Here is a 252,265-nt window from a genome sequence, read left to right on the forward strand (position 1 = left end):
TCGTCCGAAAAAGCTCAATGCGTTTTTAATCCTTTTTTTCAATCGCCTTGTTATTTTCAATAATTTTCATAGTTTGAATATATCCATTTGAAAAACGTGGCAACTGACAAAAGTGAAAGGCGAATGGTTCCAGACAAGAACACAAAGATTAACTAATAAGCAAAACAACAATAGCTAGCCATTCGAACGATAAACTGAATGATTACTGTCAGGTACGAGTGGTGGAATGGCTTTCTGTAATCAACAGTTCAGATTGAACTCGGAAAGCGTGTTGAATTTCTATTTTCATCGGAAAAGATTTTTTGTTATAATTAAAGTGTTGGCGCGCTCAGCCTAACCCGAATTGCCGACAAGATAGGGTTTCCCTTTTCCGAACATAACTTTTATCGAATACGTGGCATAAAAAACGACAGGCAAAAAGTGTAGGTGAGCTAGTAAAAGAACGCATAAACATACACGAGTCGTGGGTTCCCGAACTGTTTTATTAAGGGAAAAAACCGAGGAATCAGAGAATAGGTATAAAGCGAGAAAAAAACTGCGTTGGATAGTGAGAAAAATTGAAGAAAACGAGGTGCATCGTCAAAAAAAGAAGAAGCGAGGAATAAAGACGGTGTAGACGAAAACGTGAGAAACCATTCGTTTTCAATTGACTGATGTTTCGTTTCATAAAAAGAGAGACCAAGCCACGTCTCCAAAATCGATCATCCAATTTGAGCAACTAGTGGATGGACACGTGTCGGCTAACAATATTTTATGCATGCACAGAAAAAATAGAATTGTAGGTACATAACATCAAAAGTGGTATTCACTTAGAAAGATCATGTAGCAATTGTTACAGTAGTTCACTTCTGAAACACACTTTATTCGGAATACGCGTGAGACGGATTGCGAATATAATTGGGTTTTCGTATAGAACACCTCACATAAAAAGATGGATTCGAGGGCTCCATTGGTTCTGTTCGATAGCATCCTTTTTTGGTGAAACCTATAATTTTATTCATGAGATTTTCGAATCCTGTTTTAATTGGATTTTAGTTCAGTTTTTCTTTGTGAGCAACGTCATATGGGACATCACTTTATCAGTTGAAAGAAGCTTTACGATAACTTTTTCTACATGTTCATTCGATGAGGCAATAGACCATTCAACAGTCTACTTCTGCGGGCTGTAGTCTTTTCAGCTGCTATCATTATCTCAATATTAATCACATGAACTAGTTGCACCCTTTTCACTAAAATGTTGTGAATCTGAATCAGTGCTCCAAATGACTAGACACAGACTGACCAGCCTGTAGTCACACTTATCACTTTTTCTCTGCCACGAATCACTTTGATAAGAGAGTCATAATAATTTCATTTTTTCTCCCAACTTTTTTGTTTGATTTGACAAGGTTTCATAACTATCTCCGTAATTGAAACTTAGAAATTTTAATTTTAGATGGTCCGGGTGTATAAAAAAATTACCTTATTTTCTTCAAAATATTCCAGCAATGAATAAAACTTCTTCCGACAAAGTCTTCACTCTCAGACCAATTCGTCCTCTCAAATATGTTGGTCACATAGCCATTACGGAGTACGGATTTATTATCCAGCGTACAAAAATTGAAAAATACGGGAAGGCCCTTACCGGTATGTTCTCCTGTTTTCCCAAACTATTAAACTGTTTTTACAATTATTAATCTGAATAAACATTTTAGATCTCATCAGACGATCAAGGCCGCAGGTCATTGTGCCCAATCCCTATTTTGAAAAAAAAGATGGGAAATGAATAATTTTGGTTTGTATTATTGTAAATAAATGTTTAAATTTGTTTCAGAACGTATTTTTTATAACGCAAAATTACCAATTCATAACGATCTATAAAGTACTGGTTTCGTGAAGAGAAATGGGGGGCACAACCAAGAAAATGAGAACCGAGTGATTTTCCAGAGTAATCGAACCAGTGTCAGAAAGAGTTGGAGGCAGAAAGGCAGAACGTGATCTTCTTATGCAATCAAAGGCCATTAGAAAGGGAAAATATGTCATTTTTTGAGATAGTTCCTCTGGCGAAACATATTGTGCCAAAGAGAGATACTCGGGAAAACTGGTGTCTATGATAAGAATAGTCGGGAAACTAGAAAACAAAACTGGGAAATGGGAAAAATAGAGAATGGAAGTAGCCTGTAAAATTATTGCAGTTTCAAGTGAATAGAGAAATGACACGAAAAATTTCTAAAAACCTTCTATTATTCAGCTATGCTGATTGTTTCACGAGGGATAGAACTTGGGTACAGAAAATGAGGTGATTTAAGAGAAGGGAAGAGGTATGAGAACTTTAATTAGACGTAGATGAAGACGTTTCCACCTTTGGTCTCTCTTTCCAGGTCGACCTGTAGTATATTGCAAAGTACGGCTTTCCGTGCTTTCTGATGATTTCGCTCATACAAGAAATTTTTGAGCAGCTGCTGTCGTTCATGAGGTAGTCATTCTGAAAATTATCAATTATGCATAGATTTAAAACCAAATGAATTATCAACTTACATTATGACGATCGATAACCGCCACGTAGTGAGCCGAGTGTTTGTCGATTCTTTCATGATGTACGACTCCTGCCAGGCGCCATTCACTCGATTTCTTGGTTTTCTCCAAGTTACCCAAGTCTACACACGGGTCAAAATCTGCGATTCGACCGTCAGCGTAATGATGAGTTATTGACGCCGAAATGAAGAACATATCCCCGAAGATGCACTTGGTAATGAAGCAGCCTTCAGACTCTCCCTGAAAAAGCATAGAAGTATATACATCATACCTTTCATGTGACTTACACATTTCTGACATGTTTTCTCAACTTTCTCGTGTCCCTGAAGCTTGTAAGTCATCAATCCGCCCATGGTAGCAGTAGTTTCATCATACAGGATAGGTGGCAACGAAATGCGAGTTTTCTAAAGAGAAATAGTGAATTGAGTTTTAAAAAATCTATGATCCAAGTTACCTTGTCAACGATGATCTGTGTTTCTCGACAATTGTAACAATGAAATGTTTTCTCTTCAGTTGGCATTGGGAAAGAGTCGTCGAAGTAGTTGTCTTCCAACAATCTGAAGACCACCAGTTGAGTATTTGTCGGTAATTCCTTCTATGTTATAAAATTACCTGTAAAAATCTTCCGCGTCTTCTTCCACAGTTCTCTCGTAGTTCATCACAAGATCCAAAAGATGCGAGCACTGGATGAGTGGCCAACAAACTGCGTATTGAGCCAGGATGCTTCTGATCTCGTGATCGATTGGCTGAAATAAACACTGTGAGCCAGATTCAACAGCTTCAATACTTACCGTAACCGGCACTTTAGTCTTCACATAGTCACAGAACGGTGGGCAAGCGATGAGAGCTTGAAGAGTCGCAATGGCAAAACATTCCTTTGATGGGTTATTCATGATCTGGAAAAAACAATGATTTTCAGTTTTTTTGAGTAATTATTTACCACTAAATGATTGATTGGAATCTTTTCAAGAATAGCAGCCACCAATTCTGGCGTGAACATCATTGCCACGAACTTCATAAGCTTTCTGTGGCTTTCTCCGTATCCCTTTTCATAATTTTTGACATGATCGTGCTCAGTCAACTCCAAAATATACGCTTTGATCTCATCGGCCGTCGCTTTCTTCCATCTAAAACATGTCAATGAGATTTCTTGTCATAGAATCAGTCATACCTAATTGCATCCAATTCCTTTTGGCTTGGTGTGAAAGCAGTCTCACAGGTTCCGTGGAACGCCAACATGGACTGAAATTTTTTGTGATTGATTTCTATTTATTTTTGGACAACTACCTAATTGTAAATTTTTTCTATTTTTTCCATAATCTGACTAATTACCGTTATCTCCCGGAAAATCTTTTGCGATGGAGGTTCCATAAGAGGAAATTGCAACGTGTTCCTATTCATTCCTTCAATACTACGTTAATTACTAGAATTTAGTAATATTTTGAAACGTCAGTTCTCGTTCGAGTTACCCACTGATAAAGCTTATTCCAGCAGAAATTTGCTCAAAAATATAAAACTGTTGAAATTAAAAACAACCAGAAAATCAATAGCCTAACTACCTCAAATTCTGAGAGTCTGGAATTTTTAATGACCTATTTCGCTAAGATCAAAAGATCAAAGTAAGTGACGTAATTTGGTCGCCTCCGTGTGTGGAACACGTGTTCACTGTCGGCACATTCACTTCTTCCACAAAAAGCCTCTTGGTAAATTCTTGGAAAGCTACATCTTTTGAGTACTAACACCTGCACATGTATTGGTACAGTACTCCCACACTATATACATAAATATATGCCTTTGATGTGAACCTTTGGCAACTAGACTAGAATGTTTTCACTCAATTGGGGACCTATTAAAAGGAAGAAAAAATATGAAAAAATGTGTTTTAAAGTAAGAAACTAACTTCTTCGGGAGTAGATGGATGAGTTTTGTTAATATGAGAGCTAAGCTTGAGCATGGCCATCTTGTTGTTCGCCGAGACGTTCACCTTACGAGAACGGAAGCTGGTCCCGACCCATCTTACCAACGCACCAAGAAGACGTCTGGAAATCAAACATAAATTATCTGAAAGAAACCGAGAAACTGCAAACTTACGGCTCTCGTGACGATTTTTCTTCTGATTGGCTTCTATCAGTGTTTGTGGTTCTCATAGGTTCTTCTGATCGAAGCTTATTACTAAAAGCGTCACAATTCACAATCGTATCAAAAGAATAAAAACGAACAGAGAGCGCAAAGCAATATATGACAGTGTTAATTAATTCAAATAACAGATATTGTTGAAACAAAGGTCAGTATGGAAAGAAGGAGAAGAGACCGAAGCGGCTAGAGATGTCTGCGTCTATCTGATGAAGAGAACTTGTGAACAACTGTTACCGCCCGCTGTCTTACACACCACGCCCATTTAATTTCTGCGGTTCAAAGTCGAAAGGGGAGGTAATGTTGCGGGAAATTCAAAAATAGGTTCGCAATGAAGGAAACGAAAGGAAAAACCCAATTTCCGGAGTCTATGTTGCGTTTTGTGGATGATTCACAACGCCATCTCTCTCATCGGTGCTCAGAAATATGGAAAAAAGCTATCTATTTTGAATAAGAATGGGTTGGCGCGAAGAGTATTCGTTCGAGTCAGAATTTCGAAAAGAAAAGATGAAAAATGAGGTGGGATGGTGAATAAACGGCACAAAAGGTTTCTCTACTCTATTCTTCTATCGCCTTGTTTGATCGAACGTTTTTTTTGTTCATTTCAGAATATGCCACTCAGGACCTACGTGGCAGATGATAGTTCGAAAAAGGTACTTTCCTTTTTTTCTCTCACAAAAATGTGACGTCCTAAAAAGAAAAGGGTTTTGTCAACTGAACTGATTGAATGTATCGCTGACCGATAGAGAGATGATAAAACCGTTCGAAAGGGAAGAGAAAGGGAAAAGTACTTGTCGTGCGGTCATTGCCTTGGCACGGCTAACTGTGATCAATAATTTGTCCGCACCTCGGACAGTCGTTTGTCTTCAATCATCATCTCGTTCGATTGACTTTTTGGTGTGACTGTGGAAGAGAGAAGGCAAAGGTGCACACCAAAAAGTGCGGCCGGAGTGGACACATCGAAAAGAAAAAGGGCGAGGGAGAGGGGCTCTCTTCTACAGGTTATTACACTTTCAATACATTATTGGTGGGAAAAGTGAGAAGAAATGAAGAAGATAGACGAGATGGAAAAGAAAAAGACAGCGGATGGTCGTCGTGGGTTCCCGAACGGTTTTTTGAGGAAAGAAGAGAGAATGTGTGGACGGAGAAGAGAGAAAAGACGAAGAAGTGCAACAGATAGGAAAAGAAAATGGAAATAAGCAGTGTTTTGTAGAAAAAAGAAGACGAAGACGGAGAAAAGGACAAAACAGTAGAGATGAAGAGATGGCAGTATGTCCATGTAGTGCCGAACAGTTTCTGGTATTTCTATCGGAGTGTAATGAGAAAGAAATTGCCGAGTATCGTTGAGTGTAATGAATTGTGTTGAAAGGAAAAGAGTTGAAGAAAACACCTTTTTCGATAACAATGATAAAAATATATGGTTGATAAGTTTGTAGTGTACCGATCCCTTGATTCTATATCTAAACAAGACGATCGAAAACCTTCATTTTTAGGCAACTTTCGTTTAAACAAGGAGATGCTAATTGTCACGCAAAGAAACCAGAACTTAAGAGCCCTGCTAATATACAACGGCACCATCATTAAGTGCAACCAGTAATCACAAAAAACCACATTTTGTTCAAAAAAAAAGTCAAGACAACGCACGCAATGTTGGTTGCATAGGATCAGGTCGTATCTGCTTCCATAAGTAACAATTTGTTCACTCCGAGGCAAATGTTTGAGACACGCCTCATAAAAATTAGTACGTGTATGTATCTTTGTCTCTCTTTCACACTTTTTCTCTTTATCTAAAAAGTAAAGTTAAAATTTAGCAGTGGATTAGAATGGCTAGACATGGAAAAATCATCAATTAGCGTTGTTGTAATCATACTCACGCGACGCCCTCGGAGATAGCCAAGAGAGAATAATCACGTGTGTTGTTGTATTTTCAGTTCTGGAATAATCTAAACAAACACCATCTTCGTTTTCTGAAAATCAGTAATTTTGAAAGACTTGTTTTATTGAAAACATATCGATCCGTAAACATTGAATGATTGATGATATAACAGTTGATCCATATCATTCTTGTGTTCTTATTCCTACACCTACACCTGAAAATTTGAAGAATCTGAAATTTTCTGAAATCAAAGAAGGCAGCTTTGACTTTTTCAAAGAATTTTATTCAGACATATAATAAAAAAATTTTTGGGGAATGAGGAGAAGGGGTCGTTTAGTCCAACCGGTATCCTATTGCAAACATGCACAGGGCCAGGATAGAAAGAGATTTAAAGAATAGGAAAAAATTGACAACTGAAGTTCCAAAAAGGGGGAGAGAAGAATCATTTTTAGATTTTCGAAACATGTGGAAAATTATTAAATGGTAAATGAAGGGAAACGGGAAAATATTATTTCAAATCCACACGAAAATTATTATGGAGATGAACAAAACGAAGCAGAAAGTTTTCTAATCATTGCTCAAACTGAGCGTAATGGAAAAACTAACAGTCGCTGAATACCGGGAAAACAAAAGTAGATTTCAGTGGGGTGTGGGGGGCAGAGAGATGACATTTTGAGATAAGGGAATACTCAAAAACTGCGGACTAGTGGAAGAAAGGGGAGGAAAATCAACTGAGAGATGCAAAGATCTGCCATTTAGTGGATACAAGAAAAACGAATAAAACTGTTGAATTTTTGGGAAGTGGGGGAGAGGAATAGGAACGTTCCAGAGGGGCAAGAATAATACGGAATTTTTGGGATAAACAGATACAATCTAGTCATGAACTTGTTGGAAAAAAGATACATTTAATCAGAAATTCGATGAAAAGTGGGGCGAATTTTAAACAAACCGGCAAAAATTTCGAATTTATAAAATATAGACTAAAATTCCGAGTTTAGCGTCATTCGAATGACCAAGTGATAGATTTTCTTGCAAGAATCCTTGCAAGATCACAGTCTTACAAGTGTTCTTCAGATAATCAGAAAATAAAAAGTTGAATGAGAATAAAAAATAAGGTAGATACAAAAACACAACAAAATAAGCTCCAAAAGGTACGTTCCATAACAGCCGAAAATGATCAGAAAGTTGAGAACAGGTAGTGTTGTTTGTCTTCGATTGTTGTTTTTTCGAAACAAAAGACTATTAGCTCAAAAAACTGGAAGCTCTTGAAAAGGAAAGGCAAGCAGAACGTTTCACAAGCCAACACACATTTTTGAAACAAAATCCGTTTTTTGTAAAGCAACCTTGCGAAAATGGATAAAAGTTTTTGTGAAAGGTGTTACAGACAGTTGGAACACATTTTGATGTGACAATTGCTTCAGTAAAAATAAAAAATTGGACAGTTTCAGAAAGAGAGAATAAAGTGGAAACCAGAAAAGAGAAGAGCAGGAAAGAGGACAGAAAAAAAAATCAAAAGAAAAGAAAAAGTGGTGGTGTGAGCGGATTTCGATGCTGGTGGAAGAAGCGGAGAGAAGAGCTGCACATTGATGGTCTAGTAGCGAGGCGGTAGCTGACCACTGACTGAAAACATTACAAGGTCAATCAATCATCCGACGACAGTTAAGATAGAGGTGGTGCATAGTGTTGATAGGACAGATTTGACAGAGTAATCACCCAAGCAGTTTTGGCAGTTTGCCCCGTTGTGTGCTTCTTAGTTAGATTCAACCCAACCAAAAAATTAGAAAAATTGAACACATTGAGATCTAAAAACAATTAAAAGTCGATAGAAAGATTGAGAAGTTTGAGTTAAAGCTAGAAAACATTATGTGTATTAAAAATGTATATGATTGACTGGATCAAAGAGAGTATATAAGATGAATCAAAACGTGTATGGGATGAGGGGCGTCCGGGATATAAACTCCGTACATCTAGAACGGTGGTGGCTGCATGTACTCACAAGAGACAGCTGGCACATATCCTTGAAGTGTCTGTAGAAGGTATGGATTGAATTGTTGAGCTGGTTGAGCGGCTGGTGAATACATCATGGCTCCGTTCTTGTCAATAGCTGGTCGCTTGACTGGGACACCTCCCTGAAAAAAAGATAATGAATCTCTGTCGAGCGAGAAAACTGGAAGTTTGATTGTCAATTATCCAAAAATAAAACAAAAAATGAAAGAAGCTTGCTGTTGTTGTTGTAAATTGAAAAGAGAGTTAAGTGAAAGGAAATTAAATGCGTTAAACCAAAAACAGGCAGCTTTTGAGATGAAGATGCGACTTGTAGTATACCAGATCATCTAAATTTTTAAGTGATAGTGCAACATTTATGGATGCCTAATATTTATATTTACTCACTAGAACTAGGTATTGCACATGACTATGTTAAATTAATGTTTTTAAAATTATAAAATGAGACCAAATACCCGAGAAAAGTCATTCCTATCCCAAACAGTAACATGCTTACAAACACTCCATTGATGCACATCAAGCAATGCTTGTTCTTTTTTTCATATAGGTATTCCTTTACGACTTTGATACTAGCAACATTCTGGGTGTCTTGAAATGTCTGATACAGAATTGGATGCATGTATTCATAATTTGTAGTGAGTTCTTGATGAGCAAGCAATCAAGAGCGCGACATGAGATTTTCCAGAATGACTGCCAGTACCAAAATCGTTAGTTTTAAGCTTTTAACCTAGCCTCAAAACTAATTAGAATGGAGGATAAGAGAAAAACCAAGTTTTGATTGAGAGTCAGATCAAAATAATAAATAGATAGAGGGATACCGCCAATGACAGCAGTTGGGAGTGAGCTGCCGCCAAATCGTTCCCATTTGAGTTCTCCTCTTCCAGCGCTCGTTTTCGTTGTAGACGAAGCAATGGTGAAGGCGTTGTCTGTTGTTGAGCAGCCACAGCAGCAGCGGCAGCAGCTGATGAGTTGGCGACGAATTGTGCCGAAAGCAATCCTCCGACGTTGCCAAGCAAGGCGGCGGTTTGTAGCTGCTAAAACAGAGCGCATGTCAGCCAAAGCGAGTCTCATGCGATATCACACTCCGGCGTTTTTAGTGATGAACGGTATTCGTTTTGATTTGTGTTCTCAGACATCCATTCCTACATTAGGCATATCGTTTATGCGTAATGTAAAACTTTTTTTCCCAAATTCAAAAAATAAACTCTAAAGCAACCACCCAGAAAAAAATGATGAAAATCAGGGAAGGGTTCTAGGATAAATTAACACAACAAATCATTGTTAAATCCCAACATAAAATTCATTCCATTCAGTATTTGGTCATAACCTTTTCTTAATGAAAAAATAAGCACTAATGACTTTTGTGGTGAATTTTATAAAACTCAATGAAAGGGATCACGGTAAGCATAGTAGAGGTGAAGCTTTTTTGGAAATGTCATTTTAGAGTTTAATTTGTTCACAAAAGCCGGGCATCGTGTGAGAGATTCAAATCAAATGAATAACATCCATTCCAGAGACACCGTGTGCAACATTCATCGCTTTTCATTTTTGTTTTTAGAAAAAATGATCCAGTTTCCAAAATTAACATGAGACGTGCTTTGAGAAGAAATAGTGTTTTTGTGCGTGTAAGAGAAGGAGCACAGCGAGCGAGCGTTCGCAACCGAAAAAATGATGAAGTGGGAAGAGGATTGGGGTGATTAATTAACAAAGGTGCTTTGGATAGAAAATGCATTGTTCCAAAATTCAATACGCCTTGTATTAAATTTTTGAATTTTGTAACATCACAAAATAGAAAGACATGCAGACAAAAAATTCGTTCAAATAAATTTTCAGTGAAAATAAGACCTCCCATTTTCCTCTTCCAACATAATTTTCTAAATTCGAAAGAAATCGGTGGTGCGAGTAGCAATACATAATGCAAGTGCAAAAGGGGTTCAAGCAAGATGTTACGGTACCTGAGCGGCGGCAGCTGCGTATGGATCCTGAAGAACTTGTTGGTACATCATTCCATTGTAGTATTGTGGGTAGATTGGAGTGTTTGGGATCAAGTTCACAGCGGCTGCCTGCTGTTGCTATAAAAATAAAAGTTAGAACTTTATAAACAGTATTCTTTTAGCCTACCAAGGCAATCATTGGGTTGACCATCTGAGTACCGGATTGATTAAGTTGAGCAGATAACAAATTCTTAAGTGCCAAATGATTTCTTCCATTTATCAATAGCTGATCTTTGATGTGTTGTGGAGGGTGAAGGTACTTGCATTTTGGGTTCTCTCGTGTACATCTTCCCTGAAAAAACTGAAATTGGTCCCCAATCAGTCATCCGTCTCCTCCTTTCTTTTTTTTTTGTTTTCCATAAAAAAGACAGAAGAGGAAAGAAATTGAGTGAAATTTCCAGTCCTCTAGGGAAATGGTCACCAGCTCCATTAAAATTTTTTGTTGCTCTGACCCGCGCACCAACACACTGTTGCAATTACGTTTAGCAATTCCAATTCTCCCAATTAGTTTCTGTCTCTCTAGGGAACATAACCTCAAAGAATCTAAAATGGAAAATCCCTAGAATGCGAAAGTTGAGATGTCAGTTTCAAGCATTTCAGCTTTCACAATCTTATCCCACTAAAAATCTCTATTGGATTGTTGTGTATTCACAAAATTATGAGAGCCTCTTTCTCTATCTTCTTTGCAAAAGATTCCAAGTAAAGATATGACATCGTCAGTCGTCAGTAGGGGAAGCCGAGTTGAATGGCCGGGTGTCCCTCGGCTCGTTTCCATAAACAATTCAATTGATATCGATGTTTTCCGGTGGTGTTGAGCAGCCGAGAAACCAGCCGACGACCCATCAAGACAACCAATTGAGGAACGATGAGCCATTGATGGTGGTGCGTCGAGCCCATTTCCCCGCAAACTACCCTTCCCTCCTTTTGGTGGCTTATTTCTTTCTTGGGCTTTCGTCTAACAGTTAATTGTGTTATCCTCATCCGACCTCCATCCTAATTCCCATGGGGTTCTATGTCGAAATACAACGTCGACATCGAAAAAGAAGAATAAGAAAGAGAAGAAGATGTAGATGCATGCAAGAAAATAAGCCCCCACCAACCCCTGGAGTATTCCACTCAAAATTCAGAAGTCGTCTAAAGTTTGGTGTCATCTGCTGAATGTCGCATATCTAACGGATAGAAATGACAAAACGTTTAACCCTACATTGAACATTTCCTCCATTTTCCCAAATCTCGAGGCGACCGTCCGGAAGACGTCATTCATCTGTCAAAACGTTTTGTTTCAGTATTTGGTAAAACTGAGATGTCCCTCGGGAGGCGTTCTGTAGTTCAATGAAAACTTGCATTACTCAATGTTCATACAGGAATGGCAAATGAGAAAAAAGAACTTTCTACTCAGCGGTCGCCGGTTCCCGATAACATAAACAATTTAGGAGTATCTTCCGAAATTTTCCAACTCTTCCATCCGGATGAGCATAACCACATCATCCCAGTCGTCGTATGTTTATAAACAATACGCTCACATAACTGAATAACACGAATGTATGTGTGTCTGTGTGGGAAGCAAATGCATCGTCGTCATGTGGTTGGCATCTTTCGATGACGAAAGTTTGAGCAAACTTGAAAATCAGCAAAAATGTCGAAAAAAGCAAACCTTTATACTGTCGTAGCAAGCAGTCACTCTCCCTTGTTGAACGTCGACATTAGGCGGAGGATGAGCAAATTTGCATTCTTGATCCGATCGGGCGCATTGTCCTCGCAGAAATTCGCGACAAACTTCAACCTGCAAAGTAGAAAAGTCTTTTTCGGGCGTTGTAATTGACGCAAAGTGTCCGACAAAAGGGCACGCTTTTGCCTGTAATCCTATTACGATGATCGTTTCATTTTTGCCCCTGTTTCCTTGTTTCTCGTAATCCGTTTAAGCCTGAGAAAATAGGACAATAGGAGATGAAGAATCCCTCTCAATGAACACCCGTTTTTTTGTCTTTAAATGGTTTCGCAATGACCGAGAAAACTTAATTAACTGGATGGCTAGTATAGGAGACGGCTCCACTTGTTTCCAATTCTTCCAATGTTTTTCACTTTCGAAATGAGCAACCTACGGTAGGAACTGGATGACCATGTATGGAAATTGGAAAGCTGAACTTGTGTGGCCTTGGAGTGGAAATTGGAATTAAAATGTAATGGCAAAGTTTTAAACTATCTAACTAGGTTTTGTAATCGTATGTTTTGATTTACGGTCAATCCGGCCTCTTTCAAAAAGTGTTTGTCAATCAAACGATCTCGGAAACAATTGCTTCAATATACGAACATATTTGAAGAAATGCCTCAAAGATGGCACACGCTAACCAAAAGCTCACAGAGAGTCATTCAATTCTTTTTCGTTCGTCTTACTCCAAAATGTCTTCCATTTTCTTTTCTAGTGGCGTCAAACGCCACATGAGCGCATCTTAATAACGTCTCCTATTACGTGCCCAGGGAAAAGCAAGCGGTCCCGTCCCTAAACATTCTTCTGACCCTTCTCTCCCAAATTCGTATTCATGGGAAAATTTAAATTTCAATGAATACTATAGCATTACTCATCAAACAAGAGCAAGATTTGAAAAGCAATCAATGTTAGATCATACCTGTAACCACCGACTGTCTTTCACATTGAACACTTGTGATACGAGATTGGCATTGGGTGTGGCGGCAAGCGAAGAAGCTACTGGCGTCGTTCCGGCGGCATTACTGTTCTCATCGAACATTCTGAAAATGGGGAAACAAATGAGAAATGAAATGAAACAGTTGACAAGTTTTCAATAACGTCGTTTCTGGAGAAAACAGACAAAAGCAAAAGGGGCGGCCAAACATAGAGCGGGAGACGTAGATGGAGGCAAACTGTTGAGTCAGAACTGTATAGTTATGTAGTTTTTGGCTCACTCGTTTTCTCACTACTCCCGCAAAAGGGAACTGTTATATGGGAAGAGATAGAGTGGAGAGAAATGAAACAAATATAAACTCAGAAGGTGATATGAAAAAAAAAGGGTTTCTGTTTGAATCGGACATGGCCTGAATGCGAGAAACCAGTTTCTGTTTTACCTGGCGTTCAACCCAACAATCAAACGAACGGAGAATACGAGAAGAAAAAAAGGAATAAATGAGGAATCGGACAAAGGTGTTAGATTAGGTTTATAAATTTCCAGTGGCGATGAAGGATAGGCAGACACTCATACGCCTAAAAAACAAATACTGAAAAATGAGAGATGGAAGAAATGTTTGCTGGAGGAAGGAGAAGGAGAAAAGGCGCTGGATGATTGCTGAGAATCTTTTTTGACGAGTCGACTTGAAAAGTCTAGCAGAGTCTCCGGAAAAGGCGAAGGGCGCAAACTTTTGAGCAAAATCTTAACGACTCGCCCATAAAATACGTCGTTTCGGCCTTTCTTGAAAGACCGACTGATATAGTGACGGGAAGAAGATGGGCGCGGGAATTTATATAGTGTTCGAGAGACTGTTTCGATTAAAACATTGGTCAATTTTGAGGTACGAAATATTACACTGTTTTGCAATAAGCGTGACCGTTCTTCTATTGTTTGTTTCATTTTTTGAGTGAAGACTGTAAAGTTAAGCAGAAAAATCCTTCAATTATAACTTTTCTCCAAAAGTTTTATTTTCTTCCGATGATGGGAACTGAAATAGAAAAAGGAAAAAATACTTGAGGCGTGTAGCGAGAACAGTCCTAAACGAGACAAAGTCTTCAATGTCAAAAGAAATTGGAGTTCGGAGAATGAGTGTCAAAATGGAGGTCTGTTTTGTCTTGTAATGACAACAAATGAATTCGTACTCCACAAACAAAAAAAAACCGGTGTTTCTGTCTGTTTTGCGGTTCTTACGGTTTTACGGGTGTTGGAAATAGTGACTGACATTACTGTCTACTAAGAAAAGAATGGTCGGTATATAATTTGTTTTCAAATTTACTGTCCTACAGCTTAGTAGAGTCTGATGATGATATAATCATTTCCTAGAATTAAAAAGCACAATTTTTAAGTTTCCTAGAAACACTTGTGTTTTTTTGTTTCAACCCGCTTCCCGCTGCTAGGTAACATTAAATCAGGCCAAATGTTGTCTTGGTGGCTGTCCTGTTGTACACAAGTATTTTTCTACTTCTACCGTGCTACTACTTCGCTTTCCCCTTTTGCGCCTCATCAATATGTTGCCGCAAAAAACAAGTTCTGCACTACTTTCAGTCATCTCCCTTACCTCACTACCTCACCAAATGAAAACTTGAACAATTTCGAGAGGATTGCGAAAAAGGATGAAGAGGTGAGTCGAAGGAACGGTTGTTATCGCATGGCGATGATGATGACTTTCAATTTCTCACTTTGACAATAAAGATGATCCAAAAACTTTTTCACCGAAAAGTGACGAGGCACCGCGCAATTCATCATTTTATGTGCGTTTATGCCGACGCCACGGAGCACACCCCCAAACATACGGACGAGAGACAAACATGTATATGGAGCTCCAAAAAGGCAAGAAAGAAGAGGAGAAGAGAAATTGAGATGGAATATATAGGCTTTTGGACGCCAAAAAAAAAGACACAACACAAAAAAATACAAATATAATAGAGCAGCAGTATACTGAAACGGTGCTCCAATATTTATGCAGTTGTTACTGTGGTAGGACAAGCGGATGCTTATTTCTTTGTAGGATGATTACATAAAACATGTACTGAATAGATTGTCCGTATTTATACTAAAAACACCAGAAGAGGACAAACAATTCGTGAGATGAAAAAATTAGAGATCGAAGGCAATTTGCAAATTGATGCACTCACTATACTGAGAGCATAGACAACTTTTTGGGTTAAGAGTTTATTGGCTCAAATCTAAACTCAAATGACCACAGATGGCGTTGCCGTCAAAAAGCTCCCAGCAGCCCTACTAGATCTGGCACATCCTCCCTAAAACCAAAGCTCCGCCTTTTTAGTTACAGTAGCCGTGAGGGCAGAGAGCGTTGGAGTGAAATAGGCACAACTAGGGAGGACTTAGAGGCGGGGACGACAACGACTTCGGGAGGCGGGAGTAGAGAAGGGGCGTGGGACGAGAGTAGCCAACGAGATGAGCAGTGGGCAGCTCGGAAGAACCCGCTCCCTTTCCTTTTTTCTTCGCTAAAGCCAACAACACATCACAGGCCATCCATGGAAGACGGAGCGCCATCAGCACCCTTAAAACGAATGATGGTAGAAGGAAAATTGGAAGGGACGGAGCATGGAAAATGAGAAGACGTTGTTTCTTTTTGTGACCGACGAAAAACAAAAAAGAGATAGACTAAAATGGGAGATGAGGTCCGGGAATGATTCGAATTTTTTGAAAAAAACAACCTCGTCTCAACCTGACCATTTATGACTAACCATTTACTTTTTCTATACATACCATGTTCTAACCGCATCTATTCCAAAAACTCACATTTTGATATATGACCCTTTACCAGTCCGCCGCCAATTCATCAATGTCAAATCACGATCAGTTATTCGAGGTAACTGTCACTTTGGCGCGAAAATTCTAAAGGTATAAAAAACAGGTTATGTGTCATTTTGACGCCGCATACAAGGACACGGTATAATGTCACAAGCAGACAACACAGGGCGGATGTCTAAAATATTGAATATATGGGATTCAATAAACCAAAAAGGAATGAAGTGGACTAGCGAGGCTCTGATGATTTATAGCCCACCCGCCTTCTGTTTTATGATTATTGCTCGGAGGGGAAAGGCAGTCACCGAAAATTGCTTTCTTGTCTTTGGGATACTTCTACTGATTCAAATTTATTTAAGTGCATGTCATCGTAATTGGTCGCTGTTTTAATAACCTTCTTGATGTTATCATTCTCGAACGGAAGGGAAGGAATTTGGCGGTAACATCATAGAAAAAAATCACTAAACTGTAATAAGATTCCAAAAAATGCTGATTGGATGATTTGAAAGAATGAAAAAAGAAATTTGATTAGGTCATCTAGAAAAAAGGTAATAGATGTCGATGATAGGCTTGTCAAATGAAAATGGTCAAACGTTCTTTCTCCGATTACGACAGTTGATAAGAGATGTTACCGGAGACTAAAGCAGCAAAAGATACTTCCAAAATTGTGAAATCAAGAAAGAAAAAACGTTTCAAATGTTTATCAAACTGAAACCAACGGCTCAACCTCTTCCTTCACCATTCTTCTTCTCCACAGGAAGTGATTCATTGCAGATTGAGAGCTTTGAGAACGAAGCACAGAAGAAAAAAACGAAAACGGCAGCACAAAAAAATGGAAAAATGGGAGCAACGGGAAACCAGTGGTAGGGGGGAGCAGAAGTGAGTGATGATCCAATGCATGTCAATTTGTCACCCGGGGCCTCCTAAAGCCAGAGCCTATCTTGAGAAGCAGTACCAGAAGTCTTGCACTTTGTTTGGTAAAACAAAGACCTTCATGCATTTTAGATCTCTAAGAGTTGTAAGAGAAGGGAACGAGATGTCAGACGTATTATTGTCAGCCAAAATTCAGAATGCATGGAATAAACATTAGTCTGTTTTTGTCTCGAAACGGTGGACGTCAGATCAAAACTAAAAAGAAGAAAATGAGGAAAAAAACACAGTAAAAGGTGTGAAAACCGAGGTGCTCATAGGTCACATAAACACACACACACAGTCTCATATGTCGATGAGCACTTGGCGCATTTCTCAAGAACTTGCTGCTTCGGAGGCTCCCTCCCACTATAATTGTCCCGACAGCAACAAATGTGACCGCAAACATGAGCAAATAAATGAAATCCAATCCTTCTACCATCTTCCTCCTCACATCCATTTCACACCTTCGTCTTCAGACCTAAGACTGTATTGAACTTTTTGGTTTTTGAGAGAGATAAGCCTAGAAATATAGTGCTCACTTATATATGAGAATTTATTCGAAAAAATGTGAGTCAAAAAATTAGGATTTTATTTATTCTATTTTTAAGAAGAAAAGTATAAGCTTCACGAGAAAAAAGTTACCCTCCTGATAAGGCAATCATATAACATTTGTCAATATATCAGAGTGAATGACAGAATTGCGACATGCGAGAGATGTGAGAGAAGCACAGAAAGTATGTGGCTACACAGTTTTTATTCAATGTTTTCAGCTAGGTGCTGGTAACTGCTGAATGTTGGAAAAAGCATACCGTTGAAAGAAACTGGTGAGTGTAAACACAAAAAAGTTTTCAGTTTTACTGTGATAAAGTGAACCAAATTCAATCAAGCACCTAGAAGACATAGTTTTACAAAATGCTTGCATTGAGCCGACCATCCACAAGAAACAGTTCAATGAAATTGTTTCGAAATTTCTGAAATGAAAAATCTTGAAATCAAAGCTATTTTCATTAGAGTAGAAAACTGATAAACTTAATTAATGATGTACTTTCTTACTTTTGAAACGAGAAAAAATCCATAAAATTATTTCCAATTTGTTTAAAGGAAGTAATCATACTTAGGTGGAAGATGCTAGAGGGTAAAACTTGAAAGTGAGACTCGTAAAAACGCGTATGATGAATATATCAAGATAACTGTCTAAAGTTTTAACATTTTAAATTCAATTTTCGCATTAATAAGTTTCAAAATTTTTGAGTTACAAGGTCGTAAAACAATTTGATAAGCGATAGAAGCAGCACACTACCGGTCTAAGCTATTGGTGAATTTCAACTTTATTTTCAGTTCTTTCTTAATTTTTTGAACAATGATTATTTAGTCCGCAAACACCGTCGCAAAACGTAATCGTTGTTATAACTATTGACATAACTTTCAGATCGAAAACTGTGAATTACTACAAAATCAACCAAATAACACTAATTCAAAATTGAACCACAAATTCGCAATCGAAATTGTTAACTACAAGACATATGTGAAAAAGGTGCCATGAGGCGTATTGCATGGTATACATGGTTCTGCTGTTGAAAATCGGGGGCGAGTCTGACGGCCAGTAATACTTAATGCAAATACCGCCATGAGGATGAATGTGTAGAATCACAGATGATAGAAAAGCGACCGACGGAGTAGGGAAAGAGGCGAAGATTCTTTCTGGTAAGAAGGATGAGCGAAGACGGAACGGTTTTTTGTCTACGATTTGAACAACAAAGAAAAAAACCAGAAAAAATGTGAAAGAAAAACAAAACAAATTAGTTTTCACAAGAAAAAGAGAAAGAACATCCGAAATTTTTGAAAAATTTAAAACGAATTGAAAAAGAACTAAGAGCCATATGGAATCAATTGAGTGGGACGGAAGAAATTACACAGAAGCAATTAGGAGGGAGGCAGAAAAAACCGAGACGTTTGGTTTAGCTTGTGGGCACTAACACTAGAAACTATGAATAAATAAACTGAACCAGACATACCTTCTTCTAGAAACAGTTTGCCTCGTTCGTCTCCTGGATACCGTACAATAATAACGATTTGGCATTGTTTTAAGAAGACACGGTTGTTTGAATGTGTCAGTCAAATAAGTCAATCACGAAACACATACAAGTGGTTGAAAGTGATGATCGTTGAAAATGAATAGAGACGTTGGGGGTAAAAAGAGGTGGATAGATATCTATTGTTGAATTCGATGATGCGACTATGTTTGGTTCTCTACTTCACCTCTTGATTCTACATTATCTATTTCCTCCTCACCACCTACCTCCTTCTGTTCATTCGTCTATAGTTCATTACGAAAAAGAAAGAAAGAAAATTGACTGAAGAGCGTGGTATTGGCAACTATTAAGACTGTGACGGATGCTTTGTTTCTTTTCTTTTTTTTGTTGGAATTTCTTCGAATGTAAGAACTATTGTTTTTTTTTTCGCTTGCTTATTGTACTCGACGTTTTTTCACTATTAGAGTTTTTTTCTGATAATGTTGAATTAATTAAAACTGATTCTCTCAGAAACTTATTCTGAAAATTATAAATCTAAAGAAAATTATACGGAAAAAAGGAAATTCAATTTGACTAAGCATCATAAAAATTGTTTTCAAGCCAAACAACGCTACATCACTACACTAACGCCCCTCAACTTTTCTTATCACCTTTTTTTATTGACATTGAAATTGAGTGCTTGGAACGGCGATCTACTCTACTCATTGACAAAAAGAAAAGAGTAATGAGATTAAAAGAAAAGAGACAAACAAAAAATAATATAGAGAAAGAAAATGAAAAAAGAATCTCGAGCCTATTTTCAATTTCAACATATAGTCCAAGCCATATGGTGGAGGAATGCAAGTGGCAAACAGAATCGGAATAAATGGTTGAGGAGGTGGTCGAAGAAAGGATCATTTATATTCTAAACGTCATTAAGAGAGGACAAGTAGAATGAGCGTATGTTGCTTAAAGAACGCTCCGCTGGGAGCTGGAAAGGGGGTCATGGAAATGCTATGGAAGCCATCATGGTTTCGGTTTTGTTTCTTGACGAGCGAAACAACAATTGTTGAAATCAAGTGTTGAACATACTTTTTCTCATTGACGGCCTCTTAATTCAGCGAGACGTTGAGGCGAAAACGAAAAACGACCTTCAACAATCAGATGCAAAACCATGAATCGGAAGGGGGAGGGCGCGGCGCCATTGCGCAACGAAAACAACGGAGAAGACGGTCCGATGCCATTCATCCAGCCGCGCACGTTTTCCCCTCATTCTACCCATTCCATCTGAATTTCTACCGATGCAGTAAAAGATATTGTATTCGATGTGTTGTTTGTTTGTTATTCAGTATAGTAACGCTGACCGTCTCAAATGTAAGATGAGGCAAAAGGGAAAAGACGTGGTGTAATGATCATGAATGACTTATACAACACGTTTTTTCTCACTGTAGGTTAGGGTTTGGTTGATCTGTTTCTCTATGGGTCTGTTTTACATTCAACTTTTGTTTTCTTAGATTTTTTAAAATATCCAGTTTCATTTTTTAATCCTAGGTAGAAATCGTCTCAAAATTCTTACAACAGAATAAAACAAAAAAGAAAAAATGTCTGAGCCTTCAAGAGAAAAAACTGAGAAATGATTGACAAGAAGCACTAATGGGCTTTGGAGTTCGGTTAGTTCTTCATCTCACCTTTTGCCATCAAACAATTCATTGTTTAAAAGATGTAATAAGCGCGGCTCCGGAGATGCTCGTCATGTGTAAGAAATCAGTTGAGGAGTGCTCCCCAAGTTCTGACAGCTTTTTGAAAAGTTCAATTCTCGTTGTCATCGGAACCCCTTTGGAAAATGAGATGATGGGTCCAGACCACCCCGCAACAAAACGTTTTGGTTCATTAGGCATTTGATGGTAAGAGGGCAACTAGTTTGTCATTAGTCATCTCGGATACAGAAAGCAGTTTATAAATTGAGTTGTGATCCTAATGTACTACTATTCGTTACACAAGCTCAAACACACAAAGCGGGACCAATGTACAGCCTCTTTCTTCTCTAGATCTCGTTCCAAACTCACGTTGAATGGGATGGAAAAAGGTGCAAAAAACGAGCAGATTGATGAATGGTCGGGACCGAAGAGAGTGGACTTTTCTTTTCGTCCCGAAGAAAAAGATGCACAAACTGATGTAGAGCCACAAAAATAACATTCGATTGGGATAGGAAAAGAATGAGGTGTCAGATAAATCTTCCGAATGATAAATTGATTTAGAGGATAGGGCATCTTTCAAAATGTGCCGGTTCAAAACAGAAGTTGTGTTTTTGAAAACCACACGGAATATAATTCGAAAATTTTGGTGAATACAGTATACCTTAGATTATCTTATAAAAGTTTTAAAACCTGATAAAGCTAGAATCCCTCGTTTTGCAGATCTTCATCTGCATCCATAACAGTGTCCTCGCATCTTTTTATTTTTCGTTCTTTTAAACTTGAGCGCTTCCTATGACGTTTCTAATCCAGAACGAGTGCCGCCAACAAAAGACTCAGTTTGGTGTATTGTTTCCTAAATTAGAGCCACCACCACTATGCTGCACGCACACGAGCGAAACAACACAGAAAAGAAACTCAATTTGGATTGATTACCATCCGTTTGGAAGGAAGGTCATTATTCGATTAATGTTGCCCCCTATCCTTCTCCTCCTTCCTTTGCAATGTTTCCATTTTGTACAAGGCGACGAGCTGGCGAGTACGGAAACGGACTCTCAGTGGACAATAGGGACCGAAATTGGTAGGGAGCACACATACACACTGACCGGAATAGATTGAAAAAGAAGAAGCGGTTTGTGGGGAACTGATCGAATGTAAAGAATCGGAGGGACCGTTCAGTTTGGTGGTGTGGGCTCGTTGCGGGCCTGGGCACCCCTACCAACAATTATATGTAATTGTTATATACACCGGGACCTAGCAATCCATTCGTCGCCGCCGCACTCCACGACACGTGAAAAATGTGCTTTTTCTCTTCTTTTTCCTCTTTGAGCCGACATTATTTCTCCTCCTATCCCCTATTCTTCGTTCTACCCACAACAGGATAGGTAGAAGCTCATGACGGGCCTGAATCTCTTTTCGATTATTGCCGCAACTCCAAGCACTTTCGTGCGCGAAATAATGATGAATGGCTTCCGAATTGTTTACATCTCAATTTCATTGGTTTCTGGCAGGAAAAGAAAATGGAAAAGAAAGAACAAAATGAAGAAGAGTAAGTGGTACAGAATCAGAATAAACAATTTGACTGCCGGAGAAAAGCTATTTCAAATCGAAGCAAAGACTGAGAGCAAAAAAAACATTTGAAATTTGTTCTTGAAATCAAAAGAACTTGAGTTAGTACCAGAAGAATAGTTTAAGAGCAAAAAATTTTTCTTCAATTAGTGAGTCATGCATCAACTCAACTGTTTCTCCCAACTGAAACGCTAAACCCCTGACGGCTTACCTATAAGACATCTGAGCCACTGGTATTCCATCATTTGTGAAAAACTGCTGTTGCTGCTGTGGTTGGAACTGCTGTGACGATGCCATATGGAACGGTAACAAGTGTTGTGGTACTGCCTGAAAACATGAGTTGCGAAATTTTGAAACAACTTTCAAATTTTTAAAAATTTCAGAAACTTGCAAGAAAATCATGCAAAAATAGTAGTAATAAGCGAATTATAAAATGAAAAGGTATATTTTCGCAACTCTAACCTTCTATTGTTCCATATGGAAAAAATCAAAGTCTCAGTTTCCAAAAATAAATCAATATTTGTCCAGTTTGCCCAAATTTAATATCTGTTCTCTTCTTTCCCGTTTTTGTCAAACACAATCTACTCTCGGAAACATAGAAAATTGCATAGTTATATGTTTCTGTATACGCAAAACCTATGAAAAAGGCACTTTATGGTTTGCCCATGATGCTTCTACTATCCTATTCTCTTCGTAGCTTTTTCTGAATAGTGGATTCGAAAGATGATCGTAAAAATTAACGATCCATGTTCAACTGTATCAATGGGTTCTTGAGAAAGGGAACATCCAGAAGCCACCACGTCTCGAACGATGACCCTCATCAATTCAGATGATGATACAGCGCCATCTGTCAACCGTCTGTCCCTGGAGACGTCGGCGGATGCCACAAAAAGGGATCTTCTCACAAAAAGATGAGGAAGAGATGACTGTAGGCACAATTGGTGTCTTAATAGCCATACCACTTGAAGGGGGTCGAGGCCCATTGAACAGCTCATTTACATGAAAGAGCGGCTATGACCCTTCTTCTGAAGCATGAGATACACTTCTCTTCACTCCGCCAAAAATCAGCAAAATGAACCTTACAGGGAGCGAATTGCTAGAAAATTTCGTACGGGGGGTCAAGTTGAGAAAATCAGAAAAATACATGGCTATTAAAATGAAAGAATAGTGAAGTTCATGAAAAACTGAATAAATTTTATTCGAAGAGTAACGGAACAAGAACAGAAGTATGTGGGCCTCTACAGTTGCATTTAAAACTTCGGATATTGTAGGAAAACATTTCTTTATAACTGTAGAAAAAAGTTGTATTAAACTATTACAGTACTTGTTGTACTAAAGATGAAAAAATCTAAACGCCTGGTTTTTCAAAATAATTGCATACTTTTATACTGTCTAATAAGCCTCAATCATCAATTATCATGAATAGGCGAATCTGGTACTGTCTGAATACTTTTTTTTTTGGAACTCCCTTAAATTTCACTCCTAAGATTTCGATTCTCTATTTCCTATACATGATTAATTGCTCCTAAACCCATTCAAACATTTCGAAAAATTGTGAACACCTCTTTCAAAATTCACCCTACATCTTGTCTAAATGTCGTCGTTTCTAGAAACAACGACATCTGTTGCATAATCGGTTTTTCGGTTGACGTTTTGATTATGTATTCATTTATTCTATTCATGTACTCAGTAGCCTTTGCTACTGAGATATAATGGAATACTGTTTGATGCAACAATGCCTGTCCGACAATTTTCTCGTTTTTCAATTCTTTGTACACGCATTCTTTTTCGTTTTTTGAAAAATAATATTCAAAAAAAAAATACAAAAATAGTACTGTTTTTTTGTTGTCACCGTCACATGAAGACGTTGTGTCATCGCACGAATAGATGAAGAAAGACAGGAGGACTTTATGTTACTTGTTAGTCATGAGGCAAAAAGTGTGACACAAATGGGAATGAAGAGGTCTAGAAGTGAAAAGAAAGAGAACAACATTTGGTAGATCGGCTGAGGGAAAGCTTTTATCTGGAACGGTTATGGGGTGCAAAACTGGTGCGTTGAAAACACAAACTGGTGCTAAACAACTGGCAGAGACAAACCACCAAACAAGATTAGGGGACAGAGATGGAGCAGCAAGCTGATTTGATTCATATGGCGGGATGTGTAGAAGTTTCAGAATGGATGTATGAATGGGAAATGTTACCTGGATGGCGCCCTTCTCATCTGGCAGGAAATAGACGGTCATAGTTGTTGGGGAGAAAGTGTGAGAAGTGAGAGAAGGGAATGAAGCTTGATGCTCAACTTGCTCCGAATACTGCTCGGCTCCCGGAATCGTCAGTCTAGGCCGAAAAAATTCATTTCATATACATAAATAAGTACCATCATCGAATTCGATCAAGAGAAGGATTGGAGGGGAAAGGAAGAGTGAAAAAGACACATATACACACCCACCACTGATGGAGCGGTGGTTCTTTTTGCAGTGCAAAAGAACGATGACTTGAAAAGAAAGGACAAGAGGAATGCGAGTAGAAACCCGGGAGAAATGGAAAACGAGAAATGGGAAAAAGAGTTTCGAGTTCAGGGTTGGGTCGCTGACAGCGGTGTTGTCTCTGATGACAGATGGCACTCCCAAAACATAAGTATGCAATTTATTCAAGAAAAAACCAGAAATTTCGGAAAGTGAAATCAGTGGAGCAATCATGTGTGAATAATTGTAAAAGGTTGACTATCATCCTAAAGTTGAATTTATAGGAAGCGGTCTATTGGAATCGGAAGAATATTCGTTTTTGGTATACCTGGTTTTGAAGAATGATAAGTAATAGTGACACAGGAGGATAGCAATTATTCCCATTAGGATTACTGTAGCTGAATTTTTCTGAGCACGTAATAACGAATAATTTTTGAGAAAATTGAAATTCTAATCAAAGACAAAGAGAATGAAAGAAAAAAATAAATTAATTTCAGTTCTTGCTCAATTTAATGTGATTTGATGTGATCCTCCTTTTGCCCCACCAGTCACCATCACCAAATAAGACAAAAATGAGGGAATTGCGAAATTTTTCCAATTTCCGAGACGCTTCTGTCAGCTTTTTTGATGAATAGGGAAGACGACCTTCCTAGGGAGCTGCAAAATAGAAGAAGTGGGGTGTCCTCTCCCAAAAAAACCTAATTTTGTGGTTGCACACCATCCGGGATAAACCCAAAAATGGAATGAAACAAGAGAGTCGAAAGATAGGGCGCCGCGAAAAAATGTCTGGTCGAATGGGAAACAAGGAAGATCAGTAGCCCAATGAGAGCGACGACTATGTCTCTGACTCCCACTAATTGCTTCTTTGCGTCTAGAAGACATTGGAAGGAAGGGGGAACGAGAAGGGTTCGTGATCTTTCTCAAAAGGACAGCTTGGGGGAGCCGGGAGCTCCAAGCTGGGACTCTCGGTGGGCGTCCGGCGGAGCGGCTCCTTCTATATGCATGGTACCATATGCACAATTCGAGTTTTATGTCCATTTGAGAGGACAAGTCACAGAAGATACTCATAAATTTCTTAACAATCGCATGTCGAGAATATTGGATGAGCATTGTTGGCGGTGCACAGAGGATAGGCTTGTCTTGGTTTCAAGGAGCATCATCGGCACTCGTTAAAACTGAAAGACTGCTCCTTTTGGGTTCTTTTTTCTCTTTTCCCGCCTTTTTTCCAATTTTCCAGTTTCAGCCTCTGCTTTTTCCTGAATTCTCGATCCTTTGACGTTATTTAGTTCAATTCTTTTGTCTTTATTCGAAAAAAAAATAGGCGGGACCTCAATTCAGAAGGAAAAGGGTAGGAAAGCTCTAGGAAAGGGGTACAATTTATGAGGTTGTATAATCGCAGTAGCGGATGAAAAATTGCTTGCAAAGGTTGGAAAGTATTAGTATGATCGATAAACAGAAATAAATAATTGTGCAAGGGTTGAATAAAAAGGAGAGGAAAAGCTAGAAAAAAGAAGAAGAAGAAGGCAGAAGAAAGAAACGAACAGCCTGACAGCACTTTCGATTGGAGAAACGTTCTCCAAGAGCGAGCGCGCCGCCGAAAATTTGAGCAACGGATTAGATCGTTTATTAGCTGATTTGTACGGTCACGATGTTTTGGACAAACGAGCAAGTTGTTGCCAAACAGTTTATCACTGAATGGCTGTTGAAAACGGGCCATACATGGAAATTCGAACAAGAAGATTACACGATGTTTGGTTGGTTGCTATACTGGCGGTCTTCAAAGAGGTTGTGTTTGCTAATATAAGAAGTAGGGAACAATTGAGTACTGACCATCGTCCAACATGTATCACAAGACTAAACTTCTATAGAGTGAAACTATTAAATTGATGAAAGATAAAATCAAAACTACCTGGAATCGAAAGTATGATCACAATCGACCGACCATTTCACTTTTCCCGAAATTTCAAAGGAACAATCGGTTTTTGACCGTGCTACTCATAAAATCAAACGAGGACAATGAAATGCATAATAGGGAACCCGATTCATATACGGTACGTGAATGGTATTAGTGATTTGTATCTACATAGAGGTTTCGGAAAAATGTGACAGACAGGCATGAACGAATGAATTTTACTGGAAACATTCATGTTGAGAATTGCCGATGGAGAGTGAAACGAGGAACGAAATTCCATTTTTCATTTTATTTTTGTTCGAAAAAGAGAGAATACCAATAAGTCAAGAAATGAGAGGTCATGGAGTGTAGGTCTCTAGAGAATTCAAAATTGCAGGAGCTCTGTCTAATTATACACTGTGTTCTGCAGGAAAATAATGAATGTTCTAAATAAATAGACAGAAAAATGATGAAATCGAAAAGGTGAACAGACTAGTTAGTGAAAGTTCCGGTCATTTTTTTCTACAAATAAAACAGTTGCATTGTACAAAATTTAAAAGAAAAACTTCCCATGAGAAATTTTCTAAATTGGAATGACTAACCACTAACACTGAAACAGAAGATTGAAATGGAGGGAGAAATACAGTTTGTGTTGTCTGAATGCTACGTATGTGGACAGAACAACGTTTTAAGGGAGAGTTAGATAGAAAAGCAAAACATAGTTTTTGTCGTAATAGTGTTAAGCAAGTTCTGAGACTCTGTATGACAAGATTGTGCAATTGGATAGAAGTATGATTTATTTAAACAAAAAAGTAAAAAAAAGCAAAAACATAAAGTTTTCGTTTACAACACGTTTTTAACTTTATCTGAGTCATTGTTAGTTTTGAACAGAAACATCAAGTACATGAGACAAATTTAATCGAGCCTTCGCTAAAAAAAAAAAAAACTGCGTACAAAATTACTGAATTTCTAGACATTTCTTCTTTCGAAATAAGAAATCGAAACATTTAAAGAAATTTTAATTTTTGGAGTGCATGTGCCGACCACCTGTCAAAGTACACATGTCCTGTCTACTTTCTATTGAGCAACTTTTTTTGTTTAATAACAAAAATGAATCACTCACTTCTTTACTGTCAGTGCGGGAACAATTTTTCAGATCTTCTTTTTCTCTTATGATATCGTTGAGTCATTTGTTGAAAAATGGAAAAATTGAAAATAGGATTCAGGGACTAGTGATTGCAAGGAAACGGACAAAACCACGGAGTTTGGTGGGTAACTCTGGGTGATAGAGATAAATGGATCGCAGTCGAATAATTGGAGATTTTTAGATGAGTTACGCGTTTGTCGTTATAGTTTGTTTCTATATGTCCTGCTGCTAGAATTTCTCTAATGTATTTTAGAGATGTTGGTGTTTGCGTGGTAAGTTGTTAAATAAATTACTAAAAAGATGGAAAAATCACGGGTGACTTTGAATGGTGTTTTGGTTGACACTAATTGATGGCATACCACACATGGAAGGATGCTAGAACACTGAAAACTGCTATTTATTTGCTGAACAGAGATAAAATAAGTCTATCGGGAATATTTAACAATCAGAGTTTTCTATTAAAATATTGTGATCACGTTTACTGTCATTCAGATTGCCCAAAAATTCAAATCTTCGTTCATCTGCTTCTGTATTCTCAAACCCAGAATAATCCTTTCTCTGTTAAATAAGTCGTTAATTATGAGCATCCAAACACCCACTTGAAATATCTCAATCACTTCTCGGGGTGTCTATTTTCCGCCGCTCTGACCAGATCTGCCCTTTGTCCAATAGTTTTGCCACAAATAACCGGTCTATTTTCTTTGCTCTTTCCCACTGTCCCGATCTTCAGTTTTTTGTTTCATTTCTCTATATCTCATAGTTTAGCGCTGTTATTTTGGGTAGACAACTTATGAGTTTGTTTCAAAAACAGACATAATATTCACACTATGCACTTCAACATGTAACACCGTCTCAACCAAGTGCACATCTCTGACCACCACTTCTCCTCTTAATTCACGCCTCTATCCGAACAGTTTTCTGTTGTGACGACGCGTGAGCCCCCCTGTTCTCGCACCTTTCGAGTACTTTCGTCAACATGGACAGATTCGGGATGAGTTTATGGAGAGGAGCACATTCGAGGCAGGGCGGAGAGCCATTCACTCATTTTCTCTCATCTACCCTCTGTTTGATTGCTTCTTTATTTGGTCATCAGTCTCTAGAACTGAAATTCCTGGGACCATAGGCAAATAAGAGTTGTCAGGTCAGCTGGTGATTGATATTCAAATGTAGATCACGCAGCAGTCCCTCTAATTTACATGAACTAACAATGCTTGTTCACTGTGTCTGTATAAATACCTTGGTTCTGGTGTTCTCCCGCTCTTTCGCCGTTCATTTTCATTCTCCTACAAATCTAACGGACTGCAAGATAACATTAGTTTTTAATTTCCAGGGAATTATGAGATTATGCTACCTCTTTGTAGTTCTCACGGTTATAGTGTCTGCAAGATTTTTTGACGTATGTCCAGGAAGAAGACAATCAATTGGAGGTTTGGTTCTTTAGAAAACTTGAGTTTTTACTTATTCCATACATTTCAGCTTGCCTCGTCGGTTTATGCCCCGCTGGTTCAGAATGTATCAATTCCTATTGTTGTAAGTAATTGTTTTTAGAATAAAATTCTAACAATTAAAAAAAAACATTTTCTAAGGTAAAAACAAAAAATCAAATTCAAATAATCCATTGGATATGGTCGAGGTAGAAGCTGAAGAAACCTCTGAGTATCCTGCCTGTCCAAATGGTGGAAAGTCTATCGGAGAGTGCATTTCCAATTCCTGTCCTTTAGGGTATCATTGTAGTGCTGGATTGTGTTGTGGTAAGGAAAACAATTTTTTGCTTCTTCTTTCAGTGGGGTTTTACAGATTCTGAGACTGTTGGACTCAAAAAATGGTCATTAAAATGTGAGTTTCGTTTGCTCGAAATCCCTTGAACATCCGATTTATGTTACAGCTAGAAAAGAGGAAGAGGTTCCCATGAAGTCATCTCCAATTAGTCTTATCACAGTTGCTCCAGATGAGAGTTCTGAAAACGAGGCAAAGAAGAAAATGAAGGAAAGTGAGGAAGAAATGGAAGAGCGTAACTCAACGTTTGCTCCGGATGTGAGCGAGAATTGTTGTTTGGAAAAACAAGTTGATATTTATCAGAAGGAAATTGTCGATGAAGAGGACTCAGAGTTAGAAGAAGAGGAGGAGACAACTACACCAATATCAACGACAACCACAACTACTACCACAACAGCTACCACTGAGCCATCGACTACATCTGAATACAAGAGAAAGTTAAAGAGGGTCAAGTAAGTTAAAATTATATTTACATATTACATCTTTTATCTATCTAACATCTCACAGATCGAAACGTCCAAAAACAACCGCTAGAACTACAACTACCAGCACTACCACTGAACCACCAACAACAACTAGCGAAGAAATCACAACCACCACAGAGGAAGAAATTACTGAAATTGACACTCAGACACCCATCGTTGAAGAAGTGACGGAACCTCATTTTGTGTGTCCAGTGGGAGCGCCGATTGGAGGTAAATTCTATATTATCACTTGTCACTCAAATATTCAAATATACAGAATGTATTGCAAACAAGTGCCCGGAAGGTCATGGTTGTGTTGAAGGCCAATGTTGTATTCTGACACCTCAAATTAACTGCACTGACACTTTGGCCGGATGTCTTACACACCTTTGTGACAGAAAAGGATACCGGCAGTTTATGACTAATAACTGTGCAAAAACATGTGCGAGATGTCACTTGGTCAACATTGTTAGTGATCGTTAGGTTCTCGATTCGTACTAAAATCTTTTCTTTCACAGACACCAAGTGAAATCCACGACTGCAGGGATCGTCGTTCCGATTGTGAAGAGTGGGCTGCCGAGGGATTCTGTGAGAGCTCTTTATACACGACTAGACAAAAACTGAAGTTCTGCGGAAAGAGTTGTAAATTATGCTAATGGTACTATGCAACTGACAATTAAATTATTTGTTATGGGAAGAGCAAAGTTATTGCTCGTATTTGTAAATTTCGATGAAATGACATATGTTTATTCTTTCAAAATAAAAAGTATCCGTTTTTCGATTTTTTAAAAATGTTTTGGTATGATTTTTTTACTGTAAAATGAAAATATATGGTATTAATCTGGAAATTGGCTAAAATATGTGTGTTTGTTTGAAATCCTCTATAGAAGTGAATGATTGTTTTTTATCAAGAGTCCAATTGCTTTTAGACTAATACTATGTTGTGGTATCAATGACTGCTGTTCAGTTTGTTCAAGAAGGCGTTTCATTTCCCAAAGCGCAATGGTCCTAACAAAATGTGAGGACGAACAAAAGAGGGCATTGGCATGTGCTATGATATAGTAATAGTCAGGTGGTATGTATGAACTAAATGCAAAACATTGCCAACTGACGTTGGGACTAAACTTGTTTTCGTATTTTCAGAACTTTTTGGATCCGAATGCACCACTGTCCATCCTTCGGCCACTTGACAATTTGCAATTCGATTCAAAATGAGTTGTGAAGACGCTGCCAGCATCCAAAAGGATCAATCAGATTGTCTCAAGACAATTTTTTCATGAAATTAATATTTTGCTGTTTTCAAAAGTTGTTCCATGTTTCTCTGAACTATTCGTTTTTTTTCTTCTTGTTCAAACCAACTGCATCATTTTTTCTCACTAATTAATAAAATACTCTCTCAATAAATTTTCAAAAAAAGACAATGGGAGTGGCGAAATTTGATTAATTTCTTTTACTAAAACATAACCTTAACGTCGGTTTAGGGACTATGCAAATGGAAAACAATTTTTCAGTAATGTGGTTCATATTTGTTTTTGACAATTTTACCTCTCCTCATTTGTTGTATTTATTTCCAAAGAAATTTAAAATTCAAAAATTGCTTCAAGTAAAAATGAATTATGGTTTGAAAATTTTTATTATGTTTTTTTGGTTTCTTAAGGAATGCGATTTCAGACAAATTACTCGAACAACATGAGACAAAGACAAACTTGACAAAGGAAGTTAAAACTCGGGATGAAGCCAGCTTTTGAAAATAAAACTTTCAAATAAAGACGAGCGGAGAAAATGACATAGAAGAATTAGAAGACACTTAGTTGAAGTTTAGCAGCAGAATAATAAGGAATAATAGCGAATTTATTGCCGATTGCCTTGAACTGGGGTTGGTCGCATTCGGTTGTTCATTTGTTGATTATCGCGGTTTTGCTGGAAAAATAATGATTCAGAATCAATATTGATAATATAAAATAGAGCTTACACGCTGATTATAGCCATTTTGCCTGGGCGGTCCAGCCGCTTGCCCTCCATTCCAGTTACCATTTGAATGTCCAGCATTGCCAAAATAGTTATTGGTGGAGTTTGACCAAATCATGTCAAGTTGTGAATGCCCTGATCCTGGAAGACCTGTTGGTCTCCCAATAGGTCCTCGTGTACCATTATTGAAAAAGAATGACGCACCATCTCGGTGTGGTGCTCCGTTTGAAGGGGGTAACCTGAATATGAACAATATGTTACAGTGAGCCGGGAGTTATCAATACTAACCTAATCATTGACTGCGGAAAATTTTGTGGAGGGAATGATCCATTTGAATTGTTCATTCCGTTCATTGGATTTGATGGTCCATTTGATTGTTGCTGTTGTTGTTGGCGGTTCATATTCCCACTGAACATATTTCCTTGTCGTTGACTGCCCACCGCTAAATTTGCCGGAGGCAGAGATGCCCGATCAAAGAAAGGTGTTTGTCCGTTGCCTATACCATTTGACATTCCATTGGACATACCATTTGGAAGTCCACCGAATGGTGGTCGATGCTGCAAGCATACCTGTTTGCTCATCTTTAAATAACATGTGTGATTAAAACAAAAGAAATTATGTGAGAAGTGCAATACTCAAAAAATTCAAATCCAAATTTTACCTCATTAGGCGTTGCACCATTATTGAAAAATCCATAGGATCCATTAGAACTATAATTTGCTGGAGGAGTTCCGGCAAGAGAGTTTATATCGAAATGTCCACCATTCCATACTTGTCGTTGCTGAACAGCAGCGGCCGCTGCAGCCGCTGCAGCCAAAGAAGCTGCAGGATTACGTCCAAGTAGGCCATTCTCCGGCATAAATCCAGGCTGTCGTTTCACATTCGAGAAGTTTATCATGCTGAGGTAGCTCATTGGCGGTGAGGGAGCAGCATTTGGATAAAGAAGTGAAGCGTCGCCAGTGTTGAAGAGTGGTTGGAAAGACGAGTAATGATTGGAGAATGGTGCCAAACTTATACTATTGTTGTTATTGTTGTTTGGTCGACAGGTGAACATTTCATTGTATTCTTGAGAAACTTTTTGAATTGCAACATGACCCATTCCATCTATTGATTGTCTCAAATCAGTCAACACCTTTCTGCGTTGGTTTGATGCATCATCAGTAGCTCCGTTCTCCGCAGACAGCATTTTCTGAATGACAGCACGGTCAGATAATATAGCATTGCCGTGGAGATTCGGGTCAAAGGTGAAGTCATATCCAGTAATGTCAAATGACTTTCCAATTGGCTTCGGGAATTCCACATGTTGGCCTTCTGGCTTTCTTGGTGCATCCTTTGTCTTCTTTGGAATGGTTGACACCTCCGGTGTCAAGGAATCCCAAAAACCTTTGGTATCTTCATCCGGTTTCTTTGTGGAATCCGCATTGCACTTTGCAGCGGCAAGCTTTTCTTTCGTTTCAACATTCTGTGGGCTCAGCAATCCATTAGCAGGAAGATCATCGGCTTCTGAAAAGATGAATGGATAATTTTTGTTCGCATTCCCGGAATGTCGTCTTACCTTTACGAAGAGCTCTCGGCACAAACAGTCGAGTCCCTTGTTTCGGATCTTTTGATTTTATTTTCACCAGTTTGTCTTGTTCTTGTTGCTGTTGAGGTGTCAATTGTTGAGGCTTCACAGACTGTTGATGACCTGTTTTTTCCAAAATCTTGTTTTTCTTCTTCTTGCCAACTTCTTCAAAACCATCGAGATTTTCCATTTCATCAGCCCAACTTTCTACGTTCACATCTTTCATATCGTCAATGTTAAACTTCTTGGATTCTGCACTCTTATCATTCTTCTTGTATTGTCCGTTCATCGATTTTCTGCTATCTTCGGAGTGCTGTAATACAAATTATTTAGGAAGAGAAGATGATAATAAAAAAACTAACTAGAGTAACTCAAACAAATGATAGTTCAGTTAAAATCGGCCACATTATTTTTAGAAACTTAATATGTCAATTGAAACTTATACAGATCTATTACATGCTTTAAAGGTACCTTCATAAACCGGCTCTGACCACCATAATGGTTTGTAGGAGGAATAAAGTTTTTCTGAAAGTTGCTTACTTCTATGAGAACTATCACTGTTTAAATTTGATTTTGATCTACTCACATGTGAAGAAACAGTGCTGCGATGAGAATCTTGGCGTTCGCGATTGTTGTTCTCCGCAATCTTTCCATTAGTTTGATTGTGCTTAATTGCACCGTTTTGACCTTTGAAGCCATTAACATTGCTATAGCCATTTTGACCGTTCCCTTTGAAGTTTTGTGATTTCTCATCAGTACCTAAAAGAAAACAGGTTGGTAATGATGTCAAACCTCTTCTCGGGATCTTACCATTATTGTTGTTTACGTGATTCTCGTTCTTAGCCAACTTGATTTTACCACCGTTCTCCACACCAATCAGCTTTCTCACATCGTTTGATGTTGCCTGCTTGCGAGCTCGAATAGCAGCACGAGTAAATTCAGTATCACTCGATTTACGGGTGGACTCCTTGTTAACCTTGATTGTTGCAGAGTCATGAACCTTTGGAAAATGTTGTTCGATTGCTTGTTGCATCACTTTTGGCATCAAAGTTTTCTCCTAAAAACTCAGAAGTTGGTTATTGTTTTCTGATTATTTACAGTTGCGTTACCTTTTCTCGCTCCAATGATTCGCGTTCTTCCTTTCGCTTAGCCCACACGTTTTCAGTTGGAATCGGTGCAAGTTGAATTTCTTCCACAACAGATTTTTCTTCGATCGCCGGAGTTTCCACAGGAAGCTCTTCAGAAGTTAGAATTGGAACAGGAATTGGAGCCACAATTGGCTTCCACTCCCTTGGCTTTTTGGGTTCCTCAGACTCCTTTCCTGACTTATCTTTCTTGAGAAGTTTTGGTTCTTTACGAACTTTCTTCTTCTCCACAATCTTGATAACCTGGGGAGGTGGTGTTGGTGACTTAGTTTCCAGTCCTTGTTCACATTGCTCCGAGTCTGGAGTGTCCGTTGATTTGGAGTCTCCACCTCGTTTAACAACGCAAACTGACGGTTTGTCGAGACGAGTCATTTGGACTTCTGAAAACGTTTATTTTAGTCCCCGTTTTTGAAAAATGTCTGTTTGAAAGAAATGCGTACTAATCCTAGGAATCGCATTAAGATCCATCGCAAACTGGAGAAAAAACTAAGCCCTCGGTCAAGGCAGCGGAATACAGAAGGCACTAGCCTTATGTCAAAAAAAACCCAATTACTGAATAAGAAGCTTAGCCCACCCCACAAGTGGCAGAAAAAAGAGCAAACCAAGGCATACAAGATTGATTACTATGAATGAAAGAGCTCTCACCATCTTCGTCGTCGCTTATATCCTGAAGCAGCAGCTGTTCGGTCGCTCTTTTCAAGATACGAATTTCGCTTGTCTAAAAAGAGTCATTTGATTTTCTTCATTTCCTTTTTTCTTAATGACGCCTTTCCCGTCTTTCTTTCTACCAAAAAGAAAGACGGGTGCGCCATTTAACCGATGAGAATCTCTTTTCATTTCATCCCTCTTCAGATCTTGCTTCCCCCCTTCTGTGAATCTCATTTCCTTTCAAAAACGGGCATTACACTCACTCGGAATTGGGAAAGGTCATTTCTCATGAAGGATCGATATTCACTTTCCGTATCCTTCTCCGCCCCATAGCTGTCAGTCTGGCTCGGCGAGCCGTTTGACGACCAGCCGCCCTCCTCCGTTGAATAATTTCTATCGCGATCTTGCGAATCGAATCCTTCGTCGTCGCCTAAAATTAAGCAATTGGAAAAATAAATAAACTAGCCTGGACTACTTAGGAATGGAAAAAAAGATGACAGGTAGCTGCATAGTTAAAGTGAGCGCAACATATCGGTGTTAAAATAGAAAAACAGAATAGAAAGGATAAACGCATTTCACAGATTACGAGAAAGTGTGCTGATGGGATAGAAATGAATGGACAATCACACGTTCTACATGTTCGTCTCTGATTCTACTCTAAGCGACCAGCACAACATTTTCTGCCGTACACAGTATAGTTTTTGGCTCGAAATACTGTTTGATTTGGACCAATTCGGGATGTCGGCAACGAACGTCTTGACTTCCCGCTGAACAGACTCATCATAACCATTTTTACTAGTTAAGAGGTGACATCTGAATGGATTCTTGAAACTTACTGATTTTGTTGTTGTATTTTGAATTAGGAACAGTTTTTGAAGTAGATTTTCCGTTAACAGAAGAAGTATCGGTGGGAGGTGGATTGGATCCCAAAAATCGGGTAGGCACACCTCCTTCGAAATCGTCGTCAAATGGCATATCTCCGAGTCTATCGTCAAGTGTCGAAGATTCCCACTTATCTAGAAGAAATGGGATTAGAAATTGCACTGAACCAGTAAAAAAGCGTGAGTCGTGATTCTATTCAGAGGTATTAAGCAAAAGCATCATGATGACTTAGCTTTTATATAACAATCTCGAGGAAACGATTTTCTATACAAATTTCCTGCCAGAGTGCTTATCTTCAGCAGACAACAGTAAAACGCAAATCTAAAATTGAGCGCGGCGGTTGGAAATTAAAGATTATGCTAGTCAATAGGACTCACATCAGTGGCCCACGCATGTCACTTCGCATTACTTTACAAAAATGGTAAAGTAAGAAGAAGGCAGAGCTTCTCTAGAGGGAGTTATTCAAACTGAATTCTGTCAATATCTAGAAACTATAGTCGCTCGGTTTGCCTACCAAAACAAAAACGAAAATGCCTGATGTAGTCGAGGTCCTCTGTTATTATCCTTGTCGCATGACACTTGTCTTGGAAAATTTCAGTTAATTATATATCTATACGTCCCTACGGACAGCCTCTAGAAATGGCACAAAATAATATCACACGAGAACATAGGAAAGAAGAAACTGGAGAACTAAAGGAATGGTGACAAGGAATAAGATAAGAAACTTATCACTAGCCGAGGTTCCAGCTCACATGGTTTGTATAGGCTACGGTGATATGGGTTATGGTTGATTGGTTTTTCGTTTGTTATCAGAACCATTCAAGTGAAAAAAAAGGCACAAGGGCTTTTTACGTTTTCAAATGACTCAAATGTACACTTTATGCTACGTTGATTTCAGCGCTTTTTTGACAATATTCCAACTAGATGGTTTTAAAAATGAACTTACTATAAACTCTATCTGAGTCGTTGACGGGTGGTGCCAGTGAGGGAAATTCTCTAGCCTGGCTGTTGTTCGCTTGTTGCTCGGCGTTGGCGGCGACGAGCCACGATGGTCGTAAGTCGTTGGCTTGTAGTGGTGGTGGCACTGCAGCCGGTTGAGTCGTCGGAGTCTGCGGGGGTTCGATAGCTCCGTTTGGGTTGTCAGACTTGGTCCATCCAGTACCTCCTACAAAAAAAGATGGATTGGAAATTGGAATAAACGGCAGAGGAAGACAGAACGGGTTGTTGTCCTCTTCGTCGTCGTTGCGTTGAAAGTGTGGGAGGAAGGAAAGAGGAAAGAAGAGCAGACGGAAAAGGAGATATTGAGGACACCGTAGAGAGTACCCGTGTCGTTAGGTGAAGAGAAATGAGCAACTGCGAGTACCTTGACACCGCTGTGCGAGTGGTGGTGGCCACCACTGTCATGGTAACCGGCTCAGGACACGAGATTCATTCGACGCTCTGTATCCGATACCACTGGTTTTGTTGTTTTATTTTGACTAGTCTTGCACGTAAACCTAGGTGCGTGTGACTTTTTCAAAAAAACTAATCATATCGCAAATCGATACACACCATATCACGTGGAGAAACACTCAGTAGGTACGTGTTTTGAGAGAACTGCAGTAGTCATACATTTTCCTGTCTTCTTTCTCTTTTTTCAGCATTTATAAATAAATGTTTCGCAGCCGGCTTTTATCTTAAAAAGAAGAAATAACGTGATTGCGAGCAATTTCCGATGTAATATAAAAACTGAGCAAAAAGAACCAACGCCTCTCATTCCAAACCAAATAGCCTGCCATTCCCTATCAAACGTCTTGATGCATGAAAAGTGTCTCAATTTCCTATTCAATTCCTATGAGCTCTGTTTTATTTCTTGTGATTAGTTCTACTTAGACCCCTGCCACGCTTACATTAGTATATTCTTTTCTCCTATACTTAGAAATCGCTTTCAAAACTATAAGATTTCAGAGGATCGCTCATAGTTGGCAGGAATGATGCTTAGTTTTCAAATGATGTGAACACTGCCGGATGTGCTCTTTTCAACGAGATGTATATGGAAAAAAATGAAGTAATTTCTGAAGGTCAGTTTACTTTTCGCAAGGGAAATTTTAATGAAACATTGAGTGGAGTTTTGAGTAATGAAACACTCTTTCTACACATTGTCATAAGACAATAATGTCACGTGGAAGTCAGTTGTGTCTGACATTACGAGTTTATGATGAATTTTTCATTTAAGAAAGCATGATACTAATTGAATGTTTTGGAAACCATCAATTCTGTGTGAAATTTTAGTATCTCAATCTTTCCTCAATCCCCACAATTTCGAAACACAAAAAAGTCACTTATAAATTCAACGAAACCAATAGAAAATGACAGGTGTCTACTGCGCCAGTTCAAGCGGTTTTATATCGCTCACCTTGAGGAACCACAGGTGTAGTCGGATCTTGTCCATTATTTTCGGCTCTTAATGACGGCAAAGATGCTGGCGGGGGCATACGACGAACCACATTTGCTGCTTTACCAATACTTTGCATGCCATTACGGCTAGGGTCTGAAAACGGAATGATTTAGCAATAGTGAACAATGAGGTTTCTGTCAAATCTAGTCATGAGAGGTCCTATTGTTAGACAATCATTCATAATTGCAAAAGTATCATTTTCTGTGACATCCACAAGCAAATTCCTTGTAGTACCAGTGTTCTCCTAAAGGTTAATTTTATTTATTCGAATTAATAAATGTTGTGTTCATAACCGAAATACACTATAATGGTTCATTACATTTTTAGATAATTGCTCCATTCCAAAAATGATAAATTTATTCACCATAGCGTATGTAAGTACTGATAAACAACTGTGTTGCCACGCCTTGTAAATACTCGCAAATTCAAATATTTCGTCGAAATGTGTTTTGAGGTTCTTATTTTAAAGTTATTAAAAAACTTCTTGATGCCCATTTCTTACCAGTGCCCCGTTGCCCGGGGGCGGCTCGTCCAGAGAATAGAGTGTTCACAGATACTGCTTTTTGTTTATTGGTGCCCTGGGCACCTCGATTCTGAGACGACATGCGATCTGAAACCAGGCATTTTGATTATTCATGTAAACTTTTGATGAAAAGTGTCAAAGTAAACATTTAGAGAGACCTCAACCACAATCATTTAGCTTGCTTGACTATAATTTTATTTTTCAACTCGAAAGGAGTCAAAACACAACAAAAGACTGAAAATGAATTAAAATGAATACAAGATTTCTTTGTGCCCAAAACTGAAAAATGATTGAATTATCTGAAGCTCCTCCCAATAATGCGTACCCTCATTCTATAAGCATGCTTAATATAAGAAAAAATTGAAGAACAATTCATACTGATATTTGCAATTCCTGTCGTATAGAAGCTTGATCTTTAAAGATGATTTTTAATTTTGTGAACACTGTTTTCTAATGGGTTGGAAGATCAAAATGTATATTGGAAGCTTATCAAAAAATAAATCCGTAGCAGGATTTTTGTATATTGGATGGAAACTATCCAACAGCAAAGTAGACAGAACGCTCTTGTGTTGTTTGGTGATTACACGTTATTCATGCAAGAGCAATATTTACTTCATTGATTTAGTCTTATTCTAATAGAAGTGATAAATTTTGCTGTTGTGTTTGTTTTCCAAATATTCTTGTTTTGAAATACAGCAACATTTTATAATGTTGAATTGTCTGCTTGGCAATACTTCGATTCTTCATTTCCAAGCAAATATTCTTTTCAAAAAAACTTACACAATAAAATAAAGAAACATAGACGGTGATCCAAATAAAAACGCCAGTTCTTTGGGTTGAAAAATTTTGCCAATAAATGTCAACCTGGAAATAAGTACAGTTTAAATGTAGAATACACGAGGAGCGGTTAATGATAAAGAAACGATAATAAATTTTGAGAAAAAGTAGTGTGAAGGCACGAGAATGGGTAATGAGATTGATAGTTATGTTGACCAGTGAGCGTAATTGAGTTTTTGTTATTTCCTGATAACGCTCTGTTTAGGTCACTATATTATTATTATCAGTACTGCAAAAGACGTCTGACCTAATTTCAAAACCTTTATGATATTTTTGAAGAGAGGCATAGGGTCGTTCTTACAACCACTTTTTCCACTTTTTTTGTGGTTGTCACATCGAAAGAACCAGAAGGGAAAAACAAAAACGAAAACAATTGGTTTTCTTTTTCCTCCCTCCGCTTCATTTTTTTCTTTGATACAAAATGATTTTTTGTTTCAAAATTTTTCGTATAGTTTTCAAGTTTTTGATAAATTGTATAGACTTAAGCGAGCGGAACAAAAAAGGAGCACAATTCGAGTAGCCATTTGTGTTGGCCATTCTAGAGCGGTCGACGAGGGTGAAAGAGAAGATTTCTAAAACGGGCAGCAACAGAAGTAGTTTTGTGTGTGTGTGTATGTATGTGATGGGAGGATAAGAGACGGACCCCCGAAAGTGGATGTACGCTGAGGGGTACCCCAAGTTATGAGAAAAATGAGATTATGGATGAGTGCAGAAAGTTGGTCAGGAGAACTTTTCGGTAATGGATGTTTGTGAATATTCCGGTGTTACGAAATAAAAACGTGTCATGAGACTTTTGTCTGGAAAAACTTTTCAGACTCGTACACATTTCAATAACAAAATTGATTTCAGAATGTCAACTACAACCTCATCATTCACGCTAAAAGCCACCGCTTGACATCAAAATTCCAAAACCTGTAAACCGGAGACTGTTTTCCGACAACGTTAGTGCACATAATACGCAGTCATTTTCAATATGAGCCGTCGACAGATTTACATAAATCGGGAGGTTTGACAAGAGATTAACTGTGTGAGGCGATTTACACGTAGGCCGTGAGAAATGTTCCGATAGTCTTTGGAATAGTCGATGGTTTTTTAGTCATGTGATTTTGCAGGAAAAACCATTTCGAAACTGGAAGTCATGGAAAAAATGGAATGGGAAAAGTATCACAGAAAGACAACAAAAATGGTTTTCGGAAAAAGTAAGATAAAACTAAAAGTTTTTGGAAATCAGTCCATATTTACTTTGGTAAGATTTATTTTAGAGGAAAAAAAAATACTATGTGAATGCAAGTATACTGCGTCATTAAAATTGAGTGAAACCAAATGTTTTAATAAAAAACCAAGTTTTGAGTTTGCTATTTGGAAGTTTACTTGAAGTTTGCCAAATTTACTAGTATGCAATCAAGATATTATCTTTCTCAAACATCAAACAGCTTTTCAAAATTAGTGAAACCTTGAAAAGTATAGATTGAAATTTCAAATGGTTAATTATTTTAAAAAAAATCAAGATTCGACCTTAAAACAACTTCAAAATCAAACAGAAAAGAACAACAGGCACCGATCGTTCTAGTAGAGATAGATAAAGATCTTCCTCCATCCCAGTAGTTGTAAAGGTTGATCAAAGATGATAATACTGTATAGGGAAGCTAATTTGAAATTGGAACTGTATAATTTCAAAATTTCCATAACTGATTCTCACGGCCTCCTACTAATGAGTCTCTATCTCTTGCCCCGTCTCTTTTCAATACAGATGGAGATGGATGGTAGTGTGGGATGCTGGGGTTAGAAAGAGGAGGTCGAACGAGTTGGAGAAAGAAGAAGACTAGCCGATTGGAGTATTGAGAGAGGAGAGGGTCACACAAGACCCTTCTGTATGTCTGCGTCTCTTAGTTCTTGACTATGACTCAGTAACACACATACACAATCTACACACATTGAGACTGACAGGGGGGTATAGAGAGTGAAGAAAAAGAAGAACGAGAGTCTGGTGACGCGACAGATCGATACCTCATAACGACCACCCGGCTAAGTGTGTTCAGTTCCGAACAGCCGTCCTCAATTGCAGTTGAGTAGCTCTTCCAACGCCGCCAATTGCCCATCGTATTCTATCGCTCACTTTTCACCAACCCGGAAGGTCTGTTCCGCAAGCTGTTCTGTTTCTGTCCCTCTCTCTCCCTACGCACAATTCAGTAAATGATTTTACCCCTTTTTCGCATCTCCTAAGCTTTCCCCTTTCTTGTCAAAACCCACCCCATACTCTAAACGGCACATAATGGTTGTGCATACTGAATTGGGATAGACACAGCTAGCGGAACAAAATACCACGGGTGCGGGCTGTTTGGTGAGTAATACAATTTGAACATCTGGACTTAACCGAAATTGTTCTCTTCTTTCGCTTCGATGAGTTTCGTGGTCTCAAAAAAAGAGAGGTCCAAAGATTTGATAGACTGCTTCAAGTGTAATTTCTGTCAAATTTCTGTCGGAAATAGATACTCACATGACGGAATTGGTCTCACTAGAAAATAGTAGAGCAGCCAAACAAAGTGGTCAGTTTTAAGATAGAACTCATTGGAAAATGCGATCCCATTGGGAATTCAAAAGGAATAAATGGTTGTGTCTCTTTTTGTGCCCAACAAGAAGAAAGAAGATAGAGAAAGAAGTTTGGGTGGCATCTCGTGTAAATAGCTTCTCCTACACACACAGCTTCTAAACCAAAAAATGGTTGAAAAAAGAAGAAAGGAAAGAATTCGGATTATATCATCTCCTCCGGAGCTATAGTGCCCCTGAACAAGATACGACACTTTGTTGTTGTTTTTGTGGTCCGACCCTTTGGTTCACTTCCAAAAATGATACAGCAGCTATTTATGCACACTCCTGCATTAGTAAGCTAGAGAAAGCTATGGAAATGACGTACGAAAGTGGGTGGCAGAAGATAGAGAATGAATATTACTTTTAAATTCTCATAGGTTAATTATTGAATGATTGTTACTACAAAGAATAGATTTTTCAAAAACAGTGGCATTCAATAACAAATAGGAAAACAGTATAGCATCAAACAACAAAATGAACTAAAACTGCTCCAATGTCACAAATCGGTTTTCGAAGACAACAAGAAAACGACCCAACCGAGCCGATCATCTTTCATACTCTATGTTTGCCGCTGGTCGGAGAAAAGGGCGCAGCAATTGTCGGGCGACGGTTGGTAAGTAGATGAATAGGAAAGGTTGGTTAGGAGTGAAAAAAGACCCCCATTGAGGTGAAATGAAGGGAATGAGAGGAAAGTATTGGGTTGTTGATTGACACGTGTTCAATGAACGAAACAACAGCTGAAGGATCGAATGTTGGCAGGTGTTCAAGAGCACGCGCCTTGATGTGTCCTTCCAGATGTTTTCGTTTTGTGTTGAGTGTTTTCAAACAAACTAACCATCTCCAAATATCTTTTCGATCTATCGATCAATGAGGTGTTCAGAGACAACGATCAACCAATTGAGAAAATTCAGAACAGACCGTAGTCAACCTTGACACATGAATGATTCTTCTGTAGCGCTTGATTGAAGGTGTCCTTTGAAGATAGAAACAAAACTGAATCACTTTTTTTGAGATTGGTTCCTGCTTCTACTTGACAATGTGATCCGGAGAGACTCATTCCTCTGGAAAATTGTGGTTTGAAACCGAAAAGGGCATTTCAAGGACAATAGCAGAGGGCATTAAAGAAGTGCTCCCAGAAAAGAACTTTGACTCAGAATATATACATACACGGCTTCTTCTTCTTTATTTTCAAACTGCACTTAGTCCCTGTATACTTTGAATGTGTGATGATTGCAGTCTGGAATTTTAGCATTAAGGGGGTATAAAAGCTGAGTCATTCGATGTAAAAAATATGAGATCAATTTGGACAAACTATTCTTTGAAATATGAGTTATGCTGCTCAGCTAAAAAATTTTTAAAGTAATGTGTGAAGTTTTTTTGCTAAAAGGGACTCCAAAACACAAAAACTTTGTTTTGACAAGACCCGTTTTTATTTTCAAAAGTGCTGAATAGATGATGTACATACCACGGCCGTCTATTGTTTTTGTTTCTATATAACTAAAAAGTTATTCTCAGAACTGATGTTTTTTTTAACATGAAGATAGATGAAAGATAAGCAAAAAATACACACAAGAATCTATTTTCGGTCACAGAGTTTCTTTGAATTAGTTCATGCACTTCAAAAGTTGTATACCTTCTATCCTAATTCAAAGAAAACCTTTACAAAGTATTCTTTCTTTTGAAAATCGTATGTCAAGAAGAAGAAACTAAGTGATCTGAAAAGTTACTTATTCATTAAAACGTTTTGAAAGTGTTTATTTTTGATCCGCTAGTAGGGAATAAAGGAGAAAAAACTATGAGAAGTTTTCAATATGGAAGTGAGTGAGAATTTGTTTGAACTCTGCTAAGAATACCGTAAAACGGAAACTTTTGGTCTAAATGACTCCCAAACCTGTCGCAACTTCAAATTAAAATCTATTCTAACCAGGTCAAGAAACGTCTGACTCTCGACAAATGTAAAATTATTGATTATTTAGATACATGGTGGCAAATAAGTATGTAGACTTTTGTTTCTTTACATAAGAAAATAACCACAGCGCTAACTGAAGAAAAGAACCATATTCTTTTGAAGAAATTAAACCTTGTGAATAGTTACTGACGAAGAAATTCAGAATTTAAGTATGTGGTCGTCCGTCACGTCTTCTGTGGCCCGTATCCTTAGAAGTGCAGCTTTCTGGGTTTTAAAAGTTAGATATAGCTGAGATATTACCCTTCGAGTTTCTTTTAATTTGAACAATTCAGAGATGGAGAATAACGAACTCACACAGGTTACAAATGCATCTTAACGTAATGAGCAAAATGAAAATACCGCACTTTTGAATTTACAGTCAGGAATATAGTGCATACTTTTTTGACAGTTTTCTGCTGTTTTCCGGTCTGTTTATAACGTTTTGTCATGGAAAGTCAATGAAACTTTGCTTCAGATGTCAGACCGATTCCTACAGGGACCGATTTTGGAAATTCTAAACTGATTACTAATAAGAAACTTTCGAGGAAACAGTTTTCAACAATTTCCCGCTGTTCAGGCTATTCTGTGATAGCTAAATCTCTAATACTTGCTTGTGATCCTAATGCGCGGCGGAAACATTATTCTTGTAATAATGGAGATACGACTTTGAACTCTCATACCTTGGAAGGCGCTCAAGATATTTTTTTTATTTTCAAAAAAGTAGAATCAATTTCTTGAGTTTAATTTGAAAATCTTCCTAGGGGGAGACAGAAGTCTCATTTCAAAATATTAGACTCATTTTTTTGCAGACGTCCTCATCAAGTATAAACTCCGAATCGCTGTTTCCTGAATACAAATTGTATGTAGATGGTCCTCAGCCAACATATCCTTCCTATTGACAAATCGTTGTATATTATTTCCCCAGAGACAACATCTATCATTGCAATTACAATATGCTCATGCTATGCTGAATGATAAATGTGCTTGCAATCCCCAGGAGACACGAGGACTGTTTCAATTATTTTGTTTCGATCTGCTGGATATACAATTCATTTGCATGACACGATTTTTCCTGAATTTTATAGGATGTGAACAAAGAAACAGTATGTGCTACAAAAATCGTTTATTAAACCGGTTGGAGACAAAATGAATAAACATTATATGATTTCAAAAATTTCAAAAGTTGAATGTTTTTTGAATGACCATCAAAATTGTTTCAAAATTGAATTATAATTTTTTGGAAATTGTTTCAAAATTATTTCAAAATGTTGAGTTTGGTTATAAACTGAGAGGCGAGCCTGGCTGGTACGAAGCAAAACGGAGAGTTCTTCGACTACCAGGATTCCTCCATTTGTCAGAAGCGTTGGGCGAATGAGTGCCACTACTAAAGACGGAGTTTCCCACCACAGCCTCACGGCGAAGCTGAACTTTCAATTTCAGAGTAAAATTTGAAAGTTCTCAGTTTATACAGAAAAAATAACACAGATTAAAATAGGAGGAAACAGGTTAGAGGTAAAATGATTGGAGAAAAAAATGCGATAAAAACTGGGCTTGATTTAATGTGAATGCAACTTGATTTGTGAATGCAACTTGATGCAATTTAGTATGCTTTAAAAGTTAGCTAGTGAATAGCATATTCCAAAATAGTGAAAAAAATGTTCTGTAACTATTGAAAAGTCATTATGTTGAGACATCAGCTATAATATTTGGGGGTCAAATCAAAACTGCAACAGCTTTGCATTCGAAATTATGAAAAAAAACATGTTACGCAATGTTTCGAAAAAATCCTGTTGTGAAATAGGTGTGCTTTAGATATATTGTGGCAAAAGCAAACTGACGCGGAAAAACCTCAGTTATTTCAGAATTTTAAAATTCTGATGTTGAGATTCGAATCAAACAATTATGTGGAGTGACATTAAACAAAGCAGGTCAAACAAAATTTAATTTCAAAAGCAGGACCAGTGCTTTTTATGATATTGAAGACCGAATAAAGCAACAGTTCAAGTTTCCCATGCTAGTTGACAGTGTATTACTCAAAAAATTCAAAGAAAACGCGAATGCATTTCTCAAACAAAAAGGTGATAACTAAAATTATCATGGAGAAAAACAATCGGGAGTAAATACAGGAGTGTTCACAGTTTAGAGCATACCCGGAAAGTTAGTGCTACAGGACGAAGGTACAGAATATTTTTCCAAACACCTTAAATTCGACAACTAAGTATGTGCAAAACGTTCACTCCGAATCGGATAGGACGGACAAGGCTTTCTCAAATGTCGAGACCTTCTAGTGCTAGTGTACAATTTGTTGGCTGGAGACATGCAGAAAATTGATTAAAACAACTGTGGACAGTTTAAGGAAGCACACTTTCAAACAAAGGTTTTTCCAAAAATCCATTGTTAGTTTATTGAACAGTTTGCTTGAAAAATACCGACAATCGGAAAAAAAAACCGTAAATTGAACAGAACACCAATAAGAACAATTCATACTATTGTCAAAAAGCTTAAAGAAGCGCAATATCAAAAACGAAATCTTTGTTCAACACAATGTGTAGTTGGGTTCGATCTTGTAAAAAACTGAAGTCACAACAGTAGAGTTAGAAGTGGAAATCAAAAAATAGATCAACAGTAGGAGCTATAGAACCTGCATTTCTGAACCGCGAAAACTGCGAAAAGTAGTTCGATAAAGAAAATCAGTTATTAAAGGGACGCACAAGCTAGTTCTTCAAGAAAAAAAAACGTTAGGAACTGGAAACAAGACAGAATAGATTGAAACAAGCGGAGACAAGATTGACCATAACAAAGCAATCATCGGAACCACATGTAAAAAAATTTGAACACAAAAATTGTGAACTGTTGAAACTGGTAGAAGATACAAGGATAAAAGTGATTAAAATCAAAAAAACTTCAATGAAGTTGGAAGATGATTACGAATCAAACACAACAGATAGCTGGGCAAAACGCTGAGAGCGCACCGAATGAAGAACCAACGAAGCAGAGAAGAAGATTAAAAAAATAAGCACAACATCTAAAATCGAAACATGTAACGAAATCGAGAAGGAAAGATTGGCATTCGGAAGCATAACGGGTAGAAATAACACGCATGACATTGAATATCAACTAGGAAGGTTAGCACTGTAATACCTGAATGAGAAGTATGAGAAATTGAACATTTGATTCCTATGTTTTGGATTGGAAGATTGGATATTGAGATTGAAGTACCAGACTTACTGTTGAAATTGAACGCGAATTTGGATTTGAGATTTTGAGTTTGGTAACGAGGTTTGAGAGTTGATTTTGATATTTGAATACGATCTCAGAGCTTATTAGTCCTTAGGTTTTGAATTGGAAGAATGGAAATTGAGATTGAAGTACTAGACTTACTGTTGAGATTGAACGCGAGTTTGGATTTGAGATTTTGAGCTTGGTAACGAGGTTTGAGAGTTGATTTTGATATTTGAATACGATCTCAGAGCTTATTAGTCCTTAGGTTTTGAATTGGAAGAATGGAAATTGAGATTGAAGTACCAGACTTACTGTTGAAATTGAACGCGAATTTGGATTTGAGATTTTGAGTTCGGTAACGACGTTTGAGAGTTGATTTTGATATTTGAATACGATCTCAGAGCTTATTAGTCCTTAGGTTTTGAATTGGAAGAATGGAAATTGAGATTGAAGTACTAGACTTACTGTTGAGATTGAACGCGAGTTTGGATTTGAGATTTTGAGCTTGGTAACGAGGTTTGAGAGTTGATTTTGATATTTGAATACGATCTTAGAGCTTATGAGTTCCTATGTTTTGGATTGGAAGATTGGAAATTGAGATTGAAGTACCAGACTTACTGTTGAAATTGAACGCGAATTTGGATTTGAGATTTTGAGTTTGGTAACGAGGTTTGAGAGTTGATTTTGATATTTGAATACGATCTTAGAGCTTATTAGTTCTTATGTTTTGAATTGGAAGAATGGAAATTGAGATTGTCGTACTAGACTTACTGTTGAGATTGAACGCGAGTTTGGATTTGAGATTTTGAGCTTGGTAACGAGGTTTGAGAGTTGATTTTGATATTTGAATACGATCTTAGAGCTTATGAGTTCCCAAGTTTTGGATTGGAAGAATGGAAATTGAGATTGAAGTACTAGACTTACTGTTGAGATTGAACGCGAGTTTGGATTTGAGATTTTGAGTTCGGTAACGACGTTTGAGAGTTGATTTTGATATTTGAATACGATCTCAGAGCTTATTAGTCCTTAGGTTTTGAATTGGAAGAATGGAAATTGAGATTGAAGTACTAGACTTACTGTTGAGATTGAACGCGAGTTTGGATTTGAGATTTTGAGTTTGGTAACGAGGTTTGAGAGTTGATTTTGATATTTGAATACGATCTTAGAGCTTATGAGTTCCCAAGTTTTGGATTGGAAGAATGGAAATTGAGATTGAAGTACTAGACTTACTGTTAAGATTGAACGCGAGTTTGGATTTGAGATTTTGAGTTCGGTAACGAGGTTCGAGAGTTGATTTTGATATTTGAATACGATCTCAGAGCTTATTAGTCCTTAGGTTTTGAATTGGAAGAATGGAAATTGAGATTGAAGTACTAGACTTACTGTTAAGATTGAACACAAGTCTGGATTTGAGATTTTAAGTTTGGTAACGAGGTTTGAGAGTTGATTTTGATATTTGAATACGATCTTAGAGCTTATGAGTCCCTATGTGTTGGATTGGAAGAGTGGAAATTGAGATTGAAGTACTAGACTTACTGTTGAGATTGAACGCGAGTTTGGATTTGAGATTTTGGGTTTGGTAACGAGGTTTGAGAGTTGATTTTGATATTTGAATACGATCTCAGAGCTTATTAGTCCTTAGGTTTTGAATTGGAAGAATGGAAATTGAGATTGAAGTACTAGACTTACTGTTAAGATTGAACACAAGTCTGGATTTGAGATTTTGAGTTTGGTAACGAGGTTTGAGAGTTGATTTTGATATTTGAATACGATCTTAGAGCTTATGAGTCCCTATGTGTTGGATTGGAAGAGTGGAAATTGAGATTGAAGTACTAGACTTACTGTTAAGATTGAACACGAGTTTGGATTTGAGATTTTTAGTTTGGTAACGAGGTTTGAGAGTTGATTTTGATATTTGATTACGATCTTAGAGCTTATGAGTTCCTATGTTTTGAATTGGAAGAATGGAAATTGAGATTGAAGTACTAGACTTACTGTTAAGATTGAACACAAGTCTGGATTTGAGATTTTGAGTTCGGTAACGAGGTTTGAGAGTTGATTTTGATATTTGAATACGATCTCAGAGCTTATTAGTCCTTAGGTTTTGAATTGGAAGAATGGAAATTGAGATTGAAGTACTAGACTAACTGTTAAGATTGAACACAAGTCTGGATTTGAGATTTTGAGTTTGGTAACGAGGTTTGAGAGTTGATTTTGATATTTGAATACGATCTTAGAGCTTATGAGTCCCTATGTGTTGGATTGGAAGAGTGGAAATTGAGATTGAAGTACTAGACTTACTGTTAAGATTGAACACGAGTTTGGATTTGAGATTTTTAGTTTGGTAACGAGGTTTGAGAGTTGATTTTGATATTTGATTACGATCTTAGAGCTTATGAGTTCCTATGTTTTGAATTGGAAGAATATAAATTGAGATTGAAGTACTAGACTTACTGTTAAGATTGAACACGAGTTTGGATTTGAGATTTTGAGTTTGGTAACGAGGTTTGAGAGTTGATTTTGATATTTGAATACGATCTTAGAGCTTATTAGTTCCTATGTTTTGGATTGGAAGAATGGAAATTGAGATTGAATTACTAGACTTACTGTTGAGATTAAACACGAGTTTGGATTTGAGATTTTTAGTTTGGTAACGAGGTTTGAGAGTTGATTTTGATATTTGATTACGATCTTAGAGCTTATGAGTTCCTATGTTTTGGATTGGAAGAGTGGAAATTGAGATTGAATTACTAGACTTACTGTTGAGATTAAACACGAGTTTGGATTTGAGATTTTAAGTTTGGTAACGAGGTTTGAGAGTTGATTTTGATATTTGAATACGATCTTAGAGCTTATTAGTTCCTATGTTTTGGATTGGAAGAATGGAAGTTGAGATTGAATTACTAGACTTACTGTTAAGATTGAACACGAGTTTGGATTTGAGATTTTTAGTTTGGTAACGAGGTTTGAGAGTTGATTTTGATATTTGAATACGATCTTAGAGCTTATTAGTTCCTATGTTTTGGATTGGAAGAATGGAAATTGAGATTGAAGTACTAGACTTACTGTTAAGATTGAACACGAGTTTGGATTTGAGATTTTGAGTTTGGTAACGAGGTTTGAGAGTTGATTTTGATATTTGATTACGATCTTAGAGCTTATTAGTTCCTATGTTTTGGATTGGAAGAATGGAAATTGAGATTGAATTACTAGACTTACTGTTAAGATTGAACACGAGTTTGGATTTGAGATTTTTAGTTTGGTAACGAGGTTTGAGAGTTGATTTTGATATTTGAATACGATCTTAGAGCTTATTAGTTCCTATGTTTTGGATTGGAAGAATGGAAATTGAGATTGAAGTACTAGACTTACTGTTAAGATTGAACACGAGTTTGGATTTGAGATTTTAAGTTTGGTAACGAGGTTTGAGAGTTGATTTTGATATTTGAATACGATCTTAGAGCTTATTAGTTCCTATGTTTTGGATTGGAAGAATGGAAATTGAGATTGAATTACTAGACTTACTGTTAAGATTGAACACGAGTTTGGATTTGAGATTTTTAGTTTGGTAACGAGGTTTGAGAGTTGATTTTGATATTTGAATACGATCTTAGAGCTTATTAGTTCCTATGTTTTGGATTGGAAGAGTGGAAATTGAGATTGAATTACTAGACTTACTGTTAAGATTGAACACGAGTTTGGATTTGAGATTTTTAGTTTGGTAACGAGGTTTGAGAGTTGATTTTGATATTTGAATACGATCTTAGAGCTTATGAGTTCCTATGTTTTGAATTGGAAGAATGGAAATTGAGATTGAATTACTAGACTAACTGTTAAGATTGAACACAAGTCTGGATTTGAGATTTTTAGTTTGGTAACGAGGTTTGAGAGTTGATTTTGATATTTGATTACGATCTTAGAGCTTATGAGTTCCTATGTTTTGAATTGGAAGAATGGAAATTGAGATTGAATTACTAGACTTACTGGTAAGATTGAACACGAGTTTGGATTTGAGATTTTTAGTTTGGTAACGAGGTTTGAGAGTTGATTTTGATATTTGATTACGATCTTAGAGCTTATGAGTTCCTATGTTTTGAATTGGAAGAATGGAAATTGAGATTGAAGTACTAGACTTACTGTTAAGATTGAACACAAGTCTGGATTTGAGATTTTGAGTTTGGTAACGAGGTTTGAGAGTTGATTTTGATATTTGAATACGATCTCAGAGCTTATTAGTCCTTAGGTTTTGAATTGGAAGAATGGAAATTGAGATTGAATTACTAGACTTACTGTTAAGATTGAACACGAGTTTGGATTTGAGATTTTTAGTTTGGTAACGAGGTTTGAGAGTTGATTTTGATATTTGATTACGATCTTAGAGCTTATGAGTTCCTATGTTTTGAATTGGAAGAATGGAAATTGAGATTGAAGTACTAGACTTACTGTTAAGATTGAACACAAGTCTGGATTTGAGATTTTGAGTTTGGTAACGAGGTTTGAGAGTTGATTTTGATATTTGAATACGATCTCAGAGCTTATTAGTCCTTAGGTTTTGAATTGGAAGAATGGAAATTGAGATTGAATTACTAGACTTACTGGTAAGATTGAACACAAGTCTGGATTTGAGATTTTGAGTTTGGTAACGAGGTTTGAGAGTTGATTTTGATATTTGAATACGATCTTAGAGCTTATGAGTCCCTATGTGTTGGATTGGAAGAGTGGAAATTGAGATTGAAGTACTAGACTTACTGTTAAGATTGAACACGAGTTTGGATTTGAGATTTTTAGTTTGGTAACGAGGTTTGAGAGTTGATTTTGATATTTGATTACGATCTTAGAGCTTATGAGTTCCTATGTTTTGGATTGGAAGAATGGAAATTGAGATTGAATTACTAGACTAACTGTTAAGATTGAACACAAGTCTGGATTTGAGATTTTGAGTTTGGTAACGAGGTTTGAGAGTTGATTTTGATATTTGAATACGATCTCAGAGCTTATTAGTTCCTATGTTTTGAATTGGAAGAATGGAAATTGAGATTGAATTACTAGACTTACTGTTAAGATTGAACACAAGTCTGGATTTGAGATTTTGAGTTTGGTAACGAGGTTTGAGAGTTGATTTTGATATTTGAATACGATCTTAGAGCTTATGAGTCCCTATGTGTTGGATTGGAAGAGTGGAAATTGAGATTGAAGTACTAGACTTACTGTTAAGATTGAACACGAGTTTGGATTTGAGATTTTTAGTTTGGTAACGAGGTTTGAGAGTTGATTTTGATATTTGATTACGATCTTAGAGCTTATGAGTTCCTATGTTTTGAATTGGAAGAATGGAAATTGAGATTGAATTACTAGACTAACTGTTAAGATTGAACACAAGTCTGGATTTGAGATTTTGAGTTTGGTAACGAGGTTTGAGAGTTGATTTTGATATTTGAATACGATCTCAGAGCTTATTAGTTCCTATGTTTTGAATTGGAAGAATGGAAATTGAGATTGAAGTACTAGACTTACTGTTAAGATTGAACACAAGTCTGGATTTGAGATTTTGAGTTTGGTAACGAGGTTTGAGAGTTGATTTTGATATTTGAATACGATCTCAGAGCTTATTAGTCCTTAGGTTTTGAATTGGAAGAATGGAATCTGAGATTGAAGTACTAGACTTACTGTTAAGATTGAACACAAGTCTGGATTTGAGATTTTGAGTTTGGTAACGAGGTTTGAGAGTTGATTTTGATATTTGAATACGATCTTAGAGCTTATGAGTCCCTATGTGTTGGATTGGAAGAGTGGAAATTGAGATTGAAGTACTAGACTTACTGTTAAGATTGAACACGAGTTTGGATTTGAGATTTTTAGTTTGGTAACGAGGTTTGAGAGTTGATTTTGATATTTGAATACGATCTTAGAGCTTATGAGTTCCTATGTTTTGAATTGGAAGAATGGAAATTGAGATTGAAGTACTAGACTTACTGTTAAGATTGAACACAAGTCTGGATTTGAGATTTTGAGTTTGGTAACGAGGTTTGAGAGTTGATTTTGATATTTGAATACGATCTTAGAGCTTATGAGTTCCTATGTTTTGAATTGGAAGAATGGAAATTGAGATTGAAGTACTAGACTAACTGTTAAGATTGAACACAAGTCTGGATTTGAGATTTTGAGTTTGGTAACGAGGTTTGAGAGTTGATTTTGATATTTGAATACGATCTTAGAGCTTATGAGTTCCTATGTTTTGAATTGGAAGAATGGAAATTGAGATTGAATTACTAGACTTACTGTTGAGATTAAACACGAGTTTGGATTTGAGATTTTAAGTTTGGTAACGAGGTTTGAGAGTTGATTTTGATATTTGAATACGATCTTAGAGCTTATGAGTTCCTATGTTTTGAATTGGAAGAATGGAATCTGAGATTGAAGTACTAGACTTACTGTTAAGATTGAACACAAGTCTGGATTTGAGATTTTGAGTTTGGTAACGAGGTTTGAGAGTTGATTTTGATATTTGAATACGATCTTAGAGCTTATGAGTTCCTATGTTTTGAATTGGAAGAATGGAAATTGAGATTGAAGTACTAGACTAACTGTTAAGATTGAACACAAGTCTGGATTTAAGATTTTGAGTTTGGTAACGAGGTTTGAGAGTTGATTTTGATATTTGAATACGATCTTAGAGCTTATGAGTTCCTATGTTTTGAATTGGAAGAATGGAAATTGAGATTGAATTACTAGACTTACTGTTGAGATTAAACACGAGTTTGGATTTGAGATTTTAAGTTTGGTAACGAGGTTTGAGAGTTGATTTTGATATTTGAATACGATCTTAGAGCTTATGAGTTCCTATGTTTTGGATTGGAAGAGTGGAAATTGAGATTGAATTACTAGACTTACTGTTGAGATTAAACACGAGTTTGGATTTGAGATTTTAAGTTTGGTAACGAGGTTTGAGAGTTGATTTTGATATTTGAATACGATCTTAGAGCTTATGAGTTCCTATGTTTTGGATTGGAAGAGTGGAAATTGAGATTGAATTACTAGACTTACTGTTAAGATTGAACACGAGTTTGGATTTGAGATTTTTAGTTTGGTAACGAGGTTTGAGAGTTGATTTCGATATTTGAATACGATCTTAGAGTTTATGAGTTCCTATGTTTTGAATTGGAAGAATGGAAATTGAGATTGAAGTACTAGACTAACTGTTAAGATTGAACACAAGTCTGGATTTAAGATTTTGAGTTTGGTAACGAGGTTTGAGAGTTGATTTTGATATTTGAATACGATCTCAGAGCTTATTAGTCCTTAGGTTTTGAATTGGAAGAATGGAAGTTGAGATTGAAGTACTAGACTTACTGTTACGGTTGAACGCGAGTTTGGATTTGAGATTTTGAGTTTGGTAACGAGGTTTGAGAGTTGATTTTGATATTTGAATACGATCTTAGAGATTATGAGTTCCTATGTTTTGGATTGGAAGAATGGAAATTGTGATTGAAGTACTAGACTTACTGTTACGGTTGAACGCGAGTTTGGATTTGAGATTTTGAGTTTGGTAACGAGGTTTGAGAGTTGATTTTGATATTTGAATACGATCTTAGAGATTATGAGTTCCTATGTTTTGGATTGGAAGAATGGAAATTGTGATTGAAGTACTAGACTTACTGTTAAGATTGAACGCGAACTTGGATTTGAGATTTTGAGTTTGGTAACGAGGTTTGAGAGTTGATTTTGATATTTGAATACGATCTTAGAGCTTATGAGTTCCTATGTTTTGGATTGGAAGAATGGAAATTGTGATTGAAGTACTAGACTTACTGTTACGGTTGAACGCGAGTTTGGATTTGAGATTTTGAGTTTGGTAACGAGGTTTGAGAGTTGATTTTGATATTTGAATACGATCTCAGAGCTTATTAGTCCTTAGGTTTTGAATTGGAAGAATGGAAATTGAGATTGAAGTACTAGACTTACTGTTACGGTTGAACGCGAGTTTGGATTTGAGATTTTGAGTTTGGTAACGAGGTTTGAGAGTTGATTTTGATATTTGAATACGATCTTAGAGATTATGAGTTCCTATGTTTTGAATTGGAAGAATGGAAGTTGAGATTGAAGTACTAGACTTACTGTTACGGTTGAACGCGAGTTTGGATTTGAGATTTTGAGTTTGGTAACGAGGTTTGAGAGTTGATTTTGATATTTGAATACGATCTTAGAGATTATGAGTTCCTATGTTTTGGATTGGAAGAATGGAAATTGTGATTGAAGTACTAGACTTACTGTTAAGATTGAACGCGAACTTGGATTTGAGATTTTGAGTTTGGTAACGAGGTTTGAGAGTTGATTTTGATATTTGAATACGATCTTAGAGCTTATGAGTTCCTATGTTTTGGATTGGAAGAATGGAAATTGTGATTGAAGTACTAGACTTACTGTTACGGTTGAACGCGAGTTTGGATTTGAGATTTTGAGTTTGGTAACGAGGTTTGAGAGTTGATTTTGATATTTGAATACGATCTCAGAGCTTATTAGTCCTTAGGTTTTGAATTGGAAGAATGGAAATTGAGATTGAAGTACTAGACTTACTGTTACGGTTGAACGCGAGTTTGGATTTGAGATTTTGAGTTTGGTAACGAGGTTTGAGAGTTGATTTTGATATTTGAATACGATCTCAGAGCTTATTAGTCCTTAGGTTTTGAATTGGAAGAATGGAAATTGAGATTGAAGTACTAGACTTACTGTTACGGTTGAACGCGAGTTTGGATTTGAGATTTTGAGTTTGGTAACGAGGTTTGAGAGTTGATTTTGATATTTGAATACGATCTTAGAGCTTATGAGTTCCTATGTTTTGGATTGGAAGAATGGAAATTGAGATTGAAGTACTAGACTTACTGTTAAGATTGAACGCGAGTTTGGATTTGAGATTTTGAGTTTGGTAACGAGGTTTGAGAGTTGATTTTGATATTTGAATACGATCTTAGAGATTATGAGTTCCTATGTTTTGGATTGGAAGAGTGGAAATTGAGATTGAAGTACTAGACTTACTGTTAAGATTGAACGCGAGTTTGGATTTGAGATTTTGAGTTTGGTAACGAGGTTTGAGAGTTGATTTTGATATTTGAATACGATCTTAGAGATTATGAGTTCCTATGTTTTGAATTGGAAGAATGGAAATTGAGATTGAAGTACTAGACTTACTGTTAAGATTGAACGCGAACTTGGATTTGAGATTTTGAGTTTGGTAACGAGGTTTGAGAGTTGATTTTGATATTTGAATACGATCTTAGAGCTTATGAGTTCCTATGTTTTGGATTGGAAGAGTGGAAATTGAGATTGAAGTACTAGACTTACTGTTACGGTTGAACGCGAGTTTGGATTTGAGATTTTGAGTTTGGTAACGAGGTTTGAGAGTTGATTTTGATATTTGAATACGATCTTAGAGATTATGAGTTCCTATGTTTTGAATTGGAAGAATGGAAATTGAGATTGAAGTACTAGACTCACTGTTAAGATTGAACGCGAACTTGGATTTGAGATTTTGAGTTTGGTAACGAGGTTTGAGAGTTGATTTCGATATTTGAATACGATCTTAGAGATTATGAGTTCCTATGTTTTGGATTGGAAGAATGGAAATTGAGATTGAAGTACTAGACTTACTGTTAAGATTGAACGCGAGTTTGGATTTGAGATTTTGAGTTTGGTAACGAGGTTTGAGAGTTGATTTTGATATTTGAATACGATCTTAGAGATTATGAGTTCCTATGTTTTGGATTGGAAGAGTGGAAATTGAGATTGAAGTACTAGACTTACTGTTAAGATTGAACGCGAGTTTGGATTTGAGATTTTGAGTTTGGTAACGAGGTTTGAGAGTTGATTTTGATATTTGAATACGATCTTAGAGATTATGAGTTCCTATGTTTTGAATTGGAAGAATGGAAATTGAGATTGAAGTACTAGACTTACTGTTAAGATTGAACGCGAACTTGGATTTGAGATTTTGAGTTTGGTAACGAGGTTTGAGAGTTGATTTTGATATTTGAATACGATCTTAGAGCTTATGAGTTCCTATGTTTTGGATTGGAAGAGTGGAAATTGAGATTGAAGTACTAGACTTACTGTTAAGATTGAACGCGAGTTTGGATTTGAGATTTTGAGTTTGGTAACGAGGTTTGAGAGTTGATTTTGATATTTGAATACGATCTCAGAGCTTATTAGTCCTTAGGTTTTGAATTGGAAGAATGGAAATTGAGATTGAAGTACTAGACTTACTGTTACGGTTGAACGCGAGTTTGGATTTGAGATTTTGAGTTTGGTAACGAGGTTTGAGAGTTGATTTTGATATTTGAATACGATCTCAGAGCTTATTAGTCCTTAGGTTTTGAATTGGAAGAATGGAAATTGAGATTGAAGTACTAGACTTACTGTTAAGATTGAACGCGAGTTTGGATTTGAGATTTTGAGTTTGGTAACGAGGTTTGAGAGTTGATTTTGATATTTGAATACGATCTTAGAGATTATGAGTTCCTATGTTTTGGATTGGAAGAGTGGAAATTGAGATTGAAGTACTAGACTTACTGTTAAGATTGAACGCGAGTTTGGATTTGAGATTTTGAGTTTGGTAACGAGGTTTGAGAGTTGATTTTGATATTTGAATACGATCTCAGAGCTTATTAGTCCTTAGGTTTTGAATTGGAAGAATGGAAATTTAGATTGAAGTACTAGACTTACTGTTACGGTTGAACGCGAGTTTGGATTTGAGATTTTGAGTTTGTAAACGAGGTTTGAGAGTTGATTTTGATATTTGAATACGATCTCAGAGCTTATTAGTCCTTAGGTTTTGAATTGGAAGAATGGAAATTGAGATTGAAGTACTAGACTTACTGTTACGGTTGAACGCGAGTTTGGATTTGAGATTTTGAGTTTGGTAACGAGGTTTGAGAGTTGATTTTGACATTTGAATACGATCTTAGAGCTTATGAGTTCCTATGTTTTGGATTGGAAGAGTGGAAATTGAGATTGAAGTACTAGACTTACTGTTACGGTTGAACGCGAACTTGGATTTGAGATTTTGAGTTTGGTAACGAGGTTTGAGAGTTGATTTTGATATTTGAATACGATCTTAGAGATTATGAGTTCCTATGTTTTGAATTGGAAGAATGGAAATTGAGATTGAAGTACTAGACTTACTGTTAAGGTTGAACGCGAGTTTGGATTTGAGATTTTGAGTTTGGTAACGAGGTTTGAGAGTTGATTTTGATATTTGAATACGATCTTAGAGATTATGAGTTCCTATGTTTTGAATTGGAAGAATGGAAATTGAGATTGAAGTACTAGACTTACTGTTACGGTTGAACGCGAGTTTGGATTTGAGATTTTGAGTTTGTAAACGAGGTTTGAGAGTTGATTTTGATATTTGAATACGATCTTAGAGATTATGAGTTCCTATGTTTTGAATTGGAAGAATGGAAATTGAGATTGAAGTACTAGACTTACTGTTAAGATTGAACGCGAGTTTGGATTTGAGATTTTGAGTTTGGTAACGAGGTTTGAGAGTTGATTTTGATATTTGAATACGATCTTAGAGATTATGAGTTCCTATGTTTTGAATTGGAAGAATGGAAATTGAGATTGAAGTACTAGACTTACTGTTAAGATTGAACGCGAGTTTGGATTTGAGATTTTGAGTTTGGTAACGAGGTTTGAGAGTTGATTTTGATATTTGAATACGATCTCAGAGCTTATTAGTCCTTAGGTTTTGAATTGGAAGAATGGAAATTGAGATTGAAGTACTAGACTTACTGTTACGGTTGAAAGCGAACTTGGATTTGAGATTTTGAGTTTGGTAACGAGGTTTGAGAGTTGATTTTGATATTTGAATACGATCTTAGAGATTATGAGTTCCTATGTTTTGAATTGGAAGAATGGAAATTGAGATTGAAGTACTAGACTTACTGTTAAGGTTGAACGCGAGTTTGGATTTGAGATTTTGAGTTTGGTAACGAGGTTTGAGAGTTGATTTTGATATTTGAATACGATCTTAGAGATTATGAGTTCCTATGTTTTGAATTGGAAGAATGGAAATTGAGATTGAAGTACTAGACTTACTGTTAAGATTGAACGCGAACTTGGATTTGAGATTTTGAGTTTGGTAACGAGGTTTGAGAGTTGATTTTGATATTTGAATACGATCTTAGAGATTATGAGTTCCTATGTTTTGAATTGGAAGAATGGAAATTGAGATTGAAGTACTAGACTTACTGTTAAGATTGAACGCGAGTTTGGATTTGAGATTTTGAGTTTGGTAACGAGGTTTGAGAGTTGATTTTGATATTTGAATACGATCTTAGAGATTATGAGTTCCTATGTTTTGAATTGGAAGAATGGAAATTGAGATTGAAGTACTAGACTTACTGTTACGGTTGAACGCGAGTTTGGATTTGAGATTTTGAGTTTGTAAACGAGGTTTGAGAGTTGATTTTGATATTTGAATACGATCTCAGAGCTTATTAGTCCTTAGGTTTTGAATTGGAAGAATGGAAATTGAGATTGAAGTACTAGACTTACTGTTACGGTTGAACGCGAGTTTGGATTTGAGATTTTGAGTTTGTAAACGAGGTTTGAGAGTTGATTTTGATATTTGAATACGATCTCAGAGCTTATTAGTCCTTAGGTTTTGAATTGGAAGAATGGAAATTGAGATTGAAGTACTAGACTTACTGTTACGGTTGAACGCGAGTTTGGATTTGAGATTTTGAGTTTGGTAACGAGGTTTGAGAGTTGATTTTGATATTTGAATACGATCTTAGAGATTATGAGTTCCTATGTTTTGAATTGGAAGAATGGAAATTGAGATTGAAGTACTAGACTTACTGTTAAGATTGAACGCGAGTTTGGATTTGAGATTTTGAGTTTGGTAACGAGGTTTGAGAGTTGATTTTGATATTTGAATACGATCTTAGAGATTATGAGTTCCTATGTTTTGAATTGGAAGAATGGAAATTGAGATTGAAGTACTAGACTTACTGTTAAGATTGAACGCGAGTTTGGATTTGAGATTTTGAGTTTGGTAACGAGGTTTGAGAGTTGATTTTGATATTTGAATACGATCTTAGAGATTATGAGTTCCTATGTTTTGGATTGGAAGAATGGAAATTGAGATTGAAGTACTAGACTTACTGTTAAGATTGAACGCGAGTTTGGATTTGAGATTTTGAGTTTGGTAACGAGGTTTGAGAGTTGATTTTGATATTTGAATACGATCTTAGAGATTATGAGTTCCTATGTTTTGAATTGGAAGAATGGAAATTGAGAGTGAAGTACTAGACTTACTGTTACGGTTGAACGCGAGTTTGGATTTGAGATTTTGAGTTTGTAAACGAGGTTTGAGAGTTGATTTTGATATTTGAATACGATCTCAGAGCTTATTAGTCCTTAGGTTTTGAATTGGAAGAATGGAAATTGAGATTGAAGTACTAGACTTACTGTTACGGTTGAACGCGAGTTTGGATTTGAGATTTTGAGTTTGTAAACGAGGTTTGAGAGTTGATTTTGATATTTGAATACGATCTCAGAGCTTATTAGTCCTTAGGTTTTGAATTGGAAGAATGGAAATTGAGATTGAAGTACTAGACTTACTGTTACGGTTGAACGCGAGTTTGGATTTGAGATTTTGAGTTTGTAAACGAGGTTTGAGAGTTGATTTTGATATTTGAATACGATCTCAGAGCTTATTAGTCCTTAGGTTTTGAATTGGAAGAATGGAAATTGAGATTGAAGTACTAGACTTACTGTTACGGTTGAACGCGAGTTTGGATTTGAGATTTTGAGTTTGTAAACGAGGTTTGAGAGTTGATTTTGATATTTGAATACGATCTCAGAGCTTATTAGTCCTTAGGTTTTGAATTGGAAGAATGGAAATTGAGATTGAAGTACTAGACTTACTGTTGAGATTGAACGCGAGTTTGGATTTGAGATTTTGAGTTTGTAAACGAGGTTTGAGAGTTGATTTTGATATTTGAATACGATCTCAGAGCTTATTAGTCCTTAGGTTTTGAATTGGAAGAATGGAAATTGAGATTGAAGTACTAGACTTACTGTTACGGTTGAACGCGAGTTTGGATTTGAGATTTTGAGTTTGTAAACGAGGTTTGAGAGTTGATTTTGATATTTGAATACGATCTCAGAGCTTATTAGTCCTTAGGTTTTGAATTGGAAGAATGGAAATTGAGATTGAAGTACTAGACTTACTGTTACGGTTGAACGCGAGTTTGGATTTGAGATTTTGAGTTTGTAAACGAGGTTTGAGAGTTGATTTTGATATTTGAATACGATCTCAGAGCTTATTAGTCCTTAGGTTTTGAATTGGAAGAATGGAAATTGAGATTGAAGTACTAGACTTACTGTTACGGTTGAACGCGAGTTTGGATTTGAGATTTTGAGTTTGGTAACGAGGTTTGAGAGTTGATTTTGATATTTGAATACGATCTTAGAGCTTATGAGTTCCTATGTTTTGGATTGGAAAAGTGGAAGTTGAGATTGAAGTACTAGACTTACTGTTACGGTTGAACGCGAACTTGGATTTGAGATTTTGAGTTTGTAAACGAGGTTTGAGAGTTGATTTTGATATTTGAATACGATCTTAGAGATTATGAGTTCCTATGTTTTGAATTGGAAGAATGGAAATTGAGATTGAAGTACTAGACTTACTGTTAAGATTGAACGCGAGTTTGGATTTGAGATTTTGAGTTTGGTAACGAGGTTTGAGAGTTGATTTTGATATTTGAATACGATCTTAGAGATTATGAGTTCCTATGTTTTGAATTGGAAGAATGGAAATTGAGATTGAAGTACTAGACTTACTGTTAAGATTGAACGCGAGTTTGGATTTGAGATTTTGAGTTTGGTAACGAGGTTTGAGAGTTGATTTTGATATTTGAATACGATCTTAGAGCTTACGAGTTCCTATGTTTTGGATTGGAAGAGTGGAAATTGAGATTGAAGTACTAGACTTACTGTTAAGATTGAACACAAGTTTGGATTTGAGATTTTGAGTTTGGTAACGAGGTTTGAGAGTTGATTTTGATATTTGAATACGATCTTAGAGCTTATGAGTTCCTATGTTTTGGATTGGAAGAATGGAAATTGAGATTGAAGTACTAGACTTACTGTTAAGATTGAACGCGAGTTTGGATTTGATATTTTGAGTTTGGTAACGAGGTTTGAGAGTTGATTTTGATATTTGAATACGATCTTAGAGCTTATGAGTTCCTATGTTTTGGATTGGAAGAGTGGAAATTGAGATTGAAGTACTAGACTTACTGTTACGGTTGAACGCGAACTTGGATTTGAGATTTTGAGTTTGGTAACGAGGTTTGAGAGTTGATTTTGATATTTGAATACGATCTTAGAGATTATGAGTTCCTATGTTTTGAATTGGAAGAATGGAAATTGAGATTGAAGTACTAGACTTACTGTTAAGATTGAACGCGAGTTTGGATTTGAGATTTTGAGTTTGTAAACGAGGTTTGAGAGTTGATTTTGATATTTGAATACAATCTTAGAGATTATGAGTTCCTATGTTTTGGATTGGAAGAATGGAAATTGAGATTGAAGTACTAGACTTACTGTTAAGATTGAACGCGAGTTTGGATTTGAGATTTTGAGTTTGGTAACGAGGTTTGAGAGTTGATTTTGATATTTGAATACGATCTTAGAGATTATGAGTTCCTATGTTTTGAATTGGAAGAATGGAAATTGAGATTGAAGTACTAGACTTACTGTTAAGATTGAACGCGAGTTTGGATTTGAGATTTTGAGTTTGTAAACGAGGTTTCAGAGTTGATTTTGATATTTGAATACAATCTTAGAGATTATGAGTTCCTATGTTTTGGATTGGAAGAATGGAAATTGAGATTGAAGTACTAGACTTACTGTTAAGATTGAACGCGAGTTTGGATTTGAGATTTTGAGTTTGGTAACGAGGTTTGAGAGTTGATTTTGATATTTGAATACGATCTTAGAGCTTACGAGTTCCTATGTTTTGGATTGGAAGAGTGGAAATTGAGATTGAAGTACTAGACTTACTGTTAAGATTGAACACAAGTTTGGATTTGAGATTTTGAGTTTGGTAACGAGGTTTGAGAGTTGATTTTGATATTTGAATACGATCTTAGAGCTTATGAGTTCCTATGTTTTGGATTGGAAGAGTGGAAATTGAGATTGAATTACTAGACTTACTGTTAAGATTGAACGCGAGTTTGGATTTGATATTTTGAGTTTGGTAACGAGGTTTGAGAGTTGATTTTGATATTTGAATACGATCTTAGAGATTATGAGTTCCTATGTTTTGAATTGGAAGAATGGAAATTGAGATTGAAGTACTAGACTTACTGTTAAGATTGAACGCGAGTTTGGATTTGAGATTTTGAGTTTGTAAACGAGGTTTGAGAGTTGATTTTGATATTTGAATACAATCTTAGAGATTATGAGTTCCTATGTTTTGGATTGGAAGAATGGAAATTGAGATTGAAGTACTAGACTTACTGTTAAGATTGAACGCGAGTTTGGATTTGAGATTTTGAGTTTGGTAACGAGGTTTGAGAGTTGATTTTGATATTTGAATACGATCTTAGAGATTATGAGTTCCTATGTTTTGAATTGGAAGAATGGAAATTGAGATTGAAGTACTAGACTTACTGTTAAGATTGAACGCGAGTTTGGATTTGAGATTTTGAGTTTGTAAACGAGGTTTCAGAGTTGATTTTGATATTTGAATACAATCTTAGAGATTATGAGTTCCTATGTTTTGGATTGGAAGAATGGAAATTGAGATTGAAGTACTAGACTTACTGTTAAGATTGAACGCGAGTTTGGATTTGAGATTTTGAGTTTGGTAACGAGGTTTGAGAGTTGATTTTGATATTTGAATACGATCTTAGAGCTTACGAGTTCCTATGTTTTGGATTGGAAGAGTGGAAATTGAGATTGAAGTACTAGACTTACTGTTAAGATTGAACACAAGTTTGGATTTGAGATTTTGAGTTTGGTAACGAGGTTTGAGAGTTGATTTTGATATTTGAATACGATCTTAGAGCTTATGAGTTCCTATGTTTTGGATTGGAAGAGTGGAAATTGAGATTGAATTACTAGACTTACTGTTAAGATTGAACGCGAGTTTGGATTTGATATTTTGAGTTTGGTAACGAGGTTTGAGAGTTGATTTTGATATTTGAATACGATCTTAGAGATTATGAGTTCCTATGTTTTGAATTGGAAGAATGGAAATTGAGATTGAAGTACTAGACTTACTGTTAAGATTGAACGCGAGTTTGGATTTGAGATTTTGAGTTTGTAAACGAGGTTTGAGAGTTGATTTTGATATTTGAATACAATCTTAGAGATTATGAGTTCCTATGTTTTGAATTGGAAGAATGGAAATTGAGATTGAAGTACTAGACTTACTGTTAAGATTGAACGCGAGTTTGGATTTGAGATTTTGAGTTTGGTAACGAGGTTTGAGAGTTGATTTTGATATTTGAATACGATCTTAGAGATTATGAGTTCCTATGTTTTGAATTGGAAGAATGGAAATTGAGATTGAAGTACTAGACTTACTGTTAAGATTGAACGCGAGTTTGGATTTGAGATTTTGAGTTTGGTAACGAGGTTTGAGAGTTGATTTTGATATTTGAATACGATCTTAGAGATTATGAGTTCCTATGTTTTGAATTGGAAGAATGGAAATTGAGATTGAAGTACTAGACTTACTGTTACGGTTGAACGCGAGTTTGGATTTGAGATTTTGAGTTTGGTAACGAGGTTTGAGAGTTGATTTTGATATTTGAATACGATCTTAGAGCTTATGAGTTCCTATGTTTTGGATTGGAAGAATGGAAATTGAGATTGAAGTACTAGACTTACTGTTAAGATTGAACGCGAGTTTGGATTTGATATTTTGAGTTTGGTAACGAGGTTTGAGAGTTGATTTTGATATTTGAATGCGATCTTAGAGCTTATGAGTTCCTATGTTTTGGATTGGAAGAGTGGAAATTGAGATTGAATTACTAGACTTACTGTTAAGATTGAACGCGAGTTTGGATTTGAGATTTTGAGTTTGGTAACGAGGTTTGAGAGTTGATTTTGATATTTGAATACGATCTTAGAGCTTATGAGTTCCTATGTTTTGGATTGGAAGAATGGAAATTGAGATTGAAGTACTAGACTTACTGTTAAGATTGAACGCGAGTTTGGATTTGAGATTTTGAGTTTGGTAACGAGGTTTGAGAGTTGATTTTGATATTTGAATACGATCTTAGAGCTTATGAGTTCCTATGTTTTGGATTGGAAGAATGGAAATTGAGATTGAAGTACTAGACTTACTGTTAAGATTGAACGCGAGTTTGGATTTGAGATTTTGAGTTTGGTAACGAGGTTTGAGAGTTGATTTTGATATTTGAATACGATCTTAGAGCTTATGAGTTCCTATGTTTTGGATTGGAAGAATGGAAATTGAGATTGAAGTACTAGACTTACTGTTAAGATTGAACGCGAGTTTGGATTTGATATTTTGAGTTTGGTAACGAGGTTTGAGAGTTGATTTTGATATTTGAATACGATCTTAGAGCTTATGAGTTCCTATGTTTTGGATTGGAAGAGTGGAAATTGAGATTGAATTACTAGACTTACTGTTAAGATTGAACGCGAGTTTGGATTTGAGATTTTGAGTTTGGTAACGAGGTTTGAGAGTTGATTTTGATATTTGAATACGATCTTAGAGCTTACGAGTTCCTATGTTTTGGATTGGAAGAGTGGAAATTGAGATTGAAGTACTAGACTTACTGTTAAGATTGAACACAAGTTTGGATTTGAGATTTTGAGTTTGGTAACGAGGTTTGAGAGTTGATTTTGATATTTGAATACGATCTTAGAGCTTATGAGTTCCTATGTTTTGGATTGGAAGAGTGGAAATTGAGATTGAAGTACTAGACTTACTGTTAAGATTGAACGCGAGTTTGGATTTGAGATTTTGAGTTTGGTAACGAGGTTTGAGAGTTGATTTTGATATTTGAATACGATCTTAGAGCTTATGAGTCCCTATGTTTTGGATTGGAAGAGTGGAAATTGAGATTGAAGTACTAGACTTACTGTTAAGATTGAACGCGAGTTTGGATTTGAGATTTTGACTTTGTAACGAGTGATGAGAGTTGATTTTGAAATTTGAATACGATCTTAGAGCTTATGAGTTCCTATATTTTGAATTGGAAGATTATAAAATAACAGCCTTTGAAGATTAGTTTATTTATTTTTATTTGAGATGGCAAGAGTGCAGTACGCGGTAGTACCTAAAATATAAGCTGAAATCATGAAATTGTTTCTCTTTCATTAGTCCACGTAATTATTTTGCACATAAATGAAGCAATAAGGGTTTCCAATTTTTGCGAGAATGTGTGGCACGAAAACAAAAACAGAGCTCTTTCATTATTGCGGGTTCCTAATTCCAATTGATCAAAGACATCAGAGAAGGAAAACACCTGCAAGAAGGGTTGGAGGAATATTTTGTTTTACCTGGTGATAACTTTCAGCGATGAGTCATTCAGTGCACTAGATAGAGAACAATGAGTCGATGATTTCGCAAGATTGAGCGCGTCGAGTGCTTGATGATCCTTGATTTCGCAATAGTTACGAAACTCCTACTGAACTTTAGAATAGAAAGAGGATCAACAAAACACCGACTTTTGAAGTTACCATGATTTATTTTAAGAAGGATTTAAATCATAAATTTACAATGAAGTTTTTAGACTTTGATTACTAAGTATAGTATGAGTCCATTATTTGCGTTTTTTTTTGACAATTCAAGTTTTCACACATTTGGAGAAGTAGATTACAGATTGAGTGTAAAGAAAAAGTCAAGATTTCCATAAGAGTTTGGTTTCATTATTGTGCTGGAAGTCACGCGAAAATCCGGCTGAGCTATCCGGAAGTTGAGTAAGCGTCTTCGCGTATTGGGCAAATAAGAAGTCAAACGGAAAATTGAGGTTTACAATGAGTGGCTGTTCTAATCACATCGAGTTACTATAATCCCTTTGACATCTGAAAGCGAGCGAGGTTTCTAGCTGGAAGGAAATTTTCTGAGCTGGAATCGTTGGTTAGTTACACGAAGCCCTTAAGTGGGTCGCAAAAATTACAAAAGATAGAAGGAATGCGCAAACCTAACGAACCTCAGCCATCAAGTTTTGAATCCACTGGACAGAATGAAGAGGGTAAGTCAAACCAAGGAAGGAGTTTACAGTGTTTCACAGATTGTATCACTTGAGGCAGTCCAGATTCTCAGTTGGTAAAGAAGTCAGCTATGGAAAACATCTAGGCTTTGTCAGGCGTTTGGGACAGGTTTTCAACCATTAGAAGAAGACCGCAAGAAGTTTGCCAAGGATGACGAAAAAGAGCCTGTTATTGGAACCATCTCACCGAATCCGAGTTGTGTCATATCCTGGAATCGAACCTTTTTGATGGATGTTAGATGAATATGAAGATGTTCTGTGGGAACGGGATACGGTAGGGTAAGTGAAGAGAGGAGAGGGGCGAGACGAAAAAGACGAAGGAGTGAGAGAAATGACGACCAACAGTTGGCCGTGGGGGGTATTTATATGCGCCCCTTCCTACTCCTTCGAGAATGTTCTACGAGGCAGTGGACTAATCTAGAGAGTGAGAGACAGAACCCCAGGAAATAGTGTGAGATAGACAAATAAGTAGGCATGCGGCGCGTATCACGCGAAGCGGCCGGGTAGAGTCAGAGTAGAAGTGTCGGGCATCGACATGAGACGCAGAGTATTGACATTGCCAGAGAAGCAGGCGATGCGAAGCGGCCGCGGGACGGTCGGTGAGACTCAGACAAAAGACATCGGCTGATGTTTTCGAAAAGATTCGACAGCGCGGTTGGGAAATCGAGTCGCGCCGTTTCTTTCATGGTCATACGTCATCGAGTCGTTTCGAAAAAATTCGTGTGTGTTGAAAGCGATGTGGAGAGAAGAAAGGCAAGATTGGCAAACGACGTTTGTGTATTGAAACGAAATCGAATATGAGGAAGTGGAAACCAGAAGACATTTGATTTAGGAAAAAAGTCAACTTAGGAATGACGGAGAAAGGAAGGAATTATTACGAAAGAAAGAAATTAGACGAGTATCTTAACTTGTGACTTGCTACGTGATAATAGCGATTACGAAAATGAAAATACATATTTTTTGGTTTTGCAAAAACACTATCATAAAAAAATCCAAGCATTTTTTGGTTTTTATGTTGTTTGTCTTGAAACGATAAAAAACATCGAGTGCGTATTTATTTGGTTGATGACAAAAAAAAAGAAAAAAATCACATTTGTTTGGAACCTGGTATAATGAAAAAAAGTATAGAGGTGGATGAATAAGGCAGGGGGCTTAGGATGACTTCTTGGCTGGTATTATTGAGACGACAGCATCATGCGTGATTGCAGAATTTCTCTTCCTTTCATTTGACACGATGTGGTTGTTAATGGAGAGAGTACTGTAAAAGAAAATAGTTTGATTTGCTTCAACAACTTATGTAGAAGTTACTTTTTTCCATGATCTGGATATTTTAGCTCCATTTCCAATGACCAGTTTCTCGAATCAGCCAACACGCTTCCAGTGAGCTCCATTGTATCATTGATCAACTTCACTAGTTTTTCGGTGTCATGTTTTACTTCAGCAACCAACTCCAGATATTTTTCAAAGGTCAACTCCATTGTTCTGAAACCTCAACTAACGAATCAAATCACAAAAAGAGAGAAAGATAAGAATTAAGTAACATTAAGTTTTTCGTTTTCACTTTCACGCAATGCGTTAGCATGTGATAAAACAGCTGAAATGCCGCATTTTGCCTGATAACGTCTTTTAATTTTTGTCGCGATCACACGCACTATTAACTTGTCATTTTCATGCTAAAAAGTCTGGTATGAAAAGTTGAAAGAGAAAGCTGTCAATGTGAAAACATTGCAGACTTTTCGAACGGGCTGCAATTTTTGATAGACACAAAAATCCTATAGGTGCTTCGACGCTTTGAAAGAAAACTGAAAACAGAAAAACCATGACGCTGAACCATGACATCTATCCATATTCAAACACAAAATGGAGCGTGAAATGGTCGGCACTACATGTTATATGAATCTCAATTAACATTGACATTGAGATTTGAAATTATGTATTTGAAGCAAGTATGTATAACTAAACTGTCTTTTTAAAAACTTTTCAGTTCTTAGTATGTACGAATAGTTTGTAAATGTATCCCGGACCGGAGAAACAAACATTTTTTAATACATCATCAGCTTATGAGAAGGAATAGAGCTAGTCAAAATGATATCATATTTTGTTATTATTTTCAGGCTGAGGTGATGTGAGAAAATGAGGTCGCTCTAAGAGAATACACATTTTTATTCTTAGCTTTTTGGATTAAGAAATACGTTTGGCACAAATAATGATGTCACAATAACGATTTGGGAGGATTCTGTTGCCAAGTTAATGTTATTTTGAGGTCACTCAATTATTTGAGAATAAAAGAGGGTAGTTACATTGAATAAATACAATAAGTAACACAATAAAATAATCATTGGCTTTGTAAAGAGGAGATAGAGTTTCAGAATGTAGAAAACATGAACATTTTTTTGATAATTGTCATAATTATCCTCCTTGAAATGGTTGAGAGTCGGCCATAGGAACTAAGTAACTGGATATATAATTATTGGAGCCCACAACGCTGACGGAAGAGTCTGAAATGAAAAATGATGCACAGAATTTTTTCATCACTCAACTGTTATTGCAGATCTGATAAGTAGGTGGAGTCTGAGTTAAGATTGTTGTACAAGCATGCGATGGATTGATAGAAGCGATATAGTTAGAGAATGATTGCATATTAATATTTGTTGCAAGACTCTGTTTTGTGGAGAGTTGATAAGTTTCATCGGAACTGGTACGTTGTGAATTGAAGCATTGCATTGGTGAAGTGGCGAAATGAAGTTTTGTGCAATGATCTTAAGTTTGATTAAATTATCACATTACCATAAAGTATATACAAACCATTCAACTTAAAATCAATGAAATACAAATTGATGATACGTTCCAGATAATGAGTGAGAAGTGGCTCAGGAGTTGATAACTGGATAGAAGTAGTATCTTGCAAGTGTTGAAGTTGTTGGATTTCAATAGTCATTTGTTGAGATATGATTGATGGATCTATAACTACATTAAAGTTGGAAGATCTGATGATGTTTTGAGACCAATTAGTGTTGGTTGTGATATCGGGTTAGCAAGAGCACGTGCGAGAGTTAATGCGGACGCTGCAGCTTCTGTATCTTCTGTTGGCGGTGATTTCCTACCGGCGGAGGTTATAAATGGAATTTGAGGTATGGAGTTTCCATAGAGTAACTCCACAAGTGTGGCGTGGGCTCGCTCATCCTTGTTAGTAGGTTATGGTCTTTTATAAGGAGCAGGAAACACTGGCTGAGGCTCTTTAAAAACGGCTTCTTTTTTTGCTGAGTGTTTCAACGGGAGAGATGTAGAATAGATCGACGTGTTGATACTCTGGACAGTGTTTGGAAGAAACGGACAACGAAAAACAGGATCGGGCTGTTTTGATTCTTGAGCTAGTTTCAAAACGTCGTTTTTAATAACAACAGTTCCGTGGTCTGTTCTAGCAACTACTTCAACTGCCTCTGCAAAGTCTAGCAACATATCTTAACTAGTCTCTAGAAAAACTCACTTTTATCTGAATTATCGTTTGGTCGAATGCCTTTTTCAAAATTCTTCAAATGTGAAGGGTCGGAATTCGACCTTGTGCGATTGATGGGCGGAGGCTCCAAAAACTGTTCGGACATTGTCGGTTCGAATCTGAAAAGAGAAAAATAAATTCACACGCACTATGAAGTAAGCGAGTACGTGAAAAACAAAAAGCATCCAACCAAACAAAAAAGTCAATGGGAAACATAAGGTGCTCAGAAAGCGGATCAGTGGAGTATACTAGTTATTTTTCAAAAAATGTGTGGTCGCTGGGAGATTTTAGGACTGCAGATTTGCGCCACCCGAGAAAAGGGCATCCTCTCTTGCTGTGATATCTAAATTATGAGTTATTATGAATTTTGAAAACAGAGAGTAGTCAGTTGATAGGGGCTTGTTTATCCATAGAGTGATCACACGGATTTATGACCAATTAAAGCGTTGTGACTGGTTCGAGTTGTATTTTCGAGTGAGAAGGATTATGATAATCAGCAAGAGACTAGACTCAAGGGACGTAGAATCAGACTACGTTTAGAGTAGAAATGACACCAAGCTTATTGAAAATTGTTTGAACGTACGAATACTTGAATAAGTCAAAATAAAAAAATAAGACTTGGGATATTTCAAAAAAGGTATTCATATGTAAAGCAACTCAAATGCAAAAACAGAATGTGACATCTTTCTGGCAATAAATGTGGCATTTTTCAAAAGTGATATCATGATATTTTGAAACATTCGTGAACAATATTTATATCAAGCAGCTTACTTGTGAGATTTACGGTACAATCTTCAACGTCTTTGGGCACATTATTCAATTATCAGAAACTACTAAAGAGATCAGTCCGACAACTTTTTGAGACTTCAAAGTGTTAGTCTAATTTTTATGAAAATGTACTTTTTTCAATACTGAATTACTTGGGGTATTCCCCCGGGTTATTTGAAATTTCAAAAATTTTAATCTAACATAAAAACAATATTTTTTATGAGTTTCAACGTACACTAAAATACAGAGCATTTTCTAAAAAAAAAAGTCATGCAGTCAACTTCGAGAAGATCAATGGTTTCGATATAAGATTGGACAATTACAATGAAAAATTGGAACAAATGTTTTCAGAAATACACAAATTCTTTTTCAGTCTTGTCATATTTCTCTGGGATTGACGATTACGCTGGATATTGTAGTTACACTACATTTATTCTCCCATCTACAACCCCATTTGGACTCTCGAGAGCACATTATGAGAAAAATCGGTATATTGGTTAGAGAACTGACGTTTGTGGGAAAATAATAGTAGTTTGTAAATAGTTTTGTTCAAAATAGAAAGTTGTACTTTTTTTAATCATTTCTACTAGATTTTGAATGTTTTTATGTTGTTGTATATATGTTTGAACCCAATGAAATCTTACAAACATAAAGATAGCAAGAGTCCGATTTTAATTACACAAATGGACTTGTTCCCGAGAAAAGATGTTTTCTTTTTTATAGGCTTTTTCATTTCACGTTTTTTAGAAGTTCTGAATAAGATATGCTCTGATGGGTAAAAACTCTTTTTATGTAACCTGTTTTTTGTATAGATCTAGTTTACTTTGCAAGTAAAGTTGCTTGCGCAGTTGAGCCCTCTTTCCCAAAATGAACGATTCTCAATGACCATGTATTAATTTTCTTTCTTTATTATGTTTTATACATTTCTTTGAGCGTTTTTCTTTCATTCATTTTTTTGCCAACATTCGAATCAAACCATTCATTTTCTACTTTCGCAAAGGTTCATTTGTGCCATTCAACATGCAGAAATTGCTTATTTCTGTCATATCTCTCGTGTGTTCACACTATCCCCATTCCAACACATAGTGACCCCGCGCCCTTCATTTTTCTTGCCGGTCGCTGCAGTTTGCCCTTGCTTCACACTCTCGCTTGCTGTTTTCTTTTACGTTTCGTTTCGAAAATATTATAATAAATTCAAATATTATTTATTTGCAGGGAAATGAGTGATTCGGGTACGGAGTTTCCGCTGCAAGAAGGGACGAATTTCTTAGATTTAGAACGAATGGTGAGTTTTCATCTTCTTCTTTCTGAATCATGTTCCGAGAATGAAGAACATTGTGTATTATGCTTTCACGACATAACTTTTATCTGATCTATCCTCTATCTAAAACATTTTAGCTGGGTGCGGCGCCAAGAAGCCAAAAAATTTTCGAAGATGTCATGAAAGCTGTTTCCAAGAAAAATGACATCTCCCCTGAAGCATTGACAAAACTGGAACAAACTGCTAAGAAGGAAGATGAAATGGCAGTTTTGCCGGAAGCAATCCAACTCGCGAGTGGGCCTAGAATCCAATCTGTATATGGATCCCCATTCCCAAGTCATCTCTTTAAACTGAAGACTGTGTTTGTTTGTGACTACTGTATGCAGTTTTTTGATGGCCAGCATTCACTTTCTAGACATCGGACGAAGGGATGTCTGAAAGGACCGCCTGGTGTCGAGATATACAGAAAAGAGCACATTTCCATCTTCCAGGTCAATGGACACTTGGAAAAGTAAGTGTACGCGCTTGGAGCTTTTACTTTGTCTTTCATTTCAGAAACTACTGTCATAACGTTTGCCTCGTCTCTCGTTTGTTTTTGAACAGCAAGACTATTATCCACCAAACAGAGCATTTCATGTTCTATGTTTTGACAGTTTGTGATGAACATGGATACAAATTTGCAGGATATTTCAGCAAAGTGAGTTTGAGAACAGGACGCTTTCTGTCAATCCACAACCTTCAGGAAATGTACTGGCCACACTCTTTCACTATGCTTTGTCTGATGGTGTTGCCCAGTTATAGATCCCAAGGACTTGGAAGAATTCTGATTGCACTCAGTAAGACAACATTTTCCAGAGTATCTGTAAAAACAAATATGGTTCTCAGGTTATGCCATGGCTCGTCGCGAAGGTAAACTGAATAGTCCAGAAACCCCTTTGTCAGCAGATGGCAAATTTGCTCATGAGCAGTATTGGATGTGGGCAATCTGTAACTACCTTCATGAAAAATCGGTTTTTGAAAAGGTTCACACTCATGGAATAAGTCTTGCAGGTGAGTTATTATATGGTTTCCACTCATCATTACTTGATTTACAGAGATATCAATAGCCACAGGTATCAACTGTCATGATGTGTTGAGAATGGTAGGAGAGGCAGGGTGGTTGGATTTGAGTGACCCACCAAATGAGAAAGGAGTGCAGTAAGTTATTCGATTTAGTATGATACCTAATAACATAGAAGAACTTCAGTATTCCAAAATTAAATTTCAACTGGGACTTCATCTCCGAGACAGTTAATAAGGAACACCTCAAGTGTCGCACGGGAAAACCACAATTCGATGAAAGTTGCTTACATGTGAGACGAAAAGCGTTGTCATTCTTCAAGTTTTTATTTCACTTTTTCAGTGGCAGGAACAGAAAATCACTCCTGAAATGAATGGATTTGACAACTACGAAGGAAAGGGTCAAGACATTGGAGACATTGAAACGGAACACGATCCATCTGTCCCTTCAGCAAGTGGTCCAGTAGAACTGCAAGGCAAAACTAAAGAAGACAAAGCAGAAGATTCGCCGCTAGCGATAGCAAAGAAATTTGCTAAAGTTGTCAAGAAAAACAAGAAGAAATCAAAAACCTCAAAGCGTAATATGTAATACCTTATTTCTGCTTTGCCTGGTGAATTGATAATCCCAAAAATTCTATAATCTATAAAAATCCGTTCATAATCTTTACCCTTTTTTTCACAAAGTACTAACTAATATCCTACTATTACCCCAATTCTGACCCCTTCCCTCACTGATCTTTTTTATCGCTCACCGTATTATGATTTCGCATTCCACTTTCATTCTGTAAAGTTTTTCTTATGAATAAAAACCTTCAACTTCTTTCTCAAAAGTTTTAATTTTTCCTTTTGCAATATTTATTCAACAAATTGATATGAAAGAGGTAATAAAGATTTAAAAATTATCAATATGTTTCGGTTTAGTTTGAGACATGGTTCATCAGAAATTTTATGGCTATGAAATATGATCTTTGGGAAAAAAGGAATTACCGAAAAATGAGAGATGAGCAAAGGTTGGTTAAAATAGGACGATGGTGATATGAAACAACACAATAAAAATCATTCCAATCAATTCAAAAACAACACAATGAAGACAATCAAAGTTATTCCACAAAATACGTGGTAGTTTCTTTTTTGGCAGCAGTAACATCAGATTCGGCAGCGTTTGTTGGCGACTCATTCAACTTTTCGAGTGCATCTCTTCCATAATCCGCTTTTTCGTGCTCAGTTGTTAATTTGTGAGAGTTTCCAACAATCGGGTCACTGTCCAAATTTCGGATTACTGTGACGATCGGGTTACTGTCCAATGCCTTACACTTAGTGTCCGTGTCATTCGAGAGTTCATCCAACTTCAATGTTTCCAAATCCTCTGTGACACTTGAATGTGCGGTGTCCCCTTCAACATATCCAATAACAAATTCGTCTTGGTCAACAACCTCGGAAACTATTTCAGGTGCCCACATGCCACTCCGTTGCATGTTTCTAGAAATTAGCAGTTTGCTGGACACGATCTTCTCATTTTCTTCTTCTAGAAATTTCAGGACATCATCAAGACTGGTCGCTTCTTTCACAGCCGGCAGTTCCTTTATCTTCTGAAATGTGGCTTCGTTGGCCTCGATAATCTCTCTTTTTTCTGCTAGTAGCGTTTCCTTGACAGCGAGAGTTTGGATAAGTAACGAGGTTTCCTCATTCTTCGCTTGGATCAGACTTTCCTTTTGCTTGAGAAGAGTCTTCAATTGCTCCATTTGAGCTTCCAATAAATTTATTTTTGCTTGTTTGTTATTGGAAATCACTTGAGCAATTTCGAGTTCTCCTTTGGCAATTTCGATTTCTCTTCTAGCTCCGATCAGTTTATTCTCGTACATCTCGAATCGATCATCCGTGTCTGTTTGCGATTCTGTAAGTCCAATTTTTATTGAAAGTTCAGTTTTTCAGTTTGAACAGAAACCAACCAGTTGCAATCACTTTTTTGGGATCGGTTTGGATTTCGATAGAAACACGAGTGCTAGTTTCAGCGTTGGCGCATGACTTGAAATAATGAGACGTTGAAGTGGAAGTTTTATAGCTTTTTCCAAACGATTCAACATTGGTTTTCAATTCAGACGGAACAAACTCTTTCGCTGTAAAAGTAAGATACAAATATTGCATATCGTGAATGTACTAACCAAATCTGTTGAAAGTATATTTCGGCTCATAGGCTTTTGCGAGTTTTCCAATTTTTGAAGTTATTGTTCGGATAGCACGAGGAGGGTACGTGGAATTTGATTTGATTGCCATGAGATCCTCACGACTGAATGAAAATGGATCATGTTGTTGAGACTTCTTACAATCTGAAAAACAAACAATACAGTCAAACTATCATAATCTCTCTCAACAAAAGTTTCAACTGTTCCAAATCAAAAAATTACCTGTGCTCTCATGGTTCTTTTCCATGTAATTAAGTGAATCAGAACTAGAAATTGTTTCAGCACTTGGAAATCCCGTGTCCTGTAAAAATGAGGAGTGTCTAGTTGCGTTTTGGTTATATTGCCAATTCGGTTGTGAAGATGAGCCTTGTACATCATTCCCGTTGTACACTTGGTCGAGCAAAGGCTTTGGAGTCGAAGATCGGTTTGATGGGCTTGTTTGAAATTTTGATTCATTCAATAGGGATGGTCCGTATCCAGGAGAATTGTAGCCATCCGGTTGGTCAACGATGGCATTCTCGTTGTGATTTGTGTAAGATGTTTCTGGCGTTCTTCTTGAATCTGGGGCTGTCACACGATTCTGGTCCATCAACGATTCGCTTCGAAAATATGTATTATTCACGTTCTTCTCACTATGATATGTCGAGTTCGAACTTTTAGGATGTTTGCTTTCAGTACGGCGGGCGTATCCTGCCTCTGATCCAAAACTGTTTATTTTCTTTGGAAGCGATGTATCCGGATAATGATCGATACCAAACCCTTGTCCGAATTTTAATTGTTTCTTTTCAACAAATGGCTGTTGCGTTTGCAGGATCGTACGAACCTCCTCAATTTTGCTTTCACGAGAATCGTTCACATTCGGCTCACTTGATTGTACATTGTCCAAATTCCCGTCATTTCTTGAAGTTGCTCCAATAGCTGGAGAAGATCCGTTGTCGGTGAAGAGACGATTTGCGCATTCTTGGAAATCTGTTTTTGGTGATGCCTCCTTGTTTTCCATTGTTTCGTATTCATTGTCGTAAAAAGCGTCGCCATCATCTGAGATTCTTGCTCTTTGCTGAGTTTGATTAACCCACGACTTTACGTCGTAGTCAGTGTGGTATTCGTAATTTTGTGACTCGTTTCGTGAATCATTGTCATACTCAGGTTGCCCACCTTCTTGGTGGTTTCTTGAAATCGGTCTGCTGTCAAAGGAAGTTCTTTGCTCTCGATTATCCATTTTTGACATATTAGTGCGGAGATCATTTCTATTTGAAGAAGAAGAAGAACGCATGTTTTCTTGATCCACACGACTATCGCCACCGTTTCCATTCGCTCCGTTTCCAGTTTGGTCTCGGTGAGAACTCGATGACGCAAGTTGATTGATTTTGTTGCGGTTAGATGGAGTCTCATTGACAACATTTTGTTCGTCTTTTGATGGAAGGAAAATGACTTGAGTGTCATATTTCATTTTGGCGGGAATTCCTGGAAAAGAAAAACTTCATAATGAGCGAATTAGATTTTCTGTTGTAGATGTTTTCTGTGTGCTCATCACAAAAAGATGTTCAATTTTTGGTTAGTTTTAAGAACTAGCACATTTAATTTCTAATTCACATAGCATAATTCGTTTTTAAATGAACGAAACTTCAATACTAAAACCGTATAAGTCTTCTACAGTATTTTATGGGAGGGATCGATTGGGTACAGAGCTTTCTGATTGGTGAAATCAGGGTTGGGGAAAAAAAAAACCGGGCCGGGCCGACTGAGAAATTTTCCTCGGCCCGGCCCGGCTCCTGTAGAAATTTGAAATTTTTTGAAAAAATCTTGAATTTTTTGCAAAAAAGTGGATTTTTCGACTGTGTTTTAGAATATCGGTAAAAGCCTTAGCGTACAAGAAATTTTGAAAACTTTGACTCATTTTAAATGAAAATTTTGCAGAAATTTGTGAAAAAATGGTGCACATTTTTTGAATCCGGGCCGACCGGGCCGGCCGGGCAGGAAGAATTTTTTGTCAGCCCGGCCCGGAATTTCCCAACCCTGGGATAAATGGCTGAACCTAATACGCTTCTTTTTCAATTTTGCTTTTGACAGTCTGGGGAAATATCTGAAAACCTTACTGGGATATTTTCTTACGCCGAGCACACTTGGTGGTGAAAGGTTGTGTGTAGAATCGAGATTTCTAGAAGATTTCGATCCGGCATTTTGGGTGGACGCTCTTGATAATGTTCGGTATCCACGATACTTGACCAGGGGCTGGTTGACGTTCTTGTCAGCCATAATTACCTGGAAATATGAAACTGATCATGGATAACCAACGAATTTAAGAAACTAACAAAGTGAGTAAATAACGGATTCAGTGTTTGAATTGTTCCTTTTATTTTCATTTTTTAATGGCAAAAGTCACAGGGTCATAGTCACAGGGTCGTTCACAGAGTCATTGAAAGTGTATATGAATCAACTGCTCTCCAAAAAAATTTGCATTAAATTAGCGCGAAATTTAAAAAAAAATATCCAAACATTTATTTGTGTGTTGAAAATTTGCTTATGATTAATAAATTCGATATTTTTGTGCAAGGTTCAACCGAAAAAAGCGAAAAAAATAGAAGTCACCTCATAAATTCGAAAAATTGAACTCCTATCCTCCGCCGGACTTCGTCCACCTTATAAATTCCGCGTGATGACTGAGCGGGGACTCAAAAGGCGTGTGCAAACGCGCTTCATTAGACTTTCGGTTTCGCGGGACAATAATTTGAATTCATATATACAAAAAATGACTATGTATTCATTAACATAAAAAATAGCGTTATTCCCGATAAGAACAAAGGTTCTATGCCTCTTCTGAATCAAAAGTCAAAAATCGAGAGACGGCGATATCTCACTCAAACAATTCGAAAAGACCACGACATGGACAACGCGGGTAGATGTGTGTATGAATAGTATCTTTTTCTGTTAGACGCAGAGAAAAATAGACGTCCTACCGAGAAGACGAGGTCAGGCCAGAGAGGCACCTCAATCTGTGTGTGTCTGTGTGTCTGGGTGCCTGTGGAGAGTAAATGCAATTCTGTGGAGCAGAGCAACGAAATTGATTCATTTACGTCGGAAAGAGATGGAAAGTACGATAAGATGTGACATTGGGGGAAACAATGAAAGTGAGTGAGATGTTGTGCCAGAGGAATAGGAATAATTCAAACAATCGTATCATTCGACTTGCTTGTAAAACCTGTTTGTCTTGAATTTTGCAGAAATTTTGCAGGAAAGAAAATTATTAAAAAGAGAAAGAAACTTGGTAACTCAAAAAACGGAAAAAAGGTTGAAATCTGGGTAACATATAAACAATCAACAGTGTCAAACTAAACAATGATCACTCGGAAAAACGAGAAATGGCTAAATTAAACATCAAGAGTAAAAAACTAAATAAGGATCAAATGTGAAGTATAGAAAAGACACACGAATGTGACTCAAAATGAATATAAAGCAACAACTTTAGGAATCAAATTTTGTCCGTAACTAGTTATTTCTTTTGTTTTTTCGTCTTGTCTGCCAGAATTTTCATATTCGATATGAGAAGGTTTGAGTACTCCGACATTGATTGATCTTTGCGGTTTTTCATCTCACCTGAAATTAAAAATATAATTTCTGAAAATGAGTCAATCAATATTACGTCTTAGCAGAGAGGTATTACCAGTGTATTGACATACATCTTCTGCTAACGTCTGTGAAGCTGAAATTAAGAGTTTTGATTCATTGGACTACAAATATGTTCTTCTCACCATCTGGTGGCAAAACCCAGTCTCTACAAAGCTCCGCAAAAAGTACGTCGAGATTCTCTCTTTTTTCCATTATTTTGATGTCATCTGAAATGTAATTTTCCAAAAAGAGTCATCAAAACATGTCATACCCAGTTTCTCCTCAGACGCTCTATATTGAGACAATTCAATGTGATAAACCGTTGGGTCTGCAATGTGTTTCTTTGTCGAATACTCATCGAACAATTGGAGTTCTGAAAATAGTCCCATCAATATCAAGCTGGATCTAAAGAAGTCTCACGATTTTCCAAAGTTTTCTTCTGAATTTCTTTGATTTCCCATTGTTTGTCGAATGTTTCTGAAATACGATTTTTGTTGGTTTTAGATAATGGTTCTAAACACGATGGATTCGGGTAACAACTTTTATTTCATATGGTACTTTTACATATTTTTTCTCAATTTGGAAAGATGTGAACAGTAAAAAAAAATTACCGTCACTACCCGGTCAATACTTTTAATTTTATACTCAAGACTTCATCTGTTACATTCCACAACCAGTTTCTCTTTAGTTTTTAAAATTGTGTATCACCTGTTTTATAGAGTACCAAGTCTTCATAAACACTATTGCTTTCCTCCAATAAAAGAGCCGATAGATATAATTGAACATATCTTGCAGCACGTCGATCTGAAATCATGAGTTCATTAAGTGTATCTTATATTCAATCCTTACCTTCCCTTTCAGTTTTGCTCAAACAACCAATCAACGCGTGAAATTTTGAATCTAGCTTTTCTTTTCTTGACTGGATAAGACGGATTTCAGTCATTTCGTCCAAAATCGTAGATTCCAAGTTGGCAAAGTTCTCGAGTTGAATCATTTCATTTGCTGAAAGGTATTGAGCGATAACATTTTATTTGAATAGTACACAGTCTCCCAGCCTCCGAAAACGAACTGCAAGGAAATTTTTGATCTTCCCTCATGAAACGAAAAGTTTGAGAAATTAGCAGGTCTACAAATTTATTTTTTTAATTTTTAGAGTAAAGCTCCAAGTCATTAATGATAAAATTCAAGTTTTAGAATTATTTTGAGTGAGTTATCCAACCATTCAATCCAAAAAATTCTGGTTTCAGATACTTTTTCAAGTCGAAATGGCAATTTTTCATTTTGATTTCGAAAAAATCTACGGGATTTGTTCATTTCTCAACATTATCTAACGAATGATATCTCAAATCGTGCTCCGGAGATTTGTACACATTTCTGTAGGACGGTTTTTCAATTTGCTCATTACTTTTCGAGAAATCGATCAAATTCTGGATTTTTTTCAATTTTTTGTTATTTTCTCGAAAACTAATGAGCAAATTGAAGAACCGTCCTACAGAAATGTGAACAAATCTCCGGAGCACGTTTTGAGCAATCATTCGTTGGATAATTTTGAAAAATGAACAAATCCCGTAGATTTTTCCGAAATCAAAGTGAAAAATTGCCTTTTCGACTTGAAATAATTTCTGAAACGAGGATTTTTTGGATTGAATGGGTGGATAATGCTCTCAGAATAATTATAAAACTGAAATTTTCTTACTTCTGACCTTGAGCTTAACGCTAAAAATTATAGAAATAATGTTCTAGACCTGCTAATTTCTCAAATTTTTCGTTTCATGAGGGTAGATCAAAAATTTCCTTGCAGTTCTTTCTCGGAGTCTGGGAGACTGTGTAGTATTCAATGCTCACGTGGTCGATTTTCTTTGAACATCTCAATAGAAGGTTGACAGACTTCAGCTGAAAAATATATGTTGAAACTGAAAAATTGGTTCTTTCAAAACGTTTTTATAGGTTTTTATGATGTATCTTTCGGTTTTCAAAATAGCATTATGGTTTCAAAACATCTGAAAAATATCTTACGATCGTCATCGACTATCTTGCCAGTGTTCCAGAAAAGTTGTTTTTGTTGGTCTTCGATTGCTAAAAAAATGTATTAAGCATAATATGATAACGGATCACACTCTACCTTTGAAAAAATAGTGAAAGCCTAATTCAAAATGAAAATATGAAGACGAATCTGCACCCAGATGTTTGGTTAAATTATCTCGTCGAGCCACTGTAAATGTCTATTTTAAAATATAATAAAGTAAAAACTTTTGCAAATTTGTTTTTTCCAAGTTATATATATTTTTCAATATCCGTTCAAATAATCTTGAAAAATCACGATTCAAACTTCTAACTATATAGAACTTCAGAAATTATTAGTAACTGGCATCTCAAACGTTCTTCGATAAACCTTACTTGTTTGCTGGATTTTCTTATCGCACTTTTCACGAAAATCGCATGTGTGGCGGAAATCATCGTGGAATTGCACGCAAAGTTCTGAAATTTTCTTGAGTTGTGAAAAATTTTTGTCATATGAAACGGACTTGTCAAATAGTCTTGTTTTGCCGATGTATTATTACTTTGTAGAATTTCAATGATTTCTTCGCATTTTATCATCCTGCTCATATATACCATTTGCTTTGTTCGGATAACTTCAAAACGATCCCAACATTTACTGATATCAAGCAACAATTGTTTAGCTTGGCCCAACATTGTTCCTCCTTTTCCTGTTTGATGAAGGTCTTCAATAAATTTAATCATATAATCTCGGTTTGTACCTTCTGAAATTAATTTCTGATGTGAAAAAAAGAGGAAAAAAATCAAAATTTCACCAAAGCTTCCTCCCTTTATGTACTTCAATATATTGTCAGGCAATTTGTCGCCATTATATCGTTTTGTAGCAGCAGACATGATGCAATTCCTGAAAATAAAGCGAAAAATCTCAAAACCAGTAGACAATTTTACCGAGTTTAGAACGTTAAATAATGAAAAATGAGAATATGCTATAGGGATTTTTTTAAACGAACATCGAAATAGTGAGAGAGTGGTAGAGAAAGAAAGCTGCGAAGGTCAAGGCGGAAATGCATAGAAAAAGTGCGTTTTCTCTTTCTCTGTGTTCCTCTCACGTAGTACCACTAGCTGCCTCTTGCGTCCAATTTCTCTGGTGCCCTCCAGGAGAAATACCGTTTGTCGTCCATCTGATGGATAGCAAAAAAGGAGAAAGAGATTGAGAATTGATTTCACTAGAAATAAACAAAAAGATTCAACTATGGAAAACAAGATAAATGAGATACATTACGTTTAAAAGTGGAAAATCAAATGATTATAATGATTGAATGTTCTTGAAATTCACACTTCCGCCACATGAAGACGGTCGAGAATAAATAATAAATAAGTAACATAGATCTTTAAGACTAAAGATTCGGTGATGCTTGTATTGTTAACAAAAATATTAAATGTACTGATATATTTTGTTACAAACGTTCAGTAATTATTAATTTCTACTGTGAAGTTGCCACTTTAAGTTCTGATTAAGCTGAAGTCTATTTCTATTATTTTTGGAATGTAGTTTTCATTTGTTTTTTTTTCAATATCCCCACATTAGGAAATTTGTTCTTTTTTTTGTTTGTCTTTTTTTTCTACAACCAATTTCGATCAGAACTGTTCATTCCAAATCTAGAACGAAATTAGTCATTAGTTTCAATCATAAATTTTAAGTTGTCGTCAATGTTCATTGACGTATTCTTGCCAGTTCCATTCATTCCACAATCACTTATAAGCCGAGTTGTTTCCGTGATTGAAGTATTGAGCTGAATGTGTGTCTCTCTCATGCCGGTTTTATCACTAAATACATTTAAATTCGCAAACCCCTTCTTATCACACACATCTTAACTCAATGTTACATTTGCCTAGACTACGTGGAATTTCAAAGAGTAAACAGTTCAAAGTCTTTAACTCATATTTGGCTCTGATAAGGTGAGAAACGAAACATCATTAAAATTTGTAATGCTTCAAGTATAATAGTAGACGTGGTGGAAACATTGATCACGTGACGCAAACAATCTATTTTTGAGCGGTCACATTATTCTCTCGTGAAATTAGAGCATTCTAGAAATACATTTATTATCTAAACAATTTGTTGAACAAGTGAGCAATAACCCAGAAAATAGTGCACAAGAGTTGAAAACAACATTTTTGATTGTCTTGTAGAATAAGGCAATATATGAAACGGTTATCAAAATGAATAGAAAAGAAAATCAATAGTTTTCAACTGCAATTTTTTGAAGTTGTTAGAAACGATAAAGTTTACCTAGCCAATAATTTAAATCGATTAAAACGTGCAATTCCCTTGTGTCTAGCTAACAAGATCGGATTTTACGAAAAAAGAAAAAGAAAGATAGAGAGAGAAAAAAAGGGTTAACCAAAAACAACTTTTTAGGCCGTATTATTTTTGACGTTTTGGAATGCATGATTCAAGAAAGCAGCCATCACTTGTTGTTGTTCCATAAATCGTATAAGCGCAGGGGATATTTCAAATGGAGTAACATCTTCAGTGAGATTAGGATTGAACAATGGAATTGGAGGTGGAAGCATTGAGATAGGGTTGATTTGTGAAGTGGACGCCTGTAATACGTATAAAGTATAAATCGTTGCTAGGAATCTAGGACTAACCATTGCTGGGCAAGTTGCTTGTGGACGCGACAGTTCTTTTTGTTTTAGCTTTTCCTTTGTTTCAGTTGGTTCAATAATTTCAATTTCACTCCTCATCTTCTTCATTGTTGTTACGTCAGATGGTGTAATGACATCATCATTTGTAGGTGAACTTTTTACTGCCGGGCTACCATGCTCATCTTTCCTCTCTACACTTGATCTAATAAAACGTGGTTGACTTGATTTCCGTTTCAATGCCGATATCGATGCGGCAGGTACGGTAGGAAGAGCTAGGGTAAATGATGGAGACGCCAAGGCAGGTGGAGTGAATTGGGTAGTTGATATCAGTCTATCTTGAATTAAAAGTTTCTCCATTAAATGTGGAGGTAATGCTTGACTCATATCCATACTTTCTGGTCGTTGAATCGGCGACATTCTGTCTGTTGTGTCCGCTTGCTGGGTCGAGGCGAGACTTGGTGGCGAAAGAGGTTCGTGTGATTGGAGTTCTATCATTTCACTGTTGTTCACCTCGATTTTCAATGGACACCACTTGATTGAAAATATTCCACCTCTTCGTGAGAATGGAAGGAAGTATTCTAGAATTCGATCAATTTGCTGCGCATCTTGAATAGATGGTTGTTGTTTTGGTATACTAAGAAAACTGTGGTAGACGACCAGAATATTGTTCCAAATCTTAAAAAAACAAGATTTTTTTTCTGAAAAAGAATTATTTCTTTACTTACTTCTTGTTTCAAATGGTTACCGTATTCTTGTAGATCTTCAGCTTGCACTGCCATTGTGTTGATTTCATTCCAACAATCCCAACAATTGGTCTTTAATCGTTCTCTCACAATTCGTTGATTTAATCTACTTTTAGAAGATGCAAAGTTGGTTTTATCCTTTGATGAATTCAAACTATCTTTGTCGTTTGTGAGTTTTTCGAATTGCTCCTCAAGCTCTTCCAGTTTTTCTCTATGATGATTTGGTGTGTTTGGCCTATGTTGGTACAACATTGCTTCATCTGCTTTCACTCGATAATGAACCAAAAAACTTTCAGCGTCCGGAATTCCAAATCTCTGCTTCATATCCGGTCCAAAGTTTGAATACTTTTCTAGAATTGTCATCAAATCTCTAATGGCGGATTTCACATATTTTTCCACTGTATCGCTTTTCAGTTCAAACAAAATTTGTTCGAAACGACACTTCAGAGCATGAATTTTGTTGAATAAAGCTCGACACGTGATGATTTCATCTCGATTTCTCTTTGTGTATTCTCTTGAATTCTTACTGCTTTCTTTCTTACGGTGTTCTTCGGAAACTGGTTCTGCTCTTTTATGACAAGATCTTTGTTTTCTTGGATGGAATAACCTCGTACGGTCAAAAGCAGAAATATCTAACTCATCCTTTGCTTTGATCAGACTTCGAAGATTCTAAAAAATAAAAATCAATAATAAAAAACAAAAAGATAAATCATACCATGGCTTCATATAATCTGCAATCTTTTCCGCTTTCTGAGGGAATGCTTATAATTGAATTTGCCGATCCTGAACGCTCTCTTCTTGACTCCATCATGTCCAATAGGTCTACTTGAGAAGTCATTGCTGAATACACAGTTTAAACAAAATCAAGACGGAAGAAATGATAAAAAAAACGAAGGAAGAGGAAGGAAAATATAAGAAAATAGAAGCGAATGCCGCTAGGTAATACGAAAGTTGTGATAACACGTTATTATAAAGGTTAATTCGTCACTTGAGTAATACGCCTACTTTCAAAACAAATGACAAATTAAGGAAGATATGATGACAATGACAACTGTTTCGAAATTTAAGGAATTGTCATTTTTATCAAGTATTCAGCCCATATGACTCATTGTAAATATCTACCTACTTTTGACATTGGTAACAGTTGATAAATGAACGAAAACAGAAGTGATACAATTTGGGAGTGTCTGAGAGAAAAATTGAGAGAAATTAAAAGAAAGAAATAGTTAATTGATACACCAGTAGACTTGATTCATCAAATGAGAAAACATATTGAAAATTGCAGACACTGTTTTTTTAAAAAGGAAATAGGAGCGTTCACAGTTTTTGAACGAAAATTTTAAAAATTTTCCCAGAATTCATCAGTGAAAAGTCAATAAGGACGCAGCAACCGTTTTTGTGTGCAAGAGACGTTAAGAAGATTTTTAAAAGATGATTTACAAAAAACATTAGCAGTTGACACTAATATTAGTATTTTTGCTTGGTAGGAAAATCAAATCTTTATACAGAACAAAAAGCCTTTTACAGTCATGCGGAGGGTTGAATAATAATAGGCATGTAGATCAAGAACTGTTGTCTTATGACAATGTGTCATTTATAATCGTAAAAGTTCTTGCCCGCTTTGACTCAGCTGAAGTTCACTTACTCACCGTTTTCCCTTTCGGTACGTATGCTCACATTTCTTTCAACTTAACCGCTCAACTCAACTATAAAAGTAATAATATAGAAAAAAAATTACGAATGTCTCTTACAAACTATTTTCAAAGATAAGGAGTGGGTTGCCCAGACTACATTTTACCAACCTAAACTACTGATAACAGTTGGCTGAACGATAAAATGAGTTGTAGAGACATGTAAATGTCAAACATATAACGAAAGGACTGCTCAGTAATATAGAGTGGTTGGTGACTTCTGAGAGTTCTTCACATTAAATCAGAGTTTTTAGCTAATAAAAATTCTGAATTTACAATATGTACTGTTAGTTTGTTTTTGAATAATTGCTCTTGTTAGATCAGCTGATCTTTCATTCAATTATAAATCTACATTGCTTTTACAGGTCATTCATTAACCTGCCAACTGTTGCCAGCTCATCACATAATCTAAGTCACCATTGACATCACAAAAATTTCGTGATAAACTGAAAATAAAGTAATATGCGCCATTTGTGTTCACACGTCACAATTTGCTTATTTGATCATACTCGGAGAAATAAGATACAGGAAAAGTCTCCCCATTTTCTTATCAACGTATGATTTGCAAGAATTTCTAAACGAGGTCGAAGAACAAACTATCTGATAAAGTCTACAAAAAGAAATCGAAAATGTAACTTCAAATGAGAAGATAAAATAAAAACTGTGCTAACACAAAAGAGAGAGGTGATAGAAGGACACCATCACTTTTTGAATATTTATATGGGAAAATGTGTTGGCACTAAAGGAAACAAACAATATAAAACAAGAGAATTTGAATTGAAGCAAGATCAAAAGAACAAAGATAGGAAGTGGTGACTACTCATGTTAGTTCAGAGGTTGATAACAAGACAAACTTAATTACTCATTACAGAAAAAAGTCACTTTCTGTGATTGAAATTTCCTACTGTATGATAATGTTAAATGAAAAAAAAATCTTAAGTACCAAAACAAAATTGTACCAAACAAACACTGACTACAAACTTATCAGCTTGCCAAACTTTTTTGATTTGCACACTTTAATTTGTTTTTTTGGTATGTGACACACTGTAGTGTTTTTGGCTTATTTAAGCTGGGGTGTTCGTAGCAACGAAGATTTTAAAAGTACAACCTCTTCGGTTTTGTGACTGAAAACCACGAAGTGGCAAGTGTAACTAACTTTTCCAGTGAATTCCATTCAAGATATTGAGAAAGATTCAGAAAATCCGCTTGACGTGGTTTTGATTGAAATAGACTGATATTTTTCTCATTCACAGTAACACTCACTATGAATTTATAATCTCAATTGTAGGAAAATGTTAGAAAACTAATGGCACTTGTTATAAATGAAGAGCATGTTGTTTTTTTTTTTCGTAACAACATGAATTCTGTCAACCAGACCAGATACTTTCTTCCAGTGTTAAGTAAGAACTGTTCGGGGCCGCCACCGTTGCGCATCATGTTTCTCACCGTTTTCAACATATCATAGAATACCAGTTGTCCTTTACCATTTCGAGTTGCAGATCTTAAAAATATTCTTTCAATACATCATCTCTAAGAAGTCGCAACTTTTTATTCGATCTCAGCAAATCGTCAACGTTGTATATTCCAACATCTATTTATTCCACACTTGCTGTGAAAAACAAAAAAAACTGGGTTAAATTATTAGTGCCTATTTGAGCATAGCGTACCACCAAGAACTGAGCGTCAGCATGACAATCAATGATTTGAATAATGTCATAAGAAGAACCAACACCTAAGTTATGTTCATTCTTGGATGTGGTCTCTAACAAGGAAAGTCTTTGGAGACCAAACTTGGTTACAGGAATTTTCGACTACGGGGAGTTCATTTCTGCAGTCAAAATCTTCTAAATGTCTCTGCGAGATGATTTATGAGGTTTCCAACTTTTCATATGGTCAAGCTTTTTCACATGGAATTCCAAATCGGTCGCATATACGCCACCGCAAGGTTCCATTTGTGTTCCCCAGGAGTTTAACTGTGCTCGTACGTTGCAAAAATGAGAATATCTTGCGTATACTATTTGCTGGTTTGGAATTCCATGTGAAAATGCTGAATAATTTAAAAAATTTGAGCGCTCATAACTCGGCTCGCAGAGACATTTAGCAGGCAGGTTTTGACTGCAGAAATGGACTTCTCGTAGACGAAAAATCCTGTGATCAAATTTAAAGATCGTTTGAAAACGCGTCTCCAAAGATTTCCCTTGTTAGAGAAAATATTCTATTCCGAATTAGCAAGTTCTGGAACAATACCTTGGGTTTACGAATGTCCCGAACAACAACATCATATAGAAAAACATGTCATCCTCCTGGTTTCATATAGTTATACTCACCATAATTCAACAACTTACTCAAAAAAGTCACTTTTAAATATTCGAAAAGAGAAATGCGACAACTTTAGATGACGGGACGTGCTGGACACAAGTTGCTCAGAGCACAACGCTGACAAAAGTATACATGTTCTGATGAAATTGACTGGTAATTTTTACAAAAATGACAAAAAAATAGGTCAGTCATAATATTTCATAATTTCATGGTGCCATTGCAACAGCAGACTATTTAGATATCACTGTAAAGTTTCGAAAATAAGATTTTGAAATAGGGGTTTTTTTCATATTGCAATACCATGTCAAAATAAAACTGAAATATCCACAGATTCTACTGTAAGCAAAGAAATAGTTGCATATGGAGCGGTGTTAAGGTCCAATAACTTTGCAATGTGTGACCGGCAATATGATTTTCGGAACCATCAAACTAGGGAAAAATAAAAACTCAGCAAATGTGCTTGTGATTTTAAAAATATCAAAAAGCCATACAGTATGTTTAAACTTTAAAAAATTAACTAAAAACACAAAAACATTTTTTCTGTTTTACATTCTAGCAAAATTCAAAAAACTAAACCAATTTAGAATGTGTAAGAAGAAAATATTACGGTAATTCGGCAAAACCTACAGTAATCGCATGATAAGAATGAAACTACAATAATTTCAACCGGAAACCACGCATTCAAAAATGGCGCCGGTTTTATGGATATGACGTGTGTTTATTCAAATGATCGAATGTTGTTTGCACAGAAACAGTTTTTTTGACGTAAAGGTCGCCTGAGTAACTGTTTATCAATCTCTCCTCAACTCAACTTTTGCTTAAAAATGTTGATAAAATGACATTTCCAGAACTATTGCAATTTCCGTGAATTGCAGTTTCGAAACTCTCAGCAAATTTATGACTCAACCAGTTATTGCTCGAAATTTAGTTTAGTGACTAGAGTATTGCTCACAAATTGTGATAACGGACTTTGAGACAATCAAAAATAACGGTGTTTGACGGATAGTCAAAGCTTTGAAAACGGTACGTTAATTTGAAATGACTTCTAACATGAGATGACTTCTAACATGATTTCTAAAAACAAAGCTTTCTCTAATCAAAAATATCCAGACCGCGAATAAACTCAAGTTTTTGTAGTGTTCAGGCTCCTCTGCGAACGAATTTTTTCAGATACCCAAAACTTCCTTAGAAAACGTTTCTCTGATTATATTTTTTCATTTCTAATTACTCAAATTTTGCTATATTTAACTGTCAAAAGGTGCGACTATTCATTATCTGCAACTCTGCAAATTGACAACCGTAGAAAGAAAAACAGTAACAATTAGGAATTCAGAAAACGAAAAATTTTTATTGACATTTGAGTAAGATAGAAAATAATGCAATGCGCAGTATCGTTAGAGTCAAGAGATCTAAAAAGTTCTTAATGACAATAAGCATAAGATGAAGCAGGAACAGGGTGAGAAAAAGATAAGCCGTTAAATCTGACAAAGAAATGAAAATGGGAAAGTTAGGAAACACATAAGTAATTGTGAAACACGGATTGGAGTACCAATCAGAAATTAGTATTTTCACTTCCACATCTGCTCTTCATTGTAAACTCCGGTCCAAAACTTTTGAGCAGTGTTAGCTCCTTGGTTGCCATTCCAGTTTGATCTCTGGCTGGTATTCCAACCCTGATCACGGTCGACATCCGTGGTTCTCTGCTGGCCATTGTTGGAGTTGTACTCACCGTACCCACCACGTCGGTTTCCTCTTCCACGACCGTTGTTGCTATATCCTGGATTCTTTGGATAGCGGGATCCTCCGTTGTTACCGTAATCCCTGAACATCTCGTTTTGTGGTGAGAAAGTGCGGTTTTCATAAGAATGAGTTCCGTTCTCATTGCCGTTGGCAACTTTTTGATTCAATGGGCGATAGCTGTCGGTGGACTGTCTTCTTGGGACATAATTTTTGTCATTTCCAGATGAACGATGATCGTTTTTCCATGATTGAATGTTGTACTTGACACGTCCTTTGTTGTTTTGTCTGAAACCCCGTCGGTGTCATTTATGAGTCTACTTCAGAACAAAGCTTACTTTTTTTGAGACGCGAATTTCTTGTTGCGGTCTCCATTATCACTTCCACTATCACGTTCATCCGGTTGACTTGAGTTAGATCCCCGGTCTTGTTGACTGTCCCCACTAGCTACGTTCCTAAAATAACGTTTAAATATCTGAAGAGTTAGGAAATAGTACTTACTCTTTCTGTGGGGGTTCAATAGTTTCAGCAGTTTCGATATTAATCTTCACATGCACATCATCAGTAGAGCAACCCGCGAGTTCCATCAACTCCAAAGCACGAACAACACGTCCATAATTAGGATCCACTGGTTTCTTGGTCTCATATGTGAAGTCCTCGTCGCTCACTGAAAATCGTATGTATATTTAATGCAATGTGCCTGAATTCCTTACTCTTTGCCAACATTGACTCGAGATATGGATCGCCGAGAATGAATGTCGATTGCTCAGCAGACGCTTTTTGTTTTCTGCTCATCAGCTCTTCGCATCTGATAATTCTTCCTTCATCAGCGCCAACGGTCTTTTTTGATGGATACACAAAGTCCTCGTCTTTCACTGAAATTTTAGTTCCATAAGAATCTCATTTTGATATTTCGACTAGTGCTTCGTGAACCAAAATTTCAAACTTTCATAGTCAGTGGAAATGTTCCTAAGACTATCTAATTACGGAAAACTAACTCACTGTTTTTGAATAATGTTTCCATGAGAGCAGCCGTTGAGTTCATATAGACAAGAGAGTATTTTGGATCAAAACCATCGTCCTCCTTATTGCTCACTGATGTCATTTATGCCTGAAAATAACAAGATTGTGTCACAATACAATGCAACGTTTCAACAGCATAAGTTAGGTAAGAGTTGGAATGGAGAGGCTTTTCGAAATGAGAGTGTCAACTTGATAGAATGAACACATCAATAGACGCCGAGACGGCGACAGAGATAACTCAAAAAATGGAGCCAAAAGGGCACCTACGAAACCAGGGGCACAGAAAACGGAAGGCACGAGAAAGAATGGACCAGAATTGGTGGGTGAAACAGAGACGACGACGGTTAGGAGAATGTAGATGGTGTGCTGAGGCCTTCGTTGTCTGCACACACAAACACCACTGCATCTGGGTTGGATGCAAGAGAACGTCGACTCTCGCAACGTCTTCTAACAGCTGTTGAACGGAACAACGCAACAGCGGACATTCATAAAAAAGCACCTGTTGTTCAGGGAAAGAGAAAGAACCTATGTAATAAGGCGGCTAAGCAGTAATAATCTCTTGAATACATTTATGGAAGCAAATAACGAGAGTAATACGCTCTCTAATAACATCGAGAAAAGGAAATAAAGCAGTGAGCGGAGATACAACCTGGGAAATGTAAACGGTAGATATTCATCAAAGAAACACCGACTAAACTAACGGAACTTTATAGGTGCAGCATCTGGTGGAGCGTTAAATTTTTTCAAGTGTACTTGTTCAATTGAAGCAATTCAAAACGACGAATTAAATTCAGTAATCCAAAACAATACTTGTATTAAGAGAGTGATAACTTTTAAAGAGAAATACTTCAATTTAAAAACAAACGACCAGTATGATGAAGAAATCTTTCTGTTTGGAGCACCACATTCAAACATTTTCCTGTCTTCTCTATTTATATAGCAGTTTATTTTAATTTTCTTTCAGTATCCCCGTGATGTTTTTCGAGTTGACTCAACAGTGTTTATCCGTTGCTACATGTATTGTATTAATGGATCAATGTTCCAATACCGTCGTCACTCATTCTCTTCACTCTTCCTTCTAATATGAAAACATTCTCGAAGGTCTCGACTGCCACATTCTCCTTTTTCATCTGCTTCCTTTTTCCCACTACCCAACGCTGTTGCCTCTTTTGTTAGATACTGCAGTGTCTCAACCTCCATTAGAAATGACGTTGTTGGTCGGCACGCCGTTTTCAGTGCAAACACCGTGTGTGACATTGCGTACTGCATCGAATTCTACGCGCAGTGGATTTTATTTATTTTTTTCATTTATTTTTATCCCATTTGGGTTCAGAACACGCCTCTCTTTGTAATTTATCTCTCTAAAAATGTCTCTATTTTTTTCTCTTATAAAACGTTCATTGTATATTGATATTTGTTTCAGATGGCACAAAACTCTGCTTCTGAGACACGCATCTACTTGTTGGAACAAAGAAAAAACAAGGAACTCAATTTGGAGCATATCGATGAACAAATGCGAATGGAGCAAGTCAGACAGTCGGCATCTAAGATGGAGTGGACATCGTTTGGTCAGGCAGTACGACGCAATTTGCAGGTAAGACGACTTTTAAAGAAATGAGACGTAATATCGAATGTATTTCAGGAAAAACGGAATACAATAGATGCTGATGGTAGAAAGGACGTACTCAAAGGAATCGCTTTTATGAAATCGAGAATGCCAATCGAAACAACGTTCACAATGCAGGAGAAAGTCAAAATCATGGCTGAGAGCTTGGGGTGAGATTTTTGAAAATGCTACTGACGACCATACAGTGCGCGTCATAAGTATAGCGCCCCCCTCGATTTAAGCGTTTCTGGAATTCCCGCAATCGGCATGAGAAAATGATTGATGCCATTCGATCAGGCGTATCAAAAAACCTATAAGGAGAAGTTTTTTCGAAAATTTCAAATCATGTCCCCAGCTCAGTCACAGGTTTTCTGAAAATCAGCCGCGTCAAAAGTATAGCGCGTTTTTTGATTTTGTAGCTGGGAGCGCTGGAAACCGAATAAAAAGATGGAATTTGATTATAATTAGTTGTCGCTATCTCAATTCTGTTATTTCCTATCAAAATTCATCCGAGAAACTGGCTTTCTCCGGCTGAAACTGCTCAATTTACAAAACTATCCTATTTAAGACATCTCCAGGATTGTTATCGATTGGCAATTTTGTAAAACGTGGAATCTGATACTGAACACTTATCAAAAATACACTTCTGGACTTTGTGCTACATATTAGTGATCAATCAACCTTTTTGAGGGCCATTTTCCATCTACCCGGCTCGATCAGCGTGACTCCTTGAGATCGGTTTTAGGGATCAGATGTGAACATAGGTTCATAGCGGAACAGATCATGACTTTATGGAACAGAAAGGAGTCTGGATCACTTGTGAGAGATATTTTTAAGACTACCGTGACAAAACGTTATGCTACCTACAGTCAGCTCCGAAGTTACAGCATCTCAACAAACCTGGAGCAATGTCCTCACACTATCATATAGTTGCTCATAACAAACCGTGTCTCCACAAAAGATATGCGCTTCGAACAACTTCTGGATGATGTGAAAATATTAAAAATGAGGTTATCAAACAAAATCGAATGTTTCCCGTCACTGGAAAAGATGTTTCTTGATTACTCTCGAAACGCCTTCGTGTAGACCAGAATCAAACATGTTCATTATTACTGTGTGAGCTACACCGTCACAACTGGATACTGCTTGAATGTTTTTTGATAAAAAACAAGTTGACAATGTTCTTCCCAGTGTATCTAGATCATTAAAAAGTTTGAAGAACTGATTTTCTCGATTCTGTGAAGCAAAGTTCACATCTGATCCCTAAAACCGATCTCAAGGAGTCACGCTGATCGAGCTGGGTAGATGGAAAATGGTCCTCAAAAAGGTTGATTGATCACTAATATGTAGCACAAAGTCCAGAAGTGTATTTTTGACAAGTGTTCAGTATCAGATTCCACGTTTTACAAAATTACCAATCGATAACAATCATGGAGATGTCTTAAATAGGATAGTTTTGTAAATTGAGCAGTTTCAGCCGGAGAAAGCCAGTTTCTCGGATGAATTTTGATAGGAAATAACAGAATTGAGATAGCGACAACTAATTATAATCAAATTCCATCTTTTTATTCGGTTTCCAGCGCTCCCAGCCACAAAAAAACTTCTCATTATAGGTTTTTTGATACGCCGGATCGAATGGCATCAATCATTTTCTCATGCCGATTGCGGGAATTCCAGAAACGCCAAAATCAAGGGGGGCGCTATAGTTATGCCGCGCACTGTAGTTCACTTTGCTGGTGGCTAAACAATTGGCAATATTTTCCCTATTTTAAAATTATGAAGCCTTGTCGCTCTCATGTTCAATGCTAGTACAGAAAGTTTTCACTCCTTTTAACGAACAAACTGTAGCGTTTATTTTTCCAGATGTTCCCACGCTCAAACATCTCGCGGATGGTCAATCACCAAACCAGAGGAGCTCAACATGGATTTGACTATCACTGAAGGACAAGTGACCACAGTTGTGCTCAGTTTCTGGGAGGAACCATCATTCTACTCACCGGAAGCCACTAAGATGCTGCAAAGTGATCAGTGGACGGAACTGCGGAACAAAATCGCGGGAATGCTATCTAAATATGACAGGCAGATTGGCAGGTATGGTTGTGAAACCTTAAATCGATAAGTGAACAATGCTCAGCTGTTGCTGAAATAACGGAATGTCTATAATCTTTTTTTAGACGAGATCTTGCCAACTGCAAAGGAGCACTGTCAATGCTTGAGATGCTGTTTTCCCACTTTTCACAAGACGCTTCTTTCATCGCCGTCCATAGATCCAACTACGGGTGAGATTATCATTCAAACGGAGTACGATTTGATTAATCTAAAATTATTTCAGTTACTACTTGCGACCATCAGATCTACGCAACGGCCGTGTCTACTATCTTGCTGATCCATTCTACCGTTCATTGAGATCAAAAGACCGTGTCTACCACTTGACCGAACAAGATTATGACGCTCTTCCATACTTTGAGGTATCGTTCATCAACTACGATTCTCCATGCACACTTCCAGATTACTACAATTCGTAAGTCATTATTTAACATTTTCATGTGTTTTGATTGTTGAATATTACAGAGGCGAGTGGGTGGAAAGTATTGAAGCTGACGTAGCCATCTGCATGAAACTATCAAGAGGAGTTGTCATGAGTGAGGCTACCAGGAAGAAGCTTGGGCAATTCAGTAAGAAAACTGTATCAATCAGACACTATACCAACTGTTATCGTTATTTGACCGGAGAAATCAAAATCAATAACAATCTGAAAATGATCACTCAGTTCACTGATGGAAAGGCCCAGCATCTTTACAACGTTGATGTCACATCGTTCAACGGCGAAGGAGATTCAGTCATCACTGAAATTTTTCTCGAACACATGCAGGACTTCCACAAAGTCATCTCGATTCTCCGTAACGAAGCTATGCATATAAGTCTCTGGGAGTCGGTGCTTTCATCGTGCTACGAGCAACAAGGTATCAAGGAACACGTCGTCTCTGCCATCAGAATGAACATTTTCTTGTCTCGGGAAGAGATTGTGATCACTTTCAAAACGAAATATGCTCCAATTAAAAGTTAGTTGCGATCAAGTTTTCAGTTGAATCATTCTAAACATTTTATTTCAGTTACCATCCGCGACAACGCCAATCTTGAGACCAATGTAGAAGTTGTCAATGCTGAAACAAACCTGCCGATTGCAAAACAAATTGATGAGACATTGACCCGCAAATTGAATGAGTGAGTTTTCAATGAGAATTGGGTAGTATAAGCTGTGTACTAAAATTGGGAGGTTTGATTTTCACTTCCACAATATTAATTTTCACGCAAACCCTTTTTGAAATAAAAATTCAATTATTTTCAAAGATGTTTTTGCTTTCAGGACTTGGAGCATTCCAGTCACCTTGACTTACGCTGTTTCTGGAGAGGACTGCAAACTGGCCAAAATCAAAGTGCCACTCCGTGCCGAGAATCCGGAAACTAAAGCTCCAACTCCAACAGCCATTATAATGAGACGTTAGACAAACTATTCATGCTCGAACTGTCTCCTGGAGTATTATTCTGTGCCTACACATTATTTTGTATAATGTGGTTAATACTAACTATGAGTATTTTATTTATTCCCCTTATTCTGTATCTATTCGTTTTAATTTATTCACCGTTTAAAAAAACCGCTATCAACTGTGGAAATCATCTGTACACTGCCGTTGTTCTATATCAACAAACGTCTAGAAATAAGAAGTTTTCTTCGTAAAAAAACAGCGTTTTGTTGTATTTCGTGCACTTAACTGGAGCTCCAGTTAAGTTTGCTCCAAAAAGACAATTCCGTTTCGAAATGTGCTGTGCATTCTCTCATTTTCTTTATTCATAAAAACTATTGTTTTCAGTTGTAAAATTCATTTTCAAAAAAAAACTATACATTACGAATTTTAGAAGCCAAATAATTTTGAAGAAATAGAAATGAGATCACAAAATCAGAACGCAATATGTGTGAGAATGTGTGGTTGGATATAGTTATGGAAAACAATGGGTATAAATTATGTACAATTATGAATGGGTATGATATTCGTATCCCGTTTCCAGTTCTGAGTTTACAACTTTTCGCCGTAGCCGTGATGATAGTTCGATGTTACTTTCACGCACCTGAAAGCTAAATAAAGTTGAGTAAAAATTTCTTATCTGGTTAGAAATATGTACCTTTCCAACATGAAATGTTTCTTTTATGCTCTGTCGGAATCGTGTTGAAAGGAATGCGTAAAGGAATGGATCGACGGCGGCGTTGAAGAACAAAAGTAAGAAACTGATGGGCTGGAGAACACTTTGTAAGCAGTTAAGACATCTTGGAGCTGAAAAAAATTGAATGAGGTTATAAACTATTATGCGGTTGGCTTCCATACCCATTGGATCTCTCCACACGGTCCACATAAAATATACATATCGCGGAAGAGAGAAGAACGCAAATGCTACCACAATGCCCACTGCCAAACGACCAACCTGAAATACCGAATTATTTTTGAGCAATAACCCCTAGAGATTGAATATATGAATTGCGTGGTTTTCTACAGAGTTCTGGTTTCCAACTCTCTTTCCAACATGTGGCGGGTGTCAAAACTAAATAAAAAAGAAAGTGAGCAGTCGTTTTGTTGAATACACTACTGAATACAAACAAACTGTGAACATATGTTCTAAAACTCTTCTCTTCTTCCAACAAACCTTTCTTCGTTTCTCAACGGAAACACCTCCTGTTGAAGCTTCTGACCGCCAGCTAGATCTTGGGAGAAGCTTGTTGGCTGATTGTTTAGTGATGGTTGCTGCTTTGCTAACAACAAGTCCAATGGTGGCATATATGCAAAGAAGGATGACAAGAGGAACGGCATACCACACAATGAAATTGATGGTCGCAACTAGTTTTAGAAGATTGAAGCCGTAAATTTCAACGTGACGTCTTGTGCAAATCTGGAACAAGGAACAAAATTGTGTTACGACACTTCCGGTTGTTATTGTTTTCATCTTACTGTATAGGTCTCATTTCCGTCGGAAATTTCCAAGAACTGACTGGCAATTACATAAGGAGTGTTCATGACGGCGCTAGCTGTAATTTATGGTGATTAGAAACATGTTCTCTGAAACAAGAGACAAATGTTACTCACCCAACCAAACCACAGCTGAAGATGTAATCAGTACTTTTTGGGAGAATGCTCTTCTGACACGGAGTGGGCGAAGAACAGCAATCAGTCTTTCCACGGATACAAGCACCAAGATTCCAGCGGAGACATTCGGGATAAAGTGTAGTACGTAGATGTATGAATAGCAAAGAACCTTGCCAAACGGCCAACGGCCATGTCCTTGGAATACGAAATTCACTGCATTCTGGAGAACACAGAATATTCCAACGAAGAGGTCGGCAACCTAAAGTTTTCAATGGCTTTATTTAAATTCGTTTGGTTGAAATACCGTGAGATTGGCAAGGAAAAAGTTAGGAACACTCCGAACTTTCTTCTGCGAGAAGAAGACGAGAAGAATTATCAGATTTCCTGTAAATTCGATTCATGCGAGATTCTGTTCTGTTCTTTGTAATATGTATTGACTATTTTGAAAATTCAAAACATTTCAATTTTTTTTTCAAAACTCGAACTTCAACATAGATAATTATGTACACATGTCTTATTGCAAGCTATCATTACAGTAGTCTCTTCTACTTTGATATGTTGTTTTTGATATAGTAAGGAATCAGAAATGAAATGATTTTTCTGTTTGCTCTTATAGTTTGTTTGCCTAATCACATAAGACTCAAGCGTCTTAATGAGAAAGTCAAATTTAGTTTTGTCACTTTTGGAAGGAGAACTGTTAGTTGTTGAGACCATCTGATCAGACAGTAGACACCAGATGATTCTGAGTTCACTTACCGATGATAGTAGCAAGAAATACAAAAAGATAGGATACACAGAGTAAAAAGTGTACCACGGGATGATTAAGAGGTGAATCGCTTTCCATTCGTTCTGAAAATAGATTCCTGTAGTCTTTGACATAGATGTCACTACAAAGTACGAGCAGGTGAAAGTGAAAACAACTGAAACCCAAAATGGAAATGAGAAAAAGTAAAATAGGAATGGCATTATTGCCTTTGTGACGTAGAGGCGGAGCTAAGGAGCTATAGAAGAACAAGAGAAAAAAGAAAGAAAGCGAAATGAAAGTGATATAGAATTTCGGTGCTAGATTTGAAGATGCTTTCTGAATGAAATGAAAGAAATGAAAAACTGGAGAATAGAAAGTTGCAAGGCAAGAAGGATCAAAGACGCGCGAAAAGTTGAAGAGCTTGAAGTGTTGGCTGGCGGTCGAAAGTTCACGAAACACACATCTTCTTATTTTTCTTCGCGTGCCGAGACATCAACAGGGCGTTTTTCTGACAGAGACTAGGGGAAGTGGAAACATAGATCAACGAATTGAGTATCCGGAACTCGTTTCAAAAAAAAGTGAGAAATGTAACGTGTGGATCAGGAAGAAAAATAACCTCTATGGCTTCTTCTAGACAACCCCTATCTTCCACTACCACATCATTCTATGAATAGAATAGCAGGTGGAATGTCTTTAGTTTTAAGGTTACGATGTCGTTGACAATGTGCACATGAAGTGGGCGGAACGGAAACAAAATAGAAGATGATCATCTTTTGGGAGTTGTTCAAAGATCTTCGAAAAGTTCTGAGATTCATATCGCTAAAAGTGTTCGAATAATCTCTAAAAGATCATCCGGGGCTAATCTTAAAAAGCTTGATGGGAGGTGTTGCAGGATTATTTGGTCAGGAAACATAATTTAAAGGACAAAAACAAAAAAAATTGCCTGGAAGTGGAGTATCTCAGATGGATAGAATACTTACTGGAAATTCAATACGATAAGGTTGTTACGTCGTTGATAGCAATAAAATGTTTTCGGCTTACCAAATCTCAAAAAATTGATCATAACTCCAAACAAATTGAAATAACTGGGAAATTATTTAGTATCCTTGTTTTCCGAATCACTATAAAACTACTCTTTCGCCTTCCTGGCCGAAATACCGAGAAATGTTATTCAGATGTCTGTCTTCCATATGAATTTCGAAAACACTTCTTGCAAAAGGAAATTCAAAATGCACCAATTGAAAAGTGTGAGTCCAATAATTGGCATCTATGATACTCCCAAGAAAAAGGGAAGACGACACTTGAAACTACAAACAACATGAATAATCAAGAAGAAAGATGACCACTGGAGGGTACTTCCTACTATCCTAGACACAGCAGAATACGTACACCATGAGCAGAAACCAGTGTTTAAAAATGTTAATATCCGGAGTATACTGGCACTGCACACGTGTTGCGACGACTACGTCATCTGGCCCAGTTGGAACTGGGGAGAATTAAATGGACTAATAGTTTTTGTGGGTGGAAAGCAGGAAAGGGCGCCAAGCATCCCAGTAGTTTATTTCTATCTAGTCTCATCCAGGGGTGTCTATGAAAAGTTGTTGAAATGACAGACTGGATGAGATGAAGGGGTGGGGGAGAAACAAGAAGAAGGAAGTGTGTTAACTTTATGGGACATTTGCCAATTTAAGCGAAAACGTGTGCAATTGAGGTACTGCTCGCTATTCGGGAGACAGACTTCGGAGAGGAAAAGAAGAAAAAGGGACACAAAAGTGGCCGAGCAAATAGACAGTTGCAACTGAATGTATCAATGAAAAGAATTGACTTGGGTTCGCACAAATGGACCGTAGTCGCACTGAAAACAACACAAAAGAGTCAATGTGTGAGTGACCTGCGGTCAATGAATACTTTTTGATTGAGTGACCCCTATTGAGAGAAAAAATCAAACTCGGTTTTTTTCTCTCGTTTTGCTTATTCTGCTTCCCGTTTTCATTTGGTAAATAAAAGTTCGTTTGAAAAATAGAATAATGAAAACAGGAAAGAGGCATATGAACTAATGAGGAACACAAGCTGAGAGAAGGGATCGATCTAGTAATTTTTTTTTTCTACAGAAAAAGGTTTAGTGCATTTTAAAACTAATGGCACTTAGTATGATCAAAAACCTTTGTATAGAAAGTTCTTGTCTCTACGCAAAAAAATAAGGAAAAAAGTAGTACGTGACTTTCACGGAATATGTTTTATGATGACTAGATTTAATGAAGTAGCGCTTGACCTGCTCATCATCATAGTCTAGTTTTAGGGTTACGGTAGCCTTGTTTATCAAATAAAAACTCCAGTTAGTCCATACTGTATGACGTCTTCCGGATGAAAGACAGAATTGTGAATCAAAAAAGAATATGAATAATTCTGAAAAGACACAATGATCAAAAATGCGCTCTCATTCTATCATTCATTTCCCTTATATTTTTCGGTGGATATCAAAAACACACATTCATTGACAAGTTTTCCCTGAATTATTCATCTGATGCTTTGGTCCCACCATCTGGATTTGTCAAAAAGAAGACGATGTTAGAATTGAAAAACAAAGAGCACAAACTCAATATAATGAATAAGCAGAGACAGGGATTGGTCAAGAGGACATAAAACAGCACAAAAGCCCGGAAAAGTTCAAAGACCGATTCTTTGATCATCTGGTATAATTACAGAAGAAAAAGGTTCGAGACATGTGCAGAGTGCTTATTTAACAAGCAGCTGGGGGCACCCGACAAACATTGTTCAACACCTCCAATTATGACCCCCAAAACGTTGTTGCTGCGAAGTTTCAAATGAAAAGACTCACAGCGGTGTATTGAGAAAAAAACCGAAGGAGCAAGAGAACAAGACAAGAGAAACCCAATTTTAACAGGACTGGAAGAGAAGGAAAAATGGGAGGGGAGTGAGAGCTTAAACGGTGTTCAGTTTGTCATCGTGTTATTCAAGAAGCCAATGGTTTTCTTTTCTCTTTTAAAACGATTAGCTAGTTCGAACAATCTGTTTTGGTTTATTTTTGCTGGTGGTCTTTTTTCTCTTTCTGTCACTAATTACGTTCTGCGAAATTGCAGTGTCATCAGTTGACTCACAGTTAGAAGTAAGTTTTAAAGTAAGAAGAAGAATGTTTCAGATATCAACAGCATTGGGGCAATGACTGGGTATGGGAAGAAACGGAAGATCAAATTTCACGGCTTCGTGAACTTTTTCAAAACTGTTCTTTTCTATTTCTATACTTTGAGAAAGTTTTTCTCTTTTTGTGGTCTCAGCACAAAAAATGAGATTTCAATGATTTCTGAAGCGGAAAGCCAATTTTTTTCGTTTTTTTTCTAATTTGGGATGTTTGAGGCTAAAAACTAGAAAGTGCACGTTTGGTGGCTGTAAAACTTCAATTTTCTAATTTTGGCAAAAATTAAATGAAAATGGAGGAGAAAACCTTGAACAAAGGCTCTCAAATCAAGTTTTACGACCGACTACTTTTTGGATTCAATACAAAAAAATCCAATTCCAGAAGAAAATTAAGGGGGAAGAAGAAACAAAATGTAGAATAGGAAAAGAGAAAGTCGAGAGAAATTCAGAAAGATTTCACCCACGGTCTAGAATTTCAGACTGCTTCGTCTTGGTTGGACGACTAATGAAGAGATGGGGAGAATTGTAAAGTGTCTGGAACTGTGAACTTGTTTTTCATTCGGTTTTCCCGCGTTTTCCGTCTCGATCTCATTGAATAGATCGTGTGTTCCGAGAAGAACAAAATTCATATTTTTGAGATATGATGTGAAAACTTTGGAATTCTATTCGAGAATTCAAAATTCTCCGGAATTCCGTTATGGTTGGAACTTCCTGAGGATTATTTTATAGCCGTTGTAAAATGACAACTATGATTGGTTTTTCATGAAAATAATGGCTGGATTACCATTTTTTTAATCATTTTACGGTGTTTTTGATCCTTTAATGCCAAATATGCATGTGTAAGTATATGTATACTAGTAAAAGAAACAAACATAACATAAGTCACAGGAAACGAGGAGTCCGCTCCAGAAGAAAAAAAGGTAAACGTAAGCACCGTTGAATTCAGAAAATTGCAAAGTTCCGGGGAGAGAGAAGAGAGAAAGATCATTGAAATGTGCCCAAGGACAAGAAAATGCGCGAAATGAAAAAATGTCAAAAGACTGACAAATGCTCTCGCAGAAACAACAATTAAATCTCGTGCTTTGTAATTTGCGAGCAGGTTTTCTCAAATTCAGAATTATAGACAGTGATTCACATTGAAGCACCGATATGGGCAGTAAGAAAATGATAACACTCGCGTTCATAAATTTTCAAAAAAAAACAGAACACGTATTAAAATCTTGAATAACAGATTCATAAGCAAGGCTTAAAATGTGGGATGTGGGATTCCTGTATTCTTATGGAACTAACAATCCGACAATCTAGGATGATCGGTAAGAGAAAAGCTAACAGATAAAAGTAACATCAGACATGCTCAAGAAGATGAGAAGAAAGGGGGGTGACGTGATTGTTGCGGTTCGAATTAAAACGACGGGTAACAAATGACACACAATGAAACATGAGAGTTTTTAGCTGTTGGTGTGGAAAAATCCCATGTCGTTTCTCGCCGCTTCTTGACCGCGCTCCAAGACTCTCAAGCAGTACCAAAATATTGTTGTTTGGCTTTTTCCTTAAACTGCCTTCCATTCTTATAGGGATGTTGAGTCTCAATAAGCGTACAGGTTCATTTTAATTTCAGAATGTGAGAAGAATGACATGTTTACATGTTAGGCGAGACGAACTCATTCCGGACGTGACAAATATGCTGAGAAATTATACGAAAGCGATGGGTTTACTAACATATGCAAATTATTCTTTCAGTAATTTTGCACCTTGGGAAGTCTAGCACCCTCCACAACGTCCAGCTTTTGAACCGGAGGGAAGTTGAAAAAATCTGACAAAAACAAAAATCGTATTCTTGTTGATTGGATACATATTCTATTTGTTCCTCATTTAGAATAATAGAAAAAATATAATCTGAGGTATCACTCAAAACAGAAAACACAGAATTCAGAATCTACAATAAGATTAATACGGGATAGTGAAAGGAAAAATAAATTCGATTCAAAAAATAAGAAGGTCAAATACAAAACAACTCCCAAAAATGTGAGTATGTTTCAAAATTAGATTCAATCCTCAATTCAATGTCAACGTGTGCTTTTTTCTTCTTTGACGGATCTGCTTACAACCGCGGACGTCCGTCATTGCATACTAGAATGTTTTACACATAGAAAAACCAACAAGATTTTTTTCTCGAGGATTTATTCAGAGATTGCTTGTTTGGGTTCAACCGGAAACATTTTTACTCTATGCAGAAGGGTTTTGTTTCCAATGAGAAATGTAGTAAACAGAATTATTGAGGATTGGATGGGGCTTTAAAAAATGAGAAAGGACATCTGGATAAGAGTGAATGTTTGGTCACTATATAACTTAATTGGAAAAAAGCAATACTCTAAAATTGTACTACTCTTGTTGCCAAAATATGTTTTGGCAGAAAGAAAAAACTAACAGTATTGGATTTCCGAATATGAACTTTGTATTTTTAGAAAAGCTAATTGATGCAAAAACAGAGAACAGGATAAATTTGAAAGATGTTGTTTTGAAAATTCGAGTTTCAGTGATGCTCTTTATACAAATAAAAATTTCAACCGCAAGCCAAGAGAAATTTCTTTATAGAAAACAGGCGCCGAAGATGGAAGATCGACTAAAAATTGAGTGGTGAAAGCTTTTTGAAAATCTTAAGATCACGTGCTGTTCTTTGTCCTCTCTTTTGTGGATTTCGGATCGCTTTGAATTCAACGACGACTACGCCATCGTCATCAAATTGAAAACAGGGACATGTTGCAAAAAAGGAGGGCACATACTTCGATGAGGTATGGAAAGCCACGGTATTTATTCTTGTTGCTGAACATGAAGATGATGAAAAAATGAAGAAGAAGAAGATGAAGATGAAAAATGCCTCCGTTTTCCACAGTCAGTCAATTCAATGAGTTGCCCCCCTCAACGTTTTTCCTATTTGTTCGGTCGTACCTCGGAATCATGAAACACTTGTTCAAATGGTTTTTGAAAGGATGAGGGGAGGCGAGAAAAATAGAAGAAGAAATGGGAGAAATACGTCGTAGCAAAGCGTTTTCTCGAGATTGAAACTTTTTTTTTCGAAAAAGGTCATACACTTTTGTGTGCATGTGTATATATGTGTATGTGTGCAAAAGAAAAATGTGATGAAGGAGAGGTAATGATTTTCTATTTTTGCTAAGAACATGAAAATCGTTTTGGAAGTTTTTGTTTTCTAAAAGTCTTGCACTTTCGATTCGTTGCAAGGCACATAAAAGTAAAGTGAAAGACACAAAACGGGAAGAAAGAGTAGGAACTAAAAGAAAAACCGCTGAAAGAAGATTATTCTTGAAAAAATGTGGAATGGAGTTCTCCCGGAATGCCTGCTCCTACTCAGAATATTGTGTTCACGGGGAAAAACAAGTCATCAACTCAGAAGGATGGAAAAGAAGCCAATTTATTTAACGACTACAGAATCAACCTAATTTAACAACTCCTTTTAGACTGACTAAATGAAAAAAGTTTTCAGTTTTCGTATAGTTGAGTCCGAAGAGTATAAGACATGGAACTGATACTAGTACTGCAAAGTTTTCCTAGAAGAATACAACATCTTTACTAGATTTCAGATCATTCATAAGATCAACCAAAGTTCACTTTTCCCCCGGAGCACACAAAAGAAATTGGATAGTGTCGCGTTCTCCCTCACCTAGAAAAAGAACAGTATATCAACGAAAACGACAAAAGAAGCAATGTTTGACCAACAAGTTGCCATGACTAGACGGGGTATAGAAGAATTGGATGGATATGTACGGTCTTTGGTTTTGTGTTGTTGCTGACCTTTTGATATACTCAAGTACTTTCAAGTTTTCGCTGCAATAATTCCATAATTCATTTTTCTTTTATTTCATATGTCGAGACTGTGTTTTCTAGTGTGAATACAGAAGACTACTAAGAAGACAAAAAACACGGAACTTGCGTTTTTGAAGAATAAAAGAAAGGGAATTTCTATCTTGACGAGTTTTTCAGTTAAGTTTTTGAACTATTTGGTCGACGAGACAGAGAAAAATGCCTAGTGACTCAAGTGATGAGTGAAAGTAGACATATTGACAAGAAGGAACAGTTGGATGAGAGAAAACTGATTTAGTGAATCCTTGTGTATTGTATTTCTCGGCTTTTGTCTATCTTATGTTCCGCCAAAAAGTACCAGGTGTTTACCGACATCTCACAGCTTTTTCTTCTTTTTCTTTCATGTCATCGGTTTTGGCTTATTTGCACTGGTCGTTTTTCAATCATTAGATGTACATAATAATGTGATTTTACTTGTCTTTCACCCGTCTTTTGTTTGGTTGATCGCTTAGAAGATGTTTGAAATTTAGCGTGAGAAAAAGAAACGAGATCAGATTTTGAGGAACAAAAAGATGAGCTGTGAAAAAGTGAAAGGAACCAATAAAAGAGGAAAAACACAAAACACAACGGAAGGATCAGTGGATGCGTTACCTCAATATTGGAGGGATAGAAGAAACGAATAGGCTCGGTCAAATATGAGAGCGAACAACTTGTAAAAGTATCAGGTGACTGAAAATATGATGCTCTGCTGAATCTACGCGTACCAACCAAAGCAACTCGATAGAAAGAAGGTGGATGAAAAGTTTGGAGGTAGACAGACATGGTCCCGATGGTTTCTGGTGACTTATTTGAAACATGAGACGTTGTAAGGGATTCCCCCGATTTTTTACGGTTTTTTTCTCAGCAACCCACGTGAGAATAGATTCCAAGCATGATTAACCCCCAAAATACACAAAAAACGGGTTACATTGTTTCTTGCTTCATTAACTGCAAACCTGGACCACCTCGAAATATCTTTATTTGTCACGATTTCAACAAGATAAATGTACAACAACTTAAAATAAATCTCAGTGTCACAAAAAAGGTTCTAACTTTGTTTTTTCAGTTATATGAGTCAAGCCATTCTTCATTAGCATCAAACTTCTGTTTTCTCCAGACGGGAAATGAGAACATATATCTATTTCATTTGAAAAAAAAACAAGCTACGTCAGAACTGTACAGTTGTGAGAATTAATGATCAAAGATTTACGTGAACACGAACATGATAAAACATAGAAATGGGACTTTCTTTGAAATAATCAAAGAAAATCAATGATTTCAGTATGTTTGAAATATAGTTTCTTATATTTTAGCTGGATATTTGTCATTGTGTTTGTGCGGAGTACGTAGAGTCTGAAGACGCTGCTGAAGCTTCCTTTCCGTGAACCAATTCTGATTCCTCTTCTGTAAGAGAAGCACAATGAGTGTCTATTCAAGAATAATTCTATGGTTAACCAATCCGGTCTCTCTCTTTTTTTTGTTGATAAATCAAAATATGAGTACAATGGACTCCGAATACGTTTCACTGTTGTCTTTTAACATCATAACTGCTTCTTATTAGCTCTTGCAGTACAATAATTTTCAACAGTTGTTCATTGCATTTTTTATTTTTTATTAGTGTAAATTATTTATTTGGAACAGTTTCAGCCTGACTAGAAATAATGAAGGGACAAGAGAAAACAGGGTAGAAAAATGAAGGAGTCAGAAGCAGCCGAGTATTCACGATTTTTGTTTCTTCAGTGAAACGATGCTTTTAATCAAAATGGTTAATGATTTTACAGTGATTCTAAAAGAAATCTTTTCCCGTCTTTTATTCTGAAGTAATTTGATCATTTTTTGATGATTTTGTTGAAGATTTATAGTAATTCATTGTAGTATTTCTCTTCATTAAAAACAGCATTTCATTATACTTACATTAATACAATCTGTCTGTTGCGATATTGCTCAATAACTATATATATATATATATAGCTGGTTTTGTATGGATTAACATTTATTAGAAATGGAAAAAATTGACATCGCAATATATTCAAATGAAGAATGGAGGTAAAATTCACGATGAAAATATTGAAATAAACCGTTTCAAATAATTGTTATATAATAAGCAGACAGATATGATCCACGCAGTGAGTTCTTGTCCGCGATCCTTGTTCACAATCGTCTTCTGATGTTCGACATTTTATTTTAGTTGTTGCTTGATAGAATAACGCCATGTAACGTATCTATGTTTGAGCGAGTTTCCCCCAATATTGAAAGTTTATGGCCAAATGTTGTTATGTGCTGATAATTATTTTTTGGAAAAGAAGATGTACATAATACAACAAAACCAAAAAATTTTGATATCAAACGGCACATCTGCAAATTCGATAAAATTACAAAGTATTCTGCAAAATAAATAATTTATTGAGTGTTAATATATTTATGAAATACATTATGGAGACAGGAAAAATAGACAAGGAGAGTTGTATTGATTTATTAATTGCTCATTCTCAGAAAGATATGAAGAGAAAGGGACGGGAAAATGCCGAGATATTTTTAAGGACAAGAAATTAAATTAAAAGAAATATGTCACAAAAGACCGAAAAGTATGAAAATAGGAAGACAGTAACCAGAATGTAAAGAAGCGCGAGATCTTAGTCTATGAACACCCACTAAAGAAACAACTGAAAATGGGTTTGTAAGTTGCTAAAAACAAAGATGAAAAATGAAAGAATGATATAACAAAACAGAAAAGTAAGAAAAGGATTTGATTGAAGCTTTGTTTTAGAAAAATAGACAGATCATATATTCCATAGTATGTGGTAGGTGAAAACAAAATTTAACTCAAACCTTGATAGTGAATCTTGAAATTCTTAAATTGAACACTTCTTTTGTTGTTTCAGTTTTAGTCGCAAAAATGTGAGGATGTGTATTGAAATAATTGAAAAAGTCTTTTAGTGTTTTAGAAAAATATCATCAGAGTTATAGTCAGTATGTTTCAGGTAGATTTTTTGAAAAGAGTGCTTGAGGATAAGCAGAATGTGAAAACAAGAAACGAGGAAACACAGAGTAGTTATTTTACTGATTTCATGCAATAACCAGCAACAAAATAATATATGCGTTTGCTTATATAAATATATAAAAACACTGGTATGAACTAACGCTATTGTAACTAACTGTTAAAATGCTTCAAAACATCTGAAAAACGACAAGAACGCATGTAGGATCAATATAAAATTATTGAAAGTTCTAAATTACAAATTCTTTTACGACCATTTTCTTTTGGTTCAGGTTTCATTGGCAAACGAAATGAGAAGGAGAAATGATGATTCAAAGAATTTGGCCAATTCGATCCATGTGTTTAGTTTTCCTTCTTTTGCTTTCATTATGATCGATTTCACATATTTACCATTTTCATATGTAGCACTTCGACTCTCAACTAGAGCAAGCATTGCCATTGTATAATAGGTCAGTTGTCTCCTGGCGGCGTCGTTAATGAGATAATTGAATGGAGACCATTTCTTAGTGTGGAAAAACAAAGTGATGAATAATTCAGTTGCTTCTCGATAGCATTTCGAAGATTTATCACACATGCGCATTCTGAAATCGTTTAAAATAAATTTTATACAACATTTTTATTGTGAACTCGCAGTATCGGTTTGATATGGACGGTAAGAACGTATTGATCAAAGACTTCTTTGTTCAGTGAGAATGCCAGTTCATTGAACCAATGCAATACCAGAACTTCCATTCGAACAAATCCTGTTAGTGCATGCAGAAGTTGAGAAAAAATCCTAACGAAATAGGAGCTGACTTTCAAATGCTCTTCAACTGGGTTTTGTGCCATAGCCATCAAAAAACGGAAACATTGATCCAGTTCACGACGGGCTCCCTTCGAAAAAAAAAAATAGCCAGTGCAAATTAAAAACAAGTAGCGTTTTCTAAATTTGATATTTTTGCAAATTTCCGAAAACTGTTCAGGTTTCATATAACACAATCTGTCGTTTAAAATCTTCTGGCAGCACAAGAAAATACGATCTGTTGTTTCCAGTTCCATCATAGTTTGAATGGTAGCATCGACCAGTTCGTCTTCGAGTTCCGATTCGAGATTGCAAAATGCGTCATCCTGGAGAATGTTCCACATTAATTGGTCACCTTTCTTGTTTAAATCAAATATGTTGTCTATATGCAAAACTGCCTTGAGGACCAGTTCCGGTACACTCTCATCAAAGTCTCTGGTCAGACGTCCCTTCCTGAAAACATTAACTCAATGAGAAATCTTAAGAAACATCCGCTTACTGTGTCAAAAAAACTAGTGTTTGCAAGCAAATGAAAGCTCCTTCTTCCGTGAGCTCATCCAACAACATGAATTCTGTCAACCAGACCAGATACTTTCTTCGAGTGTCAAGTATGAACTGTTCGGGGCCGCCACCGGTGTGCATCATGTTTCTCACCGTTTTCAACATATTATAGAATACCGGCCAGTTTCCTTTTATTTTTTCGAGTTGCAGAGCTTCAAAGTATTCCTTCAATACATCTGCTCCAAGAAGTCGCAATTTTTCATTTGATTTCAGCAAATTGTCAACATTGAAGTATTGGTTGCTATGATTTTTGCTGAAATATATTCTGAGATCTATTTATTCCACACTTGCTGTAAGTAACAGAAAAACTGAATTATTGGTGCCTATTCGATTCGAGCTTAGTGTACCAAAAAGAACTCAACTTCAGCATGGCAATCAATGACTTGAATGATATCATAAAATTAACCTATATCTAAGTTATGTTCATTCTTGGATGTGGTCTCTAAGTAGCACAAAGTGCACATCTCCCATCAATTTTACGTAAACGCAGGCTCTGACTTGTGCGTGGTTTGGGCGAAACATGGGAAGCGAGGTTCATGTTCTGACATCGCTTTCTATTGAATTTCGAGAATCACATATATTTTCTGTCAACTGAAAACTCATAATTTCACGAGGATATTTCACAAGGGATTTTTCACGAGGTTATCATGTTTAAAACGAAGTAAGAAGCTGAGGTCGTCAAAATGGTCGAGAGCTCTGATGATTATAACAGTTCCATCGAGAATATCAGGCAAGTGTTGGTAGACTTTTTCAAGCAAGAGATACGTCGGATCGTCAAGACAACATTAGTTGAGGATTGGGAAAGAAAAGAAGCTGTAAGAGAAGATAAGCGGAATATCAAGCGTCGGATAAGGTCACAAAAAGAAAAATGGGAATCAGCGCAAAGGAAGCTACAGGAAAATAGAAAACGTACGATGAAGAGTGAAAAAAATTCTAGGAGGATTTGCAAAAAGAAGATTAAGGCAGCAAAAAGTCGACATTGGTTGAAGTTCCGAGAATTGAAGTACAATTTTTTGTCTGTACTGTTACGCTTGGCATCTATCGGGTATGGTGTCTGCTTCTCTCATTCGAAACATTTTTCAATGCAAGAAATAAGAAAAGAAAATATTGTGCATGAAGGAAGGTCAAGGTTATAGGATACCGGTCACGGAAATATTAAACTCATTCGAACTCATTTTTCACGTACCTCGAGTGCGTATATAAAATAAACAAATAAATAATTGCCGGCCACCAGATCAGTTCTTGTTGGGACGCTAAACTTTCAAATGCTATCATCTTTTGCGCTGGCTAAAACCTCAAAATGAATCTGCTGCATGCAGTTGTAAATTCAAAATTAAGTTTTTTGTATGATGCGTTCACAATGGATTACTTAAAAAGAAGAGTGATCCAGAGGAAACTGATAAACGAAAAATACCCACTCAGAAACTCACTGTGTTCTAACTTGCTCAACCCCCGCTAGATAACCCAATCATATATGAAAGGGATACTGAGCTTGCCACAGTAACGAATGCTAGCGAATGCGCCGATAACAAAGTAAACCTTGAAAACTATCATAAAAACTTGAATAGCATAAAGTTTACAGTTTAAAAAGAGACTAGAATTCCAAATCTCAAAAAATAATGTAGACATGGCTAAGCCCAATAGAATAGTTTTTCAAACAGTTCCGCTTGCTACCCAGCTAAAGTTAAGTGCATGCAAACAGAAGACATCACTTTCTTTTCGACTCACTCAAAATCAGCAATCAGTTCTCTCAACGATTCGAGACTTGAAAGTTCCTTCAGTGACTTCGATTCAGAAACGTCGTTCTCTCTCAAATCCAAAACTTCTAAATGTTTGAGTTTTTGGATTCCTGCGATACTTTTGAGTCCTGTATTTGTGATGATTAGCTCTTCGAGGTTTGGAAAAGAATTGCATATTGTTTGAAAATCAGTATTTCCCAGGTGGCATGAAGGAATATACAAGTAAACCAAATGTGGGGCTTGACGTGCAATCTGAAAACTTTTGATTAGGAGCGATGATACAGTAATAAAAATAAATACACAAAACTTGACTAGTACAATGCTTTGAAGCAAAAGTGCAATAAATGTTCAGAACTTAAAGAGAAACTTACTGGTGCAATCCATCCAACTGGAAAAGTGAACTGGTTTCTTTCTATACGCAATTTTGTGACTGGATCTTCTTGATAAAATGGATTAAAAATAGTTTCAAGAGCAGGAGTTGCGTCGGTGGAAACTGAAAACAACATCTACTTTTGCGGTTCACAGAAATTTGACAATCGCATGTATTGAAACAGACTCATGCCGCATTCACAGTTTGATGATGTGTTTAAAAATTGTCATCATATGTATGCCAGTACTTGCTCCAAATATAGACACCGTTTAGTACAAGAAAACGCATGATTAGTACGGTACACAACAACACAGTGAAACAAAATTAAAATAAAGTGTTTGTTTCAATATTATTGAACTCACTTCCTAGACAAAATTTAATATTGCCTTTCCTGAGGAATTTGTCTGTCTTTTCGATAACAGTAATCTCAAGTCGGCTTCTTGGCCTTTTTACAGTTTTAACTGTTAGCGAAGCCATTTTGAACCCAGGTAACTGAAAATTAATTTCCATTTTGAAATACTGTTTAGCAAAACAAACAAAAATCAGAATTGGCGGTTTATGAATCAAAGAAATATGAGAAATCGAAGGAAACGAGAAAAACCTAATTAGGGAAAAAAGGGAAAGAGAAGGATAATTAGTACTAATGAGTATACAGGGATGTCGGCAGAAATTTGATTTCGATAAGATAGATCAGTTTTCCCATCGTAGTTTCCTCAGTTTTTGACACCAAGACACATCTGATTTGAGAAGGATCTGAATAGAAAGATTGTTGATTAAATGGGAGATGTTCTATCCATTGTTTTTGATGTGTTTTTCAGATGAATTTGCTTTATTTGAGTATATAAAAACATAGTAAATGTAGAACGATGGACTGCATAGATTCTTTTTTCTTCTAAATTTGTTTTTTCCTTTTTCAAATTACAGAACAACAACTTTGGATCATGGAATAATAGTCAATCATGCACCACAACATCTTCATATACTGGTCCACGACAACTCGCGTCTTCAATCTTATTTTTCTCACCATCACATAGGACACGCCGCGCATAGGAAGATCACATCTAGAACTCCACTCTCCCACGCTCTGTCTGGTTGCCTCACGCTCTCTTTTTTGGGTAAAGAGTCTTTTCTTCTTTTCCCGACGGCGATGGACGACAAGAAGCAAACAAAAAGAAAGAGCTGAAACTCAGATAGAACTCTGGCGGCGCTCTCTTCTTGCAGACGTAGTTTCTCATTTTGGTGCGAAGCGGTTGCGGCGCGTGTTTCAGTTACACCACAGTGGCCGTGCACTTCTTCTGACTAAAGAGGGCACGAGCATGTTGCGCAGCGGCGGCGTCGCGTGTTTTTTGTCAAGAGAGTAGGGAAGAGACACGCTTAATACACTGTGAGCCGAGGCATCATCTCACACGGATTAAACAATAGAGTAGATATAGAGTATATGGAATAACCTATTAAGTATTGGATAGATTTTGATTTTGAATGACTCAAGCATAAATTTTAAACAGGAGAAAAAGAGAACAACAAACTTTGAATTGGAAGAAATGGAGAGACATAATTCTGACAAATGTACTCTTGGGCATGAATCAACATAATAACAAAGATTCGTAGAGACAAATATTAGATGGACTTCATTTAATTTGAAATTCAGAAGAGAGTCCGTACATAGAATAGATTATTAGAAAAGAACATACCATGGAAAAAAAGTTGAAAAAGGAGTTTAATTTAATTAAATGTTTTTATTGTTTGGTTACTGTGACACTTTTTTTGTTTAGAATCGGAATGGATGTTTGGTAGGAAACCACAGCGGAAAGAAGTATTGGATGTCAGCTTGATAAAGTTTTAAACTAAAAAAAAGAGAATGAACAAGAGAAAACTTATCTGAATTCGTAGCGGCTCTTTTGAACGTATGGAGCAAATAGGAATTTTAGGTATGAAAAGGGAATCGATCCTCAATGAGTGGAAGATGTGAGTGCTTTGTGAGCCGATGTGTTTTAGGAACCATGGTTACAAAGAGATGAGCGAGCTTGCATGAGAGACGTAGACAAGGACTACAGATAACGTCCCAATAGTGGAAAGAGAGTGTGTTGGTGAATCGGGGTTGAATCTGATCACACGCTTTCTATGAAAACAGGAAAAGGATTATTTTATTCAAAAAGAGAAAATTGAATGCAAAGGAAGTCAAAAAAGTTGTGAGAAATTCTTAGCAAAGAGAGCTTTGATTAATTGAACATGTGTGGATCCACTATGATTCTTACTTTTTTATTAAATGACGATACAACGAAAGAAGAAAATATTCAGTTTTTGAAAAAAATGTTTGATTTTACAAACAAGCCAAAACTTTTGTGCTAGCGTTTTTCTAAAACAGTGGTGCAGAAATCAGGGAAAAAAGAAGCTTGCAAAAAACTTCAAGTAAGAGTTTTATACATATACATTTATTTGTATTATAGACACAGTTTCAGGGCAAAAACAACTAGATATTTATTAACAACAATTTCTCAAAATGCAAAGGCTAAGGACAAACTGTCGGGTGTCTTATTTTCCTTTTTCTTTTTTTTCGGTCATTCACGCACTAACAAGAGAAAAACTTATATTATATTGAAAAATGTGAGTAACTGACTTCTTGCATGCTTAAAATTACATAAAGCAACTCCTATAAAGCTGAGGAAATTTGCAAAACTGTTAGAAAACTTGCTCTATAATTGAGACGGATCAAACTAACCGCGATCTTTTTGGGTCCACCAATTTTTCAGGAGACGTTGAAAAAGATTGAATAATATATATTTCACAAAGAATTTTTTGATTCATTTGAAGTTTTATCTTTTCAAGCATTCAAATTTTAATTTGAAGAAAAAATACTTGATTGATGATCAAAAGAAAAATGCCTTGTCATGCCCAAAAATTCGAGCCCAACTAAGTAAAACCATAGTCCTCCCGCGTTGACATATGGATCCAAAATGAAAGATACCCTTATATTCGAAACAAAACAAAAGTTAGGATAAACTGGTCAAGTGATGAGAAGAAACGAAAATCGGTGTGAAACACTGGCAAAGATCGAAGATGGGTAGCTCCGCCTCCAACACCAAATGACCGATGACCGGATCGACTGAATTAAAAAAAAAATCTTAATCTCCGCGTATTTCCTAATTCTCAGTTTTGCCCCAGCATCAAGTTTATCTAGAATTTATCAGTCTACATTTTCATCGTACATACTGTTCTCTCAATGTTGAACGTGAAAATCTTTGGGTTCGCAAAAAAATAACTTTGGGTCGCAAAAAAATCTATTAGATAACATGAAACAGGTGCGAAAAAAGACAAAGGCAAATCCCATCATTCCTTGTTTGAAAATAAAATTTGTGAAAAAACAACGCAGATGACATTAAAGATTTTTAACTTTTTTAAATTCAACTCCTGTGGTTCAACTCCTGTGAGATAACTTTGTGTTTACACTTTCCTGATAAAAGATGATCATTCTCGTTTTTAGATACAAATAAAACCAGTACAGCTCTGAAATAAGCAGCACAAGAGAAATCGATGGACCACCTTGTACAACAGTTCACCCTTTCCTCTTTTCCCCTCCTTTGTTGTTGTTGTTCTCCCGCGCATTTCCCCGTGAGACGTCGGCCGCTCGGAGGACCCCTAGTATATATGCCCCTCGCTAATTAGCCAGTTTGGCCCCACCCGGCCGTCTGGGTGGGGACCATTTAGAAATGAGTGAGTTCTACGCCTAGGTAGGGACCACCCGGAATCCTGGAGTGATTTCAATATTTTTATTTTTCTACAGCGAATATAGTTTTAAAATTGCATTTTTTTAACATTGGGGCAACACCCTTTTTAAGACGGAAGACATTTTCATGTTGATTCCATTTTGTTAAATTTGAAGTGAATACGAAAACACGCATTCAATTTGAGCGAGGGGTTATGAGAAAGAATAGAGTTTATCAATTTTTTCATCATTCATTATGTTACAAGGGTTGAATAAAAGTCAACCGAGTTTTCATAGGTACAGATTATATATTCAAAAAACATTGAACAATTTGTAAACTCGCTCAGCATGAAGTTGCTGGATGAAAAAGCTCAACCTGGAAGAGTGAGAATGACACACGCTTCACTTGGAAGGAAACGAGAGAAATACCTTCACAGAGAAGACTAGGAACTAGGAAAAATATAGATAATAACTGACAAATATAAGATGCGAACTGCAAACAGTAAAAACAACAAAACAGTACTTTATTGCAACAGAGACAATCATACAATGGTAAAATACATTCGTATCAAAAATGGGAAGCTTTAAACAAGTTATTAAATTAAAAACGAAATTTTAGAACACAATAAACAAATCAAGAATTTATACTGAAAGTATAAGAGAACAAAGTTTAACGAAACTTATTAAGCAAAGAAAACTCTCAAAGAAAATCTGTTTGAGTTGGGGTCAAAATAAATCAAAAATCATCAAAATGTTAACAGAGATCAATTGTAATGTAGCATGAAAAAAAGAAAATTGTCAAAAAAATCACGATAAGGATAAATAATGTTTTGTATTTGTAGCAATTACATTTTTGCATGTCGACGCAAAATCACTCAAGAAAATTCTCGAAAATTGATTACGTTTACGTTTTGAAGGCATTAAAAAATAGTACAGTTTTGCAAAAAACTCAATTTTTTTGTCATTTTGGTCCTGGATTTTGGAGATTGCGTGGTAAAATAGTCATTACCCAACGAATAAATTGCGTCACAACCTCTGAATTTGATTTAGTGAGTGCATTTTCGAATGAAAATGGTTCCGGATCAAGATTGATCATCACTCTACAAATCTCATCAATTAGCTGTCGAATCCTTTTCCTTTTTAAGAACAATCCTTTTGCATTCATCTTAATTAAGAAGAAGTGAACCAACAAGGAAATAGCCGAATGCTTTGTCATTTTATTTCCGGTTGCACACCATTCGCTGCAAAAAGGGTTATGATAAAACATTTAAAAAATCATAACACAGAAAAAAAAACCCACTAGAGCAAATTATACTCTTTCTCTCTGAAATAAACTCGAGGTCGTTTTCCAAGTGATGGTAAAATTGCAATTAGAGAGTCCATTGTGAGGTCGCGATATTCTTCAAATACATCCATCCAAATCATATACTTCTTGACTATATTTCGTTTTTCTTTATTACATGTAGATGTATTGAGCTGATGGAGTTTCCTGATGAGAAGGGAAACATATGTGTACTCGAGATGAGTGAGACTGCTGACTTCTAAAAGACGATAGAGGTGTTCCTCCAAAGATATTCCGGAGGTGACTATTTTGAAAAAAGTCGGTTTCAGTTTATCAATAAATATGGCCAGAACAGTGATGGCGCATATACGACACTTTAAATCCAGCTCAGCATTCGCGATGATTTCTCGAGCACAACGGCAAACATGCCCGAGATACTTGCAGTTACTTTCAACAACATCTTCTAGTATGAGAACGGACCATACTCGATATAAAATGTCTTTTCCGTCTGGTTCAATACATCTCATTGCACGTTCATGCGCTACGACAAGATCGTGAACAATCATTTGTTTTTGATGATGATTGAATAGTTGACATCGAGTTGGCTTTCTGCAAGCAGGTTACATTACGGTTCAGTTTGACTCTAGAGAAAATGTTCAAATAGGAAATAACTTACAGGCACAGGGTGTAGAAACAATTGGTTAAAAACCTATTTGCTGTCAAAGTTTTAACAACCGAATTCGCCTTGCAGATATACTCTACACTCTTGACAATGTTCTCAGTAGATTGCTCATAATATTTAAAATGAAGCATATTGTCTATGTCTTCAAGAATATCTTTGAGCTTATCATCCATATCGGAGAAATCGATCTCTTTTTTGAAGCAACAGAAATCTATAGATTCAAAACAGTGGCTCAAAGACGTTGTCAAATAAAACTTGATGTGTTTATACACTTCCTCTATGTTTCCAATGTCATCGATAACACAACCTGAAATAATTCAGATGGATTAACTTTAAACATTGTTTTAAATACTGATGGTTAGATGAATCACTCTTACAATCAACAAACTTACCAATCAATAAAAATGTTTGCAGGCGAGGATGAGTTTTGACAATCTTTTCAATAGTATTTCTTGTGATGGCGTTTGATGAAAAATCTATATAAGCCAACCTAGGAGCAGATCTATTATTATCCACATAAAGTTCAATGTTTCTCAGATCATAGTAGGCTCTGGAAGAAAATGTATTGGTTTTACGGGAATAACTACACTTGAACTACCCGGTAAATTTTAAAACATTCAATTGTTCCAAGTCGAATATATCGCTGAGGTCTTCCTTTTGACTGAATGCACATTCGCTTACGTCTAAAACTTCTAGCTGCTTGAGTTTTGAAACTCCATTGACGCTTGTTATTCCGTTTCTTCTGAGCGACAGCCGTTTCAAATTCTTGAAAACTGCGCACATTTGTTGAAATTCATATTGATTAATTTTGATGAAAGCCAAGTCGAGTGTTGTGAGAAGTGGAAAGAAATTTCCAAGCTAAAACATTTCATGCATTAATGAACTATTCTTTTGTTGTTAATGTAATACCACCTTGTTGGTACGAAATTTGGTTTTTGAACGGCGTGAGAACATATAACAAAATTTTGCACTTTTTTTGTACAGTATCCCAAACATGTGGGTTGAAAAACCTTACTTTTCGAAGTGAAGTATTATATTTCAGGAATCGGTTTCTCGACAACAATTTTTCTTTAAAATTCCTATATGAAAACATGAAAACAACGCTTACATATTTTGCCCAATCCCCTGCAAGGTTGATTTTTGTATCCGATAAACAAAACGTTTGCATTGTATGACGAGCTCCAGAGTTGACAAGTTTCCGTAAGACAAAGATCAGGTCGAATCCTGAAACAACAAAAAAGTGTAGAATACGAACAGATATTAATAGTGATGAAGACTTGTTATGGACGTTATGAATTTCCTCTCTATTTTAAACTCACTATTCATTTTCAGCTGCTTGCATTCTTCGGCTAATTTTTCCCATGGGACAAAGGTTATTTTGAGACAAGTGAGCTCCTGCTTGAAGAAGAACTCGCAATGTTCGATATCAAAACTTCGAACAGCATCGATGTATGCATCCGTTATTTTTAAATAGTCAGCCAGCTCGTTAAAGTTTGGCCGATTTTTATTACAACGAAACATAAATTTAGTTATCAGATTTCCAAAGTCCGATGGTAATTTCAGAGGATAATTCGGGGTATTATCTCTTCTCGGGAAATCATCTGTAAGTTATAATTGTATTTTTTAAAGTTTTGCATGATTCAAATAACTTCTTAAATTTCTGAAAGCTGGTTCCAGTTTTTTTTCCAAACTAACATTTAGAAGTAATTCGAAAGGTTTATATCAAGTTGTCTGAATCAATACCTAACGTCATTTAAAAAAAGAACAAACATCTAATAAGAGCGTGTGTCGATTACAACAAACTACGTTTGTTTTATAAATTATTTCCTAAGCTATGTGAATATGCTAACACGGCGTTTTGTTGATTAAGGACAGCTGTTTTTGTTTCAAACGTCTTCTAGTTCTTAGTTTTATTTTTTCAAAAGAGTTTAATTAGCACTTACTTTTAAGAATCCGTTTTTGGACTGCGTTACCACTCATTTGTTGAAGAGTACTTATCATTTTCACGAGTTTTTTCTGAAATTAAATACGTGGAAGTTAGGACCAGTAATTAATTGTTAGAAATCTAGATCATTACGTCTTCTGCCAAAAAGAAGAACAATTATACAAATAATAAGAAGATGGCAAGGTCAGTGTGTGTAGGGTGTTTGAGCGTGAGCGAGGAGAGATGTGCATCACATTCAACGTGAGAATAACTCACAGTTTTTAGTGGGATGAGAACACACTAAAGCGTACTAGACTATATAACCATATCACAGATCAAATTGAGATGATCCAATCAAGAAAAAAAACGGTATAACTTCAAAAATTGTGTTTTTTAAGAACTCAGATTATAGAACAATGAAGTGATGCCAAATCTATTTTTTCAGTGTCAAAGTTTGGCATGTTCACAGTTTCTACGAACAATGTTTCCTAGCTATGCAACCAACCGAAACACCGAAATTCAAAACTTAGGAAAAACATATAAAAATACTCAGAATAGGAAATTCTGGTGGTTCGCGAAAGGCCAGTAAGGAATACGTAACAACGATTGGGAGGCAGATGGCAGAATACGGAGGGGTTGATGACTAGAGAGATACGTCGAGCTATTAGGAGGAGTCTCTCATGAGACCTGAGAAAAAATCAATTACAAAGAGCACCCAATTAATGTAGACCAGATGTAAAGAAGACAAGAAAATAAAAGCATTTGCAATCCAACCTCACATGAATAATAACTTAAAACTGACTTCATTACGAAAAATGATTAATACTCAATTTCAAAGAACGTTCCGTGGACATGTGACACAGTGCATTGAGTTTGAATTATCCTTCTTTGCGGTGTTTCTCAATAAAGCGCACTTGCACTTGTCTCCAGTCTTTACCATCTGAAACATTTAACAATATAATCCCTTGAATCGTTAAATTTATTACAGTGGATTGCCAAGCTCATGATTTTGTTGGTGTCAAATAAATTTTTAGAAAAAAAGTTTCCAGGTTTATAGTGACTGTTGAACAAATCTTTAAAAACTGTTCAATGTGTAGTTATTTTTAGTTTAAGTGAGATGGAAAAATATGAAGACTTTTTTTGAGTTTGCTGAATAAACGTTTTATTTCTACATACCGTAAATACTGAATTTTAATGGCATGCCGTTATATTTTTCAACTGCCTACGAGAGAAATTTTGCTGATCTAGAAGTTACAAATCACGCTGCTTCTAATCAAGATCAAGAAAAAACCGAGATAATCATATTCATGAATTCTGAGTATAGAGGAGGTGCCGTTATAATACAGGTACCGTTTGTCGTGGAAATAATCTTCCATCTATATTTTCCCAACTGGATCAGTCTTACTCAAAAACACCTTCACGTATAATTAAAAGGATTACATCGGTGAACTTTTCGTTACCCTCAAAGACCTTACCCCACTGACCGAGTGACATGCACTACCCCTTCTCACCGGGACGACCTTTACTACGTGGCAAAGTCAACGGAAGCTCTCGAGAAACATCTAATCAGTATGGAAGAGTTATTGCGCCTCCACCGCCACTCCGGAATCTTCTACTCCTTCATGGCTTCCCACTCGTCAAGCTCTTCCTCCACTGGAACCATGCGTTCCTCGTCTCCAACCAAAGGTATCTATCATACTTTTGGTTGGAGACGAGGAACGATTGTAGTGCATTTGGACGCTTAATCTGAAGACGGTGGTTCGATTCCACCCTGGTGAAATATATTTTTGGCAATCTCCTTCTTACAACCTTTCGTGTGAAAATACCACTTTTATGCCCAAGCCAAGGAGTAGTACTCCAATTTCCATATCAAAATTCCGAACCACAAACTAGGAATCCACACTTTTGAATTGAATCATACAGTCTGCAGATTACCTGATTTTTGAGATAAAAGAAAAATTCGAGTAGATCCATGTGAAGCGATGTTCATATTCTATTTTTAAATGTAAACTCCATCAAAAAACTAGATTTGTTTCTGATTTAGTTTTTGAAGAAATAGTTGAAAATTATGTCGAATCTCACCTTCTATGGTGAAAATGATTAGCATGTGTTTTTTTCTGAATCCTCTCCTTATGTCGTCTGTTACCCATTTACAGTTGTCTCATTTTCCAATCGTCTGTAGAACACGGTTATATTATTGCACTCTATTACACGTGCAAACACTTTGGCCCTTTCAAAGACCCCTTCTTACAAACGGATTGCGAGGACACCCGTTTGCCCGTGCGCGCGGGTATAATGGTCCCGTCTCTGTGTGTTGCGCACTCTGCGTCTCTTCCCTCGGCTACTCTCTCTTTCTCTTATTATTTCCTCTTGGTCAGTTCACCTGTTTTGATTATCCCTCCGAGTCCAGTCCTTCCTGTTTATTCAAGTGCGCATCCCATTTCAATTGTTCCCGATTGATTTTCGTGTTCGCTTCTTCTTTTCTCACTTGACATACATAGTTTGCAGAAGGTTTTATTGTTAGATTATCTGAGCAGAAACTATAAGAACAATAAGAAATCGGAGGATGATCGCTTGCAAAAATTTGTTTTCGACACTGGAGAATACTGCTTTGTTTCTTGTATCTTTTTCAGGACAAAACTACTGTCAAACACATTTTGTTGTTTTTCTCAGCACAGTTGTCTAATAAAATCAAAAAGGCACAATTTTCTTCCGCTCGCCATGCTTTCGAAACATCTTCACTCTAAAACCGTTTTTACACTGATAGGCATCTTTGTTTACCCAACAATTTCAAAACTGACAGCGATGTCTTCACCTTTGCCGCCTTGATTCTGATTCATAGCTTTCAGTTCTTTCAGTTTCTTGTTCCACTATGAGAAGAAAAGTGAAACGTTTCAAAACTTCAAAACCGTTGCTTATCTCGCATTCAGTTTCTTACTTTTTTGTAACACAAAGAGGATTCTAATGAAAAGAAAGACTTCGTCTTCGATTCCTTCTTTCGTCTTAAGTTTCCATTCAAAAAACCAGATCCAATTGGCTGGGGTGGCAACAGACACGTAACACGCAGAGATTCCCTCAGGGTGTCTGTCTATACACACACGGAGAACACCCTTCCACAAGTTACCTCCGCACTTGCTTCCATCCTTTTCTTTCCTCATCTCATTTCTCTCTTTCTTTATTTCTCTCTTAAAGAGACAGAGAGTTCTTGTAAGTCTCTGTTGAATCCAGTCTTACTCGATATATCTGCGTCTCTGAATCAGATGCTTCGCATGTTTTACTATTTCGCCACGGTCGAATGTCAACATTCTCCAGTCAGCCGGCAGTCTCTAGTTTCCGTACGCACCCCACACTACACTCATCTGCGTCTTACTTTCTCTCTGAATTTATGCAATACTTACTTCGTCATCGCCTTTTCTTTTTTGTTTCCTTCCCTTTTCAAACCGAACCGTTGTGTTGATTTGAAAACAATAGTGAAAACAGTTCTCTCGCAAATAGTCAATCTCATTCCAAATATATACTATTTTTCATTTTATTACATAGTCGTACATGTGCCAAACTGTTTGCCGAAGATTTTTTGCTTTCCGTAGTCTCTAGTTACCCCACTCACCGAAGAACATGGTGTACTTTTGGAGCCTGCATAGTCTTCAACACAAACTCACACTATGAAAGCACTATTCATCTTCGAAAGTGCACCTCAGAATGCGTTTCAGTAGATGCTTCCTGAAAGTTGTTTTTTTCTTTTCCACTAGATTGACCGACTAGAAACTCTAATACTTCGTACAAAACACCTCTAACAAAGAAAACGCATTCTTCCAGCTTGTAATTAAGTGAGAAACCAGTCTTTGTCACTCTCGACGAATTTCCTCGTTGATACGTCTTCGAAAACAACAATTTTTCTTCTTTTGTGATTTTATTTATGGTCTTATCAACGGTTTGAGTCAACTCGTTTGTGAAAATCTGCTCATGATGCATAATCTACGTCATTGCATGCACATGTGTACATAGTTAGTCATTTCTCCAAGATCAGTTTCGGTTTTCTAACTCTTCTCTCGAACAACAATAATTTCAGTCGGTTAAGGTCAAGTTCTTCATATTCTTCAGATCAAAATTAGCTGATAGATAGTTAACAGCCGTTTTCACGTTGTCATTGGCCGTTATCAGTTTTAATCAAAACGGCAAAATGTCCTTTTTGCCGACTAACACCCCTTCAATCTTTTTTGACGTTTTTTTTCTTTTCCAAGTGTCTTTTCGTCATTGATTTTGCCACTCTTCTTGATTACTTTCTCTATTGAAATTGTTTTTTTTCAGAAGTAGAAATGGCAAGCACGTCAGGAGTGCTTGTCGACGACAACGTGCTAGAACTACTGCGGAAAGCGCAACTGGATGATTATACAAACAAATTTGTGTTCATTTTCAATGTCAGACGGTTCGATCACTTTTCACATGTACGGGACAAAGATATGCAGGTAGGGAAAGATTTAGAAAAACTAAGAAAGCACTTTTTCATTTCAGAGTATCGGTATGCAGCAGCAACAAATCAGACAGTTTCACGAACAGGTTCTCAAAATGTCCAGAGAGATGTGGAATCGCAGTGACCCAAAACAAGTATACGTGGCATCGGATCAGTCCACACCCAATCAGAGCTCCATTGATGAGAAAGCTTTGATACCGAATGAACAGGTAACATTTTTCATTCAAGCATCTTTTTCACTATGTTGCATCTTTCAGATCAAGCTGTTCGAATTACTCGGTGAAGGCTCATTCGCTGTTGTGAAACGAGGTACTTGGACACAAAGCAATGGACAACGAGTTGAAGTTGCTGTCAAAATCTTGCGTGACATCTCCCCAAATATTATGGATGATTTGAGAGTTGAGGCGAGCCACTTGCTCAAACTACAGCATCCATCGCTTATTCGACTGTATGGAATTGTTCGCCAACCGGCAATGATGGTTTGTTTGCTTTCCGATTAAATCTCCAATTTCATTTATGAACTTCAGGTGTTTGAACTTTGCGAGGGAGGATCGCTGCTTGATAGACTGAGAGACGACAAGAAGCCAATTCCACTCGTTTCACGTCTACACGACTATTGCAGTCAGATTGCTAAAGCTCTGCAATTTTTGGAATCAAAACATTGCGTACATAGAGATGTTGCGGCTAGAAATATCCTTCTTGCCAGAGATGAGAAGGTTTGAAATTTTAATTTTAGATAGAAAACTTGATATTTTCATTTTCAGACAGTTAAAATCTGTGATTTCGGATTGATGCGAGCTCTCAAAGAAAACGAGCAAATGTACACTATGGCACCACAAAAAAAGGTCCCATTCGCATGGTGTCCACCCGAAGCTCTCCGTCACCGAAAATTCTCTCACGCATCGGATGTATGGTCTTATGGAGTAACTATCTGGGAACTGTTCACATTCGGAGAAGAGCCATGGGTTGGATGTCGTGCCATTGACGTCTTGAAGAACATCGATGCTGGAGAGCGACTCGAAAAACCAAAATATTGCTCTAACCGCATATACCAAATCATGACTGATTGTTGGAAATCGAATCCGGCGGAGAGATGCAAATTTAGTGCAATTCGAGAGGACTTGAAGGCGGCCATGTTTCTTGATGCAACTGCCAGAGAGACATACAATTCAATTCAACCGGGAGCACTCATTTTGGCAAAGGGAGATGAAGTCGTTGTTGTTGAGAACACGTTAGTCATTATAAATATTTGATTTGCAGTAATTGAATATTTTTTCAGCGGACAAGACTGGTTTGGTCAGAACAAGAAGAATCAAAAGTTTGGAACATTTCCGAGATCAGTGGTGTTCGCACAAACGAATCACGCGGTGGCGGCAGCGAGCGCTGTAACTCCACAGGTTAGTCGACAACTAATTCGCGGATTAACAGACCGTTAACCATGCTAATTCACAGAAAATTCCAACTGCGCCCACGATCAGAATGCGACCAGAACAATCTCTCCAGCCGACACCACTTGCCTACACTTCAAAACCATTGAACAATAACACCAAAACGTCATTGAACGACCGCACGTCTAGAATTTCTATGCCCGTTGCAGGTGAGTCAGTTTTAAAAATTGAAAAAAGCTTTGTTGAAATACAAAACCAATCCTCAGTCCCTCCCATCCCAATTCTTCCTCTTGGAAGTTTTCCCTTCTGGTTATCCTTATGCTACCCCATTCAGGTTCCTTCATTCATACCGGTCACGGTGATCCACTGGGTGGTCAATCCTGGGGTAACCCATCGACAATCGATGATACCTACCTGAAGAATCCCGTAAAAGGAGTCCCTCTGTCCAGGTTTGTCCTGATGTCTTTTCCCTCTGTCAACCAACCTCATGTTTTTAGTATGTCCAATGGCGCTCAGGTTATCGCTAGTAAAGAGCTGCTGACCAACGGAGGCAGAAGCACGCACACACCTGGTAGGTTATTTTAGAAAAACAAGTATTTCCTTATGTTATACTCGTCTCTCATCATTAGTACTTTTAATATCACACAAATACTCTAACTACAATTTTTCATCTGATTCAACAAAAAAGTTGGAAAAAAAGTAAAAATCACTAGGTTCAGTGTTTACACTTGATATTTATCATACTCGAATCAATCTCTTGTGCTCTGTACGTCTCTAGATGTTTGTTAACATTACCCCTTTGTCAGCTGCTCCATCCACCAGTGACATGTCCAAAATTCGTGGTCTTTCCCTCGATCTTCCGGAATATGACGACTTCGACAGAGCCTTCGACGATGGATTCTCTCCATCAAAAATCGAGTTGCCACGGGATTTTGGTATGTTTCCTACCACCTTCTAACCTTACTAATTCTAAATGTAGTTGATGGAAGCAACAAAGAAATTTCATAATAATCAACAAAAAAATTCAGGAAACGACAGCATCATCAGTAACGGAAGCAACTTCAGGTCTGAAGATTTGTCAAGTACTATTCTGATTAAAGGTGAAGAGAGAAGAGACCCGACATTCGATATTCGAGGAAATGTGCTGAAGCCGACGCCAATTGCGCCGGTTCAGATTCCATCAACCACACACGCACCACGACCAATTTTGTTGACTCCTACGAGCACTGGAGTGATGTCAATGCAACTTCCAGATGGGTTCATCACTCCACAACCACATGGTTCTGCTGTCGTCGTCGACAAACCCGACCCATTGCGGAATCAGGTAAGATAATACATTCTTTAAAGTCAGAACAATGACTCCTCTATCATTTTCAGCCCCGTCATGTGAACTCTGCTAGCTCTCGGTTGGATAGCATGGCTCAGCCCAATATCCCAACACATTTCACTCAACAGCCTCAAAAGCAGAACATGCCCACCAACTTGATTCCAGAACTTCAACACCGATTGAATGCGGGAAGTGATATGATGCGTCCTCGTCCAGCTTCTTCAATTGGCCTTCAAAACAATGCGATGGATTCTTATAATCCTCAGATGAATCGTCCATTTTCTGTTGTCAATGTACCTTCTGTTCCTATTGTGCCACAGCAACCTGCATCGATTCCGTGTCTTGTTCCTACTCCAGCTCCAATACCTGCACATTCTTCAGCTCCAAAAACGTCTGTTAATGGTCAACAACAGAATCCACTCCAGAAAGCTTTGACTGAAGAATTGAGAGGAAACTTGAACAGAAGACCGACCAGTGCAGGTGCATCGACTACATCAAATGGAGCTTCCAACTTGAGAAATGGTGTAAACACATCGATTCCACCAACCACTCAACCTTCCCTTCAACCACAGAAATTACCAACTGCTGTGGTGCAGAAACCATTCCAGCCACAACAAGTGAAGCTTCCTCCACCAACACAAACGATGCCTTCAACATCGGCTCCAATCACCACGGTTCTGTCAGTAGTATCCACTACCGTACCAGTGCAACAAGTGTCTACTCCACGTCCAATGACAGCTTCAACAGCTCCCATCAAAAAAACATCCGTTCCGGCATCCACTGTTTTGGGTTCTTCTGCACCAACTACGACTGCCTCCACCTCAAGCTCCCAAAATGTGGTCACCAGGCGCCCAACACAAACAATCACTATGTCAGATGAAGAGAGAAGGTCTAGAATCATTCAAGACGTGGCTTCGGCGCTTCCAGCTCCAAGTGCTCTTCTCTTGGGATCTCAGTCAGCTGCCTCATTGCCATCCGCTGCTGTCCCAGCTGCAACGTCTTCCGGATCATCCAACAGAGATCGACCAGGACGGACCACACCACTGTCTCAGCCACAAGTCACGATGCCACCGAAGAAATCCTCTGAGCCAGTTCTTTCGACCGAAGTACTTCAACCAACGCGTTTGCCATCTGCTGCAAGTTCTGTGTCAAAACCAGTGTCCCAACCAGTGTCACAAGCTATTCAACAACCGGTGCGCAATCCATCTCCACCAGTGATCAATACCAATAGACAATCTACATTTGTTGACAAGAAACAAACTATTCCATCACATTCGACCAATGTGCCGCTTTTCAACATCACCAACTCGAGCAACATGTACCCACAACTCAACAGCTATCCGAACTATGGCAACGGATATCAACCGTATGGCTATGGAATGAACTATCACTCAGGTGAGATTCAATTTAATATAACTTTCTTAATTTTCTGTATCATTGTAGGCTACCCTGGTTACACCGGATACACACCATACACCAGCGGCATGGGCCAACTTGCTCTGACTCACAACGCTGTGAGCTCTCTTCCACCATTGGTACCATCGGAAAACACTGGAACTGCCCAGCCACTTGATGATGCTGCCATTATGGAACTTTTAGGAGAACAAAACAGACAAGCTGCTGCTGCCCAAGCTGCCGCTCATACTTCTCGTGTAGCATCATCTGCTCCTACTTCTGCACCAGTCACCGCTCCAAGCACTGCTAGAAGCAACGACTTGAGTATGGCAGATAGAATGGAGGTGTTGTACAAAGAAGCTGATTTCACTGAGTAAGTTTTTGTGTCACAAGGAACAACTAAATAGTTTTAACTTTTCAGTAGCGGAAACTGTGACACGATGGTGATGCGATGCAATGGAGACACCGAAATGGCTTTGAAGTTGCTCAAACAGAACCATTTGGTACAAATTGGTGTGGCTAAGAACGAAATGGTGGCACTTCAAGCTCTCGAATCTCGTCAGTATGATCTCACTGCGGCCGCTAACTTGCTCCTTGGCTAAACCACGGCTGAAATTCCATTGAATATCTTGTATTATACTCTTACGGATTTATAGACTTGTCTTAGTCTCTTTTATTGTCTGCAGTTGGAGACAAGGCCTTATTTGTGTATTTTATTATTTATAGTTGTATATTATTTCTCCAGTTTCCGAGACCATTGCTCCTGTGATAAAACTATGTGAAAGATCAAAAATATTCAGTCAGTTTTCAGTCTAGGCTTTACCATTTTTGTGCCTTTTGTTACCCCCGGCTTACCTCAACCTCACTTTCCTGCCCCCCCGTGTTTGTATTTAATGAACTATGTCCGTCATATTTACCCGAGAAATACTTCCAACCCATCCACCTCTTCTCAGTTGACCTTTGTACAATTTGTACTACTTTTGCCATTCTCATCGTTTCTTTTCCACTGTGAACTTCTTAGAACTTTTTCTATCAGCATAAAAATATGTTTGATATTTATACCAATGTAAATATATATATACAGGGAAGAATAACATCAAATGGAGCAAACGATACCGCAAAATTCAATATTTAGAGAAAGATGAGTTTGCCATTTTTTGTGACCAAAAAAGTAGCCGATGTGTAACGGATTGTTTAGACAAAAATGTGACCTTACACTGGAAAAGGATGAAGCAAAATGGGAAAAAACGAAGAAACCGTATGAAATTATTTTTGAGAAATTTCTCTCTGCTGAGAAATCAAAGACGGGCGGCTGTTAACAGCAGAAGTAATTCCTCCAGATGAACGATATTGCATGAACATTCTTGGCTGTTGTAGAGTTGGTTGAGCTTGTTGTTGTTGTTGTTGTTGTTGTTGTTGTTGTTGTTGTGAATAAGAATAGCTTGGTTTTGATTGTTGAGGAGGCATTGGTGGGCGAGCAGCGTAGTTGACCTGACAAAGATGACAGTTTAAAAATTGAAGGTGAACGGAAATTGATCCGATTATGGTCGGGAATCCAATTAATTTATTCTAGTCTCTCAATTACATTTCTATTGGGGTCAAACCTCAAACTTCATTTGAAAATAATGATTTATGGTGAAAATAACTGTTGCAGAATACATTTGTGATGTTTTTGTATTTTTGTACGCTTGGACGGAATGTATCAGATTTGTCATTTACTATATTCCAGAAAACTACCAGCGTCTCACCTTAGAATTATTGTTGTTATTCAGCTCCACTTTTTTGACCTCCGGATGGCTGGTCTGAGCCTCTTCGACTTCTTCGGAATTCTCTTCTGGAACCGTCATTGGTCTGAAATTTTTCTGATAAGAATAATAGTTCTTGTACTTATTGATATACCTATTGAAAAGATCCGAGCTCAATTGTGGTCTTTTTGGACCCTGAGGTTTCAGTTGAATACCGTACATTGCTCCATTTTCACGGATGGTCTAAATTCCAAAGTTAATACTGAAAAAAAAGAATAACTCACTCTATAGAACCCTTGTCTTCCACGAGTGGCCACAAATTGCATTCCTTGACACTTTGGTCTTGGAATCTCAAGTCTTCCAAGTTCACACAGGTTGTCACGAATAGCAGTCATCACTCTGAAATTAAAAAAAAAAATATTGTTGCAAAATCTTTTTTTTCAAATTAGCAACAGAAAAAACGAGAAAGGTGAGGCCGAAAACTGTGAATCGACTTATCAGAGCAAAGTGATGATGACATAAAGAAGAAAAAAACGGAGCGTGGAATTGATAAGAAGGGCGAATCGACAAAATGAAGAAGAACATGGCGTCCTAGCTCAATTTGAGAACATGAGATTCAATGAAAGAGTGAAATGGAACGTTTTATGATAGGGTGAAAGTTGGAATACTGAATACTGAATGCATACCAGAAGAGAGATTCAATGCGTAAGCGAAAAGGTGTGGTTTTTGGCAATCTCTCGTTTCTTTCTTGACTTGAGTTGACACGGTGAGAAAGGGAGTCTATGCAAAAGCCTTCCTTCTAAGGCAGTTGAGCAAATACCACTCGCGTCAACCAACCTTTCAGATAGCGACCCCCCATGACAAAACCTAACCAATAGAGAAATCATGGATAGACTTGCCAATGAATGCATCTGAATTGCCTATGAAAGGAAATGTTGGTTAGGAGTTGAAAAGGAAATGTGTCCATTTGACAGTTCTCGTTTAGCTTGTGACAGCTTTCTGTTTGTGCCCCCCCCCCCCCCCCATATGTGGCAGACGCTGAATGTTTGTTGGGGCGCTTGTCCCAATTTGGCAATGTTATCAGGAGAAACGACACGAAGAGAGACTGCTGTGTTGGCAGAAAACTTTGGGAAATTTTGGAAGTGAAGCCAAATGGAAAACGGAAATGAGGATGGAACTGAACTCCCGCCTTTTTCTTTTCTTTCTAACTTCCCTCTATTCTTCTATTCTTTTCATTGACGCGGCCCCTTACTGTCTGTCAATTAGCATAAAAGACCTTCTCCTCTTTCTTCTCGACAGGCACAGTGGGACGCGACGGATTACGGGGGCCGTTGCCTTGAAATAGGAAAAGTTGCGAATCGAGGAGAATCAGAATGAATAATTTAATCAATTGAATGTGACAAGTTGACGATTTCTTCTCGACAAATGTTGAAAAGTAGTTTTGCACCACCGTCTAAACGGTCACACTTTTTAAAATCTAAGACCACCCGCGGTGCATATGTGGACACACTTATTTCAAAATTGGAAGCGTGTGGGGGGCCAGAGCGCTAAAGAAGATTTGTAAACATTTAGACGATTAGCACTAAAGTACATATGTAAAAAGGTACGGTGGGTCAGACTGACCTCAAACGAACGAAAGAGAAAATTGGGGTCTTGAGGAACAGAGAAAATCAGATTAATCCAGTACAATTTTGTACTTTTCTCTTTTTTCTGTCTCCTCTTTTCTTCTTATGAAAAAAAGTCTGAGAAAGGTTTTCTCATCTCATTTCCTCTCAACTAAAAGGAAAAACCACAAGTTTTTTTTTTGAAAAAGACGAGTTCTTGTGTATCTTCTATGTGTCTATATCCATTTTACGGTTTAATGAAACGTATCGTGAAAGTTGGTGTGAAAAAGATGAAGATGAAGATGAAAAGAGGGGAGAAGCATCTGTCCTTGCAGGTGGAAATCATTTGGTGGTTTAGTAGGTGAGAAAAACTAAAGAAAACGTATCATCTTTACAAACATTCATAATATGTATATATCCACATAGTATAGATATACAACCGTATATGTAGTGCTGGTAAGTGGTGTGAACAGACATTCAAAGAGGGAAGGAGAGAGTTCGAAATGGGAGGTTGAAGCGGTGTGGGTTGCAATTCACGGACACGGGCAAACAAGATATGTGTACGATTACGGCAGCGATTTGTCTTGGTGGTTTTGAGTAAAATGTGATGGAACTCCTTCTACGGGAAAGAGAACAGTTTTCATGATGGATCGGTCAGAAAATAGATGAGTCCAGTAACAGGATTTACTGGCAACATGACTACCGACAGTAAGAATGAAGGAAAACGATTTTGAATGGAAAGTGTGTCTTGGCGACATCAAAACATAGTATTCTATTTTTGGGTGCATTCAATTTTTTTTCTTGTCTAGTCAAGCAAAAAAACACAGGAAACATAGTATACTGGGCTTTAGAGTTGGATCGACATGTCAAAAAAGATTTGACTACATTCAGAAAACTGTGAATGCCAATGGAACTACCTGTCAGGAAATGGAGGATGATTGGTGAAAAGTGGTTTGTAAGCAGAAGCCATTCCTCCCAAATCACTGTGTTTATGTGCTTGTGAAGAAGCATGTGCATCACCATCACAAATGCCGGGTGATGCTCCCCCCTCACCGGGAAAAGCTTGTACTACGTGTCGCGCGGTAGCTGCTTTCGAGTGGTCATGGCCGGGCGGCAAGTTGAAAAGACATTGGAATTCTCACTTGTGTGTGCGGAAGTTAGTGTGCTCATGGAGAAGTTTTGGGGGAGCAGATTTTTGAGCACTTATCTTGTTTTATCAGTCTTGATTGACTTGGTAGAAGAAAAAGAGGGTGTGGGGTGAGATAAGACTATGTTGAATCCGAATCTTTTGACAGACAAGATTTGGCCTCCTCTTCTCCCTTTTGACTTTCTCACCGACACTCTTGGTGGGAATATGGCAAGTGTACTACTGTAGGTATGGCAAAAGCCGGTCTTACTTGGATACCAAAAGTAATAAGGAAGAATAAATATTCTGGATTCAGAGAGGTTAACTATCTGAATCCCGTGACCAGCTGAAGTTGACTGATCGTTTGATCAGGATCACGTTATCAAATTCAAATTGACACTGAACTACCTAAAAGGACAACAACGTTTATAGCATCTGAGAATCGTAAAGATAAGGTTTGTCTGAAAATAAAAACTACGAAAAAAAATTGATGCGTTAATAAAATGGTATCACTCAAGAACTGTTTGGTTATTGAAGTGGTAGGCAGAAAATAGTGAAAGCAAAAGGTCATGTACAGACACATGAGAAGACACAAAGTGTTGGATCACAAATCTGAGCAAATAAATGTCTGAGCGATCATAAGATGGATTTTTTGTGTTGGTAGTGAACTGAGATTGAGTAACCAACAAACCAAAGACTTGTCTCACGTAAAGCTAACTGAAGGAATGATGATTTGAGAATCGGTAAGATAGGAAGAAAACAAGGAAAAGGCAGATTGGATTAGCAAATTGGGTTTTCTCGCGTTCTAACTGAATGACCGGCACACAACTTGTGGATGCTTCTTTTCTAGGCGCCAGTAGCGGTTACGGTTTCGGCCGTTTAAAGAGATTATAAAACTTTAAAACTAAGCACCCATCAAAACTTGGTTAGTCATGTTTGGTTCAGAAAAGATAATTGGTGTGGATAATGGATGTGTGTGTGTGTTTGTGTGTGGAACAGGAACTTCCTCCAGGCTTGGACGAGATCCTGCTGGCTGCTGGATAGCTAAAAGGTTGTTTTGGTTGGAGGGGACTAGGTCACGACAAGCTTCTCATCACCGACTGTATGGAAAAGCAAGGACGACTGCTATTATAAGAAAAATTAGTTTTGGTTTCATTTTGAGTGGTTTATGTCTGGTAATACTGAATGGAAAAGTGTATAAAGTGGCTTGCTACTGAAGTTTCCATTCATTGATATGGAAAAGAATGGAAAATGAAAATAAGGGAAAGATATTGACAAGTGGATTGCAATTGGCGGAACGATCGGCTCTTGAGGGAATGACTAAAGACACTGGAGAGACCGAAAAGCACTCAAAAAGGTAAATCGAAAGGGTTAATAAGTGCGATTATAGTCCACGCCATCTCGCTTTTGTTTTCGGTTTCGTTTTTTACACTGATCCAAGTGATTCTTTGTATTGTTGAAAAGAATAACGAAAAAAGGAAGTGCGACAAAATAGTTTACTCTTCTCGTTGGTATTTTATGGAGTTTGACTCTATTCAAAAGGAAACAAGGTTAGTGAGAAGAGGAAAAAACGTAGAATGATTTGTGGAAAAAGAAAACGACGCATTCTTTGTTGGCAGACTTTTTGGATGGCAATTACAACCATGTTTGTACCATTCGGACAGAAAAACACTGGAAGAGGAAGAAAGAATACATAATAAATGAAATGTTATACCGGTCACAAGAAAACAAGAGAATGTCGGGGAGAAGAATTGAGAAAATGATAGGAGGTAAAACAAAACAATGAAAAATCTTAAATGTCATCGTCACAAGTTGGGAAGCATTCTCCAACATCTGGTTCAGCAAGATGGGGTATGACACGACCTTCCTTCGGGTAGCTTCTTCCACTACTCCGTTCAAAATTTCCGAGAGTTTCACGGATTCTGTCACATGTTGTGTTTTTGAAAGGGCGATACACCCAACCGTCCATTCCACTTCCACAAAGGGTCACGTTTATGTTCTTCTGGAATTTCAAAGTAATGATTACTTGGCCTGCTGAAATTCAAAAATCATACCGGGAACGGACTCTCCCAGCCCTTTGCTCCAACTTCATTATTCTTCCATCCATGGAACATAAAATCTCGGTCACAAAACCTATCCGTCGTCAAAAAACCATCACGAACCCATCCATGAGCACGTCGATAAATCCGCACTTTACCCGGCCATAACCGTGTCGCACCTAAACATCGTCATCACAAATTGAATAAGTAAACAAACAAAAATGACCCCGCCCTTATCGACAATATTTACCGAGAGCCAACTTGCAACAAGTGACGTATGCCATATATGTGTCATAACCGGTCGAATTGTGCCAGTACTTGTCGCAATTTTTGATCTCTTGGGTGGCATAGGGTATGACTGTTTTTAAGATGTGAATCTGAATCAGAAGAATTGAAATTTGCTCCAGAATATTCAAAAAAAAAACCTGAAGAACACCATTATCTGCTCCATTCCAGTTAGACGGTTGTGTGAACTCCCAGTCACCCCATTTCTGGAGGAAGTTTTTGGCAAACATAGTATTTCGAACCTTAATGGAAACGATCTTTTGATTTCTTGTCACTTTCAATGATAAGAATTTCTATTATAGCAAAGTGTTCAAAACAACAAACAATGTAATTTCCGCTGGCGATTTCCCAATTGAAGAAACGCTCGTAGAAAATTATATCAACGCGATTATCAATCCATTCTTCGACGCAATGATTTGGATTAGCAATTCCTAGAATCATTTGTTTGCCGATTTACATTCTTATTTCTGTTTTCTTAGTACCTGTGTCCGCGTCCAAAACAAGCATCCAGTCGGCATCTCGTAGGTAGGCAGCCGCGGCACAGTGTTTTTTGAAAAACAACTGAAATCAAATGGATTCATTGTTCTTGTTCTATTCATAACATGTCAAGACAAAACAACAAGTACCTGTTTGTTTTTACCGCATTCCGCTTTCACACGTTCGTCATTATCAAGATCCACCATGGCAACTGTATAGTTGGTTCCTTTCAAATAGCATTGTAAAGATTCTTGTGCGACTTTGTAATGTCTGAAAACATGTAATTAAGAAAAAGGTCAAGACGTGGAAAAACACTTACGTTTCCATACTGCTTTTAACAAATGCAACAAAGATGAGTACTCGACCATAAAGTGGAGGACACTCACCCATGTTTTGACGCGGAGGATATTTTGCGCGGGGCCTGGAAATTAAACGTTCGATTGCGAGATAATCTTTTACTTTACTTACCCAGGGTGGAATAACGTTGGATCTTTTAAAAATTGAATTTTCGGGACATTGGTCTTTACAACTGGGTGTATTTCATGAACTGCTTGCTGAAACCAATTGAACTGATGCAAAAACTCCTAATCAAAAAACTCACATGGAAATCAGGGCTATAGGTAACCCCCACATCATCAAATGTGTATTTCGAATAAAAGAATAGAGCAGTTACTAATACTACTATCACCACAAGTAATATCTGTACATGCTTCATCTGAAAATACTAAATGAAAATTCTAAGCATGGAGATTGAAAATTGGTGAGACCAATAATATGTGTTGGGGAGTTGATACGAATTCTTCAGTTTCAAAAAGACATTTAAAACGCAATAACCCAAAGAGATCAAGATGGAAACAAGGGCAATTGTCGGATGAAAAAGTTTCTCGACAGATCAATGATGGAGTACAAATCTAGTGAATGGAAGAATCCAATTACCGAAAATGGATCCAGACACCCAACTCATTTTCGTTATTGAGTGCTGATGTTCGAAGAAGAAAAGCAAATTTGCTTGAGTGGGAGATTAGAGCTGCAAAAAAAGAAGCAATAGGATTACTAATACTACTCATTCTTTGCTGTTTTGCCTAGTGTTCAGAACAGTTGAAATAAAAGTAAAATTGAAAATAAGTGGGAAGTAAGAAAAAAATTGATTGAAAAAAAAACACTTGAGAATCTTGACGCATTGTTTTCAAGTTTCGGATTACTTTTTATACATTTCTTTCTATTTCTATTATATAACTGCCCGAGCTAGCAAAATAGTGTACATTCCAGGTACTAGTCACAAGTTCCGTGTTATAATTAAAAAAAGAAGGAAACTTGACAGCACCAAACTATGGTTGATACAAAATGAGTCTTTGAGTATTGATACATGCCATAGAAATGTGAAAATTTTTTCTATTTCTACTACTGATTTGGAAAGAAAACGACTGTGAATACTGATATACCCTTGTTCTGATAATCAACCACTGATATCTTATTGTAACAATAGTTGAAAACCTGTCTAACACTATTAACAACACGTATTGACAGGGGGTCCAAATCGAAAGTGTATGTATGTGATTGGTATGAACTCTCAACTTTCGACATGTCTCTTTTCCACTTCATCTTCTTCCCGTCATTTCACTTTTCATCTCTACCAGAGATTGAATAGCCGAGAAGAACCGCATTTTCGACCTATTGACACTGTCTTGTCCAATTGGGTCATCATACAAAAGAGTACGCGTGTATACGCTTCTTGTTACGGGAGAAACAGAAAAAGGTTGGATTCCGGAAGAAAGGTCGAGTTGAAGAATATAAAAGAAAATGTTGAATGCATTGGTTATACAACAGTTTTTAATGATATCTCATCCACTTATAACACTTTCTGTGTCAAGTTGATGACTGTTATTGAGAAAACGCAAAGACGCATGACCAACCATCATTTTGAAGTCAAGTCATTTCAAATGCATACGTTTTTTCCATGGCTCCCGCTTTGTGGTCACTCAAGATGCTTTGAATAATTTAAAAACCCATTCATTTCACTTATTTCTCAAAAGAAGGTGTATACAAATAATACAAAAATTTATCATAGTGGCTTGACAGAGACCTCGTGTTTTCGATTGTGTAGTTGACAAAAATTTAAATTCTGCTAGTTCCGTTTTGGGCAAAGTGTCCGAGAAGCATACGTGAGATGACGATACGTTGGATTTGAGAGGTTCCCTCGTAGATCTGGTAGATCTTGGCGTCACGCATCAACTTCTCCACTGGATACTCCGAATTGAAGCCGTTTCCTCCGAAGATCTGAAAATAAAGAGAATTGAAAAACTGGTCTATGTTCATAGTCAGTATATTAACATACCTGAACGGCGTTGGTGGCAGCTTGGTTGGCAGTGTCAGCAGCGAAGCACTTGGCAATCGAGGCGTTGTACGAGGAGCGGACCTTGTTGTCGACGTCGGTGGCAGATTTGTAGGTGATGAGACGGGCAAGCTCCAAGTTGACGGCCATGTCAGCGAGCATGAACTGGACGGCTTGGTGCTGAAAGAAAAACATTATGAAAATAATATCAGAAAATCTGAAAGCTCACATTAGCAATCTCAGTTCCGAAAGCCTTTCTCTGCAAAGCGTACTTGGCAGACTCGTCCAAACATCTCCAGGAGAGTCCAAGTGCTCCGGCGGCGACTCCAGGTCTGGTCATGTCGAAGGCACCCATAGCCACCTTGAATCCAGCTCCTGGAGCTCCCAACACATTCTCAGCTGGCACACGGACATCCTCGAATGTGATGGTTCGGGTGTCCGAACATCTTTGTCCCATATTCTTTTCCTTCTTTCCACGAGAGATTCCTGGAGTGTCTCCATCAACAATGAAAGCGGTGAAAGCCTTTCCAGCTGGAGTTTTCGGGTCAGAGTCGGAGCGGGCAAGCACAAAGAACCATTTGGCGTGTCCTCCTCCAGTGATCCAAGCCTTCGAACCGTTGATGATGTACTCATTCCCCTTCTTCTCACACTTGGTCTTCACCCCATTGACATCTGATCCAGCTCCTGGTTCCGTGACACAATACGAGGCGATGATTGGCTCGGCCGCAAGAGCTCCGAGGTACTTCTTCTTTTGCTCCTCGTTACCAGCAATATAGACTGGAGCGATGGCAAGAGATGGTCCCATGATACCGAGTTGAAGTCCAGTGCATCCGTAGGAAAGAGCCTCGACAATGAGAGCAGTCTCAAGGGTGGTCATTCCTGGTCCACCGTACTTCTCTGGGATTTGTGGGTTCATGAGTCCAAGGCTGTGAGCTTGACGGACAATCTCCCATGGGAACTCTCCGCTCTCGTCGAACTTGGCTGCGTTTGGAACGAGCACATCCTTCGAGAACTTCAGAGCAGCAGCTTGGATTTCCTTCTGGGTGTCGCTCAAGTCTGCAAAATTATTGAATTAGTTTGATAACATTTCAAATCCTTACCAAATGAGATTTGACGAGATTGTGAAGCAAGAATTCCGGTTGCTGAACGAGAGAGTCCGACCGATGTGGTAGCAAGACGAGAAAGCATTTTGATTAACCTATAACAGTTGGGGATTAAGAAAATGGGATATGGCAAGTAAAAGGGAACAAAGATATGGACACGGTGGCTGACCGCAATAAAAACAAACAATGAATGAACAAAAAATTAAATTAAAACCAAACTTTTTTCTTTTTTCAATCATTTACAATTACAAAGTATACCAGTGTTTGTACAAAACTGTGATCAATTAATATTTGGAGGTATTTTCTTAATATCCTCCGTTTTGAGCAACCCGAGCGAGCAATTGACGAGCAATAACCATGCGTTGGATCTGAGAAGTTCCCTCGTAGATTTGGAAGATCTTGGCGTCACGCATCAGTTTCTCAGCTGGGTATTCAGTGTTGAATCCGGCACCTCCGAAGACTTGGACAGCGTTGGTGGCGGCTTGGTTGACAGCATCCGAGGCAAAGAGTTTGGCAATGGAAGCGTAGTAGGAGCCTGGACGGCCGGCGTCAACCTGAAAGAACAAAGGAAATTGATGGGAAAATGGTCTGGAAATTGCAGGGAATTATGGTGGTCGCATGGGAATTGTTGGCAATATAAAGAGGGTGTTTGTGGCTATTAGAATCATTCATTTTTTCTGCATTTTCTGTTATTTTCCGTATAGAATACTCACCTCAGCACCACTCTTGTAAGTCATCAGTCTAGCCAATTCTGCGTTGATGGCCATCTCGGCAAGAAGGAAAGAGACTCCTTGATGGTTGGCAATTTGAGTTCCAAACGCCTTTCTCTCCAGAGAATACTGTGTGGCGACGTCTAAGCAGCGGTAGGTGACTCCGGTGGCCAACGCGGCGACTGTTGGACGAGTCTTGTCAAAGGTCTTCATAGCAACCTTAAATCCCTCTCCTGGAGCTCCGACGACGTTGGCAGCTGGGACACGGACATCTTCAAAAGTGAGACCACGGGTGTCTGAGCATCTTTGTCCCATGTTGATTTCCTTTCTGCCTCTGGTAAGTCCTGGGGAGTCTCCCTCGACGACGAAGGCGGTGAAGGCTTTTCCTGCTGGAGTTTTTGGGTTTGGATCCGAACGGGCAAGCACAAAGAACCTAAAAGCATTTTTATTCACTCTTTAGCGTTTGGTAATTTATCTTCAAAGCTAGCTTCAGTTTTCTTATTTTACGCACTTTGCCCTCTCCGCTATAAGTACACGTTTTGATAACAAGAAATAGGTTTTTATCTATCTCTCATTCAATTTCTCTCTCCTCTCAACATACATTTAACGGTACAAAGTCCATTGTGTCGGCGACCAATTATTATCGAAACTAGGGCCTCAGCTTGCGTGTAGCCTCCCGACATTACAACACCGTGACGTATTACGGCACCACGTGGGGGATCATTTCGAATGAAAGTTCGAAGTACGAAATACTTACCAGTTAGCGTGTCCAGCATTTGTGATCCACATCTTGGAACCATTAAGAATGTACTCGTCTCCTTTCTTCTCGCACTTTGTCTTGATTCCGGCGACGTCGGATCCAGCTCCTGGTTCAGTGACTGCATAGGACTGAAAATGGATAATGAGACTACTTCTCAGCCAATGGCTGAATCAACTTACGGCAACGAAGGGGTTCTCAACCATTCTTCCCAAGAATCTCTTCTTGATATCATCATTGGCGCACAAGATGAGTGGTGTGAGAGCGAGATCGTTGGCCATGATAGCAGTGGCGATTCCCGAGCATCCATAGGCCATCTCCTCGCTGATGATACAGTTGGAGACCATGTCTACTCCAAGTCCTCCGTAAGCTTCTGGAATATCGGCGATGAGGTATCCTTGAGCATGAGCCTTCTTGATGATTGGCCATGGGTACTCCATAGTTCTGTCGTATTCAGCGGCAACTGGAATGACCTCATCGGCGACAAACTTGCGAACGTTTGCACGGAATTCTGTTTGGTCAGCGGTCAAGTTGAAGTCGATTCCCGTAGACATTGCCTTGTTGGTAGTGCTGAACATGCGTGTGCATTTCGACAAATTTCTGGAGAGCATCTTCTGAAAATAAGCATTTTTAGTACAATCAAAGACTGGATCAATAAGAGTAACGACTGGCAAAAAATAAATAGGTGGGAGGAACACACAACAAGACGGATTGTGTGTGTGGCGTCCGTCTGCTATCATCAACTGGAGAGAAAAATGTGTTGTGAAGGTAGAGAGGAAAAAAGTGGGTAGCCGTTGGCCCGGGGCGGAGACAACTTGTTGTTTCGTGTGGATAAGAAAAAAGTGATAAGGATGGCAGAAATGGTTTGTGTCTCGGCCAGTGTCCAGCAGCACGTTTTGGTGTTGAATAGTTTTCCGTGGCAAGCAAAGGGCGAAAATAAGGACAAGAAATAAGGAAGGGAAAGGGAGGGTAATGAGGCAACTCATCGGACTGCAACGGCGAAAATATTGAGTGAGTGCGGACACACCGCCGTCGATGGTCCGCAATTGTCGTCATTTGTCGTAGCGTATGGTACATTGGAACTGTGGGCAAAAGGGGAGAGGTAAGAGACGCAGGAATTGAAAACAGGTTGCCAACCCTCCAGGTACACTGTAGTCACTACAAAGTCCAAAGTGCATCATCAAGGAGCTGGGATGAAAATATTGAGAACACCTGCCATACGTAAAACATTGAACTTGTTGGAAGAGACTTTTGAGAGAAATAACGCGTTGAGTTTTAAAAAACTAACAGAAATAGAAAAAGAAATAGGCCGAATAATAGGATAGTTTGAGCAAAAAGTTACCTCTAAAAGTGTTTTTTAACGTTTTTTGATGAAACAAACTATTTTCAATTTCAATGAATTCACAACGCTGGAGTTCGGAATTTAAACTTTCTTTTTTTTGAGATCATGAGTTCATATTACAATCAAACATATGAAGAAAAGAATCAGCACTTTTAAGCAGAAAAAGTATAAACGGTAGAATTAGTCAACAACTGGTGCTTTTCAAATAATGTTTTCGAGTTTGGAGAAATAATATCATCTGAAAACAGAAATTCTCAATCTAAACTGTATATAATATTTTCAGTTGTAATACACCGTTTTTTATTATTTTATATTTTAAAATCGAAAACTTGATTTATATTTTCACTTTATGTGCAAAATTCACAAAAAAATTTCAACTTAAAGAAATTTTGAATTATTTTTCGCAAATCTAGCTCTATTTTCCACTCAAAAAGCGACAGGGAATCACAAAAATGCATTGTTTCCTGCTGAAAGTTGGTAATTTATCATAGTTTCAGACCTTATATCTTCAAGTAACTGTTTATCTAACTCACATGCTCATCATTCATAGTTTGAACTGTTCAATTCGTGTTTTGTTAAGCCCAAACAAATTATGTGGCGTGAGGGTCAGTGCGCAGGTGTAGATTTACGAGCGCACCGAGGGCCGGGTCTCGACGGGAAACCTCTTCCCCCAACACCCCTCTATCTCTCTTTCCGACAGCTAGCCCCTCGCAAATCGCTACGTGGTTGCCGGTGTTCACTGCATACCTTTTACGGTCACTTTTCATTACTTTTTGCTCGTTTTGCTCCAGTTTTTCTCCGTTTGGCTCAATTTCGTCTGTCAGTTAGGAAAGAATGAAAATCGATGCGAAGAAGAGCGCGGAAGCGACGCGAATGTTGCATTCTTTTTGTCTCGTCGCCGTTCTCCTATTGATTTTTTGTGTTCCTCGTGGCAGTGACCGCATCTGTTGTCCGAAATGCATTGAGACAAGCTTCTCACTCATCTTTCTTCCTTTTTTGTCGTAATTTTTATTTCGTAACTCGTTTTTCTTACAGAATCAATGTCGGACTTTGGTAATCCGTTGAAGAAATTCAAGCTCGTCTTTCTTGGAGAGCAGAGTGGTGAGTTCTGTTTCCCTGATTAGTTGAACAAAAATGTTCTGCTTTTCAATCAGAATGTCATGAGTTATTCCACAATTTTTCAGTCGGCAAGACCTCTCTCATCACTCGCTTCATGTACGACTCATTCGACAACACCTACCAGGCTACGATCGGAATCGACTTCTTGAGTAAGACTATGTACTTGGAGGATAGAACCGTGAGTTTTTCACAAGATAATGATGTTGACAAACTATCAGCGTTATTTCAGGTCCGTCTTCAACTCTGGGACACTGCTGGACAGGAACGCTTCCGCTCGCTCATTCCATCGTACATCCGTGATTCAACTGTCGCCGTTGTTGTCTACGATATCACCAGTGAGTTTTAATTGTCGAAATTATTTAGATAAGAGCTTGCTTATCTAGGAGACATCAACAAACTTGGTGAGGAAGCAAATCTGCTTCCTGATAAGGCTTGATATGTCTGTAACTCGGAAAAGTATAGCTTTTTGCCAATTTTTGCTCCTAAAACATTTTTTAACATAGTGTTTGCTAGATAACCGTTCTAGTTACTACAACGTTCCGCTTGATATCTAGTGGAAATCTAATTTCTTTCGAAATTCTAGTGTAAAGTGAATGAGAAAGCGGTTTCTGTCAGAACTCCTCAGGTTCAAGCAATATTTTATTTCATTTTTTGCAGATTCCAACTCATTCCACCAAACATCCAAATGGATCGATGACGTTAGAACCGAGCGTGGTAGCGATGTGATCATCATGTTGGTTGGAAACAAGACCGATCTATCCGATAAGAGGTAAGTTGCGCGGTCACTACTATTTTTTCATCCGGTGACCTTCCAACTGTGAAGGATAACAGAATGAATGGATAGATTTAAAAAATTTAAAAAACGTGAGAAACAACTATCATTTACAGACAAGTCACCACTGACGAAGGAGAACGAAAGGCCAAGGAGTTGAATGTAATGTTCATCGAGACATCGGCCAAGGCTGGATACAACGTCAAGCAACTTTTCCGTCGCATTGCTGGAGCACTTCCAGGAATTATCAAGGATGATCCAGTCGAGCCACGTAAGAGATTGAAAGAGAACTTTACTCAACAAAAACTAATGTATTTCAGCAAATGTTGTCACCATGGACCCAATCCGCCAGCGTCAAATCGTCACCGAGGACGGATCGTGCTGGTGCTAATCTTTCTATAAAAAGAACAAAATGTTAAAAAGGTTGTGATACTCCAATCTCAACGCATAATTTATTTAAAGCACCCGACATACTATTTCCCAATGTTTTCTGTCATTATAATACCCATTTCGACTGTTTTGTCCGATGGAATTCATTATACTATTGCAACCCGTCTATGCTATCGCCAGTAAAGTAATTGAAATTGATATCTTAAAAACTGGAAAACATTATCAATTTTCTCTGTGTGAACATTATGGTCATTAAAATTATATACCGAAATGCAGCTTATATTTCCCCTCCCCCATTCACTTTTTGATAATTTATTCTAAAAAATGGTTTCTCTTTCTTTGTGAAATAATAAATTATTATCCGTTGGCTTTGATTGCTTGGCTTTGTGAGTGTGATATATTGATTTGTCAATCAGTTCTCATTCAACTTTTTCTTTCTTCTCTTTTTCTATCTTTTTTTTCTGTTTTCGAATAAATCTTCTCCGCTTTTGGTGTTGGAATACGAGCAGCACATCACGAGTAAACCGCTGAGTTTGTGGAAGGACGTGGAAGAAAGACGGAAAGAAACGCAGTTTTAATCAAATATTGACTTTGTGCTTTTCGGTTAAGAATGAGCTGGCGATCCTGAAAAGCCACAAAAAAAGAAACAAAGTTTTGACCGAAATTCATTAGCAAAGTCAAAAACTGCAAAACAAAAAAATTGGTTCAACTATTCAGAGCCTGGTTGATTTGAGTGCTTATGGTTGCCGTGTCAGTTAGATCGTCCCATTTGAGAAGCACATCACACAAAGTATCAAGTCCATTCGTATCAGCTAATTTCATACCGACAATGATCACCTGAACGACGTAATGCAGGTGAAAATAGTTACAGAATATTAAACTAACTTTTCCATTACGTCTAAGAATTGATGACGAAGCAGTTGACAAGCTGACTTCATCAGCTGTTCTGAAACATGAGTAATATAGTCAAACCTGATAATTAACCAAAACTCACGCTCCACTGGTGAAAATGATAGAGTTCATTTTTCCAAACTGTGCCAATGGTTTAGCATTATTCATTGCTAGATTGAACGCTCTTAAAACACATGATGTTACGGAGAAAACAAGTTCGGAACTTACGATACAATTGTTGGTTTCTGAGCTAAGTCACTAATAGAATTGACAATGGTTGTGAATTCATCTTTGTTTTGCAAGTCGCCGAAACTAAAATGAGTTATTTAGGTAAGATCAAGAGGAATTGACAAACTTGATTGGATCCAAAAACTTAGTCTCGGTGTCGAAACCCATAACTGAAGTTCTTTCAAAATGGTTCCAGTTGGCAATCAGATCAGTGTCTAGAAGTTTCGTCTGATTAGCCAGCTGAAATTTGAAATATTCAATGAATCTATAAAATTATTTTGACTATACCTTTGTACCATATGCTTCCATTAACAAAAGAATGTTGGCAGTTTTTGGAGAGCAATCTGGGCAGTTGTCAGGCACTAAAAATTGAATTTAGCATAAAATATATAAACCAAACAAACTTTGTGTTGTAATTGCTGGAGTTGGTGCTGGAGTCGAAACTTCTGAAGTGGTCGGTTGTGGAGTGGAAGTAGGAGCACTTGTTGGAAGATTTGTGGTAACGGTGACCATAGGAGCTCTGGTTGCGGGAGTGCAGAGCAAATCATTTACCTGTAATGTTCTAATAATTTTTCAAACATTTGATTCCCTTCACTTCTTCAAGTTGTTTTTTCAATATCATTGCTTTCTTACCTGGTCAATGATGTCAGTGGTCATGTTTTTTGCATAAATCACATTTCCTGAAAGTTGTTTCAAAACGGTCTGGTCCGCGTTACCAATTGCCACTAAAATCAAATTTCCTCCAATTTGATTTGCAAATTCGACTGCGTTTTGAACATCGGAATTGTCGCTATAAACGAAGAGTACAAGGAAGTTTTGGAACAAAATGTCACCTAGAGTAAGTGAAGACTAATGTAGCCTGGGCACGCCCTGTTCTTCTGTTGTTTAAGTGCTGTGACAGATACTGTAGAGACGACGTCAGACATGGAGCTGAGCTTGCAAAGTAGAAATCATCAAACGCCATAACTTCGTTGGCAAATGCAGACGCAGATTGATAAGCAAATGAGTTTTCAATGATTTGTCCACCTTGTGACTGAATATAAGATTTTATAATAGATTATCTTCTTTTTAAAAATTTACCGTTGCAAAAACTACAGCTTCTCCTTCCATAAGATCGGGAGAAATTGGCCAGGTTTTAATGAGTTTCGATATCGTACGGACTTGCTGAAAAACATGTGTTTCCTCAATAAACTGAATTCAGAGAGACTACATTTTGGAATTCATCAATACTGCCAACGTCATTGTTATTGTCCATCAAAATTGTGACATCGGTTTTGCAAGAACTGTCGGGGACACCAGTAGTTCTGAAAGATAATGGGTTAAACCGGTATCTGTGGTTTGTATTACGTAGGAGCAGATGTGGATGGAGTCAATGTTCCGAACATGTATTGGGTTAGTTGCTGAGCGATAACAAATGTTAGGTTGAAGTCTGATACACCAAAAAAGTGATTTTGATTAGTCGATAATAAACCAAGTTGTTTTCCGTCCGTAACAGAGTTTAAGGTGATTGTAATGAGTTGTTTAGGAAGAGTGTTGAGAATGTATGCGTACTGGGTGGCTGATTCAATGTCGGTCAGATCTCTGAAAATCATATTTCGAAATTCTTGTCACTTCTGATTACAGGATCTTCGAACTCACTCGGAAGCAGATATGAAGATTACAGTTTGGTTCACAGGTCGTAGACCGTGAATGTCTCCAGCAGCGCGGATACCACTAAACATTTGACAATAAAAACAATATTGCTGTCAGAGAATCTTACTAAGTAATGCTAGAGTTAAACTTTCCAGAATACACTTGTGCAGAAATCACGCTACTGACTTCATTTTCATCGGCTTCGTCGAAATCGAGAAGTGTGTTGAACTCGGTCTGTAATAATTTGTAGTTTTTAATGAGATCAACTGTTTCAGACTCATACATCTGCATAAGTTGCAAAAGCAATCTGTACATCTTTCCTATCAATCACCCAGAGAGGCAAAAGAGTGTTGTCGATCCAAGATTTGACCTTAAAACTGTCTTGTAAACGACTCATCATAAGTTTTCACTTACTAAGTTGAAGTTCTTTGCATTCAGCATTGCTTTGGAATCATCAAGAACAATAATTACATCTTTACTATACGGAGTTTTCACAAAAGCAGTTGTTGTAGTTCTCGCTGGTTCTGTCGGTTTAGTGACCGGTGGAATTGGTGGTGTCAGAGTGCTGCCTGTGACTGGAGCATTTTTAGTAGTAGTGACTGTGACGGGGTTAGATGTAACTGTGGGTCCGGTAACAGTTGGAACGGAGCCGGTTGGCACGGTAACTGTCCCTGGCGTTCCGGAGGAAACAGAAGAAACAGTTACGGGAGAAGTGGTTGGTGCTCCTGTTGGTCCGGTTACAGTAGTGAATGTAACATCTGATACAGATGCACATGTCATTTCGTCCAAAGTTTTTGGAGTTTGATCTGAAGCGAAAGTTGAAAATATAGGTGGTTTTATTGATAGTGACCTGAAGCAATCACCGCCGCAAACGCGGAAGATGAGGCGACTTGTTTTTGTACGTCTTTCAGTAAAGGTTTATTAGAATCTGCATAAGACAAAGCATACATCACATCCGCCCACTGCCCAGCGCTTGAGATTCCAAGGCTGAAATTGATAAGTAAATATCGATGATGGTATGAGATTTTATACATAGTAATCGGGACATTTGGTTGGATGGCAAGTTGGAAGCTGCTGGCACTACTAGGAGAAGATATCGCTTGTCTCATCTGAAACTTTCATGTTGCAAATGCCACCGGAAGTTCTTCATTTCAAAATGTCATTTGCCGATAAGACCTGCCCGTTTATAATTAGTTGATGATTCAAATAATGATAAATCAAGAAATAAATGTTGCCACATTGATTTCATCAACAACTAAAAATGAAATTTAGCAGATTTGAAAAGTTTACCTGGTCTGTCAGATTTGTTACACTTCCTGAGTAATCGTTGACAACTGCTGAATAAGGTAATGCTCGGGTTTGCACAGTCAAAAACATTGTGTATCCAACTGCTGAGTTGTCTGCAAAACAAGCATACAGTGCCCGACAAAACCATAGGTTCACTTTTCAAGTTGAGTTTTCTCGCGATTTGAGAAGTTTCAAGAAAATTGTCCCCGGACAAAAAAAGACCCCTTTAATACTCTAAAATGTAAGCAACATTACAATTGAATACCTATCATCGTACTCAGAATATGATACAAAATGTTGAAAATGGCCACTTTCCAACGCGACAAAACTATAGGTTCACCCCAAAAAATCAAAAATTGAAAAAATAATTTTTCCCAGTGAGTGAAGGAAAATGTTCTTTTATAAAATGTGGAATCTTCGTCAAAAATTGAGCAAGTTAAATATATTTCTGAAACATTTTCAGTGGAACAATTTTGAGAAAAGCGAGAATTTCTGGAAATTTTCGATTTTCTTCGTTTTCCATTTGTTTCGTTCAAATAAGTTTTATCTAGAATCTAATTTTTGTTCATACTGAGTGTGATACTTATACGTAAGAGATTAGTACAGCTTTTTTTGAATATTTGAAACTTTTTGAACAACTTCGGTTCAGTAGAGTTGGAAGTTTTTTGAAATTGTGCATGGACTTACTCGGGAATTTTTGATATGTTTCATTTTTCCTCATTTTTTCTGATTGCCATAGACAGAACTAGTTTTATTGTACATTTTATTAACATTTTTCCTAGAATAGCTTCACTTTAAATTATCAAAAAACAGGCAACATATTTTTTTGCTAATTCGTTAGGAGGTAAATTCATAGCACTGGGGAAAATTGTTGCGGTTGCAGTACAATTCTGAAATTGAAACAAATCAATAATGATAACTTTTTTATATGCGGAAATATTGTCATAATTGCTCACTGAACACATTTTAAATGAGCTGCTGATTTTGCTTCAATTTTTATGCTCTAAAAACTTTTTTGCTACTCTTTTTGCTAATTTAAAGTGAAGCTATTCTAGGAAAAATGTTAATAAAATGTACAATAAAACTAGTTCTGTCTATGGCAATCAGAAAAAATGAGAAAAAATGAAACATATCAAAAATTCCCGAGTAAGTCCATGCACAATTTCAAAAAACTTCCAACTCTACTGAACCGAAGTTGTTCAAAAAGTTTCAAATATTCAAAAAAAGCTGTACTAATCTCTTACGTATAAGTATCACACTCAGTATGAACAAAAATTAGATTCTAGATAAAACTTATTTGAACGAAACAAATGGAAAACGAAGAAAATCGAAAATTTCCAGAAATTCTCGCTTTTCTCAAAATTGTTCCACTGAAAATGTTTCAGAAATATATTTAACTTGCTCAATTTTTGACGAAGATTCCACATTTTATAAAAGAACATTTTCCTTCACTCACTGGGAAAAATTATTTTTTCAATTTTTGATTTTTTGGGGTGAACCTATAGTTTTGTCGCGTTGGAAAGTGGCCATTTTCAACATTTTGTATCATATTCTGAGTACGATGATAGGTATTCAATTGTAATGTTGCTTACATTTTAGAGTATTAAAGGGGTCTTTTTTTGTCCGGGGACAATTTTCTTGAAACTTCTCAAATCGCGAGAAAACTCAACTTGAAAAGTGAACCTATGGTTTTGTCGGGCACTGTATAAGTAATATTCCAAATGAAAAAGGATATGTGACTAAAATCTTACCAGGAACTGGCACACTGTTATTTTTTGATATACCAATTCCTAACATGACACTTCCTGCTACCAACATTCCAACTGAAACTACTAAAAGAATACCGGTAAACCATTTCACCCGGTCATCCGCATCTTCCAATAAGTACCTTAATTTCAGAATAAATGAGAAATCAGTTTTTTGAAACAACTCACCATTGAACATTTCTTTTAGGCACGCCTGGCGAAGTATATGCTAGATCTTCTTCGTCCGCCCAAGCCATCGGGTAAAGTTATAATAGAATTGGCAGTATTTCAGAAAAAAATGTAAAACCGAAACAAAACTGTTCGAGTGTCGTTAGCAAATTTACCTGACAAGGCGGATTAAACTATTACGTTTATCAATTTTCAGGGATTGGCAATTCGATTAGCGTCTTATCAGTTTTCATTTCCATTTGCCGATGGATGAGTACTGAGTTTTGAAACTCATTAATTAGCACAACACCCATTTGGGGAATGTGGTTGAGAGGGGGTAACTCCCAAAAGCGATAAATGATGTTAAAATATTGGCTACATTCTTCATTTACAAGAAAATCTACACAAAATTACAAATCTGTACCAATAAATAGGAATAGTGGGGTCTTCTGATGTAAGTCATATCACAATATAGGTCATTCAATTACTCCTTCTTATTCTTTGGTGCCCATTGATCCTTGGTTCCTCGGATGTACAAGGAGTAGTTGAGAAGTGTTGGCCAGAAGTATCTGAGAAACACTGCGAAACGAGCATCCGCATGAGCCATGATGTAGTCGGTTTTACGGTCTCGAATCGCATTGACAATCAAGCGAGCGCAATGTTCCGGTGTGTAACCCTGAAAAAGTCCAATGCAAACTTTCGTGTTAGTCACTTTTTCATTTTTGAAGAATCTAAATCTAATTCGGAGATAACAATCTCATTTTTCAAATAAACGTGAGGTTAGCAAAGTAGCCAGGTGACCTCTCCACCCCCTTCTCAACAATGTTTCGGGCATATTTAAAACGAAAAACGTTCACAGTGTAACAGTGTCTATTCAATTTCCAAGGTGAGTCTTACCGGTGGAAGGTAGACACTTCTCGAAAAGAGGTAGTTTTGGTCATTCACTCATCTCATTCACCTCAAGTTTTCGTCTCGAAACATGTTGGTTTCATTTCGATCGCTACTTTTGGTAGTGACCAGTGGTGCATTGACTAATGGTAAGTGATAAGAAACATTCACATTAGCACAACCATATATATCTTCAAGCCCAATTCTTTTTCAATCAACCGTTCAACTTCTTCCCTCAAAGACCATTCCAACTATTCCAACCTCCTACCACACCACCGACTACAGTAAGCATCTAGAAGTTATTTTCCCTATTAACATATTCCTTTAGACAACAACCGTCGAGTTTATTCCGGACCCCGATAAGGAGCAAGGAAACTTCCCTATGCCCAATCCAGCCAATTGGCCGGTTGGACCTGATTGGAATGATCCACGGAACAACAATAATCAACAATTGGTAAGTTTCTGTCTGACCAAAATAGAAACATTGTCCAATTCTAAAATAAGAATGTTCAGCATATCATGTGATATTTTGGGCCACTTATACAAAACAGGTAAAGTAAAAACCATAATGTTCATTTCCCTCTCTTCCATTAAACTATTATTTTCAGGGATGGGGAGGAAACGGTCTTATTGGCACCACTTCAACTAAACCGTCTATTGTTATTTCAACTACCACTACTACCACAACTATACAACCAACGACAACCGCAATTATTAGTTCAACTATTCGACCGATTGTCATGACTAAGAAACCACTTCCAGCGCCAGCCAAGAAACAGTCTGCTAAGAAACGTATGTTGGTGTGAGGAGTATTTGAAAACAAATTGATAGTTTCAGGGTCATCACCAAAAAAAGCAATCGTGACTCCGGCTCCAAAACCAGCTTCTGTTCCTTTTGCTGTGACAACTCAACCACCGAAAGTTAGACTGTCATCTGCCTCGAAGAGAAGCAGCTCTAGAAAGTCTAAATCTACTTCAAGAAGACGTAGTCACTAAATTTCGTTTACCATCAACGTTTTCTAAAAAGTTTCTTGTAAATAATAAATTCTTACTTTCTTCTGATTCTCATCCTCAACTCCGACCACCTTGCCAGATGGGTCAATAGCTCTAGATCCGAATCCAGTGTTGATGTAACCAGCCGAAACGACGAGGATATGAAGATTCTTATGCTCGGCACGAAGACAATCAAAATATGCTTGAAGTGCATGCTTGCTAGCGCCATACGATCCTCGGTACGGAATCGCAACCTTTCCTTGAACACTGCTAGTCACTACAATACAACCATCCGGGCTCAACTTTGAGAGCAAGCTGTTGGTGACGTGGACGTGTCCAAAATAGTTGGTCTCCATGGCTTGTCTGAAACGAAACCGTCATTATCTGAAACGAAGGCTTACTGAACAAACCTATGGATAGCCATAGAAGTGTCAGCACAAGATCCGCGATTAGCCATTCCAGCATTGTTGATGAGAATATCAACTCTTGGGATCTCCGCCCATGGTGCTTGCTCTGGATCGGTGATGTCGAAATAGCTGAATTGAACAGTTATTTATAGAAAAGTTGTAAGAATAAATTTCTCACTAGTAAGTTGGCTCGTTCTGGTTAAGAGGGAAAGTTTCTTTGAGCTCCTCACAAATTTCCTTCAGTTTATCCGTACTTCTTGCAAGCAGGATGACTTGCGCTCCTCGTTTGTACAATTCGAAAGCGAGACTCTTTCCAAGACCTGAAATTGAAACTTACAAAAATTTTTCTCTTGATAACCAATTTTACCTGAACTAGCTCCGGTGATCACAACAACTTTGTTCTTGACATCTAACTTTGGCAGATTATGAGCTCCTGGGATGATTCTGTTGAGCAGTCTGAAATCATAGAATGTATATTTGAAATGAGTATGTGCTGGAATACTTACTTGTAAGCAACATAAAGCGAAAGGGGAATCACAAGCGCTGGTGCCCACTCCTTCAACAAATCCTGGAACTTTTCCGGGAACGACATTCTGGAGAAAACGTTTATGTTACAGAACAAGAGACAATATATAGCAAACAAAACCATAAGAAGAGAGAAGTGGTGAGCAACAAAAAAGAAATGTGCTACATGATAAGAACGATGAAGATACATTGTACCCTGGTGAGAGAAACGTTTAGAATAGAGAGACGCAGGAAGAGAAAGAAAAAACAATGTGTTGTTGGCAACAATAGTGGAAACATATTTTTTGTTACAAAAAAAATTTCAATTGTCCAGCTTGATCACAAATGGAAACTTATCGTTTCTGTAATGTTCGTAAAAACAAAAAACGGGGTTCAGCCGAAAATTTTCGGAAAAATGTGCAACAGTCAAGAATCTCCGATGAATCAGGTGACATGAAACAGAACGAAAATGAAGAAAAAGTGTTTGTGATATAACTGCGAGTTTTACCAAACAAACTGGGCAAGCGAGGGAAAAATAGAAAGAGAAATAAACAGAAATAAAACAATATGTGCGTTCTCTGGCCAAATACGCACAGAACACGTAAACAACGTCTCTTTTCTTCACGGGACATCGAGATTTATGGGTTTCCGGAAAGGTGTACAACGGAGCGAGGTTGCATTCCTCGCGGTGTGAAAGAGTGAAGACACTTGAGGGCAGAGAGCATTTATACTAGAGAATAAGCACAATGGAGTTTGTGGGTATAATGCGAGTATGCAACACATTGTGACAATGACGGAGGAAATGAATTAAGTTCTAAGAATAAGTTTATGATGAAATTGATGAGTTCAAAAAGTGTATGAGCTTTCGAGAACAACCGAAAGAATTGTACTGTGATGATAAAGCCGAAATTGGAAAAAAATCGAAGAATTGACGCACGAAAAATATGATGAGGCATGCAAAACAAGACGTGATTCATGTTCAGAGCATGACTAACTAAGCAATGAAGGAGCATGTAAGAGCTAGTCATGCATATCCCTGATCCATTTCAAATTCCTTATTTGCGGCAGAACTCATTAGAGAGGAAACGGTGTTATGGGTTGGGACACGGAAACATGTTTGAATTTTTATTCGAATTAGTTTTGACATGTTTGTGAATTAAAAATACATTGTTAGTGAAAGGTATTCAGAAGTAACCTAAGGAGTAATACTCCAATTTCCATATCAAAAACTACGAACCACTAAACTAACATGGGAATGACCCGGAGTGTCCCACCTGAAATCTTTCCATATTTTGTACACAAGTAGTGTCTGACGTAACTAAGAAAAATCCAAAATTATAGCGGCGCTCTCCGAGGTTTCGGGGAGTTACACAACTTTTTTGAAAATTTTTGAAAATTTCGGTGTCTCCACTTTGAGAACTCGTAGCTTCTTGAGTTTTTGAGCTACCGTAATGGTTTTAGGCTCATTCGAAAGGCATTAACATGGACTTTAAAAAGTTATCTTATAGCGTTTGCCAAAAAACATAATCTGCGGAGCTGTAGCTGAAAGTGTACAAAAGTTGTCAGTGTGAGGTAACGATAAATGCCAAATTTCGACAATCGGGGAACTGGGGACTACCACCTGCATACTCCTTACTCTAGTCAATTTTTATCAAATAATTGGAAAAATGGCCAAGTAACGAAAAAGAGGCTATAGCATGAAGTTTTGCATTAACTAGCTATGGATGATGTTTTTGGTGCTGTAACTTCAATATAAACGGGACTCAATTTTTGACAACAGAACGTATAGGGATACGTGGAAAAGCTAAAAATTTTCTGAAAAACTGAAATAACTCTCGTAACTCAAAGGCTCGGCCTATATTTGAACACGTATACAGACATAACTCGGAGTAAGGAGTATGCAGGTGGTAGTCCCCAGTTCCCCGATTGTCGAAATTTGGCATTTATCGTTACCTCACACTGACAACTTTTCTACACTTTCAGCTACAGCTTAGCAGATTATGTTTTTTGGCAAACGCTATAAGAGAACTTTTTAAAGTCCATGTTAATGCCTTTCGAATAAGCCTAAAACCTTCACGGTAGCTCAAAAACTCGAAAAGTTACGAGTTCTCAAAGTGGAGACACCGAAATTTTCGAAAATTTTCAAAAAAGTTGTGTAACTCCCCGAAACCTCGGAGAGCGCCGCTATAATTTCGGATTTTTCTTAGTTACGTCAGTCACTACTTGTGTACAAAATATGGAAAGATTTCAGGTGGGACACTCCGGGTCATTCCCATGTAAGAATCCACATCTTTAAAATTTAGAATAATGATATAAGTTATATTCTAGAAATCGTTGGTTTATGTTCAATCTACAAACTGATTTTATTTTATGATTTCTCGTGTAGCGTTCGGAAATCCTTATTTATCCGATGTTTATTCCAGAAATTTTTTTACCAAAACTAACAAATTCTGCATCATATTTTGATATGATTATATTGTTGTTCGTATTCGTGCTCTATTGTTTCCTTCCAACCAACGTGTTCCAGAATCTCCTTATTTCAAAATTTCATTTCGCCCCTTATGACTCATAATAGCTTCTCTTTTCTCACGACTAGGTCCACTCTGCCCCTCATTTCTTCCAATCACTCCCATTCTTGAGTCCGATACTTGTCGCGTGTCCTATTTCTAATTCCAACCCGAAAATAGTGCACAGCTGGTGAGCGGCTTGTTTTCGATGCGCAGAGCCGTTAGGGATGTTTATCGAGAAGCGCGTGGTGTCTCGCAGCAGTTACTGTCAACATATCACCCATTTCAAATGTGTTCAATTTTCCGCGCGTTGCATTCCGGACAACATATGTTTTTATGAGTTATTACATTTTTCTCAAGATTTCTCTTTTTCATTAAGATTTTTTATAATTTTAATATAGCATTTGATATCCCATGGTTTTTGTGAATTGCTTGACGGATAGATGTGTAAGAAATTGCGATAAGTTTTCGATTGAGGTGAAAAGCTATGAGTTCATTTGTTGAAGGAAACAAGAGAAGAAAAGCAAGTGTAATTATAAGAATGTGGGGGTGAGTGCGATTGAGTAAGCGGTTGTAGATAGAGCCAAGCAAAGTGAACTCAACCAGAAATGATTTATGACGAACGCTTTTCGATGCGAGAAAATATAAGCTGAAGGTGTCCAATGCTTTAATTTAATTTATTGCGACTAAAAGGAAACCAAAAAGATACAAAAGACTAGAAACAATCCCTCACGAGACAGTTTCGAGTAGAAAATAGGGATGACATGATACATAGGAAACGGGGAATGAGAATAAATATAAAAAGGAGGGTAGGCAGACAAGTTGGCAAGGGGGAAGAGATAACCGTAGAAGGCAAATTAATGGAGAGAATAATGATATGTATTTAACAAAATGACCAGATGAGATAATAAATTAAAACCGGGTAATGGCAGAGTCAAGAAGATGTTCAAATTGGGAGGGGGAGAGGAAACTACTAACATTGGCAACAATGGCATTCCAGATGGGAAGGATAAAAGAGAAAAAATTGTCGGAGAGGGGGGAGACATAAATGAGAGTCATGGGTCTTCGTGGAGAACTTGACAGTCTGATAAAGGAATTGAGATTGGGAAAATGAGATGCGCCAGCAATAAATTTATACAGAAGGAGTAATTGGGATTTGAGTCTACGGTGTCTTATAGAGTAGATAGAGAGAAGTTCTAGACGATGCGAATAAGATGAGAAAGCGATATTGCATCGTTGGAGAGTTTTCCTAGAGTAAATTCGAAGAGTGGATTCAAGAAGTCTGGAGAGGGATGAGGAGGGGGCAAGACAGAAAATGACAGAAGCGTATTCAAGAATAGGAAGAACATATGTTTTGAATAGAAAAGAGTAAAATGCCGGATTATTAGACTTGAAAGATTTGAGGATTTGGGAAGAGCGAAGACGAGCTAGAGATACTGACTTTTTGGTGTCCAATGCTTTGTCATCATTCAATGATTTTCATGATCTCTTCGGATGTTTCTTTTGAAATCCAATCGTTTCCTTATTTATTCCCTATCCACATCCCCATTCGAGTCTATAAACATCTCGTATTCCATATATTGTCTGCCCAATCTATCAGCTTATCCCTTCCAGCCACCGTAATACAAGCAGAGCTACTGTTTACCGGAAACCAGCGCGAGATCTTCTAATTAACCAGAAATCTATAGCAACCCGAACAAAAAACCGTCAACAACTCACGTCGTGTTATTTGGAGCTGTGTACTGCCTACGATTAACTATTCTTGTAAAAACAGAGAACCCTTCTTACAATTTTATATCGTTCTGCCCTTCTTTCTAGAATTTACTATTCGTAAAGCTACCTCCCTTTATTTCATCTTTCCGACTGATGTTAGCAAAAACAGAAGTGAGTGGTACTAATTTATCTAACGCACTTTGGTAAAATTGAAGAATTGACATTTTAAAAAAAGAGCTAGATGAAATGAAGCAGGCACATCTAAAACGTACAATCGTAAAAGTAAGACAGAAAGGAGATCCATAGTTGAACTAGTCATTCTTCTATTCCACTTCTTTTCTAAGACAAGAGAAAGATATTTTCTACGCGGATTAGAAATTTGTTACACTCTTTCAAAGTAAGTGATCACGGGTAACGTCATAACTTGCACTTGTCAAAACTAGTGAATTGATGTATATACTTCTGAAAAATCAGTAATATCCTTCTGTAAAATATTTCGAAGGAATAGTATTATTTTACTTTCATTCTTACCTAATAAGTGTGGTGTGTATACTCTAACACATTTGACGTAATAACGCGTATTTATACAATTTCAGGCTTACCACAAAATATTAATAATTTTCATAAAATGAACTTCACAAGTCATTTTCTTCAGACCTTGAATATGTAGTTTTACTGACTCCAGAGTTTTACTTTATTCATGCTACCTATTTTTATTCAATTTGAAGATTATGCACTTAGTCAAGCCCCTGGTAACAAAAGAGCATTCTTATTTTTGACGTAATCAGACTTGACTTCTTAATCTCCGGTTCTTCAGATAACTTCAGACCCTATACCTTTTGATCTCATGTGACTATTTTCCTTTCAACTTGATTGAATTTCTTTTTAAAAAACTTATATGAGTCCTTTTCATTTCTCTAATCTCAATAAGGATGCACTCTAACCAAATTGAAATTCTGAAAGGGATGACATTTTTAAACCAATATCTCCACAAAATGAGATGAAAAGAAAAATGCCGTGCACAGCGGAACTGAGCGGTCAAGTCATAAAATTAGAAAGAGAGAAAAACCGTGATTGTGCTGAGCCTTCAAAATAGAGCGAGAGAGAAGTCGGAAGAGAGGAGGCTGAGTTGACAAGTAAAGTGAGACCACACGGAGTGCGCGGATGAAACAGAGAGTCGGATGGAACGGAACACGCGGAATATGTTCGAAGTCAGAGCGGAGAAAATGCGTGAGCCATGTGCATTATTTCTTCTTCTTCTATCTTTTCCTGTGTCTTTTCCACTTCTTCTTTTTCACTTCGGAGAAAAGAAAGCAAGAGAAGAGAACGAGTCACCCGGGCCTGGCCACACATTGAAAAAGGAGAGGGCCGTGAGTTGGTTGGTTGTGTCCCTATTGCTCGTGCTCCTCCGAATGCTCCTTCGCTCTTCTTCTCAGCGTCTCAGCGACTTTGGTACGCCGATCTCCTCGAATTTCCTAGTGTCTCCACCGGCTCAAACCTCTTGCTCACACCCCCTCTCCTGTTGTCTGCCCCCTATGGCGGCTACTCAATTCTTCTTCACTTCAGTTATTGCATCCAACATGCAAATCGACTTCCAAAAACTTCGGACGGTCCCAAACCGGATCGAGTAAGAGCACTTTTTTATTTAGATCTCCCATCTCTAGGAATAGGATCAACACCAGCTCACCTGACAACCCCTACAGTACCCCACTCTTCACTTTTCGTTCGGACTCAGACCACCCTGCTGTTCTAGACCGTCACGCCTCTATCTGCTAGCCCAAACTAACACTATTTTCCTAATATCGTGTTTTCAAGGTAGGGTATTGTATCTGACAAGTCTCCACTGACAAACGTATTGGGAAAACTATTAATTAGTATGTGTGAGAAGCAATTGGAAGCAAGTACGCCCCCTCCTCTTCTCAAACTAAAAAGGAGCTTAACTTAGAAATCGGAGCAGCTGATGTATGCTGCCTGAACTTTTAACACCTGAATATTTTCTTTGATACTTTTCTGATCAGATCATGAATAACTTCATTACGTGGATATTCAACGTGCCTTTTCTTTTTCTCTTCACTGAACATTTTTCATATATGCAAGCTCGATCAAAGAAAGCGATAAAATCGTGTTCGGTAGGAAATTCAAAGGACACATTTCCCAGAATGCTCGAAGCAATAGGAACCCATCAATTCTGAATGGGACCTCCCTTTGAAATTCCTCATGACGCACAAACGTTGTCGGTTTTTCTAGTCTTCTGGTCATCCAATCCATCTTTGCAGAATGCCATCCCATTCCTCCGTTTTTCCATAGAAAGTATACACCCCCTCACTGAAAAATTGATGCTCCTCCTCATCCCCTATCCTCATTCCTTATCCGGGCGCTATCCATTTCTAGACCCTCATTCTTTTCCTATCCTCATTTTTTGTGTCCAATGTTTTGGTACCTCTCTTGGGAACAACCAGGGGGTTTTTGTCTGTTCCGACAAATCATTTACGCCGACTGCAACGTTTCAGCTTCTGTGCCTGACGGGGAAATGTATACAATTTTCACAGATTATACACATTTTCATTTCAACTCAAAGCGTTTGCGTGTGTGCCTTCTACACTTTTTCTTCGTCTTCATATTTCTCCCTGTTTCTTGGATTCTTAAGTTTTCCTCAAGTTGGTCCAAAAAAGCACAAGACAATAGAGGAGAAAAGACATTGCAGATTCCGGGTGGCTATATCCGCTATAACCCAATTATTCTATCGACATTCTCTATAATACAACTGGTGCCATAAAAGGATATAGTGCATGATTCGACTCTCGGAGCATAAGCTCGCTCTGGCAAACCACATTTAAGGCTCGAGCCAGAATCTGCTCGGTGTAGTTTCAGCTACGCCTTACCCTACAAAACTCGTATTTGCACATACACAAATATACACAAGCGCGCACATGTAAACCACAAAGTTCAGAGTAAACATGGAATTTTCGAAATACCAAGAAAAAGTGAGCTCATTTTGAGAAATATTGAGAACAACTCTTTGGGCGCGTATTTCTCCATTTGTGTTGGAATTTTGCCTTGGAAGTAATATAAGAAACGCAATGTTGGAAAGTTCAAAGCGGCTGAGCTGAAAACTTTGCTAATATTTGTCGACGGTCATTTTATATTGATTCAGTGGAATGTGAAATTTTAAAAGTGTGCTTGTGGATATTTTGGAATTGTGTTGCCTTAATCGACTATTCTCCAACGTTTAGTGCTAGTACTTTTTCGTATTCAAACTTTCAACAATTCTTGCTCTGTTCTAGAATGTACACCTGAAACGCTTATTATTTCTTATCTTTGTATCCATGCCAACTAGAGCCCTATCGACACACTTGTTAATGATCCACGCCTACTTTTACTTCAAGCCAGCTACTTTTTATGTTTTCTGAATAGACTCGTCAACGGCTCACTCGCATGACCGACCGCGCCTCTCAGAGTTGATCAGTATTTGAGCTTCACCTCGCCCTTTATCCATTTTCTGTGATCACCAACCAACGTCACAGCTTTCTCGCCCTATTCTGAGAGTTTCTCACATTTTTCTTTCTACTCCATAAATTTCAGAGTGATTAGCGGGTTTGTGGCATGCACTGAAAAGCAGTCGAGCACCGTAGGATGACCGAGGTAAGTAATTATAGCCGTTGGCACTTTTTCACACGAGGAAAAACGAGAGAACTTCTTCTCTGGATATGCTTGGAAACTTTTTTCACTATTCTCTTTCTATTCACATTTCTTATTTTCAGTTCCAGGATCGGGTAAACGACGATAAGTTACCAATGTCGGATAGCGATCCATTGAACACCGAAAATGCGGCAGTTGAGGAGGAGCAGGAAAGAGCCGTATCGGGTTAGTCAATTAGCCAGAAAAAACATTTTCAACTTTTGAATTTGTTTCTTATTTGGTTTTATCTGATGTCAACTAGCATTCGAGCTTTCTCAAATAGTAACACGATCCCTTGATAAGATAAACATCACATGACCGAAAAGCTAATTGTGGAGTTTAAACGAAACGTGATGTCATGAGAAAACAAAAAACTTTATTCTAGCCATGGACAACCGTCAAGAAAAGTTGAACTGTCTGCATGGTTTTCTCAGTCTTCGCCGTATGTTTTATCTTGTTGGGTATTCTGTTGGACGATATCCCCATGCGTATCTTGTCGTTGCGGTATGGAACTTCACTGATTGCAACTATTTCTTCATTTCTGAATTTCAGCTTTTGATCTCGATTAACTCACTAGGAATGTATAACATGGTACTCAAAGATCGAATCCGTGACGGGTATACACCAACAAACGCACCTTCTAGATACGAGACTGATGTTCTTCGGTTAGTTATTTTTTTTTGTTGTATTTCAGCTGTCTAAACATATGTATTTCAGGGAATTCTACAACATTTCTGGCGACCCTGCTATGACTATAATGATTCTTATGCCTAAAAATGGAACCACTATGCACGCTAAAGAAAATTTGGACGAAGCAGAGAAGCTATCCAAGTAAGAATATCTTATTGAGCCGGAAAACATTTATTTCATAATCATATCAGGTTTTTCCTTAATGAATTCAATGGTACTCGTGATGGACGCGTTCTTCGGTTCAGTGAGCTCTGTGAGCCGTATTGTCAAATTAACAAGGTCTTTGAGCTTTACAAGGTTTGTGAAATTCAGCAATTCAAAAATCAGATGAATTCGAATTCGAATCACCAATCATCAAGCGTTTATGATTACAGAGTGCTTATGACGATCAGTACAAGTTGTTTACTGGTGAACAGCGACTTTCGAAAAGCACCAATCTATCGTATCCGCTTGCCACTATGAACGGATTTGATATTCATTTGGAAAGGAGTTTATTCGGAGTTGAACTAAATCCTAAATCTGAAGATAATACAACTGATCTTGCTCTCGATCTTCCCCCACATCGCGTCATCACTAATATGAAGCACGTTGAGGTATACAAATAAAAAAAAAGAATGGATAACAAAAATAATTGGGTTTTAAAGGTCATTGTCTTCATTTTCCGTGGGGACAGAGACTCGGCAGAGAAGGAAAAGGACTTGAGTAAATGGGAATTGGACGCCTACGAGTGGAGTTTGAATGAGTACAAAAGTGATATTGTGGATGTGCAAATTGTGGGAACAGATGTTCTTGATAATGAGATGATGAAGGACGGAAGACGGTTAACACCGTTTTTTGCAGCAGGTAATTATAGATTTTTTATAGCAAGATGGTCAAAAGTTCATTATCACAAAATAGCTATAACTAAAAGAAATTTCTGCAGTACGATAGCATTGAAGTCTCGGTTTTGGAGTAGAGCACTCTTTTGAACAAATCCGTTAGTAAACCTAAAATGTTCTTTTTTCTCTGTTCAATGCCTTTATACCAAACTGTTCTGTTCCTTTTTCAGGATTCGGATTCGAAATCACATTTGTCAGTCTTTGTGTTATCCTCACTGCTGTTTACCATAATTGCTTGGACCAAGGAAAATTGTGAGTGCATCACCCGAGCAATCATAACATTTTATTTGAAACACTTTAGGCTCATTAGTCTTGGTGCTGTACTATGCCCGATTCTTGCCATTACCTCTACTTATGGAATTGTATCTATCATCGGTCTACGTGTGAACTCTTTTATGCTTGTCATGCCATTCTTGGTCATGGGAATCGGTTAGTTACTTTTTTGTTTCTTCTCCTCGCTGCGGCTCAACATTTCTTTTGAGTCGGAGAGAAAATTGCATCTTTTCAAAAAAAAAGAGTTCTTTTTCGAAAACCAAAGTTTATAGGAGTCGACTCGTGTTTCCTGATGATTCACAGTTGGCAAAAAGAAAGAAGAGCTCAAGAAAGCGGGACGGGAAATCGCCTTGGAATGGTTTATGAGTCCGTCGGTCCATCAATCACAATTACCTCCCTCACTGACTTTCTCTCTTTTGCCATTGGAGCACTTGCACCAACTCCAGGTTTGTTGAAAGGAGTAGGAGTGATGTGTGACATCACTCGACACTTCTATTTTCAGAAACTCGTCTTTTCTGTATTGCATCTTCAATCGCCTTAGCTCTCACATACATTTTACAACTTGTACTCTTCGGTCCCATCTTAGCAGTGGCTACTAAATATGAGCACAAGACAACATCGACTAATAATAGTAAATGGCGCAAATGGGTACTCAATGTTTCAGAATACAGAAGGGGTTTTAATATAATGAGTTTTCAGCTAAAAGCGTGTTGGAAGAGATGCATTAATATTTATTGCAAAATCTTATCCCATAAAGTCTTCGCAGTTTTTGTAATGTTGGGAACTGCATGTTATTGGTACTTTGCAATCTATGGACTAATGACAATGAAAACTCGTCTGGATGCCGTCAAGATTCTTCCAAAGGATTCTCCACTTCAACGACCAAATTTGGTTCTGACAAATCTTGTCTGGGCTAACTATCACCCAGTGACCATCTTGGTCAACGCTCCATTAGACCTGGAAAATAGAAATCAAATGGCTCGTTATTGGAATATGGTTGATGAATTTGAGAGAATGCATAACTGTAAAGGGAAAGCATCTACACTTCTTTGGCTCCGTGATTATGTCAAATTCTTTTATTACGGAGAACCTTTTGATTTGTTCGCTTTCCTTGGATTATCCACTCCAGATGTTCAAGAAGAAATTAATCCATATGAGGTATACAAATCCTCGAGGGAACTCTTCATGTTATCTATTTCAGGCCAATATTACAACTGCGAAACTACCAGAATTTCTCAAATCCCCCTTCTTCAAACACTGGGACAGTTTCATTCATTACCACTATGAAGGGTTTGTATCCTTTCTGTTCATCTTTTACAATCCTGCTCTCATTTTTCAGAGACATCATCAAACTCGATCGCTTCATGATGAACGTAGCATATGACAACACATCCTCTTGGGACACTCGTATTCAGTTGATGACAGATTGGAGAAAAGTTGCGCATAAGTGAGAAATGTTATCGGGAGGAAAATCTAATTCCTCTTTTTCTTCAGCTACTCGGATCTGAATATCACAGTATGGGAGCCAAATGGAATGTTTGTAGATCAAATGCTCAGTTTGGGTAGAACTGCGACACAGGTGATTTTAAACAGAGGGCATATAATAAAACTAATTTTTGATTTCAGACTGGCATCTGGACTCTTGTATGTATGGCGGTTGTATGTGCCATTTTTATTCCAAATCCTTGCTCTATCATCACTGCGACATTTTCCATTGCCTCCATCACTACTGGTAAAATCCCCAATTATCCATCTGAAATCCAACCCGCTTTTATTATTCCAGGCGTTATGGGATTCCTTTCTTTATGGTCCTTCGATCTTGACCCAGTTGTCATGGCGGCTGTTTTGATGTCAATCGGACTGTCTGTTGACTTTATTGCTCACGTCGCGTACCATTTCCAGGTTAGAAACGTTCAGCAAACAACTGGATGATCTCCTATCCAAACTTGTCTCTTTTTCGTTATTGTTACAATTGACCATTGCAGTTGGCACATCGAAAAGAGATTCGGAACGGAAAAATTAAGAAGATTCCATTGAAAGGATCGACCGAACGTTTGGAGCACACTCTCGGAGCTGTGGCATGGCCAATGATTCAGGCTGGTGTCTCAACCATCTGCTGCATTCTTCCGTTGTTATTCCGCGCGGTAAGTTAATCCTTCAGGAAGAGACCGATAGGGTGACCGGAAATGTTTGATCAGGTGACACAGTGTTCTTAAGACCTCATCTATAATTGACGCAACCTCAGAGGTGACGTAACTTCCGGAGTAAATAGTTACTCCGTTATTGCATTTGCTCTTTGCCAACACCCTCTTGAGAAATGTGTGAATGTGGGTAGTCGTACTTCTACATTTAGAATGCGTTTATGTGACATGATTCAAAAACACAGAATAAAGTAAGATATCACTGATAGAATCCTAAAATAACGGGTTTTTATATACCACTTTATACGACAGAATACAAAACAAGTTTGAAACAGTGAAAGCACTTGAAATATTTACACATTCAATGATTTTGCAGAGCTATTCACCATCTGTTTTCGTTGCCGCAATCTTCCTGGTGGTCACATTTGGAATGCTACATGGCCTCTTGGTAAGAGCGGTTCTTTCAGCCCACCCCTTTCATTGGACCCTCAAATTTAATTAAAACCTCAGAACGTACATGCCCTTTTTCGTCTTCAGATTTTGCCCACTTTCCTGGCTGCTCTTCCCGAAAGCGTGACCACCGCCAATTGCTATCGCGTTTTCTTGTCATCCTCATCGGAGCGTAGTTGCCGTTATGTGCCACGACGCGACAGTACGAATAGTATTGAGATGCAGAAGATGGAAAGAAAGGATTCACTTCTCAAATAATTTTTCCAATGATCTAACATTTTGATTTCTTACTATATTTTTCAGATTCGGTTCACAATTTCCTTTGCCATTTTTTTCCAATTTCCTTATAATGTTATCTTTTCTTCTTGGTGGGTTTGTTTCAGAATCCAGTCTTGATGTCCTCTCGCTAGTATCTTGTCCCACAATCTTTAATTTCCCTCCTTCATGTGCAATTGCACCTCATCTCAAACTCAACACAATCCCACACTACACAAACGTATACATTTTCTTCAATTCTAGTCTGTCGTCGTGACTCTTTTTGAAATCTTCTAAAGAAATAACAATAACTACTTCCTTTCAATTCATTGTAGCACTCTCTCCTTAGAAAAAAGCAATCGTCGATTTCATCGAGAATTCCCTGCTTTTTCTCATATTTTTCTCTGTCGGTTCTATGAACACGTAAAGGCTTTACCTGACCTCTCTGTGATCTTCTTTTCCTATTTGAATTCCGGTAGATACAATTTTGTTTCAATTCTTCTCGTCTATTCTAATTTTCATCTATTAATTTTTTATTAAAAAACCAAATGAAACATTTACTTCCTTTCTTACCTTTTCAGAAGTATACAGATTTCTTTCTCATCAATGTTCTCCGATTCCCGAAACTGCTTATACACAAAGTAAACTCCACTCCAATTGTGTCAAAATGTTTTGAGAGGTCATAACAAACAATTTGGAAACACGTCACGTCTTGAAAACCGGGAAGAAACAAAAATATAATGTAGTGCGAATTTCATCTTGAAAAAAAGTGGAAACAAGCGTAACGGCTTCACTTAAGACCTCTTAAAACATAAACACAATGAAGTGGGAGGGGTTGGAGGAGTGTCCTACTACGTCGACTGACCCATCACCGCCATATGCGTGTATGAATGAAGCAACGGGCACCACAAATGTATTCAGGCGCCGCCGTGTAGAAGAGATTCCGTGTGAAACCTTTCCTTCTTGCTTATTCCTCCCTCTTTTCTTTCTTTCAAGAGTTTTCCGGACAAAGCTACAAATTTTCTGTTTCAAATTGCCACAATTTGTTACCACTTGCACTTTACGCAGTCATTACTCATAAGATTCACTTGCTCTTCGGATTTCTTCTTTTTTGATTAAACACGTTTTGTTCATTACTCTGAAAAGTACGTTGTTGAATAAACCGATTTATCTGACAAACCAAGTTATCCTGTGAGTCAAGGTGCTCTCACCTTCCCCTTTTCTAATTCAACATGTCAGAAGTGGACACACTAGCGTACTAATACATTAGAAAGGGTTGATTGAGTAGAAAACTCGCCAATATTGAAATTGGAATCACAATTCTTCTCATTCCATCTCCCGAAAACTTCCCAGGTTTCGATTTCCTTTCCTCCTCAAAACTTTCAACGCTTCAACCATTATTGTCTCAGCTGTCTGCTTTTGGCGCCTCGAAAAGTGACATCCGAGAGTGCGATAATATCTGTGGGGAGGAAAATGCGGGAAATCGAGAGAGTTAGTGAGATTGTTTTGGGTTTCAAACCGATTCAGATCTTAATGTTAATTTCAATACTTTTGTTCGAACTGACATTGGATTTTAAAAAATATTCAGTATATTGTTCATTTTCACTTTATCTATCTATACTAGTCTTTTTTCGTTTCGAAAAAAAAAACACTAATTTCTTCTTCTTCTTTGTCCTTTATCTTCAAACAAAACACACTCTTCCCCTCAAAAGTACTCTTTGTCCACTCAGCCGTCAAAACCATAATATGCGTCAAAGTTCTTACTAATTAGTACCCGACTAGTATTCCACCATCACAACCTTATCAGTACTAATGTACATGGCTCATTCATTGGAGCGTACAGACTGATAGTGCATATGCATATTATTGACTAGTCACCGGGAAAAACCGACGCCCACGTGGTTGCTTCATGTGGTTGGTGTTTTTGCTTTGATATCTGTTTCACAATAGAGATGCCAAAAATCAAATCGACTGTTTTCTCCTGCTTCTCGAAATTTCTCCGAATGTTCTTGTCTAGTGAGTCAACACTTTTGAAAACGTTTTTCTCTTTTTCGAAACATTCTATTGTCATCCATGTAATGGATACCACTTGATCCATCTCATTTTTTCTTTTTTTCTATTCCTTTTCTCACCTAGTACTTGATTACTTTGTAGTACCAAGTACCTGTCATTTGCACTGATGTCTTACCCTCCCATTTAGACACTCATACAACAATCGCTCGCCGTGTTTGCTCTGTTTTGGATAAGATACCATTGTGTTCTTCTTTCCGCTCCATTCCGGTCATTTCTTCTTGCTCTTATCAACTTCTATTGATTAACCTATTGTTTTTACTCATTAATCAGATTATTGAAAAACAATAACAAGAAATTCAAGATGGATTTCAAAAATACCTCAGCTATATTTCTAGTGCTCCAATTTCCGTATCTATAGTATATAGATAAAAATGAATGTGTGTACAAATTGGGGCAGAATGCGGGCAGAAAAAACGGAGCAGAATAGAGGAGAATGGATTTTTATGGTTGTGGTAGGTGGCGCCAATATATTCCCTCGATAACACCTCCCAGGGTCTCCGTTACCTACCACTTCACTCTATTTTCCCGTCTATTACTTACTTCTAGTACTTATCTCTCGGCGCCTCCGAAATATACACCTCTAGAAAACATGGTCGGAAGGGTGGAGAAGAGTTTTCTGTGTTGATCTAATACATTACTCGTCTCATCTAGGCTTTCTTCTTCTCACTTTTGCCTGTTCAATAGAACCTTAAGAGTGACGGGAAAGTAGATCTCGAGCGACAACATTCAATACATTGAGCGTCATCACTGAACAGAAATGTAAATAGTAAAAGTTTAGAAAAAAGAAAAAGAAAGCGATATCGAGGAAAAAAACAAGCGTGGAAAAATAACGGTTCGACGTTTTTGACTCTATTCATATTGTTTGTACAGGTTTTTTCCTTTTGAAGCTTTTCTTCTTTTCTTCGGGAAGTTATGATCATTGACGTCATCAATATTCCCAAAATCGTCGCTGCAGGTACATCCGACCCGCATCATAAAATTTATGCTCTTCTCGCTCCGTTTCTGGCGTCCGTCCTACCTGCTTCACCCCGTTTTGTCTTTTCATTACAATACAAACTGATGTATTTTCACTCTCTCACTTCTACTCCCCGCTTTTGCTTGTTCTACTCTTTCTCTCTTTCTTTTCTCAAAACATTTTTGTTTCACCAACAATGACCGCACAAATGCGCGGCTAACAGTTCTCATAGATTTTTTCACCATCTTACTATTTTCGTTATGATTCATTTCCTATCTAAAGTAACCTTCAGGAAGGTCCCGATGCCAAAGTGAGTCAAAGCATCCAAGTTTGGTCTAAAGCTTTAGTGTTATGACTAACAAGAGCGGAGAGCATACCTACAATGTTGTACGGTCGAACGAGCCGATAACAATATTTATATACCATATAAATATGCTGATCATTTCATTTACTCAACCTCTTTCTCTTTCTCGGAGGGACATTCTCGCTCGCGCACCTTCTTACCCTCATTCTTCTTTTTCTTTTTCTCCAACCCCACTTTGGTCACTTATTTGTTTTAGGGGCTGAAGGTCCTTATGCTCGCCATGCATTTGTTTTCCTGTTGATTGTTAAATTCTCAATTTTCCAAACATAACCAAAACACTCTCATGTGATAGATTTGATGGTTTTTTATCGTTTTGATCCGTCTATTTCACAGAAAAAGAGCGATTAATTGTTTCTTCTTTCAAATCTCAACAATCCCTTCTAAAAATTGTTGAGCATGCTAGTCGTTCGTGAACCGACGTTGTCCCAAATTTTTTTCCATTGTTTCCTTTTTCCATACGCAGCACTTTTTATTCCACCACTTCTTTTTCCATATTTTCTGATGACTCAAGTTTATATTTTATATGTTCTTCCACTCCTCACTTTCTTCTATTTCACTCTTCTCATGAATAGTGTTTCTGATTTTTCTATCTTTTTCCTTTTCGTTCATATTCAACCGTATATTTCAGTGTAATGATACGTCTTCTTGTGGTTCTTCTGAGCCTTGTCACGTTGTCAGTATGTGGGAGGTCGAGTATGGTTGACGACGACACTTTCTTCGGAATAACGACAACTGATAAGCGTAAGTGACTGCCAGTGTAGGCGTAAATACCTTTCTTGTGTTGAAATTGCACAGTTTGATCTTTTGATAAAAAGTAATCAACATGAAAATACCAACTACTACTCAAAACGCTCCAGTTTAGTAAAACGTCTGATTTTCTCTATGCTGCAATAAAGTCAAGCTTACACAAATTTTCATTTTTGAACCCTCTTGAAAACTTTTGAAAACGTTCATTGAGGTCAAATAACGGAAAAACGTTAACTACCAGACGTAACTTATTGTCCACTTTTTCCGGGCACAATTATATTTCCCAACTTGACCTTACTAGAATTTTTTCTCTACCACAAAATCTTTTTTCAGCTTCCTACACCTATTGGGACTATGCGGAATGTGTACAACTATGCCAAGTACCTTGCAAACGAACTGTCGTTCATTTCAAAGAAGAACAGTTGATTGATATGTATAATTGTGCACAACTCAAAGTTATTAAGGTAAAAATTCGAACATGGTTTGCAACCTTACCAGTAGATGTTTCTCACCACTTGAATTATAAAAATATGTATTTCAGACATCCTTCATCGACAACCTGAAAGGTGGAACTTTCAAAAATGGCATCCTCATTGTCGTCGCCATTACCGTTTCTGTTATGATCATAATTGCGTGCGGATATTACTGCTGCTGTAACAAAAAAGAAGACGATGACCGGTTTCCAGGAAGGGACGAATTCCGGTAAGTTTTGAATATTGAATTTCAGTTCAATCAATTCTGATATAGTCCCCATTTCAGAGAGCTCGGACCGCATGATGAGAGAAAAGCATTGAACAAGGGATCATCCGTTATTGAGGTCTAAATGGGCATAACATGGAAACACCTTCCATAATTTTCAACTCTCTTTCTCAAGACTGCTTTAATCTTCAATCTAGTATTTCATCCCATGTCATTGGTATTTGTATCTCATGACTGTAACTCAACGTTTCTCCCCCTTCATCAATTGTTTCCCTTACAATACGGTTTCAGTAGTTCCTATGAATTTTGAATGTTATCTTCTCACCCTAAACTTCGTCTGTACTTCTACAGATCCAATTCGTGTACTTTCTCTTTGTCTACGCAACAATTTGGAGAATTTCAAATGTTTCCTTTATTTCATTTTTGTTTACTGGTTAGCTCATTCTTATCCAATAAATCGTGATCACAAATCAAGTAATTTTGCATCAGGTTATCAATCAATATTGCAGATAAGAGAACAATTGGTTGCTGTCTTGATAATGCACACTATTGTTGCCTTTTTCTCTCTTTCTCTCTTACCTTTTTCTTTTTATGTCTATTTTGAATAGCTCCCTATAAATTGAGTAATATACCGATATGAGATAATTAGTTATGATATGCCCCATTTTACGATCTAGGTAAATATAAATCCCCATATAAATGCACTCTTGATATTTTAGTGTTTTATACAAATTTTATGCTTTATGCTTTGGATTTATGAAAACATTCAATTTTCCTCTGGTTGCCGGGCTCTGAATTTCTTGTATTCGAAAGCGCGCATTAAATTTTACGACTCGCCTTGGAGCTCTCCCGAGAGCTCAATTTTCCATTTTCTTCGACTCCCCCTCTAATAAACAGCGAGCCGGCAAAAATTGACTATTTCATACAAGATTTTCGTCATGATTCTTGATGACATGCTCTTCCTTAAAACCACTCAGCGAAACGAATCTTGCGAGCCTACTGTGGAGATATTCGGTGAGGGTTAATGGGAAAACTAGTACGATTTCGCACTAAAAAGTGGGCTAACGATGTGCAAAATGTCGTTTTTGTAAGAATTCCGTTTAAAGGATGACGTGATGAGAGGGGTATAAGAAGCGGAATTCGAGTTTGATCATCTCGAATTCACTCCGTCCTCTCGTTTCTTTTCAAAATCTCGCTGTATAGTCTTTGGGATAAAACTATGGTTTTCAAGTTCAGTCACGACCGTCATAGTGTAGGATTTGGCTTGCACCAGGGTTAGTTATATTTCTATTTGTGGTTGAAAAATATGAAGTTGTTAGTTCACATAAAAATGTCAAATAGATTTTGAAATCCATAATTATCTCAGTTTCTCTGTACAAAAAAACTATTCTCATTTCTTCATCGTTCTAGGAATCAACATGGGTATTTGCCTCATTCTCACCGCAATCGTTGCTATCGCAGCCGTTCTTGCTTGCATGCTGCTTTTGATCTGCATCAAGTTTGCTACCGATCGTGATGCACGCCGTGAAGCTCGCAAACGTGCCTTATCTGCCTCCAACGAGCAGAAGAAGGTGGATGGAGATGTTGCATCCGCCGTTTCCGGTCATACAACCACTACTAGCAACGCCGAAGAACGTGCCGGGCTGACGAAGGTTTTGATCACTGATGAGAATGAGGATTGATCTGAATTTAATGATGTGCCCGTCTTTTATTGATTCCTTGTCCTATTCTGATTGATTTTTTGACAAAGTTGTCATAATTGAAACGTCTTAAAGATTGGTGTTTATGTAAAGAACTGATGTTTGAAAATATGGATGTTCAATAAATCCTGTTAATGTAAAGACAGTGTGAAAGTTTTACAAAAATCAAAACGTATAAAACATAGAAATGAGGGAAAATTGGTAAAAAATAATTTATTGATGAGACCAAAGTTTTCGGTTGCACATTAATCACTCTGAATCGAAGTTTTCATTTGAAAAAATCTTCAACTAAGAATGCTTGTTACTTATCTGTTAACTGAAGTGTATTATCGAATTGTTCTACGTTTCAAATTGATAATTCAATAACCTGTAAACAGTGTCTGAAACAGATTAGCAGAAAAACAAATAAAAAGTTTTTCAGCAACCAGTTGTAAAAACAATATTTTTGTACTTAATAATTCAATTCAATTGAATGTAATGTCTCATACTGACACCCTCCCTTAAATCAAGAGAAAAATCCGTTAGTACTTTTTCTGGTAACCACTGATAATTCTTAAAATCTAGTACTAAACCATAAGCATGTTTTCAAAATAGCCCTCTCGTAGTATTTATTGTTGTTTTTACATGTATCTTGAAATAGTTTTTGTTTTTCCAGGAATTTATTCCAAAGCTTTTTTTGTTATTATACATAAGTTCAGATCTATTTTTGGGACTGAGATTTTGCACAAAAACATTTTTGAATCTTCATAAATTTTTGAAGCGGTTCCCACATCACTTTAGATCAGAAATTCTCGTTTTACACTTGCCCTTCGTCGGAACCTCCTCCTTGGGTCCATCGCTTGTTTTCCGGAAACATGCTGCATATTTTTCACTTCCAACACTTCCTTTTTTTTCTCCCGCTTTGTCTATTACAAAAAGAATGAAAAGGAAAAAGAAGACCTCATTCTAGTCAAAAAAAAAAGGAATCGCGTGTTTTAAGCTCCAGATTTCCAAACAACACCTCTAAGGGATGACCCTACTAAGTGACTATTTTTGTCTACTTTTTTCAATGACTAGAGTTCCATTTTCGTATGTGTCTTTTTTCCCGTAACAACAATTTTTCATTCATGGAACCATTCTGCATACCTTGAAAAGTCATTTAAAATCAAACACTCAATCCTTCCTAGCTGAAATAATCTGTGTCTAGCACTCGACTGTCACAAAAGGATGTAATTACCATTGAATATATTAGTAGCATATAAGTCGTCAACAACCGGAGACGAGCGCGTCCACAAACCTTGTCAGGTTCACGTATGCACCAGAATGTGATTTATGCGAGCTTTTGTTCAGGAATTCCGATACTACACTGCTGATTTTTACGCATTTTTTGCACATTTGACCTCTGTGATTTTGTTGGATGCAAGATATTACGTGTTCTATTGAAACAGGTGATACATTTTCTGAAATGTCAAAATAATTTATAGCGTAGTTTTTAGCGTAGCATCGTAGCCTTTAGAAACCACCGGTGAAAATGAAATTCTTAGTGGTTGTCTAATGTAGTATGTTTCATGACGACGCGTTCTGGTAAAACGTGAAGTTTCCACCACATAGGAAAGGAAAGGCTCACACAGAAACGGATTGCATGGTTGAGAGCGTTCGCTATGAAAATTATGACACAGACACTTTCACATGTAGAGCTTGTTGAAAATATTTTTCAGCTGTGGGCGATGTTCTGAAATCCATTCCCGGATATATAATATATGGAAATTTATTGTGCTATTTCAGTTTTCCAACGTTGATATATTTTTCGTAAACGGGGGTATCCTAATTTCGAAAGGTGGCGAACGTTCCAACGATCAGTCCAACGAACCGAACTCCTGCGTAACAAATTCACCTCAAGCCCTCTAGATTTTCTGAACACCGTTCTTTTTTATCTTCTATCTATTGCAATGTATTACATGAAAACTAATCCTTCTTCAAATTTTGTCTGAAGATTCTCGGCTTGTTGAAAAAGAAAAAGCTAATCTTTGCTTATATCTTCTCTATCTGTTTTCCTCCCTTTTAAACACGAACGTTTTGTGTAATTATTTTGGAGTCAGCCATGGAAGTTCTTTGGTAGGGTCCCAAATTGAGAAGCACTTCCAGAATGAAAACAAGTCAATTTTTTTCAGAATTTAGTTTTCTCCTAGACTTTTTTCTTTCAACAATTAAATACTGGACGTCGCCAAAGCGAAATTTCTTTTTTCTACTTTGTCTATCTCGTCTATTCTGTGCTTTTTTCTTGATCTTCGGTGTAAGCTTTTCCTTCTATCAATTCATAGCCCTACTTAGTTTTACTGGGAACTAAAAAAAATGGAATTAATCCAATTGAAACACTTTCAGTCCCTCATTTTCCTTATTCTTTCATTCATTGCCAATTCCCAAAGTTTTCCTTCAAATTGGTTCGATTTCAATAAAATATTTCCGGCTTCATTCCAAATGTGTCTGTCAAAAGTTTCATCTCAGTCCGTCAAGTTCAGTTGCCTGTCTATCAAGAATAAAAAACGAGCTTTCATTCAATAGGAGACCGATGAGACATTTCCTCAATTGCTCTAGTTCCCTGTTCCGGTGTGTCATGATAGATAGGGTGATGTGTTTTGGGTTGGAAAAAGAGGGAGGGGATACTTGACAACTTGCTCAAAGAGAAAGTACAACACATTCAAGTAGCAATTACTTACACTTGGTACTAAAAGTATGAATTTTGTTTTCGTTTACTTTCGAATTCACAGAATGTTTGAAAATTCTGATTCAATATTAATAAATTCACTTTTGAAAAATGCATCTCCATGTTATTTAACTTAGATTTTGAATAATTAATCCCCATCCCTCGAACTTGGATTTGCATATTTGGATGTCCCATTTTTTTGATCAAAAAACAAAAGTGTGGACAGCTAAATCACGGCTTCCTACCTTCGTTTTTAAGGAATTTTTTCTAAACACACACAAGAACGTCACCTTTGTCATTTTCGCATCATTTTTTGACGACTTAAAACAATATCATTTTATCCTACACTAATCATAAAGTTTACATTCATTTTTAATCTTCATCATTTCATTTTTCTGACGCAATAAAAAATAACAAACGTTTACTGGTTTCCTTCCTTTTTTCGTTAGTATCAAGAAACAAAATATTAAAATTGCATAGATTTTTATACATGGATTTCAAAACAGAACGTTTTCTAGAAAAACAAAAATTTGAATTTTCGACTTTTTTCCGGTGAACTTCACATCATTTGTTTTTGTCTCATTCCAATTCTAAACCCATTACTGAAAAATTGAACATTTCGTTTGGTGTGTTGACTTCACTTTCTATTCATTGCATAAAACCGAACGCATATCCCTTTTAAACTCAAATTTGGCATCTGTTTGTCAATTTTTGATACCAAGTTGAAGTCTGCGTTTTGTTTCATGTTTTGTTTTAAATACTTCTTTCTCAAATTATTGGGATGTTTTTTTCAATAATAAGCACCTTGATAGTGCACTCCAATTTCTCGGTTTCTTGATCACTGAAATTTTCATTTTGAAAGACAAAAAGGATTGACATGTCCTTCTGAATTTAAGGACTTTAGGGTAGACAAATGAAGTTACCCTTTCTTCAAAATAGAAACATTGAACAAGAGTTCTAACACTAAGACCCCCACGCTCTTAAGGTTGATTCAATTTGGTCGCTCAATCTACTTTCGCTTTTTTTGAGGTGCATTTTTTCTTGCAGCTTTTACTTTTTCATTTATTCTCGTGTCTTATCCACAATTTGATTACTAAACTCTGCGATCAAGATGGTCGGTTTTTAAGAATGACGTATACCTATGGCAGCATCATACTTCCTGTCATTGAATCCGGTTAGCCAACCGGACAACTCATTAGAAATGTGACCGATAGTTGGAATTGGAAGCTCTTTTAGACTTTAATTGTCCGCCGGTTCTTGAACTCATTTCAAATTGGAGTTTTATGATGCACATTGCAGAGCACCAGCAATTATATGTAATTCATCATAAAATTTTCTTAAGAATTGTCTAAAATTAGATATTATGCATGTTGTTTCCTCTTAGAAATACATTGATCTAAGTTTCAATATCATATTAAACCAATGGAGAACTCAATTTTTAATTTCTATGAGATTACCTTGAGGATTGTCTCAAAAAGAAAAAAAAGTTCGTTAGGAAAGTGCTTCATCTTCGGTGCTCATGATAAACGTTCATAAGCTACAGAGTATATCGCAACACGAAAAAACTAAATCAGAAATAGATGAAAGTAGAAATATTTCGAATACGTGATAAGTGTTTGAATAATTCACCGAAACGATTGGTAGGCGTGAACGCAACAGCCTGAATTTGCGATTTTGAGAAAGACATCTTTCTTTGATGAGCGTTTTTTCGCATATTTCGAAGCCTACAGTACATTTTTAGATGAAAGCGACGCCTATAAATTTTGTCAAGGACCACGCTGAATATTTGGACATGGTCTTTTTCAAGTGTTATACAAAATTGTATGAAGTCCTTTTTAGTCATTTTCCCAAAAAGGGTTTGTCTGCTTTCCTTCTTCGACAAGTTTTGAAATTTCAATTCCTTAGACTCATTCCAGGAACTCCTTCAACTTGCTTTTATAAAATAGTTTGTGATCTTTAAAGCTCAATATATCAATGGAAGTCTTGAATTCCGGAAAAGAATTTATTGGCGGGGAGTGCAATGAAGCTCCAAAGTTTTAGACGCCTCATGACAATTCTATTAATTTCGGATCGCACTGAGTATGTTCAGCCCGAGGCGATACGGCTACGGTGGTTTGGGAGAGATGTTTCTCTTTTTCAGCGGTGACGTTTTGACGGCACATCATCACACAGAATCTAGAGGTTTTTTCTTCCTCTTTTTCTTCTTTTTGCTTCTTTTTCCTATTGATGGATGTTAGTTACTACATTTATAGCCGACGATGAAGATTGATTACCAATATTTCCGAATGGATTTTAGTTTTATTGGATAAGGAACAAGGATGTAGAAGATGCGAGGAAATACCATATTTGAAACTTTCCTTCTTCTTTTTGTTATTTTGTTTTCCAAAAACATTCACTATTTTTTCGTTCTAGTAGTGTTTTATGTAGTTTATATGTTTATTTTTCAATTAAAAAAAGGAAGAAACAAATTGAACTTGCTGATCTCGGAAATGACTTTGATGTGCATATTTCTGAAATTATGATATTTCCTCCGTCTTGAATATTTCCGATACATTTTTCTTTCTCGAACCCATAGCTTCAACATCCCCTCAGATATTTTTTGAATGCAAACTCACAGGACGCTCGTCTGCAAGTCTTTTCAGAGGCGAACACTACCCGTCTCATAACAAAAACACCACCTGATTAATTATGAAATCCTTTTCTAAAATTTGCATATTCCTCTGTTCAGAAGAAAATCATTTCATAGTAAACTTTGAATTCAAGTAATTTTGTTATATATGCATTTTCTCACTGTTGGGTATAATAATTCTTGGTCGTTTCCGTACTAAGCTTACTCGTGACCGGGAATAGGATGCTAAATCCAGAAGATGTCTCTAATTAGTGCATATCTTTTTGTATTCATTCTTTTAGTCTTATTAGATTATTTGCATCCAACCAATTCATCATCTCACCAGGCTCCGAGACATTTGGAATCTCGGACCTAGAGTCCAGATTGTAATAATTTATCATGGGTTCCCACATTTTATCTCAAATTTTGATTGATGTTTGGGAACAATGTGAATAGCAACATGTGCAGCAGTTCTAAAATAAACAATGAACAAAACTTCTGACCAGCCCTATTGCTTCTCATATTGATCATTCATTCTGACGAGTCGTTCGGATGCTCGGGTATTTTCTGCAAGACTAAAAACTTGCATTTTTCCACGCTCATCATCCAGTAACATTATTTGTCAAATAATCCGTTCGTTTCTCAATTTCAATATATTAATCCGCGTGCTGTCTGTGCTTGGTAGAACAATTTCTTATTCTGAAGGAATGTGATGAGCATGTGTTGAACAATGACGTTTTGTCAACACGTGCCTGTCTACAAAACGCCCTTTTCCTATATCTCAAGTTGTTTGTCAAAGTGTTTAGAATCTATAATTGAAGACTTCAAACCGTGACGTGATTTCTGAGTCTCTGAGATGTACCTTTCACTCAAAACATACTGATTTCTTTTTTTTACTCCATTTCCATATTTTCTTCCTGTTCGAAATGCGTCAGTAAAACTTATGCTTATCCGACTGTAAATCAGAACCCTCCTGATTCATATTTTCCGTCTACGTTGAAACTTCGCTCCGCCCTTAACTTCGTTTTGAGATCGAAGAGAAGCCCCGAGTGGATTTGACATGACCTTTATCCTCACTTCATTCTCTTCTCTTTGTTAGATCTCACACTTCACTACAAAGTTTGATATAAAATACCAATTATATTAATTCATCCAAGTCAATTATTTTCTGAATTATTCTCAATTTTCAATTTCAGATGAACTTCCAAAGTTAGTAAAATTTAATAGATATTATAAAGTTTTCACGCATAAAATGAACCATTAAAATAGTATAATGATTCAATAACCTAGAACTCTATCAGGTAAAAAATAAGATTAATCGCGTCTAGACAATTTACAAAAAGATATTGGCCGGATTCCCCGAGGTCACGAACAATTACTTCAGCACAGGAACAAATAGAAAAAGTACTCAGTACCTTGAATTCTGTTCACTTTCAAAATAATATTTCTATTCAAAAATCTGCATAATATTCTCTTCTGCAACTACCCAATTTCCTGTCGGAAACTCATCGGAAATGGTGAGAAAAGTAGAAATAGTTTTTGCACTTTTCCACACAACAAAAGTCAACTTTATTTTTGCACCTTTTGTCACTGCCCCATATTATTGAAGCTTACTGGTGTCCTCTGTGAATAAGGTCCATATTAAATCCCTCCCCTTCTTCTCTTCCTTTTCTTTTCAGTTTTGCTTACTCACTCTGTTTTCTTCACTACCAGCTTTCTCGTCTTATTAGCCACCCAACCGAAAGTCTAAAAACGAAAAAAGTTTTGAAATTTGGTCTACTGTATCAAAGAAGACTCATTTGGATGCTCATCAAACCATGTTAAAATCAGAAAAAGAGGGGCGTGGTGTAAAGATGAGATGACACTGCCTCATATCAAAATAGTGAAACACTTTTTCGCTTGATCGCGACATTTCCAATGGATGCTCAGTTTGGTTTCTCAATTGCTTATTCATACATCATCGTTCAAATCTTTATTGGTCTCATCTTGTCTCATTCTTAGTTCGTTTTCCTTTTTCTTGTTCTAATATTCTTAGGTTTCCCATTTAGGGATTATCCAGTCCCTTCTCCGTTTTTTTTTGATTTGAATAAAGACCGATCACATAATATTACTTCAGAATGGATAATGAAACGACAACGTTGTCTGAATACGAGGCGTCACTAGTATGGTTTGATAGCAACCTCGTCAACTTTTCTGCACTAACCATGACAGCTCTTTCTATCATTGCCCTGCTCGTCAATGTGTACCTGTTGAATGTGAGTTTGGAGACTTCCAGAATTGACCACGTGCTAGTTATTTTGAGACCCCTTGGGACCAGACGATAACTTAAAAAAAAATACGAGCACTTGTTAAACAACAAGCACATATTTTCTGACCTAATTTATGAAAAGGAGGACAGACTACGGATTAGTCTCTTCAACCTAGTTCTTGAGACATTGAGTGCTGAGTGGGACATCAATCACTAATCCCGTAATCTTCTGTTTCAGTGTGCACGGTATCTTCGACGACCAGTTTCAGTAAATCTGCGGTTATGTGTGTTCTTGCTGGCGTGCAATGCTCTCTGTTCATTATGCTACATCTTCACCTATGTCATCAACATCTTTTTCAGCCACTTCTCAAATTGTGCTTCTCTTCTTTTAGAGGTATCAAGTTTGCACACCAACAAAAACTTTGGGGTCATTCTGAAGTAGTTCATATTATGCCTATAGCGGTTAGACCATAAGAAATACCGAGTAGGATTGCCATTGTCATGATGGTGAATGTCAAAGAGCTAACGATCATTACTGTATGCAAAACTATTTTCAACTAGCAAGAAGTTGTGAGAGAAAATGAAAACAAAATTCAATCAAAAATTTTGCAATTGTTTCTTACCTATGTGGTGGTGATCGGAGAGGTTTTTAATTATCATCTTTTATCATTATTTAGGCTATCAAAATGTCAACTTTCACCGCGTCTGTTGTTACCCTCTCTGCTCTTGCGTTCAATCATTACGTCGGAATTGTGTACCCACTCCATCGGAACGCAATTACTCCCAAAACAGTTAAATGGACTATCATTCTTGCCTATGTCATCCCGCTGAGCATTTATTTGGCAATTTTCACAGTCTTTCCAGGAGGTAGACAACATTTGAAAAGTTCTTCAGTTAATGAATAGTGTTTTAGGTCTTCGTGCCCCTATTGCTTTTGCATTTTTTGACCGTGAAGGGTGTCAAGGAAACGCAATTTACAGTAAGTTTGTGAGGTGCTCCGGGCATTTTTTTTTAATTATAAAACTTTCAGGAAACTATTTCTTCCGAGCATCACTTGTTGGGCCGTTTCTCTTTTTCATCACTATGCTCTCCATCCTATACTTGCACATTGTCATTCATATGCGTAAAGTTTCACGTGATCCATTGTTGAATAACAACAATAATCGGAGAAATAACAGAAAACTACTCATCACTATTCTTTTACTTGCGGGTTCAGCCTGTGCTGGTAAGTGGACGACCGCTAGGCGGTTACTGAAAAAAAAAACAAATTTAGGATGGCTTCCAACTACTCTTAACTTTCTGTTGCCCTTAGTATTTACTGTGCCTCGCCGTGCCAGGTTGATCCTCGGTATCCTTGCACAGTTGTTGCATGTGGTCAAGCTACTAGCGGATGCATTCATTTATGCTCGTCGATTGATAGAAATCAAATATGCAATTTATGTGTTCAACCAGAAAGTCAAAAACAGCGTTCTTGAAAAACTTCATTGTCGTAAGATCGCAAATGAGTGAGACATTTCAAACATTATGATATTTTCAGATTCCTCGGATGAAAAAGAGCAATCGTATGTACCACCGGAATTCCAAAAGTATTTGAGTGAGACCAAAGAGAACAGATCGGTGAGATCGAAACGGGTGAAAAGTGAATTTCAAAACTCTGACCGCAAGCGTTTTGGATCAGAAAGACCGAAAAGATCAGCTAGCAACATTCCGAACAATAAAGGATCTCCAAACGGAAACAAGGTAACATATTGCCCAGAGTATATATTCTACTTCCTTGTCGTTTCAGCACCTTTCCGCTCATCAATCACTCAAAACATGTAAATCAGTGCCATCTGTAGTGGTGCATGACGAATCAGAATCACGTAAAAGCAGCAACTCGGTTATTGTGAAAACGGTGCGACTCTCTACGGTGTCCAACTTCCATCAATATTGAATAACATAAATTTCTATGCTTAATTTTTCTTTTTGCCTATCTTCTACAGCCAAATGTTTCTTACAACTATACAAGTATTTGTGAATGAAGTAAAGAATGAATTAAATTGATCACCCTACTCAACTACCACTTCAAACATAAAATACCGCCTACGGACATTGTCTACGTAGTATGTTTTTTTTTAATGCAACAATAGAACCGAACCGTACATCAAGTTCAAGTTGGGTCACAAGGAATGAGACAGAATAAGAAACAACGAGAGTTTTTGGAAGAAAAGAATTGAATGTGCCATTGAGAAAGTGTAAAAGGCGCGTGTGGCCAAGGCGATCTAGGAAACCAGTCTCCTCAGTCTTCAGTCATAATTATAATTTCCAAGCGAAGTTTCATTTCCGAAACGATTCACGTCTACCGTCTACAACCATTCTTGTAACTAACTTATACGGCTGTCTCGACCATATTATATTTCTTCTTCGAACTGATGGTCAAAAGGTTTTTAATATGTCTCGTTCTTTATGCACTTGTACTTGGATATCATTCTCGGAGAGTCTTGATGCCTAAAATTGAAATCAATATGCTCTTAGAAGAATTATCATCTCAAGAAGCCAAAGATTTTTTGAAGAAAAAGTCGAATAATCAAACTTCATCTTCTTCGAACTCCTCTCCAACAGATTCTATGAATAATTCCACAATGTCATCTTCATCAGAAGACATTGATGATTCAACGACAGATCTGATCAGTTCCGTTGTGTCTGTTCCACCGGAAAGTGTCATTCCCGACTATGACGCCACGGCTACCAGCAGCGATCACAAAGAATCAATCCAACCGGAAACTTCGACGTCATTATCGAGGCCGATGTTGCTCTCAGAGTTTGCTGATCATTTGGCGGGTGGTATTCGACCAAAGATAGAGACTACAACACAACCTCTACCAGATTTCCCAACACCGAAGCCTTCAGTTTTTACATCTCTTCCAGATGAAACGTTTCCTTATATGGTCAACGAAGCAAAAGTTTGTGTTTTGTGTCTATTTAATAGCTTGTAGTTCTATTCTTAATTGGAGTTAACACAAAAACTCTTTTTTGCAGGATTTCATTCGACGTTACCTGTCCCCAGAGCAGTGGAGAAAATTGCGAATACTTTTGAAAACTATAAAAGAGGTCGGTGGCTCACGGACAGATATTCATCGAGCTGCAACAGTTTTCATTTCAAAAGTAAGCTCAACTTTTTGTTACATCTAAGAATGCATCACAACTTTTTGCAGGTGATTTCTAAAGCGGAAATGGCAGAAATCACTGAACGGAAGCAGGCATTATTTGAAACATTCAACCGGCGATATTTCAATAAAGTTAATTGAATCACATTTTAAATAAATTATCACAGTTTAATATTTGACATTTTGAATGTACATCGTTTTTTTCGGAATGGAAGACATATTGTGCATCGCTGGATGATAACCGTATTCAGAAAAGTGGAATTGTGTGATCGAAAAAATAAAACAAAAATATGACTAGAAACTACAAAATGAAAAGATTGTAGGGATTAGACAGTTTTTTTAGCAGCTGGATTTTCCAGTCGTTTGAGAAGAATGAGAGGGATGAACAAAAGAAGTGCTCCCATAATATAGCATGTTGTTGCTCCAAGCAGCCAGAAGACTGAAAATTAATATTTGAAGACGTTTTTTTTTTCATTTGGTATTCATAACCTATTTTTAAAGATGCCACTTACATGTCGAAGATATAACCGGTCCAAGTGCTCTAGCTAGACATCCAAGACTTCTAAATATTCCAGCAAGTACACCTTTCTCATTTTGTGGGTAGATGACGTGAACTAACGACGTCAAACTGGTGACAACAGTAGCCGATGCTGGAAACAAAACAATGGTGTTTTCAGTTTTTTTTTTCCTTCCGCTTCCTCTTTTTTTCCACTTACCAATTGCATAGAAAAATAGTCCAGCGTAAAGAACCAGTGGAGTTTTGGCAACAGCCACGAGCAAATAAGCCGGAATGATGCAAGCAATTCCAAATTCTGCGACAGCCTTTTGTCTGGAAAATTGGATTATTTAATGCGTATTTCATATCTCGATGAGCCACACTCACTTTTCAATTGGGGTTTTTCGGACATATCTAGCTTGAATGGGGAGCATCAGAAGACCGGTAAACAAATACAGTTTTCCTTGTTGCATACTGAACAAAGCATAAGTTTATATTTCTGAGTAAAATAAATAATGAAACATACTTATCAAAGTTAAATCTCAGATGAGTCAGGAACGGAAGAGTGAATTCAAGTCCCGAGTACAAGAATAAGAAGAGGAAGTAGATCCACCCAACTTTTTGCATTTCATTTTTCTCTAAAACAATCAAATAAAAGGCAATTTGAAGTTGGAAAACTCACTTTCTTGTGGGGCATTTACTGCAGTGAACTGGAACAAATCCTTTGGTGTGATTAGTTCTTTTCGTGTTTTTTTAATGTCATCCAGACTTTTCTGAAACAAAGTCACAAACTACAACAATGAATTGCATATAATACAACACACCTGCTCTTTGAGATCCAATGTTTCCGGTAGGAAGAACAAAAATCCGAATTCGAGGACGGTGAGGACAATTGAAAAGATTGCCGGTGAGGCGAATGGGGCATCCTGGAAAAGAAAATATTCCAACTTCGAAGTTTTCTCTCTTGTCCATTTATCACCATTATTTGAAATGGTCATTGTTCATATTTACGCTACTAAATATATAGATTTTTGCTAATATCCATTTCGGATAGCATCAATTATGTTTAATTTCAACAGTTCTTTCTTATTTCAACAATACTACCATAATTCTGCTTGACTAATTAATTATTGATAGTCCATCCGTCTTTAATTTTCTATTTCCTTAGAAAAATCAACCATACCGGTGAAGCAATTGTCGAAAAATATGCACCAATCATTGGTCCGACCAGGAAACCAACTGAATACGAAATTCCGATGAATGCCTGCAAAGCCAATGTGCAATGACTGAAACAACTATTGAATTACTTACCATTCCCTTTGGATGATCTTCCGGTGAATACACATCTGAAACAATTGCAGTCGCCACATTGATGTTTCCTTTACTCAATCCTCCTAGAATTCTTGATAGCACAAAATAGGCAAATGTGTCTGCCTTAAGCCAGTTCTAAAACACAAACTATGATATTTTGTTTTGAAAGAAAATATGACTAACCACATATGAAATGAAAGTCATGATACAACATAAACTGATAATTGCTCTTCTTCCATAAATATCCGACAGTGAGCCCAGTGTTGGGGAGGAAATGAATTGGAGAGCACTGAACAGTGAACCAAGGAAACCTAGAAGATTTTAGAATTATTTAGAGATAAAGAAAATATCTCAAAGATAATACCTCCAAAGAACACTTTGTCATATCTTTCGCTGTGAGGCACTCCAATGGCTTCTTGAAATGATTGAAGCCCTTTTACACTGATATCATATAACCAATCCTGCAAGTTCAGATATATTTTTTCAATTAAAAATGTTTGAAAATAAACTTACCCTGTGACCTTCTTTTGAGTAATAATTGAGAATAGTTGGGAATAGTGGTAGAATTGAAGTAAATGCTAACATATTGCAGATTAATGCAGGTATAAGCAGTTTCATAACTGCTTTCTTGTCAACAGGACCTATTGCTGTCATTTTCTGTAAAATAAAAAATCAAAACCATCCCAAAAGGAATCTTGCGAAAAAAAGTCAACGAAATTTGCAGTAAATGAAGATGACAAAGAGTTTGTGGAAAGTTAGCAATGACCGGAATACTAGTTTTTTCTCGACTATAAGTTTGTACACTTCCTCCTGAACAAATATGTTTACTCCCTCCCACCAAATAGAAATGTCAGCATTCAAATTGTCAAACAGTGATGATTAGAACCGTGAAAATAGTTAGTTCAGACCCAAACGTGGGAGTTTGTTTGAACTGAGCGTTTTCCGACTATATTTGAGTTCAGAATTTCAATTCGAAAATTTAAAATTCTATTTTTCCAAGAGTTTTGTGCTTCTCACAAGGAATGAAGCAAAATGAGTTGCGTCAAAGTCGAAATTTGATACTAGAAGAAATATTTGGCGCATCAAATTTTATAAGGAATAGAAGAGAGAGAAAAGGGTGTGAGGGTGATACTGATAGTACAACGGAACGTGCTTATTTCAAATAGTTATCAGTGACACTTTTGTGGTCTGGACAATGAACTGCTCAATTCTCATCGTTTGTCGTTGATCTATCAAACCTATACGTCAACTCTTGAAAATTTGTAGTCAAGATCTGTTTTTTTTTTCAAAATGAATATGATTCCTATGCATCTGACACATTTTCTATGCATTGAATCAACAGTAGAATATATATGAATAGACGCTGTGTGTGAAGACGATCAACCGAAGAATCGGACCGGTCCGAGAGGGGTACAAAACATTTGAACGGACTGGGCTGGGTGAGATGACACAAAAGACAGGAAATTGAAGTGCGCGGATTTCGAAGAGACCCAAAGAAAATTATCGCCGACATACACCAAAGAAATGAGAGGGCGAGGAATAAAAGATGGCTGCCCTCCGACTGTCTCCGCTGGCTGCTTCTTGGATGGGATCATCATGGAAATTGCCGCAAGGAGGACGGATTGAGGAGTGAAATGTTCATTGTGTTCGACTGTAACCACTGTTGATAAATGTGAAAGAAAACCGGATAAAACTTTTCTAATTTTCGGTTTTCAAATAGTTCCAGATTACTGTGTATTTAAAACATGCGATCTGAGAAATTATCAGAATCTTCAATTTCCTCTTTTAATTCAATAAGAGAAACAAAACTCACTTTATCAGGAACAAACTCTTCCTATCGACCATCGAAATGTAAACCCATCGAAATTGACCCAAAAACTGTGAATTCGGAAAAATGACCTCATAAATTAAAAAAATTCATTGAGAAACTCATATGACCCACTGTTGACATAGAACGGTAAATATTTGTGTGTTTGTCTGCTCCTACACACAATTTGTTGGTTTCGCGGATGGTACCAGATAAACTAAATTTTCGCAATTTTTTTTTCACATAATAAATGCTCAATTGAAAATGTTTTCGTTAAAATACCAAAACACGGAAATTTCAAACAAAACTAACGGAGGGAAATAAACTATTCCAATTATTTGAAAACTACTGGACAAGGCGGTAGTTAATTTAGCCAACTAACGACATTTTGAAGGAAAAAAGTGTAGAGAACGGCAGTGGTCGAATAGATGGTGAGCAGCGATAAGAGAGAATAAATGGCCCTGACACTAAGCGGTCCACATTATACAGCTACCTCCCTTCTCGGACACCTCCGTCCGATTCATAATCTCTTGGACGGTAGTAATAATGATTTACATACTGTCCACATTGATTTATACAACAAATTTTATGTAAAACTCGTAAGAGACTCGAAAAACTTGACAAAAAAAGTAGAGAGCTAGAAGTAGAGAGCATGAAAAAGATGTGTATATAAAACAAGGAAGGAAAAAATGGTTGATTGTGTTGTTCTTTTTATATTAATAAAATGGAAAAGAAAACGAGTGGGAGAGCAGTGACGAGGTTGAAGAATGCAATAGATGATGGGGCGGATGCTTTTGTTTTCACCGCCAACGCTTCAGAATTCGTCTCTATTATCTCTGAAACGCACAGAATTTCAATAAGAACAGAAAAATGAGCATTCGGTTACCATGAAGCGAAAACAAATAAAAACAGAAGGAAGAACCAAGGGATAGCAGAAAAAAAAAGTGGAAGAGGTAGAAAAACGAGAACGAGCATTTGAATTTGTATGAGACCTCTGTTTTGTTCGTTGTTGTTGGTGTTGTTTTGTAGACTATCAAATATTATTTGGCTCTTCTGAAATCGATGTCTCGAAATTTTGATTCGTAAACCGTTTCATTCCACATACAAACATTCTTGGGGAGAGATAGATGGGGGCATTGGCAAGGCAAATCAGAAGGTAACAAAGTGGCAGATAGAAAGAAGAAATAATAAAAACAAGGACAACATGATAACCGGTGATGCTCGTGATAGGGGGAGATAATCCGTGATGACTGAAATCAGGCGACATGCTCGACGGAACAAAATGTTTTTGGAGCGAGTGATTGGACGCTGAGCGACATGCACAAACCAACTCACGCACCGTTGTCAGGTACAGGTACTCGGTTAGTGAATCTGGAAACAACATTGGATAGAGAGAAGTGGTGCACATCGTGGGAAAGGACAAAATGGTTGGTTCTCTTTTTTCCATAGGACCGATACAAGGTTAAGGTAGATTGAGGTGTGGATGATTCCGAAAATGCAGAAGAAATCAACTTACAAAGCATGGGCTTTCTCGAGCAATGGTCGAAGCTCTCCTCGTTCTTCGATAGCCTTCGTCTCGTCATGTCCTCCGACAAACTTTCCACTGATAAATAGTTGAGGTACTGTAGTTCTTCCGGAATATTTTTTCAGGATTTCCTAAAACCACAAATTCTAACTTTTTGAATATTCTTAATCTAGATATCTCACCTGCATTTCCTCAGTCTGATTAGATCTGTCAAGTTCTACAATCTTAATGTCATCAATCTCGTAGTTGGCGAGAATGACCTTCAGTCGTTTGCTCCATGGGCAGTAAGTTTTACTGTATACCATAACCTGAAACGTTCAATTTTTGCCCAGAATGATCTTTTGTTACATACTTTATGTGTGATGATATCATTCACAATCTTGTCCTCCAAATCCTTGAGTGTCTTATCTTCCTTAGTCTTGGACAATTCACCGGATACAATCTGCAAAGAAGAGCGGTTTCCTTTTATCGGCTTGTTGGATGTTGCTATTAGTCAATTACATCACAATACTTGACCGAGATCTAGACCAGTTGGCGCCCCTATCCGTCTATGATTCATTATCAACCTAGTTTCTAGACCGGGAGAGATTTGTGATGCGTTTTGATGGGAGACTTACCGCTATTAAAGCCAATGTAATTGCGAGTATCCTGAGCATCTTGAACGTGATTTGGGTTCTGAAACAGATAGGTAAGTTAAAACTGGTCTAGCAGTTGGATACAATCGAAAAATGCGCAACAAAATAATGCGGAAATCACTCAAGTTTGACCAATGACAATCGTAGAAATAACCAAGGCCATCGAGAAAAGATAACAATCAAGAAAAAAAGATGGAGAAGGAATAGTACAACTTGATGATCTCTTTCTCCACCTATTCATATGACATGGACCCATTGCAGTTCCTCTTTTTATGTTGCCTCAAATAGAGTAGTGGGCGGAGTCGAGGTGATTTCAGGGACAGTTGGGAAATATAGAATCTATCTCGAGAATACAGTAAACGAGGAAATTGGAAGAAGGAACGGAGAAAATAAAGGGGATGACTGGGGAGGAGTTGATTAGAACGATTACGATTAATTACACAAACAAGAAAATATTCACATGTTTCTCGGGATTCTTACCCCTATCAGTTTCGGCGAACGCCTTTGAGTCTGGTCATCAAGGCCGCATTCCATACTACTTACATTGTTGTAGCCGATATCAGATACAAAAAATAAACGTTTACGTATTTATTGTGACAACAATGATTAGAAGAATAATGAAGAAATGGACGACGCCAATGAAAAAGGAATAAACCTAATTTGATATCGTTTTAGTTCCGCCGGTTCGTTTCACGTACGTGAAAGTGAACAAAAATCAGATTTGAAAAAAAAACAGAAAGATAGAAGAGAAGAACAGAGTTCAGGAGTTCATGACACAAAGATTTGGTATCTGGAAAATAAAAACAAGAGAAAAAACAAAAACAAAAACTGGGAAGTTGGTCCTAGCAAATAGCGACTTCCGTTCAGAGCACATCAGTTCTATGTTCTGACAAAACTATAAACCCGTCACGCGCCTTGACTACAAAAAATTGATGATTTCTCTTCCGATCGGAATATTTACCAAAAATAATGTTTCCATTGTTTGACATTTTCAGCGATAATACGTTATACAATGCGAACAATAGCACTGAAACAATGCAGAGGACACTAGAAAAGTGGTGAGATGAGAAAGAAAATGAGAAGAAACATTTGCTTTTATGTTCATGATAATGTTTCTGAGAAGAAATGTCATCGTCCATGAATACATAGAAGTTGAAAGCTAGTTGTTGTTTTGAGAAGGACTAATTGATGAGACTCAGAAGTTAAACATCAGAAACGTTCGGGATTATTATTATCTGAAAGTTTTTAATTTGTTTTTAATGAGAGTTGTAATCCCGAGCACTCAATTAATGTGGATGGTTTGGAAAAAGAATTTTCAGAATATCCATTCAATTTGTTCTCCTAATTTTTACAGCCAAAAAATTATTACATTTCTATTCGTTTCTACTGTCTACTAATTTTTGTTTTTCATTTCTCGATGTTCAAAGCTCATTAACATCAAATCTCAATAAATCTTCCTTTTTCCTTGAAAAAAAAACAAACCAAGCCCTGATTTGTGGTCATTTTGAACACATCTGATATCATAAGATTTCAAAATAACTGTCACTGTCATAAGATGTTCTTTTCTTGGCATCCATCCCTTTTTAATCACATTTTCTCAGCTGATCAATCACTTTTTCTTCATTTTCAAACTTGAGTTGATTTCTGAACATTTTCTCGGAGAATGCATCAGAAGAAGAAACATATTAACTTTTCATGGCAAATTGGAAAATCAGTGACAAAGAAATGGACAGACGACAATGATAACGAAGTAGAAAATGTACTATAGTAGAAGGGGAAAAGAAAAGAGAAAAGAGAAATAAGAAAGTGCGTACATATATAGTAGTCCTATTTTTATTAAGGAAAAAGAGCAAAGAGTGTGTTTTTATGCAGCTCCAATATATGTACATATTCACTAGAGTTTCTAAAATTCATTTCGTCTGGGACGAGAAAAAATCATATGAAAATGAATAGTGTGAAAGTGGGTAACTAAAGTTCAGTTCTGGGAATCACGCAAAGGGAAATGAAATATGAATTAGGAAGGTCTTCTAGATAAACAAGGACACTCATTGTTAAGTTTTTTGGAGTCATACAATTTGTTGAAGTGTGGATCGTTTATTTTTGGTGGGTTGTTCTTTTCTATGCTGCTTACAATCATGACAGACCGTATCGTTTTGCACAGGCTGAGCCTCATATTATAGTATTCAACACTTTTCGGATAGTAGAGAACAGCGAACCAATCCGTGTCGTCGTCCATTTTCATCATCAATGTTTCTGCAAACAAATTTAGGTATTTAGTGGCGTGCTCTCAACGTGGGTTAGCTCTTTCAATTCAAATAGTTTCAACTATATTATAATATTTCTTCAAACACTGATTGCAGAATATTATAACAGTTCAGAATTTCAATTTTCAACACAGATTACAGTAAAACAGTACCATTCTGTAACTTGACCATAAATCTGAATATTCCTCTTTGCGGGTTTCCTATCCAAACACTTGGTGGCTCAATGACATGTGGGGCAAGCATCATACTTTGATTCTTGTTATCAATTTTCTTCGGTTTAGCAGGTTCTACTATCAATTTAAAATCGCCCTCTCTCTTGTTTTTGCCATATATCGTCACCTTAGATTTATATGTTTATCATACAAAATACAAAGTAAAAATTAAGCCGCGTACCTCAAAATTGACAACTTCGAGCTTTCGAATAAAACGGCAGAAATTGATATCATGTGTCATTTCTGAAGCAAATATTCGTTCCAGACCAGTTTTACTTTTATTGAATTGAACGACTTGATGGTCATCGCCATGATAAACCAAATGAAGATCTGAAAAAGTCAATAATTACTTAATTGTTTATAAGGTGAAAACGAGAGTAAAAGTGAAAAACCGACCGTGTTTGTTCTGCATCATCGACAGCGAAAAAGATATCAATAGTGATGATAATTGGACTGGGCGATTCGCCTTTTCAAGAATCATAGTTTTTTCTCATTTCGAAAAAAGGACAATTGAAAAAATAGAGTGTACACAGTGTAACTTGAATCGATCCGTAGAACACGAGATGGGTTGGGAACAGATAGTTACTGATAGCAGAGTGTTTTAAAAAACTGGAGGTAATAGACATATCATACACTTTGTTCATTTTTTTCATAACATAATGACTGACATTAAAACGGGTATTATTTTATTAGAGAATGCAAATCAAGCTAAAAATCACATAGCATTGTTTAGAAATCTGATACTTTATCTAAACATTTTTCCCAAACTTGAATTAGAATCATTTTGAAATAAATGAGAAGCTTATTATAAAACATTCGCTCACTTCTAGAAAAGAAATTATCAAGTTTGTAGGTATACTGGAATATAACAGTTTGGTTAGGAGTACATCCGAAAAATTTTTGAAACGAATCTCTGATAACAAATGTACATGAAAAAGTCAATTCAAACCGTTTATACCTTCAGAAGCGTTGAAAAATTCCAAAACTGGAAAACGGAATCGGGTTGCTTTTTTGTTGTGCGCATCTCCGATTAAGGTAAATCGTTACTTTCTTTATAACCAAATGTATCAGTACAGTTTGAGAAAATAAATCTCGAGATTTAGTCACGGAGGGCAGTTCAGATACAAATATCAATCCTTCTGTCAACTTTACAGTTGTTCCCAAATTACCACAAATTTAAATTCCCATTTCATAGTTAGCAAAGCTTATCTTTCAACACTTCCATTTTGAATATGCTGAGTATAAAAATTAAAAGCAGAGCACGACTAATGTTGCACACTCCCATGTTTCATTTAACTTATTCTAGTTTCATTCTAGTTCTTGTCAATTTTTTTCTGGTTTCTGCACTCTTCCACCTTTCGTCTTTTTTATCCAGTGTGAATGATGAGAGTTTTTCAAAAGTTAGAAAAACAGAATAGTATTAAAATATTTATAACTAGGGAATGACTTCCACAGAAACAGAAAAATTCAATACAAATTAGTATCTAGGAGAACATTTTCAGGAGAAACTACTTTTGAAAAATCTTCTTTTACCCAGTATAGTTATAGATTACGGTTCAATATTATTTACATAATCAAAACGTGTGATAGCGATCTGTAGATCATTGGCTCTTCATCACCTTCTTGCTCATAAGTTATTGGATCACGGAGGCTGATACTTTTGACATATTCACAGAAAAATATGTCGATGCGGATCGATTCGTTGTTATTTTGGACATGGTAAAATGGAAAATGCTCGGTTTCTCCTGGGAGACGAAGTTGGATTAAACCTGATAATGTTCTATTTGTTGCTATGTTATTTGTCTTGGCATACCATTGAGATATTTCAGTCCAAATCGCATATACCTTTTTGAATCATCGTCTTTTAAAAAACTGATCCATGAGGTAGTTGGGTCGATAACAAACGGATTTCGCTTAATGATAGTTTTGGCTTTTGCAGAATGATACTCTGGTGGAGTAACGGATAGAAGAAGTTGTCCATCCACCTTTGGAGTATCGTGGAAGATTACCTGTGAATAGAAAAAAAGTTTTACAGCAGTGAATATCATAATTCATACTTTGAAATCCAAATCATCTCCTTCCATCATTGGTCGAGAAAAGCGAACATGACAGAAAAATGACCAATGAGATCTTCTGATAAAGTCGGTGGCTTCAATTCCCTGTTGGTTGAATGTTTTTGGAATGATACATTTGAAAAGAATTGGTTCTTCTGAAAATAGTTTTCAACAGCTATCAAAAGAGTATTCTACCTTTCGGGAGTTCCATTTCCTATCGATTGCAGAAAACAAAAAGAAATCACAAGAAGCGATGCGAATAAGGTGATAAAATGTGAATACGAGAGAGGAAAAGCAAGAAAACCAACGGAATGGAAAAAAGAAACGGCGGGAAGAATCAGAAGCAGAAAAAAATTATTGCTGTATATGGTTACAGCCGGTGAAAAGAAGAGTGTGATTTTTCTAGAATCTTATGTTTCCTTTTTTGAACTGTTATCCACTTGTTACCTAGGCGACCGGCAGGATTGTTTCCTAGGTTGCGTGTCACATTATATGTGTAGTGTATAGTGCTGTTCTCACTCTAACAGGGATTTGTTTTACGAGAATTTATTCAGCTTTCTACAGAGTGTAACACATAAACGTGCCTTAAAATGGGTTAAGCTAGATTAAAATTAAAATTCTGGGACATTGTGGGCAGGGGACCGGTGTGGGGCTCTCGAATCAGTATGCGTTGGGTAGGGGTAGGTCTCTAGTATAAACGCAAATGGATTATGTTTCTACAACAAAACCGAGAAATGAAAAATTGAGACAATTGAGAATAAAAACATTGAAAAAAATTAATACCTTCTAAAAACTTTCAGAGGCAATTGTAATTTTGATCAGAGGCAAATTAAAGGTGATGATAGGCAAGGGGCTAAATTCTAGATGGAAGCGTGTGATTTTAACATTCATACGCAGAAATTATACAATTTTTAAGATTTATAAGTTTTAATGACATCTTGCACAGGAGCGCGGCAAATTGGGCATGTCCCTTTCGTAGTGAGAAGACGACGGCCACAATCAAAGCACATACACATATGACCACAGGTGTAGAGTACAGAGTTCACTGGAGCATCCATACAAATCTGCAAAGAATTCGAAATTAGTAGGGAATCAAACTAAATGACTCACCGTGCACTCATCTCCTTCTCCTGGTGCTTCTCCTTCTTTGTCGTTGCCAGAAGAAACTGCCAAATTTTGGAACGATGTTGGAAGTGGTGGTGGGCTGAATGCTGGCGGAGACATCATTGCAGAAGTTGTTGGTCTGCTCGGTAAACGTGACGTTGATGCTGATGAAGCGATTGTTGTCTGAAACAAAACATAAATGGTTGAATAGAAGGCGACTAGTGAAACTCACTCTTGGGGCAACAGGTGGCGGTGCAGTTCGTGGTAGAAGATCTCCAAGCAGAAGATCATCAATGGTGGTTCGAGGGAATGTTGGTGCACTTGAAGAACTTTCCAGTGAGTCACGGACTGAAAAATACTCAAGGTCTTATTAGTTTTCTGAGAATAAATGCTTACTGTTAACTCTCAACGGACTGTGAGGAGCTGGAGGAGGTCTCGCTGGAAGTGCAGGAGGAGCAAAAAGCGAAGACGAAGAAGGATCCATGATTCTAGCCGGCCTTTTTGGAATGGATAGCGGTTGGTCATTTCTGTCACTTCTTGAGGAACTTTCTCTAAGCTCTCTGGCAGAAGGAGAATGAGATCTTAGTACTGGTAAGCAACCCATAAGTCTGATACCAATCGTCGATCCGTATACATCAAAATACATGTAGAGTTTTAGAGAGTTGTCGACATGAAGGCAGGTGCGAGCACCATTCGAGTCAACTTCAAATTTGACTTCTCCTGTAGAAAAGAGAATTCAATTTTATTTCTTCCCATTATATAGTACGTACCAGAATCAGTAATCCAGAAGGACAATATGCTATTGGCCTTCGGTTGGAGAGCAATGTCTTTAATTCCAACCCAGTATTCTGGCATCTCAACTAAATCCGATGAATCTTCTGGTAATTCTGCAACACGAATCGTGGCAGGATCACAGCATGTCACTCCAAATGCAAGTCCCCCTTCATAAAGACGTTGCACTTCAGTGATCTGAAAATATCCGTTTTTTATGAGGTCACTCGAGGAAAAAAGCTGAGTGAATTCGAAAAAGTCAGCTGTTACCCACCTGAATCATCACTTTCTCGTTATTTTTGATTGGTCGCTCTGTGAAAACGTAGCCTTGTGAGTATTCCGCCTGATCTCGAGTCGCAATATTTCGGAATGGGTTCAATGTGATATGACATCCCTTGACGTGGTGGAAGCGAATTGGAGTGACACCTGTAATCACATGCATTTAGTAACAAAACAATTCAATTTGATCTTCAGTTCGAGCTCACTTCTTGATGGTTTTTTGGTTTTCGATTGGAGTATAGTTGATTTAGCTAGAAAAGAGTGCAGCATTGGGTATCAAAGTGATGAGAAATACGAATTTCAAATTAGAAATGTATGTGACTCATATTCTCAAGGGCCACTTGAGGGAACAACCCATGCAGATTAGTTTTTTTTTCTTGATCGACAATTCCCTGTTGACCTACCTGAGTCATCCGTTCGCGAGGCCGATGAAGATTCAAAATTAGGAGAATTCACTCGAGCCGCAACTGCTGGTAGCGGTACTGGTCGAGCAAGACGGTGTCCAAGTGGCGGGAAAATTTGGGGAGGTGGTGGAGCATTTCGTCGTGGTTGGAATTCGGAGGCGTCTGAAAATTGAACAAAATTATTTGATATTAAGAGATGTATTGCTTACACAATTGAAATTTTCGCTTAATCGCACTCATTTTCCCTGTAGCCAAAATGATGAGTCAGGTCAAACTGCGAAACTGATAGAAAAGCCAAAATACGGTGGCGAAAAAGAAACGGTGCCGGAGGAAAAGTACTCGTACTTGCAAGTGTTTACTAAAGACCGAACCGTATGGAAACAATAGTGAAAGACAATAAGTTATGTTTGTTCAACTTTTTGCCTACTCTTCCCTTCACTTGATAATTTTGGTTGTATTGACTATGAAATAAAATATTTATAAAATCAGTTCAAGTGCAAAAATAGAACTGTTGATATTCTAAAACAAAAAGAGGGCAGCCGGTACGTTTTTGGAGGAAAGTTGATGAATAAGATAGATTTTGGAGACAGATTGTTTGTTTCGTAATGATTCATGCATACAAACAGGCGTTGCGCTACAAAAACCGGTTCGAGGGCGATGGACGAATGTGCTCGTCGTCAACGGTCAATAAGCTAAGAAAGGACTGATGTCATTTCCTGCTTTCACTATGTATGGGTATCTCAGGATTTCCGATCTCAGACTACCTTTTCGTTTGTCTTAAATATCCACCGATTTTAGAACTTACCATATATTTCCACTGCGACCGAGTTTCCATAGATGTCGAGAATGAGCCAAATTGGACTGCGAACGTTGATACCCGTTAAAAACATACCCTGGAAAAAATGTATTTGGAAAGGTTCAGTGATTTTGGGTTTTAACATTTCAACATTTCATATAACCTCCAATGAGTACCTTTTGTGTTCCGTTAATCCCGTAGAATAGTTCTCCCTGCTGGTTGACATAAAAATGCAAGATATTTCCTTGTGTTGAGTATCTTTCAGGTAAAGCTTTTGCCCAGTATCCATCCTTTGTTGTTAAATCGGGACAAGCAAATCTGAAAGTTTCTAACTTATGAAACTTCAATTACAAACAAAATCCTCACGTTGGAACTGGAATAGATCTGTATTGTTCTGGATCCTCATTGGTCACTCCAAATCTGAGAACACCCGACCAGCTAGTTCCAACCTCGCATAAACGGAGACAAATATTTTCATCAATTTCAATTGGTCGACTGGAGAAGGCTAATCCTTTGCAAAAACTCTCTTTTCGTTTCGCCATTCGACCATCTGAAAATAATTTTTGAATGTTTTGCTTTGACCGATGGAATATCTTACTTTTCATTATCATCACATTGCTTCCATGAATCTCGTGAAACAGAAGTGGTGGTTTATTCCCTGGGACGGATCCAACCTGATTGATAATGTCTCTGGTCTCCTCGTCAATTTGAATCGACCCGAAGTTTAGCATATCTGAAAATAGAAGAAGAAATGTGTTGAAACTTTATGATGTAAGATGATATCTTCTTTTCGTGAGTTAGAAAAGCAGGTAGATTCAATTCACATTTGAAATCTATCTCTTTTTCATCTTCCTGCTCTCATTGTGTTTTCTTGCACCATCATCATTTTCACTTTCTCTCTGCCGTCTTTCTAACTTTTAGAGGTTTTCGAACGTTTTGCTCCTTGCTCCCCCGTTATTACACTATGAAAATTTCGCGGGACCACTCGGAAGTGACGATGATTTTTTTTGTCAAGATGCGTTGCAATAATTGTCAGTTGTGAAATTGTGAAACTTTTTGTCGAGAAGTTTGGAAGAGTGTGTTAGCTCACGTCTAAGTTTAACCTCTGTCAAAAAAACAAAAATAAGAGTCACAGTGCACCTAAGAAATAAATGAGCAGGAAGATCGCTGAAGACAGCTGATTTGAACAGAAAGAGGAAAAACAAGAAGAGCACACCGAACTTTGAGAACTAATTGTGTGATTTTGTCAGTTTTGCATGTATCCTGATACATCACAAGATTCAGAACATGCGATCTGAACAGGTGGAGAAATTTCGGAAGTGAAGAACTTTTTTAAAAGTTTTTTCGTTAAAGAGTATGACAAGGTTTTAAGCATGAATGTAAAAATGCTTTTGCCACAGCAGCTCACTAAATGTGGATTTGCTCATGAAAACTCTTTTTGGGAGAAGACAGATAGATAAAAAGCATCTATCGCACTGAAAAATTTTTCATGGTTGAGTTTCTGATATTATGTTTAGTTCATTTCTGAAAAATGCCATGCTAAATGAGCTGACTGAGCGAGAAAAAGAAAATTCAGCAAGTGCTCCTGTTATATTTACCTCTAACTTGTCGATGATATCTACTCAACCGATCGCATAGTTCATCCACTGAATCACAATTTGAATACGATCCCACAAATGGTGATAGTCGGGAAGAACTTGGTCTTGAGTACGATGAAGGTGGAGATGAACGTAAAGGACTACGTTCAGTGAGCTCTCGCTCTTCGGAGAAATTGCTCCGCTCGAATTCGGCTAGTTGGACCATTGAACGGCGATAGGAATGAAATAATAGCGGCTTGGTTTGCAGCACAATATGCTGGGTACCAGATGTGTTCTAGTGTTTTTTGAAGTCGAAATGAGACTTCAAAGAGGGAAAGAGTCAGTGGTCGCGTGAATGGTCACCTCAAATAAGTCACAGGACTTTTGGTGCTGACTAGAGACTGGAGCCCAGGGGCACGGCCTCAAACGCAATAGGAGAAAAATAAAGAAGAGCTCTTCGACCAAAACTTTTCTTCTTCTCTTCCCCCCCCCCCACTCCGTCAAGTCATGACTCTCTATCCAACCTCAGAAAAGCCGGCTGTTCGTCTCCGGGAGGCTGTCTTGAGAGGTGGAAAGCATCAATTTTCAGGAACAAGGAGATCCGTAAATAGGGCGAGCTCGTGAGCCTATCATAACAACAATGTTCATTGAAGAGAACTGATAAGACAGAGAATGCTGACAAAAAGGAGTACTTTGTTGACTGAATCCCTTCTCTTCAATTGTTTTGTTTTGACCAAGAGACCATTTAGACGATCCGTTTCTCTTCTTCAAAATTAGAGTGTTTTATTGACAAAATCACTCAATATACGGGAATACGGGAGGCGGGAGAGATTATGATGATTTCGATGCCTGAAAAGGAAAAAAACTAAAAAAATTACCTTTTAAATTTGCTTTCGAATGTTCGTTCCCCATGATGCAGTCCTAGTGTGGAGGAGTCGAGGCGATGTCCTCAGTCCTGAAATTAATTGAATTTTTGTTGACGTTTTTGTTAGAAAAAAACAATTATTTCGAGAGAAGGGCACAATGAATATTCAGAAAAAGAGATGGAAAAATGAGAGAAAGATCGATAAAATGAGGGTAATCTATTGAATATCGACACCTCCATAGCATCTGTGGGGGAGGATAATGGAGAGAGAAACGACAGCGGACGTTTTTGAATGAACATGTGTTTGAGGCCCTCCGATTGTTTGAAAAATGAAAGAGAAAGTCACCCGGGATGAGTATAAACTTATAGAAATTGCGATAAAAATGAGCTACATCAAAATTTACATTATTTGCATTTCAGTTTAACCTTTCCAGCTGTGAATCATTTTTTCTTAAAGATATTTGCGTACTTTTTCTACTTTTCCACATAAAAATAGACATTTCCCTATGCAAATACTGCCATTTACAATAAATGGGAAACGACAACTATAAAAATCTGATAAAGAAGGATCAAATCATTAAAAACGAGTGAAACACGAGGAAAACAATGTCAAGTGTTAGCAACTTTACTGCGAACCCATCCGAGATGAAAGAAGAAAGAGAGATAGCTGCGTTTCCCTCTCTTAGGGGTTCCGTGGAGCGCATTTGCAACATGTCCTCCCATCGGTTGTTCCTCTTCTCCCTCTGTGCCGTATACAATGAGGTGGGTAAGGTCAGATGGATGCAAGAAAAAAGAGAGACGCAGACATTTGTTTGTCGAGTACTAATGAAATGATGCGAGGAGAGAAGAATAACGTAAGTAGAAGACGAATATGAGTTTGCGGTCGACGTTGTGGTCGAGAAGAGAGTATTACAAATGCAAAAATATAAACTTTTCTCTTTCGCTATTTTTTGTTTCAATTCTCATCGATTATCAAGTTGTAAGGTGGAAATTGAATATAGAGGACCTCGTGGTCACTGACAGACAATAGAGATTGTCATCAACAAAAAAGTGTAAGGTCAGTAGTGTAACCAGGCGGATGGACACACAAAAATCAATTGCCACGATTTTCTAGAAGAAAGTGTCTCCATCCGCGCGCGTCGTTTTCAAACTAGTCTAAACCGTGCGAAAAAAGGAATAAAACTGCGAGTAGTGAGGGAGAGTGTACATTTGTAATAGTGTATTCTGTAACAATGTAGATGAAGTAAAAAAAGGTTTTAAAGCTTCAGAAGCGTGCAATTGATCAGGTAATCTGAAACGAAATAAAAAATGATAAGAAAATCGTGTTCAATATGTACTTTCAACCAAATTTCTACATTCCCAATATGAAACTTTTAGAATTCCTTCAGTAAAAAACTGATAACACTATTTGTCTATTGTTTTCCTTTTTACTCTCCACTTCACATGCAAAACAAAAAGTAACAAGTTGTAAAATTATGTTGATAATATAAGCGTATTTATTTCTAACTGCAAAAAACACGCAACCAACAAAAAACGAAGCAAGCGAGTGACATTTGACATTTTGTAAACGCGCAGTGAATGGAAAGAAAGAAACATTTGAGGAGGTGCAGAATTTCAACATAAGTTTTTGCACGTTTATTCAAAATCTTTGCATAATTTTTCTATGGAACAACACATAAGGCTTCGGCAACACTGCACGTTTGGGCTCCCGGACAGTCGGCGTCAGCGGTACATGGTGATCCCTTGGTGTAGATCAGCTGGTTCATGTAGTTACCTCTGCAAATATGCTATAGAAATCTGACAAGAAAGTGTTTGGACTCACGCTGGTCCATACTGGCAAACGGAATAAGTAAAGGTTGGACAGTTTTGAACGAAGCATCCAAGTTTAGTTGTAGCCTCCCATGCCTGTTGGGTGTAATGGCCAACTCCACGCGCCCATACAGCATCAGTAAGAATGTTATCAGATCCAACTCCAAAATCTTTGAGCTCTGACCACCAAGCCAATGAAGAGTCTTCAGCAGTCTGGAGTTTCGGCATGTTGTTGATACTGATTTTGTAAAGATTCTCTCCGAGTCCTGGTCTTTGTGCAGATGTGGAATGTTCATAAACACATCCTTGTGCCCATGTTCTGGCATTCGCTTCAATGGTACAATCGTATTTCTAAAATAAAAACTTTCGACTGATGTTTCAAATGCCCTGGGGACTGTTTTTCTCTCACCATTTTGGTCATTTGTTTGGCCATTGGCGCAAAGGCTCCAGCGGCAATTCCATCAGGCTCAAGTCCCTTTGCAAGGCTTGATCTCAACTTGTTATGGGTGTCCAGGAACTTTTGTCTCGCTTGATCGGACTGGTCAGTGACTCCAGGACACATTGTGAAGGTCTCAACAACTGGAACTGGAGGAGCTTGATAGCAGAGTCCATTTTTGCAGGTGGAGTCGGCATATGTTGTACAATCAGAATTAGCGGCACAAGCAGTTCCTTTCTCGTAAATGATTGCGTTCGTCATGTATCCGCTGAAATGATTTCTCATATGTTTAACTTTTCTCAAAAGGGTACTAACATCTTGTTGTAGATACAATTGACAGAAAGTTTATTTCCACCACAAATTGCATAAGCACAACCAATAGCAGTTGCTTTTCCATTAGCCATCTTTAAAAAAAGCCATATTCGTTTGTACCCGTGAGCCTAGCTTACGTTTGAAAATGCAAAAATGCTGCTGCTAGTGTATTTGTTGTCCGGGTCAGTAAGTCCTCCTGCTCTCACTTGGGACCACCAAGAGCTAACAGCCGAAGCGGCGGTGGAGACTGGGTCTGGGAAAGATCCTGTGTAAGTCATAATATTTTGTCCCCAGGTTGGATCAAAAGTTTGGAAGGAAGATGGACATCCGTCAGCCCACTCCTGAGCTTTGGCTTCCAGTTCACAATCCCATCTCTGAAATAAAAGTGTGTGCAAATGGTATTAACCAATGGCAGTTAAGTACCAATTCATAAACATTCTTTCCACCTGACAGCAGACCACACTTGTTTGGCTCTAATCCTTTCGCCATACTTCTTCTTGCATCATTGTGACCATCCCAGAACATTTTTCTAGCCTGGTCATTAATCTTGGTATTTGCGCAACCGAATGCTGTAAAGTGTTGATAATTTTCATTTGACATTCTAAACTTACTCTGTGCAAGAGTGCCACTCAGGCACGTCAGAACAAGAACTGCCGCCAGGATCGCCATCTGTGAGAAATGATCAATCGCACAATGAACCATATATATAAAGGTATTTGGGCTCTAGATCACCGGTCATGACCAAACACTATTCAAGATTAAAACTAACCTTTACACTCTTCTAAAACCCCACCTCCTAGTCATTTGTGCATTCAGTTCAAACGATCGTTTTCGGTACGTGCATTCTATCACATAATCTCGAATTATCGCGGGATTTTGTCGCGATTTTGGCACGTGTCGGTATTAAATTGCATAGTTGAACCTAGAAACAGGTTATGTGCACGAGAATATTTGATTGGTTTTTTGTATCCTTTGGTGTTTCAAGCGATTTTTGTACGATCCGAGCCGGATTAACACCAAATTACACTCATAATTTAAACTTCGACAAGAACGGTTTTACGCTCATTCTGATTCTTTCGGACAGACGATGAAGAGTGTTGTGATTTTTCTGACCTTCTTGTGCACCACTGCGCTTGCTGGTACGTGGGCAACTTGGGGTGCATGGGGAGATACTTGTGTGGTAAGTTTAAAACAGTACATACTTAAAAATGATTATAATATTTCAGAACTGCCCAGGAGCTACGTACCGTGGACGTACTCGTGTCTGCGTGCCAGGAGCAGATATGAGTGGCTGCACGTAATAAACTTCTATTATTAAACCAAAAAAACAAAAAGTTTTTACAGCGGAGACCGTGTTGAGAAAGAAGTCTGCAACTGTCCACTTGAAGCAGATTGGAAAGAATGGGCAGACTGGTCGGTGTGCGACAAGGACTGCGGATTCTGTGGAACACACACACGTACCAGAGAATGTGATCTTCTTGCAGCATGCCCAGCGGTCACTTGCACGTGAGTTTGAACTCTCAAACGCATCTGTTCATTATCGATGTTTCTTGTTTTCAGAGGAGACGATACTGAAACCGAGTCATGCAGTGATACCGATAAAGTGTGTATTGCTCCAAGTGTCTCTTGCTGCGATGGATACAAAAAGAAAGTTGATATCGTCTCAAAACGCTTCTATTGTGGTCTTCCATAGAAAACAATTTATGAATAAATATTTCGGAAGTAATACATTTTATTTTAAATGTACTCCAGACACAGCATCAAACAAATTCGTAAACATAAGATGAAACTTAGAAACACTGAAATTATTCAACTTTTTTTATTTCGTGGAAAAACTTTCCCACATCAAAGACCAAATGTAACTCTCCCGAACTTCATATTATCGGATTTATCATCATCACAGTTAAAAAAATATTGCGGGTTGATGAAAAACCTCTATTATATTGAGAAAATAGTGCAGAATTATCACAGAGTACACTTGAGTAAAAAGATAAATCATCTGAAATATTTCAGAAGTTAACTAACACAAACAACTCAAAATTATTCAATTTCACTTATATTTTTTTTTGGCAAAGTTCCAGAATCTTAACCGGGATTAAGTTACAATGGACTATACAGATAGGGGAAAACAGTTTTCATGAGTAAATAGGTGAAGAGAAAATTTTCACATAAAATTTCCTTGCTGATTACAGATTTGTTAATAAAAAGTATATCGCATATGAGGCGACAATATTCCTAAGATTCAAATCCATATATTTTCAATTTACCATATTAAAATACGTAGTCCGTTTTGAATTTCTTAAAACATTTGCATATAAATCTGGATAGCTTCCTATCTTCGAATCTGAACTTTTTCAACAGGAGAAAAAAATTCTAACGATATTCTAGTATAGGCGTTACGTAAGTAATATAACATTTCCTTAATACTTCAAATGCGGAAATCCGCAAGACACTGAATATCATATTGATCCACAGTTGAGCTCGTCTAAGAGTGACATCTAATTTTCAAAAAATCCTAAATTACAGCGACCGTTACCCATCCAAACTACTACTTCAAAAATTACCTCTCCTTATGAAGTTCAATAAATACGCATGATCTGATGATTGGTGTCATGCAAAACTAATACGGACCATAAGATAATCTCAAAAAAAAAAGACTTAAAATTGTTTCACTGTGCAGATTAATGGATATAAGTGATTCCCTATATAAACAGAATGCAAAGGTTCACTAAAATTATTTCAAGAATCAGTTGGGGACCGATGATTTGGATCAAAATGAAACTGTGTTTTGCTGTTCTTCTTATTTGTATTCCTATCGTTGCCACATTCCGTTTCAAGAGAGCAGCGTGTGATTCTACTTTTGGAGATTGGTCTGAGTGGACAAGTTGTGACAGTGATTGCGGATTCTGCGGAACTCAGACTCGCACCAGAACTTGCGCTCCAGTAAGTGGATGTACTGATGTGACCTGCTCGTGAGTTCCACTTGACAGCTTTGCTTTTATCGTTCCATTTTTCAGGGGAGATGCTACTGAATCTCAAGCGTGCAGTACCACCAATGATATTTGTTTGGCACCAAGCCCGTCGTGCTGCCCACATACCTACAAAAAGAAAGCGGACATTGCAGAAAGACGTTTCTATTGTGAATTAGAATAAAGTGATTTTTTTGTTCAACGTGCAGTTCTTCACACAGTTCAAAGCGACATCAGAGACATCAAAGCTTCAAAAGTTATCGAAGTTTATGTGTTCTGTTGAAAACCAAACACTTACTTCGTGAAAGTTTGAACATAAATAAAAGAAAAAAAGATAAAATGGGGAAACGATCATGTTTTCATAAGGCGATCAAAGCATAAGAAAAAGGTTTGATTTTTTCAGAAAGTGATTTACTTAAAAAGAGCGGTTTCATTTATCATTTTTAGTTTTTCTAATATTTCACAGCATCTCTGAACAATCTCACTTTCCCATCTCTTTTCTGAGAATTGTTCAGAAGCCATCATTTATACGTTTCTTTCCCAAATTCTTGGTCATTTCACAATTCCTCTCTTTAGGTGAAACCAGGTAGCTGAAATGAAAAGTATTCTATTTTCAATTTTGCTTCTATACTGCATAACAATTCCGGATGTTAATGGGTACGTTGAGAAATAATTTATACTTGCAATAATCATTTTTTAGAACAACAATCACTCGTACCAAGCGTGCAGCAGACTGTTCTTCCACGTATGAAGCTTGGTCTGATTGGTCGAAATGCTCTCTGAACTGTGGATTCTGTGGTAGACAAAACCGTACCAGAACTTGCATTCCCGTCAGTGGGTGTAGTGAACCGATATGCACGTGAGTAAAGTGAAAAGCAGCGAAAGGTTAATTCAAAATATTTTCTAGGGGAGATTCAGTAGAAACTCAAAGTTGTGGTTCCGGTGATAAAATCTGTTTTTATCCAAACCCAAACTGCTGTGACCTAAAATATAAGAAGACATTGGATCTGCCTGGAAAAAGATTTTATTGCTCTCTGAGAGAAAAATCTCGTTTATCTGTGAATTCAACCTTTAATACAACTAATACTAACTCCGACAGTGAAATCACAACTCCTGCTATGACGACAATTGCTAGCAATGCAGATTTTGTTTCAACTACAGTTTCTACTTCAGATAGCAAGACAATTGCTCAGATCACAGCTACCAAAGGTTCAACTTTGTCTAATAGTTTGAGTACCGTTGTACGTATTTTTATTTTTCAGATTCCGCTTCTGGATTGATGAGCAGTTATGTTATTCATGTTCCGAGTGCATCTGCTAATGCAAAATCGGCAAGAAGTTTTACTACCAATACTATGAACACTTCAGGTTTACCAGCCCTCATATTATAAACGGGCACTGAATTCGTATTTACAGGATCTATTGCCTACACGTCTACTGTTCCAAGTGCGACTACCAGTGCAACGTCAGCCGAATAATAATTTTTTAATGTTTTATTGCAAAAATGGCAAAAACAAGAAGCAATACATACAAAAAATTTTAAGAGCACTATTCAAACCCGTATTCATGAAATGAAAATGTTGTGATGTGATGTGGGAAAATAAGTTAAGTAGATACAACGAGAAAGTTGAGCAAATAGGCCAGGCTTAGATTAATCGTTCCTGAGGTGGTAGTTTGATGACGGTTGGCATCTGAAATCAGAAGACACTATACTTTGTAGTCAAGGCTCCAAATACGTGCAAAACTAGAAAAAAATACAGAAAGAAAACGTACCGCCATTCGATTTTGTGTGAATTCGTGAGAACTGGGACTGTAATGTCCATGCATTGCATTGTTGCCTCGTATCACAAAGAAAAGAAGAAGGCATCCAAGTATAGCAAACACAATTACGACTGCTATAATTGGTCCAAACAAATAACTGATGTTAGACATGGCAGATTCTTTGATCTGAAAATAGAGAACAGTATTGTTAGGAAATGCATGACGCTTGCTGAAAAATCATTGCAGCTGGAATGAAGAAAACTTGAACAAAAAGAAACAAGCGGAGAGTGGGAAGAAATGAAAAAGAATACATGAGAATCAATTGTGACAGCTCCTTTCTTTTTTCAGTCTCTTCAGTGTCTCTTTATAAACAAATAAATGAAGAAAGCGTTTGCCGTCGCCTTTTTTCTTTTTTCTCTTCTTCACTTTCATAAAATGAGAAAAATAAAATAATTTGCTTACTCTTTGTGAACACGTCGGTCCCGTATACCCTCGGTCACACGCACACTCGTATTTTGCCACCTCGCGGTTCTTTTCAATCTGAAAAAGAATTATGGTTGATGAAATGGTGTGCTCCACTTCATTATAAAACGGAAACTCACATGAACTACAGGATTTACACATTTTCCGTGTACACAAGAGACGCTGGAAATGTTGTTTGATGACATTTGTGCGGTACATGGGTTTTTCATAGAACAGCGAGGGCCGATGAATCCTAAATATTTCAAATTAGAGGTAGTTCAAGAATTAAAACCCTATACCATTTCTGCAAGCGCATTTGTACCCTCCAAGTGTGTTGGAACATTCTCCATTAATGCAGTTATTGGGGTTCTCACATTCATTAATGTCTGTTGTACAGTTTCGACCTTAAAAATCAGATTTTTCTGAAGTGAAACTCTTGACAAAAAACCTTACCTTCATACCCTGTACCATCACAGACGCACTCGTAATCATTAATTTTATCTCTACACCTTGCACCGTTCTTACAGTAATCCAAAGCACATTCGTCAATGTTAACTTCACAATCAGCTCCCTCAAATCCAACTTCACAAGTGCATTTGTATCCGGTTAGCTTGTTCTCACAAGTGGCACCATTCAAACATGGTCCCGCTTTACAGTAGTCAATTCGTTTCTGCAAAGAAATTAATAATTTGATCTATCTCGGTAGTTTAATATTATATCTTTAAAAAAACGAGACAAATCTTACATCACAGGCATTTCCTTCATATCCAATATTGCAACTACATGTGTGTCTTTCTGGTGATAATTGAATACATTCTCCATGAACACAATCCGCTTTCAAACAGCTTCCCTCAATCTCACATCTAGTTCCCATGAAGAACTTCTGACATTCACAAGAGAAGGAGTTGTCTTCATTTGTTCTACACACACCATCGTTGTTACACGGGAAATCCAAACATGTGTTTGTTTGATATTGACAATGGGACCCTCTCCAGTTATTGTCGCAAGAACACATGGTATTGTTCCAAACTGGAGAGCAAGTGCCTCGCGAGCTACATGTATTACTTGAACACTGGTTGAGAAGTTTTTCACAGAATCTTCCAGTGTAGCCGAGTTCACACTGACAGGCAGGACCGCTGACAGTCATAACACAATGACCACGGTTACAGTCATAATGATTACACTCGTTCACATCTCGCTTTTCACATAACTGACCCGAGTACCCATCCATACAATTGCATTCAAACGCTGCCTAAAACAACAAACAGGGGTTAAGGATATCATTTATTCACATTTCACTTACATCTGTTTTCTGCATACACTGTCCAAAATTCTGGCATGGAGAATCTTTACAGCTAGTACTATATGTCACGTTGCAATGGTCACCCATCCATTGTGGTTCACATTTACAGGTAATGTTTTCTCCATTCTTCACACATTTTCCACCATTATGACATTCAATGCCTTCACATTCATCCTTTGCGTGTTCACAATGATCTCCAGTAAATCCATTGTTACATACACATTTTGCTTCATCAATTCCATCCAAACAGTATCCGTTTTTGCCGCAGTCCATGTACTTGCAATCATTCACATTTTCTTCACAATTCTCCCCGGTGAAGCCAGCTGGACATGTGCACTTTCTCTGAAAATATGGCACAACGTTGAAATGGTGATAGATCAAAAGTGACATACCTTGTTCCAGATATCGTTACAAATGCCACCATTCAAACAAGTGGAAAACAAACCGCATTGCTCTGAAGAGATACAACCAGTGCCGACAGAAGACTTTTCCGTCAGCGTCCAAACATCAGAATTCGAAGGGATTTTAGTTTTAGTAAAGGATAGTTTTGGATAGTTCCCAAGCTGAAAGTTATCCAAGCAAGCAAAAATCACATTTTTGTCTTGTTCTCCAATAAACAAAGATGCTTCAGATTTGCTTTCAGATGGAAACAGTTGGCTTGTTGAAACTGAAACAAAAAGTATATAAAACATTTCAAGAAATAAGAAATCTTACTGTAGCTCCTCTTGTCTATTGTGACTTTGAATGGATGCAACACTATCGTGTGCCATTTTCCGTCAGAAATTACAGTATCAAACTTCTGATTTAAGTTGTTGATGAGAACCAGACGTCTCTTGAAAACGAATGCAGATACAGTAGATTTTCTCACATTCTAAATAAAAATTATAGGAGATTAGTCAAAATACTCCAATTTTATTACCAGCGTGAAAATGTGACCATTCTGAGTGTGTGTCCTAATCGAAAAACTAATACTGGGAAGAGACAGTGAAATTTTCGATTCATAGTTGTAGTTGAGTTTGCTTCCATTGGATATTGTTATTGGGAAAACGCCTTAATATGAAAAATTGCAAAACAAACTATCAAACAAATTCGCTTACAATAGTAGCCGTTATCTGCGTTTTCGCATTTTGATCCGTTCATACATTTGGCTTCTCTACAGAAGTCAATCTTGTCGCAATGTTTTCCAGTGGAACCATCAGAGCAGGTACATACAAAATCATTGAATGTTTCCGAACATTCTCCGTGTTTGCAAACATTGCTATTACACATCGGATCAGATACAGCACCTTCAATGACATTCTGGGTCTTCTCCATTTTTCCAATTTTCTCGATCGTAAGTGAAGTTGGATGTATGACCACTGATTTGTGATTTAGTTGAATATCTTGAAAATAACCTTTGTAGAATTCTGAGTCTGTTGCAACTATGTTTGATGCACCAATCACAATGTCATCTACATAAAATTCCTGTGACATGCGCGAGGTAATTGGTTCGGAACACTCAGTCAAATCGTCGATAATGATCTAAATGGTTAGTTGTTTGTAAAAGAATTCTGATGTTTCACACGATACACACCTGTCGTCTGTTTTTGTCCACAAATATTTGTACATGGTGCTCTTCATTGTCATCAACTCGGTTTTTACTGGTGAATCCGATTTCTCTACGACCGTCTGTTCGGTATCGGACTATAATAAAAGGGATATTCATTATCTATTTAGCAGGTTGGTTGACTCACCCGAAATGAGACCGCCAGCAATTTTCACAACGAGATAATTAGTCAGAACATCTGCGTCGTGCTTCTCGCCAATATAGAACATAACAGCATCGGGTTTTTCGGAACGCATTAGAAAACTCAATTCGATTTGGTTGCGGAGCAGGTGGTTTTCCGTTTCGCTTGTGCTGAATGTTCACAAAACCGTTTGAATCTACTACGTGTTCAACAAATACCTCAAATGCACAATTGATGGTTGATCCAAGTGACCAAACGTGGTTTTAGGGAGGAAATAAGCGCAGTTTGGTTTAAGAAACGGTGGTTTACACTTGCAACTTGAACTTTCCCAATGGTCAACACAGACTCCTGAGAGATTGAATTTCTGATAAAACTCGTTTAAATTATAAACAAATCTTACCATCATTCTGGCAGTATGCTCTGGAACATTGTTCACTTCGTGTGCAGCCCTTACGAATTTCAATAGCTCTCTTGCTGTCGGTGAATATGATGAGTTCCCCATCAACACGGACATCAGCCATACAGCCAATAAAGTGGTTAACACCGGAAACCTTTCCGAATCTTGTAAGAAAAACTTCAAGCTGTCCATTCAGTGTCTTTTGAACAAGTTTGAAACCGTTTTCATTGAGCACTTCAATTTCGATTTTCTGGAAAACAACAAAAATGAAGTTAGCTGCAGGAAAATTCAGAAAACTTCAAACTCACTTCATTATCTCCTTTCACGGAAACAGTATACCAATTTGCATCGTTGATTTTCATTGGCAGTAAATGAGTCATGAAATTTCCAGTGATGTTAAAAACAAGATATCCTGACATCAATTGAATTGAGAGTATTTTTTCACCAAGTATGTTTTCACTGCTAGCTAAATGAGTGTTCTCGACAGTTGTGCGGAACGAAAATTCAAGTTCATACGCAACATTTTCAAATGATGAAGTTCTGGAAGATTTGAAATTAAGACTTGTGATAGTTTATAAGAAACATACCCAAGCGAAAATTTGGAACTCTGATGAATATACAAACTTTTTGCAGTGAATGTTGCCGATGTCACCATCTCACACTTTTGTCCGAAGTGCCCGATTTCACATCCACATTCGGCCGTAATGTTCATCTTATCTCCGATCTGGGAACAAGATTGGCCTGCTGGGCAGGTAACTTTTGCACATTTCTGAAACTCGAAAGTTTGTATTTTGCTAAACTAGTGTAAAATTTACGTTATGTCTTTGATCACATTTCTGTCCAAAATATCCTTCTTGGCATACACAAACTGGTCCTGATTCTGTTTCAAGACATTTCGAAGAGTTCAAACAGTCTTCGCATGTCATTTCCTATAATGAGAACAAAGTCAAAAGTTTAAAATAAGCAACTCACAGCATTTGCCAGTTGCTGCATTCCAGTAGTCGTGAAAGTTGGGAATGTTCCAAGTGTAGGAATTGGTGTAGATGGTTCCTCCAATGCTTCACAGTGAACTCCGGCAAATCCTTGAATGCAATGACAGAAATACTGACCGTCGGCATCCTGGCATGTTCCTCCATTCTGGCACGGGTTGACAATGCAACCAGATTTTGGTTCACAAAATGGCGCATCGAAGCCTTCTGGACAGTCACAGTATGGTTCAGAGTCTGCTCCAAGTTTACACACTCCTAAAAACAAAACTAGATTTGATTCTTAAGTATTTTACTAAAAATGATACCTCCGTTCTGGCATCGAATGTCGGTGCATGTTGGGTGAGATCTATAGGAACTGCTGATTTCACAATTACTTCCATTAAACCCTTCTGGACAATCACAAATCGTAGCAGTCAGGGAGAACACACATTTTCCACCATTTTTACAATCTTGCCCATTAACCAAGCATTCCACCGGCTCTCCACAATAGACACCAGTCCAATGAGGCAGACAGAAGCAGGTGAACAGATTCTGACCGTCATCAACGCAGTGACCCCCATTAAGACATGGCTCAAGATCGCATGGACGAGTTTTCAACTCCTTACAGTCGGTACCCTGCAATTAAACGATAGATTGGACAAGAAACGACGGCGATGTCGGTTCGCAAGGATTATCACAGGTGTACGTACCATAAAACCTGAAGGACATTCGCATTGCGTGGTCGTAGTCGTCCCGTTTACGAGTGAACAAACATGAGCCGGGTTTTCGCAGGTACAAGCGATAAGCGGGTCGTTGACCTGGAATAATTAAAAAGTGTCTTGACAATATTGAAAAATGATTGATACAAACCTTAGTTTTAATTTCACAAAGGTCTCCTTCAAACCCTTTGGCACATTGGCAAGTCAAGTTTGATCCATCAGAAACGCATTGCCCGTTGTTTTGACAGTAATCCGAAGTACATTGTTTTTTGTCTTGAACTTCACAGTACTTGCCTAAAAATTTGAAAAGATTGATTCACCACTTTCTTTTTAATTACCCGAAAATCCTTTCAAGCAAACGCAATTGTAACCACCCGTCAAATTTTCACATTCCGCTCCATTTTGACAAAAATTTTCTTTGCACAGATCTTCCTCAATTTCACAATGATCTCCATGGAACCCGGGTGAACATTTACATTGAACCTCGTTCTAGAAAAAACAAATCATTTTTTCATAATATATATCGGTGATGTTTGCACTTACGTTCTCCGCTACACAAGTACCGTTATTTTGACAAGTGTATGTTGCGCAAGGAGGCAGCGGTAGACTGGTGGTATTCCCGTTCTGACAAAAGTATGATCCATCGGCTCCTTTTATGCACCTATAAAAACTAGCAACCATTTGTTTTCTGATGAGGTCATGTATACCTTTCATCTTCTTCACATTGCGGTGAGCACTTTTGAGCGTCCGCAACTAAAATATCGCAGAGCGATCCCATCCATCTTTCAGTGCACTGACAAGTTTCTTCGCCGAATGTGCCTTTCAAGCAGTTGCCATGTAGACAATGCAATGAACAATTATCCTGACATAATAACCCGCTAAACCCTTGTGGACATTCACACTGGAACATTCGAGTTTCATCATTTACTGTGCAAGTTCCACCGTTGAGACATGTGTTCCGGCTACACGCTCTGTCAGATAGTGCTGCAAGAATAAAAACGTTGTAATTGACAGCCAGCGGTATTAATCCATCTTAATGAAAATGATGGATTGGCTTTTCGTTGCCTATGTCTATGGATTCTCAATGTCAGCTCTAAGAGAAAGATGTACTGAATGGGTAAAACCGAAGAGTAATTCTAGTTTCATTTTGTTAGTTTTTAACCAAAGACTATAAAACTGTTTTTGAGAAATTTATCGTTTATCAAATTACACTCACTTATCTGAACTTCCTCATTTCAAATCGAAAATGTTGTTTTGGTTCTATCAACTAATTGTAACACCTATCATCATTGAAAATGGAACAAATCTATCTATTCGCTTATTACAATTGACAAGACAAGGACGAAAAACGTGAGACCACTACGATATAATGACATCATCCTATCTTCTTTTCGATCTCAATTTGTACTTACTTACCATTTGTAACGAGGGTACAAAATAATAGAAAGTGTTGATATTTCATGAGTGGATCATCCGAGGAGAGATGAGTTGAATGCAAATGGAAATGACAGTTGTTGGTGGTGGTTGTGTGGTGGCAGCTAGTCGAATTGTTGAAAAAAGGTCGTTTGCCGCTTGATTGTTCTGTACCGGCGCTTTGCGAGAGAGGACCTAGAGAGCCAGGTGTATTGTCGGATAATAAGCAGGTAATTAGAACGGAAGAGGAAAGAGGTAGAAGGAAAAGAGGGTGGAGAGACGGATTGGCACGACAATCACGGAGAAGGGACAACGGCAATCCGGTGTCCAACCTGGGGTCAACTAGCTGATGATCGCGCACACGCGTTGACGGATTTGGTGCTGTTTTGGCGGAAAACGAGGGTTGACTAGATATGCAGACGATTTTCCACGATGACTAGTTATTCGGCCCTTTTTCACGTTCATCTCTTTTATCCGACACGCATCCAGAAGGAAAAAACGACATGGAAGCGAAAAAAGGACAGTGTGTTTGTCCTGTTATGCGGAAAGAGGAAAACTATTGGACTGGAGGATATCCATTTGATGTGTGTATGTACATTTACATTTCGAGTGAATTCGAACAAAATTTTAGAAGCGAAAAAAGAGTTTAGTAGTTCCGTTTGAATTGGTTTCGAGGATTGATGAGAAAATTGAGGTGAGGGAAAGGTGGAATTGAGCTGAACGATTGACAAATGACCGTTTAGGAGAGCTATTTGAGAATTGTGAATAGCAAAGTGGTAAGAAGAATTGGTAGCGAAAATTTGGAAAAGAAAACTATGAATTTTCTATAGAACATTAGTTGTATTCTTAATATGTTACAGATGAAAACCCGTTTTCTAGCTCCATTTTGTTTCAACAGTAAAATTGTATTATGAAAACATAAACAGACTAGCCGGATGTCGCGCGAGTGACTCTATCTCTACTTATGGTATTATCTGGAGACTTTGCAAAAAACGGCACACATACACAGAAATAATGTAGATGTGCATGATACGCGCAACCAGTATCTCTCTTCTCTCTATCTATTGGTGTATACACCTTTTATTTTTTGAATATGCCGCATGTGTGGTGGTCAGTAATGTGTTGTATGTCAGTCAATAAAAAACCTCATAAGACAAAACAAGACGCGCGGTTTAAGGTCATGGAAACGACCCCCGCCGGAGCATTGGTATTGATAACAGTGTACACAAGAGTTTTGAAAAGAAGGCAGAACAATTGGCAGATTGGAAGAAAGAGAGGGCACTTGATGGACTGAGAAAAATGAATGAAAAGTGCGTGGACGACCGGAATATGGTGCATTAGGAGGAACATGTGTATTTGTTTCGAGGTGTTTCCGGTTTTGGAGTGAGGAGAGGATGAGCAAGATAATAGTTGACAATAAGAAATTTGTGAACTACTCCGAGAGAGCGTTTTCCACTGTCAGGAAAAATAAAAACAGTATAACTAGTGTAATAGTTAAACACTAGAAACAATAATTTTGTGCTTATCTTGTTTCAAAATTTATTGAATCCGACATTGTTTGAAACAAACGTAGTATCTAAAACAAATCTGTTTTGAAAATGTATGCAAAAATTAGAAAAATGGAAATACTTGAAACCAACTGGTGATGACATTCAATTATTACTATAGAGCACAAAGTATCAAGTAGGCATCAAATTGAGCAAACCAAAATAGATAAGAGTAAGCTACCCAATTCTCAATAAAGAGACAGTAGACTCATCAAGATCTCCAAAAGCACAGAAACAACACTTGAGTTTGGGATATGACTTTGTTTGGGCAAGCGCCTGCGGTGGGTGTCTCTCCTCTTTTTCCATCTTTCAAGACTTCCTGCGGGCTCCCAGAGCACTCCCCTTTTCTCTCCCGGTGACTGAGGGAACACAGTCAGAGCCACTTAAAGAGCCGCTGTCCAGCAACTTCTTGAGTTCGCGCACCAAAACGTTTTGTACTGTAGCGGCGCGGAAAAAGGAAGGGGAGATGAATCGAGTATACAAAAGCGGGTTCGCAAGTGGATGCTTTTTGAAATGGTCACTTGGTTGTTTCGAAATTGTTAGCACGTTCTCGTTTTACCTCAAGTCGCCGCCACCCGCCGACTGTCTCGACATCCTCAGCAACTTGTGTTTCTCTGTTAATTAACTACGTTTACCGATTCGTTTGCTCTAATTTTTGTTCTTCAGACACTCACGTCCTCCTCTTCGATTCACACAGTGGTCATCGGCTTCTTCACACTGTTTATTTGTTCAAGTGCGTTAATGAATAAAAACCTAAAAATAAAGGAGTCTCAATGAGTGGGTGCAATCAGACCACCCACTGGGGAAAAGCAACTTCTTGTAATTCGATACCACTGTTGTCGGTGCTCATGCCTTGTTCAATACGTACAGATTTCAAGACTAAAAATCATAAGATCATTCGAAGGACACAAATAGTCTATCGTTCGATTTGTCGAGTATCAGACGACCTTCTTCGAAATTAATTACCTGTTAAATTCATTAAGATAACAACGCTTTTAGAAGGACAAACAGTATGTTTTACCTTTGAACGTGACTTTGAACGACACGAAAAAACCTGTGAACATTGAGTGTCCTAATTGAAGTGTTTAGATTGCAACCGCTAAGAAACACATTTGGGTTTTTGCGAGCTTCGTGAACTGTGACCAATAAAGGAAATATTTGACACAAAAATTTCTAAAAATGGAGAGAATACCTACAGTAGGATGTTGAGAGAAATGTATGATTTTTTATATGAATCGATTCAGATTCCCAAGAAAAAAAGAAAATTATTTTGGAGTCGCGCCCGAATATTAGTCTGAAGTGAGTTTTGAGACATGAAAGAGCCATAAATCACTTCTCGTCGGAAGTTTTTCTGTGCATTTTAATAGAAATTCTCCTCGTCGTGGTCGTGAAAGAAATAAAAATCTTACATTTTGAAATAGTAGAATGAATTAATGAATTTTGATTTTACAAACTTTATCAAGATATTGGTCCCTCGTTATTTTTCTTTGTGCGTCATGAAGTTGACCGGTTACTTATAATGTTGACAATGATACTTCAAAAACACGACACCTTTAAAGATTCCAGAATGTTGTTTTTGTCATGAGTGCATAAACAATTTTCATAAGTTTTCTATGAATGAAATCATAAATCTTGACTTTTCAACATGTTTTTATACCTGGAAAACATTTCAGACGAAGTGATGATTGTTTTCATATCTATACAGTTTTTAGATGACTCGACATACGATATGACTTGAATTTGGATTTGTAGTAAATAAAAACAGAGATTGTAATGTTTTCAGGAATCATGGAAGAGCGAAACTTTTGAACTGTTTGAAAAAATAATTGAAGATTTTTTTCAGATATTGGCTTTGTGGTTTGACATATTCACAATTACTGTGTGTGATAATGAAAGATAGAAATAACAATAGAAAATATGTTAAACTAGATTACTTTTGATTTTGTTGCTTACATTAATGAATTGCCCTTAAAGAAAGTTTGCTTGAAACCTTGGAAAAATTACTGTGCATTTGAAAATGAATCGGAGCAAGAAAAATATTTAAAAAAAAACATATGTTTGTAATTGAATTCTTCAAGAAAATTTTGAATAAAAAGAACTGGTAAAGTTCAGTACATGACAACATTTTCTTCTGCGAAAATATTACTTCTAGCGGTTTGCTGTCTTTTGCTCAAAGCTCCAAATACGTCTACAACTTCAGCTGAAGATTTGACAAACAGAACCTGAAAAATTACTGATAACTCATTGATTTTTATTCACATTCATTTCTGCGAAGTGAGCTAATTTCTAATATATCATTCCGAAAGCATACTGTAGACATGAAAGAGAATCGGCGGTCACTCATTCAGCAATCTTACGCCCAGTTCCGTGCGTTTTTCCTATTGGCCTTATTTTGATATCATTCCTACAGTATTCGGACATTTATCAAACGTAAACGTCTTGTTTTCGTAGTAGCAGTGAGATTCCGGTTTCAGAATGTGAAAAACAGTAACACCTGCGGAATTCTCCGACTTTCGAAAGTTGTTCGGAACTTGGTACTCATGCCACACCTTGTTTCTTTCGCAGAATATTGTTTGTGCGGACAAGTGTTGACATTTTTGTAAGCAGGAGAGAAGAACATGTTCAAGGCGACAGAAAAATGAAAATGATATGATGATAATACTGCTTCTTCTTCATCTTTCCGATGTGTGTACGTCTTCAAAGAGCGAGCCATTCATCAAAAGAAACTTCATCTACGAATCTCGTTCTATCGTAATCATACATCAGAAGCCCGCGACGGCGACGAAGGAAGAATAGAGAAGATGAAGAACGGAAAAGGAAGAAGCGGAGATTTTCGTTAAGCGTTTGATCGTACGATACCTTCACACACAATCTATTTTTGTAGATGGAAAGATGTATCACTTTCTTCTACGATCTTAATTCTCTTCTTTAGAAGATACGCATGATTACTGTATGTGTTTAACAATTTGTCTTATTGTCGTGTGAAATGTCAAAAAAGAGAGAAATGAATGATTCAATAGTTTTATTAAACTTCATTAGTAATTGATAATTCAAGTACTGAAGAATGATTTCATTATTTGGTATTGTATTTGTCATAGTGGTACACAGTACTGAATTAACAATTTACGGTTTAGGTAAATACACCAAAGACACAAAGCTGAGAAATGAAAAACGGGGAAGCAGATATTAATCAGTTATCCAGCGATAATTTCCTTCCAATCCGCTGCGATAACTGATTAACCAGTTATCTAGCTATTTTAAAAGCTTTCAAAAGTTTGTACACGATTCAAGATGTCGAGATCTTAAATAGCTTAGCGAATCGGGAGGAGGGCCAATTAAAAAATTAAATAATTGCACTAGGGTGCGAGCTCAAAACAATGTTGGGGTGAAGAGGGGTGAAAAGAAAGAGAGAAAACAAGGGTTAGAAAGGGGAGAGGTCTCACCTAGGCAAAAACATTGCATGTCTTAAAGGCCCCTTAAATAGGAACGGCTTTGCTATTTACAAAATTAACAACAAAAAGAGGGGAAAATTAATACTGGACTGGAGTGAACATGGTGCACTTCGAGTACCAACGTTGGCAGGTAGCGGCCATTGAAGCAGACGATGGTGGGTTGCACATTTGGTGGACCTTTGGATGAGTGTGAGCACACTTGCATTCATCGGTACAATGGGTGGCAACGCATTCTGGAGTACAGGTGGCGACGATGGCGGCGGTGAGACGAGTTGTCTGTGGAGCAGTTCTTGAAGAAGAGGAAGAGTGGATATGAGCTGCCTTGCGCTCGTCAGCAATTGGCAAATCGAGGTTGGCGAAGTCATTTCCTCTTGGAAGAATTGGTGGCATCACGAGTGGTGCTCCGAGGTCTGGAAGCTCGACGAGTCCGGCCTTTCCAACTGCGCAGTGCTTTTCGTAAGCTGGGCAGAATTTGGAGACCTTTCCGTAGAGAGCACGTTCGATTGGTCCTGATTCATCTCCACAGTACTTGTTGTAGTGCTCGATGTGCTTGATGCAATAGCGATCAGAGGCTTCACGGCGAATTCGGACAGGGTTGGCTGAAAAAACAAGAATTAGACAACTGTTTCAATAAGATGATAAGAACAAAAAATTACAAAATAAAGATAAGGAAGAACATGAGTTCAATGAACATGTTACTAACTATACTATCTAGGTGGTGATTATATGTAAATGTGCTTACCTTGTGCCAAGACAATAACTATAGCGATAGCGGCGACGGTAGTAAAATTCATGTTTTGAAGCGGTGCTTTTGTGAGATTCAATTGCTTGATCTCGCAAGTCGAAACTGCGTGTCGATCTTCAGAAATCGACCACTTTTATGTGTTCGAGAGAACTCCGCCCTTTTTTTCAACAAGACCGCCCTTCCTTGTCTGCGTGCGCGAGTCGTAGGAAGCCGACGCCCCACCCCCTATCTTTCAAAGTGAGGAGGACGTCGACTAAACTGATAAATCTAAAAATATCATCACGGCCACCACTGATAGGAACTGATATGAAGGCGACTAAAGAAGATGTAGAGGAAATAGCACCGTCGGAGTGTAGAGGGTTTCGGCGGATGATGGATGGTATCTCTAATGATCGCCGTATGGTTAGAGTGGAGGAGAAGCCAGCGTCGCACGCAGTTTTCTGAAGATGCAGGCAGTGGTCGAAAAAGATAAAGATGATGTGAGAACTGTTGAAGATGTTGAAGATGGGGCACGTCGAGGTCGAAGATGTGTTTCGATCCTTCCGTAGGAAACAAACATCTCCGTGGTGCGCTCAAACTCACTCGACTCGTGATAGTTGACTAAAATGGGATAAGAAAGACACAAATAATGCACTCGTTTTCTCTCCGGGAGGCTTCAAATGGCTATTTTCGTCCTCAGTCAGTGTCTTCTTTATCAAACCGTCATGCGGAACACAGACTATGTACTACAACTGACCGTAATCATCGTTATAGTCATCGCTTTCATGTTGACTTGTTTCAAGCATTCTGTGATTTTTGAGACCTATTGTTCTCGATTGTACGGAAGTAAAATGACCAAAACAATTTTGCGGTCAAGGCTTCAGTTGAGAGTGTAACATGGTTGGACCCATAAGCTGGACTTTTGAAACAACGGATTCCTTTAATGAATGAAGCGTTTTGTCAGCCATTCGACGAATCACTTCTAGAAACTGAACTTAGTAGCCGTTTCATAAGTTCTGCTTATTGTAGTCATAGTCCGTGTGGCTTCATGACTTACGTCACCTTTTGAAGTTGATCTCATGGTTCGACGGATAGTTTGTGTCTTCAACGACTGAAGAGTCGTAAATCTCACAAGGACTCTTCTTCTCACGGGGTTTATCTGAAAGATGTGTCAGATGATCTTCGCTCGGACAAATCTTCGACTCAATGTTTACAGTAATTTCGTAATAGTTCTCTTGCTTATTGTTATTCTTATCCTGTTCCGCACAAATCTTACTTTCATCCTCATTGAATTCAAACGGTATGCATCTTGTTTTCACAGTTTTCACTTCCCGACCAACGCTGGACCTACCGTAATCGTTGCCAACAAACAGTTCTTTGAGACATTCAGGTTCCCATCGTCCGGATTTAGCTACTTACCTTGAGACATGAAAAATGTTATTTTTCGAAACAACTATTTTCTTACTACTAAACTCTGACCGAAAACATGACCTTTACTACCCCGAGTGTCATTCATTCATCAAGACACTTCTAGAAAAACGTCTTTTTTTGTTTCACTCCTGTTGATGGATCGTGGTCGACCTCCAACATCTTCCGTATCTCCTGACTTTTAATGGTCGAGGACATCTATTCAAATCTAAATTTGGAACTCTCCGTTTGAACTTTGGCAACTTTGAATGACGCCGGCTTCTCGAAACTTCCATTCTGTTTCCAGATAAGCTTTCTCTTCCATTCAAACAGTCATAGTGTAAACACACGTAAACAGGGAGAAAGCGTGAGAAAGCCCTCTCGAACTTTGTGTTCTCAGGGTGCGGCTTCTGCTTCACGTTGCCGTCAAAACTAACACGCGTTTTTCGTTTTTGCTGGCTCATGAATCTAAATGTTTTTCGTGACAGTGTGTTCTTGTCAGTGTGTTTTACTGTTTGGATGTTTGGATAGTACTGTTGTGAAATTGAACATCTTTGAAAGTCAGAATACGACCAGACAAGACATTTGAAAGAAAAGCGCATGGGCAGTGTCTGTAACAATGAGAACCCAACTCGGAATGTTGTTATTGAGTCTTTTCGTAGAACAGAAATACTGATCTTCTCTTCGCCAAGGACACTAGTAGTACGGTAGGTGGAGAAACTTCTCCACCGATCCGACTAGTAAATACCTATCAACTAACAGTTTGAACACAAGAGATAGGAGTTATGCAACAAAAAACATCATGAAAAGTCGAGTCGGTGCGTACGGTAGGAAGTGTAGTGAGTGATATAAGAAGTGACTAGTTGAGAAAATGGGAACCATGTTTTCGAATTGCTTCTTGATCTTTCTAAATCGGATATTTTTGACCCTGAAAGCATACTATGACTTCTGCAGACCACAAACGTAGTAAGAAACCGATTGGGAATCTCTGAGGAGATGAAATCATATTCATGTTTTGGTTCGTATACTTCTAGCACAAAGAAGGCGTTTTGGACCAGAAACTAATAATAATGAATATGATAGAAAATATAAACATACTCACTTTTGGAGTACTGGTTTGAAGAAACTGTCCTGGAATTTAAGAATAAACACTTCCTTTTTCATTATCGCTGTTTTGTGTGTTATGCACTTACTAGTAACCAACCTGTATGTGTGGTTGTTTGTCTTTCATAACATGATTGATTGCTCTGAAAACGGAACTATATGACTCAAGTTGTTCGCAGAACATCTGAAAATTCTAGAAGTACTCTTTTATATTTCTAGAACAGGTTTTGGGGTTACAGCATGAGAATGCTATGTTCTCTGCTGAACCCATGTTTTCAACTACTGCCTCTTTGCATGCTTCTTCTCTCTCTTCGTCTCTTCACTATTTGCTGCGGGTGTCTTCAAAAAACAGATTCGAATAACAAAAGAGGAACTGCAGTATATGAAACGATACATTGATAAATACACGTGTAGAATGTTATGCCACCTTCTTCTTGTCATCGTTGATTTTTTGGTCTCACCATCACCACCTCCTATAAAGATAATGTCAGTATTGAAAAAGAAGAAAAATGAGAGAGAAACCGTTCAATCATGTGGCCACATACTTACTACATGTTAAACGTTGTTGAGAAAAATTTTTGAGATATCTTATAAAAGTCATCGCAAGAATATTGTAACCAATTGTAGTCAAAAATAGAAGGAAGGAGAAAAAAATGAACAGTTTCCAGATTTAATTCCCTTCAAAATAACACTGTAATTGAAATACTGGTCTAACATTATTTGGACATCCAAATTTCAGAAACTTGAGCGAAAAAACTCAAAGAAACGTCATTCTCTTCTATAAAAAAACTCTTGCTGAATTAAAGTTTTAAAACTTGCACTAATTAAATTAATTTCAGCTAAAAACGTCTCTATTGACTTAGATGGTACACCGATACCTTAATTAGTTGTTTATTTTCCCGATTTACAGGTGTAATGTTTTTTCCTTTTATAGTCACAATGTCGGTTTGTTTTTTTTTCCAGAAAAATTCACCACTCCCGTTCCGTGAACGAAATGCAACCTAAACTTTCTGAGGGATTCCAAAAATGTACGAGTGAACAAGGAAGTTCTTTCACTTATCAGTTAACAAATTTGTGAATGACTTTGTTATCAATGTCTGTCAAAGATTGGGACAAACATACTGTAGTAGAATGAAGTAGGACAAAGGCTGAAAGAACGATCATATAAAGTTCTTTCGGTGTAATTTATGTTCATTCACTTACAAAGAACATATGGAAAAAGCCCTCATCAGATCATGTGATAATGTGATTGAACTATAAATCATGACTTTTATTAGCTTCTGTTAATTCTTATCTTCAAAATAGAACAAAATGATTTCCGAATAAATATCTCTGTTAAAACATAAAAGATATTTATGACACTCTAAAAGTTTTTATGGTGTAACAAAGATATCTGACACATTGCCGTCGTTTTTCATTGAAGAAACTTGCAGAATTCCGACTATCATTTTTGTTCATCGCGGTGACTTTTAGAGATGTGATCGTATGATGTAGTCTGACAAAACCGACTGATCTTAATGGTTTCCAACGTATTTAAAAAGTCAGTAGAGGGTGTGGTTACTTGAAACCAAGGATTGTAGCGGCGGTAAATTTTCATGAAAAGAAACAGGGATTTCTGAAAACGACCATTGGTATTACAGAAACACAACTCCTAAAGTTAATAGTTGAACAACAGGAACTAATTCTATTGTATATCATGGATCTCTCGTGAAAATATCCCGCAGAAACCTCCTTAAACCAGCCAAATACACACTCTCGCATTTTTTTCTTATCTTTTCCCTTATATCATCTAATCCAAACGTACATTTTCATTTATACACCAAGTCTGAAGTCTTGCAGTTTCTGATTCTTTTCTCTCTATTGTATCTCACAACGGACGTCTTTTGAAAGACGTGTTCATGATAGAGATAGTCGTCGTTGCAGGCTGCTTTTTGAACGTCATTTTTAACATTGATTGCAGTTGATTAATTATCTTGATTTTTGAAGGCGCAGAGAAAAACGTATAAGGTTGATGACTTTTGAAGTTTGCGTATACTCAACAGGTTGTCAATTAATTAACGGTTTTGAACTTTCTTGCAACTGATAAGAATGATGATCCAAAATACTTTTCTAAAGAAAACCGCCGTCTGTGACGCATGTGGTCACTAGATGAACGAATGGATCAACATGGTGTTTGATTTGAATTGAAGTTCAAGTAAAGTTGCACAAGAAATAAATTCTCACGTGGAGGTTTATACTACAGTTTATTTGGCAAACTGGTTCCGTCTCTGGCTTAGAAAATCTTTCAAAACAGATCTGTTGTTTTATTTCGATGAAAATCGGAAAGATTCAGGAAACGCCCTACTTTTGAAGATTTTAGAGGGGACAGAAAAAACTTGACACATAATTTTTTCAGATTTTTCAGAGCTTTCCGGCAAATGTCATTCAGTCAAGGAAATTTATTTTATTAGGCAGGAGGATATGAGCTCGGTGAAGACATCAACCACCAACACATTTCTACTTCACACTCCAGTTAATAGTTTTCTGTGCAGCCATATGTTTTTAATCCCAGTAGGAGTCTCTCCGTTAATCGTTCCGTTGTTTTCCTGTCAAATTTTGATCCGAGAGTTATCCGCCGCACCGAAGGTTATCATCTTCCTCTGTTTCCTCTTACGTTCAGATCAAACTTTGCGAAGATCGAAAATGAGAAGGATAGTGAGACAAAAAACAGTCCAACGGCCTCCGTGAGATCGGGCCGCAGGACGAAGATGGATGGGAATTTGTGCCCGCTGCCGCGCAGCAGATAAATGAGGACACGTATAGTGACAGTTTTTCGGTCGGAGAACAGTACCACTTGTTAGGGACAACATACACGAAGAGACTACTGTAGCCCGTTGATTACGCTGTGTACCTCGTGACTTTTAGAAGTGATTTTTTGAGAGAAGAGCGGAATTTCAATTACTTCAAGGCAAAAGAGGAAAATTGGAAACTATTCTGGTGCCGCAGTTAACTTGATAACGGAGAAAAATAGTTTGCTTTTGAAATGATACGTGCATGAAACAGGTCACAGTAATTATGTTTCAAAGAAAAATAGTTAGTTTTAGTACCGACCAAAATGGTAACAGAAGATGACTAAAAATATCCGGTCATTTATTTTTCAAATAAACGTGGGGACTTTATAATGTGACAAGTTATAGCAAACTTAAACATTTTCAGAATGGGAGAATGTAAAAAAGGTTGCGAATGTCTCATTAAAATAAGATCGATCTTATAATTTCATAATTCTTGAATACACATCAAATCGCTTTGAAGCGTGACTCCGGATCCCATTAACTCATGCAAAGAAAAAAATTTCAGAAGAGATAGGAAATGAAGTGAGTGCGTCCCCTCCCCAACCCAATAACTGGATAATGGGCTCGTTAATTGTTTTGTGAGCCCTCAGCTCCATCTCATCCTCTCTGATCTCTCATTGTGCTCTTCTCAAAAGCTCAAACTCGCCGGTGGTGTCCTCAGGTTCAAACGTTTTCGTTTCTCTTACTTGTAACCAGTTTTCATTTTCAATGCAATTATTCGAAATATTCATTTTTCTTCAAACGGTCACGCTTGGAATATCACAATTCACCGAACAATACCAAGGTATGACTGGTATTTAAAAATAATTGGAAAGATTTACGACTTTTCAAAATTTTATAGGATCATCGAGTAGACTGACAAGGCATCTACTTGAAAAACATAACAAGTAAGGGACCGAATTATGATTTCAACATTTAATCGTCGTTTTTCAGATGTTCTCCTCCAGATGGAAGAGTTGACATTTCTCACAACATCGAGTTGGTTCACATCATTGGGATAAATGAGTTGAATCAAAATATGCAAGTTTTGGTGTATATTGTTCAGGCAAGTGTGACAGTGTCTTGAAATTTAAAGTGAAACTTTTTAGCAATGGCAGGATACATCGTTGAGCTGGAAAACAGAAGAATTTCGGGGTATCAGGAATACTTGGTTACCCGAGAATTCAATATGGATTCCTGATATCATTGTGTTCAATACGTTTGTTTTTTTAGAATACGGAAAAGTTTTCAAATTACATAATTTCAGTCTCGAACACAAAATGTTGCTCGACGCAGTTCGCTCCCCAATCAAAGTTTCATTCACCGGAGAAGTCACATATGCGTACCCAGCAATTTACACAGTGCTTTGTCAAATTGGTGAGTGGGGAATAAGAAGAAAATCCACTTAAAAAGTCACTGTTTGAGTGCATTTCTTCTTAATGGATTGATGATATATGAGGGTCCTCCTGAATCCTCCTTTCTTTCCATTAGCTCACATTTGCGGGTGAATCCTATCAATTATCTAAAAACAACATATAGAAGTAGTTTTTTGTGGGATAGAGGAAAAAGAGATAATGTGCTCCGTTGGCCTCATCATTAATCTTTCAGGAATTGCCAACTTTCCGTTTGATGATCAAGTGTGCAAAATTCGAGTAAGACTTGACGGAGTGAACCTTGACCTCGAATATCTCATTTTTTCAGTTTGCTTCTTGGGCTTATGACGAGGACAAGATCCTGCTCAATGCATCACATAAACCATTACTCAAGAATTACGCACCCAACGAAGAGTGGGCACTTCAGGTCAGCTGGTCTTCTTTTTGATTCTTGAATTCAAGTCAGAAAAATGAAAACCCCTTTCATTTGACTTCTATCTTATTTTATTGGACGATTGGTTTTCCATAACCCTTGTACTTTAACTAACCAGCTGTAATAACAAATACTGCCACATACATTCTGTGACATTATTTACACAAAAAAAATCAGGATGTTTTATAGTATAAATTTCCGCATGATTCCTAACAATTTGAAAAAGAAATTAAGATAAAGTCAGATGATCAAATAAAAATTTCAGGATGTTGATATGGCCAGGAAAGAGTACGAACACGAAGAAACGGTTGTCAGTGAAATAATCTACTACATAAAAGTTGCCAGAAAGCCATTCTATTACTTGATAAGCCTTGTCGTACCAAGTTATATCATTTGCGTTCTTTCGATAGCCGGACTATTTGCAAGATTTTCCACAAAACATGAAAGACAGGTAAGTTTATCACGTTGAGCAGGTTTTCAACAGTTGGAAATATTTTATCTTTCACTTGTAAATCAATCATCAAGTCCTAGGAATTTTTTGTTTTCTGCGCAATTCCAACTTGAAAACTACTCATACTTCTTATTCAACATCCATACCGACAGTGTGAAACTAATGAAACTGAAATTCAGGAGCGTTTCACACTTGGAGTGACTGCAATTCTTAGTATGGCCGTGTTATCGTTGGTTGTTACCGAAAAAGTCCCACATAGTTCAGAAAGTGTTCCTCTGTTAAGTGAGTTGTTATGAATTAAGAAAATAAGAAAATCTTGTATTTTCAGTTGTGTATATGCATTTCATCATTATCATGGTAACTATTGCAACCATTTTGACGTCAACGGTGATGAGGGTCCACGCAAAAGTAAAGCATTCATTATCGTGACTACTATCAAAATTCATTTCGTTTCAGGGATTTCGAACACATTTCTTAAGCCCTCCGAATTGGATCCGAAAAGGGCTTTTCATAGCTCGGAAACACGCCGCTTTCTTTCAACAGCACGTAAGGGCTTAAACCGAAATGAAATTCTTACTAATCGTCTTTGAAAATCCCGAAATTTCAATTTAGGGACAAGTCTACATGGATATCCATACTACTGCGGAGCAGTGGGGAGAAGTGAGCCAGTGAATGTCTTAATCTTCGTCTCATACACATTTTCCAGGTGTCCCGAAGAATGGATTATCTCCTCGCTTCCGTCTTCATCATCATCATTAGTACTCCGACGCTCTACTTGTTTTATATGTGTTATCAAATGGATCATGCCACGGCCGAACGAATTTTGCTTGAAAATGCAAAACGTCGTGATCAACTTTACTACTGACAAGAGCTTCTTATCTTTCATTTTCTACAATTTATTTCACATTTCTTTTTCTTCTCTTTTTCTTCTCCACACACACACACATCGTCATTTTCAATTTTTAACAAAGTAGTCATTTGTCTTTGTCGCAATTTCCTTTCACTTTTCGTGAAGGTTCTCATGAAACTACATGAGAAATATTTTTCTCATTTTTCGTCTTTTCTTTTTCTCTGTCCATTTTTTTCAACTACAGATTAACAATAAACGCATTTTCATTTTTAGTGATGTTCTTTTTATTTTATTTTTTGTGTCCAAGATACGAATTTTCCATTTCAATTTCATCTGCTCATTTTTCGTCCGGTTCAGCTCTGTTCTCAATAGAATCGTTTTTTTTTCCACCTCTCCTTTTCTGCAGAAACGTAGAAACATATTCCCATCTACGGCAAATCTCGGGTGTGTCTTAGCACCTCATTTCCCGTCTTCGCGTCGTCTTTTCTCCAACAGACACGTACAAACAGACACACATGCACATTCATTCACGCACTGACCTCCCACACTCAACAGATACACACACACACACTCACTCAGACACACAAGAAAACGGGGACACAGGGGAAACGAGTGATACCGTAGTGACCACGCGCGCTGAGACCCCCCGAGGAGGAACACTGCTGGCGTTGAATGTCATCGGCCCCCTTTTTTCTTCCGATAATTCTCTTCTCTCACACACACACACACCAACCACTCCTCCATCGATCTAACACAAATTCTTCTTCACCAGCTATGAGTTATATGGACCAGGTAAATTTCAATTTAATAGACTCCTCTCTAGCCCGTCCATTAATTCCTACTCGAAAACTTGTACTTTTTTGGTTGATAAGAAAATGAAATCAGTTACAAGAAAAGATCAATTATTATTTTTTGGTCTCTCAAAAATGAACATCGACTAAAACTATGGGAAATTATTGCTGTTTTTCTCTTCTATCATTTCTTTCACGTTTTTCATAACTCACCAGAGTTCGCTTTTTAATTATTGCCGTTTTTCACCTCCTTCTTTACACCATCATCACATTTTCCATGCATCCGTTTTTACCGTGGGGCTACCTACGGCCATCGATTTTCTCGTATTGACACAAATTTCTTCAGCGAGTCTCCTCGTCGACACAACCATCGTCGAAAAGGGACTACTACGAACGTTCGGACGGATTTGACGAGTGTACGGGTTTCCAATAAAACATTTCTTCCTGAAGAATACGAACACAGCTGGAAGACAAAATGGAATTCTGCGCAAAATTATTCGATTTTTGCTTTTTTTTATTTAATTGCGGAGATTTGGTGATTTTTTTTGCGCGGTTGATTTTTTCGGCTGACATACGTGTTTAAAACCGAGGCGCATTTGAACAATGTCTAAAAATTGCAAAAGTACTTTTCAAAAACCCACATTTTTATTTTCAGACGAGCCCACAGATCCAGTACCATCAAAACGTTCAAGAAGTTCTCCGTCACGTAGCTACGACCCGCAAGGAATGGATCATAGGAGCACTGTCATCAGAAGTGAATACCCGATTCCCGAGCAATGTGTAGGCTTAGGTGAGTAATACAAAATGCACCATGGACAGAAAATGTATTATTTTTTTCAGTTATTGGTCGTAATGGCTCCGAGATCCATTCAATCTCACAAAGATCCGGCTGCCGTGTACAAGTGACAACGGAGCCGACAAACACTGGCTACAGGATAGTGGAGATTTATGGAGTTCCCGATAAAATCAGTCGGGCAAGAGATCTTATCAATGAAGTAATATCTCGAGCTCCTCATCAACCTCCACCGTCTCCGTTTCCTCCATCGAATGCTCTACAGCATCCGACCTCGGACCTGCCAAAAGTTACCATTGAAATTCCAATTCCAGCAGATAAATGTGGATCAATTATTGGCAAAGGGGGAGAAACCATGCGTAGACTTAGGGTAAGTCCGTTTTATCATATAAATCACAGTTAGATTCAAAGTTAAATTTTAAGTCTTCTTCAAACTGTCACATCCAGCTCATTCAAGAAAACAACATTGGTGGAATCGTTAAACCACTAAGAATTACCGGTGATCGTCAAGAAGTCGAGCATGCTCAACAATTGGTCGCTAAAATTTTGGCAGAACACGATGAGCCTCCTTCACCTGCTCTGATGGCTGGCAATGGAATAGCCACAATGTCACTGCAAGTGAAAGTTCCACGAAGCACTGTTGGCGCTATCATGGGTGTGCAAGGAGCGACCATCAAGAAATTGTCAGATGAGACAGGAACAAAGATTCAGTTTTTGCCAGATGATGATACAAAGCTTATGGAACGATCATTGGCTATTATTGGCAACAGGAGCAAAGTATATGTGGCAGCTCAGTTGATCAAGCAAATTGTTGATTCAAGCAATGACTGCGCCAACCAGGCGGTCGCGGTGAGCAAAATTTTTTAGAGCTACCGGAAATGATTTCCTTTTTTTCAGTTGTTCTACATGTCTATCCCAGCATCAAAGTGTGGACTCGTTATTGGTCGTGGTGGAGAAGTTATCAAACAGATTAACGCGGAGAGTGGTGCTCATGTTGAACTGTCACGGGAAGCCAATAAAGATCCATTGGAAAAAACATTTGTTATTCGGGGCTCGGATATTCAAGTCGAACATGCCAAGCATTTGATTTGTATTAAAGTTGGCGATATTCCACCAAATACTCCATTTGTTCGACCAGGTGCTCATCCGCAACAGATGCATCATCCTCACATGCAACAACCACATCCAATGCAACAAATGCAGGGACATCCACATGTGCAGCAACATCATCAAATGCAATCTCAGCATACTATGCAGTCACAAAATACAATGACAAACGTTCAAATGTGGACAGGTAAACTATTCTCACAAAGTTTCAAACTATTGTCTGACTTTGAGATAGTAGTTATTTTAATTCAAGAAAATAGCGTCTTGAATAAAACTTGCATCTACATCACACAAATTATATCAATTTACAGGTCAACCAATTATCCAACAGCAACCACATAGTCCGCTCGTTACACAACTTCATCAACATCAGCTTCAACAGCAGCAACTTCAACAGCAGCAGCTTCAGCAACAACAGCTGCAACATCACCAGATGCACCAACAGCAGCAGCAGATGCAACTACAACAGCAACGAATTCAACAACAACAACAGTTGCAGCAGCATCAACAGTTGCAACAAGCTCAGCCAGCTCATGTTATGCCGCAACACATTCAACAGCGAATGATTCCTCAACAAGGACAACCGGTGTACGGCCAACCAAATTATCCAAGTCAACCAAATGTTGCTGGACCGCCTGGCTATCAGCAACCAAATGCTGCTTCTTGGCAAACAGCTCGACCACAAGTCAATCCCACGTCACCTGGTGGAATATCAGTTACTCAACAGATGTTCCCACAAGTACACCAAATGCATATGCAGCAACAACAACAAGGGCGTCAACAACAATTACAGCAACAACATCAGCCGGCTCAACAAGTTCAACAGGCCATACAATCCCAACAACCTCAACCTCAAGCTAAGAAGCAAAGCCGTGCAGCAACCCGAACTGCATCTCCAGAAGGACCATCTTTGTACGCACAAATGGCAAGAAAAGCGGAAGAAGAAGACAGAGCAAAAAAAGAAGAAGCTCGCCGTGCGGAAGCTGCAAAGAAAGCTGCCGCTCAAAAGGAGGAGACCAAGACAGACGGCGAAGAACCTGACTTTTCCGAACAATGGCTTCAATACTATATGTGAGTAAATGTTTTAGATTAGTCTAGTATACACAATTCTTATTTTCAGCAATATCAATGACCATACCAACGCCGAAAATGTCAGAAGGAGAATTGCTGAGATGAAAGCCGAGAAAGCACAAAAAGCGGCTGCCGCGGCAAGAGCGTCATCTTCGGAACACGGTTTTCAAAAATAGTAAGTTTTTGAAATGATTTGCACACATACCCTAATGCTCACCGTTTTCCAGAAATATCTAGAGCATACACAAGTCAACAATCATTTTCTAGCGACCTCATCGGGTGTTAATTAAATTCCTTGTCTCTACAGCATCCAAAGTTATGAGCTGTGTTTTCCATCCCGATTTACTCATTTTTTATTTATTTCTTTTGGTTAATAAAATTTTGTTTTGCATTTTTCAGGTGTATGTTTTATAATGAAAAAGAAAAGAATCAGAACCATCCGATGCTAAAATGTTTTCAGTCATCGTTTTGTGCGGCATTATTCAACATACAGCGTACTCAGCTACTATACAGAATGACGAATAACAAAACATGGAACGACTATTCTTCCGGAGCACTTTTTGACCAGTTCCCTACTATTCCTGATTCAGAATGCTACGTTATTGTTTGAGCTTTTTTATATTGATGATTACTGTCAATAAACTCTATTCATCTATACTAGACAATAAGACACGGCCTGAAATAGCAGCTAATGAAACTGTCATTCGAGCGGAGAGAAATGATCGAGACAAAAAGCAAATTTACATGCCGGGACCGTATATTGCGCATTATAACAGCTCAGCAAAGGTTTGTGTCTCAGTTAAAAAAAAAATTAACTCAAAAAAACATTTGAAAGATAATAATAAAATCATGAGATAAAAATTAAAAAATTAAAAACATCAGTTATAAACATTGAAACAATCATGATGCTTTATTTCAAATTTTTTTAAATGAGACATAGATTCCTAATGTTTTCTAATTTCAAAGGAAAACTCACAGAATCGGGAAATCTGCCAATCATCAACAATCCGGGAAAGTTTTTTTCTGAGCGGATCGTGAAAAAGTTTCATAACACAGAATGGCCCTGGTGAAATCTTTTGTTGTATCTTAAGACCCAAAAACATTTTTTTTAACTAAATTTACTGCAGAACTACTGAAATTTGTCAATGTACTCGAATTGTAGCCCAAAATCGCCCAAAAATCCTTTTTCAAAATTTACTATCAACAAAAACACATTTTTGGAAAAAAAATCACTTCACCCGGGCCGGACAAGTTTGTTGCTTTTCTAAGAACAATATATTTTCACTGAAAAAACACTGATCGGTGGGTGTTACAAGCAAATCTGATTTGTTTCAAATGACCTCGTAGTTCAAAAAGTAATTCATTCTGAAAAAATTGCATGATGTGTCTTGTTTGCGAACCGATGATACGTAGCAAATACTATTTCCCAAACAAGAGGTTTTCAAGCACATGAAACGGGTATGTGTTATATACATAGGAAACAACAAAAAAATTGCTCTTTGAGCATCTACAGTACTACCGTAATCCAGACCCAAGTTAAAGTTCCCGCATATGAGTGGTTATCAATGGTATTCTTTTTATTCATATTGCTCTAGGGCACACGTTGCTCGAGTCTTACTGAGAACACGTTATATGTGAACCATTTCTATCTTTACGTGAACTAGTTTTATTTTAAGGTTGCAAACGTTATTCCCAACAGTTTTCCCGTTTGGCACTCTTGTGGAAATTCGAAATGTGACTATGGATTCAATGAATGTAAGAAATGATAACAACGACCAGAAACTGCATAATATTTTTTCAGCGATTGTCCCCTTTATTGCTGCATCTGTCTTCATGATTTTGGCTATTGTCGTCTATTTCATACTGTTTTGCTTTGTTTTCCGTTATATGACATGATACACTGTATTCAAATGAAGATGGTTGAAATATACTTTAAAGATTATATCATTTCACTCAAAAAATGTGAAAGAAAATTTGGACTCGATCTTGGCTAAGATCGATACAATCTGAGCTCAACCATTACTGCAAATCGACCGCTACTATTTATTTAGACTTATTCTTTGCGCAAAAGTGAACGGAAGTGGCAGATGTTGTCTGCAAAAATACGATCAAGTTCGAGAATCAGCAAAACCAACAAATATTGGATGGGTGGCTTGCAAAAATTTTGGCAAGAATCAGTGGATGTCCCGTGTTTTACTGCAAACTGGATGTTGGTTTAGCTGGATGTAGAAAAAATGTTGGCAGCTTGTCATATTAAATCGACAAGAGTTTCCTGTCGTTTGACCATTCCACCTCTGTTGAACACCCGACATTTTACACTCTTCCGGAGTTTATTTCAATTTCATTTAAATTTACCGAGTTTCATCAAAACTTATTTCTTGTTCATCTCTTAACACATATTTTAATTTTCTCAGGGTACCCCCAGAATGCTTCCCAGAGCATTATGCATATTGATTGCATCCATAATATTTGGTGTCATCAATGCTGATCTCCTGTCAGATCCGAACTACAGGGTTTTCAGAGACATCTCATCTATCAGACAAGTACTGTTTTTCTTTCGATCGTTCCAATAATTGTTCATTTTTAGAGAGTCACTGCCCGGCCAGTGAAAAACGTAACATCCACGGAACTTCCCACATATTACGAACAGAACTACAAAATCTCTAATCGTGTTAAGGTAAGTTTTATTTTGAATATAACAACTCATGTCTTATTCATGTCTTATTCTAGAGACAAGCATGTGCATCAAGTTGCACGCCGCTGGAAAAAGCAACAGTGCCGGAATATGATGGTTTGATCGCAACAGAAAATTTCTATATAACCTATAGTACTGACGGATCTGGGTGCCCAATTGCCGATATAACATGCGTTGGAGGAGATTTGGCTACATTGGATTACAATGACGTCAGCGGAAACACCATAACAGTAAGTTGAATTGATCCCATTTCCAAATTGCTTGTAATTTGTTAATCATCAAGTGTTTAGAATTATATTTAGTAAAGCGTAAAAACGGTTGAAAATCAAAAACATTTGTAATACTGATTCTGAACATTTTTATTTCTTGAAAATTGCAGCTAGGAGAAGGAATGGACGACTACAATATTCTCGAAGCACAACTGAAATGTTTTGCATTTGGATGGGCTGCAACAATAGCCGGAGAAGTTATTGACGGAAATAGTCTGAATTGTAATGGTGAGTAGCTCAGGAATACGTATAATGAAAAAGCTTAAATGATCAAATAAATAAAAAATTTCAGTGCTTACTGATATACCGGTAACTACAACAACTTCAACTACTACCGAAACTACTTCAACCGAGTCTACCAGCACTTCAACAGAATCTACCAGTACTTCCACGGAATCAACCAGTACCTCGACTGAATCCACCAGTACTTCAACGGAATCCACCAGCACTTCCACGGAATCTACCAGCACTTCCACGGAATCCACCAGTACCTCCACGGAATCTACCAGTACTTCGACCGAGTCTACAAGTACCTCGACTGAATCCACCAGTACTTCAACGGAATTCACCAGCACTTCCACGGAATCTACCAGCACTTCAACGGAATCCACCAGTACCTCCACGGAATCTACCAGTACATCGACCGAGTCTACCAGCACTTCCACGGAATCCACCAGTACCTCGACTGAATCCACCAGTACTTCTACCGAGTCTACCAGCACTTCCACGGAATCCACCAGTACATCAACCGAGTCTACCAGTACATCGACCGAGTCTACAAGTACCTCCACGGAATCCACCAGTACCTCCACGGAATCTACCAGTACTTCTACCGAGTCTACCAGTACATCGACCGAGTCTACAAGTACCTCGACGGAATCCACCAGTACCTCCACGGAATCTACCAGCACTTCGACCGAGTCTACAAGTACCTCGACTGAATCCACCAGTACTTCTACCGAGTCTACCAGCACTTTCACGCAATCCACCAGTACCTCCACGGAATCTACCAGTACTTCTACCGAGTCTACCAGTACCTCCACGGAATCCACCAGTACCTCTACTGAATCTACCAGTACATCGACCGAGTCTACCAGTACATCGACCGAGTCTACCAGCACTTCCACGGAATCCACCAGTACTTCCACGGAATCTACCAGTACTTCGACCGAGTCTACAAGTACATCGACCGAGTCTACCAGCACTTCCACGGAATCCACCAGCACTTCCACGGAATCCACCAGTACTTCCACGGAATCTACCAGTACTTCGACCGAGTCTACCAGTACATCGACCGAGTCTACCAGCACTTCCACGGAATCCACCAGCACTTCCACGGAATCCACCAGTACTTCCACGGAATCTACCAGTACTTCGACTGAATCCACCAGTACTTCGACCGAGTCTACCAGCACTTCCACGGAATCCACCAGTACTTCCACGGAATCCACCAGTACCTCCACGGAATCTACCAGTACTTCGACCGAGTCTACAAGTACCTCGACCGAGTCTACCAGCACTTCCACGGAATCCACCAGTACTTCCACGGAATCCACCAGTACCTCCACGGAATCTACCAGTACTTCGACCGAGTCTACCAGCACTTCCACGGAATCCACCAGTACCTCGACTGAATCCACCAGTACTTCTACCGAGTCTACCAGCACTTCCACGGAATCCACCAGTACTTCCACGGAATCCACCAGTACCTCCACGGAATCTACCAGTACTTCGACCGAGTCTACAAGTACCTCGACCGAGTCTACCAGCACTTCCACGGAATCCACCAGTACTTCCACGGAATCCACCAGTACCTCCACGGAATCTACCAGTACTTCGACCGAGTCTACAAGTACCTCGACTGAATCTACCAGTACTTCAACGGAATCCACCAGTACCTCCACGGAATCTACCAGTACATCGACCGAGTCTACCAGCACTTCGACCGAGTCAACAAGTACCTCCACGGAATCCACCAGTACCTCCACGGAATCAACCAGTACTTCGACCGAGTCTACAAGTACCTCGACAGAATCTACCAGTACATCGACCGAGTCTACCAGCACTTCCACGGAATCCACCAGTACTTCGACCGAGTCTACAAGTACCTCGACTGAATCCACCAGTACTTCGACCGAGTCTACCAGCACTTCCACGGAATCCACCAGTACTTCCACGGAGTCCACCAGTACCTCCACGGAATCTACCAGTACTTCGACCGAGTCTACCAGCACTTCCACGGAATCTACCAGTACCTCCACGGAATCTACCAGTACTTCGACCGAGTCTACAAGTACCTCGACTGAATCTACCAGTACATCGACCGAGTCTACCAGCACTTCCACGGAATCCACCAGTACTTCGACCGAGTCTACAAGTACCTCGACTGAATCCACCAGTACTTCGACCGAGTCTACCAGCACTTCCACGGAGTCCACCAGTACCTCCACGGAATCTACCAGTACTTCGACCGAGTCTACCAGCACTTCCACGGAATCTACCAGTACCTCCACGGAATCTACCAGTTCTTCCACGGAATCCACCAGTACCTCCACGGAATCTACCAGTACTTCGACCGAGTCTACAAGTACCTCGACTGAATCTACCAGTACTTCAACGGAATCCACCAGTACCTCCACGGAATCTACCAGTACATCGACCGAGTCTACCAGCACTTCGACCGAGTCAACAAGTACCTCGACTGAATCCACCAGTACTTCGACCGAGTCTACCAGCACTTTCACGGAATCCACCAGTACTTCCACGGAGTCCACCAGTACCTCCACGGAATCTACCAGTACTTCGACCGAGTCTACCAGCACTTCCACGGAATCTACCAGTACCTCCACGGAATCTACCAGTACTTCGACCGAGTCTACAAGTACCTCGACTGAATCCACCAGTACTTCTACCGAGTCTACCAGCACTTCCACGGAATCCACCAGTACTTCCACGGAATCCACCAGTACCTCCACGGAATCTACCAGTACTTCGACCGAGTCTACCAGCACTTCCACGGAATCTACCAGTACCTCCACGGAATCTACCAGTACTTCGACTGAATCCACCAGTACTTCTACCGAGTCTACCAGCACTTCCACGGAATCTACCAGTACATCAACCGAGTCTACAAGTACCTCGACTGAATCCACCAGTACTTCTACCGAGTCTACCAGCACTTCCACGGAATCCACCAGTACTTCCACGGAATCTACCAGTACTTCGACCGAGTCTACCAGCACTTCCACGAAATCTACCAGTACATCAACCGAGTCTACAAGTACCTCGACTGAATCCACCAGTACCTCCACGGAATCTACCAGTACTTCGACCGAGTCTACCAGCACTTCCACGGAATCCACCAGTACTTCCACAGAATCGACCAGTACATCGACCGAGTCTACAAGTACATCGACCGAGTCTACAAGTACCTCGACTGAATCCACCAGTACCTCCACGGAATCTACCAGTACTTCTTCCGAGTCTACCAGCACTTCGACCGAGTCTACAAGTACCTCCACGGAATCCACCAGTACCTCCACGGAATCAACCAGTACTTCGACCGAGTCTACAAGTACCTCGACTGAATCTACCAGTACATCGACCGAGTCTACCAGCACTTCCACGGAATCCACCAGTACTTCGACCGAGTCTACAAGTACCTCGACTGAATCTACCAGTACATCGACCGAGTCTACCAGCACTTCCACGGAATCCACCAGTACCTCCACGGAATCTACCAGCACTTCGACCGAGTCTACAAGTACCTCTACTGAATCTACCAGTACATCGACCGAGTCTACCAGCACTTCCACGGAATCCACCAGTACCTCCACGGAATCTACCAGCACATCGACCGAGTCTACCAGCACTTCCACAGAATCCACCAGTACCTCGACTGAATCTACCAGCACTTCGACCGAGTCTACAAGTACCTCGACTGAATCTACCAGCACTTCCACGGAATCCACCAGTACTTCCACGGAATCAACCAGTACTTCGACCGAGTCTACAAGTACCTCGACTGAATCCACCAGTACCTCCACGGAATCAACCAGTACTTCGACCGAGTCTACAAGTACCTCGACTGAATCTACCAGTACATCGACCGAGTCTACCAGCACTTCCACGGAATCCACCAGTACCTCCACGGAATCTACCAGCACTTCGACCGAGTCTACAAGTACCTCTACTGAATCTACCAGCACTTCCACGGAATCCACCAGTACTTCCACGGAATCCACCAGTACCTCCACGGAATCTACCAGTACATCGACCGAGTCTACCAGCACTTCCACGGAATCCACCAGTACTTCCACGGAATCCACCAGTACCTCCACGGAATCTACCAGTACATCGACCAAGTCTACCAGTACATCGACCGAGTCTACCAGCACTTCCACGGAATCCACCAGTACTTCCACGGAATCCACCAGTACCTCCACGGAATCTACCAGTACATCGACCGAGTCTACCAGTACATCGACCGAGTCTACCAGCACTTCCACGGAATCCACCAGTACTTCGACCGAGTCTACAAGTACCTCTACTGAATCTACCAGTACATCGACCGAGTCTACCAGCACTTCCACGGAATCCACCAGTACCTCCACGGAATCTACCAGCACTTCGACCGAGTCTACAAGTACCTCGACTGAATCTACCAGCACTTCCACGGAATCAACCAGTACTTCGACCGAGTCTACAAGTACCTCGACTGAATCCACCAGTACCTCCACGGAATCAACCAGTACTTCGACCGAGTCTACAAGTACCTCGACTGAATCTACCAGTACATCGACCGAGTCTACCAGCACTTCCACGGAATCCACCAGTACCTCCACGAAATCTACCAGCACTTCGACCGAGTCTACAAGTACCTCTACTGAATCTACCAGTACATCGACCGAGTCTACAAGTACCTCTACTGAATCTACCAGCACTTCCACGGAATCCACCAGTACTTCCACGGAATCCACCAGTACCTCCACGGAATCTACCAGTACATCGACCGAGTCTACCAGCACTTCCACGGAATCCACCAGTACTTCCACGGAATCCACCAGTACCTCCACGGAATCTACCAGTACATCGACCGAGTCTACCAGTACATCGACCGAGTCTACCAGCACTTCCACGGAATCCACCAGTACTTCCACGGAATCCACCAGTACCTCCACGGAATCTACCAGTACATCGACCGAGTCTACCAGCACTTCCACGGAATCCACCAGTACTTCCACGGAATCCACCAGTACCTCCACGGAATCTACCAGTACATCGACCGAGTCTACCAGTACATCGACCGAGTCTACCAGCACTTCCACGGAATCCACCAGTACTTCCACGGAATCCACCAGTACCTCCACGGAATCTACCAGTACATCGACCGAGTCTACCAGCACTTCTACGGAATCCACCAGTACTTCCACGGAATCCACCAGTACCTCCACGGAATCTACCAGTACATCGACCGAGTCTACCAGCACTTCCACGGAATCCACCAGTACTTCTACGGAATCTACCAGTACTTCGACCGAGTCTACAAGTACCTCGACTGAATCCTCCAGTACTTCGACCGAGTCTACCAGCACTTCCACGGAATCCACCAGTACTTCTACGGAATCTACCAGTTCCTCCACGGAATCTACCAGTACATCGACCGAGTCTACCAGCACTTCCACGGAATCCACCAGAACTTCCACGGAATCCACCAGTACTTCCACGGAATCTACCAGTACATCGACCGAGTCTACCAGCACTTCCACGGAATCCACCAGTACTTCCACGGAATCCACCAGTACTTCGACCGAGTCTACCAGCACTTCGACCGAGTCTACAAGTACCTCCACAGAATCTACCAGTACATCGACCGAGTCTACCAGTACATCGACCGAGTCTACCAGCACTTCCACGGAATCCACCAGTACCTCCACGGAATCCACCAGTACTTCGACCGAGTCTACCAGCACTTCGACCGAGTCTACAAGTACCTCCACAGAATCTACCAGTACTTCGACCGAGTCTACCAGTACATCGACCGAGTCTACCAGCACTTCCACGGAATCCACCAGTACCTCCACGGAATCCACCAGTACTTCGACCGAGTCTACCAGCACTTCGACCGAGTCTACAAGTACCTCGACCGAGTCTACCAGCACTTCCACGGAATCCACCAGTACTTCCACGGAATCTACCAGTACTTCGACCGAGTCTACCAGTACATCGACCGAGTCTACCAGCACTTCCACGGAATCCACCAGTACTTCCACGGAATCCACCAGTACTTCGACCGAGTCTACCAGCACTTCGACCGAGTCTACAAGTACCTCGACCGAGTCTACCAGTACATCGACCGAGTCTACCAGCACTTCCACGGAATCCACCAGTACCTCAACCGAATCTACCAGTACATCGACCGAGTCTACCAGCACTTCGACCGAGTCTACAAGTACCTCGACTGAATCCACCAGTACTTCGACCGAGTCTACCAGCACTTTCACGGAATCCACCAGTACTTCCACGGAGTCCACCAGTACCTCCACGGAATCTACCAGTACTTCGACCGAGTCTACCAGCACTTCCACGGAATCTACCAGTACCTCCACGGAATCTACCAGTACTTCGACCGAGTCTACAAGTACCTCGACTGAATCCACCAGTACTTCTACCGAGTCTACCAGCACTTCCACGGAATCCACCAGTACTTCCACGGAATCCACCAGTACCTCCACGGAATCTACCAGTACTTCGACCGAGTCTACCAGCACTTCCACGGAATCTACCAGTACCTCCACGGAATCTACCAGTACTTCGACTGAATCCACCAGTACTTCTACCGAGTCTACCAGCACTTCCACGGAATCTACCAGTACATCAACCGAGTCTACAAGTACCTCGACTGAATCCACCAGTACTTCTACCGAGTCTACCAGCACTTCCACGGAATCCACCAGTACTTCCACGGAATCTACCAGTACTTCGACCGAGTCTACCAGCACTTCCACGAAATCTACCAGTACATCGACCGAGTCTACCAGTACATCGACCGAGTCTACCAGCACTTCCACGGAATCCACCAGTACCTCCACGGAATCCACCAGTACTTCGACCGAGTCTACCAGCACTTCGACCGAGTCTACAAGTACCTCCACAGAATCTACCAGTACTTCGACCGAGTCTACCAGTACATCGACCGAGTCTACCAGCACTTCCACGGAATCCACCAGTACCTCCACGGAATCCACCAGTACTTCGACCGAGTCTACCAGCACTTCGACCGAGTCTACAAGTACCTCGACCGAGTCTACCAGCACTTCCACGGAATCCACCAGTACTTCCACGGAATCTACCAGTACTTCGACCGAGTCTACCAGTACATCGACCGAGTCTACCAGCACTTCCACGGAATCCACCAGTACTTCCACGGAATCCACCAGTACTTCGACCGAGTCTACCAGCACTTCGACCGAGTCTACAAGTACCTCGACCGAGTCTACCAGTACATCGACCGAGTCTACCAGCACTTCCACGGAATCCACCAGTACTTCCACGGAATCCACCAGTACCTCAACCGAATCTACCAGTACATCGACCGAGTCTACCAGCACTTCGACCGAGTCTACAAGTACCTCGACTGAATCCACCAGTACATCGACCGAGTCTACCAGCACTTCCACGGAATCCACCAGTACTTCCACGGAATCCACCAGTACTTCCACGGAATCTACCAGTACTTCGACCGAGTCTACCAGCACTTCGACCGAGTCTACAAGTACCTCGACTGAATCCACCAGTACATCGACCGAGTCTACCAGCACTTCCACGGAATCCACCAGTACTTCCACGGAATCTACCAGTACTTCGACCGAGTCTACAAGTACCTCGACTGAATCCACCAGTACTTCTACCGAGTCTACCAGCACTTCCACGGAATCTACCAGTACCTCCACGGAATCCACCAGTACCTCAACCGAGTCTACAAGTACCTCGACCGAGTCTACCAGTACTTCTACCGAGTCTACCAGCACTTCCACGGAATCCACCAGTACATCAACCGAGTCTACAAGTACCTCGACCGAGTCTACCAGTACTTCTACCGAGTCTACCAGCACTTCCACAGAATCCACCAGTACCTCAACCGAGTCTACAAGTACCTCGACCGAGTCTACCAGTACCTCCACGGAATCCACCAGTACCTCGACTGAATCTACCAGTACTTCTACCGAGTCTACCAGCACTTCCACAGAATCGACCAATACCTCAACCGAGTCTACTAGCACCTCTACCGAGTCTACAAGTACCTCAACCGAGTCTACCAGTACCTCAACCGAGTCTACCAGTACCTCCACGGAATCCACCAGTACCTCGACTGAATCCACCAGTACATCCACCGAGTCTACCAGCACTTCAACCGAGTCTACCAGCACTTCCACGGAATCCACCAGTACCTCCACGGAATCCACCAGTACTTCGACCGAGTCTACCAGCACTTCCACGGAATCCACCAGTACCTCCACGGAATCTACCAGTACATCGACCGAGTCTACAAGTACCTCGACTGAATCCACCAGTACTTCCACGGAATCCACCAGTACTTCGACCGAGTCTACCAGTACTTCCACAGAATCCACCAGTACCTCAACCGAGTCTACAAGTACCTCGACCGAGTCTACCAGTACCTCCACGGAATCCACCAGTACCTCGACTGAATCTACCAGTACTTCTACCGAGTCTACCAGCACTTCCACAGAATCGACCAGTACCTCAACCGAATCTACTAGCACCTCTACCGAGTCTACAAGTACCTCAACCGAGTCTACAAGTACCTCGACCGAGTCTACCAGTACCTCCACGGAATCCACCAGTACCTCGACTGAATCTACCAGTACTTCTACCGAGTCTACCAGCACTTCCACAGAATCGACCAGTACCTCAACCGAGTCTACTAGCACCTCTACCGAGTCTACAAGTACCTCAACCGAGTCTACCAGTACCTCCACGGAATCCACCAGTACCTCGACTGAATCCACCAGTACATCGACCGAGTCTACCAGTACATCGACCGAATCTACCAGCACTTCTACGGAATCCACCAGTACCTCCACGGAATCCACCAGTACTTCGACCGAGTCTACCAGCACTTCCACGGAATCCACCAGTACCTCCACGGAATCCACCAGTACATCGACCGAGTCTACAAGTACCTCGACTGAATCCACCAGTACATCGACCGAGTCTACCAGTACATCGACCGAATCTACCAGCACTTCTACGGAATCCACCAGTACTTCCACGGAATCCACCAGTACTTCGACCGAGTCTACCAGCACTTCCACGGAATCCACCAGCACTTCCACGGAATCTACCAGTACTTCGACCGAGTCTACAAGTACCTCGACTGAATCCACCAGTACATCGACCGAGTCTACCAGTACATCGACCGAATCTACCAGCACTTCCACGGAATCCACCAGTACCTCCACGGAATCCACCAGTACTTCGACCGAGTCTACCAGTACTTCCACGGAATCCACCAGTACTTCCACGGAATCCACCAGTACCTCAACCGAGTCTACCAGCACTTCAACCGAGTCTACCAGCACTTCCACGGAATCTACCAGTACTTCGACCGAGTCTACCAGCACTTCCACGGAGTCCACCAGTACTTCCACAGAATCGACCAGTACCTCCACGGAATCCACCAGTACTTCGACCGAGTCTACCAGCACTTCCACGGAATCCACCAGTACTTCGACCGAGTCCACCAGCACTTCGACCGAGTCTACAAGTACCTCCACAGAATCTACCAGTACATCGACCGAGTCTACCAGTACTTCCACGGAATCCACCAGTACATCGACCGAGTCTACAAGTACCTCAACTGAGTCAACCAGCACTTCGACCGAGTCTACCAGCACTTCCACGGAATCCACCAGTACATCGACAGAGTCTACCAGCACTTCCACGGAATCCACCAGTACCTCCACGGAATCCACCAGTACTTCTACCGAGTCTACCAGCACTTCCACGGAATCCACCAGTACCTCCACGGAATCTACCAGTACCTCAACCGAGTCTACCAGTACTTCCACGGAATCCACCAGTACATCGACCGAGTCTACAAGTACCTCAACTGAGTCTACCAGCACTTCGACCGAGTCTACCAGCACTTCCACGGAATCCACCAGTACATCGACAGAGTCTACCAGCACTTCCACGGAATCCACCAGTACCTCCACGGAATCCACCAGTACTTCTACCGAGTCTACCAGCACTTCCACAGAATCCACCAGTACCTCCACGGAATCTACCAGTACCTCAACCGAGTCTACCAGTACTTCCACAGAATCGACCAGTACTTCGACCGAGTCTACAAGTACCTCGACTGAATCTACCAGTACCTCAACCGAGTCTACCAGTACTTCCACAGAATCCACCAGTACATCGACCGAGTCTACAAGTACCTCAACTGAGTCTACCAGCACTTCGACCGAGTCTACCAGCACTTCCACAGAATCGACCAGTACTTCGACCGAGTCTACCAGCACTTCCACGGAATCCACCAGTACATCGACCGAGTCTACCAGTACTTCCACGGAATCCACCAGTACATCAACCGAGTCTACAAGTACCTCCACGGAATCTACCAGTACATCGACCGAGTCTACCAGTACCTCCACGGAATCCACCAGTACATCGACCGAGTCTACAAGTACCTCGACTGAATCCACCAGTACTTTGACCGAGTCTACCAGCACTTCCACGGAATCCACCAGTACCTCCACGGAATCTACCAGTACATCGACCGAGGCTACCAGCACTTCCACGGAATCCACCAGTACCTCCACGGAATCCACCAGTACTTCGACCGAGTCTACCAGCACTTCCACGGAATCCACCAGTACCTCCACGGAATCCACCAGTACATCGACAGAGTCTACCAGCACTTCCACGGAATCCACCAGTACCTCCACGGAATCCACCAGTACTTCTACCGAGTCTACCAGCACTTCCACAGAATCCACCAGTACCTCAACCGAGTCTACCAGCACTTCAACCGAGTCTACCAGCACTTCCACGGAATCTACCAGTACCTCGACCGAGTCTACCAGCACTTCCACAGAATCGACCAGTACCTCCACGGAATCCACCAGTACATCGACAGAGTCTACCAGCACTTCCACGGAATCCACCAGTACCTCCACGGAATCCACCAGTACATCGACAGAGTCTACCAGCACTTCCACGGAATCTACCAGTACCTCGACCGAATCTACCAGCACTTCCACAGAATCGACCAGTACCTCGACAGAATCCACCAGTACCTCAACCGAGTCTACTAGCACCTCAACCGAGTCTACCAGTACCTCGACGGAATCTACCAGCACTTCCACGGAATCTACAAGTACCTCAACCGAGTCTACCAGCACTTCCACAGAATCTTCCAGTACTTCGACCGAGTCTACAAGTACCTCGACTGAATCCACCAGTACTTCGACCGAGTCTACCAGCACTTCCACGGAATCTACCAGTACATCGACCGAGTCTACCAGCACTTCCACGGAATCTACCAGTACATCGACCGAGTCTACCAGCACTTCCACGGAATCCACCAGAACCTCCACGGAATCTACCAGTACCTCGACTGAATCCACCAGTACTTCAACGGAATCCACCAGTACCTCGACTGAATCCACCAGTACTTCGACCGAGTCTACCAGTACATCGACCGAGTCTACCAGTACTTCCACGGAATCCACCAGTACTTCCACGGAATCTACCAGTACCTCCACGGAATCTACAAGTACCTCCACGGAATCTACCAGTACCTCGACTGAAGCTGAGTCTACAACAGTCCCAAGAACGGCTTGTTGTCCAACAGGAGGCTATTGGAGTGAATGGACCGCTGATGCGCCGTGCGCAACATCTTGCGGATCTTGTTCGCAACAAATCTACCGTCGTGTTTGTCTTACCGAAGCAGATTGTGGCACTTGCACGTAAGTATACTATTATTTCTTTCCAGTAACTAGCCCTCTATTTTTAATAAATTATTTCCAGTGGATCGGACGTCAAAATTCAGAATTGCAATGTTGGAGTTTGCTATTTCCCACTTGATTCTTGTTGTGCAGGTTACACTGCGACCGTATCTGGCACTCTTCACATCTGTGGTCCTCAGGTATTATTCATGATATTTTTTAATTCTTCTGTAAACAAAATTTTCAGCCAAATACAACCGATCCAACGACTAATGATGAGACCTGTTGCCCACTGGAAGGAATCTGGGGAGCATGGACAGAATGGTCTGCATGCAGTGGAACAACTTGCGGAAATTGTGATGGATCTCGTTCACGTTCAAGAGTTTGTGCTTCAGATTCATTCTGCTCTTGTATTGGAGACACTACGGAATCAGAATTCTGCAGAACACTGGAAACATGGTCCGAATGGACGGTGAGTTTCTGTTATATCGTTTTTAGCATAAATTGCTGATTTTAGACTACTGACACTTGCAACCAGACATCATGTGGAGCTTGTCAAACGATGACTTACACCAGAACCTGTTTGAAAACAAATGGATGTTTCTGCATGTATGATTGTTTTGCAGAGGCAACATAGTGAAATGTCATATTATTTCAGGGGAAAAGCTACCAAGACAGAACCATGTAACAGAGCTCCATGCTCGTCTACAACAGTATGTTGCAACAGTCTTACCGTTTCCACTATCAATGGTATATCTGTCTGTGGCCCACTGGTATGTTTAAACTTTAAAAAATAATTCCCACATAAATGTTTGTTCAGGAAGACGCCGAAGTTGAAACTGATCCAGTTCCGTGCTCAACTACCACACCAGAATGCTGTGTTCTTGGAGGAGTTTGGTCTGAATGGTCTTCTGGAGATTCATGTAACGATACTTGTGGAAACTGTGGAGTCACAACACTTTCAAGAGTCTGTCTCTCTGCGGATTACTCATGCGCCTGCAGGTATGATGATTTATTTCAGATTAATGCTTTTATTTTAAAAATTAATATTATTTAGTGGAAGCACAACCAAACAAGCTGAATGTGCACCAGCACCATGTCCGTTCCCAAGAACCACTTGCTGTGGAGCTAGAAAGAAGGTGATCGTTGGAAGAACATTCCAGTGCTCATCTGCGGTAAGTGTACAGTTAGAAAACTAATTTTTAAAGGAAAAGTGTTAAGGATGATTCGGATGCTGCACCATCAACACTCTGTTCGACCGATTGTTGTCCAGCTGCTGGAGGTTACTGGTCAGAATGGACTACTGGAGGCTCGTGCCCAACTACTTGTGGTTCATGCTCAACTGTAACACAAAAACGTGTCTGTCTTTCCCCATCCACTTGTCCTTGCCAGTAAGTTAATCTAAATTGAGTACAGTCATCATGAATTGTTTATAGGGGTGTCTCCTCAAGATCAGTGAACTGTGGAATCACTGTGTGCTACTTCCCAGACGACTCTTGCTGCGCCGGATACACAGCAACCGTCAGCGGAACACAACACATCTGTGGACCACAGGTGAGAAAGAAACTAATCTTTTTGAAAATTACTTGGAAACCTTTAGCCGAACTACACCACACCATATGCTCCATACGATCCAACATGCTCCGAAAATTGTTGCCCAGAAACAGGAATCTGGTCTGAATGGACTCTTTCACCAGCTCAATGCAGAGATTACTGTGGTTCCTGTGGAAATCAAACCAAAACAAGAATTTGTACATCGGATGCCGACGGATGTCCTTGCCAGTAAGTAATAAGAAATAGAAAACAAACTACAAAAAGCATACTTGTCAAAAATCGGGCCGGCCCGGCTCGGCCCGTCGGCCCGGCTCGGCCCGTCGGCCCGGCTCGGCCCGTCGGCCCGGGCCGAAATTTCTCTTGGCCCGGCCCGGCCCGGCGGCCCGGATTCAAAAATGGGTACCCATTTTTACCAATTTTTTTTTGAAATTTTTCGAAAAAAAACAGTAAAAATGCTTAAATTATCATTACATATTCACATTTTGATTCAATTTTAAATGTTTATTCGAAAACTATACTTTTTTCAAAAAATTTCAAAAAATTTCCAAAAAAAGTTCAAAAACTCAAAATGTTTTGAAAAAATGTTTCAAAACGGGCCGAGCGGGCCGGGCCGGGCCGAGATTTTTCCTGATTTCGGCCCGGCCCGGCCCGTGACAAGTATGACAAAAAGTAATTTTTCAGAGGACCAACAACAATAACTGAACAATGCGGTACTGGTGTCTGTTACTTCCCAAGATTGAGTTGTTGTCCTGGATACACTGCAACTGTTGAAGGAAGCAATCATATCTGCGGACCGCTGGTAACTATTATACACCTGATTAGTGACTTTTGCAAATCGTTTGTAGACTACTGCTGTTGCCGATCCAGACAAGCTGAATACATGTGGAGTGACATGCTGTCCATCTGCAGGAATTTGGGGAGAATGGGTAAGCACTGCTGGCTGTAACGACACTTGCGGATCTTGCGGAGTGGAGACTCGTACGAGAAAGTGTTTGTCTCTTCAATATGGATGTGCTTGCACGTAAGTTGTCTGAATGTTTCATCTGATCTGAATAGTAGTTTTTAGTGGTGATGCTACTGATACAAGTGTATGTGCTTCAAGTGTCTGTCTTTTCCCAAGAACCTCTTGCTGTACTGGATTCAAGAAGATGGTTAACATCACCGCTCGTACTTTCTATTGTGGTCCTCTTCCAGTTGTTCCAGCATTCAATCCAGAACAAACAACTTGCTGCGATCCAGGTACCACTATTAATTGTTTTTATAACTTACATTCAAATAAAAATTCAATTTCAGAAAAGACCGGACTTTGGAATGATTGGGGATCATGGACAACATGCAGTGCTACCTGTGGACTTTGCGGAACTCAGAGTAGAAACCGAACATGTGCATCTGCACCTTATGGATGTCCATGCACGTAAGTTACTTGTTTCTCATTGATCTGTTGAACTCAAATTATCTATTTCGCAGCGGGGACTCTCTGGAGACTAAAGCTTGCGGAAACCAAGTTTGCACAACTGGTTCGCAATGTTGCGCTGGAAAGTTTGTTGCCACCGGATACGATGGTGCACAGTATTGTCAAGACAAAACGGTACACTCAAAGCTCCTAGCTCTGCAAAACTAATATATTTGTTGTTTCAGCCGGAAGTGTGCACAGGAACATGGACTGAATGGACTACGGTGACTGGTGCAGTTTGCAACGACACCTGCGGAAACTGTGGAAGTATTCCAACACAACGCTATTGTTTCCCATCTGGTTGTCAGTGCAGGTATGAAATAACTTTTATAGAAAATAAGCATGAAAACGCTTTCTTTTTCTAGCGGAGAATTCACCGGAACGAATGCATGTGCCAACTCCGTTTGCCTCTTCCCAAGAACATCTTGCTGTCTTCCGTACAAGAAAAAGATTGTAGGCAAGGCATTTGCTTGTGCTTAATTTGATTACATAGAATTGTAACACGACTAGCCCACACTTCACCATCTAGTGTTTGAACATGAAGATTGCATTTAAAAAAAACTTGTTTGTATTTAGAATAAAACAACAATTAAGATAATTCTTGTTGCTGATCTGGTCTTGCTAAATCAACACTACGATTAGGCTTCTTGAATTAAGACTGCTAGTTAACAAAACCGCACAAAAATATATTACGCAAAAAAAACCTATTCCGTGTTTCATAATAGAGGAGCACATATACTGTGGAAGTTGATCTGAACAAAACCTGAATTAATACTTACACGAAACTTCAAAATTGACCAGTGGTTACAGATCTGTTCATGAATATATTAGGTTGGTTCATAATTTTCTGCAATTTTTCGATAAAATTTTGCTTCTATTTTTTTTAATCCAAAAAGATTTCTTGAATTCAAAATATTGTTTATCAGCATTGGTTGTCTTCTAACAAGATTTTGGTAGCTTACTGATTTCCTCCGCGTAGACCCTCCATTTGAGATCATTTGAAAAGGAAACTTGCTTCTTTTTGATATCCTCTTTTTATTCGGATTCTTTTCCGTTTCAATAACCTTGGAGTCAAGCAAAACGTTTTTAATTAGAGAGAAGAAGGTTGGATAAGTACGCTGAATTTTAAAAAACTGTCCAGCCAGATAATAACAGTTTGTTGTGGGTTACTTTCTCAACATTTGAAAAAGTGTTGTCATACCAAAAACGTCATTGTGTTATATCTCCCCGTCTTGGAGTCACATGAGTTTAAATTTATTGAAATTTCAAACGTGAACATCTGATGTTATTTCCCTGTCCTTGTTTAGGAGTTCCTACCACTCCACCCAGAGTACTGAGTCCCAGATTCAAAAAAACCACTTTTTCAGGTTTGAGAACACCCAGAGAGCGCAAATCTCAGTCCACACATTTTACTTCCCTCATATCGTTAGAGTAACAACTCCACTACTTATTTCTAAAAAATAAATAGCCCGACCATACGTGTGTTGGGTGGAAAAGTACTAAAAACCAACTTAGGTCCATGTGATGTGCCATCTCATGTTCTTTCTAAACGTGTGGTATGTAACGACGAATTTTCTCATTTCGATAAATAGTTTTCATTCATGAACTACAGTTACATGAGTTACCCTCAATGAAGTTGAAAACCTACAGGTGGTTTGACACAGATCCGCTTCTACGATTCCCTCTTATAACTCTAAATTTAGCTCTGACTGCTGAAAGAGAAGAACTTTTTAAGTCAGATCCAAGTTTCTTGTTTCAAATCTTTTGAATTAAAATGTATTTTCGTTGAAACAAGAAGGCCTTTGTTAACATAAATCAACAACTTCCTTTTGAATGACATAATTAGGAAGTCAAAGCTCCGTTCTCGGCGGGAAAAAAAGCAAGAAGAAAAACTTTGAACCTATAACAAGTACTTGAGTAGGTCTACGAAACACAAAAACAACCACATCGAAAAACAACTCCTGTGCCGAGAAATCAAAACGACAACCCGTAAGCTTGAAAATTGCAGAAAATTATGAACCAACCTTATATCAAAAACTATTATTTTGTCTTTGGTGCTTTCCAGAAGCTTAAAATCATATTATGG

General features: G+C 38.2%; 44 protein-coding genes across 44 annotated transcripts; 17 read left to right on the forward strand and 27 right to left on the reverse strand.

Moving 5' to 3' along the window:
• Positions 1-2,311: 2,311 nt before the first annotated feature.
• GCK72_023380 (uncharacterized protein) lies at positions 2,312-4,661 on the reverse strand (the record flags this gene model as incomplete). The annotated part of the gene is made up of 10 exons (XM_003106727.2): positions 2,312-2,464; positions 2,518-2,754; positions 2,802-2,918; positions 2,969-3,071; positions 3,127-3,260; positions 3,306-3,410; positions 3,455-3,641; positions 3,686-3,756; positions 4,415-4,553; positions 4,606-4,661. 10 exons carry the CDS (start codon positions 4,659-4,661, stop codon positions 2,312-2,314), a joined length of 1,302 nt encoding a protein of 433 aa, XP_003106775.2.
• A 3,453-nt stretch (positions 4,662-8,114) lies between these two features.
• Positions 8,115-13,268, reverse strand: GCK72_023381 (uncharacterized protein; the record flags this gene model as incomplete). The annotated part of the gene is made up of 7 exons (XM_003106639.2): positions 8,115-8,143; positions 8,520-8,652; positions 9,346-9,561; positions 10,483-10,599; positions 10,649-10,813; positions 12,176-12,304; positions 13,149-13,268. The coding sequence occupies 7 exons, from the start codon at positions 13,266-13,268 to the stop codon at positions 8,115-8,117; spliced, it is 909 nt and encodes a 302-aa protein (XP_003106687.2).
• Positions 13,269-29,003: 15,735 nt separating this feature from the next.
• Positions 29,004-30,563, forward strand: GCK72_023382 (uncharacterized protein; the record flags this gene model as incomplete). Its single annotated transcript, XM_003106598.2, has 8 exons — positions 29,004-29,094; positions 29,144-29,197; positions 29,254-29,418; positions 29,465-29,503; positions 29,553-29,895; positions 29,951-30,138; positions 30,185-30,375; positions 30,426-30,563. The coding sequence occupies 8 exons, from the start codon at positions 29,004-29,006 to the stop codon at positions 30,561-30,563; spliced, it is 1,209 nt and encodes a 402-aa protein (XP_003106646.2).
• Positions 30,564-31,758: 1,195 nt separating this feature from the next.
• Positions 31,759-39,156, reverse strand: GCK72_023383 (uncharacterized protein; the record flags this gene model as incomplete). Its single annotated transcript, XM_053735371.1, has 15 exons — positions 31,759-31,827; positions 31,880-32,114; positions 32,164-32,432; positions 32,537-33,378; positions 33,431-33,752; positions 33,911-33,964; positions 34,026-34,198; positions 34,250-34,496; positions 34,549-34,964; positions 35,230-35,302; positions 35,496-35,662; positions 36,069-36,248; positions 37,061-37,279; positions 38,510-38,644; positions 39,054-39,156. The coding sequence occupies 15 exons, from the start codon at positions 39,154-39,156 to the stop codon at positions 31,759-31,761; spliced, it is 3,504 nt and encodes a 1,167-aa protein (XP_053578937.1).
• A 29,930-nt stretch (positions 39,157-69,086) lies between these two features.
• GCK72_023384 (uncharacterized protein) lies at positions 69,087-69,412 on the reverse strand (the record flags this gene model as incomplete). The annotated part of the gene is made up of 2 exons (XM_003106597.2): positions 69,087-69,192; positions 69,243-69,412. 2 exons carry the CDS (start codon positions 69,410-69,412, stop codon positions 69,087-69,089), a joined length of 276 nt encoding a protein of 91 aa, XP_003106645.2.
• Positions 69,413-70,469: 1,057 nt separating this feature from the next.
• Positions 70,470-70,872, reverse strand: GCK72_023385 (uncharacterized protein; the record flags this gene model as incomplete). Its single annotated transcript, XM_053735372.1, has 2 exons — positions 70,470-70,693; positions 70,740-70,872. The coding sequence occupies 2 exons, from the start codon at positions 70,870-70,872 to the stop codon at positions 70,470-70,472; spliced, it is 357 nt and encodes a 118-aa protein (XP_053578938.1).
• Positions 70,873-73,417: 2,545 nt separating this feature from the next.
• GCK72_023386 (uncharacterized protein) lies at positions 73,418-75,107 on the forward strand (the record flags this gene model as incomplete). The annotated part of the gene is made up of 8 exons (XM_003106614.2): positions 73,418-73,483; positions 73,597-73,970; positions 74,015-74,156; positions 74,202-74,295; positions 74,345-74,509; positions 74,554-74,656; positions 74,706-74,811; positions 74,862-75,107. 8 exons carry the CDS (start codon positions 73,418-73,420, stop codon positions 75,105-75,107), a joined length of 1,296 nt encoding a protein of 431 aa, XP_003106662.2.
• A 511-nt stretch (positions 75,108-75,618) lies between these two features.
• Positions 75,619-78,957, reverse strand: GCK72_023387 (uncharacterized protein; the record flags this gene model as incomplete). The annotated part of the gene is made up of 5 exons (XM_003106761.2): positions 75,619-76,412; positions 76,468-76,635; positions 76,681-76,845; positions 76,924-78,165; positions 78,798-78,957. 5 exons carry the CDS (start codon positions 78,955-78,957, stop codon positions 75,619-75,621), a joined length of 2,529 nt encoding a protein of 842 aa, XP_003106809.2.
• Positions 78,958-80,191: 1,234 nt separating this feature from the next.
• On the reverse strand, positions 80,192-81,301 carry GCK72_023388 (uncharacterized protein; the record flags this gene model as incomplete). Its single annotated transcript, XM_053735373.1, has 7 exons — positions 80,192-80,295; positions 80,363-80,401; positions 80,451-80,534; positions 80,579-80,680; positions 80,728-80,784; positions 81,016-81,111; positions 81,157-81,301. 7 exons carry the CDS (start codon positions 81,299-81,301, stop codon positions 80,192-80,194), a joined length of 627 nt encoding a protein of 208 aa, XP_053578939.1.
• An 840-nt stretch (positions 81,302-82,141) lies between these two features.
• GCK72_023389 (uncharacterized protein) lies at positions 82,142-83,199 on the reverse strand (the record flags this gene model as incomplete). Its single annotated transcript, XM_053735374.1, has 5 exons — positions 82,142-82,200; positions 82,324-82,383; positions 82,705-82,785; positions 82,833-83,069; positions 83,121-83,199. The coding sequence occupies 5 exons, from the start codon at positions 83,197-83,199 to the stop codon at positions 82,142-82,144; spliced, it is 516 nt and encodes a 171-aa protein (XP_053578940.1).
• Positions 83,200-84,723: 1,524 nt separating this feature from the next.
• GCK72_023390 (uncharacterized protein) lies at positions 84,724-86,538 on the reverse strand (the record flags this gene model as incomplete). The annotated part of the gene is made up of 4 exons (XM_003106660.2): positions 84,724-84,912; positions 84,961-85,632; positions 85,683-86,369; positions 86,416-86,538. The coding sequence occupies 4 exons, from the start codon at positions 86,536-86,538 to the stop codon at positions 84,724-84,726; spliced, it is 1,671 nt and encodes a 556-aa protein (XP_003106708.2).
• A 4,740-nt stretch (positions 86,539-91,278) lies between these two features.
• Positions 91,279-92,552, reverse strand: GCK72_023391 (uncharacterized protein; the record flags this gene model as incomplete). Its single annotated transcript, XM_003106646.2, has 5 exons — positions 91,279-91,735; positions 91,786-91,902; positions 91,949-92,114; positions 92,161-92,322; positions 92,450-92,552. The coding sequence occupies 5 exons, from the start codon at positions 92,550-92,552 to the stop codon at positions 91,279-91,281; spliced, it is 1,005 nt and encodes a 334-aa protein (XP_003106694.2).
• Positions 92,553-93,893: 1,341 nt separating this feature from the next.
• On the forward strand, positions 93,894-97,582 carry GCK72_023392 (uncharacterized protein; the record flags this gene model as incomplete). Its single annotated transcript, XM_003106670.2, has 8 exons — positions 93,894-94,064; positions 94,113-94,246; positions 95,940-96,167; positions 96,251-96,355; positions 96,409-96,597; positions 96,648-97,138; positions 97,190-97,301; positions 97,444-97,582. The coding sequence occupies 8 exons, from the start codon at positions 93,894-93,896 to the stop codon at positions 97,580-97,582; spliced, it is 1,569 nt and encodes a 522-aa protein (XP_003106718.2).
• A 526-nt stretch (positions 97,583-98,108) lies between these two features.
• On the reverse strand, positions 98,109-100,055 carry GCK72_023393 (uncharacterized protein; the record flags this gene model as incomplete). The annotated part of the gene is made up of 8 exons (XM_003106742.2): positions 98,109-98,204; positions 98,259-98,407; positions 98,459-98,555; positions 98,775-99,017; positions 99,077-99,153; positions 99,212-99,470; positions 99,516-99,595; positions 99,968-100,055. The coding sequence occupies 8 exons, from the start codon at positions 100,053-100,055 to the stop codon at positions 98,109-98,111; spliced, it is 1,089 nt and encodes a 362-aa protein (XP_003106790.1).
• Positions 100,056-110,236: 10,181 nt separating this feature from the next.
• On the reverse strand, positions 110,237-110,548 carry GCK72_023394 (uncharacterized protein; the record flags this gene model as incomplete). Its single annotated transcript, XM_053735375.1, has 1 exon — positions 110,237-110,548. One exon carries the CDS (start codon positions 110,546-110,548, stop codon positions 110,237-110,239), a length of 312 nt encoding a protein of 103 aa, XP_053578941.1.
• Positions 110,549-110,571: 23 nt separating this feature from the next.
• Positions 110,572-113,555, reverse strand: GCK72_023395 (uncharacterized protein; the record flags this gene model as incomplete). The annotated part of the gene is made up of 4 exons (XM_003106636.2): positions 110,572-111,202; positions 111,249-111,563; positions 113,039-113,301; positions 113,421-113,555. The coding sequence occupies 4 exons, from the start codon at positions 113,553-113,555 to the stop codon at positions 110,572-110,574; spliced, it is 1,344 nt and encodes a 447-aa protein (XP_003106684.2).
• A 4,866-nt stretch (positions 113,556-118,421) lies between these two features.
• Positions 118,422-121,087, reverse strand: GCK72_023396 (uncharacterized protein; the record flags this gene model as incomplete). The annotated part of the gene is made up of 7 exons (XM_003106753.2): positions 118,422-119,013; positions 119,081-119,393; positions 119,479-119,636; positions 119,685-119,944; positions 120,195-120,310; positions 120,406-120,687; positions 121,030-121,087. The coding sequence occupies 7 exons, from the start codon at positions 121,085-121,087 to the stop codon at positions 118,422-118,424; spliced, it is 1,779 nt and encodes a 592-aa protein (XP_003106801.2).
• Positions 121,088-125,326: 4,239 nt separating this feature from the next.
• GCK72_023397 (uncharacterized protein) lies at positions 125,327-130,193 on the forward strand (the record flags this gene model as incomplete). Its single annotated transcript, XM_053735376.1, has 14 exons — positions 125,327-125,476; positions 125,523-125,690; positions 125,739-125,960; positions 126,009-126,197; positions 126,246-126,712; positions 126,761-126,878; positions 126,934-127,078; positions 127,204-127,318; positions 127,367-127,440; positions 127,676-127,804; positions 127,898-128,193; positions 128,247-129,591; positions 129,640-129,964; positions 130,013-130,193. 14 exons carry the CDS (start codon positions 125,327-125,329, stop codon positions 130,191-130,193), a joined length of 3,924 nt encoding a protein of 1,307 aa, XP_053578942.1.
• A 664-nt stretch (positions 130,194-130,857) lies between these two features.
• GCK72_023398 (uncharacterized protein) lies at positions 130,858-131,731 on the reverse strand (the record flags this gene model as incomplete). Its single annotated transcript, XM_053735377.1, has 4 exons — positions 130,858-131,082; positions 131,340-131,442; positions 131,491-131,531; positions 131,621-131,731. 4 exons carry the CDS (start codon positions 131,729-131,731, stop codon positions 130,858-130,860), a joined length of 480 nt encoding a protein of 159 aa, XP_053578943.1.
• A 4,127-nt stretch (positions 131,732-135,858) lies between these two features.
• Positions 135,859-137,582, reverse strand: GCK72_023399 (uncharacterized protein; the record flags this gene model as incomplete). The annotated part of the gene is made up of 10 exons (XM_003106585.2): positions 135,859-136,068; positions 136,121-136,284; positions 136,356-136,482; positions 136,531-136,632; positions 136,715-136,821; positions 136,873-136,951; positions 137,017-137,137; positions 137,187-137,288; positions 137,336-137,421; positions 137,469-137,582. 10 exons carry the CDS (start codon positions 137,580-137,582, stop codon positions 135,859-135,861), a joined length of 1,212 nt encoding a protein of 403 aa, XP_003106633.2.
• A 1,400-nt stretch (positions 137,583-138,982) lies between these two features.
• On the reverse strand, positions 138,983-140,387 carry GCK72_023400 (uncharacterized protein; the record flags this gene model as incomplete). The annotated part of the gene is made up of 4 exons (XM_003106741.2): positions 138,983-139,144; positions 139,203-139,379; positions 139,429-140,255; positions 140,300-140,387. 4 exons carry the CDS (start codon positions 140,385-140,387, stop codon positions 138,983-138,985), a joined length of 1,254 nt encoding a protein of 417 aa, XP_003106789.2.
• Positions 140,388-140,607: 220 nt separating this feature from the next.
• Positions 140,608-142,380, reverse strand: GCK72_023401 (uncharacterized protein; the record flags this gene model as incomplete). Its single annotated transcript, XM_003106641.2, has 4 exons — positions 140,608-140,856; positions 141,016-141,445; positions 141,770-141,900; positions 141,952-142,380. The coding sequence occupies 4 exons, from the start codon at positions 142,378-142,380 to the stop codon at positions 140,608-140,610; spliced, it is 1,239 nt and encodes a 412-aa protein (XP_003106689.2).
• Positions 141,742-142,560, forward strand: GCK72_023402 (uncharacterized protein; the record flags this gene model as incomplete). The annotated part of the gene is made up of 1 exon (XM_053735378.1): positions 141,742-142,560. One exon carries the CDS (start codon positions 141,742-141,744, stop codon positions 142,558-142,560), a length of 819 nt encoding a protein of 272 aa, XP_053578944.1.
• Positions 142,561-144,151: 1,591 nt separating this feature from the next.
• GCK72_023403 (uncharacterized protein) lies at positions 144,152-145,393 on the forward strand (the record flags this gene model as incomplete). The annotated part of the gene is made up of 6 exons (XM_003106658.2): positions 144,152-144,212; positions 144,296-144,408; positions 144,460-144,565; positions 144,888-144,999; positions 145,119-145,273; positions 145,323-145,393. 6 exons carry the CDS (start codon positions 144,152-144,154, stop codon positions 145,391-145,393), a joined length of 618 nt encoding a protein of 205 aa, XP_003106706.1.
• A 704-nt stretch (positions 145,394-146,097) lies between these two features.
• GCK72_023404 (uncharacterized protein) lies at positions 146,098-151,432 on the reverse strand (the record flags this gene model as incomplete). Its single annotated transcript, XM_053735379.1, has 20 exons — positions 146,098-146,229; positions 146,278-146,338; positions 146,387-146,467; positions 146,512-146,595; positions 146,639-146,751; positions 146,800-146,873; positions 146,916-147,063; positions 147,145-147,301; positions 147,345-147,544; positions 147,592-147,675; positions 147,722-147,815; positions 147,859-148,092; positions 148,150-148,224; positions 148,271-148,377; positions 148,427-148,513; positions 148,558-148,949; positions 148,994-149,252; positions 149,434-149,543; positions 151,182-151,318; positions 151,365-151,432. The coding sequence occupies 20 exons, from the start codon at positions 151,430-151,432 to the stop codon at positions 146,098-146,100; spliced, it is 2,697 nt and encodes an 898-aa protein (XP_053578945.1).
• A 395-nt stretch (positions 151,433-151,827) lies between these two features.
• Positions 151,828-154,222, reverse strand: GCK72_023405 (uncharacterized protein; the record flags this gene model as incomplete). The annotated part of the gene is made up of 6 exons (XM_003106624.2): positions 151,828-152,019; positions 153,283-153,586; positions 153,634-153,759; positions 153,809-153,950; positions 153,998-154,086; positions 154,137-154,222. The coding sequence occupies 6 exons, from the start codon at positions 154,220-154,222 to the stop codon at positions 151,828-151,830; spliced, it is 939 nt and encodes a 312-aa protein (XP_003106672.2).
• Positions 152,323-153,226, forward strand: GCK72_023406 (uncharacterized protein; the record flags this gene model as incomplete). Its single annotated transcript, XM_053735380.1, has 5 exons — positions 152,323-152,380; positions 152,430-152,515; positions 152,560-152,685; positions 152,840-153,023; positions 153,069-153,226. 5 exons carry the CDS (start codon positions 152,323-152,325, stop codon positions 153,224-153,226), a joined length of 612 nt encoding a protein of 203 aa, XP_053578946.1.
• A 7,926-nt stretch (positions 154,223-162,148) lies between the features above and the next one.
• Positions 162,149-166,722, forward strand: GCK72_023407 (uncharacterized protein; the record flags this gene model as incomplete). The annotated part of the gene is made up of 20 exons (XM_053735381.1): positions 162,149-162,218; positions 162,418-162,536; positions 162,585-162,697; positions 162,750-162,863; positions 162,914-163,019; positions 163,097-163,315; positions 163,367-163,565; positions 163,771-163,852; positions 163,902-164,029; positions 164,146-164,319; positions 164,376-164,521; positions 164,573-165,031; positions 165,075-165,163; positions 165,213-165,320; positions 165,368-165,452; positions 165,500-165,605; positions 165,657-165,775; positions 165,859-166,017; positions 166,391-166,462; positions 166,552-166,722. 20 exons carry the CDS (start codon positions 162,149-162,151, stop codon positions 166,720-166,722), a joined length of 2,838 nt encoding a protein of 945 aa, XP_053578947.1.
• A 4,021-nt stretch (positions 166,723-170,743) lies between these two features.
• Positions 170,744-171,681, forward strand: GCK72_023408 (uncharacterized protein; the record flags this gene model as incomplete). Its single annotated transcript, XM_053735382.1, has 4 exons — positions 170,744-170,852; positions 171,192-171,322; positions 171,400-171,560; positions 171,618-171,681. The coding sequence occupies 4 exons, from the start codon at positions 170,744-170,746 to the stop codon at positions 171,679-171,681; spliced, it is 465 nt and encodes a 154-aa protein (XP_053578948.1).
• A 1,294-nt stretch (positions 171,682-172,975) lies between these two features.
• Positions 172,976-173,239, forward strand: GCK72_023409 (uncharacterized protein; the record flags this gene model as incomplete). Its single annotated transcript, XM_003106756.2, has 1 exon — positions 172,976-173,239. One exon carries the CDS (start codon positions 172,976-172,978, stop codon positions 173,237-173,239), a length of 264 nt encoding a protein of 87 aa, XP_003106804.2.
• Positions 173,240-180,665: 7,426 nt separating this feature from the next.
• GCK72_023410 (uncharacterized protein) lies at positions 180,666-182,729 on the forward strand (the record flags this gene model as incomplete). The annotated part of the gene is made up of 7 exons (XM_053735383.1): positions 180,666-180,803; positions 181,474-181,663; positions 181,710-181,775; positions 181,827-182,021; positions 182,070-182,285; positions 182,334-182,536; positions 182,583-182,729. The coding sequence occupies 7 exons, from the start codon at positions 180,666-180,668 to the stop codon at positions 182,727-182,729; spliced, it is 1,155 nt and encodes a 384-aa protein (XP_053578949.1).
• A 478-nt stretch (positions 182,730-183,207) lies between these two features.
• GCK72_023411 (uncharacterized protein) lies at positions 183,208-184,083 on the forward strand (the record flags this gene model as incomplete). The annotated part of the gene is made up of 3 exons (XM_053735384.1): positions 183,208-183,738; positions 183,815-183,940; positions 183,991-184,083. The coding sequence occupies 3 exons, from the start codon at positions 183,208-183,210 to the stop codon at positions 184,081-184,083; spliced, it is 750 nt and encodes a 249-aa protein (XP_053578950.1).
• A 185-nt stretch (positions 184,084-184,268) lies between these two features.
• GCK72_023412 (uncharacterized protein) lies at positions 184,269-186,403 on the reverse strand (the record flags this gene model as incomplete). The annotated part of the gene is made up of 12 exons (XM_003106740.2): positions 184,269-184,381; positions 184,455-184,592; positions 184,659-184,771; positions 184,826-184,912; positions 184,965-185,076; positions 185,121-185,211; positions 185,263-185,364; positions 185,622-185,702; positions 185,750-185,884; positions 185,933-186,060; positions 186,114-186,210; positions 186,263-186,403. The coding sequence occupies 12 exons, from the start codon at positions 186,401-186,403 to the stop codon at positions 184,269-184,271; spliced, it is 1,338 nt and encodes a 445-aa protein (XP_003106788.2).
• Positions 186,404-188,267: 1,864 nt separating this feature from the next.
• GCK72_023413 (uncharacterized protein) lies at positions 188,268-189,737 on the reverse strand (the record flags this gene model as incomplete). Its single annotated transcript, XM_003106674.2, has 6 exons — positions 188,268-188,392; positions 188,896-188,927; positions 189,073-189,212; positions 189,264-189,389; positions 189,434-189,523; positions 189,699-189,737. The coding sequence occupies 6 exons, from the start codon at positions 189,735-189,737 to the stop codon at positions 188,268-188,270; spliced, it is 552 nt and encodes a 183-aa protein (XP_003106722.2).
• Positions 189,738-191,730: 1,993 nt separating this feature from the next.
• Positions 191,731-194,279, reverse strand: GCK72_023414 (uncharacterized protein; the record flags this gene model as incomplete). The annotated part of the gene is made up of 6 exons (XM_053735385.1): positions 191,731-191,969; positions 192,133-192,319; positions 192,374-192,522; positions 193,812-193,961; positions 194,006-194,201; positions 194,250-194,279. The coding sequence occupies 6 exons, from the start codon at positions 194,277-194,279 to the stop codon at positions 191,731-191,733; spliced, it is 951 nt and encodes a 316-aa protein (XP_053578951.1).
• An 878-nt stretch (positions 194,280-195,157) lies between these two features.
• Positions 195,158-199,403, reverse strand: GCK72_023415 (uncharacterized protein; the record flags this gene model as incomplete). The annotated part of the gene is made up of 12 exons (XM_053735386.1): positions 195,158-195,310; positions 195,357-195,533; positions 195,583-195,698; positions 195,747-196,070; positions 196,121-196,319; positions 196,396-196,547; positions 196,805-196,966; positions 197,610-197,697; positions 197,777-197,918; positions 197,967-198,150; positions 198,199-198,333; positions 199,199-199,403. The coding sequence occupies 12 exons, from the start codon at positions 199,401-199,403 to the stop codon at positions 195,158-195,160; spliced, it is 2,037 nt and encodes a 678-aa protein (XP_053578952.1).
• A 2,300-nt stretch (positions 199,404-201,703) lies between these two features.
• On the reverse strand, positions 201,704-203,268 carry GCK72_023416 (uncharacterized protein; the record flags this gene model as incomplete). The annotated part of the gene is made up of 7 exons (XM_053735387.1): positions 201,704-201,818; positions 201,865-202,202; positions 202,261-202,555; positions 202,603-202,691; positions 202,737-202,973; positions 203,023-203,168; positions 203,211-203,268. The coding sequence occupies 7 exons, from the start codon at positions 203,266-203,268 to the stop codon at positions 201,704-201,706; spliced, it is 1,278 nt and encodes a 425-aa protein (XP_053578953.1).
• A 418-nt stretch (positions 203,269-203,686) lies between these two features.
• On the forward strand, positions 203,687-204,292 carry GCK72_023417 (uncharacterized protein; the record flags this gene model as incomplete). The annotated part of the gene is made up of 4 exons (XM_003106644.2): positions 203,687-203,779; positions 203,826-203,896; positions 203,944-204,105; positions 204,160-204,292. 4 exons carry the CDS (start codon positions 203,687-203,689, stop codon positions 204,290-204,292), a joined length of 459 nt encoding a protein of 152 aa, XP_003106692.2.
• Positions 204,293-205,314: 1,022 nt separating this feature from the next.
• On the forward strand, positions 205,315-205,752 carry GCK72_023418 (uncharacterized protein; the record flags this gene model as incomplete). The annotated part of the gene is made up of 2 exons (XM_003106714.2): positions 205,315-205,571; positions 205,617-205,752. The coding sequence occupies 2 exons, from the start codon at positions 205,315-205,317 to the stop codon at positions 205,750-205,752; spliced, it is 393 nt and encodes a 130-aa protein (XP_003106762.2).
• A 411-nt stretch (positions 205,753-206,163) lies between these two features.
• Positions 206,164-207,045, forward strand: GCK72_023419 (uncharacterized protein; the record flags this gene model as incomplete). Its single annotated transcript, XM_053735388.1, has 5 exons — positions 206,164-206,225; positions 206,269-206,427; positions 206,476-206,777; positions 206,831-206,935; positions 206,984-207,045. The coding sequence occupies 5 exons, from the start codon at positions 206,164-206,166 to the stop codon at positions 207,043-207,045; spliced, it is 690 nt and encodes a 229-aa protein (XP_053578954.1).
• A 168-nt stretch (positions 207,046-207,213) lies between these two features.
• On the reverse strand, positions 207,214-213,682 carry GCK72_023420 (uncharacterized protein; the record flags this gene model as incomplete). The annotated part of the gene is made up of 26 exons (XM_053735389.1): positions 207,214-207,258; positions 207,341-207,514; positions 207,791-207,868; positions 207,931-208,043; positions 208,090-208,194; positions 208,244-208,460; positions 208,536-209,042; positions 209,094-209,435; positions 209,486-209,760; positions 209,808-209,964; positions 210,013-210,143; positions 210,191-210,614; positions 210,667-210,776; positions 210,827-210,990; positions 211,039-211,168; positions 211,221-211,467; positions 211,526-211,757; positions 211,805-211,986; positions 212,033-212,146; positions 212,190-212,461; positions 212,512-212,821; positions 212,896-213,003; positions 213,056-213,198; positions 213,243-213,393; positions 213,448-213,565; positions 213,612-213,682. 26 exons carry the CDS (start codon positions 213,680-213,682, stop codon positions 207,214-207,216), a joined length of 4,920 nt encoding a protein of 1,639 aa, XP_053578955.1.
• A 5,712-nt stretch (positions 213,683-219,394) lies between these two features.
• On the reverse strand, positions 219,395-220,110 carry GCK72_023421 (uncharacterized protein; the record flags this gene model as incomplete). The annotated part of the gene is made up of 2 exons (XM_003106604.2): positions 219,395-219,915; positions 220,059-220,110. 2 exons carry the CDS (start codon positions 220,108-220,110, stop codon positions 219,395-219,397), a joined length of 573 nt encoding a protein of 190 aa, XP_003106652.2.
• Positions 220,111-226,090: 5,980 nt separating this feature from the next.
• Positions 226,091-228,483, forward strand: GCK72_023422 (uncharacterized protein; the record flags this gene model as incomplete). Its single annotated transcript, XM_053735390.1, has 13 exons — positions 226,091-226,166; positions 226,224-226,269; positions 226,316-226,412; positions 226,471-226,580; positions 226,629-226,738; positions 226,970-227,013; positions 227,063-227,161; positions 227,433-227,618; positions 227,798-227,900; positions 227,947-228,026; positions 228,075-228,164; positions 228,231-228,278; positions 228,325-228,483. The coding sequence occupies 13 exons, from the start codon at positions 226,091-226,093 to the stop codon at positions 228,481-228,483; spliced, it is 1,248 nt and encodes a 415-aa protein (XP_053578956.1).
• A 6,173-nt stretch (positions 228,484-234,656) lies between these two features.
• GCK72_023423 (uncharacterized protein) lies at positions 234,657-250,659 on the forward strand (the record flags this gene model as incomplete). Its single annotated transcript, XM_053735391.1, has 21 exons — positions 234,657-234,773; positions 234,818-234,907; positions 234,961-235,155; positions 235,305-235,422; positions 235,578-245,900; positions 245,952-247,193; positions 247,255-247,372; positions 247,420-247,644; positions 247,831-247,945; positions 247,993-248,174; positions 248,230-248,347; positions 248,394-248,563; positions 248,609-248,726; positions 248,773-248,954; positions 249,408-249,525; positions 249,572-249,747; positions 249,793-249,965; positions 250,020-250,140; positions 250,194-250,314; positions 250,365-250,492; positions 250,545-250,659. 21 exons carry the CDS (start codon positions 234,657-234,659, stop codon positions 250,657-250,659), a joined length of 14,265 nt encoding a protein of 4,754 aa, XP_053578957.1.
• Positions 250,660-252,265: the final 1,606 nt, after the last annotated feature.

This window comes from Caenorhabditis remanei, chromosome X, assembly GCF_010183535.1.
Source record: "Caenorhabditis remanei strain PX506 chromosome X, whole genome shotgun sequence".
Taxonomy (NCBI): Eukaryota; Metazoa; Nematoda; class Chromadorea; order Rhabditida; family Rhabditidae; genus Caenorhabditis; species Caenorhabditis remanei.